Source organism: Dipodomys spectabilis, unplaced genomic scaffold (genome assembly GCF_019054845.1).
Source record: "Dipodomys spectabilis isolate Male_0828 unplaced genomic scaffold, ASM1905484v1 ptg000060l, whole genome shotgun sequence".
Lineage (NCBI taxonomy): Eukaryota > Metazoa > Chordata > Mammalia > Rodentia > Heteromyidae > Dipodomys > Dipodomys spectabilis.
In genome coordinates this window covers 4,622,242-4,910,599 of record NW_024870737.1, presented here as the reverse complement: position 1 = coordinate 4,910,599, position 288,358 = coordinate 4,622,242, and the positions used below count along the sequence as shown (strand labels likewise).

The window sequence follows — 288,358 nt, the reverse complement described above, 5'->3', positions numbered from 1 at the left end:
TGTGTTGTGAAAACAATGTAAATTTAAGCATATATATTTGTATATAAGTATCTATTCAGATCCAAAAATTTGATTCAGCAATCTCACTTTGAGAAATCTACCTAGAGTAAGAGGAGGAATATGAAGGTCTACAAAACAGAATGTTTATTGCAGACAAAAATGGGAAACTACTATTTTGAGTCATCACTAGTAGCACTGTGAAAATTCTAGTCTGCAGTTATCATATAGTATTGTGCAACTATTTAAATGAAGACTTAGATGTACTGCTACTGACCTAGAACAGGGTTTCTCAACCATGGCACTATTGATATTTGGAGCAGGATAATTCTCTAATGGCTAGAAGGATGGCTGTTCTGTGCATTGTATGATATTAAATAGCATCCCAAACCTCTACCCATTAAATGACAATACATTCCCCCTCCAGTGAATTCAGCCAAAAATATCCCCAGATATTGTGAAATGTGGCAGTGAAAATATCTCTCAGTTGTCAACCACTAACTTAGCAGGATATTCTGAAATATTTTGGTATGAGATGAACAACTTTTGGAGCAATATATCTACCACAAAACAGTATATAAAATAAATGATTATGAGTATTTTCTCTATATATGTATTTATATGTATTTGTGAGATGAGGAAGGAAAATAATCACTAGTGAAATGATAAACACCAAGATATTGCTTACTCCACAACTATAGTGGGATGAAATTTGCATAATGAGGATTAACTATTTATATTTGTTTTCTTTAGTCGTCCACTTATAACATGCCAGAATTACATTTGTGAATAAACACAATTTAAGAAAGAAAAATAATTTTATCTTTCAATAACAAAAAAAGAATCTGGGGTATTGTGTTATGCCAGCTGAAAGAAACCACTTAAGGTTGCAAAGTTTAAAATCACTACATGCATAATAAGGAGATAATAAAGACACTCATAATTGTTACTAGACTTTTTTTTGTCCGTCGTGGGGCTTGAACTCTAGCCTTGGGGGCCATCCCTCAGCTCTTCAGCACAAAACGAGCACTCTACCGCTTCAGCCACAGTACCACTTCCGGTTTTCTGGTGGTTTATTGGCGATAAGGGTCTCATGGACTTTCCTGCTTGGGCTGGCTTTGAACCCTGATTCTCAGATCTCAGCCTCCTGAGTAGCTAGGATTACAGGCATGAGACACCAGCACCTGGCTGTTACTAGACTTTTACAGGAATATCGTTTAATTTTTCATGAGAATGCTGGAATCTCCACTAAAAAAGCAGGTAAAAATAATTTTGGTGAAAATTAACAAAGGATGCAAACAAAAATCTAGAGTAACTTATGTAATTAACAAGTCACAGATTTATTGATAAAATGTTCCTTTCTTAGTTAGAATATATTCACTTAATCAACATGTAATAATAATGTAGATATTTTTGAGAAAAGACACTGGCATCATGGTGAGAAAAAATATCATCACTGTATGTGGGATCACAAATATACCTTTTAAATATTAGCATGGCAGAACAGAAGGAATGTAAGTGCATAGCACCATCTTTCACAAGTTGTATTTGAAGAAATAATTTCATAAATAGAATGAAGATGGAAAAATCTCAGTACCGTATAGGATGGGGTTGAACAAAAAGAGCAATGGGGGCCATTATGATTAAAATAAAATATACATATATGTGAAATGCCATAATGAAATCCCTTTATGAAATTAATATATACTAAAATATTTATGACAAATCTAAGACTGAGAATGAAACAGATTCTGTTGGAGTAGCAGTTCCAGCAAAAGGGGGAGTGGGGCTGTGAATGGAGAGGGTGAATATGGTCAAAGTACTTTATATGCACATACGTAAATGATATGAAAATTACTGGAATTATGTTAAGAAGACCAGGGTAAGGGAGAATAATAGAGGGAATGAAGTTGATGGGGTACATTGTATGCATGCTTGCAAAGGCCTCTAACGTATGCTAGTAAATTATCTTAAAATAAAAAAGTGATAAGCCCATAATCCTAGCTATTCTGGAGGCTGACATCTGAGAATTGTAGTACTAATCCAGACTCGGCAGGAAAGTCTGTGAAACTTCTATCTCCAATTCACTACCAAAAAACCCCACAAGTGGAGCTATGGCTCAAATGATAGAGCACTACTAGCCTTCAGCACGAAAGCTCTGGGACAGTACCCAGGTCCTGAGTTCAAACTGCAGAATGTGCATCAAAAAAAGAAAAAAGAATTATCAAACAAGTTGGGCCCCTTGGTATTTAAAACAAAAACCTCAAGTTCTTTATTCTTCACAAAGAAAATGAAACAAATTCTTAGCTTTAACAATAATGTTGAAAATTGTTAATGTTTTAGTCCATAATGAATAATTTAGTCAACTCTCCACCACTACAATAAATACCTGAGCTAAGTGACTTATAAAGTAGTTTAATTTCACCACTCTTGACAGCAATCTGGACCTTCCTGAAAAACTAAACATAGATCTTCCCTACAGCCCAGCTATACCACTCTTGGGCATCTACTTATAACATCACAAGTCAGGATATCATAAAATCACTACACATCCATGTTCATTGCTGCATTATTTACAATAGTCAAGTTGTGGAACCAGCCCAGATGCCCTACAGTCTATGAGTGATTCCAAAAAAACATGATACCTATGCTCAATGGAATTTTGCACAGACATTAATGGACGGACCTAGGCCAAATCATCTTAAGTGAGTTAAGCCAAGCTCAGAGAGACAAACTGCATGTTTTGTCTCATATGCAGAAGCTAAATTTAAAATACATTGAGACGTAGTAAAGTATACAGGCTGCTAGGCATTCATGAACAGTGAGACCAAGGGAGGATACTCTTAGTAGAGGAACAGAAAGGAAAACTGTACATCTGATTATAAAAAATAAATGTTTACCAAAATGAACTCCAGGAAATGGAATCAAGTATTTTTTTCTTTTTTCTGTTTTTCTTTTCTTTCTGTTCTGTTTGTTTATATGTCTTTGGGAATGCAAGGGGAGAAACAGAAATGGGGGTATAAAGGGTGGACAAATACAGCAATGGTACTCATTAGACACTATGTGGAAAGTGAACTATAGATCTTGTTGGTGAGGATGGAAGGGAAAATCTGCGAGAGAGTGAAGGAAGAGATGAAATGAAATATACTCTTTATCTGACTTATGTAACTGTAATCCCTCTGTATATCACCTATATAAAACAATACAATTTTTTAAATGCAAGTTTATTTTGGCTTACACTATTGCATGGTGCAGACCAGGACTTGTTGATATTGTTGCTGTTAAGTCTACAGTACAGTATCTCCTCAGGGTAGGAGTGTGGCACTTGAAAACTACTCATCATATAGCTATAAAGTTAGAAAGAGAAGTTGCCATAATTCCCATGACAAAAGATTGATAGAGCAATAATGGAAAATTAGCTAAGGAAAGCAAGCTAAGGAGAAAAGCCACTTTCTGGAAACAAGCATTATTCAAATAGTCCCTTTTCTGATCCTCAGAAGTTTGTTTACATATTTGAACATGGGAAATCATAGAATTGTATGCTGCTTCAATACCATTGACACAGAATTGTAGGGTCACAGATTTCCACTGTTTTATGAGCAGACATTGTATTCATAAATAATAAGGTATTTTTAAAGCAAACATGGATTTTTGGAATATTTTCGTGATTTTGTTTTTCAAGCCAAAGATATCCTGATTCACCTAAAGGAGACAGAAGTATGTACTTCAAGAATAAGCAAAATTAATAATGAAAACAAAAATACTATTTTACATAGTAATTGTGCCCAGGTAATAAATGCCCAAGCATTAATCTTAGGAAAGAAACTAAGACATGGACTATGGATTGTGACTTCTGCACATCAAATAAACCTAGATAGCTGTGTATATGTGGCTCAGTGCTTTAGTGCTAGTATAGTAGTACAAAACCTTGATGAAATGATAAAATGATAAAATGATAAAATGATCCTTAGTACCACAGAAGCAAAAACAGAAAATGCTATAGAAAGTCAAAAGACTGTTCATACAAAATCATGTCATCTTAGTCATTTCAAAATTGTTTTTAACTGGGAGCCTGTGGTTCACACCTCTAATCCAAGCTAGTCAGGCGGCTGAGATCTCAGAATTTCAGTTCAAATACAGAAATAGCAGGAAAGTCTGTGAGATTCTATCTTCAACATATTAATTAGAAAAAGCTGAAAGTGGTGCTGTAGTTCATGTGGAAAGAGTGCTAGCCTTGAATACAAAGAGGCTGAGGGAGAATGTCCAGGCCCTGAGTTCAAGTCCCAGAACCTGCAGAAAAAAAATGAAGCAATTCAGCATTCACAATTTCCTTAATATTTTGAAAAATTAGATGAAAACACAAATATTGAAATTAAGAGGCCACCCAATAAATCAGCTTCAAAACCAGAGAAAACAAGATCAATAGAAGGAAAATTAAGCAATAAACAAAACAATAATGTAAACATTACAGTTAAAATTTTTAAAAAAGGGAAAAGTGAAATTAAGTTAAAACAAAGGTGGAAGTTTTGACAGACACATACGATACAGATTCCCCTTTAAAGCAATTTATTTGGAACGCTAATAAATGACTTTTTAGTGTTAATTTTTAACAAGTCCAACTTTTCATATAGATGGTAACTTCAGTTTTTTGCTTCATACAAGTTGGAATTATACATTTTTATACTGATAAGCTAAGGATTCTCTTTCTAAGCTTTTTTTCATTTGAGTGAAAACGCAATCAGTATTTACATACAAGCCCTTGTAGCATTGTAGTGTACAGAGTTGGTCATAACATTTTTGTTGGTAATGATATTTTATCCTCTTTATTAGACCTAGTCTTTTATTTCTTTTGTGGAAAATTTATTTGGTTTCTCCATCATGATAATTTTTTACTTGGATTTATAGACTTTGTATGATTTATATTTGAGATTTTTTATTCTACTTTAAAAGGTTCCTCCTTGTGTGATTTTATATCCTGGTCTCAGTGTCACTACTGTCAGTACTTTTCATTACAGAAGAGAGTTCAGTCTCTGGTCTTTCTGGAGCATTAGTAGAAGACTCGATGGAATTCTCAATTAGATTGTTACTTGAAATAGAGTGGTGAGGTGTCACCATGGATAGAGGAATATAGCCAGAATGCTCTGAAGAGTGTGGTAGAAAAATTACAAATCTTTCCAATTCAGTCAAAGGGCCATCTGTATCTGAAAGAATCATCAGTGATGGTGGCAGTAGCAGCGGTTCATAAGGTGGTAGATCATAGTCTGAATTACATACCGCCAAAGAATCTATCTAGTCAGTTATTTCCTTATCTTTGAGCCCTAGTCCTGGTTTGCTGGAAAATACCAAGTCCAACAACTGCTTGTCATTGTCACTAGAGCCAGGCCAGTCCCTTTTGATCTCTTTGAAAATACAGTCCTTTAAATTATAGGAATGGTTGCGAGTATCGGATTTGCTACTTGTTCAACTATTTATTTTATTTATTTATTTTTTGTTGGTCGTGGGGCTTGAATTCTGGGCCTGGGCGCTATCCCTCAGCTCTTCAGCTCAAGACTAGCACTCTACCACTTGAGCCACTGCACCACTTCCAGTTTTCTGAGTGGTTTATTGGAGATAAGAGTCTGATGGACTTTCCTGCCTGTGCTGGCTTTGAACCAAGATCCTCAGATCTCAGCTTCCTCAGTAGCTAGGATTACAGGCATGAGCCACTGGCACCCAACTTGTTCAAGAATTTTACCCAGAGAAAATCCATTACATTTTTTCCATCCATGTTTCTATAATCTTGTAAGGAGATCAATTTTTTATAATCTTTCAATATTAATAAGTGAATCACCCTTTCTATATATTGCTTCATCTGCAAATTCCTAAAGATTCGTGCCTTGAGAACAGTGTGGGCCAGATTAATGGGGTTGTTCTTCTCCTAGCAGGCTGTGGATCTGGACCTGCTGGTGGACCTTTCTGAGTTGGAACCTTGATCTGTATCTGTGGTGATTCAACATTTTCCCATGTACTCTTAGATTCATCTTCTGGGTAGATTTCTAATGGAATTATCTGATAATAGGTATGTCCATGTTTCACTACCTTTTTCAATTGCATTCTTTTTATGACTTTAGAGGGAGTAAAATTTAATATAGCTTGTGTGGGATCACTAATTCCGTATTTTTCATCGTCAGAACTCGTATCTGTTAAATGAAATGTGGAGTCCTTCACACTGCTGGATAAATCTTCTGGTGAATTTTGCAACTGAAATTCAACATTTGAATTCCTATAGCTCTTGCAAATACAACATTCCCTGACGATGACCTGATAAACTGCAATATTTTGCCTCAATGGGCTGCTGAATACTCAAATCTATAAAGATCAAAGTTCAAATAGTAATTTTTTTAACAGAAGGGTTCCACTTCACAGGAATTATCTCTTTTGCTACTATTTATAAATCTGTAATTACAAAATATTTTATCTCAATGATATAAAGGAGTACCTGATTGAGGTAGAATTTGGAGGGATAAGATGACTGTAAAGATCTAATTACTTCCTTTTTACTTTTTTAAACTTTCATTTCAGGAGTAACTTAATCCAAGAAAGTGCTAAATTATTCTTTCAGCTTCTTACATAAAAGTTATCTCCTCTCAACCAATCCAACATCGAGTAAAGGTACTTGGTAATGTGAACAACATGAGCCACAAGGTTTTAGAGTGTTGACATGGTGTCTATGTGATATGAGTCATGAGGACATCAAGTCTCTTTTGCATATGCTGACAGATGTTGGGAAATGGAATAATAGGGACTCTCACTTTGAAACTAAAAACATTATCTATTAGATAAATAAACAAAAATAATGATTTTAGAGAATCTCATTTCTCTCAACTTTCTAACTGCCCAGTTCAAAGTGAAAATAATTCTCATCTCCTTAATTTCTCACATCTCACTGACAGAAAAAACATTGGCTTAGGAGGAAAAGGGAGAGAAAACTCTTTCAAGCAAAGGGATATGAAAAAAGGAATAGCTAGCCCATATGCATATGTGATGTGGTTTCAGAGTGAATTAGAAGAGACATAGGTCATTTCCTATGAGAAAAATGAATAATCAAGAAAAACTAATGTTTGATAAAATATACAAAGGACAGTGATTAACACAATTAGATTAAACAAACACTATTGGACTTTAAAAGCTTAGACTACAACAAAATGTCAATAATTATTTTTAGAACCCCCCATACTGATAATCAAAAATCAACACAATCACTCAAAGGTAAATACCAACATGGACCAAGTGAACTTAACAGATATCTTTAGAGTGTTCAAATCAGCAGCTACAAACTTTATATTTTTCTGACCAAAACTAAACCAGGACATTTCCCCCAGAACGGATCATATATTCCATAATGAAGTAAGTCTTACCAACTATAAGAAAACACAAATAACTTCCTGTTTTCTATCAAACATGATAATAAAATTAGAACTCAACAGCAAAGGAAACCACTGAATAAAGTCTAATTTTATCTCACATCAAAATATATCAAAGTAAAAGAAATGACAAATAATACAAGACTTCTCTGTAGCTGCACAGTACAGTATTTTTATCACATCAATTGTACTCATAAGTAATTTTTCTCATGTCTTGAGAAAAAAACGATTCGATCTAATTGTTGACTATGATCCTATTCCTCCCTCCCCCAAAATTGAAGTTGCTTTGAAGTAACCTAGTTTGTCACACTGATACTAACAGAGTAAAAATATATATATTTCAGAATGTACTTTTATCTTGGATAAAAATAACCAACACAATCATAATACAAAAAAAGTATAGTATCTTTTCTTGTGTTTTCATTTCTTGGATTTTTGAATTCTGGGCCTGGATACTGCCCCTGAGCTTTTGTGCTCAAGGCTAGTGCCCTAACACTTGAGCCACAGCTCTACTTTTGGCTCTTTGTGATTATTTGGAGATAAGACTTTCCCATGGGGGCTAGCTTTTCATTGCTATCCTCAGATCTCAGCCTCTTGAGTAGCTTACAGCCCTGAGCCATTAACAGCTGTGAAAAATTTGTATTTTCAAAGTTCATTGCTGTTAGACTCTAAAATTTTGTTAAAATATCTCTCACCTATTTAGTTTAATGTTTCATAACCTGGCTTCAATACTGGCACCAATGTATCATGTCTATGATTTCAGGTGTTCAGGAGACTCAGATTTGAGAATCAGAGTTCAAAGCTAGACTAGACTGAAAAGACCATATGACTCTTATGTGTAATTAACCAGCAGAAGCCTTGGAGTAAAGATGCAGATCCAGTAGTAATGCATTATCCGTGAACAAAACATCTAAAGGAAAGTACCCAGGCCTTGTGTTCAATACTTACAAAATAAATAGGTAAATAAAAAATAAGACAAGAAAACATCTTATTTGATCATTGTACACCTCCCTCCAGAGCTACAAGTTCTGAGCAGTCCTCTGTGAGAGCACAGATTTCATTTATACCTGGAGGCTTTTTTTCCTCTTGGCACTATGACTTAAACACCGAGTGCCATACTTTCATTTGGCTTACTTGCCCACCCCTGGCATCTTTTTCATACCAAAACCCAACTACACCAGGTAGTTTGATACCTACTATTCTAAACCTATTTTCAGGTTTATTTCTTTGTTGCTTTGTATGTCCCTCCCCCACAGTATAACCCCTGCTTTCACTATATTTGATATCAGTATAACTTGTGGAGGAGATGGGGAAAAACAAGTCGTTTAAGGATACAGGTGGACCAGTTACAACAATGAGAAGTACAAGTTGTCATGTCCAAAACAAGCTTTACAACGTCGGTGCGGGGGTGGGGGGGTGGGGAGGAGAAGGATTGGGATTGGGGCGGGGGAGGGGGGAGGCTGGGAAGGGATGTGAAGGGTAAACAAAGGAGGAGGCTGCAATGCTTGGTAAGAAATGTACGCATTATCCTGCCCATGTAATTGTAACCCCTCTGTACACTATGTTCACAAAAAAAAAGAACAGAAAAAAAATAAAGTGAAACAAAGATAAACCAAAACCAATTCTAATTACTTAATGGAAACTTTTAAAGTTTTTACAGTCTAGTCAAAACTTATGGCTACTAGCTCTTACCTGTTCATGTTTTGTCATTACTCAGGAGACTGTATACTCTCTGGAGCTGTACAGTCTCCTGTCCATCTTTACTCTGCTGTGAATTTCTTGTGCTATATATGCATCTTCATGCTATGATTCTAGAATTGTGACATCATAATAAGCTAAATTTGACATTTACCACCTCCTGTCTTAAAGTGAAACACCACCTCTAGCTATATTTTATTATTCTATGTCATTTATACAATGAGGGATGTCACTGCTACCTTCCTACACGTTTATGTTTGTATCAGTCTCCTTCTTTCATTCTGCCTTCTTACTTTCATTGTTTTCTCTTACTAAAACAATTACAAAAGGATTTTATGTTTAAGTTGCCTAGTTTCAAATCTAATTGAACTGTGTTTATCCTCTTTCAAAATATAATATTAATTGTTCTCTTTCTTTTTCCATCTCCTCCACATCACCCTCAAAGAAATTACTTAGTTATATTTATGTACTATATAAATAGAAGACACAGTACTAAGAACAAAACAGAAAAGAAAAAACTGGCATATCTGATCAAGATAGACTTATCCAACTAATCAAAAAGAATGTAACAATCCAAACACCAGTTATTCTCTCCAGGAGAGAATGAGGCAAATCAATTTGTACTCTCTCTCTCTCTCTGCATGTGTTATGGGGCTTGAACTCAGGACCTGGGTGCTATCCCTCAGCTCTTTTGCTCAAAGCTAGTGCTCTACCACTTGCAGTCACAGCTCCACTTCCCATTTTTGAGTAGTTCCTTAGAGATAAAGAGTTTCACGGGGACTGTTCTGCCTGGGCTTGCTTCAAAACAGTATCCTCAGATCTCAGCCTACTGAGTTGCTAGGATTACAGGCATGATGACCCACCAGGCTCCTGGGGATTACTCTTTAAATGTGTAAGTATAGAGGATTGAGTTCAGACCCTTACCCTCTCTCTTGGTTTTCTATTTTTTTTTTTGGTTGTGAAGCATGAACTCTGGGCCTGGGCACTGTCCCTCAGCTCTTCAGCTCAAGGCAAGCGCCCTACCAATTGAGCCACAGCACCACTTCTGGTTTTCTGGTGGTTTATTGAAGATGAGTCTCACGGAATTTCCTGCTTGGGCTGGTTTTGAACCATGTTCCTCAGATCTCAGCCTCCTGAGTAGCTAGGATTATAGGTTTGAGCCACCAGCTCCCAGCTTCTTTTCTTTTTTCAAATTAATTTACTCTATTGTTAATACAGAAGTGATATACAGAGGAATTGCAAACTCATGTGTCACATAATGGGTATATTTTCTTTTGTACAGTGTCTTCTGGTCCCTCACTCTCTCCTAGTCCCTGTTCCCATCTCCAGCCATGAGTTGCACAGTTCACGTTCTCCAGTGCATATTGAACTACACTATTGCACTTTTTCACCCTTTTTCCTTCAAGTTCTGTGTCTTCCTCCCAATCCTCCTGAACTTATACACTTGAATAAACCATATGTAAGGAAGACAGAATCATCAAAAAATAAAAATATAAAAACTAAAAGAAAAGAGGGCTCTTGTTTCCATGTTGAAATTCTTATGGAATTTCATGTTAATATGAAGAAATAGGCATTGCACCTTTAGTGTTTCTTAAGAGTATCCACTTTTTGTCTCACTGTATGTATGTAGAATCCTGTATAATTTGTCATATCCCAGAGCATCTTAAATCTAACTTCCACATCAGAGAGAATGTGCCATTTGTCTTTTTAATCTTGGTTTGCTTCACTTAACATGATTTGTTCTAGTTCCATCCATTTCCCTGCAAATAACATTTTATTCTTTCTAATGGCTGTGTAAAATTCCATTGAATATAGGTATCATATTTTGGGGATCCACTTCTCTATGGTGGGGCACCTGGGCTGTTTCCATATCTTGGCTAATGTGAATAGTGCCTCAATGAAAATGGATGTGCAGGTTTATCATATCCTGGCTCATGATATTCAGGGTAGATGCAGAGGAGTGGTATGGCTGTGTCCTAGGGAAGGTTTATGTTTAGTTTTTTTCAGGAAACTTCAGACTGCTGTCTTTAGTGTTTTTAATTATTTACATTCCCTCCAACAGTGCAGTAAGGTTCCCTTTTCCCAACAATCCCCACCAAAATTTGTTGTTCAAATTCAAATGTCGGCCATTATAACTAACTGGGGTAAAATGGAATCTGAGAGCTTTTTTTTTTTTTTTTTTTTTTTTTGCATTTCCTTTATGGCCAGAGATGATGTGCATTTCCTCATGTTTTTTTGTGTACATTTCCTCATGTTTTTTCTTAGCTATCTTTCCCATTTAGTGATTATTTTCTCTGATTTGGAATGGGTTAGTTTCTTGAACTCTTTGTATATGTTGAACATTGGTATACTGTCCAATGTATTGCTAGTAAAGATCTTCTCCCAGTCCATTGCCTGTCTTTCTAGTTTAGCAACTATGTCCTTAGCTACACAGAAACTTTATTGTGATGTAGTCCCACGTTTCAAGTCACTCTCTTAGCTGTTATGCCTCTGGGACTCTTGGAGAAATTTTTATCTATACCTATAAGTTCTAATGTTTCTCTTACTCTCTCTTGCAGCAGTTTCAAAGTTTGGTGTCTGATATTGAGGTATATGATTGAAGATGCTATTCATTATACAGTTTGTCTTTGTTTTCTTCATCAAATATCAGATAACTGTAAGGGTATAGTTTTATTTCTGGGCCTTCTAACCTGTTTCATTGATCTTTGGGTTTATTTTTGTGCCAATACAATGCTGCTTTTGTTATTTTAATTCTGTAGTACAGCTTGATGTTCTAGTATTGTGATGCCACTTGACATTACTTTTACTTTTTTTTTTTGCCTAGAATTGCTTTCGCTATTGAAGCTATTTTTTTGTTCCATATGAAGTTTTGAATTTGCTTTTGTCCAACTCAATAATGTCGTCGGGATTTTCATGGGGATTACAATGAATTTGTCTATCACTTTTGGCACATGGCCATTTTCACATTGTTCTACCACTCCATAGACATGGAAGGGCTTTGCATTTCCTGGTGTCTTCTGATTTTTAGTTATTCCTATAAAGATCGTTCACATCTTTGGTTAGGTTAATTCCTAGGTATTTTTTAAAATATAAAGGTGAAGTGCTGAGTGATTAGAACTACATAAGGTAATGTGTACATTTCTAGTAGAATATTGTTATTCCATCCTATTTTATTTTTTGAGGCTATTACAAATGGAGTTCTTTGTATAATTTTCCTTTTTGTTTGTATATTGGCATACTGATTTCTGTGGGTTAATTTTATATCCTGCTATGTTGCCACAGTTCTTGATCTGCTCTAAGAGCTTGAGAATGGAGTTTATTTGGGTCCTTTAGGTATTGGATCATGTCGTCTGCAAATAGCAACAGTTTGATTTCTTCTTTCCCTATGTAAATGGCTTACATGTCATTTTTTTGCCTTATTGCTCTGGCTAGTAAATCCAGAATATATTAAAGATGAGTAGACAGAGTAGGCATCCTTGCTTGTTACTGATTTTAGGAGACATGTTTGTGTTTTTTTTCCCATTCAGTATGATGTTGGCTGTTGGTCTGTCATATACAAACTTTCTTTTTTTCAAGAATGTTCCTTCTATTCCTAGCTTCTTGATAACTTCAAACATGAATCAATATTGTACTTTAGCAAAGGTTTTTGCTGAAAATATTGAGATGATCATGTGGTTCTTTTTGTTTTTTACTCTTGATATGGTGAATTACATTATTCATTTTTGTTTGTTAAACTAAACTTGCATCTGTGGTATGAATCCTACTTGGTCATAATGTATGATTTTTTTGTTTCTGGACTATGTTGATGGTATTTTATTCAAGAGCTTTGCATCTTTGTTCATCAGAGTGATTGGTCTGTAGTTCTCTTTTTTCTGTTGGATCCTTACCTGGTTTGGGGATGAGTGTAATATTGACTTAATAGAATGATTTTGGAAATCTTCCTTCAGTTTCAATTTCTCAGAAAACCTTGAGTTGTATTAGTATTAGTTCATATTTAAATTTTTATAGAACTCAGCAATGAATCCATCTAGGTCTGGACTTTTCCTTGTTGGAAGATTTCTGATTACTTCTTCAGTCTTCTTGTGTGCTGATGCCTGCTTTATATTGTCTTAGTTCAGTTTAAACAATTTGTATGTCTCTAGATATGTGTCCATTTCCACTACATTTCCTTCATTTTTGGTATAGATTTTGAAATTAATCCTTTATAATTGTCTGGATTTGTTTGATGTTTATTGTAATGTTTCCTGTGATATCTCTGATATATATTTTTAATATTTTTTTATTTGTGTGGTATTGAGGAATCAAACTCAGGGTCTCATGCATTCTAGGCAACCACTTTACCATCCAGCTACATTCCTACCCCTACATTTCTGATCTTATTGATTTAAATCTCATCTCTTCTTTGTCAATCTTGTTAGTGGTGTGTCACTTTTATGATTATTTTCAAAGAACCAGTTTTTATTTCATTGATTTTAAGTATGGTTTCATTAGTCTCTATTTCATTAATTTCTGCCCTATCCTTTGCTATCTAACTCCATCTAGTAGTTTGGGGTTGATTTGTTAGTTTTTCTAGTAGTTTAGTTACATTATGAGGTTATTTACTTGAGCTATTTCTGTTTTCTTTATTGTACACTTAGGGCTATAAGCTTTTCTCTCAGAACTGTTTTTACTGTATCCCAGTGATTCCATTGTCATGTATTTTCATTTTTGATAAATTGTAAGAACTTTCTAATTTCTTCATTAGTTTCTTCTTTGACTCAGTAGTATATTATTCAGCCTCCATGTGTTTTAATGTTTTCTGCAATATGTTTTGTTTTTGAGAACTAATTGATTCCACTGTGGACAGACAGGATGCAAAGAGTTATTACAATCCTCTTATATTTGCTTAGGTTTTTTGTGAGTCTTATGATCCATTTTGGAGAATGTTCTATGGGCTGCTGAGCAGAATGTGAATTGTGTCTTTGTTGTCTGGAATACTCTGTAGGTAACTCTTTAATCCACTTAGGTCATAGTGTCATTTATGTAATTTAAATCAGAGGCTTCTTTTCTTATTTTTTGTTTGGTTGACCTGTTCTTTGGTGAGAGTGGGGTATTAAAATCTCTCACTATTATTCTTTTGAGGTCTGTCATGTTTTGTAAGTCGAAGTGTTTATTTAGGTGCTCCATTCTTTGGTTCATAAATGTTGATCTCTGTGATTTCCTCTTAATAGATCAATTCCTTATTAATATGTAATGAGTATCCTTGTCTCTTCATACTGATTTTAATGCAAAATCTGTTTTATCAGATACCAATATGGCTACTCCTGCCTTCTTGCATGTAAGATCTTTTTCCACTCCTTTACTTGAAATTCTATTTTTGACTGTGAGAAGGATCTTTTGGAGATAACAGGTGGATGCATCTTGTTTATGATTCAATTTGCTGCTCAACTTGTTCTGGTATTGAGTCTGTCAGTGATTAAGGCTATTATGGAGAGATGTTTTTTTCCTGCTATTCTGTTGATTTCCTGTATTTCAGTTTTTTTTCCTCTTCCTTTGCTTACTAGACTTCCAGTGATTTTTGTCTAATATGTTCCAGTGACACTGTTTTCTTCAGATTGTGTTCTTCCCTTTACTATTCCTTTAAGGCTGGGTAGAGTTCATGAATTCCTTTTATTTCTGTTTGCCATGGAAAGCTTTAGTTTCACCACCAATTGTGAAAGATAATATCACTGGGTACACAAGTTTGGGTTGGCTGTTGTTGGTCTTCATGACTTGCATTATACCATTCTAGGTTCTTCATGCTTTGTGTGGAGAGATCTGCAGTGATTCTGATCTTCTTTCCATTATAATATAGCTCCTTCTTTGATTTTGCTGTGTTTAAAATTGACTCCTTGTTATTTAGCTCCAGAATTTTTACTATGATGTGTCTAGAAGTATTTCTTTCTGGTTCCTATTAGGAGTGTTGAATGTCTCTGTCAAATGGGTGAGATTTTCTTTAGTTTGGGGGATTTTTCTGTTATTATTTTCTTGAATAGTTTTTTTGGTGCCTTTAGATTCTTAAATTCTTGCCCCTCATCATTCCCAAATCTGCCAAAATTTGATCTTTTGGCAGGATATGCCTATCTTGCATTTTCTTTTTTCTTTTTTTAAATTTTTTAAAATTTAAATTTTTATTTTCTGTGAACATACTGTACAGAGGGGTTACAATTACATGGGCAAGATAATGAGTACATTTCTTATCAAGCATTGCAGCCTCCTCCTTTGTTTACCCTTCACATCCCTTCCCAGCCTCCCCCCACCCCATGCTCCCCCGCCTCCCCCCGCACTAAAGTTGTAAAGTTCGTTTTCGACATGACAACTTGTACTTCTCATTGTTGCAACAGGTCCACCTGTATCCTTAAACGACTTGTTTTCCCCATCTCCTCCACAAATTATACCCACATCAAATATAGTGAAAGCAGGGGTTATACTGTGGGGGAGGGACATACAAAGCAACAAAGAAATAATCTTATAAATGCATTAGAAACAATCGCATGAAAGAAAAAAACATTAAAATACATATCTAAGGGTTCATTTTCCTAACATCAAATTATCTGACCTTTTCTGCTTGACTCATACATACACTAGATATTGCAAATAAGGGAAACCATGGGACCTATGTTTCTTTGGGCTTGGTTTACTTCACTTAATATAATTTTTTCCAAGTCTTTCCATTTCCTAACAATTTGGCAATGTCATTCTTTCTGATGGAAGCATGGAATTCCATTGTGTATATATACCACATTTTCTTGATCCATTCATCTACTGAGGGGCATCTGGGTTGGTTCCATATCTTAGCTATGGTAAATAATGCTGCAATAAACATAGTTGTGCTGGTAGCTTTAGTGTGGTCTTGTTTGTAAACATTTGGGTAAATGCCCTTTTTCTTTCCTATGTTCTGAATGTTTTTTCCACCCCTTTGATTTAAAAAAAAATAGTTTTTATTGTGAAAATACTTGTACAGAGGGATAACAATTACATGGGCAAGGTAATGAGTGCATTTCTTATCAAGCATTGTTGCCTCCTCCTTTCTTTCCCCTTACCATACCTTCCCATCTCCCCTCCTCAACCCCCCACTCCCCCCACACCAAAGTTGTAAAGTTCATTTTCGACATAATATCTTGTACATCTCATTGGTGCAATTGGTTCCAATTCCTCTATTTTATCCTTGACTCCTGAAATACTATTTTTTATTTCATTTATTCTATTGGTTACACTTTCAACTGCAGTTTGCAATAAGGAAATTGAACCATATGCTTCCAAGTTCTTTGTTAAAGTCAGTTCTCAGGAAAATTTTATCTTTTAATATGTTGTGTAGTGTTTCTATCTTTCTTTCCATAAGTTTTTGGGCAACCTGTATATTCTCTGTCATTTCCTCATTACATTCTTCTATTTATGTTTGAATTTCACCTTTTATTTCATTGGCCAATTGGCTCATCTTTACTTTAATGGTTATTTTGTCTGCTATCTCATCTTCACTCTCACTAGGGTCCTTTCCTGGACTGTGGTTGGTTTTTTGATTCCATTTGTTGTCTTGAATGTTCATGAATTTTCTAACTTTCATTGTGACTTACTCATTTGGGTTCAGATTTTCAGTGTCATTCAGGTTATGGTGGACTGTAGTGGTGAAATGTGATTTGCTAATGCATCTCTGCCAAGAGTTTGCATTTGGCAACTTTCAGCTCTGGGTGGTACACTTTGTGTAATGTGTCCTGGTCAGTTGTTAAGGCTCTGTGGTGTTCATGGTGGTCTGTTGTCCTTGCCTAGGCTTAGGCCTAGTTGTGCAGAGCAGTCTAATACCTTGGCACGGATGTGTCTGGGGTTTGTGTATACATTCTACTCATAATTGGATAACTCAAAGTTATCCTGGCCCACATCCTAGATTCGTGTCTATTTCCAGAATGGCTGGTAGCAGCACTGCAGCAACTGGATCTCGTTTGAGCACTGGGGGAAGCAGGTTCCCATTATGCTTTAGTAGGATGTTGTCCATGCCCGAGTATTGAATTTAGACAGATGTGGTTCTTTCTGTGAGGGGATAGGCTCCCACAGGCTGGTGCAGGGCTACTGGCCCCACTCGAGTTCTGGAATCGTGCCCTCTCAGTTCCCAAACTGCTGTCTCCCCATGTGGTGAGGAGCTGCATTCAGTTCTCTGGGACAAGCAAAATTCTTGGGAAAGGCAGGATCCCACAGGGTGAGGTAGAGAAAGTCTTCAGCTTAGTTCTGGACTGGCAAGCCCTGGGGTCCCAGACTAGCTAGCATTCACGGGTCTGGCATTTATTTCCTGTGCAGGGTCGGGGTAGCTGGGTTCAGGTCTCGGTTAGGTGTGAGCTTCAGAGGGGGCATGTTGCCACAGGATGGAGCAATGAGATTGTCCCCAGTGTGTTTTATCAGATCAGGCTTTTCCACCAGCAGCCAGAGTTGTTGATTTGCAGGGTCCTAACATACACCCAATATGGTCCCAGTGGCTGTCGCTCTTTGTGGATTTCTGGCTCAGGGTCAAGGTTGTGTCTTGGTGGTCTTCTGCAGAAGGGGAATGAGTAAAACCTCTGGCTTGTCATCTTCAAGGATGATGTCCCACCTCGTTCAGGTGGGAGGGATTTAGGGCGAGGCACTCTGGATTACCAACAGTGTTGATTTCCCATGGGAGGTGTCCTGGGCTGGGTACTCACTGTTCCTCATCTGGATTTTGAATTGACTGGCAGCATTGTGACAGTTTCCTGCAGGTGGATGTGGCCTTTTCACGTTGCTGATATGTGCTGGTCAGGATGCCAGCATAAATGTGTTGCCCTCGTGGCTCAGCCACACTGAAGGCTAGGAATTAGCGTTTTGGGGAAGGCACTTCCCAGTTTGTTAAGTATAACATGCTAAGTATAAATTTTATTCCCTATTGCTTCAGCACCATCTTATCCTGGATCTCCCCACCTATTGTTTCATTAAAAACAATGAAAATGAAAGCCATTTTCTTTCAGTGGATGCTTAGTTGTAGGTCCACCAATGGCTAGTTGCTTCCATGAAAGATATTTCATTTAGTACTGACAAAACTTGCAATAGAGATTATTTCTACATAACAGACTCTCTTTCGAGAGTCAAACAAATAAAAGGAGAAATACTTTCATGATTGGAAAATGGCCAGAAAACAATCCCTTATATTAAAACAAAATTCTGCTTCATGTTTCACAAATCACAGATTCTTACAACTGTATTGAATTCCCATTTAACATTTTCTTTCATAACGTAGTAGGTTTTAAAGTGCCATGGGTAAGATAATGAAGAGAGAATGTTTATTTTAATAAACTCAGAGTTTTGCTGTTTCAGTTCATGATTTATTGGCCTACTTGATGAGTAATTCACTGAGCAAGATTGCTTATCCTCATGGATAGAAAGCAAAATAAAGGAAGCAGAAGACACTCAGGCTCCATAATTACTTGTGAGAAGACATTTCCAATGACTTAAAGATCTGTAACTCTGGAAACTCCATGCTAGAGACCAAGCATTTAATAGATAGGCCTTTGGGGAATGTCAGAAATTTGAATTAAAGTAGCATCCTTTTCACAACATAGAATCATAAACATCAAGATTTTATTCTTTGAATAAATCTTCCTAAATATTCTTCCATCATTCCCACCTTCCTTCCTAATTTTCCAGTCATAAATCACTGTTTTCATATCCATAGATGTGTACTGATTTGAATTTAGTGAAATTGTTACTGTATCTCTGGTTATCAAATTTTCTAGCTGAGGCATGATTGAAAAGACAGGTTGGTCATATGGGGAAAGAGAAAAAGATTACTATCTGATTTCTTCTATTTGGGAGTGCATGACATTAATCAGCTAGAATGGTGAAGGACAGGGACCCTAGATGCCTGTGGTTGCTACGACTGGGTCCAAGTCATAAGATTGGATGGCATATATGGAGAAAGCTTGATGCCTATGGAAAGCTGCTGGTTAGTGTTTGCCTTATCTTGTGTCTGAATAAAGATACAGGATTCTGAGTGTTTGACCTTGCACAGTGGTCTTATCAAAAGAATGTATGTACTTAACTTACTGGTTCCTAATATCCTGTTTCCTGTCACGTGTGCCCTTTGATCAGTAACCAACACCTCCTTAAGCTAACACGTAATATCTGACCCATATCAAATGCAAACTAAGGAGGAGATTCTGTACTATAATCACGCCTGCCATTTAAACATTCCACATGCATGTGAAATTATGAATATATGTCTTGGCATTATGAATATTATTGCATGAGTAATACTTATTCCATCAAGGTGTCCACCTGAGAGAACTGGGAGTGAAGAATGTTTAACCTGTGTTTAAAGTTACATCAAATACTGTGAATAGGACTATATATAGAAAATTATATATATATATATATATATGTATATATAATAGCTGGACAATTATCTATTCACGACTACTATGAAGATAAGGATAAAATATCTAGAACTATAATTGTTGAGGTGAGTAGGATTAAAGGGGTAAATCTGAGATGCATTCTACTCACAAACTAACATGCATTGAAATCTCTTTGTACAGTTGCTTAATGATAATAAAAGAATTATTCTATTTAGGAAATTTTCCACAAACCTTTTCTTGAGGTCATCAAATGACATTAAGATGGGCATGGTGACGTGTGACTGTAATCCCTGTGAAGGTACAGATTGGGAAGATCTCAGATAAGGCCAGCCAAGGAAGATAGAGGTATCCCATTTAAATAATAAGCAGCACATGGTAATGTATACTCTGGTACCAGGTATAGTTGAAGTGGTAGGTATAAGAATCACTGTTTGAGACTGACCTAAGGCAAAAATGTGAACTCTATTGAAAAATATTTTTTTCCAAAGACTGAGGGCATGATTGAAGTGGCAGACAGAGCATCCATCTAGCAAGCATGAGGCCCCACATTTAAATATTAGTACCAGCAGAAAAATGTTTGAAATCAACAGTGACATTTCTCATTCAGTATGAAAGAGTAGATACTATAAAGATGTTAATTTTTCCTGAAATTCATTTACATTGTGTATTCACTGAAACTTTAAAATGATGTTATTTATTTTAAATATGGAACACATAAGGCAGATCTCCACATTTAAAATTTTTACTATGGACAATTTGAAACATATATAAAAATAGGTTTAATCCTCACTAGCCATACAACGGACAAGGGTCTCATATCTAGAACATACTTGGAACTCAAAAATTTAAATCCCCCAACAACAAATCCTCAAAGAAACAACTACCCAATAAATAAGTGGGCTAAAGACTTAAAGAGAAACTTCTCTGAAGAGGAAAGGATGGCCAATAGACACATGAAGAAATGCTCAACCTCCGTAGCCATAAAAGAAATGCAAATCAAAACAACATTGAGATACCACCTCACTCCAGTTAGAATGGCTAAATCAAGAACTCTAAAAACAACAGATGTTGGAGGGGATGTGGACAGAAGGGAACCTTACTGCATTGTTGGTGGGAGTGTAAACTTGTTCAACCACTTTGGAAAGTAGTATGGAGGTTCCTCAAAAGACTCCACATAGAGCTCCCCTATGACCCAGCAATCCCACTTTTGGGCATTTACCCAAATGTTTACAAACAAGAACACACTAAAGCTACCAGCATGACTATGTTTATTGCAGCACTATTTACTATAGCTAAGATATGGAACCAACCCAGATGCCCCTCAGTAGATGAATGGATCAAGAAAATGTGGTATATATACACAATGGAATTCTATGTCTCCATCAGAAAGAATGACATTGCCCCATTTGTTAGGAAATGGAAAGACCTGGAAAAAATTACATTAAGGCAAGTAAGCCAGGCCCAAAGAAACATAGGTCCCATGGTTTCCCTTATTTGCAATATTTAGTGTATGTCTGAGTCAAGCAGAAAAAGTCAGATAAGGTGATGTTAGGGAAATGAACCCTAAGATATGTATTCAAATGTTTTTTTTCTTTCATGCAATTGTTTCTAATGCATTTATAAGATTATTTCTTTGTTGCTTTGTATGTCCCTCCCCCACAGTATAACCCTTGCTTTCACTGTATTTGATGTCGGTATAATTTGTGGAGGGGAAGGGGAAAAACAAATTGTTTAAATAGGGACACAGGTGGACCCATTGCAACAATGATATGTACAAGTCGTTATGTCGAAAACGAACTTTACAACTTTGGTGGTGGGGGGGAGCAGGGAGGATTGGGTGAAGGGGGCGGGAGAAGGATGGGAAGGGATGGGAAGGGGAAACAAAGGAGGAGGCTACAATGCTTGATAAGAAATGTACTCATTATCTTGCCCATGTAATTGTAACCCCTCTGTACAGTATTTTCACAATAAAAATATGCAAAGTGCAAAAAAAAAGGTTTAATGGCTTACCCTCTAGTCAACAATGACGACTGGGAATTCAAGGATAGGCTTTTCTTTTCTATTGCCCTTTCTTGCCTCTACTACTGGCAAAATCACATCATATCACATCAAATGTGACAGTTGTTTAATGATTTGAGAAATATCATATTTATCATAAAGATAAAATGGTTTAATTATTGAAGAAATATGACACGATACACATAAATAAGGGGCAACTGACATGTGACATTTTAAAAGTACTCTAAAAAGGTAGCATTTTTTTAAAGCTGGCATTAGCTTCAATATTGACAGAAGTTCATAGAAACATCATTATAAACCCAGTAAACTAGATATTTACACACCAAAAAAAATGAACCTTTATTTCACAACATACAACTAGACATCATTCATGGAATTAAAGAATAATATTAATAAGAACATCTTAAAAAGAAATCTATTGACCTATAATATGTCCATAATTGTTTTGTGACAAAAGGAATTTGGAAAATTGTCTTAGTAGATGCTGTTTCTTTTAACACACAGGAAATGGCCCTGGCATAAAATATGTGATCTGGTAAGTGCTTCAGCTGAAAAGCACAATACACAAAAAACACAGATGTTTATATAAATGCTTTTAGCATGCTTTGAGTCTGATAAAGGGGGCAGAAATGAAGCATTATGAACAGGATAAACAGGTGATTGATTATTCAATTATCTTTTACTTATTTTTGCACTTGAGAAATTAAGATAAAGGAACATCACTTTTGTAACAAAAAGCACATTGAAACACATTTTAATACAGAAAATCTCCTTAAGCTACATTTGTTATGTCATGAATGTCATTTAACCTCTATCAAGGACCTTTTTTTAGTGAACTGAAATAACAGAATATATTTATGGGTGCTTGTTTTGGCAACACATACATTAAAAAATAAACTTGAAAGGATACAGACACACAAACTTGTGAAGTGTTCCAATAACAAAGGAATACAAAGAACACAGTAATGGCAGTAATAGATGCAAAAATAACTCTGAGTGACAACTTCTTTATTTCATGCCTTTATGAACATCCTGTCCTCTATACCATTGGCATAGAGGGACACACAGGTTTCAGCATATCTATATCCAAGATTCATTACAGGCAATAAAAAGGAGCCAAACTGTTTCAAAGTATTTTGGCAAACTGCAGTGTCAGAGTAATATACCCATTTATATGATAGAACATTAATCTCATGCTCAACAACCTATATTTACTCATAATATAATAATTTCTCATTCAAAATTTGAAAATTAGTGGACAATATAGCAGGAAATAGAATCTTCCAGAAATTTCATTAATTAAGCATGGATTCTAACTTAAAATTTGATGAAAAACATTTAGGCAATTAGGCAATCCTGGACAATTGATCAAACATTTTTTACAGCATGTTTATTTTAGAGCTCACATCTGAAAAAAAATGATTTCAGAATATTTTTTCTAGCAATATAATAGTAAAGAAAGGAGCTTGCTCCTCAATATGTGGTTTGGGAATTAGCAATAGAAGCATCCTCTGATAATGTGCTTGAAATCTAAAATCTGGGGATCAATTTCAGATCCACTTAATTAGAATTTTGGTTTTAGAAACAAGATCCTCAAGTGATTTGTAACTACCTAAGTGTTTGAATCAGAGATGTAGATATGCTAAAATTCCACCCTTAATTTAGAAACTTAAAATCATGACACAAGCCATGACAAAATTTCTTAATGCAGAGGTAGGTCAAAATTCATGGAGGAGAAATTATCAGAAGAGAAAAAAAGATGCAGCTGTGAAATGTAGAACTAAACTTAATTCTTAAGAACACTCTTAGGAGGCAGAGATTGGGAAGATCTAAACTTCTATAACTACAGCTACTCAGGAAGCAGACAGAGGATAATTAGGGTTTGGACCAGTCTAGGCAAAAGTTAATGGGAACATTTCTCTGAAAACAACTTGGGCTTAATGTTACAATTTTGTATTCCCAGCTACTTGGGAGCTGGAGATAAGAAAATCTAGGTTCGATGCCAGCTCAGGCAAAGTTAGAGATCTATTTAAAAAATAAGCTAAACTCAGGAGGCTGAGATCTGAGGATCTTGGTTCAAAGCCAGTCCAGGTAGGAAAGTCCATGAGACTCTTATCTCCAATAAACCACTAGAAAACTGGAAGTGGTGCTATGGCTCAAGGAGTAGAGCACTCGCCTTGAGCTGAAGAACACAAGGACAGCATCCAGGCCCAGAGTTCAAGCCCCACAGCTAATCAAAAAAAAAAAAGTTATTTCCATAAATTTTGTAAGTTGTACAAATTTATATAATATGCCTGACATAAGCCAAGTGAAATTAAGCAGGATGTGGCTATCAAAGGGTGTGGATTAATCTGGTCTCTAAGTGTCATCCCCTAGAAAAGGGGCTTGAATGTAAAAATAGTATTGAAATAAAAATTTCTAAAAAACAAAAAGAAATAAGCCAAAAAAGAAAAAAATCTTCATTGGTAGAGCACTTATTTAGCATGCATGAACTTCTGAGTTCAAAATTAAACTGAAACAAATGTGTTTTTTTTTTTTATTAGAAGTACTAGGAGCATAGCTTAAGTGGTAAAGCACTTGCCTAACAAACATAAGGATCTTAATTTAATAAGAAATATTATCTTCCAAAGGCATTCAAATAAACTTTTTAATGGTGAAATATGTGTTCTTATGAAAAATACTAAAATATTAAAGTATCATACTACATTATAAATTATCAGAACAAGAAAAATCAATACCACAAGGTAATAGTTTACTTCCAATCCATTCGCAATAACCTAACAGAATAATACTGATGATGCCTCGTGTTGGCCAACTTGTGAACATACATCCTCACAAAGTGTTAGTAGAGGTTGAACTTACTGGTTCTAGCTTATTGATTTCTTCCATCATAAGGCCCCCAGAAAAAAGCTCGAAACTACAACAGGAACAAAGAGGGAAAATATTAGGGCTCCTGGGCACCGGTAGAAACTTTCTGAGTAAAGATGGAGAGGCACAGCAAATCAAAGACTTGATAAATGGGACTGCATCAAACTAAAAAGTTTCTTCACAGCAAAAGATATAGCCAACAAGCTAAAAAGACAGCCTACAGTACAGGAGAAAATTTTTGGCAACTACACATCAGGCTTACTATCCAGAGTGTAAAATGAACTTAAAAAATTAAGCACTCTAAGCCGGGCACTGGTGGCTCACGCCTGTAATCCTAGCTACTCAGATCCGAGGATTGTGGTTCAAAGCCAGCCCAGGCAGGAAGGTCTGTGAGACTCTTATCTGCAATAAACCACTAAAAAACGGGAAGTGGCGCTGTGGCTCAAGCAGTAGAGTGCTGACCTTGAGCTGAAGAGCACAGGGACAGCGCCCAAGCCCAGAGTTCAAGCTCCATGACTGACCAAAAAAAAATTAAACACACTAAAAGCCAACAATCTTCTCCTCAGCAGAAGTAAAAACGGCCAATATACACACAAAGAAATACTAAGCATCTCTGGCCATAAAAAATACAATTAAAAACAACACTGAAATTCTACCTCGCCACAGAATGGCCATTATTAATTAATAAAACAAACAATAAGAAATACTGGCAAGTCTGTGCCCAAATGGGAACATTAATGCACTGTTAGTGGGAACGCAAGCTTGTTCAAGCACTCCAGAAGGCAATATGGAGGGTCTTCAAAAATTCACACAGAGAACTATCTTATGATGCAGCAATTCCACTCCTGGACATTGACCCAAAAGATCACAATAAATTTTTTAGACCAACCCAGATGGTCCTCAGTAGATGATGTGTGTGTGTGTGTGTGTGTGTGTGTGTGTGTGTGTGTGTGTGTAGTAGATGGATAAATATGATATATATATATATATATATATTATATGAATTCTATGCTTCCATCAGAAAGAATGAACTGCCCATTTGTTAAGAAATGGAAAGACTTGGAAAAATCATATTAAGTGAAATAAACCAGACCCAAAGAAATATAGGTCCCATGATTTCCCTCATTTGCAATAATTAGTATACATCTAGGATAATTTTATCAGATGAGCATAAAAACTCAAAAGCTATGTACATATGACCATATAAGACGATGCTAAGGGAAATGAACCCCAAGATATGCACACAGTGGTCTTTGTTGTTGCTTTTAATGTACTATGTGATTTTTTTGTTTCCTCTGTATGTTCTTCTCCCTGTTGTCACTGTATGTGATTGGTAGCCTGCATCTTGTATATACATATGTCTATTTGGGGGAGGGGAAGGGGAATAATAAAACGTTGAAACAACCAGGATGACCCATTGCAACAATGATACCCACAAGACACTATATATTGGAACCGAACTTTACAACTTCTGGGCAGGTTAGGAGTTTGGGAGGTGGGGGAGGGAAGGGATAGTGAGAGAACAACAAAGGAGAGGGTAACAATGCTTGACAAGAAATGCACTCATTACCTTACTCATGGAATTGTAAGCCCTCTGTACAGCATCTTTACAATAAAAGTTAAAAAACAAAGAAAAAAATTTAAAGTGCCTCTCAATTTTGTATATAGTAAGAAAAATGTAACCAAGTGACTGCTAAATGGGAATTGGGGTGATTACTTTTAGTATAAGGATGTCAGGGTATGACTTGGCAGAAGCAGGTGTGTGTGTGTGTGTGTGGCAGGTGTGTGTGTGTGTGTGTGTGTGTGTGTGTGTGTGTGTGTGTGTGTAGGTATGTGCTCATACATATTTTTCTGTTAACACCTTGGCTTTTCTTTTTATTGATGAAGCCTGGCTTCCTTTTGTTTTTAGTTATTAAAAAACAACTAGAAAAAGACAGGCTAAGCATGCTGGGGCCCTGACACAATGGCTTATACCTTTTATCACAGGTACAGGGAGAAAGATCAGGAGGATTACAGCTCAAAGTTCAAAGACAATCTTGGCATCAATTTAGTGAGATTCCCATCTCAATCAATAAGATGTTATGTTAGAATGTACCTGTGATCTCAGCTATGTTGATGAGGTGGGTAGAAGGATTACAATTCAAGGCAAATCTCATCAGAAAACTGAGATCCTACCTGAATAATCGCAATCAGAAAAGGACTAGGGATATAGCTTCAATGGGAGAGCACCTGCCTAGCAAATGCAAGGTTCTGAATTCAAGCTGCAGCAGGCTCAGCATGGACAGAGAGCTTGCCATAAACAAATAATTATAACTCATCTAATTATCTTCAACCCAAGAACAAAGAGTAACATTACTGCTTACTATAATAAAGACTATTCACATTTAGAAAATGCTTATTTAGATGATAATATAAAGTACATTTTTGGGGGTTACTCAATCCAGATAATAAATTTCAATCTATATATCTCATTAGGTGTACACAATGGAGTCGGAATAGTGATTGCAAAAGCATAGTGCTGCATTTCTGAATTCCCAGCTACATTGAAAGCCTGAGGTAGGACTGTCATAAACTTTAGCCTGGACAACGTAGCAAAGACTCTATCAGAATATAAGCTAAACATACACACACACACACACACACACACGAGCTGCATTCATGCCTTGTTCTGTGGGTACCTTGTCTATGCAGTCAGAGAAAAGAAAAGACTGTGAATCTGTCTATATGGTTGAGGAATATGGGGGCCCAACTCGACACAGTTTGGGAGAGGGTGTCTATGGGTGCCATGCCCACTCAGTCAGGGGAAGAATTCTGTGTGATTGGAGGTCTGCATCTATGCAGCTGGTGATCTGTAGGTTTGACATCTATGCAGTTAGGGTCTGTGGGGTCCGTATCTATACAGTGGGGTGCAGATGAATGGGTGCTATATTTATGAAATTGCAGTTTATACAGTCTATGCAATTGGAAGGTGTTCCTGTAGGATCTCCGTTTATGCAGTTGGATGCTGTGTATGCTACACCTATGCAGTGGGGGGAGAGTCTGTGGGTATCTATGCAGTCAGTGAAGTCTACTTCTATACAGTTACAGTTGTCTACAGATGCTGTGTCTATACAGCTGGAGGAGGGTTGTGTATGGAGGCAACATCTATGCAATTGGGATCTATGGGTCTATATCTATGCAGTTGGATGTCTATGGGTGTAGTGTCTATGCAGTGTGCACTTATGCAGTCGAGGAGTGAGGTCTGTAGATATCATTTCTATGTAGTTTGGACGGCCTGTGAATGCCACATCTACATAGTTAGGGTTTGTGTCTACACAGGGGATTGTCTGTGGGTGCCACATCTATGTGGTTGGGATCTGTTGGACCTGATTCTACACATTGTGTCTGTTAGTGCTTTTTATTCATTTGTATTCTGTTGATGGTGCACCTAAGTATTTGGGAACTGTTGGGTCTGCATCTATGCATGGGGGTCTGTGGTTGCTGCATCTACAGTGAGGGTGTAAGGATGCTATATCTATGCCATTGTTTATATGGATAGGTTCAGTAGGGTGGGTGTCTATGTGGTTGGGTTCTGTTTCTGTCTCATAAAAAAAAATCTGTCTTGACAGTATAGTTCTGTAAGGTAACTTCATTGCAGAGTTGGTGACATTTTCATCTGTATGTTATAAATGCACACAGGACCATAGCAAAGTTTTTAAAGAAGATTGATCCTATGATCCAAGCTGGCCTCATAGTTACAGTTCTGTTTTAGGCCCCAAATTGCTGGAGTTACAGGCATGTGTCACCACAATCAAATAAAATAACTCATTTAACCAGGCAATGGAGGCTCAGGCCTGTAATCCTAGCTACTCAGGAGGCTGAGACCTGAGGATCATGGTTCAAAGCCAGCCTGGGCAAGGAAAATCAGTCAGACTCATCTCCAATTAACCACCAGAAAACCAGAAGTGGCCGTGTGGAACAAGTGGTAGAGCACTAGCCTTGCTGTGAAGAGCTCAGGGACAGCTCCCAGGACCAGAGTTCAAGACCCACAACCAACAAAAACAAAACAAACCAGTAACAGTTTCCTGGTATTGATCTTGTATCAGTTACTTAAGAGGTAATTATCAGGGAAATGGGGTAAAGTGAGTCTCTGTACTTCATATTTGTAATACCAAACTCCTTTAAATCTACAACTATTTCAAAACAGAAAAATATTACAAAAATCTGAAAACTTTGTTGGAAAAATGTTTTACATGCTATCTTATTTTGAAACAAGAAATTTGTATCTATTCATTTCAATTGATGAGTATTTCAAGTGTTCCAAATGTGTGATGTGTATGTGAACCTATGCATTTTTGTTTGTGTATGCATCTGGGAATATACAATGTCAAATCCATCTGGCAATGTACAAAGTCATAACCATACTATATATAGAGTAGCTGAACTTTATTTTAAACCTGGGTTGTACTGATTTAATTGTAATACTTTAACTGAGTAAATATGGATTGTTTCTGGTTAAAACAAAAAGGAAAAAAAATCTTCGAAGTTAAACAGGGTGAAAGACAAAAAATGAAATCTGGGTTTCACTGTCAGTGAAAGAGAGCCACTCTGCTTGATCAAATTTAGGCACCTTTGAAATATTCTTTACTAGGCCTAAAATGTGGTAATTTGAGCTTGACTAGTTCTAGCAGGAAATATTTAAATTTAGTCTTCTTTACTGTATTCTCTTGGCAATTTTCTATCCTCTCCACCCTGATCTTTAGCTACAAGGTTCCTGCTTGTCCATATTGCATTTAGAACTGAGACCATGTTGATGCTGAGGTTTTTTTTTTCTCTCATTGCAATAATTTTGATTAAAATCTGACTTTGGTGTCTTACTACCAAGTGTGTTCCATTTTGTTTTAACACATATGACCTTTAAATACTAAATGTCTAAAAGCCTCAAATATTTGATCTCTAAAAACACAATATTAGCATTAGAAATATCCATGATAACATTATTCAAAACTATACTTACTAATTACTGCTGACATAAATTTAGAAATGGTAAGTGCTTTAATGAGTTATCTTCTCATTTTATCTTTTCAAAAAAGAAAAGAATAAGAAACAGGGAATTTCAACTACAAGATTTGTTTTCAAAGACAACAAATAAACACATATGAAAATGCTTTAGTCATCTGAGGAGCAACTTAAAGAGATATAAGCAAACATACTGACATAATTTAAATTCCACATTTAAACACAAGATATAGAATACTTTTCTTTTCTATTTACAATTTCATTCTTAGAAATGGATATATTGCCAGGCACCGGTGGCACACACCTGTAATCCTAGCTACTCAGAAGGCGGAGATCTGAGGATTGCTCTTCAAAGGCAGTCCAAGCGGGAAAGTCCATGAGATTCTTATCTCCAATAAACCACCAGAAAACCACAAGTGGCTCAGTGGCTCAAGTGGTAGAGCACTCTCCTTGAGCTGAAGAGCTGAGGGACAGCATTCAGGCCCAGAGTTCAAGCCCCATGAATGAAAAAAAAGCAATGGATATATTCTCAATTTATTATGAATTACCTACTCACTAGGTGTGTTTTATTTCCTAGACTGACTTCTATTTCTCTCAAAACATTTTTAAGTGTTCAGGTCAGAACAAATCTTAATCAGCTGACTTTCAACATCTTTCAAATAAGCACTCACATCCAAGAAGCAGTCATGATAAAGAGCATTAAAGCTATTTACCTAGAGTCTAGAGTATTGAAAGAAATATGTGGACAATATGGTGCATCACTTTAATAAAATGAATATTTGGAAGTTAAAATATGTATTGCTTGCACATAGTTGCTACACAGGGCACAGGTGAATGGACAGGGTAAAGAAAGGCAAATGTGGTTAGATGTCATCTGTGTATATATGTAACAATGGAACAACAAAGCTTGCTGAGAATGGTCTGGAAAGTGGACTAGTTGAGGTGGGAGAACGACAAAGAGGCAACTCTGATCAAAGTGAGTTGTACTGAAAAAATAGATATGGTCAAAATAAAACCCCATACACGTAATTGCTGCCAATAAAAAAAATCTATTAAAATCAAAGTAAAACCATACAACTTGAAAACATTAAAAGAACAAATAGGAGAAAATAGGGCTCCTTGGCAAAATTTTCATAATAAACACCCCAAACCATAACAAATCAAAGAAATATTGGACAAATGGGATTGCATGAAAATGCAGAGCTTCTGCATGGCAAAGGACATAGCTAGCAAGATTAATAGTAAGTCCAGAGATTGGGAAAAAAATCTTTTCACTAGTCATACAACAGACAAGTGCCTCATATCTAAAATATACTTAGAACTCAAAAAATTAAATCCAACATCCAATACAGTGAAAACAGGGGTTATACCATGGGGGAAGGACATACAAAGCAACAAAGAAATCATCTTATAAATATGTTAGAAACAATAGCATGAAAGAAAAAAAACATTTGAATATTTATCTTGGGATTCATTTCGCCTAACATCAACTTATCTGACCGTTTCTGCTTGTCTCAGACATATACTTGTTATTGCAAATAAGGGAAACCATGAGACTTATGTTTCTTTGGGCCTGGCTTACTTCACTTAATATAATTTTTTCCAAGTCTTTCCAATAAAGGTGTATCCATTGCAACAATGAGATATATAAGACGTTATGTCCAAAAACAAACTTTACAACTTTGGTGTGTGTGGGGAATGGGAGGGTAGGGACGGTAAGGGGAAACAAAGGAAGAGGCAACAATGCTTGATAAGAAATGTACTCATTACCTTGCTCATGTAATTGTAACCCCTCTGTATGGTATTTTCACAATAAAAATACTTATTAATTAAAATAAATTAAATCCTCCCAAAGCAAATCCTCAAAGAAACAACCGCCCCATTAAAAACTGGGCTAAAGCCTTAAAAGAGCGATTTCTCTGAAGAGGAAATAAAAATGGCCAATAGAAACAAGAAGAAATGCTCAACTTCTTTGGCCATAAATGAAATGAAAATCAAAACAACATTGAGAATCCATCTCACCCAAGTTATAATGGCTATAATCAAGAAATCTAGTAACAACAGATGCTGGAGGGGATGTGGGCAAAGGGAAAGCTACTGCACTGTTGATGGGAGTGTAAACTTATTCAACCACTCTGTAAAGCAGTATGGAGGTTCCTCAAAAGACTATACACATAGAGGCTGGGAAGGTGGCTCAGTGGTACAGTGCTTGCCTTGAACTGAAGAGCTGAGGGACAGCACCCAGGCCCCGAGTTCAGGCCCCACTACCGGACCCCCCTCCCCCAGAAAAAAGACTACACATAGCTGGGCGCCCAGTGGCTTACACGTGTAATCCTCAGGAGGCTGAGATCTGAGGATGGCGGTTCAAACACAGCCCAGGCAGGAAAGTCCGTGAGACTTATCTCCAATAAACCACTAGAAAACCGGAAGTGGCACTGTGGCTCAAGTGGTAGAGTGCTCACCTTGAGCTGAAGAGCGCAGGGACAGTGCCCAAGCCCAGAGTAAGCCCAGAGTTCAAGTCCCACGACGAACAAAAAGAAAAAGACTACACATAGAGCTCCCTTATGACCCAGCAATGCCACTATTGGGCATTTACCCCAATCCCAATGATCACAAACAAGGCCATACTAAAACTACCAGCACAAGTATGTTTATTGCAGCATTATTCACAATAGCTAAGATACAGAACCAACCCAGATGCCTCTTAGTAGATGAAATGACACTGCCCCATTTGTAAGGAAATGGAAAGACTTGGAAAAAATCCTATTAAGTAAAGGAAGCCAGACCCAAAGAAACATAGGTTCCATGATTTCCCTTATTTGCAATAAGTAGTATACGTCTAGGGCAGTCTTAGCAGATGGGCAGAATAGCTCAATAGCTACGTACATATTACCATGTAAGATGATGCTAAGTCAAGACATGGACATAAGAGGCTTTCCTTTGCTGTTGCTGTTTTTAATGTACTATGTGGTTTTTTTTTTTTTGTTTCTTTGGTATGTTATTCCCCCTATGGTATATTCCCTGTTGTTACTGTATCTGATTTTGGTACCCAGGTATTATATATATATTTATTTGGATTAGGGAAGGGAAGGGGAACAACAGAATGGTGAGGCAAAGGACAAGGGGGAAAACAATGTAACAACACTATTCACAAGACAATGTGTTTGAAAGAATCTGTACAACTTGGGGGGACTGAGGTGAGAGAGAAAGTGAAAGAAAAAATGAGGGATGACATAACAAGTTTGACAAGAAATGTAGTTATTACCTCTCTTACCTAACTATAACTCTTCTGTACATCACCTTGACAATAAAAATTATTTTAAAAGACTAAAAAGAAAAAAAAGAAAATTGATGTCTAAACTATAGATCCAATATACATTTATATGAAATTCTAGATATATTTAAGGAAAAAATAAGTATTAGGAAAGTTTTCAAAACAATCAAATCTTTGAGCTTCAAGTGAAATGTTGAGTTTACCCTCAACATTAACTAGCTTACAGTATCAAAGTAAAGAAAAAAATTGAGCACCTTGGAGAAGCTGGTAATTGCCTAAAGAGAATTATGTGTTTTCCACCAAAGCTGCACCTGCACCTTTCAGAATAATCAACAAGAAGCAGTTTATAAATATATAAATTATAAGGGGTGCAGGGGTTCCTTTATGGGGTAACAACACATGTTTCCTTGCACCTGGAATACTATTTCTAATCTACATGAGGACCTATTTTATTCAGGACCAAGTTTGAATCCTGCGGTAATATTGATTTACTGATCAAATGAATTTAATGTTAAACAGTAAAAGTTTTATTTCCTAGCATAAATAGCTAGCATGAAAATGTAAGTAACAAATATTATGCCAATGGCAATGTTTGAACTAAGCAACAACTTACAATAAAATATATTTTGGAAAATTGGAAAAAATCTATTAAAAACTATGTAAACTAGTAGCCAATAACATTTTTAGGAATGTAGGTGAAAGACAAAACACAAACTACCAGATAATAAAGATTTTAGCCCTGCAGATTCCTTAGCTCACACTTGGAACAGGAATAGCAGAAGACACAGTAACAAGAGGCAAAAAGGAGATGTGGTAAAGAACCAAACACAAACAAATCCTTAGGTATTGATGATATAATAAATCTCTTATGCTGGGGAATAGGCCGAGAATGAAGCTTACAGGATTAAAATAGGGTTGATTTAGTTGGAGGTCTGCTTAATGAACACCACTTTTCCTTACAACTCTGAGCTCCTACATTTATTTGGGGTATTCACAGTATAATACTACAGATTTATTCTCTAGTGAGAGCCTGAGTTATACAGAAACACTATTGATAAGGAGTTTATTAGTATAAGAAAAGAAGGAGAAATTGGCCAAGTTCAGTGGTTAATAACTGTAAACGAATCGTTTAAATAGGGATACAGGTGGACCCACTGCAAAAATGAGATGTACAAGTCCTTATGTCGAAAACGAACTTTACAACTTTGGTGGGGAGGGAGGGGGGCGGAGAGGATTGGGTGGGGGGGGCGGGGGAGGATGGGAAGGGATGGGAAGGGGAAACAAAGGAGGAGGCTACAATGCTTGATAAGAAATGTACTCATTATCTTGCCCATGTAATTGTAACCCCTCTGTACAGTATTTTCACAATAAAAAAAATAAAAAATTAAAAAAATAACTATTCCCAGCTAGTTGGCAAGTGGGGATTTCCAGGCCCACAGGGACAAACAACTAGCCAGGTGTGAAAGTTCACATCTGTAATCCCATCCACACAGGAGACAAAGAAATTTAGGAGTCTGAATGTAAGGTGCAAGACCTTATCTGACAAAAAAAGGAGAAAAAAGATAGGTATGTGGCCGTAGTGGAAGTATACTTACTTAGTTAAGTTTAAGTACCAGGTCCTAAATTTAAACCTCAAACTCCTCACCCTCTCAATAAAGAGGAATGAAGTAAACTTGTTAGCTTGTCTTTCCCTTTCTGACATACATAGTTTTGACAACCAGGGCTCTGTCTTCCGAACAATCCATGGAAAATTTCTTGTGGGGACACTAAATTATCTAACAGAAAAAGATTTCACAAATGCAGAAATCAGTTCAACTAAATGATAAAGCACTCTAGAGTTGAGTTCATGGTTGACATGAAACACGTCAGAGCTTTTAGTTTAATTCCATTCTTAAATACGTACAACAACCAAAGATGAACACCTGAAGAATTATAGAAAGGTGTGGTGGTATACAACTTTTATGTTAGCACTTACTGGGAGTGTGTTGGAGCTGATACAGAAGGGTTCTGAGTTCAAGGTTAGCCAGGGCTGCATAGTGACAACCTGTATAAAAAAGAAAGACTGCTGGGGCTCAGAAGGTGGCTCAGTGGTAGAGTGCTTGCCTTGCAAGCATGAGGTCCTGGGTTCGATTCCTCAGCACCATAAGCAGAAAAAAAACAGCCGGAAGTGGTGCTGTGGCTCAAGTGGTAGAGCTGAAGAGTAGAGGGACAGTGCCAGGGCCAGAGTTCCGGCCCTATGACCAGCCAAAAAAAAAAAAAAAGACTGCTTAAAAACAAGAAAGTTTAAAATTAAGGAAAACAGAAAAGAGACAGTAAAGAACTCAACAATGGAACAAGACCAGTGAAGTATTTAAAATGTAAAAGTTATAAGCTTTTAAACTTTTTAAAAATGTTATTGTAAAGTTGATGTACAGAGGAGTTACGTACATAGTTAATGAGTACATTACTTTATGAACAGTGGTAACTCCTCCTTTGTTTTCTCCTGCTTTCCCTCCCACTGACTCCCCTACCCTCCAGTTGTAAAGTTCATTTCAACATAGTCTAGTGAGTATGGCTATTGCATTGCTTTACCCTTTGTCCCATTGATGTGATTCCCTTTCCCTTCCCCAAATCAGATAAAACTTTTATACAAGGAAAGGGTACCAAGATAACAGTGACCACAGGGAATAAACCAGAGGGGGAAAAATGAAGGAAAAAAGAAATAACTGCAAACAGTACACTAATACCAAAACAAGAAACACTCATTGCTATATCATGGAGTTAATTACAATTAGCATTTTATATGGTCATATGCACACAGCTATAGGGCTATTATAATCCTCTGCTAGGACTATCCTAGGCATATATTGATTATTACAAATGAAGGAAACCAGAGAGCTTGTTTCTTTGGGTTGTCTTAGTTCACTTAATATTTTCCCCAAGACTTTCCTTTTCCTTATGAATAGTGCAATATCATTCTTTCTGATGGATGAGTAGAATTCCACTCTGTATATATACCACAGTTTCTTCATCCATTTGTTCACTAAGGAGCATCTGGGTTGGTTCCATGCCTTGGCTATGGTAACAATGCTGCAATGAATGTGGTTGTACTGGTAGCTTTAGTGTGGCCTGGTTTGTGCTCTATTGGATAAATGCCCAGGAGTTAGATTGCTGGTTCTTAGGGAAGTTCTATGTTTATTATTTGGAGGGACCTCCACATGACTTTCCAGAGTGGTTGAACAAGTTTACATTTCCAACAACATTGTAGTTGAACTCCCTTTTGGGCACATCCTTTTCAGCATGTTTTTGTTTTCTTGATAATGGTCATTCTAACTGGGGGGAGGGGGAATCTCTATTGTTTTGATGGGCATTTTTGTGAGCAATTCTTCATGTGTCTATTAGCCATACTTATTTCCTCTTCAGAGAAGCCTCTTTGTTTAGCCCACTTATTAATGGGGTGTTTGTTTCTTTGAGGATGTTTTGGGGGTTTTACTTTTTTGAGCTCTAAGTATGTTTTAGATATGAGGCCCTTGTCTGTTGCATAGCTAGTGAAGTTTCTTCCAATGAGGGCTTTCTATTTATCTTGATACATGTTCTTCACCATGCATTAGTTCTGCAGTTTAATGTGATCACATTTATTCAGCCTTTCTTTGATTTGTTATGCTTCTGGATCTTTATTTAGGAAGTTTCAACCTGTGCCAAAGAGCCCTGGTATTTCCCCTATCCCATCCTGTAATATTTTCAGAGTATCTGATCTTACACTGCAGTCTTTGATCCATAAGTTAAGACACTTTTTGAAATTGTTAGAAGTTAATGGGACATGAACAAAATGTACAGCACATAGGGAGATTAATCGTTTTCAAGCACAGAATTTGAACAAGAGAGTGAAAATTAGTTGGGTGCCTGTGGCTCATGCCTATAATCCTAGTTATTCAGGAGGCCAAGAAAGTCCATGAGACTCTTATCTCCAATAAACTATTCAGAAAAAGCTGGAAGTGGTACTCTGGCTCAAGTGGTGCAATACTAGCCTTGAGCCCAAAGAGGCTCAGGAGTAGTACTCAGTCCTTGAGTTCAAGCCCTAGGACTGGCGAAGAAAAAAATGCCAATAAAAATTAACCTAACTGACCTATTAAGAGATGCCTGCATTGAATAATAGAAGTTCCAGGAGAATTGAGTGTACATGAAAGACACTAGTGCTTTTAGATTGAAAGGTTTAACCTGTATACAGAAAATAGTACAATACTTCATCATGAAATTTCAGAACTCAGAGAAAAGGTTCCTAGAGCTTTAGCAAAACAAAAAAACTGCTCAAGCACAAGTAACCAAAAATTAAAGAGCATTACAAGACTTTGAAAGATAATTGAGAAAAAATTTAAAATATAAGCAAAAAAAAACTAGGGGCATGTTTCAAGTAGTAGAATATCAATTTGGCAAATACAAGGCCATTAATTAGAACCCCAGTACCACAAAAATGAAAAAGATAAACACAATAAAATGTAAAGAAAAACAAATTTCAAGCAAGAATTCTACATTGAAGCTAATGGTCATTTCAATGTGAGGATAAAATTCTGATATGATCATTCATATTGTGTCTTAAAAAACAACTTCCTCTGCATTCTTAGTTCAGCAACAACAAAAATAAATGACTGATGATGTTACCAAGGAAAATTTAATGAATACAAAAGAAATAATGAGGAAACCAAAAGTCAAATGATATAGAACACTCACCTACTGAGGGGCATCTGGGTTGATTCTATATCTTAACTATGGTAAATAATGCTGTGATAAACATAGTTGTGCTTGTAGCTTTACTGTGGCCTTGTTTGTGGTATTTGGGTAAATGCTCGGGAGTGGAAGTGCTGGGTCAAAGAGGAGCTCTATGTGGAGTCTTTTGAGGAACTTCCATACTGCTTTCCAGAGTGGTTAAACAAGTTTACACTCCCAGCAACACTGCAGTAGCATTCCCTTTTGCCCACATCCTCTTCAGCACCTGTTTTTATTAGGTTTCTTGATTATAGCCATTCTAACTGGGGTGACGTGGAATCTCAATGTTGTTTTGATTCGCATTTCATTTATGGCCATTAAGTGAAGTAAGCCAGATCCAAAGAAATGTAGGTCTCATCATTTCCCTTATTTGCAATAATTAGTTTACATCTAGGATAATCGTAGCAGATGAGCAGAATATCTATGTATATATGACCATATAAGATGATGCTAAGAAAAATGAACTCCAAGACATGGACACAAGAGGTTTTTGTTGTTGCTGTTTTTAATGTACTATGTAATTTGTTGTTTCTTTTGTATGTTCTTCACCCTTTAATATATCCACTGCTGTCACTGTATTAATTTGTACCCTGGTATTTTATATAAGTTTATTTGAATTAGTGAACGGAAGGTGAACAAGAAGGTGGGAACCAATGCAACAGTGTTATTCACAAGACAATATATTGGAAAGGATTTGTACAACCTGGGGCAGGCTGAGGGCGGGAGGTAGGAAAGTAGGAGAAAAAGGAAGGAAGGGGCAACATATTTAACAAGAAATGTACTTAGTATCTTACTTATGTAACTGAAACCTTTCCATACATCACCTTGACAATAATAAAAGAAAAGAAAAAGGATACAGAACACAGATTTAGCACAGGATAAAGTCTGAGAAAATAGTTGCCATTAAGGTAAAGCTAGTTCCCAAAATGACAACAGTGGAGCAAGTGTAGTAAGTGTCATGGCAGAATGGAGCATCTTTCGTGGATGGAGTATGTTTTCTAGCCTTGTTCTTCAGAGGGTAATCCATAGATCACCAGCATTGGAGACACCTACACCTACTGGAAATGGATTCTCAGAGTCTCATGAAGACAAATCCCACATTTGAATATTTTTATTACTGAGATTTCCTTCACATTGAGAAATACTGCTCTAAAGTTTGTAGAAAGAGCTATTCCATGCTTGTAAAATAGTAATGTTTTATATTTTTAGAATACTCATATATTTCTTATATATTCACAGTAAAGCTTGAAGAACTGATTATATAAAAAGGAAAAAAGGAGGGTCACGGGTGTGATTACTAAGAGAGTGAATAAGAGTCCTAATGGAATGTTTCTAAAAAATATATTTCTATAAGTTATGAAGAAAAATAGTGATACATTTGAAAAGGTTTATGTGCTTACTTGAACATGAAAAGTATTTTTCAATAATATGGATGAGGCGATTTAATGGTGGTTAAAATTGAAATGGAGCATTGGAACAAGATTTAAATTTCTCATAAAATTATGCTTAATTTCATGAGTCTGATAAATTATATTTGGGATACTTTTTAAAAGTCAATGGAAAAATAAAATTCCAAATTATTGTTAACTGTATTAGAAAGCTTACACAATCTATAGAAGTCTTTGTTAAAATGGTAATGACAGGCAATTAATATGACCATCATCAGCAATAATCCCATCTCAAAGAAGCATTGCCAAACTTATAAATTTAAAAATTTGCCAGAAGATCAAAGATGGCAATCTGAGACATAAGTTCAAGGACCTTAATTCAAAAACTCAAAACATAAAAAAAAGATGAAGGCCATTTGAGGTTTAGAAATAAAGATAGTATCTTCTCAGAAAGTAAAAAAAATAATCGTTATTATTTCTCTCCTGCCATTTAAGTAATACTCAGTTACCTTTCAGCCTAGAGTAGAAAAACCAATGTTGGATATTTTATTTAATTTTTCTAATCCTCCAAAGTTTAGAAATATACTTACTCACCTATTATGAGAAAAACTCAAAGATAATTCTCAATGATAAGGTCTTGTTTGAAAAAATTTCTTCCCCTCTACTTGCCTTATTTTAACTGGTACAATAATAAAATCCTAAGGAATGTCACTAATACAGTTAAGATGTAATATATGTAATTTTTGTCTTCATAACTGGCTCTATATTTTGTCATCTTACTTACAAGCTTTGATGAAGAAAGAAAGCTGATCAACTGGAGAAGTCCTTGGGTGAAAGATTTGAGACTGGCATTTAGCCAACAGAAGCTATATAATGAGGCCATCATCTGAGCATTCCAGAATCAATCGAAACTTAGAAATCCTTCCTGAGTCTAGATTAAATTCCAGCCCTGGCCAACAGCTGGACTTCAATCTCAAGGAAAAGTCTGAAGCAGAAAATGTAATTAAGCCGTATCTGCATAATAATGCATGATAACATTGAGAAAATAGGGGGATAATTTAATAAGAGATCAGGAGGTCATAATTATGTTATACTTAGTAGATAATTTATATAGTATCAAAAGATTTTTATAGGCGAATTGAAGCTAAATGACATATAAGGAATATAACAGAAACAAGCACATAAATTCAAATTTGAAAAATTGTTCCCACACTTTTATGTCCCACACTTATACATTCATAGTATAATATTTTAGTCAAAAATTTGTTACCAAAGTCTTTATTTTCAGCATAATATAATTTTGTTGGTAGAATATATACCATTAACTCCTAGAAGTCACTAAGAATTATGGAACAGAGGAATTCAATTCATGTAACTTTACAAACGACTACACATGCTGCTAATAAGGCAAAAGGAGGTTTTGTTATGCTGGTAATCTTGATTAGAATTCCATCCTGTATTGATTTAATGAAACTTAGCAAATAAATTTTAAAAAGAAATCAAATTCGGAATTTCACAAAAGCAAAATATATATCAAAACTTACGATTTAGCTATAATACATACACTGAAACATAATACTGTAATGATCCTAAGAACAATAAGAAATGGACAGGTAAAATGTACTTTGTAAAATTAAATGTTTAGGACAAACCTTAATCTCATGTAAAAACTATATCTCCCCAACTATTCACTTTGTAATGGAAAATCATTACAAATATATGAATGTTAATATCAAGTATTAATGTTTCCTTGTGTACAAATTATAATAAGCATTGAGCATAATAACAAAGAAGACTTGGTGGAGCAAAGAATAAAAGTACATTACTTAAGCAATTCTAAGGAATATAATTTTCCTTCCTTCTACCTAAACAGGACTATCGAAAGCTACATTAATTGCAACTGGGCATGTGGCACAGAGGCAAAGGCCATACTTAAGATGTGTCATTTGAAGTATTCCATTTGAAGTATCTTAAAAGTTATGCAATTGCTAAAATGTAGTTATGGCTTAGGATCTTACATAATGACTTAAAAGTCTGTACATTAAATAAAAATTAATAATTTTTGCCCAAATGTGGTAACACATAAACAACACACTTCGATGGTTTAAAATGTTTAATTTTTTTAAAAACTGTATTTGTATAGTTGATATACAAAGGGGTTAGTTACACAAATCAGGCACAATCAGTACAACTTTTTTCAACCATGTCTCCCATTCTGTCGCTCTCTCCTTCCCTTCCCTCCCATCCCCAACCATAAAAGATCCAGTTCATTTTCCACATAGTGCTTGGTGAGTATCACTGTTGTATTTGTTCTTCCCTGTTCCAACTTTTATGTGTCCTCCCTTACTCTTCCCAATACAAACTAACAAGACAAGAAATCAAAACCAGAAACAATGGAAACTAAAGAATGTCTTATTTTCTTTCTTGGAGTTCATTTCAAAGAATATTATTGTATATCATCTGTCTGTAGCTATTGAGCCTTTGTGCATAACTCCTATGCATACTGTCCTTTGGCCTGTTTATTTTTAGATTTATAGGCACATTATACTTGCCACAAATGAGAGACATCATTAAACTATGAAACCAATACATAATTCCATCTAATGAATATACATGATGTCATGTACATAAGAAATGTTTATATTTCTACAAATCCTAATATCTAAAAGTAACTTTTACTTGTTTTTTTTTTACAAAGGGCAATACAATCTCATTCAACATATAAAATGGGTTAGAATGTTAATATATCAAGAATTTCATTTATTAAGGACACAAAATGTATATTTACACACTTAAATTATAGGTTCAGGGATTACAATGAGATAATAATATGCACTCATTAATTAAAATATTTCTCTTAAATTATGAAGATGATTTTATGTCAGTTATTTTCACTTGGTTCATAGAAACTTAAAGTATCACTTACCAGAAATTCTGGGCTACAGTAAAAGGCAGTTCCAAGTCAAGTCTTAATCTATGAAAACCTAATTAGTATGGTCTTGTTTGTGATCATTTGGGTAAATGCCAAAAAGTGGGATTCCTGGGTCATAGGGGAGTTCTATGTGGAGTCTTTTGAGGAACCTCCATACTACTTTCCATAGTGGTTGAACAAGTTTACACTCCCACCAACAATGCAGTAAGGTTCCCTTCTGACCACATCCCCTCCAGCATCTGTTGTTATTAGAGTTCTTGATTCTAGCCATTCTAACTCTGGTGAGGTGGTATATCTCAATGTTGTTTTGATTTGAATTTCTTTTATGGCTAGGGAGGTTGAACATTTCTTCATGTGTCTATTGGCCATCCTTCATTCCTCTGTAGAGAAGTGTCTCTTTAAGTCTTTAGCCCATTTATTTATTGGGCAGTTGTTTCTTTAAGGATTTGTTGTTGGGGGATTTCATTTTTTGAGTTCCAGGTATATTTTAGATATGAGACTCTTGTCCGTTGTTTGGTTAGCGAAGATTTTCTCCCAATCCATGGGCTTTCTATTGATCTTGTTAACTATGTCCTTTGCCATGCAGAAGCTCTGCAACCTCATGCAATCCCATTTGTCCAACCTTTCTTTGATTTGTTGTGTTTCCGGGTCTCTATTCAGAAAATTTCGGCCTGAGCCAAGGAGACCTAGGGTTTCTCCAATTCCATCCTGTAATGTTTTCAGAGTGTCTTCTTTGACTCCGAGGTCTTTGATCCATTTGGAGTTGATTCTGGTGCAGCGTGATATATAAGGATCTAGCTTTAGTTTTCTACAAGTAGTTAACAATTTTGCCAGCACCATTTACTGAAAAGGCTGTCTTTCTTCCATTCTATTTTTTTAGCTCCCTTATAGAAGATTAGCTGGCTATAGGTCTGTAGGTTCATTTCTGGGATTTCAATTCTATTCCATTGGTCCTGAGGTCTGCTCTCACTGTATTTGATAATGGTATAATTTGTAGAGGGGAAGGGCAAAAACAAATCGTTTAAATAGGGATTCAGGTGGACCCACTGCAACAATGAGATGTACAAGTCTTTATGTAGGAAAAGGAACTTTACAACTGTGGCTGGCAAGTGGTGGGGAGTGGGGGGGAGGGTGCTTTGGAGATGGGAAGGGATGGGAAGGGGAAACAAAGGAGGAGGCAACAATGCTTGATAAGAGATGCACTCATTATCTTGCTCTTGTAATTTTAACCCCACTGTACGGTATTTTCACAATAAAAAAATAATTAAAAATGAAAACCCTATTAAAAATCATCGATCTAAAAATACAACTTAAGGTCTTAAAAATACAAGTCACATGACAAATTACTAGTTGGAAGGAAATAAATAATGGTCAAAGTAGCATTTAATAAAATGGATACTAAAAGAATCAAACCAAGAATCCATGGAACAAAGAGGGTTTTTTTTGAGAATATGGATGATAAACCCTTTAACGAAACAACATATATAAGTCAAGTTAACAAAATTAAGGATATGAAAGAGAGGATTTCCTTAGATAATGCTGAAATGCAGAGAAGGAAACATATCCAATAACTTGGAAGAAGAAATGGATAAATTTCCAGACACATATAATCTGAAATATTGACAAAGAAAATATTTTTTAAAATTAAGGACATTATCATAATGAGGAACAAGACTGAAGCCATAATAATCAAATAATCTCCCAACACATACAATTCCAGTACTAATAAGATTCCCTGCTGGCTTCTTCAGGATTCCCCCATGTGAAATAATATCTATAATCCATAAATATTCTACAATGAGAATGGAACAAAATACTTCGAAAATTATTCTATGAAACTAATATTACATTGATAACAAAGCAGGTACAGCCAAAGTAATTGCAGATAAAGCAGGAAGCAGAAATAAGAGACCACTTTCTGGGACAAATAAAAATATAAAATTATTGAATAAAATACCTGTAAATAGTTTCTGACTCATTAAAAAGATTATATACCATTATAAAATTGATTCTTTTGCATTCCAGGTATGTAGAACACTAAATGTATCTGGGGTACATGGTGACATGATATGAACTTCAAATAGTTTGTTCAGTCTTCCTCTATGGGCTTTTCTTTTGCTACACATGGTCTATCTGGGGAGCTGACTCTGCTTACTGCCTCTAACTTTCATTGCTGAACCTTCATTTTCATTGTACTATTTTCATTCATCTTTCTATTAGTAGTTGCTCATAGATGAATGTGACCATACCAGGCATGGTGTCACAGACTTTCCTTTTGTTCAAGACTTTCACTTAAAACCTAGAGCAGTCTTCGAGATCCTGAAGATATGACAAATTTTGTATGACTACAACCTCATCATAATATGGACAATGCCATGATGTAAAAACAATTGAGCAGTGATTGATATCCCTTGGATCATAGCTTCTACATTTCTTGAGTCACTGAAAGGTGAACCAAGGAAGTATGTCCCTAGGTCTCTCTGTGAAAGAAAGGATCCATTAAAGGTGATTTTTTTCTCTCAAGGAAAAACAAATCCTTCAAATGAGTTTACACTACTGATCCCTTCAGCCTGTTGTAGACAGTTGCCAATTCTAACAATGTGTTTATCATTCTTAACATCCTATTACTGCAAATAATTTGGTTTATGTGTGTTTATGTATGTTCTGTGTGTTTTACTGAGGCCTGAACACAGAGTATGCAAATGTACTAATAGTCCACACTTCCTCTATAAATTCTCTACCCCTTGAGATAGTCTCAGTGACCTTGCTTTTATTTTGGTGATGAGATAGCTTTTGATGCCACCTAGGGGTAAGGATTAGTTTTCTCTACCCATTACAAAAGTAAAGTGCAGGAAAGTGTTTAGTCAGAGCAAATTTATTTCAAAATGAAAGGAAAGCCTCAAAAGAAATTGGTGAGACACTGTGCAGAGAGGGTCCCCAAACTAGAGCTCAATGGAGTCTTCACAGAGGGTAATTTTTCTCTCTTCCCCTGGGCTTTGCTCTGATTGTTTGATGCATTGTGCATTGACAGCACCAGTTCTTTTCATTGGTTGGTTAGGTACCTAAGGCATTATGGGAAGAAGCATTTGAGCAGGAACCCAAGGTGCTTTGTGAACAAGAACTGCCATGATGGGCCTTTCATCCCTTCCTACCTAACTGTTCCCTTTCTCTCCCTCATTTCCTCATCTTGGATAGAAATCCTAACCACTATTAGGGAACAAGGGAGATGATTGCTCCAGGCTGCTTCTTGTTGAGAAAAGGTAGAGTGGGGTACAGCAGTATGGGATCCTCCAGGAAGGGTCTTTTAGTCAGTCATGACACAGTTTGTAAACTGTTTTAGTGGAACATGGTAAAGTTAAATTAATGAGCTTTATACTACCCAGCTTAGTACTGGTCACATAGTTACACTGACTGGTGCATTTGTAAATAGTTCTCTGCCTACAGCATGGGAAAAATAGACAGGAATCCCAGCAGTTTCTATCATTCCTATAGTAAAAGGAATTATGATCTTCCTATTACTTCATAATTACTAAATCCTGAACTTACTTGCAAGCCTTAACATATAGCCATCACATTGTCCTTTACCTTGTATTGTTCTGTTTTATTATTGTAAAGGTCATATTCAAAGGGGTTGCAGTTATATAAGTTAATGAGTACATTTCTTTTCAAACAGTGTTATCTGAATTCTAGTTCTCTTTTCCTAGATACTAGTCAATATGAAAAGGCAAGCTGTTCATCTATTCATATTCATCCATTTAGGAAGCAGCAGATTCTCCTCTCTCTTCATTTCTCTCACCAGTAGGTGATCATATTGGAAAGCCCAAATATGCTGACCTATGAAAGCATGAATCAAATAGCATTTTTGCTTTTATAATCTAGTAGTATTAGTTTTGCAAATAAAGAAATTTTCTTAACTCAGATATATACTTGTCATAAACATTAACTGACCATAAATAAACTAGGTACATTACTTTCACAGCATTTGTTCACTTCAAAGTAGTATACATTATCACTAACACATTTTAACATGCCTCCATATAGCATTACGTACTTGCCTCAAACAAATTTATTCAAGTCTGGGAAAAAGGAACACATTATCCTTCACCACATGTCTTTTGCAGTATGTACTGTATAATTTTTACTCTATTTACCCGAGTGATTGTTATTATCAAGAGGACAAGGTTCTTTCAATTTCTTTTCTACTCTAAGGACAAGTCACCACATCTCTAACAGAAAGGTACTCGGGTTAATGATAAACTACTGATTACATCCACAGAAGATAGATTTAGTAAAAGCTGACAAGGACTCTGGCATTGGCAGTCATGTCAAACATCCCAGCAGTCTTCCACCATTACCACCTGGATTGTCCACAATGCTGTAATTTGTGAGTCTTGTGCTACTCAGTAAGGTGCCAGTTACATATAATTCTCTTAAAACACCTCCTGTGACTAAGGCACTATACACATAATCAGGAATAGAGATTGCTGTACACTCTATTCCATCGATCTCTCAAAACTTCAGGCACATAAATATATACACATATACATTTCTAAATAGTACCATCCTTAGATCCATGGATTTAGTAATACCTAACAAGGATTCTTACCTTGGCCATGTTAAAGGTCCCAGCAGTTTTCCAGCTGGGAAATTAGCAGTTGTACTGCACATAATGCTGTAAATGAGTCTTGTGCTAGTCAGTGAGGTGCCAGTTACATATAATTCTTGCAACTACTATTAAGTAGGGCACTACATACCTCATAGTGAATATAGTGTTGTACATCCAGTTCCATTGTTTGTTGATGACACAGATTTCTCAGTGTTCTGTAGATACATGCACACACACACACACACACACGTGTAAAAAGTAAATCCTTAGCTTAGTGGATTTAGTAACGATGACAATGGCTCCTCCCTTGGTGGTCATGTCAATGTTCCCAGGAGTCTTCCCCCTTTATCAGCTGGATTGCCCACAGTGCTGTACTTTATGTGTCTTGCACAACTCAGTGAGTTGTCCTGTGAATATAATTATTACAATTACATTTCCTGTTAATAGGGCACTACATGCATCATAATGCATACAGAGGTTCAGTATATAGTTTCATGATTCTCTGAAAACATCAAGATTTCTTGCCACATTCTGTATACACGTGTGCACGCACGCATACACACACACAGGTGCAAGAAGTAACATCCTTGGCTCAGTGGATTTAAACAGATGAAAAGGACTCCTAACTTGGTGGCAATTCAAAAATCCCAGCATACTTCCTCCATTAGTAGCTGGATTGCCCACAATGCCATACTTTGTGAGAATTGCATTACATCAGTGAGTGTGAGAATTGCATTACATCAGTGAGATACTAGTTATATATAATTCTCTCAACTACATCTTCTGTAATTATAGAAATGTATACATCATAATGAATATAGATGAGCTGTGTGTCTCGTTCCATTGTTCTCTGAATATTTCAAGTTTTCTCATAGCATTCTATACACACACACACAAATAAAACATTTCTAAGTAACATTCTTAGTTCAAAGGATTTAGTAAAGTTAACAAGGGCTCCTACTTTGGTGGTAATGTCAAAGGTAATGTCTACCAGGTAGATTCCCCAAGAGCTATACTTTGTAAGTCTTGCAAAAGTAAATGAGGTACCAGTTATGTATAATTCTCGCTACTACACCTCCCCTAACGAGGGTGCTACACACATAATAGTTGAGTGAAGATGTGCTATATATCAAGTTCCATTGTTATCTGAATACTTCAAATCTTCTTCGAGCAATCTATAGATACGAACACACATACACCATACTTCTAAGTGATAATAACCTTACCTCAACGGATTTAGTAATAAATGACAAGAACTGATACCTCAGTGGTTATGTCAAAGGACCCAGAAGTTTTCCACCATTATCAGTTGGAATGCCCACAATGCTGTATTTTTGAGTTTTATGCAAGTCAGTAAGTTGTATGCTATATGTATTTCTCACAAATATAGCTCGATAACTATGACACTCCACACCTCTTAGTGAATAGAAATGTGATATGTATCCCTTTCTATAGTTCTGACTTCAAGCCTTCTCTTACAGGTTTCTGTACACATACACACACACATACACACACGTGCATGCACACACACACACATTTCTAAGTAACAACCTCTTTAGCTCAATGGATTTAGTAATAAATGTACAAGACTCTTACCTTGGAGAACATGACAAAGGTTTCAGCAGTCTTTTACTATTACCAATTGGACTGCTCACAAATCTGAATATTGTGAGTCTTGCGATAGTCTATGAAGTATCAAGGAAATATAATTTTTTGCACATAGACCTCCTCTTACTATGGCACTTCACACATGATAGTGAATATAGACATTCTGTGTATCCAGTTTCATCTTTCTCTAAACATTTCAAGTCTTCTCCCAGCGTTCTGTAGAGAGAGAACAAAAGAGACAGACAGACACAGACACACACACACAAAGAGACACATGCATATACATACACATACACTTCTAAATAGTAATATCCTTAGCTCAACTGGTTTAGTATTCTCTGACAAGAAGTCTTATACTGGTCATCATGTAAAAGGTCTCAGTAGTGGGCTGGGAAGGTGGCTCAGTGGTAGAGCGCTTGCCTTGCATGCCTAAGGCCCTGGGTTCGATTCCTCAAGCACCACATAAGCAAAAAAGAAAAAACCCGGAAGTGGCGCTGTGGCTCAAGTGGTAGAGTGCTAGCCTTGAGCTGAAGAGCTGAGGGACAGCGCCCAGGCCCAGAGTTCAGGCCCCATGACCGGACCCCCCCCAAAAAAAAAAAAAAGGTCTCAGTAGTTTTCCACCATTACCACTCTGATTGCCCCCAATCAGGAACTTTTTAGACCTTGTGCTAGTCTGGAAGGTCCCAGTTACATACAGTTCTTGGAATTATATCTAGGGAACTACACACACCATAGTGAATATAGATGTGCTATATATACAGTTCTATCATTCTCTGAATACTTCAAGTCTTCTCACTGCATTCTATATACAGAAACAAAACAAACATGTACAACACACACATATCTGAATAATAATATCCTTAGCTCATTAAATTTAGTAATAGATGTCAAGGATTTATACCTGTTTGGTTACTTCAAGGGTGCCAGCCATCATCCACTATCACTTGTTGGATTGCCCACAATGCTGTACTTGTGAGTCTTGCACTAGTTAGGGAGGAGCCGCTACATATATTTTTTCGCAACGGCACCTCGCGAACTAGGGCACTTCACACATCATAGTGAATATAAATGTGCTGTGTATCCGGTTCCATAGTTCTCTGAAGACTTCAAGCCTTCTTACAGGATTCTGTAGACACATGTACACATAAACACACACAAATTTCTGTGTAGCAACCTTCACAGCTTAGTGGATTTATCTGCATTCTATCAAGGTCCCAGCATATTACACCATTACAATCGCTTGTCCAAAATGCTGTAAGTTTAGAGTCTTAGGAAAGACAGTCCAGTGCCTTTTACATATAATTGTCCAATCTACACCTCTGCTAACTACAGCATTAAAAACATAATGAATATGCATGTGCTGTTTATTCAGTACCATCTTTCTCTGAACACTTCAAGTCTTTTCCTAACATTCTGTAGATAGACATCTGAAAGACACACACACACACACACACACACACACACACACACAAATTTTTAAGTAGTAACATCCTTAACTCGATTTAGTATTCCCTGACAAGTGCTCTCACCTTGGTGAGAGTCTTAAACATTACCACAGAAATTGCCTGCAATCCATTACTTTATGAGCCTCGTGCTAGTCTGGGAGGTACCAGTTACACATAGCCCTTGTAGCCCCACCTCCTCTAAAGGGGTCAATGCACATATCATAGTGAATATAGATGTACTGTTTATCCAGTTCCATCATACTTTGAATATTTCAAATCTTCTCACAGCACACAATCTTCTCACAGACACAAATCTTCTCACAGACACAAATGCATGCTCACACACACACACACACACACACACACACACACACACGATTAAGCAGTAAAATCCTTACCTTAATGAATTTACTAATAGATGAAAAGGGCCCCTACCTTAGTTATTATTTCAAAGGTCCGCACAGTCTTCTAACATTGCCAACTGCAATGTCCCCAATGCTTTATTTCGTGAGTATTGGGTTAGTCAGTGAGTGAAGTTACATACAATTCTGGCATCTACACTTCCCCAAAGGCATTACACACATCATAGTGAAATAGAGGTGCTGTATATCCAGTTCTATCATTCTCTGAAGACTTCAAGCCTTCTCACAGCTTTTTGTAGACAAGACGCACACGAACGCAAATACATTTCTAAACAATAACATACGGAGCTCAACAGATTTAGTAATATCTATCCATGGCTCCTACCCTGCTGGTCATGTAAAAGCTCACAGCAGTCTTCCACAATTATCAGCTGGGTTGCACACAATACTTTACATTGTGGAACTTATAACAGTGAGGTGTCAAGTACAAAAATTCTTGTAACTGCTCATACCCTAATTATTTCACTACACACATGATAGTGAATATAGATATGTTTTGTATCCAGTTCCATGGTTGTCTGAGTACTTCAAGTCTTCTCACAGTGTTTTGTAGACACCCCGCCCTTATATTTCTAAGTTGCAACATCATTAGCTCAATTGATTTAGCATTTTCTGGCAAGTATTCTTACCTTCATAAACATGTAAACAGTTCCATCAATCTTCCACCATTACCAGTTGGATTGCACACAATACTGAACTTTGTAAGATTTGTACGAGTCAGTGAGGTGTCTGCTATATGTGTATATATATATATATGCTTTTCCCAACTTTATATCTCCTAAATAGGGTACTACACACATCATAGTGAACACAATTTTCATGTACATACACTTTTACCATTTTCTGAAGACATCAAGTTTTCATTAGCATTTTTAGACACAGAACATCATAGTCACATATTTCTTACTAGTAAAAATCTTAGCTCAGTGGATTTAGCAACAGAGGAGAAAGACTCCTAGCTTGGTGGTCATGTCAAAGGTCCCAGCACTCTTACACAATTTACAATGTAGATTGCCCAAAATGCTGTACCTTGTGAATCTTGGGCTAATCAGTGAAGTGCAATACACCTTGCAAATACACCTCCCCTAGGAAGGGCACTATACACATCATCATAGTAAATATAGATATTCTGTGTAGCCAGTTCTATCATTACCTGGCAACTTTAAGACTTCTCACAGAATTCTGTACAAAGAAAGACACAAAGACAAACATACACAGTTACTCTCTCTCTCTCTCTCTCTCTCTCTCACACACACACACACACACACAACATCTTTAACTCAATAGATTTAGTAATAGATGACAAAGAATCCTACTTTGGTGATCATGTTCAATGTCCTAACAGTCTTCACCATTACCAGCTGCAATGCCCACAGTACTATACTTTGTGACTCTTGGGCTATTCTTGGGATATTCAGGGAGGTAAAGTTACATATAATTCTCAATCTAAACTTCTCCAAACCAAGGCACTACATACATCATAGTGAATATAACAGTGCTTCATATAAAGTTTCATTGTTCTCTAAAAACATCAACATTTCTCAAAGCATCCTGTAGACACTTTCACTCAGGTACACAAACACACAACACATGCACACATTTGTTTGCAGTAATATCCTTAGCTCAATGAATTTAGTAATAGATGCCAAAAACTCCTACCTGTTTGGTTACTTCAAGGGTCTCAGCTGTCATCCACCACTACTTGTTGGATTTCCTACAATGCTGTACATGTGAGTCTTGCACTAGTCAGAGAGGTGCCGTTAGATATTATTTTTCACAACTGCACCTCACTAACTAGGGCACTTCACACAACATAGTGAATATAAATGTGCTGTGTATCCTGTTCCATAGTTCTCTGGACTTCAAGCCTTTTCACAGGATTCTGTAGATACATCTGCGCATAAACACACACCAATTTGTAAGTAGCATCCTTCATAGCTCAATAGATTTAATAATACCTATACAGGTCATGTCCAAGGTCCCAGCAGTATTACATTATTACTGATTGTCGAAAATGCTGGAAGTTCAGAGCTTTGGGAAAGACAGGCTGGTGCTTATTACATATAATTATCCCAACGACATCTCTACTAAATATGGCAGAACACAACATGATGAATATAGATGTACTGTGTATCTGGTACCATCTTTCTCTGGACACTTCAAATCTTCTACCATTCTGGAAACAAAGACAGAAAGACACATAAACACATATACATAGACAAATTTTTATGTAGTAACATCCTTAATTCAATTGATTTAATATTCTCTGACATGTATTCTCACCTTGGTGGTCATGTCAAAGGTCCCAGGACTTTTCTACCATTATCAACCTGATTGCAAGCTATCATGTACTTTTTGAATCTTGTGCTGGTAACATATAGCTAGTTACATATATAGCTCTTGCAAGCACACCCTCTCCCAACTAGGGACCTACACACATAATAAATAATCTCTGAACTCTTCAAATCTTCTCACAGCATTCTGTAGACACAAACTCCAACACACATACACAGTTTTAAGTAGAAACATCATTAGCTCAATGGATTTAGTAATATATGGCAATGACTCCTACTTCAGTGATTATTTAAAAAGTCCCAGCAGTCTTTCACCATTACTATTTGGATTTACTGGAATGCTGTACTTTGTGAGTCTGGAGGGAGGTAGTGAGGTGTCTGTTACATTTATTTATTAAAACTATACCTCACTAACTAGGCCAGTTCACACATCATAGCAAAGATAGATGTGCTCTATATCCTGTTCAATCATTATCTGATGAGTTCAAGCCTTTTACAGCATTCTGCTCATACATGTACACCCTCACACCCACACATGTGCGCACACATGCACACACACACACTCATACACATACACACAAACCCACTCTATAAGTGGCAACATCCTTAACTTGAGTTAGTAATAAATGACAAGGACTCCTACTTTGGTTATTTCAAAGGTCCATACAGTCTTCCACCATATACACCATAATATGCCATAATACACCATTGTCTAAAGTGGTATATTCTTTAAGCCTTGAGATAATCAGGGAGGTGTCACTTGCATATCATTGTCCCAACTATACCTTGCCTAACTATGGCACTACACACCTAACAGTGAGTATATTTGCATTGTACACACTGTTCCATAGTTCTCTGAAGACTTCCAGGCTTCTCACAGCATTTTGTAGACAGACAAACAGACACCCACACAAATACACTCACATTTCTGAGCAGTAACATTCTGAGTTCAATCCATTTAGTAATAACTGTCTAGGACTCTTAACTTGCTGGTTATGTGATTGTCTCAGCAATCTTCTGTGATTACCAGCTTGTTTACCCATAATACATTATGTCATGAGACTTGTGATAATCAGTGAGGTATCAACTACCTAAAATTCTTACAACTGCACCTACTCTAACTACACATGATAGTGAATATAGATGTGTCTATGCAGTTCAATCGTTCTCTGAACACTTCAATTGTTTTCACAGCATTCTGTAGACCCACTCCCCCACCTCACATTTCTAAGTAGTAACACCATTAGCTCAATTGATTTAGTATTTTCTGATAACAACTACTAACTTGGTGTCATATCAAAGTCTCCAGATGTTTTCCACCATTACCAGTTAAGATTGCATGGAAATGCTGTACTTTGTGAATCTTGGGTAGTTAGTGAGATTCAAGTTATTTCTAACTCTTGCAGTGACTCTTCCTCTAACTAGGCCAATACACAGATCATTGTTAATGCAGATATATGTCCACTTCCATCTTTCTCTAACACTTTAGGCCTTCTCACAGATTTCTGTAGACAAACACACACACACACACAGATACATTTATTAGTAGTATCAATCTTAGCTCAGTGGATTCAGTAATATCTGAGGCCTTGGTAGTCATGTCAAAGGTCCCAGCAGGCTTCCACCATTATCAGCTGGATTGCTCACAGTGTTGTACTTTGGGAGAATTACAGCAGTTAGTGACATCCCAGTTATATATAATTCTTTCAAGTAAACCTCCCTGAACTAGGGCACTAAACACACTGCTGTGAATATAGATGTTCTGTGTATACAGGTCCATCTTTATCTGAAGACTTCAAGACTTCTCAAAGGATTTTGTAGATAAAAACAGACCACACACACACACACACACACACACACACACACACACACACTTCTAAGTCATAACATTTTTTTAATTGTGAAAATACCGTACAGAAGGGTTACAACTACATTGGCAAGATAATGAGTACATTTCTTATCAAGCATTGTTGCCTCCTCCTTTGTTTCCCCTTCCCATCTCCACCCCCGCTCCCCCCACCCCCAGCCAAAGTTGTAAAGTTCCTTTTCCTACATAACGACTTGTACATCTCATTGTTGCAATGGGTCCACCTGAATCCCTATTTAAACGATTTGTTTTTGCCCTTCCCTTCCACAAATTATACCAACATCAAATACAGTGAGAGCAGGGATAACCGTGGGGAAGGGACATACAAAGCAACATTTTTAACTTAATGGAGTTAGTAATAAATGGCAAGGAATCCTACTTTGATGATCATGCTAATGTCCCAGCACTCTTCCACCATTATGATCTGGATTCCCCAGTATTGTACTTTGTGAGTCTTGGGCTAGTCAGGGAGGTAAAGTTACATATAATTCTTACATCTATTCTTCCCTTAACTAAGGTGTTACACACATCATAGTGAATATATAGGTGCTTTATATCCATATCCAACATTTTTTGAAGACATCAAGACTCCTCAAAGCACCCTGTAGACACATTCACACATGCTTTCACACACACATACACTCACATTCACACATATTTGTATATAGCAATAGCAATGAATTTAGTAATGGATGTCAAGGACTCCTAGTTGTTTGGTCATTTCAAAAGTCCCAGCCATCATCCACCACCATCAGTTGGATTTCCCACAATGCTATACTTTGTAAGTCTTGCAGTAGACAATGAGGTGCTGCTATATATACTTCTCGCAACTACATCTTGGTAACTAGGGCATGTTACATGTAATAATGAATATCAATTGCTATGAATCTAGTTCCAGGGTTCTCCTAAGTCCTTAAGCCTTCTCATAGAATTCTGTAGACAGACAGACAGACAGACAGACAGACAGACACACACACACACACACACACACACAGAGTTATAAGTAGTAATATCCTTAATCAATTGATTTATTATTTTCTAACAAGTACTCTACATTAGTGGTCATGTCAAAGGTCTCAGACGTCTTCTTCAACATTACCACCTGAATTGCCTGCAATCCTATACTTTATGAGTGTTGTGTCATATAGTTCTTGCAACTATATCTCATTTAACTAGGCCAATGCACCCATCATAGTGAATATAGATGTGCTGTTTATCCAGTTCCATCAGTTTTGGAACACTTCAAGTCTTCTTACAACATTCAGTATACACAAACACACATGCACATACAAACACACACAAGGGACTCCTACCATGGTGATTATTTGGAAGTCTAAGCCCTCTTCCACCATTACCAGTTGGATTTCCCACAATGATGTATTTTGTAAGTCATGTGCTAGTTGGGAAGATGTCAGTTACATATTATTCTCTAAACTACAACTCCCTAATGGCAGTACACACCTAATGGTGAATATAGTTTTGCTGTACATACTACCCCATTGTTCTCTTAGGACTTCAAGCCTTCTCAAAAGCATTTTGTAGACAGACACATGGATACCCACACACCACACACACACATACACACACACACACATCTAAGCAATAACAGACTTAGCTCAGTGGATGTAGTAATAGCTGACATGAACTCCTACTTTTGTGGTGATGGTGGAAGTCCCAGTTGTCATCCACTATAACCAGGTGCAATGCCCACAATGCTTTAGTTTGTCTTTGTCTAGTTAGTTATTTAAAGTTACATATAATTCTCCCATCTACACTTCCCCTAACTAAGGCACTACACTCATCATAGTGAATACAGAGGAGCTATATAACCAGTCTCATTATTCTCTGAAGACTTCGAGCCTTCTCACAGCTTTCTATAGACACATACACACACACACACACACACACATTTTTAAATAAGAATATCCTGAGCTCAAGTAATACCTGTGTGGGACTGCAACACTGCTGCTCATGTAAACACTCCCAGCAGACTTCCAACATTATCTGCTGGTTTACTCACAATACTGTATGTTGTCAGTGAGTTGTCAACTACATAAAATTCTTACAACTACACCTACATTAATTATTTTACTACAGACGTGATAGTGAATATACATGTGCTATGTATCCAGTTCCATATTTCCCTAACACTTCTAGTCTTCTCGCGGCTTCCTATACATCTCTCCCCCAAACTTATATGTAGTACCATTGTTAGCTAAATTTATTATTTTCTGACAATTCATACATTGGTACTCATGTCAAAGGTCCCAGCAGTTTTTTTTTTACCATTACCAGCTGAATTACCTGCAATCCCATACTTTATGAAAGTCTCATGCTAGTCAGGGAGGTACCAGTTACATATAGTTCTCTCCTAACTAGGTCAAAACTCATAGTGAATATAAATGTGCTGTGTATCCAGTTCCATCACTCTCTGAATACTTCAAGTTTTTTCATAACATTCTGTACACACAAACACATTTCTAAATAGTAAAATCCTTATCTCAACGAATTTAGTAATAGATGGCAAGGACTCTTACCTCAGTGGTTATTTCAAAGGTCCCAACAGTCTTCCAGCATTACCAGTGAAATTGCACACAGTGGTGTATTTTTTGAGTCTTGCACTAGTCAGTGAGGTGTCAGCTACATATATTACCTGCAACTACACCTAACTAGGGCACTTCACACATCATAATGAAAATAAATATGGTGTTTATCCCAATCCATTGTTCTCCAAAGACTTCAAGACTTGTCACAGCATTCTGTAGACACACACACAAACATATATATATATATATGTAGTAACATCCTTAGCTCAATGGATTTAGTAATACCTGTACAGGACTCTTATCTTGCTGGTCATAGCAAAAGTCCCAGCAGTCTTCCACCATTGAAACTGGATTTTCCATAATGCTGTACTTTGAGAGTCTTGTGATATACAGGTGTCTGTTACATATGGTTATGCAACTAAAATTCCACTAAGTAGAGTTTTACACACCATAATGAATATAGATGTGTTGTGTGTATCCAGTGCCATCTTTATCTGAACACTTTGTTTTCTCTCAGCACTCTGTAGACAGACAGACAGACAAATACACACACACATTTCTGAGTAGTAACATCCTTACAACAATTGTTTTAGTATTCTAGGACAAGTTTTCTATCTTGGTGTTCATGTAAAAAAGCCTTCTAACAGCATTCTGTAGACACACAAACGCACACATTTCTATGTAGTAACATCTTTAACTCAGTGTATTTAGTAATAGCTGAGAAGGTCTCCTGCCTTGGGAGTCATGTCAAAGTTCCCAATAGTATTCCACCATTACCAGCTGGACTGCCCACAATGTTGTACTTTGTGAGTCTTGCGCAAGTCAGAGAGGTGCCAGTTACATATAATTCTTGCAACTACACCTTACTGACTAGGGAACTACACACATCATAGTGAATTCTAGATGTGCTGTATATCTACTTCCATTATAAACTGAAGGCTTCAAGACTTCTCAGCATTCTGTAGGCACACACGTAAACACAAACGCACACACAGACATTTTTAAGTAGTAATATTTTTAGCTCCATGAATTTAATATAACTGACTCCTACATTGCATCTCCTACATTGGTGGCCATGCCAAAGGTCCTAGCAGTCATCCACTCTTATCAGGTGGATTGCCCACAATGCTGTATTTTGTGAGAGTTGCTGTAGTCAGTGAAGTGCTAGTTCCATATACTTCTTGCAACTACACCTCCCATAAGTAGGGTAATACATAGATCATAGTAAATACAGATGTGCTGTATATCCAGTTCCATCATTCTCTGAAGACTTCAATGTTTCCCACAGCAATCTTTAGACACACACGTAAGTAGTAATATTCTTAGCCCAATAAATTAATAACTGACAAAGACTCCTACTTTGGTGATCATGTTAAAAGTTCCCAGCAGTCTTTTACCATCATCAGCTGGATTTCCCACAATGAGGACTTTGCTATTCTTCTGCTAGTCAGTGGCGTAAAGTTACAAATAATTCTCCCAAATAGACTTCCTTTTAAGACACTACATATATTGTATTGAATATAGAAGTACTGTATATCCAGTTCTGTTACTTTCTGAAGACTTCAAGACTTCTCACAGCATTCTTTACACACACATACACATACTAAGTATGTGTATTCTAAGTAGTAACATCCTTAGCTCTATGGATTTAATAATACCTAGCAGGCATTCCTACTTTTGGTTATGTCAAAGGTCTGAACAGTTTTCCAGTGTTACTAAGTGCAAAGCCCACAATGCTTGCTATGGCCAATGAGTCACAACTACATCTCCACTAAGTAGGCACTACACAAATCACAATGAGTATAGATGTTTTATATCTCATTCCATTGTTCTCTGAAGACTTCAAGCCTACTCTTAGCATTCTGTGTACACATAAACATACGCACTCACATTTCTAAATACCATACTCAGGTCAACTGATGTAGTAATGATTCCTACCTTTGTGTTCATGTCAAAGGTCCCAGCAGTCTTCATCATCACCAGCTGGATTACCCCCAATGTTGTTCTTTCTAAGTCTTACACTAGTCAGTGAAGTATCAGTTACATATAATTATCCCAACTACACTTCCCTTAATCAGGGCACTATACACATTACACTCAATTTGTATGTGCTCTATAACCCTTTCCATCCTTTCTCTGGAATTCTTCCAGTCTTCTCACAGCACTCTGTTCATACACAAAAACAAACATGTATTTCTAATTAGTAGCAACCTTAATTCAATGAATTTAGTCATAGTTGACAAGAACTCCTAACTTGATGGTCATGACAAAGGTCCCAGCATTCATTCAAAATTACCAACTGTATTGCTCTGTGAGTTCTTCGTTTGTCAGTGAGGTGTCACTTACATATAATTCTGGCAACTACACCTCCCTTAAGTAGGCAGTACATTCACCACAGTGAATATAGATGTAATTTATATTCCTTTCCACTTTTCTCTGAACAGTTCAGCCTCTCACAGCATTCTGTATACAGACAGAGATACATAAAAACACAGACACATTTCTAAATACTAATATCCTTAGCTCAACGATTCCTACCTTGGTGTTCCTGTCAAACATCCCAGCAGTCTTCCACCATTACCAGCTGGATTGCCAACATTGCTGTTCTTTCTGAGTTTTCAACTACTCAGTGAAGCGTTTGTTACCTATAATTACATATAATTCTGCCAACTACACTGCCACCTAGGACACTATACACATTTACAGAATGTAAATGTGCTGAGCATCCTGTGCCATTGTTCTGTGAAGATTAACAGACATCTCACAGCATTCTATAGACACATACATTTCTAACTAGTAACACCCCTTACTTCATTGAATTTTGTAATAGATGAGAACTCCTACCTTGGTGGTCATGTCAAAGTTCCCAGCAGTTTTCTACCATTATGAATAGCTTGCCCACACTGCTGTGCTTTGTGAGTCTTACACTAGCCAGCAAGGTGACAGTTACATATAATTCTAGCAAATGCACCTCTCTGACTAGGGCACAATGCACATCATAGTCAACACAGATGTGTTGTATACCCACTCCCATCATTCTCTGAAGATATCCAGGCTTCTCAAAGCATTCTATGGACACACAGACACACACAGACACCCACACAAATACATATTTTAAGTAGTAATATTCTTAGCTTAATGTATTTCATAATAACTGATAAAGACTTTTACTTAGGTGGTTATGTTAAAATTCCCACAGTCTTCCATCATTATCAGCTGGACTGCCCACAATGGTATACTTTGGGAGCTATCTGCTAGTCGGTGAGATAAAGCTACATATAGTTCTCTCAACTGCACTTCCCCTAAGGTACTATACAAATCATAATGAATAGAGAAGTACTGTGTAGCCCATTTCATTGTTCTCTGAAGACTTTACACAAGCACACACACATTACTAAGTAGTAACATCCTTAGTTCATAGGATTTAGTAATAGTTGATAATAATTCCTACCTCGATGTTTATGTCAGAAGTCCCAGCAGTCCTCTATATTACCAGATGGATTGCCCAAAATGCTGTTCTGAGTCTTGAAATAGTGAAATGTCATTTACACATAATTCTTTGCAACTATACCTTTCCCAACTAGGGCACTACACACATCATTGTGAATATATATGCTGTGTATCCTGTGTCTTCATTCTGTGTAAATTGCAAGTCTTCTCTCTGTCTTCTATAGATATACACAAACAAATACATATTTCTAAGTAATAACACCCATACTTCAACAGATTTAGTAATAGCTAAAAAGGATGCCAATCTTAGTGATTATGTCAATGGTCCAAGCAGTATTCCACCATTACAAGTAGATTGCCCATGGTGCTGTTCTTTTGAGTTGTGCTAGTGAGATGTCAGTTACATATAATTCTTACAACTTCACCTCTAATAACTAAGGGACTACACACATCACAGTAAATATAGATGTGCTGTATATTCATTGCCATCTTTCACTGAAGATTTCAACACTTATCTCTACATTCTGTACACAAGCGCACACACACACACACACACACACACACACACACACACACACACACAAGCTCATATTTCCAAGTAGAATATCCTTACTTCTATGAATTTAGTAATAGCTGACAAGAACTCCTAGTTTGGTGGTCATGGCAAAAGTCTCAGCATTCTTGAAAAATTACCAGCTGGACTGCTCACAATGCTATACTTTGAGAGTCTTGGGCTAGTTGGTCAGTAAGGTGTCAGTTACAAATAATTTTTGCAATGGTACCTCTTGTAACTATGGCATTACATACATAACAACGAAAAGAGATGTACTGTACATGTCCAGTTCCAACACTGAAGACTTCTAGCCTTATCACAGCATTTTTAGACACATAGTTATGCATGAGTGCACACACACATATAAACACCCATTTGTAAAAGCAGTAAAATCCTTAGCTCACTGGATTTAGTAGGATTACAATTTCTTCAAACTTCCTGGATACTTCAAAGTCTCAACAGTCTTCCACCATTAACAGCTGTATTGCCTACACAGCTGTACTTGTGAGTCTTTCACTGGTCAGTGATATGTCCATTACACGTAATTCTCACAACTACACCTTGCCTAGCTAGGGTACTCCACACATCATGGTGAATAGAGATGTGCTTTGTATCCCAGTCCATCATTCTCTGAATATGTCCAGCTTTCTCACTGCATTCTGTACAGACAGACAGACAGACAGACAGACATACACACACACACACACACACACACACACACACACACACACACACACACACACACACACACACTTCTACTTAGCAACATCTTTAGTTCAATGGATTTAGTAATAGCTAAGAAGGACTCCTATCTTGTGGCCACATCAAAGGTGACAGAAGTCTTCCACCATTTCCAGTGAGATTGCCCACAAGGCTATACTTTTTGAGTCTTACACTAGGTTCAAGTTACATAATTCTTGCAATTGCCCTTCCCCTAACTAGAATAGCACAATACTATAGTAAGTATAGATGTACTGTATATCCATCTCCATTGTTTCTGAAGACTACAAGTATTCTCACAGCACTCTGTAGAACAGACATGCACATCTGTACACACACGTACACACACACACACACACACACACACACACACACTTTTCCAAATAGTAACATCATTAGCCCTATGGATTTAGTAATACCTAACAAGCATTTCTACCTTGATGGTTCTGTCAAAGATACCAGCAATTTTCCACAATTCCCAGCTGGATTGACCATAATGCTCTCTTTTGTGAGTTTTTGGCAGTTGTCTTTTACATGTAATTCTTCTCAACAATGCTGTACTTGGTGAGTCGTGGGCTATTCAGTCAGTTGTCTATTACATGTAATTCTTGCAACTATACCTACCCTAACTAGGACACTACACACACCATAGTGTATGTGTGTTGTACATAAAGTTCGATCATTCTCTGAAGACTTCAAGCTTTATCACAGCATTTATACACACACACACACACACACACACACACACACACACACACACACACTTCTAAGTAGTAACATCCTTAGTTCAATGGATTTTGTAATAGCTGACAAGTACTCCTACCTTGGGTGTCATGTGAAATGCCCCAGCAGTCTTCTACCATTAACAGTTGGATTCCTCCAATGCAGTACTTTTTAAGTCTAATGCTAGTCAGTGAGGTGCTAGTTACATATCATTCTCACAACTACACTTCCCCTAACTAGAGCATTACACAAATGGTTAATGTAGAGTTGATATCCAGTTCCAACATCCTCTGAAGATTTCAAGACTTCTCACGGAATTCTGTAGACACAGACAGACATTTCTAAGTGTTAATTTCTTTAGCTCAATGATTTAGTAGGAGCTGACAAGCACTACTCCTCAATAGGCAGGTATGTCAGAAGTCCCAGTCCAATGTTCCATCATCATAATCTAGAATCCACAACACTGTTCTCTAAATGGAGAGGTGCTAAAGATTATCCACACAACTAGCCCCACTCTAACTAGGGCAGGACAGACATCACAGTGAATGTGAAGGTGCTGTTCCATTATCCTCTGAAGATTTCAGGACTTCTCATAGCATTCTGGGATACTCAAGGAGATACATTTCTAAGTAGTGAACTCCACACAGCACACAGTACACCATTCCTTATAACATTCATCAGTACCATATTCCACAATATCTAAACAATAAATTATTTTCATCATTCACAGTCCTTAATATTCAATCTCTTCATCCAAGTGTATTATATGACTTGCTGTTTACCTAGCTGCTTATCAGGAACCACATGATAAATTAGTTCTCTGGATAATCATTTATATTAGAAGAAGGAATAAAAGAAGGAACTTAGCATATTCCATGTTCATTGTTCTCTTAATTATTAAGTGTTCATTGCTGATGAATAAGAATCATCTTAAGGCAATTATAGGTATAAAATAAACATACTGGCACACATATATAGATGCACATATACATATGTACACAATGACTATAATCAGGGAAATTTTGGGAGATGAAGGCGAGTGACAGAATGGTAAATATCAAAGTGCATTGCATCTATCCATGAAGTGGGCATGGGAAGGTCACTGGAATCTTCCAGAATAGCAGAGTTAGGAAACAGAGTAAGAGAGAGTAATAGAATAATCTACAATGTATGTATCTATAATATATGTTTGGGTGAACGTAATATAAAATATTGGTAAGATTAAAATACACTAAAATATACACTACAGAAAAATAAAGGCTTGTGTTGGAAGGCAGAATTGAGGGTGAAATAAAGAGAGTAAGGTGTGGTGTCAGTGTTTATCTACATAAATAAAAATATAAAAGCTTTCAAAATTGTTTTAAAAAGGAGAAGGGTTATTACCAACGAGTAACAGAGGGAATAAATTTGATTGGGATTCATAGAATGCATACATAGAAACATTAAAAAGCCCATTTGTCCAAGTAATAATCATAACCATAATATTTTAATAACTAAGGCACTAAATGTTTGATAAATCTAACTTTAGAAATCTAGTATTTCTGAATTTGGTTATGGTGTATAAGCAGACTATATCGTCCCTGGCAGTTTTTACCACTTCCTCAATTATTTCATCATAACTAAAGTCTGAACTTACTCTTAAAGGCAACATGATGTGAAGTCCAATGTCATTTACTTTATTATCTCAGGTAATGTTGATATTCAGTTTTCTATTTACTTCGATGATTATCAACATATATATATATATATATATATATATATATGTTTTCCATTTACTTCTTGTATCCAATATTCTAGCTGTCTAATCTTATGTAAGTGGTAATATCCAGACTCAGATACAGAAAATATATTTTGACAGGCTATGTGGTATACTAAAGACAAAGGAAAAAGACTATATATACATTTTTGTGCTGGTCCTGGGTCTTAATCTCTGGGCCTGAGTTTTTCTCATTCAAAGCTAGCTTTTTGTCATGGTTAACTGAAGGTAAGATTCTCAAGGACTTTACTGCCAGGTCTGGCTCCAAACCACGATCCTCAGATATCAGTCCTGAGTAGCTAGGATTAAAGGCATGAGTCACCCTTGCCCAGTTTCATAACATCTGTCCTACAAGAAAATTCTCATCATTTGAAAACATTATTAAGGGTTAATCTATTCAGAGAGGAACCAGTTATAGTTAGTTTCAAGACTGGATCCCTTCCAAATAGGCCTAACACATACCATACATAATTAGGAGACAACTGGCCTAGAGTGTTCTACAACGAATCTAGTACTCCAGAATGAAACATTGATTATAGTGGCAGCCACGGTATTCTTGTGGCAAAGTTAAGTCTTGAGGAAGTAGTTGCACTATACCACAATTTACATTTACAGGCAACAACAAGAGTTTGGTAAATGTTACTCAAAGTGAAGATGGTCTTGGAATACATATATTTTGACCATATGAGTTCTATCACAATGCATAGGCTGATGAATTTGAAGGTGTCTCAACAACCATCATTCCTTGCTCACCCAAGCACATTTCATCCAATCATGATCCTTGCACTCCAAATTGATTGTTAAGAATTCTCACACAGTAAGAAACTCAATCTACTCCATGATGCATCTCTTCCAGTACATATCATATGTGGCCTCTATATACAAGAATGATTGTCCTTGCCAACAAAACAGGCATGTTATCCCTTCCATTATTCTATTAGAAAGAGCATTCACATTCTCCCTATCTTTCATTCTACCTAGAATATATTCATCTTAGGAACGCATTGCTGATGACATCCTGAGCCCATTAGGCTCAGAGTGGGTATGTCATGGATACCTGCAAAGTTTCTAACATTATAATTTAGATACTGGAGAATGTTTCACATTGTAAGCCTCAATCTACCCATAATGATGCCAATTATATGTCAACTACAGAATTTAGTAGGATATTGGCCACTGTGTGGTGAATGTTGGACTGTTGCATCATTAGGTTGTACCATCTCCTGCACTTTAAGACTGGTCACAATAATCTGCAATAACTGCTCTATGAACTTATTTATTCATATTCTTAAGAAAGGATATGCCAATTATCATTTACCTTTTCTTCCAGACACATAAAAACCTTGTTCCTTTGTTTACCCAATGAATCTCATGAACAAAGAGATAAATACATTCTCAAGAGACTTTCATATGCCTCATTATCTTCCTCAGGCCATCATCAATGAATAATTTCAGGCACTTTAACCGATTTCATGAGTATGATACTTAGCCCACATAATATATAAGATCTTCACATTTTTAAGGGCCACAGTCTGTGAGACTACAGTTGACCCAACACACTATGGCTTTCCTTATAGCTAATGTCACCACTACCTGAACACTGAAAATTTTATTCACGAGACGTAGGCCAAAACTTGATGGTCCTTCATTCATGTTCAGTAGCTTCCTTCATTTGGATGCTCTGGTATTTATCTAGAGGCTTGTTAGGAACAAAGAATAAACTTGTTCTCAGGTTAATCTTCCCTAGTATAAATGGAAGAGCCAGGGCCTATAATCATAACTACTCAGGAGGCTGTGATCTGAGTATCACAGTTTGAAGCCAAATATGACAGACAAATCTGTACATATCCTTATATTCACTTACCCAGCAAAAAGTTGAAGTGGAGTTGTACTTCTAGTGGTAGAGTACCAGCCACGAATGATAAAACTGAGCACAAGCGTGAGGTGGAAGTTCCAGACCCAATAATGGCACGAAAAATATAAAAGAAAAAGGAAAGGAGGAAACAATTTACTCTATTTTTATACTCCCTAAAATAGAAGTTCGCACTGCTGAGAATGGATAGTACAAATTATCTTAAGCAATTCTAAGTCTTAGAAGCATCAAAATTATTCTTGCTGGTTCGGTCCAGCATATAATGTGATGTTGGATGAAGAAATATATATTATATAAATACAAAATTATATATAATATTTTGTATAACTATAGGATGCCAGAGATGAATTCAATCAAGAATTTTTTGATTAAACTGAAGAAACTCTACTGTTCTCTGTAATAAATCAGACAGTACCTGTTAGTTTGTGGTGATTTTAGTTACAGATCAAAGGGCACATTGCAAATGGCAGGTAACAGGATATCAGCAAGCAGTAAGAAAAGTACACAGAGCTACTCATCTTGTGTTTTAACAGGATTACTGTGGAATACCAAACATTCAAATGCTTCTTTTTCAGTCTGTCATGAGATATAGCAATCTCACAAACCAGCTGTTTTCTGCTGGTATCAGGTTTTCTCCACACTAACCATTTTTTCATACTTCCTTCACCCAGTCATAACCTCTATGAGACTCTAAGGTACCCACACATACTTACCTGAGAAAAAGGAAAATAACTAGAATACATACCTGAAAAATGCTACCACAACCACAAAGAGGCCAGAATGAATAAAGAAATTGTTAAGCCTTATGGTACTCAGAGAATAACTTGTGACAGCACTGTGTGACACATTTCTAAGTAAGCACTGAAGAAACCAATGCTAAATTTGCTATACTGGCAGCTGTCAGCACTTGGCTCATTATTTGAACTTACTGCTCTTAAATCAAACAGAATGCCCAGCCCACTCTCGTTATGTTGATTTTTCTCAGGAGTTTTGGTATTTCATCATCTAGTTCTTTGGATAATTGTCAGCACTAAAGGTGAAGCTCATTTGATTTCCATTTACATCTCTTTAGAATGAATGGAATTTCCTGTGTCTTCTGCCTCTCAATCCTGTAAGTGATCATATCAAAACTCAAATATGGAAAATATCTCATAGTAGCATAGTTACAATGAACATCTAAGACATACCAGTCTCAAAGGAAGACATACCAGCCTCAATATGTAACAACCCTCATCTAATGAAGATATTGGTGAGCATTACTCTACTCAAGACAGAATTAGTCACAGTTCAATGACTGGACATTTCCAGGAAGGATGAAACACACATTATGTAGCATTAAGAAGGGCAAATTTAGAATGTTCCATGCTCCTGAGTAATTCCTATATTCCATAATGCCTTGACAAAGAATGAATTTATTATCAAATCTCTAAAAATGTCAAATGTGTTATCCTTTACACAGAATTTTTCCTCTTTTATACATCTTCTGAAATGTTATGTAGCTGGATAATGGTAAAGCGAAATGCAGAAAAATGTTCTTCTATTTTCTTCTGTATGAAGACACATGTTCATATTCATAATTCAACTTGTTTTCATTCTGGAAAACTAAAATAATAATGAATCTTGAATCCTAGGAAACAATGAAACAGAATCAATACCTGAAATCATGGAGGCTCATCATTAAACCTGAATCACACACCCCTCACTTCCTATATTCCAGAATGTATGGAATATCTTGGTGGTCCTTTCTCCACCCAGAAACGTCCACATCAGATAGACTTTAAATGACTATAAACAGTCTGAGTTAATCATTTAAATAGCATGTTAAACTGGAATATTTGCCATCATGCTTGCAGATTCTAGCATTCCCTGAAACTGTATGACAGCTGTATTCCAACATAATTAACTCTCACATCTTAGACAGTAAGTAATTTATTCCTGCTTAGCATGACTTTTTCTTATGCAAAGTTTTTTACTCATACTCCATTTATCAGACTACTTAACTGATATTAGTTAAGACATATCAAGAGTACCTGCATCTACACTACCATAATTTCCAGGATAGAACATATTAAAAATCTGGTGACAGTTAATCTATTAAGAATATAAGACACATGAAGTTCAAATGAGACACACTAATCCGCATTAGAGTACTGCATAAAAACAGGTGAATACTGGAGCTGGCCCAGAAGCATCTTCCCTAGTAGTAATTAGCACTATTTCAAGTATTCCTTTATTCCTGAACACTAACTACCTCTTATTGTCTATGTGCATTATCTTCTTTTTTTGTACTTTTATTATTTTTAAAGAGTTTGAAAATGAGACTTGAATAAAACTTATAAGTACAATGCGTCTTGATCTATGTCAGTCCTATCTTCTCTTGCATTCCTCCCAAACTCATTCATGTTACCTGGTTTCATTTTCACATATGCAAGTTGAATGTATTAATTGTACTTATCCAACTTTTCTCTGACCATGTGTCTATATCTGCCTCAATCTGACTTAACCCCTGTCAAAAAACATGTTTTAACCACCTGGTTTTCATTTTGTTAAACTGTTATACCTCTCCCATGTGTATACAATACTCAATTTGTTTGTATATACATGCATATAACTCTGTATAAGTTTCAATAATCTTTAAATCAAGAGTTTTAAACACTTTCCATGGCAATGGGATTTTCCCTTCAACTCTCTTGCATTTTGAATCTGATAGTTTCCTATCTGTCTGGATGCTGTTTAGAACTAAGAGGAAAATCTTGTTTACTTTGCCTTTTGTAAGGAGGATAGAACTCAGTTTCATATTAATTGGCTTTTTTTGCTTAGCTGTCACTCTATAACTTGAACCACATCTCCACCCCTACTTTTTGGTAGGTCTTTAAATATATATATATATATATATATATATATATATATATATACATAATATGCATACATATAATGTACTACATTTTTATATATTTATATTCACATATATTATACATACTTATAAATATATAAATATATGTTGCTAATGTAAAGGTGATGTACAGAGGGAATACAGTTACTAAGTCAGGCCTAGTCCATCTCCTTTTGAGCAGTGTCACCCCTTCCCTCACTCTCTCCCAGTTTGTCACTCCCATTTACAACATGATGTGTAATACTATTGCTGCATTTGTTTATTCATTGTTCCACCCTTTCTGTACTCCACCTTACTCACACAAAGACAGATAAACCTACAAACAAAAGGAACAGAAAACAAAATAGTAACAAAGAAAAAAAGTACCTCTTGTTTCCATTTCATTGAGTTCATTTCAATAAATATCATCTTATATGATCATACCCATACAGGTATTGTAGCCTTTGTGACCCTCTTCTAAGAATATCTTCCTTGGGTCTCAATGTGTGAATGTCTAGAGACCTGTGACATTTATCATATCCCGGTGTATTTTTGTTTTTTACCATCCACTGTGTTTACTTGTAGATTTATAGGCAGGTTCTACTTACCCCAACTGAGAGAAACTATGTGTCTCTTGTTCCTTTGGGTCTGGTTTGAAAAACTGTTCCATTTTATTTTTTTATTGTGTAAATACCGTACAGAGGGGTTAAAATTACATGGGCAAGATAATGAGTATATTTCTTATCAAGCATTGTTGCCTCCTCCTTTCTTTCTCCTTCCCCTCCCTTCCTATCCCCCCCCCCCACACACACACCGCCAAAGTTGTAAAGTTCGTAACTTTTACATCTCATTGTTGCAATGGGTCCACCTGTATCCCTATTTAAACGATTTGTTTTTTTCCCTTCCCCTCCACAAATTATACCAACATCAAATACAGTGAAAACAAGAATAGTACAGTATCATTCTTTGTAATGGAAACAGAATTCCACATACCACATTTTCTTGATACACTCGACTGCTGAGGGGCATCTGGGTTGATTTCATATCTTGGCTATGTTCAATAATGCTGAAATAAATGTGGTTGTTCTTGTAACTTTATTGTGGCCTTGCTTGTGATCAATTGGATAAATGGCCAGGAGTAGAACTGCTGTCTCATAGGGAAGCTCTACGTTTAGTCTTTTGAGGAACTTCCACAATGCTTTACAGAGAGGTTGAACAAGTTTCCATTCCCATCATCAGTGTAATAAGAGTTCCTTTTGACCACATCCCCACCAACATCTGTTAGATTTTAATGGCCATTCTAACTGGGATGAGGTAGAATCCCAATATTGTTTTCATTTGCATATATTTTTTGGCCAGAGATGTTGAACATTTCTTTATGTGTCTACCGGTCATTTTTACTTCTTCGGAGAAGTCTCTCTTTAAGGCTTTAGCCCATCTATTAATTGGGTTGTTTTTCTCTGATGGTTTATTTTCGGGGCAGTTAATTGTTTGAGCTCTCACTATATTTTAGATATGAGGCCCTTGTCTGATTCACAGCTGGTAAAATCTCCCATTTTGTGGGCTATTTATTTTGTTAGCTCTTTCCTTTGCCACGCAGAAATGCTTCAGTTTGATGCAATTTCATAAACACACTCTTTTGTTGATTTATTGTGATTCTGGATCTTTACTTAGTAATTTTCAACCCATACGGAGGAATCCAAGTGTCTCCCTTAAACTTTTCTGTACTATATTCATTATACCTGGCCTTACATTGAGGTCTTTCACTTGTTTGGAATTGATTCTGGGGCAGGTGATATACAAGGATCTAGCTTCTGTTTTCTGCATGTGTAGCCAATTTTGCCAGCACAATTTGTTGAAGAGGCTGGCTTTTTCTTCCATTCTGTGCTCTTTCCTCCCTTCTCAAATTTTACGTGGCTAGAGGTCTATGGGTTCATTTCTGGGTTTTCAATTCTATTGGTCCTCAGGCCAATTCTTGTGCCAGTATCAAGCTGTTTTATTACTATGGGTTTGTAATAGATATCACAGTTTGATACTGATATTATTCCAATAATGTTTTTCCTGCTAAAGTTTGTTTTTGCTATATGGGTCTTTTATCATCCATATGAATTTTAGATTGCTTTCTTTATATCACTGAAGAATGTTTTGGCATTTTGATGGGTATTGTACTGAATTTGAAATTGCTTTGGGCAGTATGGCCATTTTCATGATGCTAATCTTGCCAATCCAGAAACATTGATGGATTTCCATTTCCTTAAATCCATTTCAATTGTTTTTTTTTTCAGATTTAAAAATTTTTATAGTCAAAGATGTTCATATCTTTGGTTAATTCCTAATATTTTCTTGAGGCTTTTATAAACAGAGTTGCTTTCCTGATTTCAGTCTCAATCTTCTCATTGTTGGCATAAAGAAAAACTGATCTTTGTGGGTTGATTTTATACCATGCTACTTTGCCAAAGTTTTGAATCAGCTCAAGTAACTTGGAGGAGGAATTTATAGAGTTATTTAAATAAACTAAAAAATTTTCCCTTTCACCAGTATTATCATTAGTCATTGTACTTGAACATTGAAATTTTTATTTGTGAGAACCCATGGAATACTATTTACTCTGTCTTTGACTTTCAAGCACTCCCTTTATGTGGATTATCTGAGTTGTAGTTTACCTTGATGCTTATCATTATTGTAAGTACAAAGTGTTCCTCATGGTAATCTCTTCTATTATGAAAAGAAGAAATTAACATCCTCCATATCTGTGTTCTCTAAACTCTTAAGTACTTATTTCGGAGGAATGGCAAGATCTGTACAATTAAATCTATAAAAATCTTAATATGAAAAACATACCACGAAAGTATGGAGATATAGTAACAAAAATAGAATAGTACTACCAAATACCATACAGAAAGACAAATAGAAAAGAAGACTCTAAAAAATAAATCCATGAAAGTATAAACAATCTTGTACTATTATCAATTCAAAGTAGGCTAAGGATCTTAGTGTAATAGCTGAAATGACTACCCCAAATAGGGAAAACACTAGAACATACTGATACAGTCAGTAAATTCCTGAATAAAACTCAGCAAATACAAGCAAGAACTGAGAAATAGCATTCTATTATCAAGCTAACAAACTAAAATCAGTTCTGAGCCACAAAGAAAACTGAAATTATCTTAAGTATTCCTAGGTTTTAGGGAAAAACAAATCAACTTGAGGCAAGTGAGTCTTCAAAATACCCACAGTACACCTCCATTACTGGAAAGCATACAAAACCAAACAAGACACTGTTAAGTGTTACTCTATCAGGAAGAGAACCAGTCATATGTAATATGAATGACTTGCTGCTTTCCAATAATGCATAGTAAGTACCTGGCAAGTTGAATTTGGAATTAAGGCCCAAGCAAACTCCATGATCCTGTGTATTTTTTAACACTACTTAATATAATACCTGAACTCTAACATACTTACTCTTAAGTGCTACAGAATTCCCACCCCACTGCGGTATTAACCTGGATCTCTCCTGCACTCTGATCTTCTCATTTATTACTTACATGGATACAGGTCACAATGTGAAAGAAGTAGATGACTGCATTTCATTTCTTCTATCGGAAAGAACAGAATCTTCTCCATGATCATACCTACTTAAGTGTAAGTAAATATACTGTAAAAACACAAAAAATGAAAATATATTAAAAATCTTATTATGTAGTGCTAGTGGCTTCAATGGGGACTAGATTGGGGTCATTTGGGTAGGTGCACAGCCATGTTCATTGCAGCATGGATACAGGTCACAATGTGAAAGAAGTAGATGACTGCATTTCATTTCTTCTATTGGAAAGAACAGAATCTTCTCCATGATCATACCTATTTAAGTGTAAGTAAATATACTGTAAAAACACAAAAAATGAAAATATATTAAAAATCTTATTATGTAGTGCTAGTGGCTTCAATGGGGACTGGATTGGGGTCATTTGGGTAGGTGCACAGCCATGTTCATTGCAGCATTGTTTACCATAGCTAAGATGCACAATCAAACCAGATACCCCTCAGTGGATGAATGGGTGAAGATGTGGTATATATACACAATGGAGTTCTATGCTTCCATCAAAAAGAATGACATTGCCCCATTTATAAGGAAATGAAACAACTTGGAAAATGTATATTAAATGAAGTAAGCCAGACCCAAAGAAACATATATCCTGTGGATTCTTACATTTGTAATAATTAGAAGGTGCCTATAAATCTACAAGTAAATCCAATGGATAAGAGAAGACAAATAATTACACTTGGACATGATTAAACATCACTTTAAACATTCACACAGTGAGAACACAGGAGGATATTCTTAGGAGGGGATCACAAGGGTTCATTCACTATGTGCATATGATCATACAAAATGATGCTTATAAAAATGAACTCCAAAAAATAGAAGTAAGGGGATTTTTGTTGCACTGTGGTTCTTTTTTTCTTTCCTTCTTTCCTTTTTTCTTTGATTAAATGTCCTTCTGTCACTGTTTTTGATTTCCGAATGCTTTGTCTTGCATATAAGTTTATCTACTTTGGGAAGGGGAAGGGGAAGCACAGAAACTATAGGACAAAGGGTAAAGCAATTCATCACTGACACTCACAATTTGGGGAGAGAGAGGTCAGGAGGGGAAAACTGTGAGAAAATGGGAGAGACACTATTCAAGAAGAAATGTACTAATTACTTGACCTATAGAACTGTAACCCCTCTTTATATCAATTTTACAATAAAAATTTTAAAAAGAAACATTAACTTCTGTATAAATCTTATCAAGTTGATATCAGCTACAAAGGATGGTGCTTTAGTCACTCCACAATGCATGCATAAACACACAAAAGTTTTATTTTATCAATTAAAACTGAACTAAAACTTTGACAGAAGGGTGGCTCAAACAATAGAAACACATTAAGTACTTTTTGTTCCAGCAAGTAAAACAACCCAGGTTTGAAATCTCAGTATGGTCAAAAAATTAAAATAAAAAGAAACATTATTATTGACATTCCAAATATACATGAAAATGAAAAATATAAACTTTCAGTTTAGATATGTGCTACTAATATCACCATCCAGAGGACACAAGAGAGATAACACTAGTGTTCATCACTGCAAATTGACCTAGTGATATATCATTCAAACGAGAAGCATCATTCAAATTGGGGCATGACACACACCACACTGAGTTTCTAAGAGCTTGCCTAGGAGTTAATATTAACTCAGCTGCAACATGGATCTTTATCATCTTGATCCAAGTCAACTAACTCATTAACGGTTAGAAATGCCATTCATAGTGTCCCTCACATTTCCTCCAGATAGAACCTCTGACTTGCTGTTTAGGTAAATGATGATAGTGATCAAAGGATAATTATGTTTGCATTGAATTATCTTCTCTGAGGATGGCAGGAAGATTGCTCCACATTCATGACATCATATATAAACCTGTAAATGTTTATGTGGACAAAGCATATGAAGGATTCATTGAGCTTTATTTCAACCACTGATTTACCTACCTTAACTACTTTTTATAGGGTCAACAATAGGAGTTCTGCCTCGCTGCACATGTGGCTGATATTTGAAGGTGCTGTCCCTCTATAGTAGTCATCATTCTTTGAACATTACAGTATACTCCATCAAAGCATGATGTCCTCATTCCAAAATGATTTCTTCAAAATACTGAAAAGGAGCTCATTTTATTTATCAGGATGGATAGTCTCTAGTGTGCATCATTATAGTAACACTCTATTTACCTAAAGTCACAACCACGCTTACTTCCTTTTTATTTCTAAGGTAATATCCCCTGTTGGGTTCTCTCTAACAAGGAAGTATTTATGTTGAACACGCACTACTGATATATTAGTGATCCAATGTGACTGGCTGGGTATATGTCAAAGGTGTATTTTGTAATTCCAGGCTCATCTTCTACATGTGACAACAGTATCAGACTTTGTGATCATTATTCTACCCCAAGACGCCATGAATAGAAGTTATCACATACTCATAACATCTTGGAATAAGACAATGCCCACAACATGGTTAATTATGGCACTGTTGCTTACTTCACTCAGTTCCATCACCCTGTTTTTAGGATTTGCAATATTCTGTGAAAAATGAATTCATAATTGACTTATTGATACAGAGTATTCTACCCCCCTGCCCCTTTACCTTGCCTCTTTCCTGCAAGGTAATTTTCTGTCCTGTGGTTTAACCAAGGATTATGATAAACAAAGAGATAGCTTGCAGCTAAACATCAACTGGCTACAAAAAATTGTGAGCTTGTCTGTACCTAGAGAGGTCTAGTCAAATATAGAGTGACTCTGCTTTTATAAAAAATGCAATACATGCAGCCTTTTGGGATGACAGGTGATGATTCCAGCAATCAGCACCATCCTTTGTAGCATTCATCATTTCTATCCTTTTTCATGGCACCTGAATATAAAACGTTTATTCATGAGGCCTTTTAAATGCTATTCTTTATACTGAATCCCTCACTCAAGATGGATGCTCTTACCCGATGTCCATGTGGATGATAGAATGACAGAAAGGATAAACAGGTTTTAGGTTAATCATTTTAAGAGAAAATGAAAAGACTTCATATGTTCCATTCTTATGTATTATATATTATGTATGTATCATGATCTTATGTTCCAATATTATGTATTACTTAGGTCTTAGAAGCATATATGACACAGTTAAGGATCCTAATAGTGCCTGCATGATCACTAACATAAAAAAGAGGAAGGTACGAAGGAAAATATTTGTTAGACTTACTCAAGTGACAGAGAACCCTTGACTATGTAAATTTTTATAGTCTTTGGCACTGGGGAATTTTTCATCTCCTACTTTTCTGCGTGGATTTTTTGGACCAATGGTGAAATATGACTCCTATAACCCAAATGAATGTATTCAGAAGACTGAAGAGTGTAACTGCCCTTTACCATTCAATTTTCCCAGTGCATATAGTATCATCTGTACTCTCTTTACTTGAATATTAGTATCATCACTATCAAAAGAATGACTTTGCTCTCTTTTTTTATTATAAGAACATAAATTCTTCCATATCCTTCTCTACTCAGAAGGTATACTTGCTGAGGATTTAAGACCTATGATCTCCTCAGCCTATCTGAATTAAACATTATTGAAAGCACTCTTGAACTATGGTTTGTATGTCCATAGTTCTTGCTAATCTCCTAGAATCATCTCGAATCTAAGAAATCCACATATTCTATGAGCCTTATACTACTCAGTGAGTTAGTCTTCTGCATGAGAGGAACCTCTCTGAGTAGGGCACTACATACAGCATGGTCAATGTGGAGATGTGAAGACACCAATTACATTATTTCCTGCAGCTTTTAGGGTTGCTTATACTAGACTGTGATCTTGAACCCTGAAATTATTAGTTGTTACACTGACACTAAAATAATTCAACACCCTTTACACTTTGTATCTTGTCTAAGCAGTAGAACCTCAGTTCTGTAGTTTATTGAATTAGCATTAAAAAAAAAACAAAGAGATCATTTACTCTCAAATGGACATGTAGCTACCATACCATCCATCATACACTGGTCCCAATGAATGAAGAATCCATGTGCTTTACACTATGCAGATTGGCACTGGTCACATTTAGTACAAATGACCAGCACGCTTCTGCAAAGAGTACCACACACTATATGGTCAATATATGGTGAACACAGGGAAATTCAAGATGGTGACACTCTCAACAGATAGTCCCACTACGTGTCTCTAACCAATGATCTAGGTTCACAGCACACACTTTACCTCAAGGCACCCACTCCAATCCTATCTCTAAATATGTAAAGACTTTTCCTACTACAAGAGGAATATCTTAACAGGCAAACAAGGAAGGCCATAAGAGAAAAAATGAGCAGGATGCCTGCTGAGCTGCAGCACTGCATGGTGCTGTGCTACATGGAGACTTTCTGCAGATTTTAAGCAGAGAAGCACCCAAAAACTCAAGAAAGCACTCAACACCAGACCCTCGTTAAGTAAGGAGGGAATCCGGTGAAGACCCTGGAGTTGGCAAGTAGACCCCGGCTCCAACCCCCGCCCCCCTTCGCTGAGCAGCTGTAGAGGAGGAGCAGATTCAGCGAACACCACCATTGCAACTGCCAGAAATCGGCACCACTGAGTAAGTGTTCCAGAGCCAATGTAAGGTCCCATGCTGGCAGCACGGGCAGGATCCTCGTAGATCCTCACCACCTCTGTGCACTGCCCCCAGGACATCACAGCCTCCGCCAACACCTTCCCCACTGGCCCACTGCCCTGTCAACTAGGTGCTTTGCCAGGACCCATGCCCTCTTTGCTGCCACTGGGAGCTGACCCCAGGCTCCCACAGTCACGGGGGCACTCTGCGGGGACTGCCGACCCTGTATAAGCCCAGCCTGCACCTTCATCGCCACTGCCAGCACAGTCCACAGCTGCAGGCAAAAACCCCCAAGACCCACTGCAGCCAGCCATCCTAAGCTCCACCTGGTCCTCAGTGCCCGGACTCCCCACCCAGCAGAGTGAGACCCTCCAGCTGTTGCAGATGCCAACCCTCCCACCTGGTCCAGCCAACACTCAACTCCTCCCACTGAAAACCAGCCAACACCACTGTGGCCAGCACAACACTCGCTCTGTGGTCCAGCATACCACCAGCTACAGATCTTGTGAGTAAAGCAATTGGGTCCACTCCCTGGGGGTGGGAATTCTCTGTAAGGTCCCAAAGCCTTCTGACTCAAGCCCCACCCAAAAGGGAGGGATCACATCAGCAGGGGACACAGATCTAAGCTCTGTTCCTAAACCTCCTGTGTTTACCTGGGAAAGCATGGGAACACAGCTCCACACCTGTGATAGCAGACTACAAATCCCAATCCCACCCACTCCCCGCCATCATGCCTGAGAGTGGGATTCTAGGTAGCTGTCACCTTCCCTTTTCAAAAGGCTGTCTGGGTGGATACAACCAAGCCACAAGGAAAGCAGAATATTGCAAGGCATACAAGGTGTTTTTTGTTTTTTAAATCAGGAATCAACCTAGAGGGCTACGTGGAGACTCAAGCTCCCCCAAACAAGCCAATAAACTCACTCTTTAGAATTTTTTTAAGTTTTTCCTTAAGGTTTGTTTGTTGTTTGTTTTTGTTTCTTTGTGTTATTTTTTAGTTGTGTTCATAGGATCTGTTATTTTACTTAAATCTTCCAGTTTTCATTATTATTTAGTTCTTCCAATTTTCAATATTCTAATTTCATTTTTCTTCTTCTTACTTCATCATCTTCAGTTCTCTCCACATTGTACTACTACTCTGTCAGAGCTAACCTGTTTAGTTCTATATACAAAGTAAGGCCTTCTATGTATGTAAACATAATAATCACCGGAATTAGATTAATTGACTTTCTAATGCTTTTTCAATAGAACTTTTCTAATATCATCAATTCTACCAAATATGCATATACATAATTTCTTATTTTCATCTAGATTTCTAAGACAGCCCCTACCTAATCTTTCTTCAAATTCCTTACACTCTGAAACAAGGTCTCTATTCCCTTCCTACTCCACATACCTCTCCTCAGAGATGTTCTTGCCCCTCTATCACTATACCCAATTTTTCTTCTTAATTTAAACTTCTTTATCTCCAATCTTTACCCTTCTCCATTTTCTTCACTCCATTGATCCCTAACGGTTTATATCTGAGCCAACTTGCAGTTGGTTCCATTTTGACTGAGTAAAAGGGGGGGGTGGGGGGGCCCATCTTGTTAACCCTAAGGTGCAGACTATCTAACAGCCAAACCCAGATCGCCTCAAAAGTTACAACTATATATAATCTCCAACCCAGAACCACAACATCCTTCTCCAAGCAAAGAAAAAGACAGCTAAATAGGGAAACAAGTACTCCTAATTTTGAAACCCTAAATTCTATATATCTATACAACAAAACAAAAAAAATGTTAGCAATAATCTTAAAAGATTCCTTAGGAGCCAGGTGCTGGTGGCTCATGCCAGTAATTCTAGTTACTCAGCAGGCTAACATCTGAGGATTGTAGTTCTAACCTGGGCTGGGGCAGAATGTCTATGAGTTTGTATTTTTTGTCAGTCATGGGGCTTGAACTCTGGGCTTGGGTGTTGTCCCTGCGCTTTTCAGCTCAAGATGAGCACTCCACCACTTGACCTACAGCACCACTTCCCGTTTTCTAGTGGTTTATTGGAGATAAGTGTCTCACAGACTTTCCTGCTCAGGCTTGCTTTGAATCGTGATACTCAGATCTCAGTCTCCTGAGTAGCTATGATTAAAGGCATGACCCACTGGCGCCCAGCTTCTATGAGATTTTTTTTTAATTGTGAAAATACCGTACAGAGGAGTTACAATTACATGTGCAATATAATGAGTACATTTCTTAATAAGCATTGTTGCCTCCTCCTTTGTTTCCCCTTCCTATCCCTTCCCATCTCTTCCTCCCAACCCCCCATACACCCCCCCTCCCCAGCCAAAGTCATAAAGTTCATTTTTCCACAACGACTTGTACATCTCATTGTTGCAATGGGTCCATCTGTATCCCTATTTAAACGATTTGCTTTTTTTCCCTTCCCCGATTCTTATTTCCAATTAACAACAAAAGCTAGAAGTGAACCTGTGGCTTAAGAAGTACAGCACTAGCCTTGAGCAAAAAAAAAACATAGGAAAGCCGGGCGCTGGTGGCTCACGCCTGTAATCCTAGCTACTCAGGAGGCTGAGATCTGAGGATCGCGGTTCAAAGCCAGCCTGGGCAGGAGAGACCGTGAGACTCTTATCTCCAATAAACCACCAGAAAACCGGAAGTGGCGCTGTAGCTCAAGTGGTAGAGCGCTCGCCTTGAGCTGAAGAACTGAGGGACAGCGCCCAGGCCCAGAGTTCAAGCCCCACGACCGACAAAAAAAAAAAAAAAAAAAAAAAAACATAGGAAACAATTCCCAGGCCCTGAGTTCAAGCCTCCCATATACACAAAGAAAAGAATCCTTAGGACTTACAAGTATCCAAAGAAAGATCTTCAGGATACCATCATGAAACCACTAACATTACAAGGAAGACAGAAGATATGCACATATTGCTTAGCCTTATTCTCTATGACATGAAGCTATGTTATAGGATTACAGTTAAGTAAGTTAATGAATATATTTCTTTTTAAACACTGTTACCCCCTTCTTCATTTTCTCCCATTTACCCCTCCACACTTCCCTACTTAGTGGCACATTTTCAAGTAGAGTGTATCATGAACGAATGCTGAACTTGGATGTGCTTTACTTATATACCTTATCTTCCCTAGCAGTTTTCGGCATTCTCCAATTATTTTATAATAACTGAATTTACTTACTTTTAAATCCAAAGAGATGCCCAACATTTAAAAGCTTTATTATCTTTATTTTGATTTTTCTCACATCGGGTTTTTTCATCTATATTCAACAGGATGATTGTTAGGATGAATGATGAAGCTGCTTTGCTTTTTATTTATTTCTTATTTGAAAAGAAAAGAATTTCATTTATCTTCTGGCCTTGTATCCCATAAGTGGCCATATCCAAACTAAAACAAAATGGAAAACAGTTAATGACTGGCTACAGACCTGAGACATTTGTAGCAGATCAGAGATAAAGAAAACACATAATACCTTCTTTACAGTAAAATCTCCATCAGAGAGGAATAATTTACGGTTACTTCAATGACTACATCACTTAAAGCAGGGAAGATACATGGGGTCCAGTTTTCCATTATCCTCAGTAATCTCAAAAGCTCCTATTACCTTGATGTTTCTCTGAAAAAAAGAATGGTGTCAGGTGAAACTTTTCTATTACTAAAGGAAAAAACAATATATTCCATGCTCCTACCTTTTGATATATATGTGCTTATTGTTTAAAATGAGTAATACAAAGTTTAATAAGTATAGGTATTATCCTATACTTATCCTCAGTAATCTCAAAAGCTCCTATTACCTTGATGTTTCTCTGAAAAAAAGAATGGTGTCAGGTGAAACTTTTCTATTACTAAAGGAAAAAACAATATATTCCATTCTCCTACCTTTTGATATATATGTGCTTATTGTTTAAAATGAGTAATACAAAGTTTAATAAGTATAGGTATTAGATAATACAAGATATCCACTAAATGTGGGTAGAATTCTTTGACTACTTGTGCTATCCCACAATAACCACATAGAAATTGCAATGAAGCTATTCACTAGTATTCCTTTGTCCTCAGAGTGACCTGAAGGACGTGACATACATAATTCTGAAACTACATGTGCTATTGTAGCATCCCTGGAACCTCATATATCATGGCTCCAAGTTCATTGTGATTGCTGAATCATAAACATACAACTTTACACAGAACTCCTACCTATTAGTTACTCAATGAGCTTTACATTGGATATTTGACAACTTGTGAACCTTCTCTTTTCTTATTTACCTGGATGCTGGTCACAGTATGAAGGAGGAACTTGATTGTTTTCAATTTCTCCTGTTGGAAAGAACAGATTGCATTCCATGTTCACCACGAAAGTGGAAAATATCCTAAGAAATCCTATACATAATAGCCATCCAAAGACTCCCTCACGTTGCAAGATACTAATAATATTATGCAGAGAAGAGTGATGATACTTGTGATCTTTACTACACAGTGAACTGAACTAGTCACATATGACCCAAATGTGTGGAGTGATTCTTAGTGTAAAGCACAAATCGTACTGAATTTGTAGGATATAGCCCAGGAGTTTCTAACATCCCCATTGCAATAGGGATCTTTAGTATCTTGACCCCAAATGAACTCATTCATAAATATCTGAAAATGTCATCTATTCTAACTTCACCTGGGATTGTTCCCTCGAATAGAACCTTTGACTTGCTATGTATGTGGATAATTGTGATGATAATAGGATAATGGTGTTCACACTGAATTATCTTCTCTGAAAATACTCCTCCACATTCATGGTCTCAATGTAACCTATGAATGTTTCCATAAATTACTCAGAAATAAAACGCTTTTGAGAAAGCATTTTAACATTCATGTAGCATTAAACAATCATTCATACCTGAAACAAAGGAAGGCTTCAGGGATTAGTTACACTACAATAGCCATTAGCCACAGAGCCTTACTCTACACAGTTGTCAACCTATCTCATATAATTTCTTTATATAAATCATTTGAGTTTTGTTATTTTGTGTAGCATGCTGGAATTGAAGATTCTGTCCTCATAGTACCCATCACCCCTGGTATTAGCACAGTATTGTTCATTGGAGATGATGTCTGCAACTCAAACAGATTTGTTAAAACATCTGATATAGTGAGAAACTCATTTTACCACAGGATGGATCATCCCCAGTGCACATCATCATACCAGAAAACTATTTATTTGAATAACCTTTACTATAAAGAAACCAAATTTTCTCTTTTCTTTCTTCTATTATAAATAATCTTGTTGTCCTACATATCTGTCTATCTACCCATATAAAATTTATGTTAAGGATGAACGGTTACTCTATTGAGCTATATGGTTTAATGCTGACCTTAAAGCTCCTTTAGTGGTGTATCAACATTTCAATAGCTCATGTTACACTTCCACCATGATTTTCTGTATTCTCCCACATCCCTGGGGTTGTGAGTGTTTCGAACATTTTTACTCACAGCCCCAGAAACGAATAATTCACCTGTTCTTTTCTTTCTCTTTTTCCTTTCTTCTGTAGTTTACTCAATGACTATGAGAAAAAGAGAGAAAACCATAAGCTACAAGTCCATTGTCATCCACAGGCTAAATAAAACAAAATTATGAACTATTCCAACTATATATATGTGTGTGTGTGTATATATATATATATATATATATATATATATATATATATATATGCTGGTAACACAAAGCACAAGTGATCCAGCTATTTTTTAATAGTTTACTGTGTACAGCACATCATTTTCAGCCTTTCTACTGGAGTTTCATGATACTAGAATATTAAAAATTTTATTCACCAGTGCTTTGAAATGTCTACCCTCCACAGTACTTTACTTTCAGTCCCCCTCTCCATATAAATTTTCTGACCTGATATTTATGTGGATGCTTGTCAGAACAGAAAGGATAATCCAATTCTGAGGTTTATGATTCATATTAGGAAATGAGAGAACTTTAATATGTCCCATTTCCTATCCCCTGAACTATTACGTCCTCATTGATAAATACAAGAAATTAACTGAAAGAATCTTTAGTTCAGAGAAGCATCTAATGCATCCACGAGACAAGGAAAAGACCCTCAGAATCACTACTGCCACAAGAACAAATGAAGATCTTGGTTAGCCTTATTCTACCAAGAACTAAACAAACCTCAATGATTCAAGATTTCTTTAGCATTCCAAAATGTCTTGTGTCCTATTTGCTGGATATTTCTTAGGACCAATGGTGAAGCATGACTCCTACAATCTAAACGCATATTCAGATGGTTTAGCCAACTAGTCACTGTCCTTCATCATGCAGTTCTCCCAAATCTTTACTTGAATGATTATTACTATAAAGACAACAATAATTCATTAGAAGAACCTTAAGTTATTCCATAATCTCCTACCAACAAAGGTATACAGGTTGAGGATTTGCTACTCTTGCCATCCAGATCCCACCTAAATTAAAGGTAGCCTTGAATTATTTCCCCAGGGCATTTCAAGATTTTCTGCCCTTATTCCATCATCATCTGGAATTCAGTTCACCTATGTACTTTTTCAGACTTAAAATTCCCAGGGAGTAATTTACATAGTATCAACACGATTGTAAATTCTCTGAGTATGACCCCAAGAAAGCATTGTGAGATCGGAGGTTTCTCAGCTACCACATTTGATTATCTCCTGCAACTTCCAGGTGTGCTCACATTCTTTCATACTAAATTCAGATTTATTTGTTCCTATGCTTGAGGAAAGAAACTCTACTTCATTTTTCTTGTACATGTCATACCTGGTGAATACTCTGTTCTATATTTTACCAGGTAAGTATTATAAATAAATTGATGAGCATAAAGAAATAAACATATACTGATACTGTCCTGGAGCTACAAAAGTATGCATCATTCCATGGCCTCAATGAAGAACTTCATGTGCTTTACTCCACAGAGAAGCATTGGTCACATATAGTAAAAATGACCAAATTCAGTGATACCTAGAGTACTATACACAGCATCCTGAACGGGTGGTTGATTTCCTGATAGCCATCAGAATTCCACTACTATTTCATCACTACCATAATAAATATTTCATTTATTAGTCCCAGATAATACCTCTACATTTTCACTTTGAAGCAATCCCTCCATGTGGATTATCTGCCTAACATTTAACTTGGATGCTTGATAAGGCCAAATAGATCAGTTGCTTCTCAGCATAAATATTCTGTTACAAAAGTAAGAATTCTTAGGTTTGAGGAGAATCCAAATAAGCCTATTAAAGGTCTTCAAAATACCAGTAAGAACTAAAGAATTGGGAATTTCTATTTTCCCCAGAGCAGAACCAGTCATATTAAATTGAATTCATCCTTCACCTCCTTCCTCCATGTGGTTATTGTGATATCATGGCATACTTGATCAAGGGAGGGCTTCTGAGTTCACTTGCCCAACAATACTAACAGCATCCACAGGCTTCACGGCTACACCATATCAAATCTTGAGTGAGCCTTTATCTACTCAGTATTGTATCTATGCCACGTATTTTATTGAGCATATACAATCTGAATTCTGTCACGTTGCACAGTGTGCTGCTCAATTTTAAGGTGCCATTGTAATTAGAATACACATCTTTTAAGCACATTAAGGTAACTCTTGAAAATGATTTGTTCAAAACTATGAAGTAATAAGTAAACCCTTTTACCCAGTTCACATCATCTCATTTGTGTTCTGTTTAACTTATTGTCATTAATATCTTTCTTTCTACCTAGTTGACTACCAATGTACTAAATGTTGGTCCCAAGTTGCCTGAACAAGCATATCAATATTGAATTGCTACAATCCTCAAATCATCTTCTTACAACACATCATCAGTCATTATGAGCATTGATATACCTAAAGAAGTTGGAATTAAACACTATCCACATAATCACAACCTCTTTAAGTAGACCACTGCTCACAGCATGGTCAATGTGATGCTGTTGTATAATGCAGTTGTCATCTTCTGCAGTTTTCAGCTGTGTTCGAATTCTATGATACATGAACTCTGAATTCAATTATTCACAGGAACATAGAAGAACAACTCAACCATACTTTACCTTGCCTTGTTCCCGGCTACAAAGAATTTCTTAAAGTCTGCTCCACCTAGAGAGGGATTAGTCATACATAGTAAAAGTGAACCAAGTATTTCTAAATAGTCTACTGCATATAGCCGCCTAAGACCACAGTTGATGTTTCAGCCATCATCACTATCATTTGCAGAGTGAATCATTGCTTTTGTATTTCATGATATGTGCAAACTAAAATTTTATTCTATCCTAAGTCCTTTAAAAATTTATTCTATCCTAAGTCCTCTGATATTCTTGTGCTCCACAGTCACAGATGCTCAAGCCATTCCTCTGTTGGGATGAAGTGACTTTTTCTGAAAGGATGAATTTATTTTCATATTATCTGAATTGTAAGTGACCATTGATAAATACAGAATATTAGAAATCATCCAAAAGAATCTGCAGGACTTAAAAGCATCCAATGTATATATGACACAGAGAAAAAAGAACCTCAGAATACTTGTACTAAACTGCTTCCCAAACTAACACCATAAAAACCCAGAACAAATGAAGACACTGACTCTTCTTACTTTGCCAAGACAGGAAGCTGTCTTACGTAATTTCACTAAGTAGCCCCCAAATAGGGAAGAGCACAAACCAAAGGTATTTTTGTTTATTTAATGCTGACTTAGGTGTGCTCTACTAACAGATCCTAATATCTCTAGCAGTTTTCAGAATTTTCCTAATTATTTCACAATACATGAAGGCTCAAATTATATCTCTCAATTTGGTGAGAATAACCAACATTTTTTTTCTTGATGATCTTGTTTTTTCTTTATTTCTGGCATAGGGAAGTTTCCCATTTTTTATTTACCTAGAAGTTTGTTAGAATCAATGGCAAAACATGACTATAACAACTCACATGAATTTATTAAAATATTCTAGCCAAAATTATTCTGTCTTTCAGTATGCAATACAAGCCTAATACTACCACTGAGAGCATAACCTACTTTGTTTTCTTTCTCCCATTAGGAACAACCTTAATATCTTGTATATTCTTGACATTCTAAGACCATCTGAATTAAGGGTGAGACCTGAGCACTCTGTTTAACTGGCTTAACCTCCCAAATGTATCCAGCAATATCATACCATCATACAGAATCTGTAGTATTTGAGTATTTTGTAAGCCTTACATTTCTCACTGAAGCACTTTTTACATATCTCCCATGTGGTAGAAACCTCTCTAAGTAGGGCACACAGCATGGTGAATGTGGAGGTACGAAGACACCCAATTCCATCACCGCCTGTAACATTTGAGTATGCTCACACTGTCCTGTGATTCTAAACCTTGAATTTTTTTGTTCATTCTGTGAGGGTAAAATAAATCAGTTGTCCTTTAACTTGCACCTGTTTGTAACAAAAGCATATTCTGCTATATTTTCTTAACTGAGCAAGCATCAAAAACCAAGACACAAGCTTACATTCAAATGAATCTAGAGCTATATAATACTGTCCATCATATACTGGTCTCAACGAATGAATTGCGCCACATAGAGTAGTTATGTACTCAATGATCTCTCACATATCGTAGAAGTTACATTCCAGAGACCACCACAATAGGTAAAAATTCATGAAGTAGCAGCATTATATGCTGGTCCCTTGCTATATTGTGGTTCACTTATTGCTACATTGTGGATAGGTGAGGGATCACTATTTATGTATTTATAAAACAACAACGCCATAGCTGCAATAAGTAAATCATGATATACTGAGGGACCACTGTAATACAAATGACCACCACAGCTCTATAAACACTACACACAAAATAATGAATGAGCAGTTGACACTACAACGGTGTTCAGTATTTCTTTATTCTCCCATTACTACCATCAGTAGTGCTAACCAATGAAAAAATTTAACAAGTCCTGGATAATACCATTTATCCATAGGTTTTTAACTTTGAAGTACTTCTTATATGAGAATTCTTACATATTTTTTGGGGGGGGTCCAATAGTGGGGCCGGAACTCTGAGCCTGGGCGCTGTCCCTCAGCTCTTCAGCTCAAGGCTAGTGTGCTACCACTTGAGCCATAGCACCACTTCTGGCTTTTTAATTTTTTTTTCTGCTTGTATAGTGCTGAGGAATCAAACCCAGGGACTCATGCATGCAAGGCAAGCACTCTACCACTGAGCCACCTTCCCAGCCCCGAGAAGCCCTCATTTTCAATAATTGGAGTTGTGTTTTTAGTTCAAAGAAATATGATTGGCTAAGTGGTGTGCATGAGAGAACTATAATAAACTTCGACTTTATGCAAAAAATGTATAAATACCACAACTGATTTTTACCTTTACAAGTATTACATGGCTTGCAGCAAGCTGAATTTGTAGTGAAAGGCCTTTTTCAAAAGGCTCCATTATCCTAAGCATTTTAAACACCATACTGAGTACTGAATGATACCTGAATTCTAACTTATTTACTCTTTAAGTGATACAGAATGCCCATACCACTATGGTATTACCTTGAACCTCTCCTGCACTGTGGATCTTCTCATCTTTTATTTGCCTGGATGCAGGTTACAACATAAAGCAGGAATTTGATTGCATTTCAAATCTTCTATAAGGTAAAAATGGCACCTCTCCCAGGTTCATACAGTCGATAACCTAAGTATACATGCTGTAAAAACAAAATTAAAAAAAATGTTAGGGAGAAGACAGCAGAGGAAAAGCTAGGGTATAAACAAGCTCTCACATAGAAACTAACTTTAGTGTTCCAGTGAAAAGTCCAATGCTAGAGAGTCACACCAAGTGTGCCATCATAGTACAGAGAGTTTGGCCACAGATGGTGTGCAAGTGGATTCTACTCACCACTAGCAAGAACTGACAAGGAGCAGAAATCTTCATCCTGCTTACTACATACAGTTGCAGACATTGAATGGCCCAGAAACCAGGGGAAAGGTGTGAATACCCCACAAGACATCCTCACTCCTTCTCATGGAGCAGTGGTAGAAAGACAGCCACTCCCTCACCACTAAAGAACTCCATCTTTGATACTGACAAGACAAGGGCAGAGAAGCTAGCATGGAACTCAGGCCTTGGAAGAAGGCAATGGGAGCCATTCAACAGACCAAAGGACCCTGACCTGCGGGGCTCAGCTCCACCCTTGGGAAAGTTGCCCTTCCCAAGCAAGACAAACTCTACCCAGGGCAAGGTGAATTTCTTCACTGGGTAAACAGAGCTAGAAACTGCCCCAACCCTCTGTAGCACAGGCAGCAGCCCCAGCTTCAGGAAGGTAAAAGAAAAACAACTGGAAACTCAGTACACATAATTCCTGAGAATGGCTCCAGGCTGTGCTATGTGAGTATTTCAGGAGCTAGCCCCTGAAGGAAAAGCTATTGATTGCTGACAGATCTCAACCCTACCCACAACCTAGACCCAAGAGAGCAAACTCCAAGCAAGAAGAAAACAATCATCTCCCTGTTTTGTGATACTCAAAGCAGACCACCCTTCCACTGAACTAGCCTGGTAAGGCAAAGCTTCATTCTTCCTGCTCAAAAAACATTTAAGAAACCAATCAAGCCACAGGAAAAGCAAACACCACAAGCAAACCAGAAACTGGTTACAGACAAAGGGGAGACACAAGATCCACCCCCCTCAAAAAAATAAAAAAAAATTTTTTTATAAGTTTTAAATTTTTTTTAATTAGGTAGAAAAAATTTTTTAATTTTTTTAAAAACTTTTTTAGCCTTGCACTGGTGGTTCACGCCTGTAATCATAGTTATTCAGGAGGCTGAGATCTAAGGCTCAATGGTTCAAAGCAGCACGGGCAGGAAAGTCCATGAAACTCTTATCTCCAATAAACCACCAGAAAACCAGAAGTGGCACTGTGGCTCAAGTGGTAGAGCACTCTCCTTGAATTCAAGAGCTGAAGGACGAGCTCAGACTCAGAGTTCAATTCCCACGACTAACAAAAAGAAAAAAAAAAAAGTTTTGTATTTTCCAACACTTTTATCTTAGTTATTTTAAATTATCTTTTTTGTCTTTTCCTTTTTGGTCCTTTTTTTTTTTTTGCTTTACTTACTTGCTGTTCTGTTCATCCCCAGATATAGACCCATTTTCAATTATTACATATTATCCTTCATTCTGTGCATACTTAGTTCAGAAATTGATTACTCAATTCACAAACTCTCAGCCTTAACTCCTTTAATTGTGGTGTTATTTCTTTAAAGTATTTCATTTTGAAATTTTTATTTTTCATTTTTCCCTTTTCTGTATTTTTCTTTCCTTTAATCCTTTTCCTCTCTTTGAATTTAGGTCTTAATTATCTTCTCTTTCTGGTGTTTCTTCCCCACATTCCTCTAATCTTATTTTCTCCTCACAATTCTCCCCTAAATCTATTAATTTATGTTCTGCTGACTCCTTCTTTGATTTTCTTAGTCCACTGATAACTTTGTTGTTTGTTGTTTAACAAGATAGTATCTGTTGAACGAGATTGTATCTGTACTCATTTTGACTGCATCAATCTGTGCAACTACAGGGCTCTGGTTGATGTTTGCCTTAAAATACTATTCTAGCACAGAATTGATTTTCCTTTTATTTCCAAATGGGCAGAACAAGGCAGAGAAACACCAGTAAAATGGCAAATCCAGGTATCTCAAGTCCTGCTCATTATAATCATGCAAACAGAGCAATTAATGAATAATCTAGAGAAGAGTTCCCAAAATGCTCTACAAACATTACTGGTAAGCATGTTGAATGAAAAGACTGAAAGCCTGCAAAGGACTGTGTGGGCATGATAGGGAAATGCATGAGCATGATGAGGTTAACCAAAGATTAATACAAGAATTTAATGAGGGTGAGGAGGCTAACACCAAAGATTAATAGAGGAATTGCATGAGTGGGGTGTAAATAAACAAAGATTAACAGAGGCATTCATGGAATCCACAAACAGAAAGCTAGAGGAATCCATGAAGGCCACAAAGGGAATGCTGAATGAAGCCCAACAGAAGGAAAGGAAGTCCAATGAAACTATAACCAATCAACTAAGGGATTTGAGAATGAACACTGAAAAACAAATTAAGGAGGTAAAGGAGTCCATACAAGATCTAAAAGCTCCAACAAAGAATTTGAAGCCATCAAATCTGAATAAAATTAGAAGGAAAGGAAATACAAACCAAAGTAGAAATTCTTGATATTAGATTCTAATAGCCACAATCAAGAAAATAAACAACACATGCTAATGAAGATGTGGCCAAAACATAGTTTTGCCAAAAAGTACTTAAACTTTATCACACTAATTATCACCATGTAGAAAACAACAGTAATAACAATTGAGATCTATATTGTACAGAGACTTAAATAAGTCATATATAATTTAAATGTCTGCCAAAATTCTAATTAGGGCACAGTCCAAACCATGATGAATTCTGGGAGCTAGCCCATGAGTTTCTATTATCTCACTGTAAAAAGAATCCTTACCCTGACCCAGTTTCAACTAAGTCATTATTAACTTGGAAAGGCATCTATACTACCCTTCACCAGAAATTTTTCCATCTGAATAGGTCCTCTGATTTAAGTAAATGGTGATGATGACAGAAAGATAATAGTATTCCCAATTAATTATCTTCTCTGAGGAAAGCAATAAGACTCATCTACATTTATGGCTTCTAGGTAAACTTGTAAATTTTTATGTGTAAACCTCAGAATGTGAATCTTTCTTGTGAATGCCTAGATCTAAATTGCATCCATGGAATACCTGAGGAAAACAAACACTTCTTAGATCACTTGCGGTACAATTCTATCAAAACTCATAGGTGACAGTATATAACAGCTTTTTATCTACTAATTTTATCTATCTCATCTATTTTCTTGACCATAAACAGTTCTGTAACTTTGAATACCTAGCTGTAATACCCATCATCCCTTACATATCTCAGCACACCCCATTCAAGAATGATATTTCTTCTCAAACTAATTTGTTCTAAATTCTGTTGTAATAAGGGACTCTTTTTACCTCCAAGATGGATCTTCCCCAGTGTACATCATCATATTCACACTTCATTACCTGAATGATGGTCACTATTGAGAAACAAAGTGTATTCACTTTTCCTTTCATCTATTATAAAGAACATTAATAAATGCCCTATCTTCTTCTGCACATAGAAGGTACTTATATTAAGGTGGTATTACAGATGTATTGTTGAGTAAATTTGACTTCACAGATTGGTAAAGACTTTACAGACTGAAGATCTGAACTTACAGACTGGTCTATAACCAAGCTAATAGCCATGTCAAAAGTATGTGTTACACTACCATCATCATTTTCTAGAAACAAACATATTTGACTTTGTGAGCATTGATTTACCCAAAGAAGCAACGATTAAACATTATTCACATAAATTGTAAATCTCTTTTGAGTAGGAAACTGCCCACAACATGATGAATGTGGTGCTCTTGCATTACCTCATTCTATCATCTCCAGCTCTTTTAGGAGTGCTGCTAATATTCTGTCATGCCTAAATGCTCAGACCATTTATTCACAGACTCAACACTCAAGAACTAATCTGTCCTTTACTGAAAGGGCACAATGGTTCTCAAAATATCTTAACCCCAAGTCACACTGATGAACAATATATACAATGAAACACTTCAATGAGTCTGTAAGTTTTAAAACCATCTATTACATACACACATGTAGGGAGGGAATTATTTTAATATTTTACAGCAATGTTTTAATATATTACAGCACCTTTACAATAAAATAAAATTTAAAAAAGAATCTTTAGGTCTGGTAAATAGCTAATGCATACATGAAGACAAAGGAAGGTACTCAGAATACCTGTACTATACCACTATTATCACTCTAGGCAGAAAAAAACTAGAAATATTAAAGATGTTGCTCTAAAAAGACGTGAAACTAACCAATGTAATTCGTTTTTTTTTTTTTTTGGTCGGTCGTGGGGCTTGAACTCTGGGCCTGGGCGCTGTCCCTGTGCTCTTCAGCTCAAGGCGAGCGCTCTACCACTTGAGCTACAATGCCATTTCCAGTTTTCTACTGGTTTATTGGAGAAAAGAGTCTCACAGACTTTCCTGCCCAGGCTGTCTTTGAACTGTGATCCTCAGATCTCAGGCTCCTGAGTAGCTAGTATTACAGGCCATGAGCCACTGGTGCTGAGCACCAATGTAATTCTTTATCTTCTCTGGCATGACAATTTCTTATCTCCTATTTTCTGGGGTGATTGTTAGGTGCAATGGTGAAACATGACTCCTAGAATGAATAATAAATGAATTAATTCAATGTCTTACTGTCTTTCTGCAGGCAGTTCACTCAATGTAAATGGTTTCTTTTTGTATTCTCTATACTGAAAGGAATATCACTACCAAGAGAACAACGTTATTATCTCTTCTGTTTATTCATATCTTTGTCTACCAAGGTGGTATACTAGTTGAAGAATTACTACTGATAACATTCAGAGACTATCTAAATTAAAGCACTCATGTTACTGGGGTCCCTACTAATCTTCCATCATCTAGAATCCAGTTCTTCAATGTACTTGGTAATGTTTACAATACTCAGAGAGGTACTACTTATACGACATCAGCGTGACTGTACTGTCTTGCAATATGACATGGCATAAACACGGTGAATGTTGATGTGCTAAGTCCTACCAATTCCATCATCTCCTGCACCTTTCAGGAGTGTTCATGCTATTATGTGCTCCTGAACTCTGACTTACTTGTTCATACTGTTGAGGGATATGGAGAACTCAATTGGCGTTTTTGGCACTGTTCCCACTTGATCTATCTCCTTTTCTGTTGTTTATCCAATAGGTATCATAAACTAATGTGTGAGCTTAAGAAAGTCAGCTTACTGTACAGTGGTTCTGTATCTGTCATATAATGGTCTCAATGAGAATTTCACGTTTCACTCCATATAGAGATAATTGGTCAAATAGAGTACAAATGACCAGTACATCTCTATTTAGAATACTGCATACAACATCATGATGGTCCTGGAGGCCATCATCATTCCCTCCATCTTTCATCACTACGATCTTTACTAAGTGTACCTGAACACAGAAAATTTAATTTGTGAATCCCATGGAATAATCCTTTCAAGTATCTTTTACTTGAAGCACTCCTTCCATGTCCATTTTCTAACTGGCAGCTGATATGGATCCTTGTCAGAACCAAATGACAAAGTGGTTATCAGGTTAATCTTTCTATTAGGAATGGAAGAACTTAAAAACTTCTTTGTAGTTATTGTTCTCTTAAACTGTGTTCATTAAAGACAAATGAAAATATCTCAATAATTAAACCTTTGTACTCTCAAAGAAAGACACTGAAAGACACTATAAGACAAAGTATCTCCCATGCCTATAGAAATGATTTAGGGTAAACAACCATCATGTGAAAAGCAACTTAAAACTTCGATGCAGAACCCATTTAAATCCTAAATTCATTCTTCATAGAAATGGAAAATCAATACTAAAATTCATGTGGAAGCACAATGAGACCAAATAGCCAAAGTAATTTTGGCTAGGAAAAAAATGACAGAGTTATCAAAATACTGTTTTTCAACTATACTACAGAGGATTTTGACAAAAACAGCATGCTACTGCCACATAAACATAGAAAGAGATCAATACAGTAAGTTAGACTACCCTGGGATGAATGCACATAGGAACAATGATCCAATTTTTGAAAAAGATCTCAAACATATATTAGTAAAAATGATAGCACCTTCAAGTATGATGCTGCTAAAAACAGAGTAATCGCATGCAGTTCTCATCTTTACTAATATAAATTCAAAGTGCAATAAAGATCTTAATGTAATACCCAAAGTTTTGAAACCACAATAAGGAAAAAACTAGAATATGTAAGTATACTTATTAGCACCTGCCAGTTAATTATGTATGTCCAAAGTAAAAAATGTTTTAAGTAAAAAATACTTGAGGATATCTAAATCCACAGCTCTACAGGGAGTCCACAACAATAAGTTAATTCCTGGTTCTTTCAGTGTCTAGCAGTGTCGTATGCACTAACACTTACAAGCTTTTATCACTCAGAGGACACTTGGTAGGACAACCTCCATGAACAAGTGTTTCTATCAGCTTTCCTCATCATATAGTGGAGATTTTAGCACACTCATCATATGCATGGTTGAGAATACTCAAAGAGGTAACATTATATCATTCATATACTGTTTGTTAAATGGTTAACTCCTTTGTACAACTACTTAAATAAAAAAGAAAAAATATACTATAACTTGACCTTAATATATATCAACAAGATCAAGAGAACAACAAACCCCTTTACCTTCACTATAGAATTTTATCAATGGGGCACCTCAAAGGTTATGTCACTCGAAGTCACAAGTTGCAAGAAAGAAAGCTGGCTCTAGTTACTATTTTTGACACATGTTTGTGTCATCACTTTCTACTCACTCATTGTGCATCTCCATGTGAAGAATGGTCTGCCTAAGTCTTCTTGAAGATCCTGATGGGTCAATGGCCACTTCGGCCAATTTGGTTCAGGAAAGACAACTGATAAATAGTATGTTTCTAGCATATCATCAACATCTAAATGCCACCACAATCACTATATAAGATGAGCTTTGTTCCATACAAGTTGGTCCTTCTCACATGGAGTACTTTAGTTCAGCAACTCAGTAATAGAGAACAGTGTGGTGAATTGGAAAGGTTGCCTGAGCAATATCTATTGTCCACAGCTTTGAGAACTACTTCCATTATCATATCTAATTAATACTATTATTATATTAATAATATTATTAAAGACTATATCTTCTGGTATGTTAACATAAAGTCTTTTCAGCTTTAAATCCTCCCCCCTTTTTGGTCCTAACCAAAAACTTAGAGTATGTTCAGGAAATTTTAAAAATGTAGGCAATTAAGGAAGTACTTAAAACCCTTCTTGTTTATGCTCTCAGGCATTGTTATTGCTCATTCTATGAGACTGGAAATCTGGTATCATCTTAAGGAAGCCAAGGCTCTGGAGGAATCTAACACACACTAAAGTCAAGAGGAAGACCCTTGGATAGTCTTTACCACCACCACCACCACCACCGCCACCACCACCACCACCGCCACCACCACCACCACCGCCACCACCACCACCACCCAGAGGCAACAAATAATGAAGATACTGCTGAGCACCAGTAACTTCTAGTTCATCTAAAGAGAAACTTTGCAAAATTTAACTATAAAATTACAGTCCCAAAGACATCATCATATCCTATGCTATCTAAAGCTTACTCTTTTTTCCTTGTAAGTCCTAAAACATACATCTTAACTAATGCTTTACTACCTTCAATCAATCCTTTCCTACCTGCCAGTCATGAACAAAACAGGAGCTGGTACACATTTCATGTTCTTGTGTTAGAAAGGAATGGACCCTACTCTATGTCTTATAAGCTGAGAATTGGTCTGTTTTCAAAAAATACCAATTGAAAATATCTAATGAAAGTCTAGGCACTGGAGACATCAAAGGCATATCTGAGACAAGGTAATGCAATTTTCATTGCTAGTATTAAACACCAATTATCACACAGTGAGCACAATAGTGAAACTGCTGAGACTTACCATTTGCAGGGAGAACCTGGTCATATGTTGTCCAGCTGCCCAGCAGCATTCCAAAAGGGCCACCATGCACTCCATAATTTGTAGGTAGTTGCTAGTATATGATGTTCCATTATCCAATTGCTGCAAACCACCATGAAACTTGGATGCATAATTAATTTTGTTGACAATCCTAGCAAGGGCAAATAAACTCCTGCTTATAATACATTTGTTCTGACTTACCAGATAACTGGTTGATGATGATTAAAAGATAAGGAGGTTTTCACTGTTTCACTTATACTAAAGGCATTTAGACTCTTCCACAATCATGGTCATTAACTTGTAAGTGTTCACTGTAACAAATATTAAAATTATAATTATCTTCAGGAAGCCTAGATCTTAGTGGCAGCTAAAGCATACATAAGGCAAAGTAAGCATTCTGAGAATCCTTGCACTATTCCATGATCTTTGTTCAGAAGACAAAACACATATAGATCTTCACAAGCCTTACTACACCCAGATATATCTGTCATATACACATTATTGACAATCAATATGGTTACTTTACAAAGCATGGATAATTTAATATGTTGCCTCAGAAGCATGTGTAACCACTGCACATCCCACCACACAATACGCAAATCATGATGTTTATATCCTGAACTTATTTCAAAGTCTCATGCAATAAGGAACTCTCTGAACTTCACCATGTATTTTGACCAGCGCACATCATCATCATTTGGACTCAATTTTCTTTTATGATTATCTCTACCAATAAACAAACTTCTATTTCTTCCGCATCTTTTCCTCCATGTGTATTGTACTACTGGTGATACCATGAAACCATTTGAATTATCAATTAATAATGGTTCCTGTGCATTCCTGCTAGCTTGATGAAAATAATTAAGTCTAACAGTCTTATATCATCATTATGTAGACTTCACCAGAACGTTGAATTTTGTGAGCCTTAATTTACAAAGAGATGTTCAGGCAACATGCCATCAGTGTGTCTGAAACTTTCCTTAAATAGAGCACTGCATACAGCACAGTGAATGCATATGCTGCTATACCACAGTTCCATCATGTTCTGTAGCTTTTATATGATCTCATAGTATTTTGTGATACCTGAACCATGAAATTTTTATTCATATTAAGAGATGGGAACTCAATTTCATTTTACCTTGTGTCTTTCCTGAAATATAGAAACCCTATCCTGTGGTTTACCCAATGACTGTCATGAATTGGAAATACACAATTTCAAAAGGGGACCTCAAGTGACATACAACAACATCAACATCCACTGGTTAAATGAAAAATTTCATTATTTGTACTCCATTTGAAAAAGTATTATTTGTACTCCTCTTTGGGAAGTACTGGACACAGGCAGTACAAAGAAACTTGAACATTCCTGAGTCAAGTACTATACACAGCATCCTGAGACTGCAGTTTCTGTACAAACATATGTCTTTCCTTATACCTTTCTTCAATACTATCATATTTCTTGATACCTGAATACTGAAACTTCATTCATGAGTCCTAAGATACACAGAAGCTCAAGTGTACTTCGTATCCTATCACTATCTCCATGAGGATGGCTCTTACCTGCTGTTTACTTAGGCACTTGTTAGGCAGAGAAGATAAGCTGCTTCTTAGGTCAATTTTCCCATTATTTCTGAAAACAGTAAGTAAATACCATGTTTATTATACCTTCTGACTTGTAAACGCCAACATCACTAAAAAAAGTGAAACAATGGTGATCCTCATAATCTACAGTTATGAACCAGTTGTATGTATATCCAATGAATGGCATCATTTTAAGTATAACACAGTACAAATCATGCTGAATTTATGGTAGCTAGCCCAGGAATTTCTATGATTCCCCAGTTCAGAAAGTATCTCTATTGTATTTACCTTGAATCAATTCATTCATGAATATTGTTTCTATCATTCACATAAAATTGCTGCCTATGAGTAGACCCTAGGACATACTATTTAAATGGTGGTAAGGATAAAAGGATAATGGTGTTCAAATTTAATTATCTTCTCTGAAGAAGACACAAAGACACCTACTCATTTATGGCCCCAAATATAAACCTGTATGTTTGTATGTGGACACGTCAGAAATTAGAAACTATCATGAGAAATTTTAGATCCTAGTAACATGCAGGGAATACTTGAGGCAATGGAAGGCTTCTGAGATCACTTGGACTGCAATGCTATCTGTATCCACAGATGAAGCATATGAAGGCTTTGGTGAGCATTATTCTAACCAGTGATGTATTTATTTTACCAATTTTATATTCAATAAACAATGTGAATTTGTTATACCAATTATTCTTGGCACATTCCAGTACACACAATCAAAGTATGACGTCTTCACACTAAAATGATTTGTTCGAAATGCTAAAAATAATAAGAAATTCATTTTACATCAGGATGGATTTTTGCAGTATTAATTTACCTGGATAGGCATATGTAGGATTCGTTTTACGCTTCTGCCGTCTTCTAGGATCCACATTGTTGGAATTTGTGACCAGTAAACTTCTCAAAGGAGCACCGGTTAAATATTATACACATAATCGGAGCATCTCTTGAGAAGGACACTGCCCACAGCATGGTGCTATTGAATCCCCCGGTTCCAACATCCCTTGCTTTTTCAAGAGTAATAGTAGTATTCTGTCCTACCTGAATTCTGAACTTATTTTACCAGCCCGCAGAAGAGCCAATCACTTATCCTTACTCCTTTCATGCTATTTAAATCCCTTCTGCTGTGGTTTATCTAATAGTTAGGTTCAATAAAAATTTCATATGCTTCACTCCCAACTAGAGAGATATTTGTAATACACAGTGCTAGTGAGCCAAATTTTGTAATGTTCAGCATTGATTCTTGATCACACAATTGACATATCAGCAGCCATCATCACTCTTTGTAGTGTTCATCATTAATAAAATATTTCATGATAACAGAACATTCAATTTTTTCACGTATTTTTTCACTTATTATTTGATATGCCCATGCTCCACAGTCCTTCACATTCTATCCCTCCATTCACATGGAAGTTCTGGCATTATCTTCTTTTGTATGCTTTTCAAGACAGAAATGCTGAACAGATTCACTAATCAGTTGTATCAGAAAATGAAATTCCTCCTTAGTCATATTCTCTGAAATGTAAGTATTCGGTGTTGAAATAGGAATATTTGAAATCATTTTAAAGAATCTTGAAGTTTCAGAAGCATATGATGCATGAATCTAAGTATCCTCAAGGTAACTCTCCCTCCCACTTCAACAATGTTATCTCCCTTTGGCCCACCCTTTCCCACTTCTCAATTTTGTGTTATATACCATAAATTCCTGACTGCATTCCCTTCATTGTCTACTCCACTGTCCTTGGCCAGACCCCCACCTTGCAAGTACCCATTTCTTGATGCTTAGTTGATTTAGACTTTCTAAAAAATTGTGCTGTTTAAGATCTCCTTAGCATCTATTATAACTCAGTTCATTTTTTACTGCTTGCATACCACCCAGGGTGATTACTTACAGATTTTTTTTGCCATTCCTGGGGCTTGGACTCAAGGCCTGTGTACTGTCCCTGATCTTCTTTTGCTCAAGGCTAGCACTCTACCACTTGAATCACAGTGCCAGTTCCAGACTTTTTTTCTATTTATGTAGTACTGAGGAATCGATCCCAGGGCTTCATGCATGCTAGGCAAGCACTCTACCATTAAGCCACATTCCCAGCCCTACTTAAAGATGTATAGGCAAATTTTATCTACCACTAATGAGAGAACCCATACAATCTTTATTTATCTGGGTCTGGCTAAACTTAGTGTAATTCTTTCCAAGTTTTTCCATTTCCTTACAAATGGTACAATATCACTCTAAAGGATGAGTAGAATTCCATTGTGCACATATATCATTATTTTCTTAATCCCTTTGTTCATTGAGAGGCATAAAGGCTGATTCCAGATTTTGGCTATGGTGAATAGTGTTGCAAATTAATATGGCTGTACCAGAGATTTTACTGTAGCATTCTTTGTTCTATTGCATAGATGCCAAGCAATGTAATTGCTAGATCATAGGGTAGTTCATGTTTTTGGAAAATCTCCATGCTCCTTTAAGGGACTAGTAACCAAAAAACACTTAGAACTAAAAAAATTAAACCCTTAAAGAAACAACAACCCAATTAATAAATGGGCTAATAAAGACTTAAAAGAGATTTCTCAGAAGTAAAAATTGCCAATAGATACATGAAGAATGTTCAACATCTCTGTCCATAGAGGAAATTCAAATCAAAACAACACATTAACAAATGCTGCCAAGGATGCAGGCAAAAGAGAACTCTATTTCACCATTCTTATAACAGTGATGACAGTTTGACTCTTACTATAAAGCATGTGAATCTGTTACATATTATTCAGCCCCAAGGCTTTATTCAATTTAGAACACAGCAGAAACCATAGTGAATTTCCTAGAGCTGGTTAAGTTTCTGTTAACCCCACCGCAACAATGCTTCTTTTCAACTTGACTGAGAAGTAACTTATTTCTACCTACCAAGGAATGCCACTTTTGCTCTCCTTCACCTGGGATTGTTCCATGATGAAGGTTTTTTTAATTTTTTTTACTTTGAGTGAATGATGCTCATAACAAAGGATTTTTTTTCTGTACTGAAGCCACCTTCACCTTAATAATATTGAATGAATTTCTGTGAGTATTTGTATAGAAAATTCAGGATTGAAATTGTCTTTATGAAAACATCCATGGCTTAAATAGGCAATGAAAGTTTTCTGAGATCACTTGTCTTTCAAAACTATAAACATGCAAAGACCACAAGACAGAAAGGCCCTGATGAGCCTTACTCCAGAGTGGGAACTGACCTTCATGTATTTCCTTGGCAATAAATAACTGGAGTTATGTCCCTCTGCACAACATGCTGAAATAGAACGTACTGTTTTGGTAGTACCAATCTTCCTTTGTTCTTATCAGGACAAGAAACCAAAGTTTATTCTCTTTCTTTCATTAATGTCCTGTAAATTAATCTCTCTGCCTAGAAGGCATTTATTTACATTTGGGCATATAAGGATGTATTATTAAGGCAATGTGATTTCATGGTGGCTCCCAAACTACATGGCAGAGGATGTAAAGAGTGAGTGTTGCTGTTCAACCATTGTCTTCTATGTTCCTGAGTGTTGGAAGTGTGAGCAATAATCTACTCACAGGAGTGCCAATTAAATGTTAACATAGTTGGCACATCTGTGAGTAGAACACAGCCCACAACAGGTTAAATGTAGTCCTGTTGAATTACCCAATTCTGTAATCCCCTGATGTTTTTACATACTAACAGCATAGTTGTTCAGAAGCTTAAGAAATTAAAAATCACTTACTTTGTATGATGCATTCTTTCTGCCATATAAAATTCTGTTTTCACTGTATTTGATGTTGGTATAATTTGGGGAGAGGAAGGGAAAAACAAATCGTTTAGGAATACAGATTGACCCATTGCAACAATGAGATGTACAAGACACTATATCAAAAAAAACCAAATTTATGATCTAGAGAGGGGGTGGTGGCTTTGTTGAGGGGGGTTGTAGCTGAGGAGGTGGGAGGGAAGGGATGGTAGGGAAAAAACAAAAGGAGGCAACAATAACAGATAAGAAATGTACTCATTACCTTTCTCATGTAACTGTAACCCCTCTGTACAGTATTTTAACAATAAAAATCTTAATTGAAAAAGAGACAATTCAATTAATGATATAATGATTTAGAGACTTCTCAGAAGAATGGACAATAGACACATGAAGAAATGTTCACATCTCTGGCAATAAATGAAATGCAAATAAAAACAACACTGGGATTCCACCTCAACCCAGATAGAATGGATGATGTTAAGAAAACTAACAAGACCCCATGATGGTGTGCATGTGACAAAAAGGGAACTCAATCACATTGTTGGTGGGAATGTAAACATGCTCAAACACTCTGGAAAGCACTATAGAGGATCCTCAAGAGATTAAACATTGAACCAGAAATTCCACTCCTGGATATATATATATAATAGACTATAGACTATAAACAAGGTCACACTAAAGCTACAAGCACAACCATGTTCATTGAAGCATTATTTGCCACAGCCAAGATATGGAATTAACCCAGATGCCCCTCAGTGGATGAAGGATCAAGAAAAAGTGGTATATATACTCAATGGAATTCTATGCATACATCAGAAAGAGTGCTATTTTATCACTTGCGAGGAAACAGAAAGTCTTAGAAAAAATTATATTAAGCAAAGTAAGCCAGATCTAGTGAAACATAGTAGAGCCGAGGCTTAAGGGGTTGCGTATCAGCCTTGAGCTCAGTGGTGAAGCTCTGAGTTCAAGCTACAGAACAGGCACACATGCAAAAACCTCACTAACAGACAACCAGTTTCCAGGTCCCACTGCTAATTCTTCCTTATAATTGTGGAAAAACCCAATAAGATAGAATTGTATCATAAAGAAAATTGAAATTAAGTACTCATAGAATTCAGGGAATCAAAATCAATCTGAGTAATGGGAAAGGTTTTCAAAATATCTAAGTGCAACCCCATCAACTGAAGGCATCCACAACTAACAATGAAATTGGAGAGCCTTACTTTACTCATAGAGGAACTAACTTACATAACTGAATTGCAGGTTTCTAACTAGTACACAGCCAAGAGTATATTAAATTCTGACTTCTCAACGGTCCTCATCACCACTTGGAATTTTTGTATTGCTCTACCTACTCCATGATATCCAAACCCTAACATATTTACATTTTAATGTAAGAAAAATGTCCATCCTGCTGTTGTGTTATCTTGAATCTCTTCTACATTGTGGATTTTCACCTCTTTATTTCCTAGTAGCTGGAGGAAACCATAAGAAGAATCTCAGTTGCATTTCATTTTCTATGAGACATGTTCTCAAATTTCAAATGTTTAAATATTAAAATTCCTAAGTACTGTCGACCTTAAAAGCATTTTAAAATAAGAAGGACCCTCAATTTTCATCTTAGCAATTTCAACATCATGCAAAGAAATCAAAATATTTTTACTAATTCTTACATTTCTGAAAGAGGCACTAGTCATTTGTGCATCTAAAGAATGACATCATTTTAAGAATGGCACAGCAAATACCATGCTGAATTCATGGGAGATAGCAAGGAATGTCTATGAGCCCCGCTTTAAAAAGGGTACTTTTTCATGTTAACCAAGAATCAACTTACTCATAAGCACCAAGGAATGCAAAATAATATTCTTTCCCTTAGATTTTTCTAAGTAGATCCTCTGACTTGCTGTTTAGATGCATGACAAAAGCAAATAATGGTATTGTCAATGAATTGCTTTTTCTCATTCATGGCTTCACTAGTAAACTTATAAATGTTTATTTGGAAAACTCAGAAACTCAAGAATTTGTAAAGAAGCCTAGATCTGAGTAGCATACAGGGCATAAAAGGATGGCTGCTGAGATCACTTGTGCAACAATACCATAAATATCCAAAGGACAAGCATATGAAGAATTTGATGAGCATTATTCAGGGCCTTAACGCATCTGTATTATTATCACCTATTTTACAAATAAATAACACTGAGTTCTATCAGTTTGTACAGGTAGCTGACATTGAAAATCCTGGAAGAGAAGTACTTGTCATTTAACTTCATACCTGACACTACATCAAAAATGATGTCTTCGCCACAAACTGATTTCTTCAGAATTCTGCAACAAGAATGAACTCATTTTACTTTAAGATCAATCAATCCAGGGCATCATCAACACAGTCATACTCTATTTACCAGAATATTTGTCACATCCAAGAAATCAACCTATTCTGTTTTCTTTTCTTCTTCTACAAAGAAGCTTAATGTTTTCTCTAACCAAGAGGTACTTATGTTAAAGATGTGTTCCTGATATATCAGGAATCCAATGTAACTTATAGCTGGCATACAAGTAATCTGTCTTAGCATGTCAAGGGTGAAAGGGTGACTGTTATACTTTATACCATCATATTCTATGTTCTACCACAGTGCTGCACTTTGGTTAAGAGCATTACTCTACCCAGAGAAGTGTTGATTAAATGTTATTCACACAATCAGAACCCGAGTATGATACTACCCAGAGCATGACAAATGTGGTGGTGTTTTGTTTCCGTCATTTCCATCATCATCTAGTAGTACTTGTAGTAGTCTGTGATACCTAAACTCTTAACTTATTCATTCACAGAGCAAGGGATGAAATACTTAACTCCTTTCTCTTGTCTTCTTCCTGCCATAACCCACTATTCTGTCATTTATTAAATGACTGAAATCAATAAAGAGATAAGCTGCTAATAAATGTTATTATCATCATCAACTCACTACAATACATAAACAATTTTATGAGCAGTTATATTCTACCTCTATAGGTACTGACCCCATTTAGTACAAGTGACTCAGGTATTTCTAAATAGTGTACTTCTTACACCTCTTGGGACCACAGCTGATGCTCCAATAACTAGCACATTCTCCACATTCATCACTGCTATCAAATTTTATGATACATAAACACTGAAACTTTTATTGATCTATACTTTGATATGCTCATCCTCTATTACTGTTTATACTCAATCCATTGATCCAAGTGGATGCTCTGAGGTGCTGGTGCTGTTGCCAATGGCATGAAAGGAAGTATAAACTGGTTCTTATATTAATCATTTCTACTGAAAAATGAAAAGAACATGATAAGTTCCATTCTCATACTTTGAACTATTTATCTCTATTGTTGAAAAATACTAGAAATCATCTTTAAAAATGCTTAGGTTTTAGATGTATCCAACCCATACATGAGACATTAAAATATGATCACAATACCTGCACTAATTACCACAAACAAGACATAATGAAGATATTGGTTAGAATTACTTTCAAAACACAAAACTAACTTAGGTAATTCTTCATTTTCGATGGCATTTGACAAATTCTTATCTCTTATTTTTATGTTTGTTAGGTCCAATAGTGAAGCAAGCATCTTTTAAGCTAAATAAATTATTTCAGTCTTTCACTATGCAGTTTACCCAGTGCAAATGGTCTCATTTGTACTGTCTATACTTGAAAGATTACTACTACTGAAAAAACTACGTATTTTCTATTTTTTCATTAGAAGAACATTAATTTCTTCCATATATCTCTCTAAACAAGACAGTGTACTTGTTGAAGATTTACTAACAATGATACCCTGCCTGAACCCTTCTGAAGTAAAAGTGAACTCCAAGCACTCCTGTTACCTGGGTGAGCATGTCAAGGGCTCCTGATAATCATGAATCATAATGTAGAATAGAGTTCCTGTGGGTTTGAGTTTGTTGGTCATGGGACTTATACTCAGGGCCTGAGTAATGTCTCTGAGCTTTCTCCCTTAAGGCTAGTGCTGCTCTACTACTTGGAGCCACAGTGCCACTTCCATTTTTCTAGTTAATTGGAGATAAGAGTCTCATGGACTTTCCAGCCTGGGCTGATTTCAAACCATGATCTTCAGATCTCAGTCTCCTGAGTGTCCAGGACTACAGGCATGAGCCACCCAGCACCAAGGTCTCCCAAGTATTTTCTGAGCTCTAAAATAGAGAGGTACACAGTACATGTCATCAACATGACCGGAAATTAAGTGAATATTATACTGTGAAAGCATGACAAATGTGGAGGGGCAAAGTCACTCAGTTCCATTATCTCTTGCTACCTCTGAGAGTGTTCACACTAATCTGTAATTCTAAACTGACATTTTATAGTTTTTATTCTTTTGGAAAGAGAACTCACTTGTCATTTACTTTGCCCCTTTCAAACCTGTTGGATCCTCTTTCTCCGGATTTTCCCAGAGAGTATAAACAAATTGCTAAGCTTAAATAGGTCATCTTAGTCTCAATTGCTCCTTGAGCTACAGCACCATCTATAACACACTAGCCTCAATGATGAATTTCGTGTGTATTACTCAGAGTGGTGCTGGTTAAATTAAAAACCTTCTGCAACCCAAAGAAATTAAAATTATCTTAAATATTCCTAAGTCTTAGAGGAAGCTAAATCAACCTTTCCCAGGAAGTTCTAAAAAGTGCTTAATTCAGCCTCCATCACCAAAAAGCAGTCACAACTCACAAGGAAAGAGTGGAAATTTATTCTCTTCAGAAAGCAAGCAGCCATCTCTACAAAAACTGAATTTGGAGCTGAGTACAAGTGGCTCACACCTGTAATCTTTCTAGATAATCAAGAGTCTGAAATCTGAGTTTCAAAGCCAACAGGTGCAGATAAGTCCATAAGACTCATATTTCCAATTAATCACAATGCCAGAAGTTTAGAGTTGTGACTCAAGTAATAAAGCACAAACCCTGAGATAAACATAAGACAGTGCTCAGGCCCAGAGTTCCAGCTTCAGTACTAGAAAACAAAAAGTATGTAAACAAAACCATGAGTTAACCCTTCTCAGTAGTACATGACACAGTATGCTGTATTTGGAGTAGCTATTCCAGAAAATTTCATACTCCTAACATTTTTTTGCACTCCATCAAATAGTACATGATACCCGACCCCTAAAACAGTTATATTTAAGTATTACAGGATGTCCACTCAACTCTGATTTACCTTGAATCTCTCCTGAATTGTGGATCTTCTCTTGTATACCTGTATGTTGATGACCAAACCAAGACATTGGATTGTGTATCTTTTCTTCTGCTAAGAAGAAATAGAATTACTTCTACGTTCACACCACCTAATGTATAAAGAAACATTCCATCAGACTCAAATCTGAAACTATGTTAAATAATCATAGGTAACGTAGACATTCAAAGAACACTAGTACCAGGAAGGACCTTCAGTTTAAACTACATTGAATATGAACATCATCACCTGGGTTTGGACAGTAATGACACTGGTAATTTTTATTATCCCAAGAAAGTAACCAGTTATATATCCATCACATGAGTGGAGTATTTTAATTATAGCACAGTTAAATATGCTGAATTTGTGGGAGGGAGGCTAGCAGTTTCTATTCTCTCCACTGAAAAACACGTTTATCTTCTTGACCCAGAATGAATTTAATACCAAACAACAGGGATGCAATGAATTCTGTCTTTCACCTGGGAATATTTCCTTTTGGATAGATATTCAAACATTCTGTTTAGAGGTATGATGGTAATGACCAAAGATAATGGTGTTTCCATTGTATTTCCCATTATATTGTTTAGTCAGGAAAGTACTATGAATCCTCTATATTCATGGCCTCAATCATGTAAATTCATTTTCAGAATCTATAAATGAAACGATCTTTGGGAAGTCTAAATCCTAGAGCATCCAAGGAATACTTGAAGCTAAGGAATGCTTCTGATAGAGCTTGCTTTACATGACCATCACAATTCAGAGGCCACACCACATGAAGACTTTAGTGAGCTCTTCACCCAGAGATGATGCACCTATCTTATAAACTTAATTAAGCATAAAAATCCAAGTGTTTTTTTTTTTTTTTGGTTGGTTGTGGGGCTTTAACTCTGGGCTTGGGCACTGTCCCTCAGATCTTCAGCTCAAGGTGAGTGCTCTACCACTTGAGCTACAGCGCCACTTCTGGTTTTCTAGTGGTTTACTGGAGTCTCACAGACTTTCCTGCCCTGGCTGGCTTTGACCCATGATCTTCAGATCTCAGCCTACTGAGTAGGCGTGAGCCACCGGTGCTTGGCAAAAATATCCAAGTTTTGTCACTTTTCACAGCATGAAGAACTTGCAAGACCCTGTTCAGCAGGATATATCTTTACTTGCGTATGCTAATTTAAACAAATATTGATGCCTGCAACCCAAACTAATGTATTTAAAGCATCATACAATGTATACAATACCCAGGGTACCAAACTCAAATACATTGACAGCAGGAGATAAACTGTAGGGGGAAGAAAACAGATAAGAAACAAGAAATCACATAGTACATTGAAAACAAAAGCAAAGAGAAACTTCATTTCCACTTTGAGTTCATTTCACTTATAAACTTATATGGTCATATGTACACAGCTATTGAGTTATTAAAATAGCTCATATGCTAGGACTATGCTAGACATATACTGATTATTACAAATGAGGAAAACCCTGAAATCTACGTTTCCTTGCATCTTACTTAGGGAGGGGGAATGGGGGAAAAATGAGGGAAGGTGTAACAAGTTTGACAAGAAATGTACTCACTACCTTACTTATGTAACTACAGTACTTCTTTACATCACCTTGACAATAAAATAAAATTAAAAAATAAAAAATCATACAGTAAAGAAACTCAATTTCCCATTACAAATGTTAACATTTTTTCAGTCTATTAAGCTGAATGATTTTCCCTCCCACCAAAAGAAATTTGTTCCCAGTTCTATATTAAAAAAAAACTTTAATGTCCTCCAATACCACATTGCATATGCCCACTAGTGTAGTTCACATGATCCAAATATAAAGGAGCAGATCACATCTTATAGTATGGTAAATGGGTATTTTTCCTATATATAGACTCACTACATTCAGGTTCAAACCTGTAAATATGTTCATATTGGAAAACTTCAAAAATTTAAAATACCTCTAAAAAGTATAGTTAACTAAGTCATAGAAGCAATACCTTCAGACAAGGAAGAATTCTCAGAATATCTGCCCTACAGTTCAATCCTGACCAATATTCTAATACACATAAAGAATCTGACAGGCACTTATCTATGCACACAGAAATTCCAAATTGACAAAATCAACTTTGGTGCGCTCCTGGCAGATCTCTCCACTCAAGGGATTTTGCAACATTACTACCAGTGTACTACTACCTACTACCTAATTCCTGAAACAACCTAAATGTACTCTTGAGTCCAGTGGACCACAGTGTTGTGATTCATATTGATTCTCAGCTGCAATGTAGAACTTTTAATCATTATATTCCCTTAGATGATGGTCAGAAACAAGGGAAGTGCATTGAATTTTGCACTCTTAGGAAGGAATGAATCAACTCCATCTTCATTAGCTACAGTCGTTTAATCATGATGTCAACAGTCAAAAATTAAAAGTATCTTGGGTATGTCAAGGTAGGTAGCAACATCTTGTCCAAAGTATACCTGGAAACTGGTAACATAACCAATTGAGGAAATTGCCAGGCCTTTCTGTGTCCAGTAGGTATATCTCACATGCAGTTCTATCGACAGGCTTTCATCATTGACAGGACTCTATGCAAGACTCCTTTTGTGAGCAAGTATTCTAACAGCTTCCAACAACAGCAGGATCAACATATTCACAACAAAACATGTTATCTGCATACCAATCTAATAAATTCACAACTTAAGAATAGCCAACTCACTCTTCTTCACTTTAGAACTCTACTAGAGGAATTCCTTATATGGTATATCACAATAAGCAAAATACTTCCAGTTAAAAGAGATTAAACTGTCCCTGTTTGTTATTCTTTTGGTATGAAGTACCTTTAGTCTCACTATACATGTGATAATGAATCTGTAGATGTTAGTATATGATGTTCCATTAGCAAATTCCTACAAACCATCATGATACGTGGACCTAGACTTAACCAACTTACCAATCTCAACAAATGAAATAAGCTCCTGCTTAACCTTATAATGATACATTGAACATGCTTGGTCTGACTTGCTGGGTATCAGGATGATGGTGATGACAAAAGGTTAAGTGGGATCTCATTGTACTTCTTTTTTTATAGAAAATACTCTTAGTTTCCACACTCATGGTCATGAATCCTTAAGTATTCATTGTGGAAAATCCTAAAGCTTAAATTATTTTTAGGAAGTCTAGATCCGGATGGCATCCAAGACAAACAATGTGTAATGTATGCAATCTGAGAATACATGCATTGTTCCATGATCTCCAGCAAAAGAAAACACATAAAAACTTTTGAGTCTTACTCCGTGCAGAGATATGTCTAGCACATAGAATTTATTTAACATCAATATGGCCACTTTAAAAATGAATTTTAATGTGTTGTCTCACAGCATCTGTCATCACTGCATATCCTGTCACAGCCCAACAAATCATACTACAACTTGAACTGTTTTATTCAAATTCCCAGGCACTAAGGGACTTTCTCTGCTTCATCCTACATTTGTCCCCAGTGTACATCATCATATTTGGATTCAATTTTCCTCTACGATTTTCTCTACCAAGAGATCAAGCTAATGTCCACTGCTTTTTTGTCTACATGAATAGCATGCACATCAAAATTATACAACTGAGAAAAATCTTGAGACCATCTTTATTATTGATGATCCCTGAACAGGACTGCTAGCTCAGCGAGAAGGTCAAAGTCCAGTAGAGTTCTATCATCCTTATGTTGATTTCAACCGAGTCTTGGATTTTGTGAACCTTACTCTACAGAGAGAGGTGTAGGTAACATGGTTTCATGTACCCCACACCTCTCTAAGTAAGGCAATGCACACAGTAAGGTGAATTTGGATGCTGCTATATCACATGATTCCATCATCTTTTACCAGATCTCATAGAAATTTGTGATACCTGAACTCTGAGAATGCACTTATTCACATACTAACAGAAGAGTTTTGGCTGCCCTATGTAAAATAATCCTATTCTGTGGTTTACCCAATGACAGACACGCACAATAGACATATTTTTTCAGCAGAGTTGCCACTTCAACACCATTACCATCCATTGGCTGGAATCAGTGAAGAATTTCATGAGCTTTACTCTACCTAGAGGAGCACAGGTCACCAATAATACAAGAGACCTGCACCTTTCTAGGTAAGGTACAACACACAGCATCTTGAGACCGTTGGTGATGTCCAGGAACACGATGTCACTCCTTAACAGCTTTTCTTCACTACTATATTTCAAAACACCTAAATATTGAGTTTTAAGATATGTCCTCCATATTCAATCCTATCTCCAGAAGGATGTTCTTACCTGCATTCATCTAGCAGAGGGATTAAAGTGTTTCTTAGGTTCTAACTATTTTTAATAAGACAAAATGTAAATATGTTTTCTGTTTATACACCCTGAATTGGAAGTTCTCATTGTTGAAGAATAAATAAGAATTATCTTAAGGAATTGTAGGCTTTAGAAGAATCAAAAGCATACTTAAGAAAATGGAAGCAACCACAGAACCCTTGCACAATACCACAATCAGCACACAGAATTCACAATGTATGTAAACATTAGCTTGTCCAATTCAATCTAGAAAGGTCATATGACAGCATATGAACTTCCACTGAGTAGCACATTCACAGTAGGGCACAGCACAAAATTGCTGAATTTGATGTGTTGTATAGGCACATGTCAACATCACTGGCAGTTTTCATGAGTGCCACTATTACGATACTTCAAATTTGAATTTATTTACCTGAAAATTCCATAGAAGGCTTAATCCATAGCTTACTTTATCTTGGGCCTTGTGGATTTCATGTCTACAATGCCTGGATGATTGTTCTAAGTGGAAGGAACAAAAGGGAAACATTTATGTTATTTCAGTTTTCAAACTGAAATGGAAAACAACTTTAGATTGCCTGCATTCTACAGGCATCTAAAATCACCATAGAGAAGCATTAATAAGTAAAGAATTGGTGAGTCTTACTATAAACAGGAGCCAGTGCTGGGTAGTTCAACTAACCTGAACCTTTCCTAAAAAAGCATGACACACAGCATTATAAATTGGTACTTGTCACAGATTTGCCTTCATTTCACTCTTAACATTATCCTATGTCAAATGGCCACTGAATTCATTGGAAATTCCTCAGGAATGTCAACTAAACATTTTTTCACCTTGTTTCACTCTCCTTGTGCATGCTCTGAACTACTGTTAAGATTAATTATGGTAAAGACAAATGTAAGTATATTCTACTGTTATTTTCTTCTATATTTTATGCCTCAATATTCATATCTTTAAAACTGTATGTTTTCATATTGAAAGCATGTTACTGAAGCCTAGCTTCTAAGTATAGCTAAGGCTAACCTTAGTAGAGGAAAAAAAAATCTTTGAATACCTACAATGCTTCCCTTTTAACTATTAAGAAGCCCCACCATACTTTGAAGGTCCACACAGATGAATCTTTCACCAATGTTTTATTGACCATAAACCACGTATATAATTTTGTACACTATAGGACATTTTAAGATGTTGTCCCAGCAGTTTCCTTGATACCACACATTCAGTATATGTTAAAACAGTCTGCTCTATCATTCGTAGCAGTATTATGAGGTGTTCTAAGTATTCTGTGATACCTGAATTCTGAATATATTTATTCAAGAGAATCCTTTTCCTTTGTCTCTGCTATTCCATATGCATCCTCTAGAAATTGTTTAGCCCATCAATGAAATGAATGAAAGTTTTTATTTCTCAAGAATACTTGGAGCTACAATACTGCCATCATCAAGTAAGCACATTCAGTTAGAATTTCTTGATTATTCTCTCAAACTGTTTATGACATATAGTACAAGGGACTCATACATTCTCATAATGTAGTACAGCTGCATGATTGGGCAGGTGGTCTCCCAGCATCCTTCATCAATTCTTTGAGTTTTGCATCACTACAGAAATACTATAAGATATTGAAATTTTCAAACCCTGAATTTTTTCTTCATTCCTAACATATGCTGTCTGCCCACTACACTCATTCTGAATCACTACTTGTGAATGCTGTGTCCTGCTTTGTATCTGGATTCTTGTGAGTACCTAAAGGATCAGTTGGTTTTCAGGTTAACTTTTTCTACTAAGAAATGAACAAACACCATATGGTCTGTGTTGATACTTTCTGAAAAGTATTCATTTTGGAAAAATATATAAAAGGAATAATCCTATAGAAGCCTAGGTAGAAATACTCAAGATTTGCTTCAGTAAAGGGAATGGTTTTTAGAATGCACTGATCACAAAGAAAGAAGACAATGGTGAGCTTTACCATACCAACAGAGGAACAAAAATGGGCAGTTCACCAGATGGACACCTCTGTAAGACAGTTTCTATATACAGTGTGCTGAATTCCTAACTGTTGACTCAAAACATCCTATTGTCTTCAATGCTGCTGATAACTGTTATCTAATTCACAATTGACTAATTCGCAAGTTGCAAAAAACATGTCACGTGTATGCTCTCTTTTACTCTGTATAAATCTAAACATGGATGCTGGTGGATCTGCTGATAAAGGGTGGCACTGAATGATGGTAATAATAGATAAACAAACCAGACTCTGTTTAGCCACACCTGTAATATTAGCTACTCAGGAGGTTGAGATCTGAGGATCATGGCTCAAATACAGCCCAGGTAGGAAAGTCCATGAGATACTTATCTCCAATTAACCACCAAAAAACTGCAAGTGGTGCTGTTGGTCAAAGTAACAGTGCACTAGCCTTGAGCTGAAGAGATCAGAGACAGTACCCAGGCCCAGAGTTCAAGCCCCAGAACTAACATAAAAGAAAAAATGCTAACAGAGTGCTCACTGTATTGTCATCTATATGAAAATCACATGTATTTATGACTTTCTTCTGTTTTTCTGATATATAAAACTAAAGATTTCCCCATATTTATCATCTAAAATTAGGTTAAGTTTTTATTTTATGGAAACAGAAATGAAAATGTTTTCCAGAAGCAAAGGAACTAGAGGACTAAAAGTCACATGTAAGACTAAGAAAGTTAAATCAAAATATCTACACTGTCTCACAATTATCACACAGAATACAAAACATAAAAGATCTGGGTATGTTTTACTCCAGGCATAGATGCATCTATCACATCAATTTTAACCAAGCATAAAATATCTGAGTCAAGCCAGTTACACAATAGGCTGCATTCTACTTCAGGTTCCAGTACATTCTTAAAAAGCAAAACCTTTTGCACTCCAAAGTAATTAACTCAGTCATGTTAAACAGTAAATAACCTACTCTCTTCATCATAAGTACTTTTTCACAACATGCTCTCTCCTTTTTTACCATATTTATCGTATCTAACTGACAGCAAGAAGGTCGTATCAAGTGAACCTGGATTACAATCAACATGCAAAATACACACAAATAAACACACACACACACACACACACACACACACACACACACAAATGGTGACCCATTGTCTACTTAGGAGTGTTACTTAGGCACAGAAAGTTCAACTGGGCCAAACTAATCTCCATTAGGGCACCAATCACACGATAAATAAATAGTCACTGACCCAAATACCTTACCAGTCACTACTCCAAACATTGCTTGATTCCTGAACCTTGAACTCATTGAGTCAAAAGTCCTAAGGATACAGTGTAAAGAGCTGGGGAGAGGTAACAATGCAATCTTTACGTAAGCAAAAAAAAACCCAAACCAGTGCTAGAGACTACACATTGCAAACAGCTCTGTCTTTATCCCTCCTGCATTTTTTCTTGCTCATCAATTCCTATTTTCCTGGATTCTGATCTGAACAATCAGGAGAACTTGGTTCATTTAAATTTTTTGTGGTCCAGGATCATGAACTCAAGAAGTTTCAACTCTCTAGTTTCCTTTATCAATTTGTAACCAAACACTTGGACCACACTTTCAGCACAAAATTAAATGGTAATTTTTCACAAGGAATCCAATGGTCATTTGTGCTCATAAAATGCAAATCTCTGGATCTCACACTCCTGATAGCCTAGGACTGGAACCATAAACCACTGATGCCTCACTACATATACTTTTATAGGAAGAAGGACCTCCTCCATTTTCATGTCCTCTAGCTTATGAATTATTCAATTTGTCAAAACTCAAAACTTAACCATTCCTATAATCCAAATAAACTTATTCAGAAGTCTTAGGCAATAATTATCTGTCACTATGTTTTCACTTGTGCTCTATTTAATTAAATGGTTTTCACTCCCAAGAGAAAAACCTACTTTCCTTTCCTTTCTTCCATTAGGAACAACTTTAAGTATCCTTCTCTAAACAGAAGGTATACTTGTACAGAATTTACTACTGATGACAGTCTGAGCCCATCTGAATTAAAGGTGGCCCTCAAGCACTCTTGTTACCTAGGTGACATGCCAGGGGTTCCTGTCACTATAGTAACACCATTTAGAATCCAGCATACCTTTGTATTTTGTGAACCTTACCTTACACCCAGTGAGGTTCCTCTGACACGTATCCTGTATATGTATGATTGGATCCTCTCTCAGTAGGACACTACATAGAGTAGTATGAATGTGAAGTTGCTAAATCATGGCATTCCATAATCCTCTTCAGCTCTTAGTAGTGCTCTTATTATTTTGTAACCTAAACTCTTACTCATACTAGCAAAGAAGCTCTTTTCTTGTTCCTTTCACAACATGGGGATCTTCTCTTTTTGTGATTTACACAGAGAATTATAAACACAGAGAAAAGCTTAATTAGAGGTGCTTACTCAAGTGGACTGACACTACAAGATTATCCACCATGCACTAGTCTCATAATTGAAATATTTCATATGCCTTACACCACATAGAAAAACACTGACCAACACATTCCACATAGACAACTGTACACAAATTGTGAAATGGCCCTGATGTCATGGTAGCCTTCAGCATTCCTTTCATCTTTCAATAATACCATCATTACTCAATGTACCTGAGCACTGAAATTTTTATTTGTGAGTTGTATGGAATTCTCTTTTTTATACCATGATTTTGAAGGACTCCCTATATGTGGATTCTCTGCAAGACAGTACTGGAATGTTCTCCAGATCAAAGAATAAAATGCTTCTTAAGATTTGAATTTCCATTAAGAACTATAAATTAACATTTAACATATTTATGCTCTCTGAATTCTAGGGGTTCACTGCTGAAAGAAAGGAATACCTATACAATTAAATCTATAAAATGAAGAAAAAAGACTTCAGAAGATGAAGAATATCTAATATTCATGGATAGGTAGAAATAATATTCTGAAAATGGAGATCACGCCAAAAAATTCTAGCACTTCATTGAAATATTCATTCAAAAAACCAGACTAATCTTCAAACACATGGAAATGTCAATCTTCAAATATTTATGAAAACACAACATACCACAGTAACCAAAACAAGTGAGAAAATATAAACGCAGGATGTATCAAGGTACTGGGTTTCAAACTATACTATACAGGCCTAGGAACAGTAACATCTTGAGGTTGACATAAATAACATACATAAATAGCACTGGTACAGAATCTCTCCTCTATCTTCTCATATTAGTTACCTGCATGGTGGTGATAATCATAGGAAGAATCTTGTTTGCAGTTCAGTTTCTACTAGGAAGAAACAGAATTTCATCCATTGTCACACACTCTTTGGTATAAGAAGACATACTCTCACATCTCAAAAGTTACTGTTATGTCAAGATTTCCTAGGTACTATAGACATTATAACCACACATATAGGTTGTGGGGCTTGAATTAAGGGACTGGGCCTTGTACTCGTGCTTTTTTGCTCAAGGCTAGAACTCTACCACTTTGAGCCACAGCTCAATTTCTTATTTTCTGGCGATTAACTGGAAATTAATTGGAAATAAGTATCATGGCCTTTTCTGCTCTGGCTGACTTCATACTGCAATCTTCAGATCTCAGCCTCCTGAGTAGCTAAGATTACAGAAATGAATCACCAGCACCTGGCTTATAAGCACTTTCAAAACCAGCAAGGATCAATTTTAACTGCATTATACTAACATAACCATACAGAGAAAATAATCATGACATTGGTGATCCTTACAGTTCAGAGAGATCAACTAGTCATATGTATATTCAATGAATGGCAATATTCTAAGGACATAGCACAAACCACGGCACATTTGTGGGAATTAGCTCAGGAGTTTCTATGATCCACACTGCAGTAAAAAACGTTCTCCTATTAACCAGAATCAACTTATTCATAAATACCAGGAAATACAACCTATACATTCCCAAGGAAATGCAACCTTCAATCTTGGGATTGCTCCTTATGTGAGGATATTATTACTTACTGTTTAGGTGGATGACGGTAATAAAAAAAAAGTTATCACCATGTTGCAATTGAATTATCCTCAGGAATGTATAATGCCTCTTTCACAATCATGGCTCTGAATATAAACCTATATGTGGACAACTCAAGAGTTTCAAAGAATTAAATGCATATATGAGACAAATTAAGGAATCTCATAGTGGTTGTGTACTTCACTTTTACGTCAAAGTAGCAGGAAAAAATGACATCACCTTGCCTTATGCCACCAAGACAAGAAGCTAACATATATAATTTTAAATATTACTTGGCATTTACAATTTCTCATTTCCTATTTACTTTTATGTTTATGAGAACCAAAGATGAAACATGGCTCTTACAAGCCAAATGAGAATCTATTCAAGTCTTGTGCAATAACTCACTGTCCATCAGTTTTCGCAGTGCATATGGTCTCATTTGTATTTTCTTTACATAAATGATTATCAATATCATGAGATAAAATATTAATCCCTTTGATGGTTCTATTATAAGAACCTTAACTTTTTCCATATCTTTCACTACCCAGAAGGTATACCCATTGAGGATTTAGCACTGAAGACATTTGAGCCCATCTGAATTACAAGTTACTACAAGCACTCTTCTTAACTGTCCAGGCATGCCACGATTCCTGTCAATCTCACACCATCATGTAGAAAATGGTTCATCCATGTATTTTGTGAGCTTTACACTACGCAGCGAAGCACCTATTACCTTCCTTTCTTGTGATAGGAACCTCTCTGAGTAGGGCACTGGTCACAGCATGGTGAATGCGGATGTGCTAAGCCATAGAATTCCATTATTTCTTCAGTGTTAGAGTGCTCATACTATTCTGTGATCTTGACTCAGAGAATTAAATAAATCAACTGCCAATTACCTTGCACGTTTCCTAACCCCGTGGATCTTCTGTTTTTGTTTTTTTTTTTAATTATCAAAGGTGATGTACAGAGGGGTTACAATTATGTAAGTAAGGTAACAGGTACATTTCTTGCCAGGCTTACTACCTTTCCCTCATTTTTCTCTTACTTCCCCTACCTCTCACCGCCCTCCCCCACAAGTTGTACAGATCATTTCCAACATTTTGTCTTATGTATACTACTGTTGCATTGGTTCCACTCTCAAGTGAACCCAGATCTATAATACCATCCATCATACAATGCTCTCAATGGATGAAGAATTTCATGTGCCTTACCCTTCCTATAGAGGTACTGGTCATGTTTAGTACAAAAATGACCAGCACATCTATAGGGAAGAGTACTGCACACAGGATGGTGAATGCTTCGTTGTCCATTGGAATTACTTTCATCTTTCATCACTGCCATTGTTACTAAATTTATCTGAATGGGATACCCTTTCCTTATGTCCTTCACATTGAAACACTAGCTTCACTAGCTTCTGACTTTGGTGGTTTTCTTTGGTGGTTTCCAAGAATGAAAGGATAAGTTGATTCTCATTCTTAACTCTTCTTTTAATAATGGAAGAGTGCAACACTGTCCTTCTTTAGGCTCCCAAAATTCAAAGTGCTCATTACAGAAGGATGGAAAGATGACAACATGTAAATGTATAAAATCATGTGGAAAGTATTAAAAAATATACCAGAAAAGGAAAGATTTCCCATAGTCATGGATAGGCAAAGACAATATTATGAAATTCTCAATAATACAAAAACATTCTACAGCTTAAAAGCAATGAATATTCACATGGCAGTATTACTCTCCACGAAAAAGGAAGAGTATTTCAAAATGTTTTATGAAATCATGCAACATTTTTTAAAGTGCAATCCTTGCCTGGCAAGCACAAGGTCTTGAGTTGGGTCCTCAGCTCTGCAAAAAGAAATGACAAAAATGCAGTCCTTTAGTAAAGGACAAACAATTATATCTGGGCATGATTAATTAAACAGCAATCTAAACATGTACCCAGTGAGAGCAAAGGAGGAGATTCTTAAGAGATGATCACAAGGACTTAATAGTTATATGCATAGGATCATATAAAATGATTGCTTATTATACTGCTTGTGGTTCTTTTTTTTTCTTTGATTGATTCCCTTCTTCCCTGTTTTTGATTTCCATATCATTTGTCTTGTATTTGGGAAGGGGAAGGGGGGAGAACAGAAATGGTGGGACAGAAGTAAACCAATTCAGCACTGAAACCCAGTAGACATCATGTTGTAAATGAACTATGCAACTTTGGGGGAGGAAGACGGGAGGGGAAACCTGGGAGAAAATCAGAGAGGGGAATGACACTGTTCTAAAGGAAATTAATGTACTGAATACCTGACTCATGTAACTGCAGATCCTCTGTGTATCACACCTTTTCAATAAGATTTGTTTAAAGAAATACAGGAAGATGAACAAGAAAAAAAATGCATCCTTGAGGTATCAAAATATTAGGGTTCAAATCTCACTGCAGAGAACTAGTTTATATAAATAAAACAGTACTGCCTCAAAATAACATTAAAAAACCCAACGACACAGATCTGAAGACCCAAGAACGAATTCACAAAAATCTAGTATCATTTTTAAAATGGAGGAGACAAGAAAGCCTCTTCATTACTCACACTAAAACAGTATAATGATGTGCAGCATTCACTTTGTAATATTATCAATACAAATTGCATCAAAATCATAATGTAGTAACTGACTTTGAAAATATAATACCAGTGAAAATGCTAGAATATATTGGTTTACGCAGTACTTTCCTAAACAGAACCAAAACTAGTAGTTCAGTAAATGGAGGCAATGATTAAGAAATAAGATTTCTTCAATGTAAATGATTCTTTGCCAAAAAGACAAATAAAGTCGGCATAACTATTCCTATCTTTGAGGTTAATCTAAATTAACCTAAAGAAGTGGAAGGATCTTCAAAATATTTGCAGTACACCTCTATAACTGGACACTTCCCACAGCCCATAAGACATTCTGAGTCTTACTATTTCCAACAGTAAACAATCATATATAATACAATTGATTTCACAAAGCATATTGCATTTGAAGTTAATGACACAGCAAACCCTATTACCCCATGATTTTCCCAAGTCCTAATTTTCCATGACACCTGAACTATAATTATTTTCCCTACATATTATAGAGTGCTCACTCACTGTCATATTTTTGTGAATATTTCTAACATTTCAGTTCTTCTCATCTTTCTTTCTTGGATGCTGGACTGCATTTCATTTCTTCTGTTGGAAAGAACAGAATGTTATCCTTGTTGTTTACAGCATTTAGGATATAAATAAACTTGCTCTCAACCCACAAAAACTAGTAACATCTAAAGAAAACCTAGGTATTATATAGACATTAAAAGTATACAGGGGCCAACTGTCTGTGGCTCATGCCTTAATCCTAGCTATTCAGGAGGCTGAGATCTGGGATCGAGGTTCAAAGCCAGCCCAGGAAGGAAAGTCTCTGAAACTCTTATTTCCAATTAACGACAAGAAAATCAGAGTGGTGCTATGGCTCTAAAGTAGTAGAACACTAGCCTTGAATGAAAAAGCTCAGAAAAAGCGCCCAAGGCCCCTAGTTCAAGCCCTACAACCAAAAAAAAAACAATTAAAAATACATATAGATCATACAAGAGAAAGACGTAAAACCTTGAGTTTACTGGTATGATACTAATATCACCAAAGTGAATAGAGAAATGATAACAGGTGATTTTTACTATACAAAGTCTTGAACCATTCATGTGATTCAAACAAGAGACATCATTCTTATTAGTCCACAGCACAAACCATGCTGAATTTCTGAGATAGCTAAGGAGATTCTATTAATTTCACTGCAATAAGAGCTCTTATAATCGTGACTTAGAATCAATTTACTCATAAATCCTTCTAATTAGTCCATAGCACAAAGCATGCTGAATTTCTGAGATAGCCAAGGAATGTCTATTAATTTCACTGCAATAAGAGCTCTTATAATCATGACTTAGAATCAACTTACTCATAAATCCTAGGGAATCCCACGTATACTGTCATTCATTTTAATTATTCCCTTTAGATATTCTCTTACTTCCTGTTTAGATAGAGGATGCTCATGAGAGAGAATAATTATCATCGGTACTGAAGACACTAAGTCTCCTCCATCATCATGGTCTTGAAATAGTATTTGTGAAAAGTTTTAGTGAAAAAAGGCAAAATTAGCCAGTTGCCAGAAGCTCACGTCTGTAATCCTAGCTTCTCAGGAAGCTAAAACCTGAGGATAACAATTCGAAACCAGCCCAGACAGGAAAGTTCATGAGACTCTTATCAACAATAACTACCAAAAGAAGCCAGAAGTGGAGCTGTGGCTTAAGTGGTAGAATGCTAGCCTTGAGCAAAAGAAGCTCAGGGACAGTGCCCAGGATGAGTTCAAGCTCCACAATGGGTACCAAAAATTAGGTCAAAATTGAAATTGACTCCAGGAAGCCTCAATTCCAGTTGCATCCATAGCATACATAATTAAAGGAAGTGATCTGAGATCACTCACCCTACAATACTATCAGCATGCAAAAGCAACAGCATATAAAGGTTTGATGAGCCTTACTCCAGTGTTGACCCATTTCACTTTCTTCCCCAGTGCACTTCATCAGATGAGTTACTTTATAAAACTGAATGATGATCCCTGCCCAAACCCCAAATTACTCCCCTTTCTTGTATTAGAAAGAACTTTACTGCATTCCTTATTTTTCTATCTACCTAGAAAGTATTCATGTAAGGATATATTAATGATGTGTTGTTGTTATTATTATTATTATTGTCAGTCTTGGGGCCTGAACTCTGGGCCTGGGCACTGTCCTCAGGTCTTCAGCTCAAGGCTAGCCTTTACCACTTGAACCACAGCACCACTTCTGGCCTTTTCTACTCATGTGGTGGTGGGGCATCAAACCAAGGGCCTCATGCATGCAAGGTAAGCACTCTACCGCTGAGCCATTTTCCCAGCCCTACTAACAATGTATTATTAAGGGAATGTGACTTAAATTCCTTTCCCAAGCTACCTGGATAGGTATGTGATGGCTGTATGATAAACTTCCACCATCTTCTTCTAGGTTCTACAATGTGACATTTTGAGTGTTAATCTACCCAAAGAAGTGCCAATTAAACTTTAGTCACATAATTGGAACTTCTTTGAGCAGAGCACTACCCACAGTATAGTGTACTGCTTTTGAATCACTTAGATCTCCTGCTATGTTCAGGAGTACTGGTACTACTCTGTCATATGTGAACTCTAAAAATATTTCAAAAGGCCCAAAGAAGAACCTATCATCTACCTCCACGTGGCTTGTTACTTTGTCATTTAAAATCTACTGCATGGTAGTTTACGCTATGATTGTGATAAACAGAGAAAAACTATAGTTACAACTCCAAAATAAAAAGGGTATGTGCTTTACTCCATCTAGATAGGTATTGGTAACATATAAAATAATCCACTTACATTCTGTGTACTGTATACTAACACTTGAGATCTAAGATGATGTTCTAGTAATCACCATCCCCTGCAGTGTTCATCCTAATATAGTTTTCCATGAATAACTGATCACTAAATTTTTCTTTTTTGGGGGGGGGTCTGGTTGTGGGGCCTGAACTATGCTTGGGCGCTGTCCCTCAGCTCTTCAGCTCAAGGCTAGCGCTAGCCACAGCGCCACTTCTGGCTTTTTTCTTTTTGCTGAGGAATCGAACCCAGGGCCTCATGCATGCAAGGCAAGCGCTCTACCACTGAGCCACCTTCCCAGGCCTGATCACTAAATTTTTCATTCATGAGTTCTTCGATATTCCAACCCTCCACAGTCCTTCATATTACATCCTCCCTCTATTTGGATCTTCTTACTTTATCTTCTTTCAGGTGATTTCCAAGACAGAAATGATCAGCTGGTTCTGAAATTAGGCATTTCTATCAGGAAATGAAACAATATGCTCCATTCTCAAAAATTCTCTTTCAAATTTATACTTCTCTTTCAAAATTATACTTTTTCACTGTGTTTGTAAAGTGATAGTAAGAAAACTTGAGGCATCCTCAGGTCTTTGAAGTATCTGATGAAAATATGAGACAAGGGAAGGATCCTCAGGATTACTGACTGCTGTACGCCACTAGCAACCAAATGAGGATATGGAGACATTGCTTAGCCTTACTCTACAGGACAGGGAGGTAGCCTATGTAATATCAATGAGTGGTACATTTTCAGGTAGGGCAGAGCAAAAACCAATGCTGAATTTATTTGTGCTCTCCTAACAAACTCTATATTCCCTAATCCTTTTCCAGTATTCTCCCAACTATTTCATAATACTTGAAGGCTCAATTTACTTTTAATTCCAAGTGAATGCCCAACACATTTATCTGTATTATCTTTATCTTTATTTTCTTTGGCACTGGGCCATTTCTCATCTGCTATTTACCTAGATGATTGTTATGACTAATGCTAAAGAAGGTTTACTATTTTTTGTTAAGAATGGACTCTCTTGTCTTCTAGCCTTTTATAGCTTGTATAACTCTTTTATACAACTATTTAGTTAAGATATTGTCAAAAATAACTCTTTTACACAAAGAAAAGAAATATGGAATCTCTGTTTTCTAGTCTGTGTCCTGCACGTTGTCATGTCCAAACTCAGAAATTGTATATGTTTAAATAATATCCTAGGGAAAGGAGGCATCGGTGACATATTAGAGACAAAGAATGGAAACTCAAAATACCTTTCTACAGCACCATCCTCATCTTTTGAAGACATTGATGAACCTTACACTCACCAGAGATGAAATCAGTCACAATTAAAGGGCTATGTCCTTTCAAAGAGGGTAAGACAGAGAGCATGATGAATTAAGCAGTTCTAATCCAGACTGTTCCATGGTCTCTGTAGGTCATATTACCTGAATGGTTCTCAAAACAAAAGAAAAAATTTGGATGTTAACATTTTCAAGTACTGAAGAAGATAATATACAACATGGCAAAATTTTCTACTCTATTAGTTTTCTAATTTGTGAACTTTATGACCTCAGTGTTTTAAATGAACAATGCAAATCTTCATAAAGGAATCTTGGATGTTAGATATCCAAGACACACATTAAATGAGATTAGGAGTTTGTTTTTTTTTTTAACACATGTGATACTCCACCATTGCAAAACAAAAACCACAATTAATTGAAGGCATTCTTGAGCATTCCTTTATTCACAGAAGGACCAGTTATGGGTAGCTCAACAGACCCACACAATTCCAAACAAGGCATGTCACACAAATTTCTTTTTTTTTTAATTGTGAAAATACTGTACAGAGGGGTTACAATTACAAGATAATGAGTACATTTCTTATCAAGCATTGTAGCCTCCTCTTTTGTTTCCCCTTCCCATCCTGCCCCTGCCTGCCACCCCATCTTCCCCGCTCCCCTTCCTCCCCCCAACAAAGTTGTAAAGTTCGTTTTGACAGAACGACTTGTACATTTCATTATTGCAATGGGTCCACTTGTATCCCTATTTAAACGATTTGTTTTTCCCCTTCCCCTCCACAAATTATACCGACATCAAATACAGTGAAACCAGGGGCTATACTGTGGGTGAGGGACATACAAAGCAACAAAGAAATAATCTTATAAATGTCACACAGATTTCTGATACTGAAGGTGTTATCCTAAAAAAAAAACTTCCTTACTTCATCTCGCTTGTTCAAGTGCATAGTGACTCCTAAACCTTGAAAACATACTTGTCCACCCAAAATATGCTTTATTTTGAATAACTGACAGGTTGGGGATCATCTCTGTTATTATTTACCAGGATGTGGTCAAAACAAAAAGAATTACTTCCTTCCCATTCCATTTTTCTCTATGAAGAACGAAAAGTACATATTTTTGTCCTCTGATCTGCAAGTGTTCATGTCAAAACTCAAAAATTAGAACTTTCTCTAAGATATATCATATTTTAGGACATACAGTAATTCTTGACTAATATAAACAGATTGAATTAACTCCCTGTATTCTATTAAAGCATAGTAGACTTCAACTTGGACTAAACGATAACTTCTTTATTATAAAAATTCTGATGAAGTTAAAATCAAGGAAAGTGAATCAACACAGTAAAATTATTGTATGACACTCATGACTGTATAAGTAATATAATTCAATGAAAAAGTCCTAAAGACTAAACACTGTGTACTGCACTGTGAATCTCATCAATTTGTATTTGCCTAGATGTTGATCAGGATCAGGATCCCAATTTTAGTAAGGATCTTTATCATATTAACTAAATACCTACTTATTCATAAATACCAGGAGATAAAATCTATAGTAGCATTCTTAGTACATCTAATGCATACATGAAACAATTTAAAGATTCTCAGAGGGTCTGCATGATAATACCAATCAAATCACAAAGAGGAAGGAATAAACAAAGATATTCTCTAACTTTACTCCACAAAGACAAGAAAATCTTTGTACTTTAAATTTCTCTTCTATTATTTGCATTTATGATTTTTATAGCAATTATGGAACATGAGTCATATTATTCAAGTCTTAGGCAATAACTCATTTTGGGGTTACACTTTGCCCATTTCAGATGGCATCACTTGTCTTCACTTGATTATAGCTACCAAGAGTAAAATCATGTTCTCTTTTTCTATTCCAATAGCTTCCCCTCCCTACTTCTTCCATATCCTTCCCTATGCAGAAGTTATACTTGAAATCTTATTAATGATGGGGCTGGGAAGGTGGCTCAGTGGTAGAGTGCTTGCGTAGCATGCGTGAGCCCCTGGTTTCAATTCCTCAGCACCACATAAACAGAAAAGTTGGAAGTAGTGCTATGGCTCAGGTGGTAGAGTGCTAGCCTTGAGCTGAAAAGCTGGGGGACAGTGCACAGGCCAAGAGTTCAGGCCTTACAACTGACAAAAAAATCTTACTAATGAGAACATCCTGAAACCATCTCAATTAAAAATTGTATCAAGCACTTTTGCTACCTGACTGGACAGGTAAAAGGGTCCCTGTGAACCTTCCACCATAGTCCATAATTCAGTTTACTCATCTGCTTTGTGATCCTTACACTCCTAACACATGACCTTTCTGAGTAGAACACTGCACACATGGTATGATGAATATGGATTATTTAAACAACCTAGTTCCATCATCCCCTGCAGGTTTTGCTAGTGATCATAACATTATATTACCAAAAACTGAGTTATTTTGCTCATTCTTGGAGGGTAAAATAACTCAACTTTCCCTACTTTTGAACCTTTTATTGCTAGTGGATCTTCTGTTCTATGGTTTACTCAATGTGTATCAAAATTAGAAATAGTCTGGTGCTGGTGATACACACCTGTAATCCTAGCTACTGAGGAGGCTGAGATTTGAAGTTTGCAGTTTGAAGCCAGCTTGGGCAAGAAAGTCTTTAAGACTCCAGTTAGCCACCAAAAACCCTTGATGTTTGAAGCCAGCTTGGGCAAGAAAGTCTTTAAGACTCCAGTTAGCTACCAATAACCCTGTGGAGATGTACCTCAAGTGGTAAAACACTAACCTTGAGCAAAAAAGCCCAGAGAAGGGGTGATATTGTTCAGAAAGAAATGACCTATATAACTGTAACCCTCTATTATCACCTTTACAGTCATAATAAAAAATACATTTTAAAAAACAAAGAAAAAAACTCAAAGATTGGACCCAGGCCCCAAGTTGAACCCTAGCAAAGAAGTAAGCTTATTGTCAAATTCAACTGTATAGCTAGGATACTATTCATCAGCCACTGATACAAGTGAATAAAGAATTTATGTGCTTTACATTATAGAATGATATTGGTCAGGTATAATACAATCAGCCAACGAATCTCTATGCAGAGTACTGCACACAGCACTGTAATTCAGTTCTAAAAAGTGAACCTAAAATATACAGTGATAAAAAGATAGCATTTTCTTCAGTGATGGTACAAAACCAGGATAGTAACATATATTTGCTATCAACACAAAAAGGGATCAGGGATCACAATACCAGATAATTTAAAATTATTATAGCAAATCAGGAAAAACACTAGAATATATTGGAGTGGGCAGTAATTTCATGAATACAACACCAGAAGCTCAACAAATAGATGTAAGGATTGACAAAGAGGACCATATCTACTTAAATGGTTCTGCACCACACAAAAAATTGAAACTGTTGTTAATATTGCTAGCTAAATCAGTCTAAATCAATAGAAAAATCTTTGAAACACAGAAAGTACACCTCCATACTTCACATCACCTATTATTAAGTATAGTCTTACTCTATCTTAAGTGGAACCAAACATATGTAACATAAGTCAATTGCCCACTTACAAGTAATATATGACACACACACAGCATGCTGAATTTGGACTTAATGATCCATCAGCTCAATCATCTTTCATGTTTTTTCATTATTTGTAATACTCCATAATACTTGAACTCTAACTTATATATTCTTAAATGGCATAGAGTGCCTACTCACTGGGGTACTACCTTGAATCTCTACTTCATTTTGGATCTTCTTATCTCTTATTTACTGAATGCTGGTCATAACATAAAGGAAGAACTTGATTGCACTTCATTTCTTCTATTATGAATAGCTTCTCTTCTATGTTCACACTCCCACAAGAGTAAGCAATCATGCTGTCAAAACACAAAAGTAGAAATTATAATAAATTCTAAGCACCACAGGTATTCAAAGCATAGATAAGACTGAGGAGTAATTTCAGTTTAGCTGCATGTTATTAGTATCATCATCCAGAGATGAAACTGGTGATCCCTATTATACAAGGAGTTGAACCTGTCATAGGATTCAAATGTGAAGCATCATTCTAATTAGCGCAAAGCACAAATGATACTGAAATTGTGATTGCTAAAATAGTTTCTATTAACTTTACTGCAATAGGGACCTTATCATCTTGCCTAAAAATTCACAAACACTAGGGAATGCTACCGATATTATCTTCCACCTGGGATTGTTACTTCTGGATTCCTGTTTAGGTGGTGATGATGATGAATAAAAAGGATCATTATTTTCTGTAATGAAGGCCCTAAGACTTTTCCACTTTCATGCCTTTGAAAGAATACTGGTAAATGTGTGTAAAAAAATCGAAATTGAGCCTGGTGCTTATGGCTCACACCTCTAATTCTTGCTACTCAGGAGATTGAGATCTAAGGATCATGGTTCCAAGCCAGCCTGGGCAGGAATGTCCCTCAGACTTTTCATCTCCAATCACCAGCAAAAAGCCCAAAGTGGAGCTGTGCCTCAAAGTGATGGTAGAGCACTAACTTGAGTGAAAAAGTTCAGGCCGTGAGTTCAAGCCATATGACTGACAAAAAATTGAAATTGTCTTGAGGAATCCTAGATCTTGTTGGCATCCACTGCATACCTAAGGCAAAGGAAGGTTTTGCCTTGAAATACTATCAACATAAATACACTCATTATATGAAGGCTTTATTGAGCTTTATTTCACATGCTGGTGACCTGATTTTCTTGACCATAATCAATCTAAATTCCACCATTTTGAGCAGCATGTTAAACTTGAAGATTATGTCCTAGTAGTGCCATTTCTCCCTTGCACTCCATCATATTGCTATCAAAGCATGATATCTGTACCTCAAACTGATTTTCTCAAAATCCTAAAGAAAGAATTCCATTTAACTAAGGATGGATCTTCCCCAATATACACATTGGTACTCCATACACCTGAATGACTGTTACTACAAAAACTAAGATTATTCCCTCTTCCTTTCTTCTATCCTGACAAATGCTTATGTCATACTTTTGTCCCTACTTAGAAATATATTTATATTAAAATTGGGGCAGTGTGCCTTCATGTTGGTTCTCAAACTTCCAAACTGGAGATCTGAAGGGTGCAGCTATAGTTCCAGGATAATCTTCTTTGTTCAACATCATTGAATTTTGTGAGCAGTAATCTACTCACAGAAGTGCCGATTAAACATTATTCACACAATCAGAACATCTGTGAGGAGGACACTGCCCACAAGAATGGTGAATGTGACAGCACTTAGGCCCAGAATTCAAGCTCTATGGCCAACAAAAAAGAACTTTGCACTGCTACTAATGGAAGAACCCAAAGGTGTAACCTCTCTGAACATTTCAAAGACTATTAAAAATGAACTCCGGGAAATGGAAGCATAGGTTTTTGTTGTTGTTGTTGTTGTTGTTGTTGTTATTGGTGGTGGTGGAATTTGTGTTTTGTTTTGTTTTCCTTTGGAGGGCCAAAGGGGAGCACAGAAAGGAAGGAAAGGTAAACAATGCAAGCATGCTATTCAGAATACTTTATGTTGAAAATGACCTCTGTAACTGTGGGCAGGGATGGGAGGGAAAAATTGGCGGGGAAGGAATGATGTTGTCCAAAAAAGAAATGTACTTATTTCCAGGTTTATGAAATGGTAATTCCTCTGTACAACCCCTTCATAATAATAAAATTATATTTTTTAGACAAAAAAAAAAGAATGGTGAATGTGGTGTTTGCTGTTGAATCACTTAGTTCCATCATCACTTGTTTTCAAGAATCCTGGGAGTATTGTGTGATACTTGAACTCTGATCTTTCTTCACAGACCCCAGGAGTACTCACCTACCTAGATGTTCCACTTTAACATCACTTAAAATCTTCTGTGCTGAGACTCTTTTTTTTTTTTTTGAGTAAAGCGGAAAAGGTCAGATAATGTGATGTCAGGAAAATGAACCCTTAGATGTGTATTTTAATGTTTTTTTCTTTCATGCATGTGTTTCTAACACATTTATAAGATTATCTCTTTGTTGCTTTGTATGTCCCTCCCCCACAATATAACCCCTGCTTTCACTATATTTGATGTCAGTATAACTTGTGGAGGAGATGGGGAAAAACCAGTTGTTTAAGGATACAGGTGGACCTGTTGCAACAATGAGAAGTACAAGTTGTCATGTCCAAAACGAGCTTTACAACGTTGGTGCCGGGGAGGGGGGGGGAGGGAAAGGGGGGAAGGAGAAGGATTGGGATTAGTGGAGGAGGGGGAGGCTGGGAAGGGATGTGAAGGGTAAACAAAGGAGGAGGCTGCAATGCTTGGTAAGAAATGTACGCATTATCCTGCCCATGTAACTGTAACTCCTCTGTACAGTATGTTCACAAATAAAATTAAATTAAATTAAAAAAAAATCTTCTGTGCTGTTTTACCCAATTACTGTGATAAACATAGAGATAACCTGTAGTTACAACTGCAATACATTAAAGTATGTCATGTGTTTATTCCATCTAGACAGGTACTGGTCACATATAATATGAATGACCCAAGTAGTGTAAGTAGTGTACTTGCATACTGACTCATGAAACCTATGCAGTATTTAATGATAATGTATTATTTTATGATAACTGAACACTGAATTTATCACTCATGAAGACTTTGATATGCCAACTCTGCAGTCATTTACAATCTTGCATTTGGATACTCTGAGCAGCTGTTTCTTTGGATGCTTTTCAGAACAGAAATGCCTACCTTATTCTCAAGCTACCTATTGCTATCACAAAATGAAACTTACAGGGGACATTTTCATACTCTCAGACATAAAAGTCCTCACTGTGGTAAAATGAATACTAAAAATTATCTTGAAGGATCCTTAAGACTTAGAATCATCCAACACATACATGAGACAAGGGAAAGATCCACTGTATACCAGGAATGCACCACTACAAAAGTGAAGAATCAAAAAAAATTGAGACACTGTTTAGCTGTCCTCTACAAGAAATTAGCCTATTTAGTTAGACTAATTGGCATAATTTCAAGTAGGCTAAAACATAAACCAATGCAGCATTTGTGCTCTGCTAACATAAACCATGTACTCTACATTATTATTTTATTATATTTGAATACTGAGTTTACTTTTTTTTGTTTTTTTTTTTTTTTTGGTCCGGTCATGGGGCCTGAACTCTGGGCCTGGGCGCTGTTCCTCAGCTCTTCAGCTCAAGGCTAGTGCTCTACCGCTTGAGCCACAGCGCCACTTCTGGCTTTTTTCTTTTTGCTTATGTGGTGCTGAGGAATTGAACCCAGGGCCTCATGCATGCAAGGCAAGTGCTCTACCACTGAGCCAACTTCCCAGCCCCTGAGTTTACTTTTAAGAGAAAGCTCAATCTACTTTGATTATCTTGATTTTCTCTGGCACTGCCAAATTTCAAATCTCTTGTTTATCTGGATGATGGTAAAGATCAGTGCTGGATGGAATATTTCCTACTTTCTAGTCTAGTATCACTATATAGTCATGCCCAAACTACAAAGTGGCAAACATTTAATGCTAACCCAAATTAAGAAAGTGTTTATGGTATATCAGAGACAAAGAAAACTCATAATACATTCTCTACTAGACTATCTTCATTATCTGAAGACATTGGTGAGGCTTAATCTAATCAGAGACAAATAAATCATGGTTAATTCAACAACTATATCCTTTCCAGTAGAAGAATAAACATAGCATGCTGAATTGAGAAGTGCTAATCCAGAATGTTCCATGGTCCTCAGAGATCCCAGTAACCTGAATGGCTCTCAGGACAAAAACAGAAAAACTAGATGTCGTTATTCTTTTCAGTTAACTTAATATACTACACTTTCTACTCTTTGAACTGTAGTTGTCCACAGTTTAGCATGAGCCATAATAAGCTTCATATGGAATCTTAGATATTAGGTAAATTCAAGGAGCATATTAAAGAAGGGTAAGATTATTTAAATACTTTTCTACTACTCTATTGCTACCAAACAAAAGCCATGACAAATGAAGACATTTATGCTCATTCCTCTATTCACAGGGACCAGTCGTAAATAGTTCAACGAAGTCACACAATTCCAAGCAGGACACGACCCAAAATACTTTGAAATTACAAGTGCTATCGAAGAAATCAATATTGTCTCTAGAACTTAGTAAGACTCTTCCAAGGATATTTTCATTTCCAAACTGTGAACCTATTTCTACAGACCGTAACTCTTACTAATGGACACCCAAAATGTTCATTATCTTGAATATCTGACAAATTTGGATGTTCTCTGTTCTTACTTACCTGGATGTGATAGAAAAGAAATACCTGGTTCTTATTCAATTTTCTATAGGAGGAAGGAATGAAAAGTACATTTGCCTGCCCTCTAGTTTGTAAGTGTTCATGGAGTCAAAACTCAATAATTAGAACTTTCTCCAAAAGACATCATATTTTAAGACAAATTTTGTCTTGTCTAATATAAGTTATTTAAATAACTTCCTATTATTCTATCATAACATAGTACAATTAAACTTGAATTCAACAATATTAATCTTTTAGCATTGTAACTCTGAGAAAACCAGGAAGAGAAGGAAAATGAATCAACATAGTAAAAGTTCAAGTGGTATGAGTGCTTACTTTGAGAAGAACAGCTCATGGACAGTGCTCAGGCCATCAGTTCAAGACCCCAGTTCAGCAAAATAAAAAACACAAAATTAGACAGCAAAAGAATACTGGGAAACCAATTTCAACAGTTCTCAGAAGTAAAAATGGTTGATAGGTGAAAAAATGTTCAATATATTTAGTAAAAAAATACAGTCAAAACTGAACTATGATTCCATCACACAATTGTCAAAATTTAAATTATTTGTTAGAAAAAAGGAAGCTGTAATTTCTGGCAAGGATGGGAGATAAGGTGTGTACAGACTATTGTTAGGAATGTAAACTAATGAAACCATGGAAATCAACATGAAGATTGCTCAAAATTAAAATCATATTATAAAAATGCTCTGACACTACTGAGCATAAATGCCCAAATTAGTGTAAAACAATATAGAAGATATGTGTTTATATACTTGTATATGAATAACCATTGCAGCTATATTGACATTTGTCAAAAGATGGCATCAACAGTTGTCTCCATATGATAATGGATATAGAAAATCTGACATACATATATTTTTCCGGAAAGGAAAGTGAATAGATCTGAATTCTTACTTTGATCAAACTAAGACAATCACAAAAAGTCATGTACCATCTACTCAATTGTGGAATTTAGACTTTAAAGATAGAATAGGTAGACAGTAGGCAGATGTGTATAAGTGCTTTGTAATTCCCAAGTAAGATAATTATACTTTTCACCTTAGATCATATCCTGCATGCGGATCCTCTGATTTCTTCCCTAGCTATGTGAAGTGAAGACAACTACGTAAGTTGTTCTTACTTTATTTTCAGCACTGTTCTAGGAATATCACAATATATCAACTTTGAATGTACATACACTTAAGTCATATGGAGTGCTCAGGGCAATATACTTTGGCAAGAATCACTCAAGCTATGTAGATTTGATCTATTCACCTGGAAGATGGTTAGGATCAACAGAGAAGCTGGTTCACTTTTAAATGTCTTCTAACAGAACTCAACAGACTTCAGGCCACATTGATGGCATGTAATCAGTAACTGTTCCTGTGGAGAGGACTTTAAAAAAGAAGGAATTAGAGACATAAACACACCTAAAGTCAAAGAAAGGATATGAAGAATACTCAAACTACGCTCTTTACAATACAGACGCCATACCTATGAAGAATTAGGTGAACTATCCTCCAATGAAAATGTAGCCTGAAACATACCCTTTACTAACACCAAGTATTCTGATTTAGGTAACACTGAATGGCATGACAAATTTTAAGGTAATGTCCCAGCAGAGCCCATCGTCTATTGTATATTAGAATATACCCCCAAAACTCTGAAGTATGCAGTCCAAATTTATACATTAAAATGTCTTAAGCAATAAATAACTATTATTCAGCGCACACACACACACACACACACACACACACACACACACACACATACATATTCTCTAGAACTCCAGAATACACTGCCTCCTTTCCATTACACTCACCTGAGTGAGTATCACAATAAGAAAACAGCCTTTTTCCCATTTCTTTTTTCTCCTGTTACAAAGAACTATAGAATCCTGTATTTCTTTCTTTGAACTTGGTAGAGTTAAGGATGTACTACTGATGCCATGTTGTGTGATGATATGTACTCCCAGACAGCATAAAACCTGGAAGTTTTCAGGACTGTTCTAATTATTTCATGTTACCAGAAACTTGGATTTATTTACCTCTATATCCAACAGGAGACCAACTCATTTACTTTCCCTTGATTACCTGAGGCATTTGAGATCTTCTTTATTCTTACTTAGGTGTATGACTTTCAGCATCATGGGTGAAACTGATCTCCTTTCTCCTTGGAAAGAATGGAATATCTTCTATATGATAGTCCTGTAACCTGTAATGTCAAAAATCAAAACTAGAAAACATCCGATGACAGTTACGTACTAGAGGCATATAAGAAATACCAGACCAGGGATGGGAAGGGGAAACAAAGGAGGAGGCAACAATGCTTGATAATGCCCATGTAATTGTACCCCTCTATACGGTATTTTCACAATAAAAAAAAAAAAGAAATACCAGACCAAAAGGATGAAAAGTCCTTGGACCTTCTCTCAGTATCATACCCATCTAAATAAGACATTGGTAAGCTCAGACAACAACCTGTCACTGCTAGTTGAATGAGTAAAATCTTTCCAAGAACAGAACACACTGCATCAATTAATGAATATCCTCAAAATTTTCCTTCCATAAACATCAATGATCTTAGTAGGCCACCTGATCAGGAGTCTTAATGGATTTATTTGCAATGCTGGAGTACTACGCTACCCCTCACAAAGAGTTGTTTTCTCCACATAGCTCCTCAGACCTGTTGTATACAATAAGATATGAGAGTTATCACTGGCTGAGCTCCTATAAGGAAAGACCTTACACTTCTCAAAATTCCTGGCCATGAATCCATGCTTTCTGTAAAACTCAAACATTTAAACTCCCAGAAGCAAGGGATTCTAGTGACATCCAAGGAATACATATAGCAAAGTAAGCATCCTGAGAAATACACAGTCTAAAATTCCCTATCCAGAGGCCAAACACAAAACAATAACCCTGGTGAGCATTACTTCATTGCTTGTATTATTACCTTCATATGGATGAGCATTACTTCATTACTTGTATTACTACCTCAGTACGGGTCACACGATCTTTAGCTATGTAAATGGATAATAGTAACAATATGATAGAAGACATTCTTGTTTGTCTGTTTCAGGGATATAAAAATGAATCAGATCCCCTCCATATTCATTATCTAAAATTCTGTTAGTGTTCATATTGTGGAAACACAAAAATCAAAGTGTTTTCCAGAAGCATAAGAAATAGTGAATTAAAAGCCATTCATGAGTTCAAGGAACACAACTCAGAATATCTGCACTGCATTACCAACATAAAAAGCAAGATTATAAAACATACGAAGGTGTGAACCTTACTCCAACTACAGGTTCATACTTCATATTAAGTTTATTTAACTGACTATAAAATATTTGAATCAAAATTATTTATATGATACACTGCATTTGAGGCTTGTGGTGAATCTTTCATTGTTTAGAGTTACCAGGCATAGGAGGTTCAATTGAGCCAAATCACTTAGGACAGTTCTTGTTACATGGTTAATATGTAAGCCACTGTCCTAGCTGTCTACATCCCACCAGGCAGTGTTCTGCACTACTCCTTACATTCCTTGATTCTTGAACCCACGGACTAAAGATTTCTAGGCATTCCGTGTCAATGTGTGGAGATAGTAAAATGAATTCCCTCTTATTAAACTAATACAAGCCAATTAAAAAGAGTCCTAAAATTACACAGTGCAACGGATTTGCCTGGATTAAGGCTACATTATAGATTCTCTCAAATTCCTATTGGCCTCTTGTTTCCATTTGCTGGATTTCATTTTGATAAATATTATTTTTTTGGGGGGGCGGGTCTGGTCGTGGGGCCTGAACTCTCATCCTGGGCGCTGTCCCTCAGCTCTTCAGCTCAAGGCTAGCGCTCTACCATTTGAGACACAGTGCCACTTCTGGCTTTTTTCTTTTTGCTTATGTGGTGCTGAGGAATCAAGCCCAGGGCCTCAAGCATGCAAGGCAAGCGCTCTACCACTGAGACACCTTCCCAGCCCCAAATACCTGTTTTTTTTTTTAGCATAAGACAAACACAGGTATTGGACCTTAGTGTTCCTCTACTAAGAATATCCTCTGTTGGCCTCACTGTGTGTGAATCCCTAAAGAACGGTATAATTTATCATGTCTCTGTGTGTTTTTTAACCATTCAGTATGTTTACTTGGCCACTGTCCAGAAAACTAACAGTAACAAATGGTAGCATGTTCCTCATTATATGTCCAAAACTCATACTCATCAATGAGTTCTGGGTTGAAAATGAGAATTTACTGTTTGCACCTGTTTTTAAGTCTTTGTTACACATTAAACAAAGACATACCACAAGTGCTATCAATACATAATTTGATTCTTTAAAGTGATAACATTGATGACAAAAGAATAATCGTGCCGGGCACCAGTGGCTCACCCCTGTAACCCTAGCTACTAAGGAGGCTGAGATTTGAGGATCACAGTTCAAAGACAGCCCGGACAGGAATGTCCGTGAGACTCTTATCTCCAATAAAAACCACTAGAAAACTGGAAGTGGTGCTGTGGCTCTAGCAGTAGACTGTTCGTGTTGAGCTGAAGAGCACAGGGACAGTGCCCAAGCCCAGAGTTCAAGCCCCATGACTAACAACAACAACAAAATAATGGTGTTCACATTAAAATTATCTTCTCAGAAAAGGTAATCACTTCTATGTTATGATCTGAAATATTAACTTGTGTATTTTTATCTGTAAATCTCAGAATTTGAAACTGTCTTGAAGAATCATATATACTAGTGGCATCCATTAGGCAAAGTACCATTTCTGAAATCACTTCCACTACTATTTTATAAAAAAACTCACAGGACAAAGTATACCATAGCTTTGATGAGTCTTAATCCATCCAATGACATACCTATCTCATTTATCTTCTTGACCATACACAGTTCTGTCACTTTGCACACACAGAATATACTGAAAGTGTTGATCAGCTAAGAACGCATCACAGCATGTTATCTGCTCCTAAAACTGATTAGTTCTAAATTCAGTTGTAATAAGAAATAACACATTTTTCTTCAACATAGATGTTCCTCAATGTACATCATATTCATAGCCAACTACCTGAATGACTGACACTATCAAGAAACCAAGCATAGTTTTCTTTTCTTCTATTAGAAGAAAAAAACCTTAATGTCCTTCTTATATTCTTCGTTACACAGAAGTATATATGGTGTAGATGTACTACTGAATGTGTTATTGAGCTATTTACTATCAGCCTTCATGAGAGCTGAGTGGGCATGTCAAGTACATGTATGGTGCATATTATCATTTTCAGATTCTATCACACTGTTAGACCTTGTGAGCATTAATATACCCAAAGAAGTCACGATTGTTATTCATATAAACAGAACTTCATCCTCTAGATTCTACCACATCGCTGGACTTTGTGAGCATTAATCTACTCTAAGAAGTCACAATTAAGCTTTAGCCACATAATCAGAACCTCTTAAAGTAGCACACTGCTCACGACATAAAGAATATTGCATCCTCCACTTCCATCATCCCCTGCTCTTTTAAGAAGTATTCACTTTCTGACAAACCTCAACAATGAACCTTTTAATCACAGATACAGGAAAAAACAACTCAATTGTCCTTTACCTTAGCTCTCTTCTGCCACGAGTACCTTTGTATTTTTGGGTTATACCATGATAAAGGGAGCTATTATTTCATTTTCAATCATAGACTGTAAGAATTTCATGAGCATAATGCCATTTTTAAGTACTAGTCACACACAATAAAAGTGACCCAGAAAAAGTGACCCAAACATTTCTAAATAGGATACTGTATACAGACATTTGGGACTACAGGTGGTTCTCTAGCAATCATCATTCTGGCAGAATTCATCGTTGGTTTCATATTTCATGACACCTAAACACTGAAATTTTTATTTATGAAACCTTTGATATACCATCTCTCCAGAGCACATTCAATCCCTCCCTCTATGTTAATGATATGACCTCTGTTAATGTAAATCAGAAATAAAAAAATAAGGATAAGCTGATCCAGAAACTATCTCAACTCAAAGACAAATAGTATACATTATAAATAATGTTAAAGAGTATTTCCTACTTGGGTATGCATTTCAGAGGTTCCTGGTCATCTATCCCCACCATCTCTAATCCAACACATCCATGTATTTTGAACCTTACATTATCCAGTGAGATGCCCCTGACTAAGCACTGCACACAGCCTGGTGAAGGTATAGGTTCTGTGCCACCCAGTTCTATCAACCCCCATAAGATAGGAGTGCTCATATTATTCTGTGACCATGAGCCTTGAATTTATCAATTCAAACTGATAAATAAAAAACTGATAGATAAACTTCTTTCTCCCTTACCCCTTCAAACCTGATGAATTCTGTTTTGGTGTTTACCCCAAAAAATTCATAAACCAAGAGTAAAGCTTAATAAAAAGGATTTACTCTCAAGTATACCTGGAGCTACAATATTATCTGTCATGCACTGGTTCAATTCTTCAATTGATGAAGAATTCCATGTGCTTTATTCCATATAGACAAAGAAGTATTCTATTAAATATAGTAAAAATGACTACAATCATTCTACAGGATGTGCTGCATATAGCGTCATGTGTGAGCAACTGATTTTGTAATGGTTTTCAGCATTCCTTTAATCTTCATGAATATAACTCCAGTAGCTCAGGGAATAGGGGAAAAGGTTGAAAAAATAGGGGAAAGGGTTGAAAAAACTTATCAAACTTAAAAAGTTTTGCATCAGAAAGAAACTGAATTGTCATACGTATACTTATATTTTGGGGAAATTCAAATCAATCTGATTATGGGAAAGGTTTCCAACATATTTACAGACACTTCCAGAATGGTGCTCTTACCTGCTATTTAACTGCTAACTGCCAGTTCACCTGGAATAGAGAATAAATTGGTTCTTAGGTATGCTGTCCCATTAAAGAAGGAAAATGTAAATATACTCTGTGTTTATAACCTCTGAATTGTAAATGTTTACTGTTTTTAATTTTGATTTTTTTATTGTGAAAATACCATACAGAAGGGTTCCAATTACATGGGCAAGGTAATAAGTACATTTCTTATCAAGCATTGTTGCCTCCTCTTTTGTTTCCCCTTCCCATCTCCCAACCCCCAAGCCCCTTGGCCCCCTGCCAAAGTTGTAAAGTTTGTTTTTTCGACATAACGACTTGTACATCTCATTTTTGCAATGGGTCCACCTGTATCCCTATTTAAATAGTTTGTTTTTGCCCTTCCCCTCCACAAATTATACCAACATCAAATACAATGAAAGCAGGGTTATACCGTGGGGGAGGGACATATAAAGCAACAAAGAAATCATCATATAAATATGTTAGAAACAATCGCAAGAAAGAAAAAAAGACACTTGAATATCTATCTTGGGGTTCATTTCACCTAACAGCAACTTATCTGACCTTTTCTGCTTGTCTCAGACATATATACTAGTTATTGCAAATAAGGGAAACCATGTTTCTTTGGGCCTGGCCTTCACTTAATATAATTTTTTTCCAAGTCTTTCCATTTCAAAGCAAACTTGTCCAAATTCAGAAACATTCTCGCTGACCACAAGGGAATAAAATTAGAACTCAACATCAAAAGTCACCAAAGCAAGTTCTGTAACACATGGAGGCTGAACAACATACTGTTGAATCACCAGTGGGTCATAGGAGAGATTAGAAACGAAATTCAAATGTTCATGATATTCAACAAAAATGAGCACACAAATTACCAGCTCCTCTGGGACACAGCAAAGGCAGTACTCAGAGGCAAGTTTATAGCTCTGAGTTCCCACATCAACAAATTGGAGAGATCTGAAACCAACAATTTAATGAGACATGTGAACCTCCTTGAAAAAGAGCAGCAAGATAAACCCCAATCCAGTAGAGGGAAGAAATCATTAAAATTAAATCAGAATTAAATGAATTGGAATCCAAATAAACCATAGAAAGAATCAACAAACAAAGAGTTGGTTCTTCTTAAAAATTAACAAAACTGACAGATCCTTAGCAAATCTTATCAGAAAAGGAAGAGAACACACTCAAATAAATAAACTCAGAGATGTAAATGTTTACTGTTGAAGGATGGATAAAAAGTACCCTAAGGAGTTTTAGAAGTATCTTAAGGATTCCCAAGTCTTAAGAGAAATCAACATCAACCTGAGTCAAGGGTAGATCTTCAACTGATCTGCTGTATACCTCCATCAGCAAACAGCATGCACAACCACAGGTTCCTAAAGGGAACCTGTCATATATAGTAGAGCGAGCTGTACCTTTTCCAGTAGTACACAGTACACAGCAGGCTGAATTTAGTTTGCTGCCCTAGTAAGCCCCAACATTCCTCACATAGTTTAGCACCACTCCAAATACTTTCAATACCTCATTACTTATTTATTCTTAAATGTTATAGAATGCCTCTATCACTGTTTTACCTTAAGTCTCATCCACATTGGGTACCTTTTCATCTGTTATTTGCTTGGATGCTGATCAGGGCCAAAATGAAGAGCTTGCTTGCATTTCATGTCTTGTTAGGAAGAAAAAGAATCTCTTTCATCTTCATGTATTTAATATGGGTAAATACTGATGATTAAGAAAATTCAAATTAAACATGATTATTCCTAACTACTAGAGACAGACAAAACATACCTGTAACACTGAAAGACATCCTATAATCATCCACATCTAGAGGACCGAACTTCTGTGTCTCATACATAACTGTAATATGCGGCTCCACTGTCAGGCATTCATCACCAAGGGTACTGTGCAGGATATCCTTCGTGTGTTAAGTGCTATATCGGCAACCCCCAACATCTGCTGAAGCTTTAATCACTTCTGCAACAAAGAAAATTACCTACATTTCAACGTAACATATTCATGAAATTGAGAGGCCAATCAACCCACTGTCCTTCACAGTGATTGTTTTGCTAAGCAGTTGTGCACATTTAGTCACTTGAAGTGAAACACTGTTATTTCCCAGCAATAACTTTCTGTTTACCCCCCTTTTTATATCAAATATATTAAGTTTTCATCTCACCTCTGTATGTTCCTGTTAAGAATGTTCCTTTCCCTATATCCTTGCTAGCATTTTTGTTGCTCATATTCTTAATGAAGGGCATTCTTACTGTGGAATGATGGAATTTTAGTGTTGTTTTGTATTTCATTTATGTCTAAAAATATTCCATATCTTTTCATGTATTTATTGGTTATTTTTAATTCTGAGAAGCATCTAATTAGCTTCTTTGCCCATTTATTCATTATATTTTTATTTTGGAGGTTTAGGGTTTTTTAGCTCTTTTTATATTCTGGATATGAGGATCTTGCTTTTCAGATGTATCACTGGAAAACATCTCCAACTCTGTAGCCTTTCTTCTGAACAAATCTAAGCTTATGATTATTATACATCCTCACAGCTTCAGATTTCCCATGAAGATTTATAATGACACAATTCAAGATCCTTTAAGGATATGAAAAAGAGCAGAAAAGAACATATTTCCTATTTCAAACTATGGTATTCCAAGTTTATAAATTTTATTTTCATGACACATCCAACTTTATATGTGAAATCATAAATGTCTTAGGTCATTAACCATGCTCAATACTATTTTTAAATTCTCAATCTTTTAAAATTTTCTCTTCCAATTGCAGTCTTCTGGTAAACAGTCTTGGGAACTCTTTTCTTTTCTAGGTATACATTCACCACATGGATGAACACTTCCAGTCTAATACTTTCCATTACTCTCTGCATGCCTATAATGCCCATATTCAACTAGTTCTAGAACTCCCTCTTGAAAGCTACAGAGTAATACTGAACAGTTGAAAATGTGACTTTGTACTGAAACCCATTAACTAGATAAAACCAGGAGCAAGTCTTAGTAAGATAAGCTCCATTTTCTGCATTCACATTTTTATTATCATCTTTGGGTCACTGTACAAAAAAGTTGTCATTTAACAAAGCAGTTTATGAATGCAATATATCTTGATCAGTGTCACCCCTGAAATATTCCTTTTTCTGTATCTATATTGGTGATAGGTCTTTGTAAACATTATCTCTCCATTTTCTGGCTTTGCCTCCAAACTGTCACCATACATGGTGTATGATAGCTAGAAACAACGTAACTAGAAACAACTCACATAAGGAAGTTAGCACTTTTAACCTAGACCCTACTATCTCAGTCTCATAAAGGACATTGAGCTTCAGGCTGTAAGTATAATTAATCATTTGAACTTCTTCACAAATATAAAGCATTGCTTATTTTCCTAACTTTGACAGATTTGCCATAAAAATCATATGAAGATATGATTATCTGAAATACACCAAAGAATATATATACACAAATATATTTATAAAAATATAATTTACCAGCCGGGTGCCAGTAGCTCACGTCTGTAATCCTGGCTACTCAGGAGGCTGAGATCTGAGGATCGGTTCAAGGCCAGCCCAGTCAGGAAAGTCTGTGAGACTCTTATCTCCAATAAACCACTAGAAAACTGGAAGTGGTGCTGTGGCTCATGCAGTAGAGCGCTCACCTTGAGCTGAAGCTTGCAAGGACAGCACCCAGGCCCAGTATCAAAAAATATTGTTCATTTTCCTAATCACAACTGATCAGCTTCTTAGGCCATTGTGTATACCTCCATACTTTCTTCTGTTGGATGAAATCTTCTTTTTGTTTCAGTAGAGGAAATCTTGGGTGCATTCTGAAATTATATGGTTTTCTTGATCTATATTGACTCCAACTATGAACACTTCATTTTCATTGCTTTCGGTATTTTCTGTATTTTTCTGATTATAAGCCTATCTCCTGAAAGACACGTAATAAAATTGGTTAAACAAAAATAACTGGCGTCTTCCTATGTACAAAAAAAGTTTAGTATCTTGCTTTGATCATGCATCTGTCTATACTCAAAACTATTTTCTCTACATGCATTTTTCAATCATCTTGACCTCTAGAAAAGATAGGATGTATCAATAACAGGTATCCTTGCACTAACAATATTTTCCAATACAGTAAAAAGGAAAATCAGAGTCAGCTTAGCAAAACCATTCCTTTTGATAAGACATCTGAAAAATCCTTCAAGTAAAATTCAACAAAAATATACCTGTATACTGGCACTTTTTCATGAAGAACTTCCCTCTCTCCCAACATCAATTCTTTGTCCATTTAAAAGTAGAGTTCATGGTTCTATGTCAGATGATGTTTAAAAGTGTTCTGAACTATTTAAACTTTTACAGAATTATGTCACAGGCACTGAAATATATCTGCTTTCACAAACCTTTATTATCATATCTGGATTTCCACTGGGTAAGCATGAATGCTTTCACAGGAGAAATCACAAAAATTTGGATTTGGAGATAAAAGGGGATTTTAACTTAGCCAAGTATGAGGCAGAAATGGGGGAACTTCTTGTAAATTTTTTCATTGTACCCTATGGCAAATCTGAGTTAATGACAGATCACCTTATAGAATAAGATTTATCATGAAGACACATATGAAGATATATTGAGAACATGAAAGACAACTGAGTATTATCCACTTCAATCTATAATAATAATTTTTATGGCACATTCAATCTCTTATGCCAAGGATGAAAGGTAGGTCCTAGTTCATCCATTTTCCTGACCAGTTCCATTTTCTTTGAAATTTCTATTGGAGGAGGCTACAATGCTTGGTAAGAAATGTACTCATTATCTTGCCCATGTAATTGTAACCCCTCTGATACAGTATTTTCACAATAAAAAAAGAGAAGAAAAAAGAAAAAAAAGAAATTTCTATTTCCTAAATATCTGTAACACTCACAATTTGTGAATATTCTTGTGATCAGTCTTGAGAAGTCTTCTCTTTTCTAGATCTATATTCACTCAGAAAATGAAAGTTTCCATTCCTATAGCTTCAATTACTCTCTGTATGTCTATGACACAAAACATGCTACCTGAGTTCTAAATCTATCTCCTGAAAGCTATTGAAGGTGCCTTAGTTAAAATCTGATGTCCAAAAACTAGCTAAAAAGAGGAGCAAAGCTTGGGAGCACAAAATCCATTTTCCATGTGTTCAGATTTTTATTCTCAGCCATCCAAGATGTACAGGACTGACCAAAAGAAGACCTTATCATTTCATTCATTTTTAAAAGTATATATATATATACATCTATTCCTTTTTTGTCTATTTAAATGTCAAGCTCCTATCTTTGCTTAAAAAATGCTGACAATGGAATGTAACACTCATATATCTTCTCTCAATTGCTTGTATGTCTGGACTTGCCAATTCTTTCCATTCTCTGTCCTTTCAGAGTTTGGTCATTTTGTATGGGGCAACTTGACATAGACAAGACCCGTGAAACTACAAGAAGATTTGAGCCTATGCTCTAAAACTCTAGCTTTACTTACATTTACTTACCTATCCATGAAACAATGCCCTTGATAAATTTACACAGATGTTCACTTTGACCATCAAGACAAATCTAAGTCATTGCCTATTTTCCTAATTCACTGACAGATTATATATGATGCCAAAGATTTGAAATGCAGCAGATAAGACAAGTGGTAATTTTATATATGAAAAAATAATTTCTGAATTTTCGGAATGCCTCTGACAAAAATAACCACTTCCAGAAAGACATAAAATAAAGCTGCTTAGAAAAAAGCATCAGCACCATACTATAGTATATGTATTTACTAGATTCAGGAGACACTAGTATCAATGCCTTTATGTTATGCTGCTGTTCTCAAAGCCATTCTCTCCACAATTACTATCCTGACCTCCTAAAAGCACAGGATGGATCCACATTATGTATCACAGGACTGATAATATTTTCAAAAAGGATAGGATATTTAGTCCAATACAATACCGATTATGACTACTGCACAACTTTAAAATAGCATTCAAATAATCTTCATCCAAAAGTCAACTTGATACTAGCAATTTTTCACTACAGATTCATCTCTATGCCTACCAAGAATTCTAAAAAAAACAAACAAAAAAACTAGATCTCATGGCTCTATGGCAGATGATGCATTACAATGGGGCTGATCTACTTAACTGGCCACATGCATAATCATGTCCTAAGTTCAGTATTATAACTCCTTTTTCTGCCATCAATTATTACCAGGGCTAGATCCAACTCTGCTGGATAAGCCTAAGTGGTCAAACTTGATTCATGTGAACTTGAGAAGTTTGGATGTAAAGACCTAAAGTTCATTTCTACATATCTAGGTTTTAGACAGCTACTGGGGAATTTCTTTTAGATTTATTTTTCAGTGATGATCACATCCTCAAATTTCTCACGAGAAATCACGAGAATACACTTGAAAATCATTTGATGAGAGTGAGATGATAAGAGTATATTTTCTATTGAAATCTGTATTACATACCTATAGATACTTTTAAATTTTTTAATTTGTTTTTGTCGGTCATGGGGACTGAACTCTGGGCCTGGGCACTGTCCCTCAGCTCTTCAGCTCAAAGCTAGTGCTCTACCACTTGAGCCACAGCACCACTTCCCGCTTTTTCTGCTTATGTGGTGCTCAGTAATCAAAACCAGGGCCTTATGCATTAAAGGTAAGAACTCTACCACTGAGCCACCTTCACAGCCTCCCTATAAACACTTTTAAGGTACATTCAATTTCATATGTGCAACCAATAAAGATCCACAGTCATTCACCATCTCATCGGTAAATAGTTTTGCAATGTTTTCTTCCATTGTGTCTTACTGTTAGTATTCATATGATCAGTCTTGGAAACTCTTCTCTTTTCTGGTTGTCTATTTACTTAATTATTGAATGCTACCACTATCATAGCTTCCATTACTCTCTTGTATCTATGGTGTCCAATATTCTCCTTGTATTGTAAAATCCCTCCTGAAAGCTATAGCAAAAGATCAAATAGCTGAAGCCTCAAAATTCGATAAAAATTTCACATATCACAGCCTCCAATTCTGAAATGTTTTCAATGTTTTATCCCAAGACATCTAGGATGTACAGGATAGACTAAAAAAAGATCATCATACTTCATGGAGTTGGTAAACATGCATGCAACTCTAATTTTTCTAACCATTTTTTGTCTTTTAATAATAAAATTTCCCTCAAGAGATACAGATCTTACTCATTAAAAATGAGCTGGTGCGATCCCAGCACAGCAGAGAGCACAGAGCATGTCTTTGCTTCCTGATGCTGTCTCTGACATGATATTCAAAAAGGAACAACCTTGCCTGTCACCACTGTCACACATACTCGCTAAGTGGTGACATGTTAAATCAAACATTAGAAAGGGCTCAGGAGTCATCTGCATGGGAACTCTGAAAAAAGGATGGTGGGCAGAGGCAGGATAGCTGGAATGGGAAGAGGGTTGCCAGAGGTGATGGACAGACAGCCTTTCTTTCTCCACAAGACATCGCAGCCCTCACGAGGCAGCCAAGTTCACCCTGACCTACCTATTTTACATAAGATCTTTGTATGTAATAAAATCCAGGTAAGTGGTGGGTAGAAAACTTCAGGATAGTAGCTGAATTGGGTTAATGAGGGAAGAGGTACACTTTTCCATATTTTGCCTTAAGCTAATAAAATTTAAGCCTGAAAGAAATAAACATAAAAATTAAAAAAATAAAGCCCTTTTTCCATGACAATGGATCACAATGTATTAAAATACTCATTGATCCTCCCTGGCTGACTTAATATATCCATTCTTTGGCCTTCTACAATACTATTGCTCTATATGGCATACTGGGTCTACTTGCCAGAACTTAGAAATAAAACCTCACAATACTTTGACCTGAATGTCAAAATTCCAGCTTCACTTACCTATATAGAAGATAACGCACTTGAGATCTTTCTATAGATTTTTTGTAAATTTCACCTTTATGAAAATTTATGTCACTGTTCATTTTCCTAACTCAGTAAGATATTCACCATGAGAAAATGTGTTAAGATACACAAGAGCATTTAAAATGTGGAGAATAAATCTAAAATGCCTCAAAATGGACTGAACATCTAAATTACTTTCTTTCATTGTCATGTCCCAGGATCAGTATAACTCTATTCTCTGCCATGTAATATTACCATGGCTAGATGCAAGGGTAAGTGTTGAATGATCAGGTGTGACTTGTACAATCACAGAAGAATGGGGGTGAAAATCACAAATACACTCTCATTTTCTTTGAGATAGGAGCAGCACTTCTTGTAAATTTCACATTTTACCCTCAAGAGAAATCCGAGCATGTGATTATTATAACAATTTCATGAGTCTCAGATTCATCAATAGAATTCATGAGGATACACATTAAGATACTTTGAGAACATGAGAGATAACAGACTAGTTTATACTGTATTTCAAACTATATTTCATGACTACCTTTTCTAGAATAAATTCAACTTAGTATGTGTCACCCTTAAAGGTCCTAGGTCATTTGTCATCCTCACAAGTATATTTTTCTTTTCTTTTCTTTTTTTTAGTCCGGTCATGGGGCCTGAACTCTGGGCCTGGGTGCTGTCCCTCAGCTCTTCAGCTCAAGGCTAGTGCTCTACCACCTGAGCCACAGTGCCACTTCTGGCTTTTTTTCTTTTTGCTTATCTGGTGCTAGGGAATTGAACCTAGGGTCTCACGCATGAAGGCAAGCGCTCTACCACTGAGCCACCTTCCCAGCCCCACAAGCATATTTTTCAATGTTTGGCTTCCATTGAATCATAATATTAGCACTCTTGGGATCATTCCTGGGAAGTCTTTTCTGGTTTTGCACCCACTTCATGGATGATCACTTACAGTATCATACTTTTAAATATTCTTTGTATGTCTGTATCAGAATACTTTAGTTGATTTCTAAAATTTCTACCTTAAATTTAAAGAGTAAATTTGCTTATTTGGAAGCTACCTTCTTACTGGAGCATAAAACTAACTAAAAACAAGTAAGCTTAGGAAGCCTAGCCTCCATTTTCTTTGTTCAATTTCTGATCATTTTGTATCCAAGAAATATAGAATGGACTTAAAATAGACCATAACACTTCTCTGAAAAATTTTAAGAGTGCATACAATTCTTCCTTTCCCACAGTGTTTTTGTAATGAAATATAAAGCAACTATGTTTACTTGGAGATGAATAAAACAGGGATGAAATGCTCATTTACCCAGCCTCAATTGGTGGGATACCCACCTAATCTCTCCGTTCTTTTGATCCACCCCATTAACGTCCGTTTTTATATCAAATAGGAGCAAATTGTCAAACTTGTGCTGTGAAATTTTGCAGGAGTTTGAACCTGGACCATATGATGCCAACTACACTTGCCTAAAAATAAGAATGTATTTGAGGAATTTATGCAGTATTTTAATTTTCCTAACTCAATGACAAGTTTCCCATGGGAAAACATGTGAAGACATTTAAAACATCTGAAATGAAGCAGAACATACAAAATGTTACATTTCTAAACATTTTTGATAACAAAATATAAATTTCTTATTGTTCACATTTTCTAGGTAACATTATTCAGCTTAATAGCTCAATGACTCTAGCTCTACAGTCTCTTTATGCTGGATGCTATTTTCCTTTTTTTCTGTGCTAGTTCTACGTTTGAACTCAGGGCCTAGGTGCTGTCCCTAAGCTTTTTTTTTCCTCAATCATTTGACCTCTGTCTCCATTTCTAGCTTTTTGGCAGTTAATTGGAGAGTCTCACAAACTTTCCTGCCTCAGCTGGTTTTGAACCATATTCCGTGGTTCTAAGTTTCCTGAATAGCTAAGATTATATGCATAAGCCCCTGAAACCAGCTCTGTTTTTTGAATTTTTTAATCTCATCCCTAGAAATTCTGGGTTGTCTTAGAAACTCATTTCGTTTTTCAGCTCTACAATCCCTCCAACGATGAACATTTTATTTTCATTACTTTTTGTATTTTCTGCACACCGCTGACAAAACTACCTCCTGAAAGACACATAATAGCATTGCTTAGTTAAAAAAAATAACGACTACCTAATATTAGGGTGCATAAATCAGTTAAATGCAGGAAAATAGCTTGGTATCTCTAATTCAATTTTGTATGTCTTTGATCAAAGCCATTCTCACTTCACCTACGCATCAATTTGGCCACCAGAAAGAAAATGATGTAACAGTACCATGGCTACCAAGACTGATAATTGTCTCAACATTCTTAGATTTCTCATGAGGCTTATGAGGCTTGTGATTCTTCAGAATGTATGAGACAGAGTATAAAATATTTTGTATTGCAAATTATAATGATATTCCTCATCTTTAAAATTTTAAGGCCCATTCAACATCAGTGTGCCACCAATAGGTTCTAGAGTATTCATTATCCTCATCAATTATCTTTTTTTTTTAAGTTTCCCTTCCATTGAATCTTACCATCATTCTTCCGGAGAACTACTCTCTTTTCTACTTCATGTTCAAATATTTCTAGTCTAAATATTAATTGCTCTCTGTATATCCATCATAAGCAATATTCTACTAGTCGGACTGTAAAATTTTTACATGAAAACTACAGAATACAATGGCTTAGCTAAAAAGCTGACTTTGTATTGGGTCCCCAAAAGTAGCTAAAAGCAGGAACAAACTTTGGAAGAACAGTCACAATTTTTTTTGATGACCTAGAGTTCAGGAAGTACATCCATGACTGAAATAGACCATACATTTGTTGAATTTTTTTCATTATGCCAATAGCTGCAAGTTTGCCAAAAATTATGTTTGGGTGTTCAAACATAAAGCAGTTTTTTTTCTACATATGGCTGACAATGTGCTATGATGCTGACTGACCTTCTTTCTTATTGGTGGTATATCTTGGCCTATCTAATTATTCCATTTTTCTGTATTCCTCAATATTTTCATTTTATATGGTATATTGATGTTACTTGCAAGACTTTACATATAAAATTTTAGAGGAGTTGAACCTTGACTCTTAAGTCCCAGCTTTACTTATCAATATAAGAGATAATAGTATTGAGAGCTTTTTGTAGATATTCTCATTTGACCTTCATTTCAAGTTTTAGTCACTATATTTTCCAATCTCACTGATTGATATCAGGAAAACATATGAAAAATATTAAGATAACTTGATATGCAACAGAGAACAAAGTTTATGTTTTTCAACATAATATGTCCTGTCAAAAATAAAATTCTTACATTTTAGATTATCATCATTCAGGTTCTTAGGTTAATGACTGCACTTTTAAAATGACTTATGCTATATCTTTCTTTGTTGATTTCCTCACAACTAGTTCTTTACTTCAGTCGTAGAAACTCTACATCTGTATCTACATTGACTTTAGAGATAAACACTTCATTTTTGTTTTTTTCTATTTTCTGTATGCCTCTGACAATAGTATGAACATCTTGAAATACATAGAATAAGGCTGTTTAGATTAAAACACTAGGATCTTACCAGGTACATTGATCAACAAATGCAGGACAAAAGCTTGGTACCCCTATCACAATTTTGCTCCTGTCTTTACTCAAAAATATTCTTTCAGGAAGTGGTGCTGTGGCTCAAGTGGTAGAGTGCCAGCTTTGAGCTGAAGAGCTCAGGGATGGTACCCAGGCCCAGAGTTCAAGCCCCACGACAAAAATAGTATTCTTTAAATACTTACTTGTCAGTCAACTAATCATCTAGAAAATATGGGATATATCAATAATGTATTATCCAAAGTCATTTAAAAAAGATTTTCCGAATGAAATTAAATCATCAGCACAGCGATGATGACTTCTCTAGAACTTGATAAAAGGTTATTCAAGTAAGGTTCCACAGGAATATACCTGACACAGACTTTTCACTAATGACCCATCTATGCACTAGCACCAATTCTTTTTTTTTTTTGGTCCGGTCGTGGGGCCTGAACTCTGGGTCTGGGCACTGTCCCTCAGCTCTTCAGCTCAAGGCTAGCGCTCTACCACTTGAGCCACAGCGCCACTTCTGGCTTTTTTCTTTTTGCTTATGTGGTGCTGAGGAATCGAACCCAGGGCCTCAGGCATGCAAGGCAAGCGCTCTACCACTGAGCCACCTTCCCAGCCCCAGCACCAATTCTTTATCCTTGAAAAAGTAGAGCACATAACTCTATGTCAGATGATACCTGATAATGGGCCAACTTGTTTCATGGTCCTCTAATATAACACTTTCACTGCTAAGCAATCCCTTTAAATTCTCTGAAATTTATTCTTTCAAGATTGGGATCCATCTCGGCCAGATAAGAGTAAGTGCTCACATCTGAGTTTTGGAAACTCACAAGTTGGACCAGAAAGACCAAATGTCTGTTCACTAACCTGGGTCCAAGGCAGAATCAGTTGAACTTCTTGTAGAATTTCTCAAATTATCTCCTTAACAATCTGAGTTTATGGTAGTCATACAGCCTCAAATTCTCAGATTTATGAGGATATACTTGAAGATCCTATGAGAAGATAACAAACAGCATGAAAAATATTCTCTATTTGTAACTATGATCGTCCACATTTATAAATTTAATTTTTATGTCACATACATTTTCATAGGTACAAACAATAAAGGTCACAGATGATTGATAAATGTCGTTAGTATCTTCTGTTGAATTTTCCCTTCCATTGATTCTTTAATTAGTATTCTTGGGTTCAGTCTTGAGAACTATACATTTTCTGGGATTATAGTCATTTCATGGATGAATCCTTCCAGCCTCAGCTTCCATTCCTATCTGTATGCCTATGACACCAAACATTCTCTTTTGATCCTAAACTTTCCTATTGAAGACTACAGAGTAAAATTATTTAGTTGAAAAGCTGATGCCATACACAAGCCCACAAACTAGCTAAAAACAGGAGAAAAGCTTTGAATCATGGCCTCCATTTTCTATCTTTGTTCACTTTTGATCTCCCACCATCCAAGATGTAAAGGACTGACTGAAAACAAACTAATACTCACTGATTTTTTAAAGTATGCCCACCTCTCTTCCTATTTAACCATAAATCTCTTACTTTTTCCATGAACCCAGTTGACAATGGGATAAAATGGTTATTTCCAGATCTACTTAATCATTCCATTTTACGGTGTTTTCCACTACTGTCAATTTACATGTTTTAATGGGTCTACTGGCTAAATTGACTTGCTAAAATTTAAGGAGTTTGCAATTGGACCCTAAGATGTGAACATCATTTACCTAAACACGAGACAATGCATTACTGATTTTCCTAACTCAGTAAAAGAATTGCCTTGAAAAAGTATATGAAGATACTTAAGAAGATTTGACATCCAACAGAGAATACAAGTTATAAATCTAAAGATGTTTCAATATCAAAAAATGAATTCTTTACTGTTCACATTTCCTATTTACTGTTGTTGCACTTCCTTGTTTATTAACTCTACCTCTACAATTTATTCTGTTGTTTACTGCATTCCTTTTTGTCTCATTGCTAGCAATTTTGGGTTCAGTTTTAGAAATTTTTATTACATTGCCCTGTATTGACGTTTTTTTATCAGTCGTGGGGCTTGAACTCTAGGGTCTGGGCACTGTCCCTGAGCTCTGTCAGCTCAAGGTGAGCACTCTTAACACTTGATCCACCGCCATTTCCAGGTTTCTGGTGGTTAATTGGAAGTAAGAGTGTCATGGCCTTTATTGCCCAGGCTGCCCTTGAATCACTATCCTCAGATCTCAGCATCCTGAGTAGCTACCAGCACCCATCTCCTGTATTGACTTCATTTCATAGCTTTCTACATTTTCTGTATGCCCTTCACTGACATACACAAAATAGAACTGCTAGGAAGAAAATCACTGGCATCTTGGATGTATTAACAACTAAAAAAGAGAAGCTATGCCTGCTTCAAGTTCTAATTTGTCTTTGCTCAAAACCATTATCTGTATACTCATATTTTAAGTCAACTTAACCTAGAGAAAAAATAAGACATACCAATAAATGTATCCTAGGACTGGTAATAGTTTCCTTAAAAAAGGATAGTCATTACAAAACTAGAATGACAGCCAAAAAGAGCTGGAAAACATCTTTACTAGATATACATCCAACAAGGTCATAATATCCAAAATATGCAAGGCAGTCAAGGAACTAACTTCCACCTAAAATGAATAAACCAATCAATAAATGGGTAAAGAAATGGAAAAAACTACTCCCTCCCACAGAGTGAATAAACCAATCCATAAATGATCAAAGGAGCGATCTTCTAAGAAGAAAGAATGACAAAGACATGGGGAAATGGCTCAACATCCCTGGCTTTAAGGACAATATAAATTAAAACAAAAATGAGAATCCATCTCACCCCAGTGAGATTGGTGAGCATCAAGAATTCACACAAGAACAAGTAATGGTGGGGATGTGGCAATAAGGAACCTTATTCCATTGTTGGTGGATTGTAAACTAATACAACCACTTGGAAAGTAAATTTGGAGGTTACCCAAAAACTAAACATACACTTGGAAAGTAAATTTGGAGGTTACCCAAAAACTAAACATACAACTAACCTATGATCCAGCCATCCTACTCTTGAGCATCTATCCAGAACATAATATATCATAATATGGTAAAGATATTTGCACAAACATGTTCACTGCTGCAGCCAAAATAAAGAACCAACTTAGATGCCCTACAATAGGTAACTGGACCAAGAAAGTGTGAAACATATACAGAATGAAGTTTTATATACCCATCAGAAAGAATAATATGTCATTTTTGGGAAAATGGATGGACTTAGAACAAATCATGTGACATAAAGTAAGCCAAGCTCAGGGAGATAAATCGCATGTGTTCTTTCATATGTGGAAACTATACCTAGTGTGCAACAAAACGTGGTAATTTATATGAAGCTTTATACATTTACACAACAACTGACTAATGGAGAGCATATATAGGTGAAGGTACAACTCCCTTGAATGTCTAAAGTATTATTTATCAAAACAAATTCTAAGAAATGGAAATATAGCCAGGTATTCAACACCTGTAATCCTAGCTACTCAGGAGGCTGAGATCTGAGGATCATACTCCAATGGCAGCCCAGGCAGAAAAGTCAATGAGAATCTTGTTGCCAATAAATTACTAAGAAAAAAAAGGTGAAAGTGGTAGTGTGTGAACCTTGAGTAAAAGAAGTTCAGGGACAGAATGCAGGCTGTTCCTGAGTTCAAGCCCCAAAACCAGCAAAAACAAATAGAGAGAGGGGGGAAGATAGAGATAGAGAGAGAGAGAGAGACACAGACAGAGACAGAGAGACAGAGACAGAGAGAGAGAGAGAACACAAGAGAAAGAGAAAAACAAAGAGAGAGAAACGTGGTAGTTTTGTTTTACTGTAGAAGGAAGGGCAAAGGCTGGGCACAGAAATGGAGGGAAAAAAGTGAGAAAATGCAGTTGTATTCAATAAACACTAGATAAAAAAATGAACTATGTAACTTTTGGGTAGGAATGGGAGGGTAGGAAATAAGAGAAATCAACCAAAGGGGTAAAATTGACCAAGAGGCACTGTACTCATAACCTGACCTGTGAAATTGTAACCTCATCATATAATGCCATAAAAAGAAAAATAAAGCTTAATTAGAACCTTATCAGCACAGCAACTATGACATTTGCAGAATTCTGAAAGAGCATTCGAGAAAGGTTCTACGAGAATATACCTGATACTAGTAATTTTTCACTAAGTACTCATCTCTTCCTCAATCCAAATTCATTGTCTACTTAAAACTAGAGAACAGGGCTCCATATTAAGATCAGGCCTGACTGAAGTGCTTAATTGACCACTGGCATGGTCATGTACAAGGCTCAATAACAGACGTTCACTGTAAGCAATTTATTGTTCTGAGGTCTGGATCCATTTCTATTGAGTAAGCCGGAGTGATCAAACATGACTTATTGAAACCTAGAAGTTTGGGCATGACACTAAACATCCACTTCCTCTTACCTTGTTATATGGCATGGACCAAGGAACTCCTTGTAGATTTTCTCATTTCGCCCTCATGACAAACCTGTGCTTGTGATCATCATACAACATCACAGTCACAGACTTATCATGAGGATTAATGAGGATAAACTTGAAGTTACATTGAGAACATAGAAGACATCAGAAAACAGCTTTTTCTATTTCAAAATATAATAATCCACACTTACAAATATTTAAAGGACATATTCAATTTCAAACATGTTCGGTCATTCATCATCCTCATCAGTATCTTTATTCCTTTGACTTTATCTTTCATTTTATCGTACTGTTAGTATTCTTGTAATCAAATCTGGGATCTCTTCTCTTTTCTGAGTATATATTTACTTAATGGCTGAACATTTTCAATCTTGTACCTTCCATTACTCTCTAAATGCCAATGACATCCAAGATTCTAAAAGTCCCTCCTGAATACTACAGATTAAGATTGCTTAGCTGACAAACGAAGAACAGTTGTAAAGCTTGAAAGTACAACCTCTATCAGTGTTGCATTTTTGTTGCTGTTGGTTGTGGGATGTGAACACTGGGCCTGGGCACTGTCCCTGAGCTTTTTCACTCTAGGATAACACCCTACCACTGTGAGCCACATCACCACTTCCAGGTTTCTGGTGGTTAATTGAAGTTAAGAGTCTCACAGACTTTGCAGGCCAGGCTGGCTTTGAACTGTGATCCTCCAATCTCAGCCTCCTGAATAGTTAGGATTAGTGGTGTGAGCCACTAGCACCCAGAAGTGTTCCCTTTTTGATTCCCAGGAATCCAGTTTGTACAGAATTGATTGAAAATTGGCATAATGAATAGTCATGTCCAAAGTTCAAGAGTGTATCTCCTCTCTTTTGTATTTATTTTACTATACCTGGATCACACGCTGCCAGATATGAGTAAATGGTCAAATCCCAGATTTCCCAGATCCCAGGAAACTTCTTATAATTATTCTGATTCTTAAGATTTATGATCATTATACAACTTCATAGCCTTAGATTTCTCTTGAGGATTCATGGAGACCTGCTTGAAGCTCCTTTGAAAACAAGACAGAGAAAAAAGAGTATTTTGTTTCAAATGATATTCCAAATATATAAATTTACTTTTATGACACACAACTTCATATATACAACCATAACATGCGCTAGGCCATTGATTATGTTAATCAGTATATTTAGAAAAATTATCTTCCATTGTGTCTTTCTTTTAGTATTTTTGGAATCACTCTTGGAAACTCATGCTATCGTTTTTTAAAGATGGCTGATAATAGGCCAACATACTCATTTATCTTCTCTATATTGGTGATACATCTCGCCTAACAATGTCTCCATTCTTGGAGTTTGCATAATACTCTAGGTGGGTCTACATTGATTTCATGAATAAATATGTCCAAGTAGATAATTTCAAATATTTTCTGCATGCCTATGACGCCCAATAATCTACTTGAGATCTAAACTCTGTGTCAAAAGCTACAAAAGAAGATGCTCAGCTGAAAAGCTGACTCTGTGTAAGACCACAAACTATGCAGAAACAGGAGCATGTTTTTATTCCCAGGCTTTCAGGATATATATGATTGACCAAAAATAAATTAAAATACTTCAATGTTATTTCTCAAACTTGCATAGAACTCTTCCTTTGCCCAAAATTTTAGTCCAGTAAAATTTAAAGCTATTTTTTTCTTAACAATGGCTGATAATGGGCCAAAATACTCATTTACCTTTGCTATACTGGTGATACATCTTGGCTAATATCATCTCTGCATTCTCTGAGCTTCCTTAATACTCATACTTAATATAATATATTGCATCTACTGGCAAAATTAACTAGAAAACTTAGGAGTTTGAATGTAGACCATAAAACCTCATCTCCAATTACTTGCACAAGAGATAATACTCTCGAGATTTTAAACAGATTTTCTCATTTCACCTTCTTAATGATAAATCACTGCTTCTGAACCTGACTTACTGACAGATTTTTCATGAAAAATCACATGAAGATACTCAATTATCTAAATGCAGTTACGTTTCAAATACAAATTAAATACTGACAAATTTCTTTTTGCTCATATTTCCTATTTATCATCATTCAGCTTCTCTAGTCTTTATTTTTCTCAGCACTCATAATCTTGTGTTCAGTCTTAGAAATATTTTCCTTACTATATATTGACTCTTAAAATGAACACTTCATTTTCATGATTTTATTTTCCTTATGCCTCTTACCAGATAACTACCGCCTGAAAAGACACAGAATAGGAATGTCTAGACAAAAAGCACTGGCATCTTTCTAGAGTACATGGATGAACTAAATGGATTAGAAAAGTTTTACATCCCTCTCTCCATTTTCCATCTGCTTTGCTCAAAGCCATTCACTATACAGGCACTTTTCAAGGTATCTCAGAACTGTTATTTTCCAAAAGGAAAGGAAAATCAGAGCCTCAAAAGCATGATCATTATAACTTCTCCAGCAACCCTAAGGAACATTCAAGTAATGATCAACTAGAGTGTCATTGATACTGGGAATTTTTCACCTATCTCAAATCCCATACTAAAATAAAAAAAATCTACAGCTCCTGGTTCTATACCTTAAAATGAACTGACATACTTAATTGGACATTTGCATAGACATATTCTAGGAGCAGTAGTGTCATCTCCTTTCTCTGCAACTATTAGTATATCTGAACCCACCTCTACTAGGTAAAGATGAACGGTCAGATATTGACTTGTAGAATCCCTGAAGTTTGGGCTTAAAGAACAAAAAAATCTACTCTTACCTAGGTACATCAACATGGAATATCACGTAACTTCATGTAGCTTTTCTCATTTTACCTTATGACAAATCTGTGCTTGTGATCATTATACAAATTCACAGACCCAGCCAGATTTTCTATAAGGATTCATGACATATTCTGGAAGATTGTTTGAGAATATGAGAGACAAATGAGAATATTTTTATTTGAAATTATACCCCACATCTATAGTTTGACACATTCAAATTTGTTTTACTCATTAAAAATCCTTAAATCACTCATCAAATTCATCAATATCCTTTTCAGTTTTTCTTTATGTGTGTTAGCATTCTTGGATCAGTATTAGTATTACTTACCTTTTCTGCTAATACATTTATTTAATAATGATCAATGCTACCTACTACTGATTTCCATTACTTAATATGCTGATTCAAGAACTACCTTCTGAAACCTACAAAGTGAGATTGCTTAGCTGAAAAGCTGACCTAGTACTGAGACCCACAAACTAGATTAAAACAAGAACCATTCTTAGAATCAAAGTTTCCATTTTCTATATGGCTTTATTTTACTTCTCTCTCTCTCTCTCTCTCAGTGTGTGTGTGTGTGTGTGTGTGTGTGTGTGTGTGTGTGTGTGTGTGTGTGTGTGTGTGTGTGTGTGTGTGTGTGTGTGTGTGTGTGTTGTGGAACTTAAAACTTGGGGGCCTGGGCACCATCGACGAGCTCTTTATGCTCAAGACTAGCACTCTACCACTTAAACCCCAGCACCATTTCCAATTTTCTGGTGGTTAATTTGAAATAAAAGTCCCACAGGCTAGCTTTGAACCATGATCCTCAGAACTCAAACTCCTGAGAAGCTAGGATTATAGATATGAGCCACCAGTATCTGGATGGCTTTACTTTTTGATCACTAGATATGCAGTTTTTCTTTCACCACTAATTTTTGTCTATTTAAATATAAACCTTCAATCTTTTCTAACTAATTGGCTGAAAATGGCCTGATATGGTCATTGATTTTTCTCCCTACTAGTAGTAAGTTCTGGCCTAGCTAATCTCTCTGTTCTCTGCCTTTTCCATTATTCTGACCTCATACTGTATTTTCAAGTAAAATATGAAACATGAATTTCATGTAATTGACCTGTAATATATTAGAGAAAATTGAACCTAGAATCTAAGATGCCAACTTCACTTACCTACACAGTAGACAATTCACCAGAGATTTTTATTCAGAAAAAGATCTTCATAACAAAGTCACTGCTCATTTGCCTAATTCAATGACAAATTTTCCATGATAAAACACATAAATACTCAAGAGAATCTGAAATGCAGCAAAGAATATAAGGTAGGTTTCTAAAGACAATTTTCCATATTGAAAATAAATTTCTTATTCTTCACATTTCCTGTTTATCATCATTCAGCTTCCTAGGCACAGTGACTTTCTATCCAGTCTCTTTACTTCGGTCTCATCTTCCTTTGTGTCTCAATGCTTGGATTCAGTCTTAGGAGTTCTTTTCCTTCCTGCCTCTATATTTACTACAAAAAAGAAAACTTCCTTTGATGGTTTTCTGCATTTTCTGTATGCTTCTGATGATAAAACTACATCCTGAAAGACACAGAAAAACAGTACTTAACAAAAGACACCTGCCATCTTCCTTGTGTGTATGGACCAACTATACACAGAAGAAAAGCTTCATAGACCTGTTTTGAATTTTCAATTGGCATTGTACAAAGGCATTTTTTTCTACACTAATTTTTCAATCAACTTGACCTTCACAAATGATGACATAGCCATAACATTCTTCCCAGTGCTAATGGTAGTTTCAGAAAGGAATGATAGATCTTCATCAGCAAAGTGATGAAGACATTTCTACAACTCTAAAAAAAACATTCAGAACAAAGTTGAACCACAATAATATCCAGGACAGAAAATTTCTCCTTGAAGACCCATCTCTCCCCAACACTAATTCTTTGTCTACTTAACTAGAGGTCATGGCCGTTTGTCAGATGAAGCACAGTAGTAGACTGCTGTGTTTAACTGGCCACATGTGTGGTCATATTCCATACTCCATAATACAAATCCTTTTACCATATTTTTTTCCAGGTTTGGATCATTCTCTGCTAGATAAGAAAGAGTAAACAGTTATGACTTGTGGGTTACCTGAAACTTGTGAGTAGAGACCATTTGTACTTTCTTAGTACATGGCAGGAACAGCAGAACTTTTGTAGATTTTCTCATTTTACCTTCGTGACAAATCCAAGTGTGTGAACATTAGATAATCTCACAGCCTCAGATTTCTCACGAGGATTCATGAGGTTATCATTGAAGATTCTTGAGAAGAAGAGAATATTTTCTACTTCAAAATATGATAATCTACTTAGAAATTTTATGATGATGACTCATTCTACTTCATATGTTCTGCCCTTGATGATGCAAGGTAGTGGATCATCCCCATCATCAGTAGTCATTTTTTGAAAGTTCTTCTATTGAGTATTATGATTAACATTTGTGGATTCAGATTTGGAAACTCTTCTCTTTATTGGGTCTATAATCTCTTCATGGATGAACGCTTCCAGTCTCATAGGTTCAATTACTCTCTGTATGCCTGTTATACCTATAAATATATTTAGATTATAAAGCTTTCTGAAAGTTCTAGAAAAAATTGCTTAGCTGAAAAGCTAGATTGATAGTAGGGCTTAAAAACTATCTAAAACAGGAACAAAGTTTGGAAGCATGGCCTCCATTACTATCTGTGTTAACTATTTGATCACAGCAACTTTGTGTATTTTCTTATTTTAAATCCATGACAAATCTGAGCCATTGTTCATTTTTTTTTTTTTTTGGGTCCGGTGGTGGGGCCTGAACTCTGGGCCTGAGTGCTGTCCCTCAGTTCTTCAGCTCAAGGCTAACACTGTACCACTTGAGCCACAGCACCACTTCCAGCTTTTTTCTTTTTGCTTATGTGATGCTGAGGAATCGAACCCAAGGCCTCGGGCATGCAAGGCAAGCGTTCTACCACTGAGCCACCTTCCCAGCCCCCCATTGTTCATTTTATAAACTCACTGACTCAGATTTGTCATAAGGATTCAAAAAGTGACACAAGAACATACTTTCAAATCATGATTACAACTAAGTATGTCAAATGAGGCTCTATTATTGTATACTAAATTTATGACTCCCTGAAATTTCCCAATGTATCCCTCATCAGTTCTAAGTCAATGATCATCTCATAAACATCTTTTTAATACTATTAATCCTTTGTTTATTATGTTAGTATTCTTGCATTCAATCTTGGTAAATTTTCTTTTCTTGGTCTATATTCACTTCATGATCAACCTTGTAGTTTTTCTCATTTATCCTCATGACAAACCTGAGCCACTGTATCATTTTATAAATTCACTGACTCAGATTAATCATGAGAATTCATGAGGTGACAAAAGAACATACTTTCAGATTGTGATTAAAAGTGAGACGTTTATTATATTAGGCTTTCCCTTTATAAACAAAATCTCTTACAACACAATTGAAATCTCCATGTGCATCCATTAATTGTACTAAATCAATGATCAACTCATCAATGTCTTTTTGAATTATCTCTTCCGTTATTCATCATGTTAGTATTCTTGCATTCAATCTTAAAAGTTCCTTTCTGGGTCTATATTCACTCTATAGATGAATGCTTCTACTCATAGCATCAATTAGTATATGTCTATTTTACCCATTAATTTAGATTTTAAAGTCCCTCCTGAAACCTCCAGTGAAACACTGCTTAGTTGAAAAGCTGTATTCATACCAAGGCTCACAACTTACCTAAAACAGGAGCAAAGCTTGGAAAAATAAAATCTATTTTCTATCTGTGTTTTCTATTTGATCCTACGCACCCAGGATGTACAAAAGTGACCAAATTTTTATATTTTTTCTCATTTTTACCCTCATGATGAATCTGAGCCATTGATCATTTTATAAACTTACTGACAGATTTGTCATGAGAAAGCATCTGATACAACAAAATAGTCTTGAGGTCATAATATACTGTTGAGAAGTATTTTGTATTTTAAATGGGCTCTACCTTTGTAAAACAAATTTCTTATGACTTACTAAAATTTCCATAAGTAGACACTTAGGTATACTAAATCATTGATTCTCTTACCAATGACTTTTCTGAGTTATATATTACTTTCTTTTCCATGTTAGTGCTCTCGCATTCAATTTTGGCAACTTTTCCCTTTCTTGGCCAGTATTCACTTCATAGATGAATGCTTCCATTTTCATACCTTTGATTATAGTCTGTACCCCTATGACAGTTATGATACTTTAAGGAAAATCTTTCTCATCCAATTAACACTGTCTACCTTAAAAGATGACTCCTTATCACAGTCTTCAATGTAGCTAAATACACGAAGTTTAGAATTTAATATTCTTTTTCTATCTTCAGGTACTCTGTTGAACACTTAAGACATCTAGCATGGACAAGTTTTACCCAACAAGACAAAAGCTCTTCACTAAGATTTTGTGTGTGTGTGTGTGTGTGTGTGTGTGTGTGTGTGTGTGTGTGTGTGTGTGTGTGTGTGTGTGTGTGTGTGTGTGTGTGTGTAGAGAATCATTACCAACAATTATTTGTCTATTTAAAGTTCCTGTATTTCCCTGAAGTTGGCTGACAATAGGTTGAAATGTTGATTTAGTTTCCCTGTATCAGTAAGATATTTTACCCTGCCGAGTATTTCCACTGGATTCCTCAATATTTTCACATTAGTGTATATGGAGTGATTGCCAGACCCGACATAAAATCTTAAGAAGCTTGAACCATAACTTTTTTTTAAAACTCTAGTTTCACTCACTTACCTACACAGAACAGAATATACTTGATAGTTTTATGTAGTATAGTGTTTCAGTTTTCATTTGATCTCAAGAAATTTAAGTCACTGCTTATTTCTTATCTCAGTCACACATTTAACAGGAGGAAACACTCAGTTCTCCTGGAAAACAGCAATAAATGATATAACAGTAACTGAATTTAATCCTTCCTTTCTCCAATCTTGGACCAATAATACATCTATACCTCTATAGTATATGATACTTCCTTTTGCAAAAACATCCTTAGGTATCATGATGCATTACTCCCCTTGTACCTCTGCATTTCTTTGGCAAATTTACCACCCTAAGCTCCCATCAGCATCTCCAGTGAATGCTAAAATTCAGCACACCCATAGCTTAACTAACTGCAGCATCAGTCTTACGGCAGTATATACGTGAACTGATTATTAACGTCAATACATATAACACAAAATATAATTTTGGTGTGAAATACTCTTTTTCTAATATTTTGAATACTGCCTGAGTGTCTACCTACCCTATCACCTGAGCTCAAACTTGCAATCAGTTTTGATCACATAAATCCTTATCAGTTGAACGTACCTTGACTACTCAGCAACTTCTCATCTGAACCTTTTTTTCCATTCTCACTACACCTCTTTCAGAACAAAAATAAGAATATTCTAGTAAGTCTGTCGTCAACCCCTCTAGTTTAACTCAACTCACACAATGCTCCCAATTTAGACTTTCTAAATAAAATATATTAATTTATTTTTGTATATAATCTCCTTATATGGAGATGAATGATTATGAAATTTTAACAAAAATAGTGGCTCATAAAATTTAAATAATAAACTAAGTTGTAGCAAAAAATATGAGAAATAATCAGTTATCAACAACTTACATAGTATTATATGCTGCATCATCCCCGTAATTATAATTCAATTGGTATCACTCCACAGATGAAGAAAGGGGGCTTCAGAGTTAAGGCTATCCATGTTTAAACATATGTCACCTTGATTGAGTCCTGGAACTTGTTACCTAACATACTACTAAAAGTACAACATTTGAAAAGTACAACATTTGAGAAAGATAAGAATATACAGCTTGACACTTTCACATTCACCATTGGGAGGTCAAGAAGCAGTCATGAGACTGTGAGGCTCATGCTTAATTACTGAAGCTTATAAAATATATTCTAATGCCCTGCTTGATATTCTTTGACTAGATCAAAGCAAATGAGATTACAAAGGAGAAGTGAGAACCAGAAATAAAAAAATTTTCAAGAAACATTGGCCTGAGAAAAGCCTCTCCTCAATTCCCTTCCAAAAGCACCTTTCCCTTTCTTAAGTTCTCTGGGAAGACAAAACCTGGGTTATAAGATTCTCAAGCCCAAGACCAAAAAGAATCCCTTCTAGCAAATAGTTTCTGTCACACCAAATCAGTGATGGATTTAACACTGCATTTCCATACACTACAATTCTCTAGGTTGGAAATGCACACTACATAAGACTCTACTCTTATGGGAAAGTATTCTGTCTTATTCATATAGAATAATGGACAGTCCAGTTTTCCGGAAGCATAAAAATAGAATGTATTAGATGGAATTAAAATGTCAGTGGCAGAAAGAAATCACAAATCTTAATGGAAGTGTCTAAGAAATTACCAGTTTTAAAAGATGGGAGTTCATTCATTTCACTACAAAACATATTGAGCACCAATAATACATTAGGCATTTTTGGGAAAGCTCTTCTAACATGTAATCCTCTCTACAATCCTATACGTGAACATATGTTTTAGATGAAACGTCACAAAAGTAATAGTCTGATGGCCCAATGTGACCCAAAAAGGCATAAAGGAAACAACTTATGTTAATTTCATCATGTTCCAGAGTATGAAATTCTACATTTTGCATACATGCTATTTGTAATGACATGGCTATCTGCTTTGTGTAACTGAACTAATTTTGATTTTATGAATGCCACTTTCCCTTTCTTTCATGTTTTGTCTATAGTGGCCAGTTGTATATCAGTGAACAACTGACTTTTACATATAAGCATTTAGCTTTCAAAGCAATCTAATCCCCAAGGTCTGTAAGCAATCTAGAAACACATTTTCCAAGTTTGATAAAATGTGACAGATGGTAACATACTGTGAGCAGAATAATGATGTAAATAAAAGATTTAAAAAGTACTATTTGTTTCACAAAAAGAAAACAAGTTTTGAAGGTTAATCTTTTTGAATTCACATAAAAGCATTTAAACAGACCAGATCCAAAATTATTTCTATGAGCTGAAAAGATAGATCAATAAATTTAGTAAGGTGAATGTTAACGAGGCTTAATGTGAAGAAAGTATCTAGACTGAATGTAATAAAACAAGCAGAAGTACTGCTTAAGTTCAGGATATATGAGATTTTCCTACATTCAAAAGTAGTGTTGTTTTATGTAAGCTCAGGTTCAGTCAATAGTGTGATTAATTAAGCAGCTGAGTAGTGATTATACTTTTATGATCAGAAGCTTACTATATGTAAGATGTGAGATGACAGTCTATTCTCTGAAAAGCAGGCTTTAAATAATATTATGACTTAAATTCTTAGTGCCACCTTTTGCGATAATTTTGACAAGCTAGATTATAACTAGACATTAATGTTTAGAAGAATATAGAGTCTGGAGGACTTGATAACAGAAGAAATAAGCTTATTTGGCAAAGAAGTAGCAGGAAACATATTAATGTCTTCACATATTTTAAGGATTATTGTGTGGAAAAATTTCATGGTTTAAAAAGAATTTAATAGGGGCTAGGAAGGTGGCTCAGGGGTAGAGTGCTTGCCTCCCATGCATGAGGCCCTGGGTTTGATTCCTCAGCACCACATAATCAGAAAAAGTCAGAAGTAGCACAATGGTACAAATGATAGAGTGCTAGTTTTGAGCTGAAGAGCTGAGGGACAGCACCCAGGCCCAGAGTTCAAGTCCCACAACCGACAAAAAAAATAAAAATAAAATAATACATTTTGAGGGTGAAAACTGAAATGATTGATTTTGGTCAAATATTCAAAATTTTTCTATACAGTCAAAAATGGAATAATGACTTATAGAAGTCAGACAACCACTTACAAAAATGAAATTATATTTTTATCAAGCTGATCAGCCTTGGAGAATTTCAAAGAAAAATGCTAACTGGGGTGAGGTGGAATCTCAAAGTTGTTTTGATTTGCAAATCTTTTATGGACAGAGAAGTTGAACATTTCTTCATTTGTCTATTGGCCATTCTTATTTTCTGTTTAGAGAAGTATCTCTCTTAAGTCTTAAGCCCACCTACTAATTGGGCACTTGTTTCTTTAAGGAATTGTTATTGGGGGATTTAATTTTTTGAGTTCTAAGTATATTTTAGATATGAGGCCCTTGTCTGTTATAGTGAATATCTATTCCGAAACCGTAGGTTTTCTATTAATCTTGCTAGTTATGTACTTTGCCATGTAGAAGCTTTGCAGTTTAATGCAATCCCAGGTTCCTCAAAAGACTACTACATGCAGAGCTCCCCTACCACCCAGTAATCCCACTTTTGGGCATTTACTCCAATGATCACAAACAAGGCCATACTAAAGCTATCAGCACAACTATGTTTATTGCAGCATTATTCACCACAGCTAAGATATGGAACTAACCCAGATGCCCCTCAGTAGATGAATTGATCAAGAAAATGTGAGATACACACACACACACACACACACACACACACACACACACACACACACACACACACACACACAATGGAATTCTATGCTTCTATCAGAAAGAATGATACCACTCCATTTTCAAGGAAATGGAAAAACTTGGAAAAAATCATATTAAGTGAAATAAGCCAGATCCACAGAAACGTAAGTCCCATGATTTCTCTTATTTGCAATAATAATATACATCCACCAGGATAATCTTATCAAATGAGCAGAATAGCTCAATTGCTATGTACATATGACCATATAAGATGATAATATGTGAAATGAACTCCAAGACATGGATACAAGTTTATCTTTGTTGTTGTTTTAATGTACTATGTAATTTTTTGTTTTTGTATGTTCTTTTCCCTATGGTATATCCCTGTTGTCACTGTATTTGATTTTGGTACCCTGGCATTGTGTATGTTTATTTGAATTACAGAAAGGAAGGGAAACAACAGAATGGAGACAAAGGACAAGATGGGAACCAATGCAACATTGATATACCCAAGAAAATATGTTGGAAATGATCTTTACAACTTGTGGGTAGGGGTGGGGTGGAGGGAAAGTAGGAGAAAAAGAGGGAAGAGGTAATAAGTTTGTCAAGAAATGTACTTATTGCCTTACTATGCAACTGTAACCCCGCTGTACATCACCTTGACAATAAAAAAGATTAAAAAAGATGTACAAGATGTTATGTCGAAAATGAACTATACATCTTTGGTGCGGGGGGGGGGGGGTTGTGTGGGGGGGGGGGAGATGGGAAGGGGAAACAAAGGAGTAGGCAACAATGCTTGATAAGAAATGCACTCATTACCTTGCCCATGTAATTGTAACCCCTTTGTATGGTATTTTCACAATAAAAAAGAAAAAAAAGAAAGACGTATTCTCAAGAGATTAAAAAAAGAATTAAAATACTGTACTCCCTTTATTACAGAGCACAGAAAAATGAAGTAAATTTGGATTTCTTTCTAGGCAAAGGAAGAACTTTGAATCCATAAAGATAATAAAAATATGGTCAATTCTGTATGCTTGGGAGAAGTGATGATGGCTCCAAAGTTGAACTAATGACTAAGGAAGGATTCAATCAAGCATTTGGAATGCTAGTAAATGAAGGCAAATATGAGTCTTCAAAAGCTTAATCTCTTCCAATAGAAAACGAAATGAAAAGGTAAAAGTGTAACATCTCTGAAAATACTGTGAGCTACAGTTGATAAATGATCCAGGGGATACAATCCAAATATGGGATGACTTGTTAGAATGAATGTGACATGAAAGGAAGAAGAAATGATTATTTATTTTGCTATGTAAGGAAAATTTAGAGTAATGGATGTTTATCATGTTTACAGAATCCATTGAGAACTGGTTAACACTGTATGACTATGAATACCTAAAGAAAGAAGTAATACAAATTGAATTCTAGGAATGAAATCTATCTTTCTTAGGTAACTTTAGATGCTTTCTCAAGAATTGCAAATAAATCGATTGATATTGAAAAATCCAGGTACAACTATTCAATGTTAATAAAATACAAACCCTGTTGAAACAAAGCTATTGTCTTTCATTAAGAAAAATATTTTGTCTGTGAAACAACCCCTGGTACTTATTTATGACAGAAAAATGTAAAGGAAGAAATTGCAGGAAGAGGATGTACATTTACTGAAATTATTGGGGTACATTAATGCACTATACTAGACATTTTCCCAAGAATCATCTCATTTAACTTACCTTAAATATTTCTGAAGTATCAATTATATATTACATGGGCCCAAAGAGGTAAAGATTATAAAGCTAGTAAAAGAAACCAAGCCAGGTTTCAAATGCAAGACTTGATGAGCAGCTTATCAAGTAGTTACTAATGCAAATAAAATGGTAAAGAAAAAATATTCTTAATGGAAAATACTGCATAATAGTGAGTATTGAGCACAAAAATCGATGGTCATATAAATTCAAAAGAGAACATAATCTACAAATTACAAAATGACAGTAAGATGAACAGAAATTTTGTACTGCCTTTCAGGTTATTTTTTTTTTTTTTTTGGCACCTGAACCATTATCACAGATTGGTCAAAAATGGAGAATTTTAAACACCAGTATTCTGGGGTAATAGTATTAAGCAACTAACTGAATTTTTCCTCCTAGCTTTAAGAGCAATAGCAACAAGAACAACAACCCTAAGATAGGGACACAAGAGATTTTATCTTTCTTGTTGTTTTTAATGTACTTATAATGTACTATGTGATTTGTTTCTTTTCTATGTTCTTCCCCTATGGTAATAATCCCTCTTTTCACTGTATTTGATTCTAGTGTCCTGCATCTTGTATGTACATTTTTCTAATTTGTTGAGGGGAAGGGAAATAACAAAATGCTCAAATAAGGATACAGGATGACCTATTGAAACAGATGTACAAGACTATATTGAAAACAAACTTTACAACTTTGAGGGGGAGGGAAGGAGTTGGGGAGGAAAGGGATGGTAGGGGAAAAACAAAGGAGGGGGTAACAACACTTGATATGAAATGAACTCATTACCTTGCTCATGTAACTGTAACCTTTCTGTACACTATTTTTACATTAAAATATATTAAAAAAACAAAAACAAAAAATAAAAACGAGGCACTGACATCTATAAGCTGGGAAAATTCTCAGAAAAAAAATAGAAAATAGCGACATGGTGGTAGACTCAAAGACAAGATCAGAAAATGTCAAAAGCAGAAAATGAAATGTCTTTATATAATATAAATATATAAAGTGACATAGAAAAAATTTCACTGAAGAGAGTGATTGAAAAACACTGTATTTCCTTGGAGTGGCTCTTGAAAAGAAAAGCTACATACGCTGGTATAACCAAATACCCAAATCTAGACAGTGAAGCTAAAAAAGGGATCTGCTTGTTTTAGGAAGCAACTTGCCATAATACTCTTAAAAATGCAGTGATTAATCAATACAGATCCCCAATCATTTCTGAAAGCCAGCAATTCTGTATGAAGAGAACAAAGCTGCTCTCTAGCTAACAGACAAAAGTTGGTGTCAACCCCTTTTCTTTTCAGATATGGAACTGAAGATCAAAAAGGCTTTCACTGTCCACCCTGAAGTTTTGTAATGGGTGGTAGATATCTAAAATCAGAAGGGGCACTGTTCCTTTACAGTCTATGAGTAAAGGTTAAAATTAGTATTATCACAACCAAATACTCCCAGGGAAAGGCCCTGAAACCATCAGCCTACAAATGACCAGTGTTCTTTCTTCTTTCTTAAAATGGCATGAAAAAATAAAGAACAAAATAAGACTGATTTTCTGCTTTAAATGTTTCTAATTGGTAAGTGAAAAATGGAAAAATAGTACAGAAAACAAAAAATATAAAAGAAAATAAATGCAGTTGGTCTAATCCTACATGTAAAATCCAAGACAGAAAATTAATTTTGACATCATGATGTCAGAATGTTGACATCATCTTGACTATACTGAAGATCATTTTATGATTCAAAGGATTTTTTTTGTAGCTTGCTATACTGTGATTTTCTTATACCTGAAAAAGTAAGTGGGAAGCTTGACAAATTAAAATAGAAAAAAATGTTGAAGCTAACTTATTTTTACCAAGTAACTCCAATTTTCTGTGTACTACGTAAAAATACATAAATAAAAAATTCCAATAAAACTATCATGGCAGCCTGTGTCAAGTGTGATCAGACTAAACTGAACTCTTCATTATTCCAAGCAGAGGAGTAATGTTTGACATGTAGAATCATATGATGATACCTGCTCCTTCTAAAGAAGATTACATGTTACGAGACAGCTGTGAAAGTTCCTATAAATTTCTCTGGAAAACATAATGAAATTAATTTATTTTTATCATTTACATCATCTGCCGTGAATATTACTTTATGGCCTGCCATTCTAGATATTTGTTTTCTAATTTGTAGCTGCAGAGGCTAAAGCAGCCCAGCAGTCCTGAGTTCATAGTAACTATTAGTGGTTTCTAAATTATAAATAAAATTGGTCAAAATCATACTGAGCCTCATTGTAGGAGAATCGGAGTCTAGACGGTTTTTAAATGAAAGAAATGGCCACAGTAATTACATTTGCAATGTATTCTTTCATGTACTCCCTCAAGGAAGCTTACAGTTCACTTAAACAATCACTTTCCCCAAACCCTATGAGTTTAAAAAAAGAATTGGAGGGACTGGGAAGGTGGCTTAGTGGTAGGGCGCTTGCCTTGCATGCATGAGGCCCTGGGTTCGATTCCTCAACACCACATAAGCAAAAAAGAAAAAAGCCGGAAGTGGCGCTGTGGGGCTCAAGTGGTAGAGCGCTAGCCTTGAGCTGAAGAGCTGAGGGACAGTGCCCAGGCCCCGAGTTCAAGCCCCATTACCGGACCCTCCCCCCCAAAAAAATAAAAAAAAAAATTGGACTCTTCACATTAATGATGGAATACAGGGTATTTTATCATGCTAAGCTGGCATTACACTGACTGCACCTTCAGTCTGAGGTAATCTTTTAAGGTGGTTTTAAGTGAGTAGTAAAGGTAATACACAGAGGGGTTACAGTTACATGAGTGAGGTAATGAGTTCATTTCTTTTTGAACAGTGTCACATCTTCCCTTGTATTCTCCCAGTTTTTCCCTCCCAAATCTCCTCCCTCACAAGTTCATTTTCAATATAGTGTCTAAGTGTATCACTACTACATTTGTTCACCCTTTGTCCCATGATCTCTGTGCTCCCACTTACCCTTCCCAGAACAGATAAACTACAAAAGGTATAGAAATCAAAAACAGCGAGAAAGGAAAGAAGAAAAGGAAAACAACAAAATATCATTTCCATTATGAGTAAGATTTTCATTTTAAGAAAAAGAGTTATGTAGTTATTTTCTCTAAGTAAAATAGTACCTTGAAAATATACACAATTAAACATATATTACCTTTGTGATATTTAATTAATGTTTTTTGATTTTAGAATTGGCTAACTGTAGTACCTGAAATTAAACACCCAGCATACAAATCCAAAGACTTTTCTTCACTATAGATACATAATAATTTCCTCATTTTCCTTAATGCCTTTAAAATTAGAGCCTTATTTCTCACAGTTTATATCTCTTGGACATTTTACGGATAATGACAAAAGGTCCTTTTCATTTAAAATATTCCTTTTTCAAAATTCATTTGTCCTGTTAGTGGCTACTCTCAAAATTAACTATCATTTAACAGGTCTACTTCACTTGAGTGTGATTTAATATGTATTTCCTATTAATTAGAAAATCATATACTTCACTGGCTTTGAAATTGGTACTAAAGAGTATTCTGGCACCAAGAAAGGAAGCCTTTTGCTTCAATGGTCCTATATATGTTTTTCTATCCAGAGGAAGTCATGTTGACTGATAAATTCATTACACTCAAAGCAAGTATGATTTTTCAATTGACTGCTTGTATACTTTTTAATTGAAATTACAAATTAAAGAAAATTCATTAAATTCCCACTATTACTCATGTCAGTCATAAACAATCTTGTTTGCTATGACAAAATAAACAAGTTACCAAACAGTGATTATTCAGCTGATTGCTCAACTTACTTATCAGAGATCAAAACTTCACTATTATATACATAGTAATTACTGAAAAGAAACTAACTAGGAAATGTATTTGTCTCTCAATATAATATCCATAGGTAAAGCCTAGAAAAATTCCACCCTAATAAGAGGGTTACCATTTCATTCTCTTCAAAAACTTATAACACATATAGGTAGCAAGATAATGTTTGTTTCAAAAAACATCCATTGCAGACAAAAGGGATATCTGAGAATTGTGCCTAAAAGGAGCTTTCAGTTTGGATCCTCAAACCAACCAATTATTTTGTCTATACATCCTATGTGACATAAAAACAAAGTTTTTTTATTTCCAAGTCAGTATGTAATGGGCAGCTTATCAGTATTGTTTATTGGGGAAGAAATGTCTCTCATGTCAGATTAATAGGTAGGTAAATACTTTACCTTGTTAGTGCCTGAAGAAACATGTACTGCTTTTATTACCACCCCAGCATCTACTCTTCATCTTTGCATCTATTGATTTCAAATATGAAACAATTGGTACTTTATGTAGCCCCTTTCCTGTGATAGCTTAAGAATTTACTCTTGTTCTTCTTTTCAGTATTTTATCATGCCCTCTATTTTCCTGTCTTCTATAAATAGTTCAAAACATGAAATCTTCTAAAAGTAGTCCTTCCTGTTATCCATGTTATTACAGAATTATAATTTAAAATTTAAACCTGTTTCAAAGGAATTTTGGAAAAACTGACTGTATGTATGTATGTATGTATGTATGTGTGCACATGTGTCCCATGTGCTATATTGACCCTATGTTGACCAATTTTCTATATTGATCAATACACTTCAACCAGTATATCTAAACACAAGGTATGAGTATTCTCTACATTATTTTTGTATTATTTTAGGTAGCTATAAAAATGAGTTGCCATATGTCTCAATCATTGTCATCCCTTTTAACATTCTCACCCATCCCTCCTCTATCCACACCCACTTTCTCTTACTCTTAATTTTATAGGCTTTTTTTGCGTCAGTTGTGAGGCCTGAACTCTGGGCTTGGGCGCTGTCCCTCAGCTCTTCAGCTCAAGGCTAGAGCTCTACCACTTGAGCCACAGCCCCACTTCTGGCTTTTTTCTGCATATGTGGGGCTGAGGAATTTCCCCAGGGCCTCATGAATGTGAGGCAAGCGCTCAACCACTGAGCCACCTTCCTAACCCTAATTTTATAAGCTTCACACTGGATTCTTGACTACATTCTCCTATTCACCTCCTTTCTCCTTGATCCCACCTAGACCATTTCAAATATGTACTTCCTGGTGTTTTGTTTTGCTGAACTTTGATTTTTGTCTTTGTAAGGAATTATACTACTTGAGACCTCCCTTGAATTTACTGTATTTCATTTAACACATTTTTATACCTATCATCCAACATATTTACTTATGAATTTCTAAGCTAAATCTAGTTTCCACATATAAAGGAAAAACACGGATCCTTTTGTCTCTGGGCTTGACAACATAATTTTTACCAAGTTTTTCCATTTCTTTATAAATGGTACTACATCATTCTTCATAATACATGAATAAAATTTGTGTGTAGGATGGAGTAGAAACTCAGTTTATAAATTATTTCTCCCATCAACTTCTCTTAAGTGTATTCCTTCAATTTACAAAACATGCTGATAGCAAAAAAGAAAACTAGCTACACAATCAGGGTAAAGACCTCTCTCCCACAGAGGTTTTGCTTTCCTCATAGCCTTGAGCAATCATATGCAGGCCTCTAGAGATTCTATCATAACGAGATATTGATGAAGAAAGACTGGTACATGACTTACTCAACTCCAAAAGTGTGTGCTGTAACAAGCATCCAGTCAAAATGGATAAAAAATACATGAAGAGCTCATGAAGGCTATATGGATTCTTGATTAAGGCCTGTTGTCCAGAGAACTATCCAATGCACTCAAGAATTTCATGACTCTCTCCTACAGACATCTCATTAACCTCAGCACATGCATCCTAGTCAGTGGCCAGGATATACATGTACACATATACATACACATGTGTATATGCATGCACACACATATATGCACATAATATACATGTATGTGTGTACACATACACATTTGTATGTACATATATGTATATGCATATCCTGAGATATATATGTACATCTACATGTACATATGCCTATAGAGTAATGTAACCTACAATATACTGAAAATGAGAAGGGAGGAGAAGAATGATACTACAATGGGAGAGGGGGAACGTTTCAGGGCTTACTGCATATGTGAATAAAAATAGCATAATGAATCCCCCCCATATGATTTATGTATGCTAATTCAAAAATGAAATAAAAATTATTTAAAAACCAAAAATATACAAATCGTAATATTAACTTCTCATAACTTTTTCTGGATTGATATACCTAATATTCAGATAATACTAACAAAATTTCAAAACTACTTTGACTATACTGGGGCTAACCTAACTGATATTTCACAAAAAAACAATTTGAAGGCATTATAGAAAGAATATCATTTTTACCCACAATGATGCCTATTGTCTATTCACCAATTCCTCAAAATATGTGATGTCATGCATTAAGGGTTGAATTTTGTTCCCTCAGAAAAGATTTTGAATCATTACTTCCAGTATCTCTGAATATTATCTTCTTTGAGCACAGGACTTTCCAACAAGAATTAAGAGATAAAATGAGGTAGATTCTCTAATAAAATGTGACTAGTATCCTCCAAGAGACACATTTGGACACAGAAATAAAGAAGGAATAGAAAATGGGACACACAGGGAGAAACACCCAGGTAAACAGAGTGGTTCAGCTATAACATAACAAATGCAAATATCAAAAGATGGAAGAAGCAAGGAAGGATTCTTCCTTGGAACTAAGAGAGAAAATGACCCTGATGATACCCAGATTTCAGATTTCTAACCTCTAGAAATGTGAAAGAACATATTTCTGTTAAGCCACCACTTTTTAGCACATTTTTATATTAGACTTATAGAACATGAATATATGAAAAAGTGCTACTATATAATTAAACTTTGTATAACTGTACATGGAGAAATTATCCAGACACATCCAATTCATCTACTATCTTAATATCATTTTTTGGAATATCTTTTGTTTCATAGTGTATAGGTCCTACCATTTACCTCAGCCCTTACTGTGAAAAATAACTTTGTGTTCCTGGACAGTTCCTGTTGTCTTTTTCGTATCTCTGTTTCAAGGCCTGTTGTGTTTGGGGCATGAAGTGTATTTCCAAAGCCTCATGTATTGAAGGCTTGGTATCTGATATAAACTCAATTTGGGTGATGGAGTTCTGGGGAAATAATTGGATCATGAAGGCTAATTTTTCATTTCTGGTCTAACCAACTGACTGATTCAGAATTTTTAATAGAGTATGAGAGGTAGCACAATTGTGACAGTGGGACCTAGTTGGCAGAAATAGGTCACTAGATATCTATCTTTGAAGGCCCAAGTCTCTTCATGTTAATACTTTGCTTATTGGCTACCATGAGAGCAACACCTATCCTAAACTATGTCCTTCGTCCATCATGTTTCTGTTTTGCTACAAATCTAAGGACAATAGACTAAAACACAGACTATGAAAAGAAACCTTTGAAAAAAGCCAAAATGAAAACTTCTTCCCAGAAGCTGTTTATGTCAGATAGACTATCACAAGCAAAAAAAGACTAATACAGGGTTTGAGAGCTTATAGAAAATGTCAGAGTTAGAAGCATGTTTAGAAATTGGCTTGCCAATTCCATGTACTCAATCACAGCCAAGCTATGCAGTTAAAGCCATATAAAACAAAGCTATAACCAATGGTAGTGTGGGAGGCAATTCACAATGCTCCCTTCATCTGTTCTTCTAGACTTCCCGAAGTCTAGACTTCATGTCACCCATTGTCTCTGGTTCAGAATTCTAGGAAAAACTCAGTCTCAAAGAATTATAGTGTTAATAATTTATCATTGGGTAAAAGTAGGAAATACATAAACATGATAGGAAAAAAACCAAATCTTTAATTTTACACTCAGAAATAATCACTATTAATAATTGACTTTTGAGTTTTATGAGAACACAGTGGCTCTGAAGAGTAATCTCCCCATTTGGATTGACAGACTAAAGTACTATCAGAGTAGATTATGTACATGAAATTACATGATTTACTTCACAAGACAGTCATTTTATGAAGTGAAATTAGTACCTCTGAGCAAAAAGGATCTGGAAGGGATAACTTCACATGTAGAATTCAGGCAGTATTATCAACTATTATCTAAAAGGTATAGATTATTTTGGTTATTAGGAGAGGTTTTCATCTACTTTTATATTTCTCCCATAAATTATTTTTAAGAATATGCTAAAATATGGTAATAAAATTTTCCTAGAATTCTGAGCATGTCTTGAGAGTGTTTTTCATTCCTTTTCATTGATTTTCTTATGCAACTGGAATCCTAAAGGAATATTTGCCAGAAACACTGTAACTCAAAATGCAGATTTAACTCTATGACTGTACTGAGGTGAGGATCATTTGGAAAAGTAAATCCCTATGGATAATGTAAAATTAAATCCCCAGCTTACAGATGGCATGTCGTTCATTGAAGAGTGAACAATGTAGGCATTAAAACAAAAGATGGAAAGCATAGGGTAAGCAAAGCACTTTTGAGGAAATAAAACAAAAATTTATACCCTTTGCTTTTCTAGAAGTCTTCCATGTTATACTATACCAAAAGTATTTTCAGGAGATATTCCCTAGAGGTGCTAACAAAGCAATGCCACTGAATACAAAAGTAGGTAGGCACTGGCTCAGAGGCCAAGGCCTAGCTGCTAAGTGAAGTCCTGCCAAGAAGTCAATATTTCAAACTTCCAAATGCCTATGCTTCATTGAGAGTATGAGCTTTCTCAATTTCTATTTTAAAAAAGAGAGCAAAATTCAGTCTGCTTTGTGAGAAATCAGGGCAAATGCAGCATCCTTCTGAGACAAGAGTCAAGCTGCTACCAAGAGACCATGGCTGCTTTCTTTTCCCATCAATATAACTGGTGAAAAATGTGCCCTTGTTGTTGACGTATGCCTAAGAAAGTGTATGATTAATAATTCAAGAAAATAATATAAAAAACTCTTGAATAAGAAACAATCCATTTCTTAAGATGGTATAAGTAGCAATGCAGTAAAAGGCATAGACAAATGGATAATATTTTATGTATAAGGCACCTCTGTGTGCTTTTGTGTCATTTTAGTAAAACTTTTTTATTTATGCATGTAAATATATTTTGCAAGAAACAAAATGAAAGTTACTTACATTTATTACTTGCTGGAGTTTTCTCATTCTGTGGCCACATAAGACATTTATACTGCAAGTAATAACTCAGCACACTTTAGATATAAAATATCAGTGTAATACCAAAATTCCATGCAGTCATGATCCAGTACAGCCTCCTTTCCACTGGTTTATGTCTCTTTAAGAGAAAAGTGCAAACTTTGCAAATATAGTAGCTGTACAAACCATTGATACTAAAACATATTAGTATGCCTACTTTGAGATTTCAAATAAATAAAGTCTATGGAGAAGAGACCCTTTAGAGAAAAGGGCTTTGTTGAACATGTTTGTATGCATTTGAGGGAAAGGAGTGGTTAGAAAAGAGGAACAAAATATGATAACAAAGAGTGTTGAGAGGAGGGAAAGAATATAGTAAGGGGAGATAGGAAAGAGGAGCATTAGAGAAGGAAGAATTAAGTAAAAGGAGAATGATGGGCAAGAGAACAAGAAATCAGGATGAGACTGTTCTGATCACCTGAGCTTCATATAATCACACATGTGAATAAAGAAGCCATTATGAGAAATGATGAAACTTTTAGAAAGGATGTCTGCAATAGTGTATGATTTTGATGAAAGATTTGCATGCTTTACCTAGAATCCCAAGAGTTAACGAAGGAGTCCACAGAATGTCTGTCCACACTTTCCTGTTCTCATAAAGCACATTTTCAGAAAAATACAGGGCTAGTATAAGCCCAAATATAGGAAAATAGAAAAGAACTGAGACAAAAAATGAAAGCAATTGTCATCTGTCACTATAGAAAAGACACTCCTGTTGTTGTAAATACTAATCCTTGTATGTAGGTATGCTTGTTTTATTAAAGGTATCACAAACTTGTTTTTCCTACTGCTGTTTTTACTGTTTGTTTTCCTACTATTATTTTTTGTTTTTTCCAGTCCTGGGTCTTGAACGCAGGGTCTGGCCACTGTCCCTGAGCCTCTTTGTGCTCAAGGCTAGAGTTCTACATCTTGAGCCACAGCACCACCACTTGTGTTTCTTTTTCTGAGTAGTTTATTGGAGATAATAGTTACACAGACTTTTCTGCCCAGGCTGGCTTCGAACCACGATCCTCAGATCTCAATCTCTTGAGTAGGTAGGATTATAGGTATGAGCCACCAGCCCCAGGCTATAGGGTCAATTTTTAAATCCTAAGACCCACTATTTCTAAAAGTACTGTTTAATCACCAGTAACAATTGTCATACGGTTATATTTTAATCATTGTATTCCTATTTTGTCTGAGATTTAAATTACTGACTATAAAATTATACTAGATCAAGGCAGGCACTGGTGGCTCACACCTGTAATCCTAGCTACTCAGGAGGCTGAGATCTGAGGATCATAGTTCAAAACCAGACCAGGCAGGAAAGTCTGTGAGACTCTTATCTCCAATAAACCACTCAGAAAAACTGAAGTGGTGTTGTGGCTCAGGTGGTAGAGTGGTAGCCTTGAGCTGAAGAGCTCAGGGGCAGTATGCACCCAGGGCCAGAGTACAAGCCCTACAACCGACAAAAAAAAAAAATCATAGATCAGATTCTTATGCCAGACTGTCACTATTTAATACTGAATAATAGTCATTAACTTAAGATTTTATCATTTACACAAAGTTTGAGGGACACTAAATGTATATCAATAATTTAGTTAGAAAATTAATTTTTCTATAAATGTTGTAATTGTGTTCAATGTAGAATTACCTAAGAGTAATTAAGAACTCTGGGATCCACTCATTCTTTAAGTATGTATTGAATTCCTAAATTACACAAACAGTTCAATTCTGAATCTCTTTGTTCCCAAGAACATCCTTCTCAGGATTAAACAGAATAAACACCTTCTAGTACCAAGTATAAGGAAACAAGTTACAGGGAACCCTATCTGTGAGTACCACTTATGAGAATGAAGATGAGTAAGTAGTGTGTGCACTCTGATTACAACACAAAGCTCTCATTTATCTGGACTGTAAACTATACACAGTAAGAAAGTGAAGACGAGAGTGACTAGCAGCCATTCCTACACTCAACCTATCAAGTACATAGGCCTAGGTCTAATTTTCTCTTGTATGTGTTTACTTTATAAAATAGAAAGTGAAACTTTGTTAGAAGAGGTTAATTATTGCATACGATTAGTAGTTCTTTACCTCTCTTTGCAACTAAAAGTCATCTGGGGACTTTGAAAAATGTCAGTGCCCAGGGTCTCACCACAAACCAATTAAACTCAAATCTCTAGATTGGTCTTCAATATCAGTATTTCTTATACATTTCCCCTGTGATGTTAATGTGCAGCCAGGGTTAAAAACCACTGTTTTATACGGTACCCAGAAGTCTTATTAAAGGGAATAGAGCATGCTCCTATAACCTGATTCATAAAAGGCTGTCTGGGGAAAACATTATTTAAAGTTGCTTAGTACAAGGCATACAAAATAGTTAAGTCTCTTTAAAAGGTTATTTTTTAAAGCAAGTTACACTTTTAACTAAAGATAGACTCATTTAAAAAATGTATTGGTGGTAACCTTCTTTTAACCTCTGGGAAAGTGATTGAGTTACTTCTTTATATGTTTCCAAATATATCGATCCAAAATGTGATGGATTTCCCTTCCCCATCATTCACAATGACAGTGATTTTATGAGCAAAAAGGTTTCTAGCTCTCAATTTTCATTATTTATTAGCTTTTCCAAAATGATGGTATGGTTTCCCATATCTAAGTAACTAAAACCCAAAAGTGAATGAGAGATATTTTCTTCCAGTTTTCAATCCTTTACTTACTGCTGAATTATCGTGGCCCTTGGACTCAAAGTTGATTTCCTGGCTCCTGAACAAATCCTGGCAAAAGGGCACTTTGACTTTGCTACATGGACAAAGCAGCATGCACAGCTTTAAAGCCTTCTAGCACTGTGGTTTCCCCTGACAAAGTAACACTAACCCAGTGAACAGAGTTCTTAGAAAGTATAAGAAGAAGGTATGTATTGAAAACGTATCTGTTCAATATCAGAGGGCTCAATAATACAAGAAGTAGCTTTTAATTAGAGGAATCTTTCAGTTGAACCTTAACAAGGTAAGTGATCAGATGAAGCAGAAGGAAGGGTAGTTCAGGCAGACATTGTATATTTTTAGCCAATATAATCAAAGCAGAAATAACAAAATAAGATGGTATGTCCAGAAAAGCATGATGAGAAATCAATGAGCAAAGGAGGTGGGGGAAAACAAAACCTCCTGAGACAAAATGCTGGAGAAATAGACAAAATAGGCAAAGAATAATGTAAATTACAAAAAAATTGAAGTGCACCTGTAGGGGGATGTGGGGGAGGGGGCTGGGCAGGGATGGTAAGGGGAAACAAAGGAGGAGGCAACAATGCTTGATAAGAAATGTACTCATTACCTTGCTCATGTAATTGTAACCCCTCTGTACAGTATTTTCACAATAAAAAACTTATTAATAAAAAAAATTTTTAAATAGATTGAGGTGCACGGAGATCACTCCAAAAACTACTGGAAAGATCCAGATACAAGATGATGATGTGTGAACATAAGGAAGAGGCACTGAGAACAAAAGAAAATTCTTCCATAAAATAAAGTGCAGAGGTTGACACTGTTCAAAAAGAAATCTACTCTTTATCTGACACCTAACAGTAATCCCTTTATACATCATCTTTACAACAAAAACAAAAAATTACAAATAATGAAGTTTGCAATAGTGGAAGAGTCTAGCCTGTAGTGTATCTCCCAGGTATATGGATTTGTGCCTCAGTGGAAGAAGCCGACACATATCTTTTACTTCCTAGCAGTGAGAACCAGATAATGAGCAAAGACGCTGTTTAGGGTAGAGTTGTCAGGTAACAGACTGGCTGCATTCCCAGTAAAATTTGATTTTCATATAAAGAAGTAATAGTTTAATAAGTTTTATGTTTAAAAAAATAAAGTTCAGTGTTGTGTTATCTTAAAGTTAATGAGATAGCAATGGATATGGAAAGGTAAATGTACCATTGAGCTGAGAAAGTTTTCTTCCATACAAACTTGGCACAGCAAACAGGCAACAAAAGATCTTTTCCTTTAGAATTTACAATGGTATTTTTGCTTACTGTACCCACACACATACACATAAAAACACACAATATTAAAACTTTTATATTACAGTATGATTTTGCACTATTTACTTCACATTGTGAAGTAAAACAATCTTACTGATGGTATATTTACGTACCAATTTCTTTTGTAAGATATTCTGGTCATATTTAGACTTAGGAAGTAAATTGTCTATTAAAAACATACTAAACTGAATTGGTATTCTTTACCATGCATTTAATTTCACAATATTAATGTTTACTGTTCATTTGTTCTGCTCATTAAAGTACTATTTTTACTTTTAGGAATTGTTTTTTTTTATTCAATTTTTTTGTACCAATCCTGGTCTTGAACTCAAGGCCTAAACACTGTGGCATCTTTCTGCTCAAGGTTAGCCCTCTACAATTTAAGACACAGCTTCACTTTCATCTTTTTGGTGGTTAATTAGAGATAATAGTATTATAGGCTTTCATATCCAGGCTAGCTTCAAACAATCCTCAGATCTCAACATCCGGAGTAGCTAAGATTATAGGGTACCTGGCATGATGTTTTTAGCAATACTGACTTAAATAGCAACTGAGGAAATGAATTTTAATACAGACAGATTAAGTGCTAAACTGGTATTGAAGATTTTTTTCTTAAAATGTTTTGCTTTTCTAGAATATACTACCTATTTATTTCCACTAATAGATCAACAGAAGAAAACATATTCTTCTACTTGATTAGGATAGTGAGTATATAGAATATACATTTTATCAAGTTAAGACACATAAATATTAAATAGTGGGAGAGCAAAACAAGGAAAACCTATTGATCAACATATATAAATTTACTAAAAGCTGAATGTCAAAGATAGCTCTGAAAATCAAAGACTTTTGTAGGCTTGGTTACCAAAGGAGAAAAATACAAAACTGGGATCTTGAAGTCAAATTTTACAAAACAGGCAACATTTACATTTACAGAGCAAGAGAAACATTCTAAAAGGAGAATCTACTTAAGCAAGTGCATACAAGTAGAGGACCTGATTATAGTCCATGCAGGAGACATTTGGATTGTTTACTTTCAAAATTAGTGACACTGTGTGAAGAATCACAGAGTGTTCATTTAAGCAGGGGTTCTTGAAAGTCAAATGAGGAGTTTTAGTTAAAACAAGAGGTACATTCCTAAATTTCTTCTGGCAATGGTATACACAATGGGTAACAAAAAAGACATAAAATTCACAGGAGACTTGCTACTTGAAGAAATATATGACTCAGTTGTTCTACACAGAAATACACTCACCCATGACTTCTTGGAATTTTACTAGATTATCATTGCTTGCTAATCTTTCTATAGGTTAGGGATCAGTATATTTTATCAATAAAGTACCAGAGAATACTTTATAGACTTTGGAATCTATAAACAGTTGACTATCCAAATTACTCATTCCAGACATAAATAAAGAAATACTAGCAGGTAAGTCTCAAAACAATGAGTTGTTCAATAAAATGTTATTTAGAAAACTTAGGTGAGAGTTGATTTCGCAATGGGCAGTTTGCTTACTTCTGGCTCTAGGGTATTAAGTAACTAACTTTACAAAGTTCTGAGACAAACTGTATGACAATTATAATTCTACATTTCTAATTGCCAGTTTTTCTTATTAAACTCCTCTTCTATAAACAACATATGTTAAAAAGTGAGATATTTTTCCCCTTGGAGTTACCTTCTCCAGAAAGGAATAATTATAAGTCACATTATTTTGGTACTCATATCCAAATGATGAAGGCAATACTGGGGCAAATTATGCTTATACAATATAAGCATAACATATCAGGATGTGTCTTGTGATGAAGATTATTATCCAAGTATTATTTATAAAAGCAAAAGGAATACAACAGTAGCATCACATGTTCCTGCAATATCAAGCAAGTTTCTAAGATATCTGTCAAGTGCATACATACTGAAAAATAGATCATCAGAGAATAAGTAACACAATAAGAGATGGTGGAATTTCCATAGATATTAATATAAAGGAAAGTACTATAAAAACCAATATTTCTAAATATTACAGATGTAAGTATTTATAAAAACATTTTATGCATAAACACAGGAAATAGTTTATATGAATAAAATAATGAAACATAATTGAAAACAAAACACAATAGAGTTTACCTGCTTTCTAAAACTAAGAGCAACATTGAAGGTACTTATATGTCCCAAAACATAATTCAAACTATATTTCAAAAAGCATTTCAAACAAGCAAAAACCAAAGGTACAGAAAAATTTTAGAAATAAATGGAAACATCAAGAAAACTAGTTAAAAATATGGAAACCGAAGGGAATGGGATATCTTTCCTGTTATTCACAAAGCAAAAGCAAGATCCAATGAACACAAAGAAAGATAATTTCAATATTAAAGGTCAAAGTGTAAATCTATGCAATAATACTTAATGATTTTTAATACCAGATAGTAGCTTGTATGAAAGAAACTCTACAGAGAAAACTAGAAAACAGAAACTGAAATCAATGAATTTAGAAAACTAATATTCCATCCTAACTCTGAGACGATTCATATCAAAAAGCATAAGGAGAGTGTATAATCTAATCAGTAAGGTAAAAATTTGTAGAATATATTCAACTCAAATATACCATGGAGAGCATTTGCCAATGGTATACTAAAATATAAAAAAATGAAAGCATTTAAATGCAACACAGGAAGTAAATTTTCAAATAAGAAAATGTTAGAAAAAGTTCTCTAATCATAAAACAATACAACTCTAAATTCTTTATACAAGCAAAATAAATTCTTATTTGTCATGCAAAAATACTGTTATTTTTAAGCATACTACAGGCTAATAGTAATAAAAATAAAGAGGCACGTACCATGAGCAAGAACTACCATTTGAAAGATTAGACGTGGTATCCACTGAAAACAGCAATAAATCTAGTAATAGAAAAATAAAAAAAAAAGTTCAGTACTGTAGCTTGAAACAATGTTAAATTGCAAAAAAAATGTTATGACTTCATTAAGCTCCAAGTATGACACTTATAGTGTCCGTAGGAGAACTGATTAATGAGAAATGCAAATAATCTCAGAAGTATCTCTCAGAAAGGGTGTCCGGTTTTTCCCAGCCCGGGAAATATCTGGACCTTCCAACCTAGGGCCTCTCTATGTCTTGCATGTTTTGATTACATGTATAAAGATTCCCTATCAAGGCATTAACATCTATTAAAACTAATATTTCAGACTACAACCCAAGAGGACAAAACTAAATGCTCGTATGACAAGATCTTGCAGTGCAAGCCAAGCTCACCGTGGCTGGGATGAGACTCTGCCTCTATAACTCTATTGCTCATTCATCTGGTAGAGGTCATCCTAACGTCCGGTACAACCTGCAAATAAAACTGTAACCTGCCCGATCTCTCCCAAGCAGAACCCTGCGCAGTTGCTAAATGTCTTACTTAAGCTAATATTCCAAAACACAGTAAGATGTAAAAACACACAGATATTCATAGGTAGATATAAATGATGTTGATAGATATTTGTGGGGAACCGGGTCTCACTAATGAGATAGCTCAGGTTGGCCTTGAATGACACATCACTCCTAGCTATGGACCCCCCCCCCCCTGCAGCTGGCATTTAATAGCAAGACAGAATAGCTTTGAAATTCAGAAATCACTTTAACTTTTTAGCTCAGTCTCAAAAAGCTTGATTTTCAGGTAAAAAGGAAAAACAAAACAACTATCACCGATTTTTGTAAAAGGGTGACAAAATGGCTTCCAGGGCATGTGGGCGGGGCCTTCAGGCTACTCAGGCCTCCATTTTGGAAGAAAAGCGGGAATTTTTTGCCGAAGCAAAGAGACATTGGGAGCAGAGTTTAACTCTAAAATACAAAGCTGGAGCTTGAAGAGACAGGCTTCTAACGTTTGAAATTTGCTAATCACATTGTTTGACCCCGCTAGCTCAGCCTCAGAAAAGTCTTCACCTTCGGGTCTAAAGAACACGGCCCCACGCGCTCTGGAAATGGGCGTCAAAATGGCTGCCAGGCGGAGCCGGCGCGGCCTTCGCGCTACTCAGGCCTCCATTTTGGAGGAAAAGCGGGATTTTTATAACCAAAGGAGAGAGATGCTGCGAGCAGAATTTAACTCTAAAATGCAAAGCTGCGTTCAGAAGAGACAGGCCTCTGTGCCCCCTTTCGAAAAGGATCGTACACTAAGTCATCCTTACCCACACGAACTCTGTCCCACTGGGGCCATGGCCGCCACGGCCCCAAAGGCGCTGTCCGGACAAAAGGCCACCAGTCCCGGAACACGACCGGCAATGCCCTCAGGACCATTACTGGGCATTACTGAGCATTACTCAGACGCCATTGCTCTCCAAGAGAGGCCCACGCCTCCTCAGGAAGACCAAAAGCTTGCAGAGGAACAATGGCTGCCGCCACACTAGAAGCGCCGTCTTCAGAGTCATCATGGCTTCCTTCGGACTCAGAGGAAACACTACAAAAGCCCGCCCTCCCCGACCACTGGACTGGCAAACTGACAGGAGTCTTTGCCAATGAAATGTGCAGGTGTCAGAGCCACTTCCGGAGAAGGGAATGTCAGTCTTCCCCACCTCATAGGTTTGATACAAATGGGATTTCTTTGAATCAAAATGAAGGAAGAGATCACGCTAAACACTTCAACTCCCATTCGTTACTTGCAAATCATGCAAAGAACCCAGATTCTAAAATAGCAGAAAGCAGGCAGAAACATTATAGAACAGGACTAACACATTGCACTGAATTTAATACCATGCAATCAACAATCCCTCTTCATTCCTGTGCAATGTTTTAAGTGGTTATTTGTTATTGTTTTGTTTTGGGCAATGCTAGGAACGTTGTCATCCCCAGGAGAACTTCATTTTCATGTTGCCTGTGAACTTAACAATCCCCTTCCATGTTCATCTTCCACTTTTCAAATTTGTTTTAGAACATTTTTTAAAAAGCTTGGTTAAGACAGTCAGAGTTATCATCACTATCTTGATGATGTCATGTCATTATCTTAAATTAAAAAAACTCTCCTGAAACATGAATATTTTAATGAGATTTTTTTCAGCTTCAATGAAGTTATACTTAGGACCAGATAACCATTCTATTCTTTAAGCCTACTTTCTCATTTGAAAATAATCATTATAAACAACAGAGAAAAACCTCTTTTGTCCATATCTTGGGGTTCATTTCCAAAATCATTTTAAAAATACTTTGGGAAAATTGCCTGTATTCATAAGCCATCTAGATAGGAGAAAAAAATTGAACACAATCATTAAATTTTCTAATTTCATATTTCTTTTGTTATATTAAGTAGACAATTTTATATATAAAATGCTACAGAATATCAAAATTCTCTAAATACAAACACTGAATTGATAGTGAGGAATTGTAATTATGTGTAAATTACACCATATGAATGACATTATTGTTGAACAAAGACATTTGAGAACATCAAAATTGAACAGGCACAAATGAATCAGTAACCACACAAATTTGAATGCTGAGGAAAAATATACGTAATTCATTTTGACTTAATTTTTATGAAGACTTTAATAACTGTTTCAACATTTTTATCTCTTTCATGGGCAGATTAGTCACCTTTCCACTCTTTTAGCAAAATTCCAAAAAGAAATAATAAAGTAATGATAAATGAGGTGATATACACAGGTATTCCTAGCAACCAGGGGACTATGGAAAGTAGGTGATAAATTTGAGATTTGCATAACTGATTTGTGGTAGCAATCAATTTCCCTAGTTTAAAATACTGAATGAATAGGTTTCACAAACCTAATTACTTTAGAAGGAATTAGTGAACTGACCTTACTAAACATTACTAGTGTTTCTTAATATACAAGCTATTTAGTAGACAATGATTCAGGAGTATCTGCATTTGAGGTCACTATGCATAAAAAGTCATTGCAACCCCATTATAACAAACAATCATGATGTTGTGTGGCAACTCCCTTATCCCAGGTGTAAAATCATGTGCTAAGTTCACCTCAGAGCAAACACACACACACACACACACACACACACACACACACACACACACACAATAATTGAAACTTAAATGATACAATCTTTAGTAAATAAGTTTTGGTGCTTAAAGATTTTGTCATGTTCATCTGTAAGTTTATTGCATATGAACATAGAGATAATTTTAATTCCTATTATTTTGATTTGTCTATACAGCATGTTGACATTTTTATTCTTACATGTCAGGTGTGAATAAACTGATTACTGTTTGATTAAATGATTAATGACAGAATTAGGCTTTCATTTCACCTTTCCAGGGACTGAAAAAAAGAAAAAGTCCTCCTCAGTCACCCTTTCACAATCACATCAACTGAATGTTAAACAACAGCTCTGACCACTTAAACAGTTCTTACTTCAAAACCAAGTTCCTAACAATTCCAAAAACCTACTTGACAAAGAAAATATAGCCAGCGTTTAAAGACTGAATGAAGCCATCCTATGGCAGATCGTATAAATCCAAAAATCTTTGCATTAAGAGTATATCCAACCTTTGAGGCACGTGATAAAAATACAAGTTACTGAAGCTATCTAGCTCTCCATTTCCAAATGTATCCCTTCAAACTAGGAAATTTCAACAAGGAATGAAAATGAACTTCCACAGAAATGCTTCATTCCAATTCCCTCAAAAATGGACAGCTGAGATTGCTGTATCAAATAATGCTGCCTTTCAGAATGGAAAGATGACCTTCCAATCAAAAAAATAAAAACCTTCCAAAAGAAAAATGAATGAAATTCATGACAACTAAGTTAGCACTAGAGGAATCTTTAAAAGAATCTTGCAAACAGAATATAAAGATAATTGCAACCATGAGAGTTAATTACTTATCTTTCTAGATTTAGTATATAAGAAAATGAGCAATAGGAAAGAAAACATGCAGCAAAACAAGACAAAAATTACTGCATACTTATTAGTAACTTTATTACTCCAAGACAAAAATTTGTGGAATGAATCAAAAAAATATTGTTTTCTGCAAGAAATGTATCTTATTGCAAAAGACAAAGACAAGATTAAGTGAAAGAGGTTGCATTTTTTCCATCATTTGTGGTAGTTAGAATATGCCTATAAATCTGCAAGTAAACACACTGAAGAGTTAAAAAAAACACTGGGACATGATAAACTATACATGTCTCTAGGCATTCACACACAATGAGACCAAACTAGGATATTCTTAGGAGAGGAACACAAAGATGTGGTTAACTATGTACATCTGATCATATACCAAAATGAATTGCAGGAAATGGAAAGAGGTGTTTTTCGGTTTTCTTTTGTATTGTTTGTTCATTTATCTATCTTTGAGAGGATAAGAGGGAACACAGAAATGGTGGGACAAAGGGTTAGCAAATGCAGCAGTGAAAATTCATTGGATACTATATTGATACAACTGATAGGTGGGAATGGGAGGGAAAATTTTTAGACAGAGGGAAGGAGTGAATATGTTCTAAAAGAAATGTGCTCTTTATCTGACTTATAACTATAACTCCTCTGTACATCACCTTTACAATATCAAAAAATGCACTAAAAAAGTAATGAAACATGAAGAAAAAGAAAAAGAGAAGACAATTGAGTGTATAATCTAATCAGAATAACCAGACTAATGTCTGATAAAACAGAAATCAAAGCAACATTAGTCAAGAGGGACAAAAAATATATCCTCATAATGATTACACGAGTATTTTGCATCAAGATACTTTAACAATGTTGGATCCCAAAGGCTGACACCAATAATCATATCAAAACAGGAGGCTGACATCTGAAAATCATAGTACAAAGCCAGCCCTGGCAGCAAATCTTAAGATGCTAATACCTAATTAGCCAGCAAAAGCCTAAAACTGAAGGAGTAGTTACTCTTCCATATGGATATGGATATGCATTTATATGGAATTATCATATATCCAAATAATACTACACAGAAAAAATACATCATCCATATTGTATTTAATAGTTCTTGTAACTTTCTGTTAAAAAAGAGTATATTTTAGGACATGAAGTAATTATTTACAAGTAAATAAAATGTAAATATCATCCTGAATTATATCACAACAAGATGGAATAAAATTAGAAATTAACAGTAAGAAACTACAAGAAACATGCAAAAACCATGGAAACCCAAAGATACACATATGAAGTAATAAGCAATGTGAAGGTTATAACTAGAGGAAGATGAATGGAAAAAAGAAACAGGATTAGACACAGTCAAAATACTCAAGTTTGGGGGTGGGAAGGTAGCTAAGTGGTAGAGTGGTTGCCTTGCATGCATGAGGCCCTGAGTTCAATTCGTCAGCACCACATAAGCAGAAAAAAAGCCAGAAGTGGCACTGTGGCTCAAATGGTAGAGCACTAGCCTTGAGCTGAAGAGCTGAGGGACAGCATCCAGGCCCTGAGTTAAGGCCCCATGACCAACCAAAAATAAATACTGAGTGTTCATATATGGTAAAAGAAATGAGAAATGTCAAAGTGAGAAACTTGAGTGCAGAAAGGAGTAAAGGAATGAAGAATGATAGAAAAGACAACTCTGATCAAGAAGTACTGAATGTATAACCTGGAAAGGTTAACCAGTAACCATCATGTACAACCATTTGAAGATTTAAAAATTATTTAACCCAAAAAAAGGTGGGGGCTGGGAAGGTGGCTCAGTGGTAGAGCGCTTGCCTTGCGTGCTTGAGGCCCTGGGTTCGATTCCTCAGCACCGCATAAGCAAAAAGAAAAAAGCCGGAAGTGTCGCTGTGGCTCAAGCGGTAGAGCGCTCGCCTTGAGCTGAAGAGCTGAGGGACAGTGCCCAGGCCCAGAGTTCAGGTCCACGACCGGCCAAAAAAAAAAAAAAGGTGGTAAACATGGAAATTCCTAAATCAAATGAAAATAAAAATAAATTTAAAGACGTAAATATAAAAGTAGACACTGCCAGGTGTTGATGCTTACAGCTATAATCCTAGTAGCTACTCAACAGGCTGAGGTCTGAGGCTCTAGCCAGCCTAAGCAGTAAGCAGGAAATTCCATGAGATTTATATCTCCAATTAACCACCAAAAAGCTAAAAGTGGAGCTGTGGTTCAAGTGGTAGAAAATTAGCTTTAAGCTAAAAAAAGGAAAAAGCTCAGGGACATTGCCCAGGCCCTAAAACACCTGGACTAGCATATGAACAAAGTGGATTCTGATGAAGGACCAGAAACAAGTTGTAAGGAAAGGAGAGAATGAGCAAAGGCTATTATTACTGCTGTGTATTATGTATATGAATGAAGTACATAAAATAGTTCACATACGAAGAGAAAATGAAGAGTAATGAATTAAGCAAATACTACCAAATGCATTATGTATTACAGCATGTACTGGGAATCCTACAAAAGTCATTAGTACAATTTTAAAAATTAACTTTAGCATTAACTTTAGGTTACAAGGAGAAAAAGGAAATAGCTAATCTGTGAGAAGGTATAAATAGATGTATATATAAAATTACTTAAAGATAACTTAGGCAAAGTAGAATAGAGGGATCAGGGAAAAAGTTAAGCTCACATGCAATGTATTGATATATTGATTAATTTGTGATTATATCAAGCCAACAGCCCTATGCATACATAGCAATTGATTCTACCCAAAAATTTTCAGTGTATATGTTATAGAGGACAAAACTTGCTTATAAAGAGAAGAAAGGCTTTGTGCAAATGATCATTCTGGTAGTCCTACCTACTTGAAGATAGAAATTGGAACCAGTGAATTTGTAGGGCAACATAGGCACAAGAGTTACAAGATGTGGAGGGGGGGGAGATTGGGTGGGGGGGCTGGGGGGGAGGCTGGGAAGGGATGTGAAGGGTAAACAAAGGAGGAGGCTGCAATGCTTGATAAGAAATGTAGGCATTATCCTGCCCATATAATTGTAACCCCTCTGTACAGTATGTTCACAAAAAAAATAAAATTAAAAAAAAGAAAATAGAATTAATCACATTAAGATGCCAATAAATAAGTAAAAATAACTAAAAAAAAAGTTACAAGATGTCACATCAATCAAAGCTGTGTGCAACATTGCACATCTATCTCCCCACTTACGAGGCTGAGTTCAGGAGGATCGCCTTTCCTGGCTGCCTAAGAAAATAAATAAATGCAAGATTCTGTCTCAACAGAAAAAAACTGGGTCTGCTGGTTTGTACACCTCAATTCAACTGTGGCAAGAAGAACAGGAAAATCACAGACAAGGCATAATGTAAAGCAAGTACAACTGCAACCTTCCCAACGACTCCCAAACACCTTGGGTTAAAGACGCCATCTAGCACAGTTACTAAATTTCTTATTTAAGCTAATACTGAAAAACACAATAACAAATAAAAACATATAATAAAGCTAATATTGCAAAAGACAATAGGAAATAAAAATACACAGATATTCATAGGTAGACATAGATGATGTGGATAGCATTTGAGGGGAACCAGGTCTCACCATTAGACAGCCCAGGTTGTCCTTGAATCAGACATCGCTCCTAGCTATGGACCCCCACTGCAGCTGGCATTTAATACCTAGACAGAGCAGATTCAAAATTCGGAAATCACGTTCATTTAACTTTTTAGGTCAATCTCAAAAAGCTTGATTTTCAGGTAAAAAGGAAAAACAAAACAACTATCACCGATTTTTGTAAAAGGGTGACAAAATGGCTTCCAGGGCATGTGGGCGGGGCCTTCAGGCTACTCAGGCCTCCATTTTGGAAGAAAAGCGGGAATTTTTTGCCGAAGCAAAGAGACATTGGGAGCAGAGTTTAACTCTAAAATACAAAGCTGGAGCTTGAAGAGACAGGCTTCTAACGTTTGAAATTTGCTAATCACATTGTTTGACCCCGCTAGCTCAGCCTCAGAAAAGTCTTCACCTTCGGGTCTAAAGAACACGGCCCCACGCGCTCTGGAAATGGGCGTCAAAATGGCTGCCAGGCGGAGCCGGCGCGGCCTTCGCGCTACTCAGGCCTCCATTTTGGAGGAAAAGCGGGATTTTTATAACCAAAGGAGAGAGATGCTGCGAGCAGAATTTAACTCTAAAATGCAAAGCTGCGTTCAGAAGAGACAGGCCTCTGTGCCCCCTTTCGAAAAGGATCGTACACTAAGTCATCCTTACCCACACGAACTCTGTCCCACTGGGGCCATGGCCGCCACGGCCCCAAAGGCGCTGTCCGGACAAAAGGCCACCAGTCCCGGAACACGACCGGCAATGCCCTCAGGACCATTACTGGGCATTACTGAGCATTACTCAGACGCCATTGCTCTCCAAGAGAGGCCCACGCCTCCTCAGGAAGACCAAAAGCTTGCAGAGGAACAATGGCTGCCGCCACACTAGAAGCGCCGTCTTCAGAGTCATCATGGCTTCCTTCGGACTCAGAGGAAACACTACAAAAGCCCGCCCTCCCCGACCACTGGACTGGCAAACTGACAGGAGTCTTTGCCAATGAAATGTGCAGGTGTCAGAGCCACTTCCGGAGAAGGGAATGTCAGTCTTCCCCACCTCATAGGTTTGATACAAATGGGATTTCTTTGAATCAAAATGAAGGAAGAGATCACGCTAAACACTTCAACTCCCATTCGTTACTTGCAAATCATGCAAAGAACCCAGATTCTAAAATAGCAGAAAGCAGGCAGAAACATTATAGAACAGGACTAACACATTGCACTGAATTTAATACCATGCAATCAACAATCCCTCTTCATTCCTGTGCAATGTTTTAAGTGGTTATTTGTTATTGTTTTGTTTTGGGCAATGCTAGGAACGTTGTCATCCCCAGGAGAACTTCATTTTCATGTTGCCTGTGAACTTAACAATCCCCTTCCATGTTCATCTTCCACTTTTCAAATTTGTTTTAGAACATTTTTTAAAAAGCTTGGTTAAGACAGTCAGAGTTATCATCACTATCTTGATGATGTCATGTCATTATCTTAAATTAAAAAAACTCTCCTGAAACATGAATATTTTAATGAGATTTTTTTCAGCTTCAATGAAGTTATACTTAGGACCAGATAACCATTCTATTCTTTAAGCCTACTTTCTCATTTGAAAATAATCATTATAAACAACAGAGAAAAACCTCTTTTGTCCATATCTTGGGGTTCATTTCCAAAATCATTTTAAAAATACTTTGGGAAAATTGCCTGTATTCATAAGCCATCTAGATAGGAGAAAAAAATTGAACACAATCATTAAATTTTCTAATTTCATATTTCTTTTGTTATATTAAGTAGACAATTTTATATATAAAATGCTACAGAATATCAAAATTCTCTAAATACAAACACTGAATTGATAGTGAGGAATTGTAATTATGTGTAAATTACACCATATGAATGACATTATTGTTGAACAAAGACATTTGAGAACATCAAAATTGAACAGGCACAAATGAATCAGTAACCACACAAATTTGAATGCTGAGGAAAAATATACGTAATTCATTTTGACTTAATTTTTATGAAGACTTTAATAACTGTTTCAACATTTTTATCTCTTTCATGGGCAGATTAGTCACCTTTCCACTCTTTTAGCAAAATTCCAAAAAGAAATAATAAAGTAATGATAAATGAGGTGATATACACAGGTATTCCTAGCAACCAGGGGACTATGGAAAGTAGGTGATAAATTTGAGATTTGCATAACTGATTTGTGGTAGCAATCAATTTCCCTAGTTTAAAATACTGAATGAATAGGTTTCACAAACCTAATTACTTTAGAAGGAATTAGTGAACTGACCTTACTAAACATTACTAGTGTTTCTTAATATACAAGCTATTTAGTAGACAATGATTCAGGAGTATCTGCATTTGAGGTCACTATGCATAAAAAGTCATTGCAACCCCATTATAACAAACAATCATGATGTTGTGTGGCAACTCCCTTATCCCAGGTGTAAAATCATGTGCTAAGTTCACCTCAGAGCAAACACACACACACACACACACACACACACACACACACACACACACACAATAATTGAAACTTAAATGATACAATCTTTAGTAAATAAGTTTTGGTGCTTAAAGATTTTGTCATGTTCATCTGTAAGTTTATTGCATATGAACATAGAGATAATTTTAATTCCTATTATTTTGATTTGTCTATACAGCATGTTGACATTTTTATTCTTACATGTCAGGTGTGAATAAACTGATTACTGTTTGATTAAATGATTAATGACAGAATTAGGCTTTCATTTCACCTTTCCAGGGACTGAAAAAAAGAAAAAGTCCTCCTCAGTCACCCTTTCACAATCACATCAACTGAATGTTAAACAACAGCTCTGACCACTTAAACAGTTCTTACTTCAAAACCAAGTTCCTAACAATTCCAAAAACCTACTTGACAAAGAAAATATAGCCAGCGTTTAAAGACTGAATGAAGCCATCCTATGGCAGATCGTATAAATCCAAAAATCTTTGCATTAAGAGTATATCCAACCTTTGAGGCACGTGATAAAAATACAAGTTACTGAAGCTATCTAGCTCTCCATTTCCAAATGTATCCCTTCAAACTAGGAAATTTCAACAAGGAATGAAAATGAACTTCCACAGAAATGCTTCATTCCAATTCCCTCAAAAATGGACAGCTGAGATTGCTGTATCAAATAATGCTGCCTTTCAGAATGGAAAGATGACCTTCCAATCAAAAAAATAAAAACCTTCCAAAAGAAAAATGAATGAAATTCATGACAACTAAGTTAGCACTAGAGGAATCTTTAAAAGAATCTTGCAAACAGAATATAAAGATAATTGCAACCATGAGAGTTAATTACTTATCTTTCTAGATTTAGTATATAAGAAAATGAGCAATAGGAAAGAAAACATGCAGCAAAACAAGACAAAAATTACTGCATACTTATTAGTAACTTTATTACTCCAAGACAAAAATTTGTGGAATGAATCAAAAAAATATTGTTTTCTGCAAGAAATGTATCTTATTGCAAAAGACAAAGACAAGATTAAGTGAAAGAGGTTGCATTTTTTCCATCATTTGTGGTAGTTAGAATATGCCTATAAATCTGCAAGTAAACACACTGAAGAGTTAAAAAAAACACTGGGACATGATAAACTATACATGTCTCTAGGCATTCACACACAATGAGACCAAACTAGGATATTCTTAGGAGAGGAACACAAAGATGTGGTTAACTATGTACATCTGATCATATACCAAAATGAATTGCAGGAAATGGAAAGAGGTGTTTTTCGGTTTTCTTTTGTATTGTTTGTTCATTTATCTATCTTTGAGAGGATAAGAGGGAACACAGAAATGGTGGGACAAAGGGTTAGCAAATGCAGCAGTGAAAATTCATTGGATACTATATTGATACAACTGATAGGTGGGAATGGGAGGGAAAATTTTTAGACAGAGGGAAGGAGTGAATATGTTCTAAAAGAAATGTGCTCTTTATCTGACTTATAACTATAACTCCTCTGTACATCACCTTTACAATATCAAAAAATGCACTAAAAAAGTAATGAAACATGAAGAAAAAGAAAAAGAGAAGACAATTGAGTGTATAATCTAATCAGAATAACCAGACTAATGTCTGATAAAACAGAAATCAAAGCAACATTAGTCAAGAGGGACAAAAAATATATCCTCATAATGATTACACGAGTATTTTGCATCAAGATACTTTAACAATGTTGGATCCCAAAGGCTGACACCAATAATCATATCAAAACAGGAGGCTGACATCTGAAAATCATAGTACAAAGCCAGCCCTGGCAGCAAATCTTAAGATGCTAATACCTAATTAGCCAGCAAAAGCCTAAAACTGAAGGAGTAGTTACTCTTCCATATGGATATGGATATGCATTTATATGGAATTATCATATATCCAAATAATACTACACAGAAAAAATACATCATCCATATTGTATTTAATAGTTCTTGTAACTTTCTGTTAAAAAAGAGTATATTTTAGGACATGAAGTAATTATTTACAAGTAAATAAAATGTAAATATCATCCTGAATTATATCACAACAAGATGGAATAAAATTAGAAATTAACAGTAAGAAACTACAAGAAACATGCAAAAACCATGGAAACCCAAAGATACACATATGAAGTAATAAGCAATGTGAAGGTTATAACTAGAGGAAGATGAATGGAAAAAAGAAACAGGATTAGACACAGTCAAAATACTCAAGTTTGGGGGTGGGAAGGTAGCTAAGTGGTAGAGTGGTTGCCTTGCATGCATGAGGCCCTGAGTTCAATTCGTCAGCACCACATAAGCAGAAAAAAAGCCAGAAGTGGCACTGTGGCTCAAATGGTAGAGCACTAGCCTTGAGCTGAAGAGCTGAGGGACAGCATCCAGGCCCTGAGTTAAGGCCCCATGACCAACCAAAAATAAATACTGAGTGTTCATATATGGTAAAAGAAATGAGAAATGTCAAAGTGAGAAACTTGAGTGCAGAAAGGAGTAAAGGAATGAAGAATGATAGAAAAGACAACTCTGATCAAGAAGTACTGAATGTATAACCTGGAAAGGTTAACCAGTAACCATCATGTACAACCATTTGAAGATTTAAAAATTATTTAACCCAAAAAAAGGTGGGGGCTGGGAAGGTGGCTCAGTGGTAGAGCGCTTGCCTTGCGTGCTTGAGGCCCTGGGTTCGATTCCTCAGCACCGCATAAGCAAAAAGAAAAAAGCCGGAAGTGTCGCTGTGGCTCAAGCGGTAGAGCGCTCGCCTTGAGCTGAAGAGCTGAGGGACAGTGCCCAGGCCCAGAGTTCAGGTCCACGACCGGCCAAAAAAAAAAAAAAGGTGGTAAACATGGAAATTCCTAAATCAAATGAAAATAAAAATAAATTTAAAGACGTAAATATAAAAGTAGACACTGCCAGGTGTTGATGCTTACAGCTATAATCCTAGTAGCTACTCAACAGGCTGAGGTCTGAGGCTCTAGCCAGCCTAAGCAGTAAGCAGGAAATTCCATGAGATTTATATCTCCAATTAACCACCAAAAAGCTAAAAGTGGAGCTGTGGTTCAAGTGGTAGAAAATTAGCTTTAAGCTAAAAAAAGGAAAAAGCTCAGGGACATTGCCCAGGCCCTAAAACACCTGGACTAGCATATGAACAAAGTGGATTCTGATGAAGGACCAGAAACAAGTTGTAAGGAAAGGAGAGAATGAGCAAAGGCTATTATTACTGCTGTGTATTATGTATATGAATGAAGTACATAAAATAGTTCACATACGAAGAGAAAATGAAGAGTAATGAATTAAGCAAATACTACCAAATGCATTATGTATTACAGCATGTACTGGGAATCCTACAAAAGTCATTAGTACAATTTTAAAAATTAACTTTAGCATTAACTTTAGGTTACAAGGAGAAAAAGGAAATAGCTAATCTGTGAGAAGGTATAAATAGATGTATATATAAAATTACTTAAAGATAACTTAGGCAAAGTAGAATAGAGGGATCAGGGAAAAAGTTAAGCTCACATGCAATGTATTGATATATTGATTAATTTGTGATTATATCAAGCCAACAGCCCTATGCATACATAGCAATTGATTCTACCCAAAAATTTTCAGTGTATATGTTATAGAGGACAAAACTTGCTTATAAAGAGAAGAAAGGCTTTGTGCAAATGATCATTCTGGTAGTCCTACCTACTTGAAGATAGAAATTGGAACCAGTGAATTTGTAGGGCAACATAGGCACAAGAGTTACAAGATGTGGAGGGGGGGGAGATTGGGTGGGGGGGCTGGGGGGGAGGCTGGGAAGGGATGTGAAGGGTAAACAAAGGAGGAGGCTGCAATGCTTGATAAGAAATGTAGGCATTATCCTGCCCATATAATTGTAACCCCTCTGTACAGTATGTTCACAAAAAAAATAAAATTAAAAAAAAGAAAATAGAATTAATCACATTAAGATGCCAATAAATAAGTAAAAATAACTAAAAAAAAAGTTACAAGATGTCACATCAATCAAAGCTGTGTGCAACATTGCACATCTATCTCCCCACTTACGAGGCTGAGTTCAGGAGGATCGCCTTTCCTGGCTGCCTAAGAAAATAAATAAATGCAAGATTCTGTCTCAACAGAAAAAAACTGGGTCTGCTGGTTTGTACACCTCAATTCAACTGTGGCAAGAAGAACAGGAAAATCACAGACAAGGCATAATGTAAAGCAAGTACAACTGCAACCTTCCCAACGACTCCCAAACACCTTGGGTTAAAGACGCCATCTAGCACAGTTACTAAATTTCTTATTTAAGCTAATACTGAAAAACACAATAACAAATAAAAACATATAATAAAGCTAATATTGCAAAAGACAATAGGAAATAAAAATACACAGATATTCATAGGTAGACATAGATGATGTGGATAGCATTTGAGGGGAACCAGGTCTCACCATTAGACAGCCCAGGTTGTCCTTGAATCAGACATCGCTCCTAGCTATGGACCCCCACTGCAGCTGGCATTTAATACCTAGACAGAGCAGATTCAAAATTCGGAAATCACGTTCATTTAACTTTTTAGGTCAATCTCAAAAAGCTTGATTTTCAGGTAAAAAGGAAAAACAAAACAACTATCACCGATTTTTGTAAAAGGGTGACAAAATGGCTTCCAGGGCATGTGGGCGGGGCCTTCAGGCTACTCAGGCCTCCATTTTGGAAGAAAAGCGGGAATTTTTTGCCGAAGCAAAGAGACATTGGGAGCAGAGTTTAACTCTAAAATACAAAGCTGGAGCTTGAAGAGACAGGCTTCTAACGTTTGAAATTTGCTAATCACATTGTTTGACCCCGCTAGCTCAGCCTCAGAAAAGTCTTCACCTTCGGGTCTAAAGAACACGGCCCCACGCGCTCTGGAAATGGGCGTCAAAATGGCTGCCAGGCGGAGCCGGCGCGGCCTTCGCGCTACTCAGGCCTCCATTTTGGAGGAAAAGCGGGATTTTTATAACCAAAGGAGAGAGACGCTGCGAGCAGAATTTAAGTCTAAAATGCAAAGCTGCGTTCGGAAGAGACAGGCCTCTGTGCCCCCTTTCGAAAAGGATCGTACACTAAGTCATCCTTACCCACACGAACTCTGTCCCACTGGGGGCCATGGCCGCCACGGCCCCAAAGGCGCTGTCCGGACAAAAGGCCACCAGTCCCGGAACACGACCGGCAATGCCCTCAGGACCATTACTGGGCATTACTGAGCATTACTCAGACGCCATTGCTCTCCAAGAGAGGCCCACGCCTCCTCAGGAAGACCAAAAGCTTGCAGAGGAACAATGGCTGCCGCCACACTAGAAGCGCCGTCTTCAGAGTCATCATGGCTTCCTTCGGACTCAGAGGAAACACTACAAAAGCCCGCCCTCCCCGACCACTGGACTAGCAAACTGACAGGAGTCTTTGCCAATGAAATGTGCAGGTGTCAGAGCCACTTCCGGAGAAGGGAATGTCAGTCTTCCCCACCTCATAAGTTTGATACAATGATTTCTTTGTATCAAAGCATAGAAGCACCAAAAAGTTGTAAGACTTAAATAGCATTGTTTTAATATTTTAAGATGTAATAAGTGCCTAAAAACTTAAGAGAAAATGACCCCAGAACATTCTGTTTTGCAGCCTGCAGAAATTTTGCAAAGCAATTCAGATATTAATGCTGGAAATCTTAAATACTTTATTATTTCAACATGAATTAAAAACAGTAAGAATAACTTCAGGCAACATATATAAAACAAATACAGAGTCATATACTTTTAAGGTGAAAATTTTTACCCAAAGGAAAATGAAAACAGAACTTACCATATCAGGACGTGATCATGCAGTGATAAGAGGAAATTCTATACATATGATTCCATACATCAAATCAAGAAGATAATATATAACTATTGATATAATATATTAAGCTCATATTAATAGAATGTCTAACTTAAATCAGTAGATGGAAATAATTTAAAGCGTTTACATTAATGAAGTAGAGAAGAACCTATAAAAGAGTCAAGGAAAGAAAGTTGGCACTTGCAAAATGTAAACAAATACACAAAAACTTAACAAAAGTAGACAAAAGAAAGAGAAAATCCAAATAAACTTAGAAAGGATAAATATCAGCAGAAATACCAGATGATTTAGAATTATTACTAAGTGTTGTTTCAAAAATAATTACCCTAATAAACAAGAAAATCAAGCAGAATTGTTTAGATTTCTACTTGTATATAAAGTACCAAAATTGAATCCAGACAGCCATGATTTAAGTCAAATAATATCCCAACCAATTGAAGCCCTGTACTAGACAGACTTATCATAGAATTTTATGAGAACTTACAAGAAAAAACAAACACCACTATTCCAGTTTGACAAAATAAAATGAAAACTACACAATGAACTCATTCTATAATACCAGTCTCAAACTCCTAGATAAGCACATAAAAATGAATTAGAATTATAAACCAATTTTTATGAACTTAGACATAGATACTTCAATAAAATACATGAGAATTGAATTTAACACTGAATTAAACATCAGATGACAGAATCATGGTGGGTTTTGTACTTGGAATGTAAGGATGGTTCAATATACAATAATCAATACAGATGAACTTCTTATAAACAGAATGAAGGACAAAAATACACACAATTTTCTCCCAGTTCAGAAACGTGATATGATAAAATTCAGCATCTCTTCATGACTAAGTGTCTGAAGAAACATTCCAGGAATATACCAACATTATAGAGATAATGTAAGATAACCTTATATCCAATACATTATTACATAGGGAAATCATGAAAACAGGTTCTCTGAAGTCAGGAAAAAACCAGCATATTCACACTCTCCACCCTTTATAAAGACATCAATTCTTAGCCAGATAATGAAGGCAAGAAAAAAATTAAAGAGAGATAAGATTCAAAGAACTCAAACTATCCCTGTTTGCAGAAAAGATTTGACAATAAAATGTCCTTTATAAACTACATGGACAATTCTATATATTTAAGTACATAACAAATCAGCAAGTTGAAAAGGAAAGCTGGAAAACAACACTATTAACGGTATCTTCAAAATATAAAACTGATTCTTTCTCCCTTACTCTGTCCTGTCCTGCCTGAAGAAAGTGCCAATGAGGGGAGAAATGGTCAGAGGTGAGGGAAAGGCAAGATACAAAAGGGTAAGGTTGCTTCACACAGGTGAGCCTCATCACCAGAGTCCCCATTCCTCTACATGCAGAAACAGCATGTTGCATGGGTCCCATCCATCACAGGGGAGGAAAATGGGTCTCTAGAAGTGTAATGAACCTGTTATGCAAAGGTGGCAAAACAATTTCCCCTTGAGGCAGGGACATGCTTCCTAAGCCAGTTCAGACCCAGCCACGCCAGAGAGCTTATGTGTAAGCAGAAAATGACTTAAAATATATTCTTCCTTCTCTTCCAGTAGCCTTAGATTTCTAGAAAAGGTTGGACACCTGAGTTCTAGGTAGTTTATTTCAATAACTTGAAATAAGTAGAGGCAAATTGTGCATACCCAAGGAGGGTCAGACAGCTTCACCCCTGTTTGTGGACTTCTTAGAATGAGGCTATCCACACACAGTGAGCATATGTGTCCACGCACGTATGTGAGCATATGTATCCTTAGCTTCCTTACCCAGAACATCCACCACATTTTCAGTGAGACAGACACTGGTGACATCAGTGGCAAAAAGCCAGCACATTAGGCCACTTAGCATATGTTATGGCAGCCTCATTGAAGATCTAGCTTTCTTTTGGCATTGCAGAAGACTTTTATGCTGATGCCCATTGGGCAGCATCCATAGAAAAGGACATATGGCAGGCTATCCTACCCTTTCAACCAGCTCACTGTCCAACTGCACTGACAGAACTGCTCAAAAGGAAGTGTGGTAGAAATCTGTTGTATTTTTTAAAATGCTATATAAATTCATGTTGTACATAATTTTGTATTCATTTGATACTATAATCTTTCACAAATAACAATAATAAAAATTTCCCTCTGCCTCCTAAATGTAGAAGCTTCATGTATCACTAAAGCTAAACTTGGACTGGAAAAGATCAATTATGGGTCCAGAACAATTATGGGCCAGAACAAGTCAGGAAGTCATCTGAGGGTGCAAGGAGAAGCATCTTTGTTAAGCCCTGTATCTAATTCACACAGTGTGTGCTACCCATTTCTGCCTTGTAGGTCAAGTGATGGGAAGTAATGGGAAACAGTAAAGGGAACAGGATGAAGACAGGTTTTCTGTTGGGTGGAATCACAACAAGGGGCTTGAGAGTCGCAACTAGGATCCCTGGCAGTGACCCCGGCAAAGAGCCAGCCCTCAGTGCTGGACCCAGATGAGCTTGGATTAGCACAGTGTGAACAAACATGAGAAATAATCTAATCTATTCCATAAGTAAGCCAAAATAATTCTGCCTTCTTAGCAAGAAGAGAATGTCTCCAACTCAATGCTACCTCATCTCTCCTAGAGTGAAATAATGCACAGAGAGACACTGTATTTCAACATCAAATCTTTTGATTTGTTTAAATAAAAAAAACTACTAAAGGAACAGTTTCTGAATACACATACATAGGAACTTAGTACAGGGAGAATGCATTTCAATCAACACTGGGCAGTGTGGTGGCAAATAAAGTTGGGCATCAGTCAAATAAGCCTTAAAGTATAAATTGCCTGGCTCTCTTCCTTCCCTAGGCTGGCATCTGGAAGATCAGTCCTAGGACTCTACATTTACTGCTTGTGAACAGAGAATAGAAGGGTGATAAGAAGGCTCTGTGATGTTGGTATTTCACTTGAAAAAATGAAATCTAAAATTTGAACTTTCCTATTCACAATATACAATTGTGTGTATGTGTGTGTATAAATATAATACCTTCAAAATAACTACAGGAAAAGAAGTTTTATAACACTACCTAGAAAAAGGCATGAAGGCATTAGGAGTTGGAAACCCTTCCCATGTTTAGGTAACAGCATCATTAATATGGTGAAAACATCTATAGTATTCAAATCAACCTGTAGATTTAATGTGATGCTCATCAAAATCCCATTTCATTATCACCACAAACAATGTTAATCTTAAAATTCATAAACTACCCTTAAAGACTCCAAATATCAAAAATAATCCTGGGAAGAAAGAGTAGCTAGAGGTATCACAATACAACAAAAAATAGTGTTGAATGATGGTAATTTAAATACATGTAAAATTGTTCTTACTTTCAAATAAAGTTCTCCATTCTCTATATAGTGAACTCTAATTTGGGGAAGTATAGTATTAAACCCTGAAACTCCTATTTGGTGTATAAATTCAGGACACTGCACTTCCCATCTAGAGTTACATCAAGGGATGGGAAGGTTGCTCAGTCCTAGAGTTCTTGCCTAGCATGCATGTGGCCCTGAGTTCGATTCCTAAGCACCACATAAACAGAAAAAGCCAAAAGTGGTGCTGTGGCTCAAGAAGTAGAGCACTAGCCTTGAGCTAAAGAGGTGAAGGACAACACCAGGCAACTTTTTAAGAACCATGAACGACCAAAAAAAAAAAAAAAAAGGGTCTATCAATTTTGTTAATTTTTTCCAAGAACCAACTCTTTGTTTTGTTGATTCTTTGTTTTTTTTTTTTTGATTCCAACTTATTTAATTCTGATTTAATTTTAATTATTTCTTTCTGTCTACTGGATTGGGGTTTATCTTACTGCTCTTTTTCAAGGAGGATCAGATGTCTCATTAAATTGTTGGTTTCAGATCTCTACAATTGGTTGATGTAGGAACTCAGAGCTATAAACTTGCCGCTGAGTACTGCCTTTGCTGTGTCCCACAGGAGCTGGTAATTTGTGTGTTAATTTTTGTTGAATATCATGAACATTTGAATTTCCTTTCTAATCTCTTCCATGACCCACTCGTGATTCAACAGTGTGTTGTTCAGCCTCCATGTGTTACAGGACTTTCTTTGGTGGCTTTTGGTGTATTTGATGTTGGTATAATTTGTGGAGGGGAAGGGAAAAAACAAATCGTTTCAATGGGGATACAGTTGGACCCATTGCAACAATGAGATATACAAGTCATTATGTTGAAAAATGACCTTTACAACTTTCGTTGGGGGAAGGATGGGGGGGGAGATGGGAAGGGATGAGAAGGGGAAACAAAGGGGGAGGCAATAATGCTTGATAAGATCTGTACTCATTATCTTGCCCATGTAATTGTAACCCCTCCATATGGCATTTTGACAATAAAAAAAAGATGATGCTAAAAAAAAAGAAAAAAAGAGTTCCATCAATAGAACCTTTTGTGCTTTTAACTCATTTCAGGTCAAGTCTCCAGTATCAACCCGTGTAACCTTAGGATCAAGGTCCTCATGCCTGAGGAATATAGAACTCTGACACATGTGTAGTAATCATATGAATAACCGTATCTCACTAGAAAATAAACTATTTTCATTTTACTTAATACTTAATTGTAAAATGCAAAATTAGATACATGATAAATGTATGTGATTTGAGGCTGGGTATAACTACTAAAACCCAGGTTCACCTCAAAATTATGATCTACTCCAGGTACCTGGGAAAAGAATCCTCTGCCATGTCACTGCTTCAGTACATACTAAGTTGGATTTTGTAAACTTCTTACCCATTATTCCCAACAGAACTATAAAGCTCTGAATCTTTCTCTCAGGATAGTCTCCTTCCAAGGACGTAGAGTTAAATTCTGAAATCAAATTCCACACCTGCTTTATCATTTAAGCTAATAGTATATAACACTTGAAATCTGGAAATTACATCTATTTACCCTCTAAACACAAGTCCATCCATAGCTTCATTTGGAGTTAAGAGGAGAATGGAAGAACATATCTATTGAAGAGAGGTTCGAAGGAAGTAGGTATGGCTGTCTAGATAGTCAGACCTCCATTTTGAAGGATAAGCAAGTACGTAGGAAACCAAAAGAAATTAGAACAAAAGAAAAAGTACTTAATGGTAAAAAAATATATACAGAGTAAGTTCATCAACATTCAGACTTCTATACTTTAGAAAACACAATTTAAACAAAGCAAAATGAACATGAGTAAAGCTTACCAAGTTAAGTCCTTCCCACAGCCTTGACTGCTAGAGCCCAGTAGCAGAGTATCTCAGTCTGATCAAAAGACAGTCTGAGAAGACAGAGCAATCCTCTCAGGAGAATCAATGCTCTCCCCACCAGGGCACTCACCTCCTAAAAGGATACTTGCCTCCTTCAGAATACCAAAAATCTCTCAAGAATCCATGGACTCCGCTGGACTGCAACCTTCACCTTCAGAGTCACCATGGCTTCCTCACGAGTTCCCTGGAACAACTTCACCAGCCCCTTCTCCCTTGCCCTTAGAGTAAGCCATGTGATGGCAGGCTTAGCCAATGAAATGCGGAGTTTAAGAATCGCATCAGGGGAGGGACATATTCATCCTTCCCTATGTGAACATCTCCTAAGCTTGACGCAAGTGAGCATTCTTTGTATCAAACTGAGGGACACATTCTCCCCACTCCCCTGCAATTACTGGCCTTGAGGAGAACAGACTGTGGGAACATTTGCAAGCACTGCTGGTTACTAACTTTTCAACTCCCAAGCCTTCCTTGCAAACCATGTACACAATCTATATTTTCAGACCCAAGAAAATGGATTAGCCACCTAAAGGGACAGGCATCATTTATGGTTTACACTAAATTGTATAGCATACAAATAAACAATTCATATATGTCTGTTTTGTTAGTAGACAACAAACAGCAAGGTGTTCTACCACTGAACTACACAATCAAATTTCTGATCCTTATATCCTACCCACCTCCCTGTCCATGCCTACTTTCAACCTAAAGAACTTGGTTAAAAATCAAGCACAGTGCTTGCTATTCATTCCTAGAATCAGTTATCATTCTTATTCTGTTTATTGTGTTTTCTGTCAAAGAGATTTTCTCAAATTCAAATGTTACTTGATGTATAACTGAGCATGTGTTATATTCTTCAGGCTTCACGTTTCATTTGACAGTAACAAGAACCAATTTAACAAATTATTTGCACACATCTCATTGATACCAATGTTACCTATGCAAACAGTAAAAGGTACACTTGAACAAAATCAATAAACTTCTTGCTTTCATACTTCTTAAATTCCACTACAGAGAAAGGTATAAATGCATAACTAAATTAATAAATACAGAAATACAAGAATTCTGGGAAGAAAATAAACACTTTGCATTGTCAGTAAGACCATGAGGTTAGAGAAATTTTATGTCAGGTAGCTTGAATAGTTTTTACTAAAGAAGTGCACGTGAACCAAGACAAAGTGACATAATGAATCTATTGTTGTACAAAGCTCTAAGCACTGAATGTTATCAGTAGCGGGACAACCAGGACACTGCCTCTGAGATAAAACATAAATGTAATAACAATTTCAAAAACAGGGCAATGTAACTGGACTGGAGCCAAGTATGGAATAATGTTCAAACTGTATGTTCACAAGCCTGATTTTTTTTATTCATCTGGGTATTAATATAGGACGGTTATACCATAGAAAATTGTTTTGTAGCCTATAGAGAGGGACTGTGTGGTGGAAGAAGCTCCTTGCCTAATGGCAAGGAGTAAATATAACACAGACAAAAGAATGTAACATCCCAATTTTCTCCTTAAGTTCATACACTTATATGATTGATATGTCTCGTTGTATTTTCTGATGATGCCAATCAGTACAAGTGTGCTAGTGCTCCCCATCATCCACACAATCTCAATGGTAAACAATGGACAGTCTCCAGTATAGCTTTAGATAATGGTAACTTCTGAATTTGAGCAGGCTGGTAAGCAATGCTTTATTGCATTTTCAACTTTTGCTATCTCCAAATCTTAAAGGACAGACCATAATACCTCATGGAAAATCTTTAATGCTAATTCCTCCCTCCTGGATTAGTGGTGTTATTTATTTTACTTTTATATAAGCATTAATAATGAGATATTTATATACCTATATTAAATACCTCCAGTCAAACAGTCATCATAGAAATAATAACAATTGCTGACAATGTTGAATGGAAAAAGGATCCCTAATACGCTAGAACAAGGCTGGTGAAAATATAAATTATTACAACCACTATTAAAATCATATGATTTTTTAAAAAAATTAATCTGAAATTAAAATAGCCTATAACTCAGGTAAAGTTGTAGTGAGCCTTTGTCCAATGATATTAAGACAAGTTACAAAATGTACATGCATACCTACGTTCATTGCATCTCTATTCACAATGTTCAAGTTGCTATTCAAACCACCCAAATGCCTTCTAGTAAATGAATTAGAGAAGAAAATCACGAAAATGTAATATACAAATATAAATATATGAGTGAATACATGTGTGTTCATATCACAACGGATTTTTATTCAGCCATCAGAAAAAATTACCTTATGTCATTTGGAGGCAAATGGACAGACCTGGAATAAGAAAATCAAATCAAGTGACCTGGAACACCAGGAGTTCATGTATTCTCTCATATGTGGACCACAGACCTAAGACGCAATGTAGTCTAACATATACACAGAGGCATATATGTATATACATGACCAAAGCCACTCTATGCAAGAATGAAACTCCATGTTGTGAAATATTTGAACAATTTAGTGACAGTTTAACAAAATAAATGTCTGGAATTTAGAATATATTTTGAAGTAGTTAGTAGGGAGAGTTTGGCTGATTAGAAAATTGAATGAATACAGGGATTAATGTAGTCATAAAACTCAATATACATATATATGAAAAAGGAAATGGGGGGGACCCAAAATGGCATGGTGACAGTACAGTAGAAAAACACCACAGCTCTCTCCAAGCAAATAGCTTCAGTTCCAATGCTCAGTTTTCCCAAGAGACTGACACCAGCAAAAAGGTGAATACCCAGAGGAATATAGGAAGTGAAAAAAGAAAAGGAAAAAAACTTCAGAATCTACACAAGAGGAAAAAGTACTAAGTCCTTTCCCCACCCCTTGCTGGCAGAAGGGCTCCATGTCAAACTGCAAGAGCAGCCCAGCCTGTGGCTACCAGGGCCCTCAGAGCATAGCAGTCTGTAGGACACCAGTTACAGAAAATCTCCACGGTGCCAGACCTGGACAGTGTAGACCGAGATAGAGACCAGAGACATGGTACAACAAAACCCAGGTCTGGAGCTCTCACAGCCATCCAGCCCAGCCCAAAATCATCTCAATGGAATGTGGAATATAGTGACTACCAGTGACTTACAGTGCACAGAAACAGCGATCTGCCACAGCATGGCTACACAGCCCCCAACCTGTTCCAGGATAAGTGAGTATCCCACGGGGAACCCTCTCCCTGCCACTGGAGACCTCCACTGGTGGTAACTCCGAAAGTTTGACAGGGACCCCTACCCCTACTGCCTGGGCTACCGGTTCCACTGAATCTGGGATTTGTGCAAGCATCCCAGTAACTGGTCTAGCACACCCAGACTGCCAGCCTTGACCAACAGTGGCCCTGGGAGGGAGTTCCAATGTGGGACATCCGTGACTAAGGTCGGGAACTGTACCATGGGCCCCAGCACCCAGTGGCTGAAGGAATCGGACCTGTGTGTCCCAGACAGGAGACCCAGCAGCCCGGGTCCAGGAGTCCCAGGGTGAAGTCAAGATCTTCACCCGTGGGCTTCAGTAGCCAGCAGCAGAGCAATGATGCCAACCTGTATGTCCTGGGCTCAGGATTGGGCAGGGAAGGCCACCAGTACCTGGCTAAAGTCGGGAACTATGAATGGGCTCCGGCAACTGGTGGAACACATTCAGCCCACCAGGTTTTGCCAAGAGCGCTCCTGGGCAGAAGTGGGAGCAATCTAGGCTGCAGGTCCTTATTTGAAGTAGAGAACTGCCTGTAGGCTCCAGCAGGCTGCTCAACAAGCCCCAACTGTGTGCCCCAGGTGAGAGCCCAACCTACCTAACCCACCTGTCCCTGATTGAAGTCAGGAATTGAACCTCAGCAGAGGATGGAGTATGTCTGCCCGCCAGAATCTAACAAGAGTGAGCCCTATGTGGGTCAGACTAGCAGCTGTTGGTCAGTCTGTCCCCCAACAAAATCGAGACTGGACAAAGTTTCAGCCAGCCCAGGGCTGAGAGCAGGCTTCAACAACCGAACCAGGAACCAAGCAAGAATCAAGCAAAAACAGCCACCTATTGACCAAAACAGTCAAGAGTTCAGGATTCATCTCCAATAATGCCTAAAACCTCATGTGAAAATTACAGCAAAAAATTAAAGATTCATCTACAGACAAGACAGTAAACAGTAAACCAACCCCAAAGGCCAGAAGCCACCCAGGGAAGAACTCCAGTGAATGTGAAAAAGAAATGGAAGCCTACATCCAAGAGTTGATAGAGTTAATGACTCAGCATTGAAATGAAAAATGGATCAAAAAGTTAAAGAACAAAGGAATGAGTTATCAAAAGAGATCCAGGTTTTCAAACAAGAGAAGCACTCAAAAATAGATGTTGCATACCCTCGTTAAAAGACAAAATTAAGGGCTAGGAAATTAGCTCAATGGTAGAGTGCTTGCCTTGCAAGCATGAGGCCCTGAGTTCGAGTCCTCAGCACCAGATAAGTAGAAGAAAGTGGCACTGTGGCTCAAGTGGTAGGGAGCTAGCCTTGAGCTGAAGAGCTGAGAGACATCTGCACCCAGACCCAGAGTTCAGCCCCCACGACCAACAAAAAAGAAGCAATTAATACTTTGAGAATCCACATAGAAACCATAAATAGTTCAATTCCCTCCATGAAAAGCACAATGGAAACCACAGTTAATAGAGTAAATGAAAAGAAAAACAAAATATCAGATACTGAAGACAAAATGCAGCAACTGGAAAAAAATAGAAATGGGAAAGACACTCAAAATATGCCAAAAGGAAGTCCAAGAGCAAGCAGACAGTGCCAAGAACTTGAACTGCCTTATAATTGGTGAGGAATACCAGAATAGAGGGATGCAAGACTTATTCAATAAGGTCATGGCTGAAAATTTTCCCAATCTTTTTTTTCTTTTTTTTTTGTGAAAATACTGTACAGAGGGGTTACAATTACATGGGCAAGATAATGAGTACATTTCTTATCAAGCATTGTAGCCTCCTCCTTTGTTTCCCCTTCCCATCCTCCCCCCCTCACCAAAGTTGTAAAGTTCGTTTTTGACATAACGACTTGTACATCTCATTGTTGCAATGGGTCCACCTGTATCCCTATTTAAACAATTTGTTTTTTCCCTTCCCCTCCTCAGTTCCCCAATCTTAAAAGAGAAAATCTTACCTACATAATAGTAGCATGCAGAACACCTAGCAAACAGGATCCCAAGAAGAGCACTTCTAGGAACATCATATTAAAATCACTAGATTTGAACAATTAAGAAACTATAATGCATGTGGAAAAAGCAAAGAAGCAGCTATACTACAGAATCATTGCAGATCTCTCCCCACAGACAGTTAATGCAAGGAAAGTCTAGGAAAGAACCAACCGAGCTCTGAGAACCAATGACTGCCATCCTAGATTGGACTGGCAAAGTAACCATTGACATTCAACAGATAAACTAAAATTTTTAATAGCAAAGTAAAACTAAATAACCAATAAGCTAGCACTACAAAGAACATTAAGAGGGGCATTACAACTTTGGTGCAGGGGGGCGGGCAGGATTGGGTGGGGGGCGGGGGGAGGCTGGGAAGGGATGTGAAGGGTAAACAAAGGAGGAGGCTGCAATGCTCGATAAGAAATGTACTCATTGTCTTGCCCATGTAATTGTAACCCCTCTGTACAGTATGTTTACAAAAAAAAATAAAAATTTAAATTAAAAAAAAAAAAGAGGGGCATTACAATCTGAAGAAAACAAGATCAGGGATCCACATCAGAAAGATATCAGTAGAAAACCAACTTAGTTAACACTGGAGTAAAGAAAGAAGAAAAACTTAGGAAAGCAAGAAAATGACAGGAAACACAATGCACCTCTCTATAATAACCATACATATTAACGGACCCAATTCACCCATCAAAGAAAAAGAACTTCAGATTGGATCAGAAAACAAGATGCATCCATTTGTTGTCATCAAGAGAACCATCTCATAACCAAAGATAATAACAAAGGGATGGAGAAAGATCTACCATGCAAATGCTCCCTGCAAGAAGGAAGGAGTTGCCATCCTGCTATCTGACAAAATCAATACAAAAACACAAAGATGGGACACTACATATTAATATAGGGAATAATCCAAGAAGAGCTTATCTCCATTATCAACTTATACTCTCTGAACACTGGTGCACCCAAATACGTTAAGAAAATACTCTCAGACTTACAGGAAAAAATATATCTGAATACAATAATACTTGGATACTTTAATACTCCACGCTCACCAAAGGACAGGTCTACCAACTAGAAGATTGGCAAAAAAGCCTCTGAATTAAGTGATGCCATATCTCAAATGAACTTAATTAAGATCCACAATTCTCCACCCAACAACCCAGTATACATTCTTCTCTACAGCCCATGGAACTTTCTCCAAAATATATCATATCATAATTTATACAAAGAATTGACGCATTTAGAAAAGGATCGACGTAGTCCCTTGTACTCTATCCGACCATAGTGGAATCAACCTGGTTCTTAATAACAAAGAATACCATAGAAATTACTCAAATACATGAAAATTGAACAGCACTGAGCAACAGCTGGGTCACAGAAGAAATTAAAAAGTTTCTACAATTCAATGAAAATGAATAGGCATCACAAAGAAATCTGTGGGACTGGGCAAAAGCAGTCCTGAGGGGCAAATTTATTTCTCTCACTGTATATATCAAGAAAATAGACAAACCAAGTAAATAATTTCACAATGAAACTATAACTGCTAGAAAAGCAAGAAAAAATTGAATCCAAAATTATGAGATGGAGTAAAATAACGAAAATAAGCAGAAATTAATGACATAGAGACTAAGAAAACTATAAATAAAATTAATAAAATAAAAAGCTAGTTTTTTGAAAAATATCAATAAAACTGACCGACATCTGGCAAGATTAACTAAAAAGAGAAGAGACCCAAATCAATAAGATCAAGGATGCCACAAGAAAAATTACTAGGAAGATCCAAGACGTCCAAACAATTATAAAGAACTATTTCCAGAATACATCCTCACTAAGGAAGAAAAGCCTAGCAAAAATGGATGCATTTTTACAGAAATACAAATTGCCCAAACTGAACCAAGAAGAAATACATCAATTAAACAAGCAATAATTTGCAATGAGATAGAGGAAGCAATCTTCCAACGAGATAGAGGAAGCAATCTTCCAACAAGGACAGATGGATTTAGTACGGAATTCAGTAAGACATTTAAAAAGGAACTAATACCCATACTCCTCAAGCTCTTTCTAGAAATAGATGCAAAAGGAGTAATCCCAAACTCATTCTATGAAGCTAATATCACACTCATCCCCAAACCAGGCAAAGACCCAACACAAAAAGAAAACTACAGAACAATCTTAGATGAACAGATGCAAAAGATGCAAATCTCCTCAATAAAATTTTAGCCAACAGAATCCAGAAACAAAAAAAAAACATACATTATGACCAAATAGGCTTCATCCCAGAGATGTAGGGATGGTTTAACATATGTAAATCAATAAATGTAATCCATCATATCAACAGTTCCAAAGTCAAGAACCACATGATTATCTCCACTGACACAGAAAAAGCATTTGGTAAAATACAACATCCATTCATGGTAAAAAGCTCTGGATAAAATAGTAATAGAAGGAACATTCTTTAAAAAAATAAAATCCATATACAACAGACCAATAGCCAATATTATACTAAATGGGGAAAAGCTACAATCAATTCTCCTAAAATCAGGAATAAGACAAGACTGCCCACTCTCTCATGTTCAATATAGTTCTAGAATCCTTACCCAGAGCAATAAGGCAAGAAAAGTACATTAAAGGGGTTCACATAGGGAAGGAAGGAATTAAATTATCTCTATTTGCACATGACATGGTACTATACATTAACGATCCCAAAAACTCCACTCCAAAAGTCCTACAGCTTATAATACACTTTGGCAAAGTAGTAGGGTACAAATTAACCCACAAAAATCAGGTTCCTTTATGTAAACCAACAATGTACAAGCAGCAAGGGAAATCAAGGAAACAACCTCATTCACAATAACCTCAAAATAATCTGGGAATTAGTCTAACCAAAGATGTAAGGGAACTATTTAGTGAAAACTATAAAAGCCTAAAGAAAGAAGTCAAAGAGGACACCAGGAAATGGAAAGGCATTCCATGTTCTTGGATAGGCAGAATTAATACAGTGAAAATGTCCATAATGCCAAAAATGATATACAAATTCAATGCAATTTCTATCAAAATCCCAATGATGTTCCTTACTGAAATAGAGAAAACAATCCAAAAATTCATATGGAACAACAAGAGACCTAAAATAGCCAAAGCAATTCTAGGCAAAAGAAACAACACAGGAGGGATCATGATACCAGATTTCAAGCTCTACTATAGAGCCATAATAACAAAGACGCCTTGGTATTGCCACAAAAAAAAGACCTTGAAGACGAATGGAACTGATTAGAAGATCCAGAAATAAAACCACATAATTATAGTCAGCTGATATTCAACAAAGGAGCCAAAGACAGAGTGGAAGAAACATATACTCTTCACTATTGGTGCTGGGAAAAGTGGGCGGCCACATGCAAAAAAATAAAAGTGGACCCTAGCCTGTTGCCATGTACCAACATTAACTCAAAATGGATTAAAGACCTTAACACCAAACCTGAAACTCTGAATTTACTGCAGGAATGAGTAGTAGAGACACTTGAACTTATAGGCACGTGCAGGAACTTCCTGAATAGAGTCCCAGGGTCACAACAAATTGGAGAGACTAAACAAATGGGACTACCTTAATATAAAATGTTTCTGCACAGCTAAAGACAGCCAACAAATTGGGAAAAAATATTTATCAGCAGTATCTCAGATAAGAGCCTAATATCTATTATATACAGGGAACTCAAGAATTAATCCCTCCCAAATCTAACAAACCAATCATTAATTAAATGGGTAAAGGAGCTAAAGAGAGACTTCTCAGAAGAGATAAAAATAGCAAAGAAACACATGAGGAAATGTTACCATTCCTGGTTGTAAAGGAAATGCAAATAAAAACAACCCTCAGATACCATCTTACCCCAGTCAGAATGGCCCATATTCTAAATTCAGCCAATGACAAATGCTGGAGGGGATGCGGAGAAAGAGGAACCCTACTGCATTGCTGGTGGGAATGTACACTAATACAACCACTTTGGAAAGGAAACTGGAGTTACTTCAGAAAGCTAACTATAGACCTTATGAACCAGCCAAATCACTCCTTGGCATCTACCCTGAGCACCAGGAACCAGGATACAAGGACACATGCACCTCCATGTTCATTGCAGCACTGTTCACACTATCCAAGATATGGAAACAATCCAGACGACTCACTACAGATGAATGGATCCAAAAATTGTGGTACCTATACACAATGGAATATTATGCAGCCATTATAAAGGTGAAACTAATGGCACTCACAGGGAAATGAATACAACTAGAAAAAAATCATTTTGTGCAAGGTAAGCCAAGAGCAGACAGACAAACAGCAGATAGTCTCCATCATATATGGATGTTAAATCCAAAATGCAAGCAGATATAACAAAGTAAACAGGACTCAAGAAACAAAGGATCTGCACCCAATTTGTTGTATCATTTCTAGATGACTACATGTTCTTGACTTCATATATGGTGTATATGTGTGTGTGCATGCGCACACATGCATGAGCACATGCACACATCTGAGGGAAGCTAGGAGAAGGGCACAGAATCAGAGGGAAATGGGAAAATAAACAACAGAGGGGCCCATCAGCTGCACTGGACATTGGTGAAAATGAAATAAGCAATTGAAAGGCAATGATGGGAAGGAGGGAATGAGAGGGAATAGCTTACACTAAGAAAAAGGAAAGGAATGTACATATCATGTCACCCAATGTAGAAGAAATAGTTGTATTGTTAAAGTTCATAGAATCCACAAACATTATAGACATGATAATGACAATTTGCCTTGTGAAGGTTAAAATGTATCTGTGACCTTAAGTATCACTATCTCACAATACTGTGAAATATATGTAATTTATGTAATCACTTAATCTCAAAAAATTATTTATAAAAAATAAAATGGGAAACTCACTATGACAGAAGGAGAATGGGGTAAGTAGGAGGGGTAGAGAACGTATTAGGAGTGATTATGATCATGATGCACTCTGTACCTATATGTGGACATGTTGATCTATAACACCTCGAACAATCATTTGCAGGTAAGAAATAAATTTAAGTAAGGAAAAATAAAGCGCATAAAAATAAAGATACAAGCACAAACATAATTGAACTTGTTATTGTAATTATTATTTTGAATAAACTGCTTTCTGTTAAGCTATTTAAAAACAAAAACATTTTAAAATTTTATCTTTACATATTCCTTCTTTGCTTTCAACCAATCTCAATTTTAACACAATTTCCTTCTCTAAGAATTCTTTTAACATTTCTTGGAATGTGGGGGTATAGTTAGTTTAAAAATCTATCATATATATCAAAGGCAAGAAAAAATGCTTTACAAAAGTAAAACGTTTATTTGTCTCACAGAACTGGAGGCTCGTAGGCATGGGAACTATACTGAGTTTTAGTTAGAACCTTCAAAGCTATATCACCTCATAGCAAACCTGTGGATTGTGATGAACATATTCCATTGCTATGCAAGTAGTCAATCATTGAAGACTTCTCACGAAGCCTCATGCTCAAAGTTTCTACCAAGTCAATAGTGACCCTTTGGGTACCCAGCCTTTAACTACAATGGATACTGGGGAGACACAATCACACTATAACCAACCATCTGACTGTCTACTCTGTCTCAATTTTTGTCAAGGAAATAGTTTCTCCATTATTTATAAAAAAGTTTCAATTCAAGGGTTGACAATGGTAAGTTAATAAAGTTTTTTTTTGTCAATTCAACATGTTAAATATTTTAGTATATTTTCTTCTTGATTGATTTCTGAGACAAATTTGACTCATTCATTATCTTTGCTTCTCTACAATAAAAATCAGTTTTGCCAATGGGTACTTTCAGAAATTTTTTTGTCATTGAATTTCACTAAGTGAAAATTATATGTCCAGGTATATTTACTATTCATTGGGTTTACTGAGATGCACTATTCTATGATTTTCTGTGTAACTTTTTAAGTTTTCAGAAAATCATATTCAATATTCAATAGTTTATTCTATCCTTTCCCGTTTCTTCTCCCTCAGAATTCACATGTTATCTATTACACACTTCGAGTAGCCCCATTTACTTTTCATTCCCTTTACTTTTCAGTTACTTGGGATTTTTCTGATATTATGCTCATGTAAGTTTTTTTTTCAGTCACTTCAAGTCTCTTACATAAAACCATCAAAGATATTATCCACTTATATTTCAGTGCTCTTCAATATTTAGCATGTCTTTATGGTCTTTTATTAAGACTGTACATTGTCTTTATTTATATTGTAGATCACATATAAACTCCTTAGCAGGGCTGATTTGTAATGTCTATAAAGCAGTTCTTGGTATGTGATATATCTAGCTCTGATACCTGCTCAGCCTTTTCAAATTGGGATTTTTGTCATGTGTGCCATTTTAAGTGCATTTATTTATATGGTACAGTATTCTAATTTGATTTATATATACAATGTGTAATGGTCAAATCTGAGCAATTAACATTGCTATTTACTTAACGTTTGATTAACATTTTTTGGAAGGACTAGGTTTTGAACAGAAGGGCTTGTGTTTGCTAGGCGGGCACTGCACCATTGAAGTCACAGCTCCAATTTTTTTTTGTTTTCCTTGTTTATCAAATAGTGTCTCATGTTTCCCATGGATGACTCAGTCCCCAAATGTCCTATTTAGACCTGTCATGGAAAAAGTACATATCAAAGGACTTACCTGTTAATGATTTAAGCTTCTATGTGAATTTTTAAATAAGGAAACATCCAAACCATACCGACATAATTTTTGTTCTAGGTGTTCAGTCGCTGCCTCACATAGGTGATGCTGATATATAGAAATGATGAGCAGTTCCCTAGACAATAAAGAAATGTGAATATTTAATTAATAAATACTAGCATATGCAAAAGGAGAAAGGTATAGATGAAGGGAGACACAGTCTAATCATGATCTAAGTCATCATGGAGAGTTTTCCAAAAATGTAGATTTACCGTATTTATGAGAAAGGGAAAAATTGGTTCACCTTCACAATTTCATTGTAGAAACATATGAAGAAGAAAGCCTACAGTACATTTTATTGACCCCAACAGCTTTCAGATTTTCTACAGGAGAAAGTAAATTAATGTTCAAAAGAAAAGTATAAAACCTCCACTCAGTGCAGGAGTTGAAAATTTCTATCAATTAAATTGAGACTGAACAATTGAACAACCGCATTATTCCTAGGACATCTATCCACTGATAAGAATAGAATTTCCCTTAGAGAGGAAATGTTTTATACTTGCTATTTATGTATGTCCTTTGAGTTAGGAGGGATTTCACCACTTTATTTCATGTTGGAATTTAATTTCACTTTTCTTCAGTTGAAGACATACTTCCTCCTGACTCCCTTCTCAACTGGTAGTGAAGGAAGAACTTATTTTCTTCTCTGATGCCTAAGGCCAGGCAAACACAATCAAGAACTAGACTCTGCAGCTTCTTTGAAAATATCATCTTCTGAGTACACATAAATAGCAGTATAATTCTCATAAAATTAATTCTTTAATGTGTATGATCTGGTTTCTATATATTCACTGTTTAACTTCCACTATTTTAGTTTCTTCCCATTGTGCGTGCATGCACACACACACGCGCATGTGCACACATACACACACACATCTGTACCTATTGGCTATAACATTCTATCTCAATTTTCAATCGCCTCTTTTCCTATTCCTGGTTAATTAGCCAGCATAACATTACATCAAAATATTATAAATGGATTATTTATAAAGAGAAAAAGTATATTGTAGTTTTAAAGGCATGGTGCCTGCACTCACCCAGTTCTGGTAGAGGAAATAGGTAATGGAATATCATGGGGAAGCACCAATAGGATCAACAGACCCTCATCATGAACCAGAAAGAATAGCTAGATTTGCCCAATTTTTCTAGCTATATGTTCCAAGTAATCTGCGTATTTCCCATTATGTTTCAACTTCTGATGGTTTCATCATCTGAAACACCACTATCCTGACTTGATAAATTTTTACACACAGAACTTTGGGGACATTTAAAAGGTCTTTAAGTTTCATCCATGCTGCAACATTATTCCCTTCAATCATTCCCTTGTGTCCTTTTTCCTTCATTTTTTTCTTTTGTTCTTCTTGATCATATTAAAGACTGGACTCAGAGATTTATACTTGTTAGATAGATGACTGTTTTTTTGTGTGTGTGCCAGTTCTGGGTCTTGAACTTAGGGCCTGGGTGAGCCAAACTCCAGTTCCAGCTTTTTGGTGGTTAGTTGGAGATAAGAGTCACAGATTTTCCTGTCATGCTAGCTTTCAACTACAATGCTCAAATCTCAGCCTCCTGAGTAGTTAGAATTACAGGAATAAGGTACTAGTCCCTGGCTAGATTATTCTTTTACAGCTAGATTAAGCTGGTATAATCCAATTTTTTATTCATCTATGCACAGATGGACATTTATGATGCTTTTACTTTCTACTATCATAAATGCTGCTACTATGAATAGCCATCAGCTTGTTTTGGGGGGTGTAATGTGCTATTAATAGTCATAGGTAAAGAACATGAAATTGAACTGCTGGGTTATATCTGCATTTTGAAGAATTATCAAACTGTTTTCCCCAGGGGCCAAAGTACTCCACATGTCAGTTGAAGAGCTGAAGTGCTTCAATATTTCTAGATTCTAGCAAAGACTTATTTTCTACTTCCATTTAGCATCACAATCCTAATTTACATTATGTTCTCTTGTACTTTGGATTCATATATTCTTAACTATTGTTGCTGAGCATTTATTGTTTTCTTCTGATTTTTTTCTTAACACTGTGGTCTTAACTCAGGAGTTTTATCCTGATAGGCAGCACTCTGCCACTTAAGCCATGCTTCCAGGTCATTTGTGACTGGTTTTACTGAGTGAGGGTCTGATTTCCTACCTCTTCCAGCCTAGAATTCAATCATCCTACCTAAACTTACTGCCTGCATTAGTTGGGATGACAGGCTCGTATCACCACACCCAATTTATTCTGTTGTGATGGATTTTCATGAACCGCTTTTCCCTAGCTAAGAAGAGCCAAAATTTTTCCAGATTACAGCCTCCTGTATAGCTGGAATCACAGTTGTGCTGAATTCACTTAGCTCACTAATATTCAAATTTAATTTAGTATCACAATAATAGACTAGAACCTATCTCCTGGAATAAATCATCATCATTTATTAGATGAATCAATGAAGCAGCCTTCAAAATGACCATTATTTGTTATCATTTCTTTATTACTAAAAGTATAGTATATGCCTCAACTCATGTTTTAAGTACACAAAGAAAATAAAATTAATGTACTGTGTTAAATGGCAATAAAAGTATGATAGATGTAATTGTCAGCTATAAGAGCTAGTAATAAAAATACTATATGACAAATATAAAATATTGAAATAATCAAGAATTTTTGAGTGAGGAGTCCAAATAATACTTTATGAAACATGAGGAATTCATATGGACTCTAAAGGATATATAACCTCTTGAAAGAGAAGATAAGGTGACCAACATAGGCCAAGGGACCGAAAGAAGGAAAGAATGGAGATTAGAAGTACAGGATTACTTGAGAATTAATGAACAGTTAAGTTTGACAGAAGCAGAAATACACCTGATACAGAGACTTGAAAATAGATAGCTAGAAAAGGGTAATATTGTAGAAAATGTATGATGAATAGTGAAAAGGAGATAATGATGAAAGTTAGAAAATTCCACTGATGTTATGCAGTTGAATTAAAAATGAAGTTACACTTGAGTCACCATATATCAGGACAGAATTTTCCTGGGTTAACCACAGTAGAAATTAGAGCAGCAAAAAATGAAGTTACTAAAACAAGGTATACCTCACTAGCAAGGATACTTCCAAAATAGTTTCAAAGCTCCAGGCTAGTTTAGGAGGTAAAAATGTTTGAGCCTGGTGATTATCCAAGAAAAAAGGGGAAAAATATTGAATTACCAGAATCACAGGCCTGATTGACTCAGTAGAATACAGGTTTGGATTTCAGAGACATGTCTAACTGATCGTCAAGTAAACGAGTAGAAATAGTTAAGAATAATTGATGTGTATTAGAAATTAAGCTCCTTGAAGAGGAGTAGAGAGAGTGAACATCCTTGCCTTGTTCCTGAATTTAGGGCAAATGGCTTTAACTTTTCGTCATTAAGTATAATGCTGGCTGTAGGTTTGTCATATACAGTCTTTATCATATTGAGGAATGTTCCATGGATTCCTAGTTTTTCCAGAGCTTTCATCATAAAGGGGTGTTGGATCTTGTCAAATGGTTTTTCTGCATCTATTGAGATAATCCTGTGGTTCTTATCCTTGCTCTTGTGATGAATTATATTAATTGTTTTGCGTATATTGAACCAGCTTTGCATCCTTGAAATGAATCCAGTTTGATTGTGGTGTATGATACTATAGCTAAGCTATGGAACCAACCCTGATGCCCCTCAGTAGATAAATGGATCAGGAAAATGTGATATATCTATATCTATATCTATCTATCTATCTATCTATCTATCTATCTATCTATCTATCTATATATACATATATGGAATTCTATGCCTCCATCAGAAAGAATGACATTGCCCCATTTGTTAGGAAATGGAACGACTTGGAAAAAATTATATTAAGTGTAGTAAGCCAGTCCCAAAGAAACATAGGTCCTATGGTTTCCTTGCTTGAAATGACTAGTACATGTCTAAGACAATCAGAGAAGTCAAAGGCTATGTACCTATGACCACACGAGATAATGTTAAGCAAAATGTACCCCAAGACAGGGACACAAGTGGATTTTCCTTCTTGCTAGAGTTTTTAATGTACTTATAATGCACCATGTGATTCTTTTGTTTCTTTTGTAGTTTCTTCCCCTGGATTTGATATCATTGTTCTGCATCTTGTATATGCATTCTTGTAATTTGGGGAGGGGAAGGGATATTGAAGAATGCTTAAATGGGGATGCAGACTGACCCGTTGTGATGACAAGATGTACAGGACACTATGTTGAAAACAAACTTTACAATGTTGGGTTGGCGCGGGGGGGGGGGGGGGGGGAGGAGTTAGGGAGGTGGGGAGAGAAGTTATGGTAGGGGGAAAACAAAGGAGGAGGTAACAATGCTCACTACGAAATGTACTCATTACCCTACTCATTTAACTGTAACCCCTCTGTACAACATTTTTACTATATATACATATATATATATATATATGTATATATATATATATATACATATGTAAGAAATTAAGCTCCTTGGGAGTTGGAGATGCTGTAAAGCTGAAATGATTTCACAAATTTTAAATAATTATGTAGAAGTTTATATAACTTCCCAAAGCAAAAATTCCTTCATAGTATGTGTGCTGAGGAATTCTTAATTTAATTCGCTTTTATTCTAAAAAAATAATTGAATTAGCCAGACACCGGTGGCTGACACCTGTAATACTAGCTACTCAGGAGGCTGAGATCGGAGGATCATGGTTCAAAGCTAGCCCAGGCAGGAGAAATAGTGAAACACTTCTCTCCAATAAAGTACTAGAAAACCAGAAGTAGCTCTGTGGCCCAAGTGGTAGAGTGCTTGCCTTGAGCTGAAGAGCTCAGGAACAGCACCCATGCCTAGAGTTCAAGCCCCATGAACAACAACAACAAAAAAAAAATGTAATTGAATATTGACATCTGAAGCACATGCAATTGTCAGCATTTTCTTATTTTAACAGAAGGTAGCTCAAATATTTCTTTTAAATATAATCACATGCAAATTGTAGTATATCAACTGCACTCATTTCTTGCAATTTCTAAAGTAATGAATTTGAAGACAGGTTAATCTGTGCTCAACAGAGTTGAAGAGTTTAAGATAATTTAATATACATTTTTGCCCAGGCACAGTGACACATGCCTGTATGTTCAACCACTCAAAAATGCAGGAGGGTAGTAATTTGATGCCAGCCCAAGACAAATGTTAATGAGTCACCATCTGGATAAACCAGTTGGACACAGTTGCTCTAATCTACAATCCCAGGTACATGGGAGACATAGGTAGACGGATCAAAGACAGGCTGTCCTAAGAAAATAAATCTAGACCTTACTTTTCTGAAAAGTAACATTGAGAAAGACAGGCAAAGCTTAAGAAAGTATTGTTTCTACTCATATGTGGAAGCAATACCTAAAAGACATACATATTCATAGTCTGGACATGCATATGTGTATACATGTACATTCATACATACATACACACATACATATTTATATAGTTAAGATATAGACTGTAAACCAATCAACAGACTAGAGGATAAATCTAAGGGGAAAAGGTTTCAGTGGTGAATAACTCTGTAATACATTTCAAGTATATATGAAAGCAGTACAGAAAAACTCATTGAAAACTATTATTCAGTAGCAGAATGGAGGAAGAGAATAGACTGGCAATAAGTGGAAACTAGTAGGAAGTGATTGGGCTGGTAGGAGACGGTCTAAAACTGTGAACATGGAGCAATGAAACCTATTGGGGATGATTTTATTGAAGAAGGGTACACGCAGTGTTACTAGAGGGGGAGAAATTAATTGGAGTACAGTTTAAAAATGTGTTGAGGGCTGGGAAGGTGGCTCAGTGGTAGAGTGCTTGCCTTGTATGCATGAGGCCCTGGGTTCCATTCCTCAGCACCACATAAGCAGAAAAAAGCCTGAAGTGGTGCTATGGCTCAAGTGGTAGAGCACTAGCCTTGAGCTGAAGAGCTGTGGGGCAGCTCCCAGGCCCAGAGTTCAGGCCCCACCACCGAAAAAAAAAATGTGTTGAGATGTAAAACTGACATCCAAATCAATATAAGAATGTTTTTAAATAACTAAATCAAAAAGAGGTTGGGTTGTAGCTCAAGTGGATATACAAGGCAATGAGTTCAAATCCCAATACCTCATTCACATACATGTGTACATATTTATATATATGTACATGAATACGTGCACACATATACATACACATGTAAATATGTAGACATATATTTATGTAGATTTCCTATCACCTCTTTAGATCTATATCTACACAGCCCTCCCCATCTCTGAAACCCTGCCCAATGCCAGATGTGACAGCAGTCACATGCTCCAAAGAAAGCCTTCAACATGGCTTGTTCATGGACTTTTTCTTTGTGTAGGGAAAAACAGGTAACTGTTGGTTGGGACTATAAAATTGGAGTACAAATCTAACAATACAGGCAAGAACTCAAATCTCACTGCAGAACCTCTATACTTAAACCAAGCAAAACACTGACATAGGTGATCTACGGCACTGGCTAAACTATGCAAAGAAGGTCCATATCTGTTTTGTTCTGTAACCCATCAACTCACAGTCTAAGGGCCTGCTGTTGCTCACATTACATAAATTGAACAATATTCACGCAGGCTAGGGAGACAATGGCAAATTTCACTACAGAAAAACAGAAGGCAACTATTACACTGAACTACACACATATGTGAAGTAGATCCAGCACACACAATAGTGGGGAACAAAGTTAGCAGAAGATAAACTCAACTACTAGCTTGGCTTTATAGCTATACATGTATACTTTTCAGATCAAAATGCTGTCACATAATCTAAAGCCCCATCAAAACTGCAATAGTGTACTTTGCACCTACATTCTGAGCCCACACTCCACACTAGTATCCCTATCCTTCCTGAAGCCACACATTCCACCCAAAGTATTAACTAACCACTACACTCCATACCCCCACTGCACCAAGGAATATCACAGGCAGTCCCTGACTCAGAGGAACTGGGAATAAATCATGCAATAATATGATAGACCAGAGACTGAAGGAAAACAACCACTGCACTGACATAGCACAACCTGCATATAGTCTTTTTTTTTTTGGGTCCGGTCGTGGGTCCTGAACTCTGGGCCTGGGCACTGTCCCTCAGCTCTTCAGCTCAAGGCTAGCACTCTATCACTTGAGCCACAGCGCCACTTCCGCCTTTTTTCTTATGTGGTGCTGAGGAATCGAACCCAGAGCCTCGAGCATGCAAGGCAAGTGCTCTACCACTGAGCCACCTTCCCAGCCCCTTGCATATAGTCTTATACAAAAAATCTTATCCAGCCAGGCTTCGGTGGCTCACACTTGTAATCCTAGCTACTCAGGACGTTGAGATCTGAGGATTGCAGTTCAAAGCCAGCCCAGTAAGAAAAGTCCGTGAAACTCTTAGCTCCAATAAACCACCAGGAAACCAGAAGTGGTGCTGTGGCTTAGCTGGTAAAGTGCTCACCTTAAGCTGAAGGGCTGAGGTACAGTGCCCAGGCCCAGAGTTCAAGCCCCAAGACCAACCAAAAAAAAGTCTTATCCACTGTTTATTAATGTACTTCACAAAGGTTTTGTCTTTTTTTTTTTTTTAGCTAGTCCTGGGGATTGAACTGAGAGTCTGGTACTCTGGTTCATCTTTATCATTCATGACTGACACATTAACATGAGTTATTCTTCCAGGTCTGGGTTTTCAATGGATAATTCCAGGTATATGTCCCAGGACTTTGTGGGTGAACAAACCATGATATACATATATCAGCCATCAGTGTAGCTGGGATTATAGGCATGAATGAGTGGTGCTGGCAAGTTTTTTAATCCTTAATTTTCATTTCCTTTTTCATTTCCTGGCTATGCTGTCTTTCTCTGCAGTAATTATTCTTTGTATTTGAAGTTGAATGCTGTTATTTTGTACATTTTTATATACACTAGTAAAAATTTTACCATATTCCTTTTCAATATTCTCACTCCTAAATTACTCTTATTAATAATTTAATCATTTGCATATATCAATTACAAAATTTTTTCTAAAATATCTGGAATGTATTCTTAGCCAAGTGCCATTGACTCATGCATATATCTTTAGTTATTTATAAAGCTAGGATCTCAAGATCTTGGTTCAACAACCATCCCAGGGAGGAAATTCTGAGACACATCTGCAATTAATCACAGCTAGAAGTAGAACTGTGGCTTCACGTGGTAGCCACAAGTGTTCAAGTGTTCACTAGCCCTGAACCCAAAAGCTCAGATACAGAACACAGTCCTTCAGTTCAAGACCAACACTGGCAAAACTTCTCCAATTCTCTCATCATTCTCCTTTTCTACTTTCAGCCCTTCTTGGAACAATTTCCTGAGATTTCATTTTTCTATTTTTTTCAATATAAATAAAATACTGTGACAATATTTGTCCTCTTCCACACATTCAACTATCCTGTATCTTGCTGTTACCACATCCCTGCCACTTAATTTGTCACTCATACTTTAATATATGCTAATTTTGCCAAAGGATTTCCACATGGGATTCCAGATATGCATATATTTTATTTAAATGAGAATTAGCTTTTCTGATGCTTTTTGTTCCACAATACCCTTCACTCCCTAATAATCTACAGCTTTCAATGAGATTCTTTACTATTTTTGTTTGTTTGTGTTTTGGTCAGTCATGGGGCTTGAACTCTGGGCTTGGGCGCTTTACCTACGCTCTTCAGATCAAAGCAAACACTCCTCTACCAGTTGAGCCACAGTGCCACTGCTGGTTTTCTAGTGGTTTTTTGGAGGTAAGTGTCTCACGGACTTTCCTGCCCAGGCTGGCTTTGAACTGTGATCCTCAGATATCAGCCTACTGAGTAGTTAGGACTACAGGCATGAGCCACTGGCACCCAGCCTTTACTATTATTTTAATAATTTTTAAACTCATACCATACACTGTCAGAATCCTAGCTGTTTTAATATATTTTAGGGAGAGTAGAATACGTTTCTAGTTCTTTATTCCATACAATACCTGTTTTGTTTTTTTGTGTCTGTTTTTTAGGGAAAAACAGTATATGGCTTTGACCTAGCACCACTGTGCTGGCTAGACAGATGTTCTACAAATCAGGCTATTTAGCCCCTACTCTGATTAGCTTTCAATTGATGAGTTAAATTGCTTAGCTATGCTCGTAGTATAATGGTAAATATAAGTCCTGTCAGAACACAAAGGATAGTTAAAATACAGGAGATAAAAACATTTAACCAATGACTAGATTTCACATGTACAAACTCCAACATAGAATCATGGGACATATATAAACTATATGAAGGATTCAAATGATAATTAGCAGGATGAAATATCATGATGGAATGGATAAAAATAATAAATATAAGTGGAATGAAACAGTACAAGTATAAACATTAAAGTGAATTGAAAAATGATAACAAAAACTGATTATAAATGTAAAGAAAATACAAAGAAACATACAAAGTATAAAAAGAAAATTTTAAATATAAAAATATAGAAATCATGAAAAATTTAAATTGAACCTCTAGAAATGAAAATCACAGTAACTCAAGCAAACTGAATTCAATACCTGGTAATAAAGCTGCATCTAATTGAACACAGAATATTAAAATTTGGCATTATATTTTAATCAATAAAATAAGAGCAGAAAGTTTCCTAAATCTTGAAAATAGTCATCTAGGTACAGGAGTCTTTCAGAACTATAAATACATAAGATCAGAAAAACTTCAGGATATCATACTATAACATTAAGCGTCAAAGTAGGAAACAATATTGAAAGCTTCAAGGGAGAATAGCCAAGTTGCATCTAAAGGAAACAGAATCAAAATATCAAGTTAATGCTCAATAGAAATTTTAACAATTGGAAAGGCATAAAGCAGTTCATTCTAAGCTCTAAAAGAAAGCAACTAACAAATTAAATTACAGTGACAAAATAAAATCAACTTAAATTTTAAAAAATTCCTTTTTGTTAGGCAGAACTAGAGAAAAATGTTTACAGAAAAAAATTATACAAAGAGTAGAAAATTAAAGAATTTAGGAAATGGAAAGACTTGCAAAAAATTTTATTAAGTGAAGCAAGCGAGGCCCAAAGAAACATAGGTCCCATGGTTTCCTTTATTTGCAATAACTAGTATATGTCTGAGACAAGCAGAGAGGTCAGATAAATTGATGTTAGGTGAAATGAACCCCAAGATAAGTATTCAAATGTTTTTCTTTCATGCAATTGTTTCTAACATATTTATAAGATAATTTCTTTGTTGTTTTGTATGTCCCTCCCCAATGGTATAACCCCTGCTCTCACTGTATTTGATGTTGGTATAATTGTGGATGGGAAGGGAAAAAAGAAATCGTTTAAATAGGGATTCAGGTGGACCCATTGCAACAATGAGATGTACAAGTCGTTATATCAAAAACACACTTTACAACTCTGGCTGGAAGGGGGTGGGTGGTGGGGGGAGGGGGTTGGGAGATGGGAAGGGATGGGAAGGGGAAACAAAGGAGGAGGCAACAATGCTTGATAAGAAATGTACTCATGATCTTGTCCATGTAATTGTAACCCCTCAATACAGTATTTTCACAATAAAAAGGAAAGAAAGAGAAAGAGAAAGAGAGAAAGGAAGGGAGGGAGGGAGGGAGAGAGGGAGAAAGAAAGAATTATAAATAGTTCTAGACAAATATATATAAGTAAGAAGGAATTAGGGAAGCATCAAAACCTAAAAAAACTTAGAAATTACTGTAGACCATTTAATAACAATTATGAATCCAAGATGAAGACTAGTATTACTAGATCAAAACACAAGATTAATTCAATTTATACCTCATTAACAGACATATCTGAAATCCACAAACTGGTGGCCCACACCTATTACCCTAGCAACTCAGGAAGACTGAGTTCTGAGGATAGTAGTTCAATTCCAGCACAGGCAGGAAATTCTACGAAATGCCTATTGACGAATACACTACCCCAAATCAGCAAGTTGAAGTATGGCTCAAGTGGCAGAGTGCTAATCTTGAGCAAAGGATAGGGACAGTACCCAGGCCCTGAGGTCAAGCACCAGGACCAGTATAAATATGAAAAATAAAAAAAAGAAATGTACATTAGTGACAAATACAATACACACTCAAAGGCAAAGAATACAAATAGGCAATGCAAGTAAATGGAGGCTGATAGCAAACAGGAGTATCTATATTGAGATACAAACAAATTAGGTCACTTCATATAAATCTGGAAAAATTTTTTATCAAGTTATGGCAATAATAAACATATGTGTTCTCCAAACATTCCAAAGCCCAACTTTATAATAAAATATATCTGTATACATAGACACCAACCCTATAATAGTATCAGATATTGTGAATAACTCCTTCCTACTCCAGTGGCTGACATTGGGAGGGTAATGGTTCAAGGCCAGCACTGGGAAAAATGTTTCTGAGACTCCATCTACTGGGTGTGATAGTAGACACCTGTCATATCATCTATATAAAATGAAAAGCCCAAAATAATAGGAATAGTCCACAAAACACACATAACAAAAATCTGAGAATGTATGTCAAAATAAATACTTTTGGAGCACCTGTCTAAAGCCAAAAAGCACTCAGTCTAAACTGCATTACACCCTTACCCCCAAAAAAGAATCACAAAAACCCCAAAGCCAAAGGAGTACCAGAATGAACAGCAACGTGTGTGTGTGTGTGTGTGTGTGCACGCACACATGTGTGTGCGTGCAGGCATTTTGTATGTGTGAATATTCTGCCTGGCAACCCAGGGAATATTTTGAAAAACAAATTTTGTAAAACAGAGAAATTTCAAACGTAGATTTCTCTACATTAAAACATCAGAGTCAGGTGCCAGTGATTTTTGCCTGTAACCCTAGCAATTCAGAAAACGAACTCTGAGAGTCACTGATTGAAGGCAAGAAGACTAGTGGGATTCTTATCAGTGATTAAAGATCAAATGGCCAAGGTGGAGCTGTGGCTAAAGTGACAGAGGAAAAAAAGCACAAAAGGCCAGCTACCAGGCCTTGAATTCAAACAACTGGACAGGGATATTAAAAAAAAAAAAGAATTGAAGAGATCTCAAAAAATACTGTCAAAAAGCACATTTAGCAATTACAAAAAAAAAGAATTTGAAAAGTTAAGAGTCAGGAAGACACTGATCAAATGGGGAAAAAAAACAATATAAAGAATCTATAATGCATATGATGCTTATGCCTGTAATATTCTTTACTAAAGAGGCAGAGATCAGAGGATCCAAGTCTAAATTCGAGCTGGAGCAAGAAGTCTAAAGCTCTTATCTCCAATAAACAACCAAAAAAAAAGCCAGAAGTACAGCTGTTGCTCTAGTGGTAAAGCACCAACTTTAGGCAAAGAATCTCAGAGAAAGGAAGTGGAATTGTGGGTCACATTTGCAGAGCACCAGCCTTAGCAAAAATGCTCAGAGACTGCACCCAGGCAATGTGTAAAGAGACCAAAATATAAAAATAGAAAGCTCAGGGACACTGCATAGGCATGAGTACAAGGCCAAGGATGATCACATGAAAATAATAGAAAAAGGAATAGAATTTGCCAACTACTTTTCTGGAAGTTAAGTTTCTTCAAGATACAATGGACAAAATTCAGAAGAAAAACTAAAATTTAACTATCTAAATAGGTAGGCAGGAATTTCTATAATTGAATGGATGGATAAAATTTAAAGAAGAAAACACATGTAGACATCAAAAAACTTGTTAGAAAATAGAGTGAAGCTGGGCGCTGGTGGCTCAGGTTTGTAATCTTAGCTACTCAGGAGGTTGAGATCTGAGGATCCCAGTTCAAAGCCAGCCCGGGCAGGAAAGTCCATGAGACTCTTATCTCCAATAAAAGTACTAGAAAACTGGAAGTGGCGCTGTGGCTCAAGCAGTAGAGCACTGGCCTTGAGCTGAAGAGTGCAAGGACAATGCCCAAGCCCAGAATTCAAGCTCCATGACCGACAAAAAAAAAAAAAAGTATAATGAAAATAAATGTAAAATGTTGAATGTATTGACAATGTAAAACCATCCAATTAAAAAATGCAAAAGGAGAAACTCGAATAGGTAACATGCAGTAGTTAAAGGAAATTGAAATTAAAACATGGACAGTTGGTAAAGGAAAGAAAAGAAACTTTTATTACTTAAAATGGCATCAGCACAGGCCAGGTGCTGGTGGCTCATGCCTGTAATCCTAGCTACTCAGGAGGCTGAGATCTGAGGATCACTGTTCAAAGCCACCCCGGGCAGGAAAGACCATGAGACCCTCATTTCCAATGAACCGCTCAGAAAACCGGAAGTGGTATTGTGGTTCAAGTGGTAGAGTGCTAGCCTTGAGCTGAAGCGCTGAGGCACAGCACCCAGGCTCAGAGTTCAAGCCTCACAACCCACAAAAAAATAAAATAAAAATAAAATATAATAAAATGGAATCAGAACAAAGCAACTACTCTTTATATAAAAAGAAATTTTCCCAAATAATATAAATATAGGCTATTAAGCAAATAATACCAATATAACAGGTAGATAAAACAATTCACATGAATAGGAGATTGGAAAATGACTACACACATAATTCACATGAAAAGGGGGCTTAAACCACATATTAAAATGTTTGCAATTTACTCACAGAATAAAATCCAAAAATGTTGTACAAGAAAATCCATACCACAAATATTAATTCAAAAGGCTAAAATCAAATAGAAGATACAAGGAAAAATAAGAAACAAAGTGAAATAGAAAAACTCTAAAGAATAGAATATATCTTAGGTTCTATTAAGTAAAATCAATACCCAACACACAAAATAAAAGTTAATGTAATGCTTATTTTTAATATTAAAGGTCAAAATACCAAATGAATCTATACATAAGAATGTTTAAAACAAAATAATAACTGATGAATGAAAAACCACAGAAGATGTAAGGATAGAGAGAAGAAAGGCACACTGATAAATCAAGTGAGCAAAAATGAGCAACAGCAGCTAATACATAGGCAACCAAATAAACAAAAAAACGTTTAAAATATTTCATAATCCAGACTTTGATATTTGTGACCACGCCTACAACCAATGCTTTAATGAAACTTGCAAAAACAATGATCATAAATTAAATCTTATGAAACATTCACTACATCTTTAATAGGAAAAATATTAGAAAAACTTTGTTCACAATAAAAGTGAACCTACAAATTGTTAATAGAAGACAAAAGCATTCAGGTTTGTCCTGCACAGAACAACAGATTTTACAGGCCTTCTATGACCAGACTATACTCTATTGAAATAAAAATGAATTAGAGGCATCTACCAAGTGTCTGATGTAGTTTTTCAGATAATCATAGTGGATCCTCAATCACAAGAGCAATAAATCTGATAATAGGAAAGGAAATACACAGAAAATTTCAAAATGAGCTTTTAAACATTAGGTATAAATTGCACACTGCAATATGAAGACCTAGTAGTTATCTTCATTATATTACTGTACTATATTCTCTATTATTTTACTCTCTGTAGTAAATAGTTCAGAAGAGTAGTCACGGAATGTACAACTGACACAAATACAAAGAGCCAGGTAATAATGCAAATGCAGTAAATGAAAATTAAAAATGAGAATCTGGGTAAGAGTAGCTTGCCTTTGTCCTATTTTATTTTACATTTAATGAACTTGATTTCAAAGAAAAATATGAAAGTAGAAGAATAATCCCTGAAGACAGTATCTCCCCTTTAAATTATTATCCCAGGTATTCAAGTGAGGAAAGAATCTCAAGATCAGTTTTTCACAGTTTATATCTACATGAATCAATGCACTACAATATTCCCAGGGTACATTTTCCCCACATTACATGCAAAAACCCCGCTGTGAAAACTTGTAAATATTTCCAAATGGTTCTTTAATCCTTTTCATCTTTGCCATTTTTTTTTCTGTGACAACTCTGATGTTAACACTCTGCTTGGGTGTATAGTCCAGAGGCTGGTCCTTTTCCAGTTGAGCCGTAGCGCCACAAATTTTGGCTTTCAGCTACTTCTCAGAGAGGGTGTCTGGTTTATCCCAGCTCAGGAAATATCTGGAGCTTCCTACAAATGGCCTATCTATGTCTTCCAAGTTGTGATTGGAAGGTCCACCCTGGGAAGGCAGAGCTGACTCATCCCTCTTCTTGGTTAAGTCTCCCCCCAGTACCTGTGTCGCCTAGGTAACCGACACACTTGGAGGCAGTCATATCATCCTCCCTCCCCTCTCTCCTATTCCCCATTCTACCCCCCCCCCCCCCGAGGTCACATCCACATCCAGTGTGTCCACACCTTCTTCCACTCCTGGCCTTGATAAGTTTGGCCTGGCTGTGATTGGATCCTTTTGTAATTCCGGCTGCGTGGGCTTCCAACTTGACCAGAGGCTGCTTGCAAATAAACCTTTCCCTTGCCTGAATACCACATGCTGCTCTCTTTAGTCAGCTGCCAATTTAATTTACCTAACAGTGATTGCATGTATAAAAATTCCCTACAAAACATAGGCTAATATTAAAGCTAATATTTCAGACTACAACTCAAGATTACAAAACAAAATACTCTTAGAACAGGATATTGCAATGCAAGCAAGGCTTACCTTGAAATTGTGATCTTCCCTTGTGTCTGGGATGAGAACTCTGTGTACACGTCTATTGCTCATAATTTGGTATAAGCTTTCCTAACATCCGGTCCAACCTGTAATACAAGTGTAATACTCCCCATCTCTCCCAAGCAGCTCGGGTAAAAGACATGAAGCCACCTTGCACAGTTGCTAAAAGTCTTAGTTAAACTAATGTCCCAAAACACAGTAAGAAATAAAAATACATAGATATTCATATGTAGACACACATAATATAAATAGGTATTCGAGGGGAACTGGGTCTGACTATTAAGATGGCTCAGGCTGGCCTTGAATGACCCATCACGCTTAGCTATGGACCCCCACTGCAGCTGACATTATATACAGAGACAAGACAGCAGGATTTAAATTTAGAAATCACATTCGTTTAACTTTTTAGGTCAGTCTCAAAAAACTTGATTTTCAGGTAAAAAGGAAAAACAAAACAACTATCACCGATTTTTGGAAATGGATGACAAAATGGCTTCTAGGGGATGTGGGCGGGGCCTTCAGGCTACTCAGGCCTCCATTTTGGGAAAAAAGCGGGAATTTTTTTGCCGAAGCAAAGAGACATTGGGAGCAGAGTTTAACTCTAAAATACAAAGCTGGAGCTTGAAGAGACAGGCTTCTAACGTTTGAAATTTGCTAATCACATTGTTTGACCCCGCTAGCTCAGCCTCAGAAAAGTCTTCACCTTCGGGTCTAAAGAACACGGCCCCACGCGCTCTGGAAATGGGCGTCAAAATGGCTGCCAGGCGGAGCCGGCGCGGCCTTCGCGCTACTCAGGCCTCCATTTTGGAGGAAAAGCGGGATTTTTATAACCAAAGGAGAGAGATGCTGCGAGCAGAATTTAACTCTAAAATGCAAAGCTGCGTTCAGAAGAGACAGGCCTCTGTGCCCCCTTTCGAAAAGGATCGTACACTAAGTCATCCTTACCCACACGAACTCTGTCCCACTGGGGCCATGGCCGCCACGGCCCCAAAGGCGCTGTCCGGACAAAAGGCCACCAGTCCCGGAACACGACCGGCAATGCCCTCAGGACCATTACTGGGCATTACTGAGCATTACTCAGACGCCATTGCTCTCCAAGAGAGGCCCACGCTTCCTCAGGAAGACTAAAAGCTTGCAGAGGAACAATGGCTGCCGCTACACTAGAAGCGCTGTCTTCAGAGTCATCATGGCTTCCTTCGGACTCAGAGGAAACACTACAAAAGCCCGCCCTCCCCGACCACTGGACTAGCAAACTGACAGAAGTCTTTGCCAATGAAATGTGCAGGTGTAAGAGCCACTTCCGGAGAAGGGAATGTCAGTCTTCCCCACCTCATAAGTTTGATACAATGATTTCTTTGAATCAAAATGAGGAAACACTTTGTATTTCTAGATGTTTCTGGCCTTCTGGAGAAAATCACTGTACTGGATCAATTTCCCGACTTCAGTTGGTTTTTTCCATTACGTGCAATTCATGGGAAGAATCCATCATTTCATTGATATACTATGCAATTAACCCATATGATATGTTAAATTCTGAACCGCATCGTACATGCTTTGAAAGTAGTCAACCATTGACCTACACTTTGATATTCTCTATGCTTATTTATCTACCACTAATTTTGATGTAGGATGGTCAACTTTCAGTACATCCCTAGCCACTGGTTAAGCTATATATTCTGTTCACTTTTTCTACTCTTAGAAAATACATTATACATGTTATACATGTTTATCATAGTCCTACATATTCTGAATATTGAATTCACATTGTTCACGTCTCCTTTTCTACTTCAATGTATTTTCTGATATATTCTAAATGTTACAATAGCCTATCAACGTTATTCTTCATTTATCTTAACAGCTTTCTTCCATATCTGACATTTCTTTCCAGGTTGCTTAAACTCTATTTATATTCCCATTCTAATTGCCCTATGCTGCATACTTGGTCCAGTGGAAAGTTTAATAGGGTTGATAAAACCTTTTTTTTCCCTGACAATTCCTGTATACCTGCTATGCCTAGCCCTAATGCCTCTTCTTTTAAAACTAGAATTTTGCATTACTATCTGCATCATAAAATTATCATTATTTGAATTGTGATTTTCTCTGGTATGTAGTGCTCATTTGATTCATATAGACAACATACAATAAAAAAGTCAAACAGGATAATTAAGATTTTTATCTTATTTAAAATTCTGGCTAATTTTTGGAGTGACCAGACATTGGAACTTATGCTAAGCAGGTATTCTACAACTTGAACTGCACCTATACATTTTGCATTTATTATCAAACAGGGTCTCACGCCAGGGTTGCCTTGGACCCCATTTGTCTGATTTACACTTATTTGGTGTAATTTCTTTTCCAAAGACTTACCTATCAATACTGCCTCTATGGTAGTTTAATTTGTATATTACCTTTGAAATGAAGAATTAAGTCAATTACAGGAACATTCTGCACTACCAACTCCTGTTCCAGATGTTCTGAGTAGCTGCCTCATTTAACAAATTCTAAGACACGGAATAATAAACAGTGTCTTAGGCAATAAAGAAACATGCATCCATTAGCAATAAAGACTAGCATATGCCAACGGCTGAGAGAGATGGAGAGGCTGTCTCATCATGATTTGAGTCAACATGACATGTCTACCAACCTTGCGATTTACCTTATTTACAAGAAAGATGAGGACTTACTTCTTCCACCATTACACATTCCTTGTAAAATATATGAAGGAATCCCAAAGCAAGTTTTACTGAACCTCACTATTTTTCAGGTTTTCTACAGATGACAGCGAAGTGATTTTCAACAGAATTTTGTAAGAAGTCCATTTACGTGGGAAAAAAATGTCACCAACTAAATAGAAGACCAATCAACAATGCTGACCCTTAGTATCGATCTTTTACACATTTATAGACAGAAATAGAATTCCTCCTATCCTTGGAGGAGAATTTTACACTTGTTATTTTTATATTTCCTCCCATTTGTATGACAATTCATCATTATTTGGTATACATTTTTTATTGTTACTGTAAAGGTGATTTACAGAGGGGTTACAGTTATATAAGCCAGATAAAAGAGTACCTTTCTTTTTGAACAATGTCATCTTTTTCTTCTCTCTCCCAGTTTTTCACTCCTGTCCCTACCCACAAGTTGTAAAGTTCACAAAGAAACATAATTTGCATGGTTTCCCTCATTTGTGATAATTAGAATGTGCCTATTAATCTGCCAGGGAACACATGGAATGGTAAACAAGAAACAGAAAACAACACTGAAACATGATCAAATATATAGCTCTCTAGGCATTCACACAGAGTGAGACAAAAGCACAAGATCTGTGAGCATCTGATCATATAAAACAATACCATATTCATCAAAATGATTTTTTTCCATGTCTTGTTTGTTCATTTATCTGTCTTTGGGAAGGTAATGGGGAGAGGTGTACAGAAATGGTGGGACAACAGATAAAAAAAATGGAGCATTTCATCACGTCATATTGGAATGTGATTTTACCTTTCTTCAACTAATGAAATCCACCTTTCTCCCATTTCAATACCTAAAGCCAGTCAAATACAATAAAAACGTGGACTATGTACCTTCTTTAAATTTTTTTGTAACCGGGGTCGCATTCAAATAAATTTTGTTTCACTATTTTAATGAGCACCATTTAATTCTTGAAATGTCTCACTCTTTCCACAAAAAATTATACCTATGGATTAGTAACAGTCAATCCCAAATTTCAACTGCCTCATTTCCCTAATATGTTTAATTAGTGAATTTAACATTATTACAGCAAAATATTATAGATGAATTATATAAATAGAATGTTATTTAGTTTTAGAATATTATTTAGCTTTATTGTGGAGCTTCAAAAGCATGGTGCCTGCACTCACCACATTCTGGTAAGAAAAGTAGATAATGGACCATTATGGTGGAACACACACATAGGAGAAAAATATCCTCATCTTGAGCCAGAGAGGGTGGTTGGGGGCGTCCAATTTTGGTGGGTGTGTTTGCCCCCAGTTTTCATGATGTTCTACTTTCTTATGGTTTCAACATCTCAAATAGCAACATCTAGACATGAGGAGCAAACCCTCTAAATAATGACATTTGAGGGAATTAAAACATGCAAAGAAACAGGCAACCCTTAATCAACTATTTTGGATTCCTTATTATGGTCATTTCAGATATGATGTTATGTAATATATGGACTTTTTTGTGAATGGCTTCTTTCAATTAAAATGATTTTAAGGGCAATCCATGTGATAACATTAATCTTTCCTATCTTATTCTTATTTATAACAATAGAAACTGAATTCAGGTCCTTACACTTATTAGGTAGATTACTGTTTTCACAGATAGACTAGTTACTACTATAAAAATTCCTCAGTTTTTGTGTATTCATCCACTAATAAGACATTTATTATGTGTTTAACTTTTGTTATAATGAATAATGGTGCTATGAGCATTTGTAAACCTACTTTTGTTTTTGGAGGAGCAATGTGTTACCAAGTCTTAGGAACCAACCACAGAATACAATTTCTAAATTACCTGTGAGTTCTAAATTTCCATATTGGGGAATTGTCAAACTTTTTCACATCAGCTAATATATATATATATATATATACATATATACATATATATACATATAAATATATACATGCTACTAGAAGTGCTCAAGTGGTTCATTTTATTCTGTATTCTAGCAATCACTTATTTTCTATTTTCATTTATTTTTTTATCAGCACGTCCTATTGCAAATAGTTTTACCTCATTGCATTTTGAGTATTCTTAATAACTAGTAATATTAATATTAGCTTATTGGTTTTGTCTTTATTTTTGAAGTACTGTTAAACTCAAGCTTCATGCTTGTCAGACAGTGTTCTACCACTAAACTATGACTTCATGCCTATTTTGACAGGTTATTTTTGAAAAAGGATCTTGCTTCTTGACTGGATCTCTAAACTTCCAATGCCTTATTGCTCAATTTTGTTTTGTCCAGGACATCCTGGAAGGACTATCCTCCCTCTCATCCTCCAATGTAGATATGATGATAGGCATGCACTGCTATGCCCAATGATTTGTTGACATATAGTCTCAATAACTTTTTTCTTGTGGCTTGACCTGGAATTGGTAATGTCTTTGATCTCAGAAAACTTAAAAGGATTTCATTTATGAGCCACACAGTTCATCTTCAATCATCACATTTTAGCATAAGATGCCTGTTTTTCAAATCTTCAAAGAAACAACTGCCCAAAAAATAAGTGGGCTAAAGATGTAAAGAGAAACTTCTCTGAAGAGGAAAGAAGGATGGCCAATAGACACATGAAGAAATGCTCAATCTCTCTAGCCATAAAAGAAATTCAAATCAAGACATCATTGAGATACTACCTAACCCCAGTTAGAATGGCTATAATCAAGAACTCTTAATAACAACAGGTGCTGGAGAGAATGTGGACAGAGGGGAACCTTACTGCACTGTTGGTGGGAGTGTAAACTTGTTCAACCACTTTGGAAAGCAGTATGGAGGTTCCTCAAAAGACTCCTCATAGAACTCCCCTATGATCCAGCAATCCCACTTTTGGGCATTTACCCAAATGATCACAAACAAGACCACACTAAAGCTACCAGCACGACTTATGTTTATTGCAGCATTATTTACCATAGCTAAGATATAGAACCAAACCAGATGCCCCTCAGTAGATGAATGGATCAAGAAAATGTGGTATGTATACACAATGGAATTCTATGCCTCCATCAGAAAGAATGACATTGCCCCATTTGTTAGGAAATGGAAAGACTTGGAAAAAATCATATTAAGTGAAGTAAGCCAGGCCCAAAGAAACATAGGTCCTATGGTTTCCCTTATTTGTAATAACTAGTATATGTCTGAGTCAAGCAGAATAGGTCAGATAAGTTGATGTTAGGGGAATGAACCCCAAGATAAGCATTCAAATGTTTTTTTTTTTTGTTTTTTTTCTTTCATGCAATTGTTTCTAACATATTTATAAGATGATTTCTTTGTTACTTTCTATGTCCCTCCCCCACGGTATAACCCATGCTTTCACTGTATTTGATGTTGGTATAATTTGTGGAGGGGAAGGGAAAAAACAAATCGTTTAACTAGGGATACAGGTGGACCCATTGCAACAATGAGATGTACAAGTCGTTATGTTGAAAAATGAACTTTACAACTTTGGTGTGGGATGGGGGGAGGATCGGGTGGGGGGAGGGGGGAGTATGGGAAGGGATGGGAAGGGGAAACAAAGAGGAGGCAACAATGCTTGATAAGAAATGTACTTGTTATCTTTGCCCATGTAATTGCAACTCCTCTGTACGGTATTCTCACAATAAAAAAAAAGAAAATTAGTACCTAGTGAAAAAAATAAGATGCCTTTTTTATAACACTTGTCATTTGACATTTATAGATTTATTAAATATCAATTACATGTATCTTTTTTGGTATGTTTTTCCAACAAGAATGGAAAATGCCACTATAGCTAATACTTTATGTGTCCTATTTTGTAAGTATGTCCCCAATACCTAAAACTGTCAGAGTATATTAGATGGTAAATAGTGTATAATGGTTATATGGCCTTTAATTATATTAGTAAGCTGTGGGATCAGCTTACTTTCCCACCAACTAACAAATGAATTAAGAATATTTTTTAAGAGTTATACAGTGACATTATTCAACTGTAAAAACGGGTCTGGGATATCTTCACCATACATGCAACAAGCCATATTCAAAATGCAAACTATAACCAGCACTGGTGACTCATGACTGCAATCACAACTACTTTAGGAATCTGAGATCAGAGGATCACAGTCCAAAGCCTTCATGGTAGAAAAGTCTTTGAGAGTGTATTTATCCAACTAACTAGCAACAATGCTGAAATGGAGGTCCAGCCCAAGTATAAGGAAAAGAGCAAAGAATTGTGTGTGACGTGACCCTGTTTTAACTCTGAGTAGGACAACAAAAGAGAAAGAAGGAAAGAAAAGATCAGGGGAAGGAATAAAGGAAGGAAAATATAGGTCATGGTTTTCATTCATATGTAGTGTCTACAAATGACAATAATAATGATGAGACATCAGTATAAAAAGGGGATTTCATAGAAATGAATGTGATATCAGGGAAAGGAGAAGCTATTCTATGTTAATAAGATCCCTAATAAACACAAAAGCACAATGCCTATGTGCATATGAACATATAATATTTATCCAGAGGGGTGGGGCAAACTATGCAGAGAATGTCCAAACTCACTTCATTCCAGATATACCATGCTTGAAAATGTACCACATTTTAAATGGTCAACGTAACAGCAAGCTAGGTAGAAAATGGCAAACATTAATGCACAAGAACAGAAATTATAGTATCCACAACTCCCAAGGAGAAGGTCTAGTGCAGAGTAGGAAGCAGCATATTTAGAAGACCACAGCCTGACCCACTAGCTTCCCTTGTTGAAACAAATTCCATATTTCCTTATATTTCTTCTATGCAAATAAAGTACTTCCATCATATTCTTCTTCATTCACTTGTTAACCATTCCCTTCATGCTACTACCACATTCCAAAGCCTGTTAAATTTCCTATCATTCAGGTTTTTGCTCTGTATTAATCATATCAAGTTGTTTGCCTCATGTTATTACAGATACATATATATTATATCTTAATCAGAATCTACTTTTCAACTGGTATCTTACCCTAATTCCCTACTGAACTAACATACTTCACCAAAATTCCTTCTATACCACTAAAACCATTTTAGATTTCTAGCGTAAGTGATCCAAAGTGTAGTTTCTTTCACATGCAAATTTGTGAGTGTATTAGAATAGAGTTCTATCTGTTCTTCACATAAATCTAAGGCTGTGTAATTTGTTGTTCTTTTGTTTGGGGGGACAAATACTAAGAACTGAACTAATAAACGTCTTACAAGGTATATGTTCTACCTGTTGAACCATGACTCAATACTCTGGTTATGGTTTTGATTGGTGGTTTCCTTACGCCAACATTTCTGTGGTGAGACACTGCATGGGAACCCCATTGAGACTACTTCAACCAAATGAATTCATACGCTTATATCCTCAAACTATGACTTAGTTTCCCAAACTCCAACACAGAAACCTAAGAAACTTTAAAAAGGCAGAGTAACAACGGTGAAAGTTGTAATTCCAAAATAAAAGACACTGAAGCAAATGAAATATCAGACAGTGCAGTGAATCAAAATGATAGCAAAAAAGATAAATAATGAAAGCTATTAACATACAAGGGAATGAAAAGAGGATAAAATACAAATTGCCAAATGATATCTTTGCCTATAGAGGGGCTGAACTCAGGGCCCCATGTGCTTCGTTAGTATTTTTGCTCAAGAATGATGCTCTGCCACTTGAGCCATAGTTCTGCTTCCAGCTTTTCTGTGGGTTAATTTTAGGAAAGAGTCTCTCAAATTTGGCTGCCTTAGCTGCCTTAGGATCAGTATCCTCAGATGTCAACCTCCTGGGCCACTGGCACCAGGCACTGAATGACATTGAGTTAATATTAAAAAATCAAAATTAAATTAGGAATGCAATGCAACATAAGAATAGTATGTTTGGTAAACTATAAAAATCTTTAAAAAATGAATTTTGGAAAAGAGAAATTCAGTAAATCAATCCAACTATTGAAAGATTATTAGTAGACTGGATCAAATTAATTATTAAATGTCCAAAGTTCTCCTATAGGTAGATGAAGTATAAAACATTTGGTTAAAGATAAAAATACATTAACGAAATGATACCAATGGAAACATGCAAGACCTCAGAGAAACCACTGGGAAAAATATACAAATCATGAGCATGGGAGAACATGTCAGATATATCATACTCAACAAACTATGATGAGAAAATTTCCTAAATCTTAAGAAAAAGTAGATCTTTCCAGGTACTGAAAGATTTTACAACTCGAAATATATAAAATCAGAAAAACAAAACTACTCACATATTATTAAATGGTTAGTATATAAAATATACAGAATAGGAGATGCACACACACATATGTATATTGCATATACAGTTTCTATATCCAAATAAACACACATTTCTCCTAACCAAACTTAGGAGAACGAAAATACCAACTGTTATCAAATTAACCAGGGAAGCTATTTTTCATACCTAAAGGGCTAATGAACATCTTTCAAAACAAAAACCAAAAAATTAAAAAACATCTTGTTTTCTAAGCTAGCACTAAAAAGGGTACCTTTAATATTCTACAAACAGGTAGATGAATGGATCAATAAAATGTGGCACCTATACACAATGGAATTCTATGCTTCCATCAGAAAGAATGACACTGCCCTATTTGTTGGGAAATGGAAAGACTTGGAAAAAACTCCTATTAACTGAAGTAAGCCAGACCCAAAGAAATATAGATCCCATGGTTTTCCTCATTTGCAATAATTAGTATATGTCTAGGATAATTTTATCAGATGAGCAGAAAAGATCAAAAGTTATATACATATGACCATATAAGATGATGCTAAGTGAAATGAACCCCAAGATATGGACACCTGAGGCCTTTCTTTGTTGTTGTTGTTGTTTGTAATGTATTATGTGATTTTTTTCCTTTGTATGTTCTTCCCCCTATGGTATATCCCCTGTTGTCACTATACTTGACTTTGGTACCCTGGATCTTGTCTATACATATGTCTAATTCAGGGAAGGGAAGTAACAAAATGCTGAAACAAGGACATAGGATGATGCATTGCAACAAGTATACCTACAAAACAGTATATTGGTAATAAAATTTACAACTTGGAGGGGGAAGGGGTAAGGTCAGGATGGAGGGAAGTGCTGGAGGGAAGGGATAATGAGAGAACAAGGAAAGGGGTAACAATGCTTGACAAGAAATGTACTCACTGCCTTATGTCATTGTAACCACTCTGTACAGCATTTTTACAACAAAATAAAAATTAAAAATGTTACAATAACAGGAGAATATAAACACAAAATGGAAAGTACATATTTGACTTTAAAAGTATATAAGCAAATGTGGATAAGGGTAGAATTCTAAAAATCAGAAAATAATGAAAGAGGAAACACTAGATCTTTGAATAGTGAATGTGATTACTCTTCTCATTTCTCTAATCCAAATACAGACTTCTGATTTGATTAAAAGCAAGAGTCATAAAATAGTGCTGTTAAGATATGTACCAGAATGGGAAAGACAAATATATGCTTGAAGTGAAAAGATGCAGAAAGTTAGAGTAAGTATACGGAGGTTGAAAGCAGGTACAAGTAGCTATGCTGAAGTTTATCACATCAAAAATCCAAGCTAAAATTAGGCAGAAGAAACAAAGCAAGTCAAATAATTTTTTTCAACAAGACATGAAAATTTTAATTTAGATAAAACAAAAACATCCAAAAATTCAATTGCATCAAAAACATAGACTTGGGATACAAATGCCAACACAATAACAGAGGATCACCCATTTAAAAAATCCAGCAAAACCAGCTGTTGGCTCACTCCAAATAATCCTTCATTCTCAACGAGATGCATGGAAAATATTTGGATAAGAGGACAGCCTTGGCATAAATTTCTGAGACTCTTTCAAAAAGAGAAGATGGCTGTGATGGCATACTCTTGTTATTCCAGCTACTTTGGCAAGAAAACAAAAATAGAAAGAAATTGCTTCTGGTCAAGTTTTAATTTCAGTGGTGTTTAGTGGTAGATTTAAATTTTTCCCACCCCTAGAAGAAAAAATGTGTCTAAGAAGCAAATGGCCCTCACTTGAAATCCATCACTATCAACAGAATTCATACAAACACCAAGGAAATACTGTGAGAGACTTAAGTATCAGTACATATAATATTTAAAACTTATATAAAAGCTACGAAATACCATTAGACAAAAAATCTTCCAAATATTATGCCTTGGAGCTCTTAGTTCAAACCAGTCATTTCTAGATGATATAATCTACAAAAACTGAAACCAGATAAACATGATTTAAATAAAAGTTTTCAAAAACCAAAAAAAAATCTCTGTACGACAGATTCTACAGAACTTTCAAGAATAAACATCAGTATTTCTCAAAGTGTTTGACAAAATAAAAAGGAAATCCATATGATTTCATTCTCTACCACCAGTGTTACCCTGCTAACAAAACTGGATAGGCACACAAATAGGATTATATACTAGCTTTCCTTATAAATGTAGACACATGAGCACTCAACAAAATACATGAGGACTGAATTCAAAACTAATTACTACATCAGATGCTAGATCAATTCCATTTTGTACATGACATTCAAGGATGGTTCAACTAACAATAAACTATAAGTTTATTCATGATTATTTTACTTTATATAGAAAAGTGTGATAATACTTAACATCTTTTCATGATAAAGGTTCTGAAAAAATTTCCAGGAGTATATCAACATTATGGGAAGAATGAAGATAAGCTTATAAGCAACATCATACTACTTAGATAAAACATGAAAACAGGTTCTCTGAAGTTGGGAATATACCAAGATATTCACACTCTCCACCATTTCTGTATAATCAATTTCTTAGCCAGATAATGAATGTAAGAAAAAAATTAAGAGAAACAAAAAATACTTTTGAAAAGTCAAACTATCCCTATTTGCAGATGAGAAGATCCCATGTATGAAGTCCTAAAAGGTGACAGTAAATTGTCTTTATCAGCTCTATTTTTGAATGTATCAAGATGCAAAGTTAACATACATAATTCCATATATTTAAGTACAGGACAAACCAGCAGGTTGAAAATAAAAGCTAGAAAACAATACTATTAACAATATTTTCAAAATATAAAACATCTAGAATAAACTTAAATGGAAGTAAAAGATCTCTGTAATATATCACACCTTGACACCATGAAGAGACAAAACGATGAAGACATTAGAAGATGGAAACCCTTCACTGTTATCAGCATTATCACTATGATGAAAAACTCTAGTTTCCAAATCAACCTACTGATTTAACCATCAAAATCCTATTCTTTGCAAAAATAGAATGTTAATCTTGAAACTCATAAGAAAGCCTAAATGACTCAAAATACAAAACATAATCATGGGCAAAAAAGTGTAAGATAACACACTGAAATACTTAAAACTACTATTGAATGACAGTAATAAAAGTATGGCATTGGCATAAAAGCAGGCAAATAAATAATGCAATAAAAGAGAATATACATACAAATAGAACAAGAAAGCAAAGCAGATATATTCATCTTTTTTTTTTCGGTTGTGGGGCTTGAACTCTGGGCTTGGGTGTTGTTCCTGAGCACTTCAGGTTAAGGCTAGTGCTCTACCACATGAGCTACAGCGTCACTTCGGTGGTTTATTGGAGATAAGAGTTTCAGAGACACTTTCCTGCCCATGCTGGCTTTTAACCGCAATCTTCAGATCTCAGCCTCCTGAGTAGCTAGGATTACAGGCATGAGCCACCAGCACCCAGTGATATATTCATCTTATGTATGATCTAGAAGCACAATCATAGACTGGAGAAAATCTAGCCACTTCCACAACTGCTGATAAGAATATTGCATAGCCACCCTTAAGACCCTTGAAACTAAACCCTGTCTCTACCCTGTACAAAGTAACTTCAGAGTAAATGAAAGACCTTAATGTAAGACTTGAAATTCAAAACTCATTAGAAGAAACTACTTGGATATAACAGGAATAGGAAACAAACTTCTGAAATATTTAAGAAATTATGATCAAGACTGACAAAATTTTCAAGCTAAATGAACACGCAATTATGAAAACCCACTAAAACACTTAAAAGAGAGAAAGTAACATAAATATTAATAGAGGAGTTAAACATGATGAAAGTACATCAAATCCTAGTAAATAGCTGTGTACAATTTTTTAGAATGTTATAGAAAATTAGATAAAGGGAAAAATAAATTGCTCAGTATAAACACAGTAGAGATATCTAAAATATGTTTAAACAAAAACTTTCTGGATAAATTAGAAGACAGATGGTTGGGAAAAGACTTTAAATCTCATGCAACACAGTAAATCATTGATTTGGTGCTCAGTATGAAATTTAGGCCTTTGTGCATGCTAAATTTATGTTTAACTGAGCTATAACACCATCCTGGTGTAGCTGAATTAAAACTTTTCCAATATAGAAAAGATAAACAGTATTTAAAATGTGGAAACAAGTAGGTTATCATTTGTTCATACCTATCTTCCAACAATAGGGAGGTTAACATGAGGAGTATACTGGTTCTAAGAATTAGTGGTAATAAATTTCAGGAAATTCCATATCAACTTATAATAAAACTGTGTATTGTAATTTTGTGATGTCAAACTAGCTATGGTAGAAAATATAAATAGGAGTGGATCCTTATTCTGTAAACACAAACTTCAAGAGACTATCTCAAAAATAATCAGTGCAAAACATTCTGTAAGCCTGGCTCAAGTATCTGATATCCTGTTTAGCAATGCCAAATCTCTGAATATTTCCCAAAGGCAGAAGTGGGGGAAGCAGGGACAAGAAAGATATTATAATAATTGTTGGGTGAATGTGAAAATCAGCAAAAGGAATAAATTTAGAGTTGTATAAAGCAAGACAAACAATATCAGATGAATCTCAATATTTCTTCCTGAGCAAAACAAAAAAGATCAAGTAAAAAACCTAGATATGGAATGTCTCTGTGAACTAGGAATCCACAAAATATTCAAGTTTCACAGAAATGAGAAACTAAAACAAAAATCAACCTAATATAAAAAATTAGAAGCTCAGTAAATATAATCGTTATTAAATGAAGAGCTCCAGTAAGAAAAGTAACCATCAAGTTGTTATGGCGAAAACGAACTTTACAACTTTGGGGGGGGGGGGTGGGGGAGGATGGGAAGGAATGGAAAGGGGAAACAAAGGAGGAGGCTACAATGCTTGATAAGAAATGTACTCATTATCTTGCCCATGTAATTGTACCCCCTCTGTACAGTATTTTCACAATAAAAAAAAGGAAAAAAAAAAAAAAGAAAAGTAACCATGAAAAAAATTGGCAAACAGGACTGTGAGACTAAAATGAATAAAGTCACACCAAAAAAAAACACTTGATTATATTTTTTAAATCTCCCAAATCACAACCACATATCTAAAGCAGAAAAGAACAAATACAATCTGGAAGAAGGGAAACCCTATGAAGGTATGCAGAAAAGAACAGGAAGAAAGGCAAAAATAATTTTAGAAATGAAGAGCAAATTAGAAACCATTTCTGGGAAATCAGAACTCAGTAAAATTTAGTAAAAGGCAATAAATTACACTCAGGGGCAAGGAAACATCAACTGAATAAAAATTTGATTAGGAAGGCCAAAAGTAAAACAGAAGAGGAAGAAGAAACGGAAGAAATGACATTTATATTACCGGAGTCCTTGCAACATGAACAAGATTCCATTTAACGTTCTTTGTAAATTTATACAAGTATTCACATATTAAACCATAGAGGACAAATATGTTTCAAAAGTAAAAAATGTTAGAAGCCATTCTAGGATTATACATCAGTATAATGACACATTTCTAATAAATCAATTGATAATAAATCAGTCATATTTTTCATTCTCAAAAATTTGTATTTGCTATCCTACATAATTAAGATATTTCTTTGTTGCTTTGTATGTCCCTCCTCCATGGTATAACCCCTGTTTTCACTGTATTTGATGTAGATATACTTTGTGGAGGGGAAGGTGGACCCATTGCAACAATGAGATACACAAGACATTATGTCGAAAAACAAACTTTACAACTTTGGCTCGAGTGGGGCGGGGGAGGGGGGGAGGATGGGAAAGAGAAACAAAGGAGGAGACAAAAATGCTTGATAAGAAATGTATTCATTACCTTGCCCATGTAATTGTAACCCCTCTGTTCGGTATTTTCACAATAAAAAAAATTTTAAAAAAACAGCGCAAAGAAGAAAAAAATAAGAAGAAGACATCTACCATGTATTTGATCCAGAATCCTGAAGATGATGAGAGCCAATCCTCAGGCTCAAGGGCAAAAAATCTGGGATAAAGAAAACACAAAAATTTCAACAATGAAGCATAAAATAACATGTGTTACCTACATTATACATTGTTGTGCTATAACACAAAGACAAAATACTATCCTTATCAAGAACACCTTTCTTTTCTTAGAAATTGAACTGAGTCAAGTACGTAAAGATTTTCAGTTTTTTCACTTTAGGTTTACATGTTATTTGTTTTAACATTTCCATAGGTAATTTTTCATATAGTGCTCTATAGAACATTAAATGCATCCAATAGCATAATATATTTAAATATATTTGATATATAAGATACATTAATAAATATAATTTAAAATGTTATAAATATCTTAAATGTACTATATATGTATGTATATATAAATCTGTACAATAATACTCTCATCCTCAGTTCAACTTCTCTGTTTTCTATGAAACAGAACAATAGTTTGGTGCAGTGTTTTATTTAAACTCCCAAATTCCAATTTGGGTATGCAAACTCAGCCAACTGCATGTTCTAAGGGACTGTTCTACAATCAAGAGTTCCATCACTAGAAATTTTTGTGCTTTTAACTCCTTTTCAGGTCAAGTTTCTGGTTTTGCCCTATGTGGCCTACGATTAAGAAACTCATGCCTGTGTATGTACATATCATTATTACTGATTATATCCATAATGTTAACTCACTAGTAAATTAACTATTTTGTACCTGAAATTCTATTGTAAAACACAAAATTACATACATATGAAATGTATGTGAACTAAGACAGGGCATGACTACTGAAGCCCAAGTTCACCTCAAAATTATCATCCACTCCAGGTACCTGGGAAAAGAATTCTGTGCCATGTCAGTGCTGCAGTGCGTACTGAGTTGGATCTTGTAAACTTTTTGCCCGTGACTCCCAACAGGACTGTACAGCTCTGAATCGTTCTCTCAGGATAGTCACCTTCCAAGGACATAGATTTAAATTCTGAAACCAAATTCCACAGCTCTTTATCATTTAAGCTAATAGTATGTGACACCATACAAAACTGAAATACATATACATCCATACACATATTTGTATAAATTTATACACATTTATATGTATTATATACTTATATACATATGAATGCATAATATATACACATGTGCCTGTGTATACATACTCATAAACACAGGTATATATACCACACGTATTTGTTCAAAAAGTGGTTTACTAAGCAGCCAAGGCTGGCATTAAAATGAGGGTCCTTCCTACTTAGGGCCTCACACAGCAGCCAGAATTACAGGCACAATCTGCCCCACCTAGAAAAATAAAAATACTTGAAATCTGGAAATTACATCTATTTACCCTCTAAACACAAGTCCATCAGTAGCTTCATTTGGAGTTAAGAGAAGAATGAAATAACATAACTATTGAAGAGAGGTTCAAAGGAAGTAGGTATGGCTGTCTAGATAGTCAGACCTCCATTTTGAAGGATAAGCAAGTACGTAGGAAACCAAAAGAAATTAGAACAAAAGAAAAAGTACTTAATAGTAAAAAAAAATATACAGAGTAAGTTCATCAACATTCAGACTTCTATACTTTAGAAAACACAATTTAAACAAAGCAAAATGAACATGGGTAAAGCTTACCAAGTTAAGTCCTTCCCACAGCCTTGACTGCTAGAGCCCAGTAGCAGAGTATCTCAGTCTGATCAAAAGACAGTCTGAGAAGACAGAGCAATCCTCTCAGGAGAATCAATGCTCTCCCCACCAGGGCACTCACCTCCTAAAAGGATACTTGCCTCCTTCAGAATACCAAAAATCTCTCAAGAATCCATGGACTCCGCTGGACTGCAACCTTCACCTTCAGAGTCACCATGGCTTCCTCACGAGTTCCCTGGAACAACTTCACCAGCCCCTTCTCCCTTGCCCTTAGAGTGAGCCATGTGATGGCAGGCTTAGCCAATGAAATGCGGAGTTTAAGAATCGCATCAGGGGAGGGACATGTTCATCCTTCCCTATGTGAACATCTCCTAAGCTTGACGCAAGTGAGCATTCTTTGTATCAAACTGAGGGACACATTCTCCCCACTCCCTTGCAATTACTGGCCTTGAGGAGAACAGACTGTGGGAACATTTGCAAGCACTGCTGGTTACTAACTTTTCAACTCCCAAGCCTTCCTTGCAAACCATGTACACAATCTATATTTTCAGACCCAAGAAAATGGAATAGCCACCTAAAGGGACAGGCATCATTGATGGTTTACACTAAATTGTATAGCATACAAATAAACAATTCATATATGTCTGTTTTGCTAGTAGACAACAAACAGCAAGGTGTTCTACCACTGAACTACACAATCAGATTTCTGATCCTTATTTCATACCCACCTCCTTGTCCAAGCACAGTGCTTGCTATTCATTCCTAGAATCAGTTATCATTCTTATTCTGTTTATTGTGTTTTCTGTCCAAGAGATTTTCTCAAATTCAAATATTACTTGATGTATAACTGAGCATCTGTTATATTCTTCAAGCTTCACGTTTCATTTGACAATAACAAGAATCAATTTAACAAATTATTTGCAAACATCTCATTGATACCAAAGTTGCCTATGCAAACAATAAAATGTACTTGAACAAAATCAATAAAGTTCTTGCTTTCATACTTCTTAAATTCCACTACAGAGAAAGGTTTAAATGCATAACTAAATTAATAAATACAGAAAGACAAGAATTCTGGGAAGAAAATAAACACTTTGCATTGTCAGAAAGACCATGAGGTTAGAGAAATTTTATGTCAGGTAGCTTGAAAAGTTTTTACTAAAGAAGTGCACGTGAACCAAGACAAAATGACATAATGAATCTATTGTTGTGCAAAGCTCCAAGCCTGAATGTTATCAGTAGAGGGACAACCAGGACACTGCCTCTGAGATAAAACATAAATGTAATAACATTTTCAAAGACAGGACAATGTAACTGGGCTGGTTTATGAATGAGAAAGTGTCTCAGATTAGAAGAAACTGGACTTATAGGCAAGTATGGAATAATGTTCAAACTGTATGTTCAAAAGCTTAATTTTTATATTCATTTGGGCATTAATATAGGATGATTATACCATAGAAAATTGTTTTGTAGCCTATGGAGAGGGACTGTGTGGTGGAAGAAGCTGCTCATCTCATGGCAAAGAGGAAAAAATACAGAGACTAATGCATGTATTATCCCAATACCCTCCTTAAATTCATACCCCTATTTGATTGATATGTCTTATTGTATGTTCTGATGGTAAAAATCAGCAGAAGTATCTGGTGTTCCTCTTCAGCCACACAATCTCAATGGTAAATAATGGACAGTCTACAGTACAGATTTCAGCAATGGCATCTTTTGAATTTGAATAGGCTAAGTGCTGCTTTAATGCATTTCAACTTTTTACATCTCCAAATTCTACAGGATAGACCATAATACCTCATGGAATATCTTTACTGCTAATTCCTCCTTCCTGGATGATTGCCATTATTCATTTTATTTCTACATAAGCACTAATATGCAGTTATATATCTATATTAAACCATTCCAGTCAAATTGTCATAAATATCCTATTACTAGCAAAGAAGAGTACAATACTTAATAGATTAATATATGATAATTTCCATCATTACAACCACAATGGAAACCTGATGGAGATTCTGAAAAAAAATAAAGTAGAACTATGTTTAACTCAGCAATAGTAATACTGAGCATTTGCTCAAAAGATTGTAAGACAAGTTACAGTAGAGGTACTTGCACACCTATGTTCACTGCACTACTATTCACAATAGCCAAGTTAAGGAAACAGCCAGAATATTCAAACGAGAGAAAAAAGTTAAACAATACAAATGTAAAATGAACCATTCAATCTACATTTGTTTTCAAATGAGATATTATAAATAAAAAATAGCAGGATGCAATATCAACATTCATAATTTTATGAATTTTTATACCCAATACACCAGTACATTTAAAAAGTAAGCTGCAAAACATACCCATACCCAGTAGCTTCAAACAATAAAACTATTTTTAATCATGTTAACTTAGCAAGGAAAAGATCACTAGAATGCCAACTTAAAAGCATGAAGAAACAAATTGAAGCAGAAACTAAAAGATGTGATGTACTCCCATGTTTATAATTAATACTGTATTATGGGATAGCAAATGAACCTATACATGCAGTGTTCCAAAGAAAGTTGTGTATCTTGGGTTGCACTTTCAGCTTTGGTAGAAAGCTTAGAAAGATATCGAGAGTTTTCAAAATGCTAACTCAAAAACAAGGCACTGGGTACCTTTTGTTTGTGACTATAATTCTAGTTACTCAGAAGGCTGAAACCTAAGGATCCTGTTTCAAACTACCCTGAGAAGGAAAGTCATGGGACTCTTATCTCCAGTTAATAATAAAAACCTGGAAGTGATACTGTGGCTCAAAGTGGTAGACCACTAGCCGGGAATAAAACACATCTTAGGAACAGTGCCCAGGTTCTAAATTAAAGCACCTTGACCCCCCCAACAAACAAACAAAAAATGGTAAAGGTAGAGAAAGAGGCACATATCAACAATTGTTTAATAAGGGTACATATAAGCAAAATGGACAAATTTAGTGCCATCAATTACAAGGGACCAATTAATTCAGAAGAAACCCAATATTTTTCCAGGAACAAAATAAAGTGAATCCAGTAAACAGCCTGTGTATTCTTTACCAAATATTTTTTGTTTATTAGGAATTCCTTAGTAATTTCTTATGCACAAAAATAATCACCTCAAATATATTCAGGCCTAAATAATCAACTCAAATATATTCAAGCCTGTATATAAAATTCAAATCAATATAATAATACTGATTACATATCAACTGAGGAACTCCAACTAAGAAAATAACCATGGAATAAGAGAAAAGTGAAAGTAACATTTTAATTTGTAGAATTACATAGAATGAAACATTTGATTGTACCTTAAAAGTCCTTAAATCACAAACTGAAATCTAAGAACAGAAAAGACCAAATAAGTTCAGGAAAATATGTAAACATTTGGCTATTTAGTAGAGAAGTGAAAGGAAAAGACAACTAAAGAATTGAAACACTGCTAAGTATACATTAAAATTCAGCAAAAGGCATTAAATTGTACTGAACACAAAGTATGAAATAAAATTTAGATTTAGGGAAAAATGAAAACTGTGTAAGTCGAGCATATAGAAAATAAAGAAATGAAATTTATATCACTGTAGTTCCGACAAAACCTATTGAATGGTAGAAATCTATGACTAAAGATCATACTGAAATACAACACTGCAAAAATGTAAATAACTGAAATATACCTAGACATTAGAAATGTGTAATTTATGATAAGAGAAAATACATTTGAACCAATTGATTTTAAAAAGGAAGATCTTCATATTCTCCAGGATAAAAAGGTAGAGAGATATATAAACACAAGTTCTTTAGACTGTCGTCCAATATTGAAAAATCATTACATAAATCAATGCAAAAAGAGAGCAACATATTTATCAGACTCAGAGAAAGAAAACATAAATCAACCAATTTTAGTTCATATAAGCAACCTTCAAATATCAAGGTATTAATATGTGTTTTATGTACAGAAGTTTAATGAATTCTACATGCATGAGCCTGCATGAGGAATTTCCTAGAGCACATATACGTGGGCAAACAAATGTCAAAAAGTCATATTCAAAGTATTCTTGTGTTAAAAAATCTAAGTATTTTGATTTTAATGGCTAAGACAGTATCAAATGATTAACTTATAAAATATCAGGTGATTAATATTTATGGATTGTGGAGATTTTATACAACTCAAAAATATCCCCAGATAAAATTTATATCAATAGAGCCAAAGAAATTTTTCCTAAAATATTTGTAAATCTTTTCTAGCATAAAAAGTGAAATAAGCATTTCTAAAATACTCTGAAATTCACTACATGGCCCATAAAAAATAAAGTCTAACCACAGCTCCAGGGACTCACACCTACAATCCTAACTATTTAGGACATTGATATATGAGAATTACAAGCCTGGTTAGGAAAGTCTGTGATTATTATCTACAACTGACCACCTAAAAAGCCACAGACAGACATATACTTGAAGTGATATATCACTATTGGTGGATCAAATAAAAGCTGAGGGACAGTACAAAGGCTGTGAGTTCAAGACCTAGGACCAACACACACAAAGAATTAAAAAAAGGAACAGAGTTTGCCAAAATATTTTCTGGAAGCTAACCCTCTTCAAGAGATAGCAGAAAAAAAAATCAGAAGAAAAACTTCAATTTAAGCATCTAAATAGGGAGGCAAGAATGTTTATAATTGAATGGACAGATAAAATATAAAGAAGAAAACACCTGTAACCACCAAAAACAAACTTGTGAGAAAATAAGAGTGAAAATCTAATGCACAAATACTGAATGTTTTAAAAATAAAAAACACATGCAACCAAAAACACATGCAACAAAAAAAAAGGAAAAGGGGAAACTAGAACATATAACATGCAGTAGTTACAGTAACTTGAAATTAAAAAGTAGACACTTGGTGAAGGAGAAAAAAGAAACTTCTAGTATTTAAAATGGTATCAATGCAAAGCAACTACTCTTTACATAAAATGAAAATTTCTCCAATAATGTGAATATAAGCTATCATTGAGTAAATTATACCAACTTTACATGTTGATAAAACAATTCACATGAATAGAAGATTAGAAAATAACTACGCACATAATTCATATGAAAAAGGGGTTTAATCTGCATAATAAAATGTTTTCAATTTACATACATAACAAAATCCCAAAATGTTATACAAAAGAAAATCCATACCACAAATATTAATTCAAAAGGCTGAAGTCAAATAGAAGATACAAGGAATAATAAGAGAGGAAATGAAATAGAAAAATTGTAAAGAACCGGGGCTGGGAAGTTGGCTCAGTGGTAGAATGCTTGCCTTGCATGCCTGAGGCCCTGGGTTCAATTCTTCAGCACCACATAAGCAAAAAGAAAAAAGCCGGAAGTGGCGCTGTGGCTCAAGTGGTAGAGTGCTAGCCTTGAGCTGAAGAGCTGAAGGACAGCGCCCAGGCCCAGAGTTCAGGCCCATGACCGGACCCCCCCCCCCAAAAAAAAAATTGTAAAGAATAACAGAATGTATCTTAGGCTCTACTAAGTAAAATCAAGCCCCAACACACAAAATAAAAGTTAACATCATGCTTATTTTTAATATTAAAGGTCAAAATGCCAAATGAATCTATACATAAGAATGTTTAGAACAAAACAATAACTGATGAACAAAAAATACAAAAGATGCAAAGACAGAGTGAAGAAAAACACACTGACAAATCAAATGAGCAACAATGAGCAACAACAGAGGATACATAGGGAACCAAATTAAAAATTAAGTTTTTAACATATTTCAAAATCCAGACTTTGATACTTGTGACCATACCTTCAATCTATGCTCTACTGAAATTTGCAAAAAGAATAATCATGAATTAAATCATATGAAACATTCACTACATCTCTAAAAGGAAAAAAATTTAGAAAATGTACTCTGCTCACAATTAAGTGAATATAGAAATTGTCAATAGAAGATAAAAGCTTGATTTTTCCTGAACACAACAATGGAATTTTCAAGCCTTCTATAATTAGACAATAATCTACTGAAATAAAAAATAAATTAGAGGCACCTACCATGGGCCAGATGTAGGGTTTCAGAGATAATCATAGTGGATCCTCAACCAAAAGAGCATTAAATCTGGCAATAGGAAAGGAAACAAAATTTCAACAATGAAGTTTAAAACAATATATGTAAATTGCACACTGCAATATTATGGCCTAATTACCTTCATTATATCATCGTACTACAGTCTCTGTATTATTTTTCTGTCTGTAGGAAATAGTTTAGAACAGAGCACTCATGGTATGTACAACTGACTCAAATACAAAAGGCAAGGTAATGATGCACATGCAGTAAATGAAAACTAAAAATGAGAATCTGGGTAAGAGTAGCTTGCTTTTGTTTTTCCTATTTTACATGTAATAAACTTGACATTGCTTTCAAAGAAAAACATGAAAATAAAAGAATGATCTGTGAAGACAGTATCTCCCCTTTAAATTATTATCCTAGCTATTCAAGTAAGGAAAGCATCTGAAGATCTTCAGTTTTTCACAGTTTACACAGACATGAATCAATGCACTGTAACAGTCCCAGGGTATATTTTCCCCATAAAAACTTCTGGGAAAACTTGTAAATATTTCCAAATGGTTCTTTAATCCCTTTCATCTGAGACTGAACTCTGATGTCAACACTGTGCATGGGTGTATTGTCCAGAGGCAGGTCCTTTTCCAGTTAAGGTGTAGCCCCAGCAATTTTTGGCTTTCTTTTATTTCTCAGAGAGGGTGTCTGTTTTTTCTCAGCCCGGGCAACATCTGGACCTTCCTACCGATGGCCTCTGTATCTATGTCTTCCAAGTTGTGATTACGTGTATAAAGATTCCCTACCTAAGCATTAACTTCTATGAAAGATAGTATTTCAGACTACAAAACGAAACACTCTTATGACAGGGTCTTGCAATGCAAGCCAGGCTCACCTTGAAATCATATCTTCCCACTGTGACTGGGATGAGACACTGCCTCTATACCTCTTTTGGTCATTCATTTAGTAGAGTCATCCTAACGTCCGGTACAACCTGCAAATACAACTGTAACCTGCCCCATGTCTCCCAAGCAGAACTCTGCGCAGTTGCTGTCTTAAGCTAATATTCCAAAACACAATAAGATGTAAAAACACACAGATGTTCATAGTGGATATAAATGATGTGGATATAAATGATGTGGATAGGTATTTGTGGGGAACCGGGTCTCACTAACGACACAGCCCAGGTTGGCCTTGAATGACCCATCACTCCTAGCTATGGACCCCCCCCCCCCCTGCAGCTGGCATTTAATAGCAAGACAGAATAGCTTTGAAATTCAGAAATCACTTTAACTTTTTAGCTCAGTCTCAAAAAGCTTGATTTTCAGGTAAAAAGGAAAAACAAAACAACTATCACCGATTTTTGTAAAAGGGTGACAAAATGGCTTCCAGGGCATGTGGGCGGGGCCTTCAGGCTACTCAGGCCTCCATTTTGGAAGAAAAGCGGGAATTTTTTGCCGAAGCAAACAGACATTGGGAGCAGAGTTTAACTCTAAAATACAAAGCTGGAGCTTGAAGAGACAGGCTTCTAACGTTTGAAATTTGCTAATCACATTGTTTGACCCCGCTAGCTCAGCCTCAGAAAAGTCTTCACCTTCGGGTCTAAAGAACACGGCCCCACGCGCTCTGGAAATGGGCGTCAAAATGGCTGCCAGGCGGAGCCGGCGCGGCCTTCGCGCTACTCAGGCCTCCATTTTGGAGGAAAAGCGGGATTTTTATAACCAAAGGAGAGAGACGCTGCGAGCAGAATTTAAGTCTAAAATGCAAAGCTGCGTTCGGAAGAGACAGGCCTCTGTGCCCCCTTTCGAAAAGGATCGTACACTAAGTCATCCTTACCCACACGAACTCTGTCCCACTGGGGGCCATGGCCGCCACGGCCCCAAAGGCGCTGTCCGGACAAAAGGCCACCAGTCCCGGAACACGACCGGCAATGCCCTCAGGACCATTACTGGGCATTACTGAGCATTACTCAGACGCCATTGCTCTCCAAGAGAGGCCCACGCCTCCTCAGGAAGACCAAAAGCTTGCAGAGGAACAATGGCTGCCGCCACACTAGAAGCGCCGTCTTCAGAGTCATCATGGCTTCCTTCGGACTCAGAGGAAACACTACAAAAGCCCGCCCTCCCCGACCACTGGACTGGCAAACTGACAGGAGTCTTTGCCAATGAAATGTGCAGGTGTCAGAGCCACTTCCGGAGAAGGGAATGTCAGTCTTCCCCACCTCATAGGTTTGATACAATGATTTCTTTGAATCAAAATTACGCAATATTTGTAGCCATTCCTACATGTTACTGGCATTAAAGAAATCATGGTAGATATTTCCTCTTTTTTTTCAAAATATGATCCTATGATCGTTTCTGTACACCTCATAAATTCTCTAGTACTATTATTTTAATTGTTCCTATTTTTGTAACACCATGTGATAATTTGTTTCATTTATTCAATATGTAATGATTTAATTAGGACTTTTTTACATTCATGTTCTTAAACATTTAAACATTTTGATTGACACATCCTTTGGAAAGAACTCACGTTCTTATTCTTTCTAAACCAGCATCTATCACCTGATCCACACTTGTATTCCTTTTTACTTTTCTTGTTTATTGAGATGTCTTTTGTTGACCCATACTTATAATCCTTATACTTCTTTTCTTATATCGTAACTACCTTTCAAAAACGTACTTCTTATTACTTACTGAATAGCCATTAAGTTTCCACATTAATTATGCGTGTTCATACTGGAGCTTCAAGTCAGAGCCTGCACTTTGTCCCTTATTTTTTTTTTAACTAAAGGCTGGTGATCTACCACTTGAGCCATACCATCACTCCTGAAATTTTGCAGCTAAATTGAAGATAAGATTCTTATGGTCATTCCTGATTAAACTGTGTTCAAACTACAATCTTCATATTTCAGTTCCTAAGTAGCCACATTTATAGGCTTGCACCACTGGATATCAGTTGCTTCTTAAATTGAACTGAACTTCCAACCTCAGCGTTACTGTTAATAATTCCTTTCATTTTTTGAATAGGTTAGAGTAAGGGACAATCAAACAAGCAATAGAGTCTAAGATCCTAGGTTGTCAGGACTATAGTGAGTCCTGGAAGCAGAGTTCACTAAAGGAACAGCATTTCTAACTTTTAGTGTTTACATAATACATGTGATAGTAAGGTTGAAACCCAGGTTTTAATTTTTTATTTTTTAACTAATATTTTTAATATTTTAATTTAAATTTACAGAGCTATCTGAAACTTCATGTATTTTTCTTTCTCTCCCTCCCCCCCCCCCCCCAGTGTGGAGGCTTGAACTGGGGCAGGGCACACTTAGCTTCTATTCTATTGCCTGGTATTCTATCATATAAGCCATACTTCTACCCTGATATTTTGCTGCTTAATTACAGATGGAGTTTTGAAAATTTCCTGCCCCGGCTGCCTCTCAACCATGACCATCCCAGTCTCCCTTGAGCAACTAAGATTACAAGCATGAGCTACTGACATCCTGCTTCATATTTTAGTTCAACAAGTTCATAGGTGATGTCAGTTTTGCCAATCTGTGAATTACACGTTGATAAAAAAAAAAGCCACAATTGAACTTTGTATATATCTAGCAGTTCAATATGAGCACTTAACTCAATGATCTACTATGTCCAATCATTAAGAGTATTTCTTACACAAAAATTAAAGAAAAAATGATTGGACTGTGAGAATAACTGTGGAAAAGAAATAGACTCAGCGATACCAAGGCCACAGGATTAGAATAGGACAGTGTCTGAGAATGCCACTTATGCTTATTCTTTTCCCACACCTACCACTTATATTAATCACTTTCTACTCTGTCCAAAGCACTTGTATTCTCATTATCTTCAGCTAATTACTCCTTCATTTCCAGTTTGTTTTCCTTATATCTCCTCAAAAGGCAACATTCAATTGAATGGTACATTCATACATGATAGGCACCCATGCAAATGCTAGACCAATCTCTGGTAGAGAAACAGGGAAAAGACTGACTATATCTACATAAGCAAAGTATACAATTAGACATTCTAAGTGTGTCTGGCACAGTGCTGAAATGATTCCCAAGATTCCCTACACCTTAGAGACTTTCTATATATAAAAAAAAGAAAGCAAATGCCATATTTCATTCCTATAACTCAGTAATATTTTATGACACAGTTGATTTTGAATGAGGGAGGTTACCTGAGTGATAGAATTATAAGAACCCTTTAAATCTAATGTCATAAGCCAGATGCCATGGCTCAGACCAGGAATTCTAGCTACTCAGTAGCCTGAGATATAAGAATTTTAGTTCAAACCAGCTCAGGTAGGAAATTCCAAAACACTCTATCACCAATTAACCAGCAAACAGCTGGATTGGAAGTGTGGCTCAAATTGATGAGTGCCAGCCATGAACAGGAAAATATGAAGGACAGCATGAGTCTTTAATTTCAAGCCCCAATTCTGACAAAAAATAGAGAAAGAGATAATAAATGCTAAAGTCAGAGATAAGGAAGTTAGATATGAGGAAGGAGACAGATTTGACCTACCATTGCTTGACAAAAATGGAGGGAAAGCACAAGTGTTGGTAAATCAGTAGAACAATTAAACCTGCTCTACCATAAGAAAATGAAGCTGGGCCCTGCTTTTCTCCAGAAACTCTAGGTGAAAACTTAATCCTGATTGTTGGGCTTCTGACCCATACAACCAGTGTTATTTAGGCCCCTAAATTGAAATGAATTATCGTGCCTTCTTAATCACTGATTGGACTATCTCTTTTATCTGCACTGTCAGGGGATTCAGTCAAATTGGAGGCAGAAGTATTCACAGTTATAGAGATCTCTATACACTGTATATATTTTTTAATTTTTTTTCTTAATCACAGCTTTCTGTACTTTGGTATATTTTTTTCTGATTGTTCTATCGTTAATCATTTTTAGCATTCAATTTTGTGTAATCATTTTTTAGTCTTCATGATAAAAGCAACATGTGCACATTGGAGAAAGTAGAACATACAGTTAGACACAAGAAGTACAAACTAAGCTTTACAATTCTATCACTTCATCTGTAGAAAGCATCTGTTAATGTTTTGTTGTATTCTTTCCAGTCTTTATGCCTATGCTCATATGTATATTTTTATATTATGAGATCATACTTTTAATACTATCATGAACATTCTTCTCATAAGCTGTCTCAAAAGCGTTGAGAAAAACAAAGCAAGATAGAAATGAATATTTATCAATTAGTTAAGAGATATTTTTCTTTGAAAAGCTGGTTGTTTCTGTTAGCAGTAAACAAATGCTCTGTTTCCTTCTGTATAATCTATGATACTTTGGTATTTATATATAACGAAGATCTCCCAGTCTACTCATGTTCAGCCAATTGCTAGGGGGATTCAAAGGTCTGAGCAGTCTTACTCATACCTATGATTTATTTCAAGGAAGAGATACAAAGTAAAACCAATAAAGGAAAAGGGTTCCATGGGAGCAACCTCTGTTGGAAACTCACCATAAAATTTGAAGAGTAAGGGAAGGGGTAACAATGATCTACAAGTAATGTGCTCATTGCCTTACTCATGTAGCTGCAACCCCTCAGTAAAGTATCTTTACAATGAAATAAAATAAAATATTTCAAGAGTACTTATACAGTGGAGACAGAACAGAAATCTTTAATTCCCCAGCCTGGAATTATGACAATACATATTAACTCTCATCTGCCATTGAAACTTATTAGTCACTTGGTGTTCAAGGTTTCTATTGGGTCTGGACATGTTGGCACACTCTGCCTAGCAGAATTCTAAACTTCCCGAAGGAAAGCAGGTGTTCAGCATAAATCATACTGTTTATGGAAACAGTTTAGATATAATGAGGCCCTCTTTTCAGTTGGGGAGTGGTGGGAACTCTTCCAAAACCCAGCTTCCTAGCCACTAGCCACTAGCCAACTCTGTAAATAGGCCTTTCTAAGTACAGCATCTCAGGGCTGCTAAGTTTAATATGTCTACAGATAAGTATCACTATTCCATTATTCTTCCATGATTATGTATAATACCAAATACCCTAGTTATATGCTATTCATCACACACAGTTGTAAGAAATGAGAGGCAAGTGAGAGCAACCAATATGAGCTCCAGGCTTTATTAGGGGACAGACCTGCTGGGCTGCTCCAAGCAGGAATAGAAGCAGCAGCCATGGACAGGTGTGGGCAAAATTTAGACACAATTTTAGGGGGCAGACACATGGGTCACATGGGCAGTCACATGGGTCACATTACATAGACTATGGGAATTTGGGGATAGGGTCAGTATGGAAATTTGGGGAGAGACACATTCTGAGAAGGAGTATAGTTGCAACTGGGGCTGGAATTTGTATGTCACACTGGAAAAACAGTATCAGGAAATAGTAACAGACTTTTTTTAACTACATTGTTCTGTCTTTTTTTTTTTGGTCCTGGAGATCGAACCCAGGACATTGCTCTTGCTAAGACAAGTGCTTTGCTGCTGAGCTACATCCCTGCCCAGTAACAGATTTTTGTAAACAGGTTGGGACACAGGGTAGGGACTTAATCATGGTCAAGCTGACTCTAAGACCTTATATTCCTGACTTTGTTATGTATAGGTTTAAAAGTAAAAGGCAAAGAGTAGAGGGTCGGCAAGACTTAGACCTTAGAACAGTGTATTGGTATACAAGTAGGTGAGTATCAGTTCTACTTTTTTATTTTAAAAATGAATTATCAACAATTAAACACAGCATTAAGATATGAGCTGATCATGAAAGTACAGCACAATACCAAGAACTGGTGTTCTTGGTGTCTATTCTAAAGAGTCTAGAGTTGGAATTCTGATTGTGTTTCTCATGGTTTTACTGTATCTGTATTTACCATCACCAAGACTCATATTCAAAGGGAGGTGAGAGTTTAATAATCGGTTCCATGATTCGAATGGAGAAAGAAATTTGCATAGATCTTTGTACAATAAGGGACAAGGTATCATCTCAAAGCATATGTCCCCTTTGACCCATCCCCATAGTGACTAATGGGATAACCAGAAGGAAAGGACTACTTTTTCTCTTAGGCTTCCAGAGATTTGGCAAGCTAAAAATTTAAAGTACTTAATAAATTTGTAAGTTATATCTTTATTTTAGAGATACTTAAATTATTATGGAATACATAGCTAAGATTTTCCTTTGCCAAATATTTGTCTTTTTCTGGAAATAAGATATATATCTCAAAGGAACAAATGTCACTAATTAATAGAATACATTTTATGAATCATTAAGATCTACCTCTATTTTTAGGATTTTGAAACCCAAAGGAACAGGAACTGGTGAGTTCCCTTGGGCAGACTGGCAGAGAAGTTTTATCTCTGAGAGGAAGTTGCTCCATACTATTTTGCCAAGCTAGGAGGGCAATGCCATAACTGGATTTCAGATGTTGCTTACCACCTCTGTTGGGCAACTTTTATGCTAATACAATACAGTACTACTTATGATGGAATGGTTGATGAATATTTGCAAGAGATGCTAGTCTCCCATGTCTTCATCTTTTCTTTTAAAAATTTCCCACATTTTTATTAATACTGATTAGTTGTATAAGGAAGTTTCATTTTGACATGTGCATATATGAATAAATATCAGACTGTCTCTGACATGTTTCCTTATCCACTGTCCCACTCTTCCCAAACCAGTCTCAACAAGCTTCATTGTTTCATTCTCATGAATGTACTTAAATATTTTAATGATATTCACCCTCCTATATCCTCTTCATTTTTCCTGGCCCTCCTATTTATACTTATACCACACCCCATACAAAATCTCTTTTTCATTCATGTCAATAATTAAGAATCAAATCTATGTTAATTGTTCAAAGGGGTTTCACTATGGCATGTGACATAATGTATATACAGTATTCTAATCAACTTGACCCCCAATTCTTACTAACCACATTCAAGATGCCCCCTATTATTCAGCATTTATTAATGAGTTTCATTTTGCCATCCCTATTCACAGGTAAAGGGTATTTCAGTATTGTTCATTGTCTAACCCAACTAACCCCCACAGACAGTTCCACAATTAGAAATACTACATATGTACATATATACACGTATATGTGTATGTTCATTTTAAGATGTTTACATGGATGTATAATCCTGTATGTGATGGTTATATATGTACTTATTTTTTATGTTCATTTTTGGTCTGGCATTCACTTCTTTAAAGGCCAGCAGCCCTTAATGTTACCATCCTATGAGATAAATGAGTTGTCATTCAAATTCCATCATCACTCACAACTGCAGTAATAAGGAAGAGGATGCTTAATAAAGGCAACGCCCATGGATTTGAATTAGTTGATTTCATCATGGAGAATATATAAAACCCATTGTGAATCATTGGACTCAAGCATTTGTGTAACTCGCTTTGAAATGTGGTGATAAATTATTTTGAATATTGACACTCAGAAAACAAAGGTTAAGTTTGGACAAACTGTTTTTTGACTATAATTTTGATATTATTTAAAGCTTCATCTGTAAAATGAGGTTAAAAATCATACTTAGCTGTGAAATCGTTCTTCGGGGTAAACACTTTAGTATGAGATAATTTCTTCCCTTTTTTCTAATTCTTCACTTTACATAGTATAGGAATTACAAATTACTTTCATTTCCAAGGTCGTTTGATCCTCAAAGATGTACTTTAAGGTAGAACAGAAATAGATAAAGGGTTTCAGTGTTTAGCAGACCTAGGTATACATGGCTGCATACAAATTTCAGATCTAATCCCAGAAACTTTCCTCTCACTATTATCCATGTTACAAATAGGATATTATGACAATCTCTTTGAAAAACCAACCACATATGAATCTTCCACTAGTATTAGCAATGTTTTTACCAATGACACCTTGTGCATGTTTTGCTACAGGCAAATAACATGGGAAATTGGATCCTTTGCACGACTTAATCTGTCTTGTTCAGTTGTTAACACACAACTTCATCTTACTTGAGTTTGTTAGACAAGCATTCTACTTCAGTACTGTTTAAGCCACATCAACAGCATTTGTACTTTGGTTATTTTTGGTTATTTTTGGTCCATGCGTTTTCACCAGCTAGCCTAGACCATCACACTCCAATGAATATTTCCTGCATACCCAGGATGACAGGAACATACCACCATGCTCACCTCTTTTGCTGGGATGGAATCTTGCTAACTTTTTTCCCCTGGCTGGCCTTGGGCTACAATCTTCATAATTTCTGCTTCTTGAGTAGCTGAAATTATAGACAGGAAAACTCATTTTTAACAGCTGAATTATCAAAAGAATAATATTTCTTGACAAATCAAAATGGCACGAAATTAAAAATTTAGTTTCATTAGAACTTTGCCATGCACACTTCCATTTTGTTTTATGGCAACTCTCATGTGAATGTGCAAAAGTAATCTCTAGGCTCAAATAGCTTACTATGTGGCTCTTGCCAGAACTACTTTATTGGCCACTGATTATAGGTATAAAGTGTAGACCAAGAAGTACCAATAAGCAGCAAGTCTTGGAGGCACGTGAGATCATGTTAGAAGTGCAGAATCTCAGTTACTTTCCAGATCTAGGACTCAGCAGCTGCATTTTAATAAGAACACCTGGTGATTCATGTGCACATAAAAGCTTTTGAAGCTCCAGCTCAGAAGACAATTGATCACAGCTTTCCTTATTGGACAAGTAGTGTAGGTTACTGGAAAGAAAACAAACCTTGGAGTCCAATAGGTGTAAATTTAAAATTCTTTTTCCACTGTTAAGTAAGGTTATGTGTACTTTACTCATAAATTTGTTTTATTTTAGATGATATATTAATTTCTTCTTGCTGCATTAAAATATACCACAAAATTGATATCATAAAAAGCAAAGATGGGTTCTTTCACGGTTCTACAGTTTAGAAGGCTGACATCAAATGTTATAGGGTCATATTCCCTCTGAAGGAACTAGGCCTCGGTGTTCCTTGGCTGTGGCCTCATTACTCAAACCCTCCACTCATCTTAGGACACAGTAACTGGATTTAAACCGAGTAAACTATTTTATCAAGATCTTTAATTGTGTACCTTCCAAGCCCCAACTAGTAAATAAGGTCATATTCTGAGGTTCTGAGAGGATGTGAATTTTGGGCCAGACTATTGGACTCATCAGATCTCATCAATATAGGTCAAATGCCGAGCACATTGTGGGCACTTAAGATAAGATTTTTCTACTTTGATTCCTCCTTTTATTCAAATGCTTTAAGAGCTAGGAATAGAGGGTAATTGTTGCAGGAACTCAGAATGTTCCTTCCTCATTTAAACCAAGGATTCTCTTTTCTTCTTTTTCAGGAAATATAGAAGATTCCTTCATGACATGCATTCTAGTGCTATTTTGACCCCTCTCTACATATTTAGGTATAATTTCTTTTCAGGTGAAGGAACAGACGCATGAAAATAAATAACCCTTCAACCAGAAGACCCACATAGTAGAGTGGTTGTACTTGAAGCTCACATTTCTTCCTTTCTACTGCTATTGTTTCTGCCTGGGGAAGGCATTAATATTCTCAATGAAATTCCTGTAGTCCATGGCTTTCTATTGTGCCTCTGAAGGAGAGATTTGTCTTTACTGGGAAATATGTATATATCTCAAGAGAAAGTGAGACAGGTACCAAATTTAAACTTTCTCAGGAACAAACCTTGACAGCTGTGAGCTGTGGGGTGAATCCCATTTGGGGGTCTTCTACCAGTTATCATTGCTGGCAATTTTCAGACCAGCCAGGTAATGTGACAAGCTCATTTCCCACTGCTTTTATATTGATAATAGCAATACCTCCATTCTGAAGAAGCTCAGGGTTACACTGTCCTCATATATTGCACTTCTATTATACAAATCTGGTCTATTCTGTATTAATTACCCAATTAGCCATGAGTGGTGCACACGGTCATTTTGAATTTCCTGTAAACAGCCTCCCTGACAGGAGATATGTGGAAATGGCCTCAGAACCCTGTAACCAAGTGCTGTAATTCTCAGCACAGCACCTATCTTGGAGCTGAAACAAATCAATAGCTAAATGTGACTGCAGCTAGATTACTAACTCAATCTTCTATTCTCCAAGGGGGAATGTGGTGCAACCTTTAATACTGAGGAGCCCTGATGAACCACAGTTTGTATTTTATTATTGTTAAAGAGAAATCTACTAGGTTGGTGAAATCATGATCTTGGAGAGAGATTTTATTTTTATATTTTTCAAATTTATTTTCAAAAACTTCAATAGTTTATTAGTTTCTGATCCTGCTTTAGGAATTGATGAAAAATTTCAAATATACTACTTACAACTCTTTGTTCCACATATAAGCAGTTTAAAGAGAAGATGCATTATTTTTTCTGCAGAAGAATATGGAGTTCCAAGGTATCTTGCCACCCAAATGGGAAATAATGTTGTCTTTGTGGAATTCAACTTTATGCTCAACAGATAATGAATTTAAGCAAAGTCACCTTAAAATAGTGAGGTGATTCTCAGTTCTTATTGCACATTATAATCACCTAGAGAGCTTTTAAAAAGTACCTATGCCTCAAACCCACCACTGGGGAATCTTATTAATGGGCCAAAGGAACCAGATATTTTATTAAAAGATCCCCCAAGAGACCCCTGTTTGCAGGGATAGGAAACATTGCCTTAAATAGGTAAAGTACAGTAGCTCATAAGCTTAGGACTTTATTCACATCACAGAATGCCTTTGAAGAAAAACTGTCTTTCAAGAGGAGATAGAAGGATGTGTTGATTGCTTTTGGAAGTAGCACACTTTTGTGCTCTTCTTTGATCATAGGTTCAAAAGTTTACTCCTTATCTTTTACTCTCCAATCTCTGTTAACTGACCTAATTTCTCACTTACGTTATCTTCTATCTATAACATGAGCACCAGAATGAGAGTAGATTTTTGTTTTCTTCACTGCTGAGTCTAATGCTTATCATAGTACTAGAAAGAGTCCAGCACATAAGATTTACATGGTAGATTCATGCATAAAAATAAATGAGTGAATTAATGAATCATTAAATGGGTGAATAAACAAGAGGAATCACAGAAGCAAGCATTCCAATTTCACAGGCGAGATCTATTGCAAAAAAACTAAATATTATTTTTAGCTGAGTTCATAAAACTTCACAAAGTATTCATTAAGTTATGGATTATATTCAAGTAAACATTTGCCTTGACAGAGTTAATAGGCTGTCTTTACAAGGATATGAACCCTGTAACAGCCATATTTCTATGTGTACTTCAACTAATTGGAATTAAGGGTTTGCTTTTTTTTTTTTTGTTTTTGATCAGTCGTGGGGCTTGAAATCTGAGCTTGGATGCTGTCCCTGAGCTCTTCAGCTCAATGCTAGTTCTCTACCACTTGAGCCATAGCAACACTTCTGGTTTTCTGGTGGTTAATTGGAGATAAGTGTCTCATAGACTTTCCTGCCAGGGGCTGGCTTTGAACCTCTATCCTCCGATCTCAGCCTCCTGGGTAACTAGTATTCCAGGCATGAGCCACCAGCACCTGGATCTAATAGTATTCTTTATTATTTTTATTGAGATTAGGTGAAGAGTATACTTTAAATTGTTATGTGAAGCCCTTCAATGTAAAGGGCCAAATAGTAAATGTTTTAGATCATTTTAATGTAGAGGCAAACCCATAAATAGATACTTAAATGTTTAGAGTATTGTTTTATTTCATTACATTAAAGGAGCTATGGCCTAGATTTTGTCCTGTGGACAATAAATTGCTTTAGAGTACTATTTAGCATTCTTAAAAGGAAGATTTTAAAAATAATGTAAAGCCTATTTACTTCAGAAAAAAATAAATGTTGTTACTGAAATTTAAATCCAAGCTACAGAAAACATTAGCATTGCTTTAAATCATAGAACAAACTGATAGTTTTTTAAAGATAGAAGCTTAATGTTCTATGTCATTGTATATAACTTTTGCACATACTTATTATTTTTAGTCTATCTGATAGATGTTTTACACCCACAACTCACATATTTTGCATGATATTTTATTCTTAAAATTTGTATTGCAATACCATTCACAAAACATAAACAGACTCTGTGTGCTGCTATGTTTGGAATATTTTTCAAAAACAATATTTCAATGTAATATTGTTCCAGTGAAATTATCTTCTGATAGTGTATGTGATCTATCACATAAGAAAAAGTGTGTATATCGGGGCTGGGGGTTTAGCCCAGTGGAAGGGCGCCTGACCTGCGCGCGCAAGGCCCTGGGTTCAGTCCTCAGCCCTGAAAAAAGAAAAAGTGTGATAATGAGTTCTTACTGATCAAATTACATTTCTTTTTTTGGGGGGGGGGAATCCAGTTGTAGGGCCTGAACTCTGGGCCTGGGCGCTGTCCCTCAGCTCTTCAGCTCAAGGCTAGTGCTCTACCACTTGAGCCACAGCACCACTTCTAGCTTTTTTCTTTTTGCTTATATGGTGCTGAGGAATCAAACCCAGGGCCTCATGAATGCAAAGCAAGCGCTCTACCACTGAGCCACCTTCCCAGCCCCCAAATTACATTTCTTTCTTGTTGTTTCTCACAAAGCTATCTGGACTATTTTGTGTGTGGGGTTGTTTTTAAAGTGTATTTTGTTGTTATTGTAGGGGTGATATAAAGTGGGGTTACAGTTATATGTGTCCAGTAATGAATACATTTCTTTTTGAACAATGTCTCACCTTCCCTTGATCCCAGTTTTTCCCTTCCATCCCTACCCACAAGATATATAGTTTATTTTCCACATAATATCTAGTGAATACCACTATTGTATTTTTTCGCCATTTGTGTACCCACTTACCTGCCCAGAAACAAATAAACTAACAAACAAAAGGCAAAGACAACAAAATCAAAAGCAACAACAACAAAATTCTTGTTTGTTTTTCTTGGAGTTCATTTCGTAAAATATTAATTTATATTGTCATATGCACAAAGGTATTGAGCTTTTATGATCCTCTCCTATGAATATCCTCTTTTGGTCTCACTGTGTGAATGTCCAGAGACCTGTAAAATTTATCATGTTCTAATATTTTTTTTAACCATCCGGCATGTTTACTTATAGATTTATAGGCACATTCTGGTTACTAGAAATGAGTGAATCCATGTGACCTATGTTTCTTTGGATCTAGCTCACTTCATTAAATACAATTTTTTTTTTCTTTTTGCTTATGTGGTGCTGAGGAATCGAACACAGGGCCTCAGGCATGCAAGGCAAGCACTCTACCACTGAGCCACCTTCACAGCCCTAACAATTTTTTCCATTGGGATGGCAAAATTTTTCTAGTTGTGTATTTACCTTGAAATGATAAATGCATACTTTGTTACTAATTTGTATTATTAGCTATTAGAAGCAACAAGAAATTATAAAATAATACTCATTGTTCTAAGTACAAAATATTTTTCTCTAAAATGATCAATCAACAAACAATCACATTTTAGAGATACAGATGCTTTCACATTTCCTATGGACATAATCTGCATGCAAACATCATTGTCATACCAGTTTAAGCCATCAACAATGAATAGCTTTAACTATGCTTAGGAAAAGATGATAAGCATTAAGGAGAGACTGATTAGAAGTAAAAACACGCGGGCTAGTTGGGAACAATTGAGAAGAATAGCAGAGTCAAAGTAGCTTTGGTCCAGGAATGTGCTAAGGATTCACCCTATGGACTCCTTCATTTGGAGGATTGTCATATGCTGCAAGTATTTATCCATTACCCCCAAGGATCCACATTTTACTTTTTTGTTGTTTTTGAATGACTGGAACTCAATCAGTACCTGACAATTGCTCATTGTCTCGCACTCTATCACTGGAGCCACATGTCCATCCCTATCCACATGGTTGTTTCCAAAGATGATACAGTAGAGTTATGTTTCTTTGGGGCTGCGGCTGATGTCTAATGCATATATATTCTAGATGTGAAGAAGAAACAGGCACAGAGTAAAGGATATGTTTGCAGTCAATTGAGTTATAGTGTCATGGTTTATCTGATAGGGCAAGAGTGTGGAATAGTGAACAATTCAATAATTTCTCATGTGATGATGCAGGAAAAGGGACCAGGGTCTTCTTAAAACACAAACCATAAATAAATACTTGCATATTATGGTTTGAACTTGCCAGTGAATGATCTGTCCATCTATTGGGAAGGAGAGACATGTCATGTGGAATATATGATAAAGACTGCATAAGAGTAACTACATCATGATTTGTTGCTGGGCAATTTAGATCCTAGTCTTAGGGCATAAAGTAGTTTACTGTCTCCAGTTCCTTGTAAGAATAAGACTTCTAATATCTTTAATAATACATTAGAGGCGGTAAGACAGGAGACTGGTGTTTAAAAAACTAAGACTGGGTGCTGATGGCTCATGATCTCATCCTAGCTATTCAGGAAGCTGAGATCTTAGGATCCCGGTTCGAAGTCAGTTCAGGCAGGAAATTCCATAAGACTCATCTCCAATTAATCACAAAAAAAGCCAGTGGCTCTGTGGTGCTGTGGCTCCAGAGGTAGAGTGCTAGCCTTGAGAAAAAGGAGCTCAGAGACAGCAACCAGATTCAAGCTCCAGACCAGGTATACACACACACACACACACACACACACACACACACACACACACACTCAAGCCCCAGACCAGGTATACACACACACACACACACACACACACACACACACACACACACACACACACACACACACCCCATAAAAATATCAAAACAACTGAGGCTAAGAATTTTGGGGGCCCCTTCAAGTGTGGAAGCTCTCGATTCTTCTCTACAGCTAAGAACAAGTATCTCCTGATTGTCAGCACTCTGTATCTCTCTACATTATCTTCTTACTTCCATTATTCCATAGTACTTTGTATGCATGTCTACTACCACATGACTGTACATTTGTGACTTTGCAACTGACTTTATATATTTTCCTCTCCCACATTATCATGAGATTTATGAGGGTGAAAACTCCCTTGTCCATCTCTATATCCACTGTGCCTAGCACTGTGCTTGGCATAAGTTAGATGCTAATAAAAAGAAAAATGTTTATCTAAAGTCAAGTGACAATTATTTGTAAATAATTTTATTATAAAAAGTTAAACATTTAACTGAAGAAAATATAGTCAATATAAATATAGTCAATAAAACATATCTCTTACCAGTTTAAAATTAAGTTCTGCAAGCATTTCAGCTGGCTTTTTCACATATATTGTGAGTATTTTGTTACAACTTTATAGAACTGTTTATTGAGGTGGTACTAAGGTTTGAACTCAAGGCCTTATGCTTTCTTAGCAAGTGTTGTACCATTTGAGCCATGTCTCTAGTCCTATACAGATGAAAGTTGTTTGTTTAAACTAACCATGCATTCCATTTTCCCTTTTGCTATTTCCCATCCTCTTTTTAGTTAAGAAGAGCTACAGGATTCATTTTTGTCTACAGGCATACACAAAAATAAGCCATGTCCTGACCAATGTATGGAATAGTTGGTAGGTACTACCATCAGTTTATTTCTTTTTCTGCTGAGGGGTTATGGACATGCTGTGGTGGATTTTCCGCCCACCTTTATGAATCAAAGGCCATATGGAGCTGAGTCTCCGACAATTTCCCCCTCCTCCCCCTCCTCCTCCCCCTCTCCCTCCACCTCCACCCCCTCTCTCTCCTCCTCCTCCCCCTCCCCTTCCTCCTCCTCCTCCTCCTCCTGTCCTTTTTTTGTGTGCCAGTACTTGGGCTTGAACTTAAGACCCAGAACTCTTCTTAACTTTTTCCCCTCAAAGCTGGAACTCTACCACTTGGACAATACCTTCACTTCCAAATTTTTGCTGATTAATTAGAGATAAGAGTCTCATGGATTTCCTTGCCCAGATTTTCATTATGGACATTTCTGCAATCCTCATATATCAGCCTCCTGAGTAGCTAGGATTACACACATGTGCCACCAACTCTCAACCAATCCTATCATTACTTGTTCAACTGAGAGCACAAATGGAAAATAAATATCTGTTTCGGTAAGTCAATGTGATTCAAGCTTTTGAGGTTATGTTGTTATAACAGAATGGTTTGTGTATCATAATATTATTTAATGTATATAGCATATGTTAATCATAATGTATGACACTTCAATTCTTTCTTTTATTTTGCTAATATAAACAATCCTATAAAGACTATCATTATATGTAAGTCTTTGTGAAAAGTCCTACATTTCTTTCAGCTACATTCCCATAAATGAAATTACTGGGCAAAATAATTTGAAAGTTTTAATGTATTATGAATCTACAATAAATTTTCACCCTCAGCAAAATAATGTCAAGTTTTAATTTTAGAAGCAATAAGTTTTCCATTCCTTACCCAATTGGGTAATTATTCCTCAGCATAATTACAAATCTGATTAAGAAAAACTATTTCAGAATATGACTCATTTTGGTAACAAAATGACCTTAGAATTGGCAGTTATTCATTTTCTCTTTTTTGGTTCAACTGGGATTTGAACTCAATGCTTAAACTTTCTAAAGCACATCCTCAATTACTTGAGCCATGGCCCCCAGCCTCATTTTACTTGGGCTATTTTGACATAGGGTTTTGCTTTTTATTTCTGGTCCAGCTTGAACCTTGATCCTGTTGTTTATACTTCTTATTGTAGCTAGGATGACAGAAATATGTCCAAACACCCAGTTTTGCCTAATGAGGTAACAGTCCTGTGAACTTTTTTGTCCTGGGATAATTTGGAGCCATGATCCTCCTGATCTTTGTCTCCTGAGCGGCTAAGCATGAGCCACCAGTATGAGGCTCACTGGAGTTATTTCTTAATTTCTTTTGGTTTTATGATTCCAGCTAGCTTGACAATGAAAGTAATACCTATTCTACACAACTTTCAAAAATACAACAGACATGAATCTGTCAGTATAAATGGAGTCTAAATTATTTATAACAGGGCAACAATGAGAGAATTGAATCATTATATTTTTCTGGGATTTTTAACCTCTGACATTTATTTTACATTGTGAAAATATAATACAGGATGAATATTTTGCTGAAACACTTTACAGATTTTAAGAGAGCTCATTGCTATAACCTCTGCTCATGAAATACTAAAGTGATTCCTTATCTCCCACCACATCTTTCCCCAGTGATTCAAGGAACAATGCACCTTGAAACAGTGACATAAAAAATGTACATATTTCCATGAAAAGAATTAAATCTCAATAAAATTATGTTCCAAAAGCATAGCATATAGCAAATACTCAATATATTCCTGAGTGAAAAAAGGGAATAAAAATACAGAAGAAAGAAGACAATAAGAAAAGAACAGAAACACTATCCTATATAATCCTGTACTTTAAAGTGAGATGACATTTATGAATTGTGCTCTGCATTACATAACTGGTTATTTTACTGTGAACTAAACAGATGTAGAAGGGGAGCATTCACTCAGCAGTTGTTGATGCCTATGTGTAGGCTAGTTTCTGTGAATCCACACAGGTACAGTTAGCACCAAGAAGTAAAAATACTCTTACTGAAGTATTAAGGGAAGTTTGATTTGTTTTTGTTTTCTTAGGAGTTAGCTTTTGTGTTGTGTTTCCAAGGATAAAATTTCAATAGCAAGATGAGGAGATAAGATAGATAGATAGATAGATAGATAGATAGATAGATAGATAGATAGATAGATAGATTGATAGATAGATAGATATTGATATATTGTTCTTCATAGGGCTTGAACTCTAGGCCTACGTGCTGTCCCTCAGCTATTCAGCTCAAGGCTAGTGCTCCACCACTTGATTTACAGCACCACTTTCGGTTTTCTGGTGGTTTATTGGAGATAAGAGACTCACATGCTACACCTTCCAGATCTGCGAAAAGATTGTGCATCTATCCCTCAGTATGTATGGCCCTATAGAACCAGTACCACTTTCAGATACCAAAATCTTCAGATGTGGCAAATCTCTTACAAAAAATGGTATGGTATTTGCATGTAAAATATGCTTATCATCTCCTATATTTTAAATCATCTTTAGAATGTCTATAATAAGCAATAAAATATAAAATCTATATAAAAAAGAGACTCACAGACATTCCTGCACAAGCAGGGTTTGAACCTCGATCCTCAGATCTCAGCCTCCTGAGTAGCTAGGATTACAGGTGTGAGACACAGGTACCCAGCTGATAAAACATATTTTTGAAGTAAGAAAATTTTAAACACAAACATTTGAAAGTAATATGAATGAAAAGATAAAGCATTCTGCTTCAGGGAAGTGCTTGTGCTTTTGGGCAAAGGGCTGGATTTGTATGCTAGCTATGATACTTAATAGTTTTGGGACCTTGTAACTTGACTAAATTGCTCAGTTCACTCCAAAGGAACAATGGGACTTTCCACCCATTAGTACTATTGTGATTTCACATTGAAAAAGAATCTCATTTATTTAGGTAGATTAAATATTTTAAAATTCAATTTTAATTAAAAATTAAATTAAAGATTAAATATTCTAAATCTCTCCAAAATATATCTATACTAAACTGAAAACAGTAATTTTTGAACAAAATTCTGAAATGTCTCTTCCCCTTCATATCCTGATGCTGGCACTACCTTACTCCTTTCTTCTGGGAGAAGTCCTTAATAAATAATATGTACTCAAATCCTTGGATCAGAGGCAGCTCTGTGATAACCTAGCCTAAGTTGGTGGAAGTGTTTTTTAAGTCATGAACATATGTCCTAATTTGTTCTTGCCATTTTTACTATATGTCTGTTGTTCTCTTATACTTGTTGATATAATATTATCTCCTTTTACTTGAAAGTAGACAATTTCTATGGTCACTTTTAGGAGCAGGGGCTCTAGGGATACTTGGTAAAGTAAAAACTGGAAACAATAATAATGATTAAATTCAATTAAGGAACTAATTCACCTAATTTCTCCTCAATAAAGGAAGTAAGTGTTTTACTAAATTTGCAACAAAATTTCAAAATGAACACTGTGATTTTCTAAAATACCATTTGGAATGTGATGTGCTTTTTATTACCTGTAGGCTGGACACGAGACTATGATGTAAAATTGAATATTAGTGTAATTACTTAATGGTAAGAATAAAGATTTTTAACAATATAGATTTCAATTAGCTGCCATCAAAAGGCTGCCATATAAAAGGCAGCTATGTAAAAGTGAAAATAATCAGTAACAACATAGCAGAGATTGTTATCTTGTTATTCTTCAGTTTTATTGTAAATAGTTCAATTCATGCCTGATGTTGGGGCCCATTCACGTAAGAGAACAGAAATTTTGTTTGTAAAGTAGGACAGTGCATTGGGCATCTAGTCTTTTATTTTGCTAGTCGCAGAGGCAGACCTAACAGCTAAGATATCAGTGTTTTTGTTAGATTGGAAGGCCAAGAAATTAAGTCTTATAGATGTAGAAGACAAATGGTCTCTATCTGTACTGTTAATATCTTTTTATCAGATGGCAAAATAATCAGTGTCAGAATTCTTGTGTTTCAACAAATATCCAACATAGATCAGCCTCACACAATTGAAGAACAAACCTAGAAGTGTGGTTTTGCCTCAACCCAGTCAATTGTGTGAAAACCCATAAATACTCATCTGTAGGAGCTATATATACACATTAGCCCATGTCATTTCCACATTCAATTATTCTGTAAATGATACTTCTGTATACTTAAGTTGATATATATCAACATTTTTTCCACTGATGACTGAATAATTTGTGTTTCAAAATGTATGAAAAGTATAATGTATACCGATTAGCAATATTTCCTGGAATTTAACCATGGTGTTCTAAATCTATAAGTAAACACGTTGCATGTTATGAAAGTGGTTACAAATGAATTAAGTAAAGAGCTCAAATACACAACATAATAAGCACCAGGAAAGGGGTACATGTAAGAGGAGGGATGAGAACAGGGGAGAGGAGCAGATGAATGAAGGGAAGAAGAGGGGGAGAATGTGGTCATGAATTCATTGCATATACATACCATGGAATTGAGAAATATAAAAGGGATGGGTCGAATCAGGGTAAAAAGAATCCACTGAAATTGTTTAGGAAAGAAAATCTTATATTTTCTTTAGCAATTAGCACCCTCAATATACTTAAAATTTTGACCTTCTGATGATTTATATTTTCAGAGAAGTCCTTCAGCATTTATGTAATGACATGCTGGTCACTATATTGATGCTATAGCAGTAAAAAGACAAAAGCAATACACACCCACAGGAATGTCATATTTGTGTCATATTTGCATCAGTTTTTCTGTGACAAAATACTTGAAATTAGCTACTTAAGGAAAATCATTTCTTGTGGCTCCTTGTTTTAGAGGTTTCAATCAGTGTTCAGCTGGTTCCATTCCAGCAAAGCTGAAATGTCATGAGTTCAGACAATGGCAGAGGAAAGCTAAGTACCTCACCTTGAGGCAGCCAGGAAGAAGAGAGAGAGAAGAACATGGAAAAAGAGAGTGGGTAGGAACAAGATATGAAAATCAAAGATAGACGCCAGTGATCGACTTCCTCTATCCAGGCTCAACTTCGTAAATCCCATTTAGCTATGAACTAATACATATGTTAATCTACTGATGAACTTAGAGTCCTCATGATCCAGTAATTTCTCAATAAAAGGCTTGCTTTTATTTGTGCAGAGCAACATTTTTATATGGAAAAGAATTCCTTGAGCAGACACCTAGTGGTTAAATCTACAACATAATTGTGGTAGAAGAAGAGAACTAAATTGTCTACTTCTTGAAAGACATACCTTAATGATCTTTAGTGTCCCAAGTACAAGTCATAAAAATTCAAAAGAATTAGATGACCAAGTAGAGAGAAGATGCTTATGCAATGTTTCTGCTTAAATTATTGTTGCATAACACATTAGTTAGAAAGAAATCAGCCATTCTAGGTCATTTTGATAGAAATTATATTCCAGTCACTTGAGATAAGCAATATGCAAGTTAATATATAAAACAAGGAATATCAGATAATAAAATAAATCTTACAGTAAATAGATTTTCAGGAAAATACCTCTGTAAGAAAATGATTAGGAAGACATCTTATTGATGCAAAGAAAGAGCTATGTAAAACTAATAGAGAAAACAAACTACAGATAAGGAACCAAAGCTTCAAGTAATTTGAGCATGTGTGGTGGTGTGTGCATGTAGTCACAACTATTGGAGGCTGTGTTCAGAAGATCAAACCAAAGATTCAGAGCAGCTGGGGTAACATAGAAAGATGCCATCATATACATTTTGAAAACAAACCATTGCATCAATGAGATGTACAAGTTGTTATGTCAAAAACCAAACTTTACAACTTTGGCTGAGGGGGGTATGGAGGGGTGGGGAGGTGCGAGATGGGAAGGGATGGGAAGTGGAAACAAAGGAGGAGGCTACAATGCTTGATAAGAAATGTACTCATTATCTTGCCCATGTAACTGTAACCCCTCTGTACGGTATTTTCACAATAAAAAAAAAAGAAATTTCAAGTCCTTGAAGACAATCAGTATGTGTCAAGTGCTGTGATTTGAGTATGGTTTGTCCCTTCCACATCTCATTTTGAAATTTGATTCCCAATATGACCATGTGGAGGGGAGGTAGCAGCTTTATGAGGTGATTAGCACTGGTAAAAAGTTGGCTCATACCTACAATCTTGGAGGATGAGATCAGGTAAATTATGATCTGAAGTCAATATGAACAAAATATTTATAAGGCTCCTTCTTAAACAGTACAAGCTAGGTGTACTAGTCTATGCCTACCATCTCAGCTATGCAGGAAATATAAATAGAAGAACTGCAGCCAAGGCTGACCAGGGAATAATTATAAGATCCTATTAAAAATACCTCAAATCAAAAAGTTCTGGAGCATGACTCAAGTAGCAGAGCATGTGTCTAGACAGTATGAGGCTCTATGTTCAAACCCCAGTAGCCTCCCACCCAATCTCCAGAAAAGGGAGATGATTAGGTTTGTCTCTTACCAGGATTGGATTAGATGCCACACAAGTATATATTTTTTAATTTATTTATTGTGAAAATACCGTACAGAGGGGTTACAATTACATGGGCAAGGTAATGAGTACATTTCTTATCAAGCATTGTTGCCTCCTCCTTTGTTTCCCTTCTCATCTTCCACCTCTGCCGCGCCCCCCCCCCCCGCCCCCCCGCCAAAGTGAGGAAACTGCTCACTATTTACCCCTTCCAAATGAACATGCTTATCTTTCTACTTTTGCTGTAAATGGATGTAGCTGGAGCCTCTGTCCAGAATCATGCTTGTGGACTTACCAGTCTCTAGAACTGGAACCTAAATAAATGTTTCTCCTTTATAAGTTGCATATTTTAAGGTACTCTGTTATAACAGAAAACAGATAATAACCAATGATTTGAGGAATAGCAAACATATTGAAAAAGAGGGTAGATATTATCATAGGATGCAAGTTTTTGTACTTCCTGTTGAACAGTCTCACTTTTGTTCACAAGGTCAGGGAGAATAATAGAAAGTTTCTAATAGAAAGGTGGCAAAGTCTAAATTGGTTTCACTGTTAGGAATTAGAATGCCTGTATGCATTGTCTTCATTATAGAGGCTGTCAAATTTTCCTGAGTGCCCAGACACCAGGGCCATAAAAGGTGAGTATTTCCTATTCTTATGTGGGTGGTAGGCAGAAATATTTAACAATAGAGTTAGAATGGAGTGCCATCTATAATGGACAGACTCGATATTGAATATTGGCTCTGCTATTTCCTAGTGGTGAAGCATTGGGAAAAATAGTTAACATTTCTGATTCTTTTCAATATCCTCATCTCTAAAGGGAGACTATAGTAGCAATGTTTTAATACTTGCTGTGATGATGCAATAAGCTAATGTGTGTAAAATCCTTATCAGCATTCTTGACATAGTGTAGCTGCTCAGTAAATGTAAAGGTTATTATTTCTTTTACACATGTGGATTTACAAACAAAAAAGGTGCAGAACATTAGTCCTCATTTGAGGCATTATGTGGGAAAAAGATGCCTTTGCGTGTGTGTGTGTGTGTGTGTGTGTGTGTGTGTGTGTGTGTGTGTGTGTGTGTGCGTGCGTGTGTGTGTGTGTGTGCATATTTGGATTCAGAATTCATGCTTGGTCACTTAATAGTTGTCGATCTTTGGGTAGATTACTGAACCTTTACATATTTCAATATCCACTCCAAATTTTCCATTTAGAAAATAATTGCAGTGTACTTTTTACATTGGTAAGGAGTAAGGTTGATTTCCTAAAAATAAAAGTGATTTTAAAAGATGGAAGTATATCTCATGTGAAAGATTGGCTTCCACAAAATAACAATGATTTAAAAAGATGGAAGTGTATCTCATGTGAAAGAAATCTAAAGGCAGGAAGTACAGGACTAGTATGGCATTTCCAGTGTCCACAGAAAGTCATTTCCCTCTGTATTTATGGTCTAGCAACCCTAGCACTTGGCCTTCCCCTTCCAAGTCACTTTCTGGTCCAAGAAAGCTATTGAAGTTCCAATTATATTGGCTACATTCTACTCAATAAGAAGAATCATAATGCTGGGTGCCAGTGACTCACCCCTGTAATCCTACCTATTCAGGAGGCTGAGATTTGAGGATCATGGTTAAAAGCAGGCGTGGGCAGATATATCAGTAAAACTCTTTTCTCCAAATAACCACAAAAAGCTAGAAGTGGAACTGTGGCTCCAGTGCTAGTCTTGAGGACCAAAGCTCAGAGAGAGCATCCAGGCCCAAAGTTCAAGTCCCAGGACAGGCCAGAAACAAAACAAAACAAAAAACAAGAATCATAGTGAGACAAAGAGAGACCCCTCCTCTTGATGTAGAAGCAGCCTTATTCAGTCTGTCTTGAGGTGTTACATAATTACTGTAATTCCAATTATATTTATTTTACCAGACCACCATATGACCACATGTAAGTGAAGAAGGGACTAAGAAATATGTTTACTTGGTTGCTTTGCTATCCCTAATAAGTTCTCCTCATGGGACAAGAAATAGTAGATATTTGGTGGACAGTTAGCAAGTACATGTACACCTCCAAAGAACATTGGTTTAAAACTTACATGAGGAATACAAAGTCTATAGCTCAGTTTTTCACACCAAGTATTTAGTAAAAGGAAAATAATTAATGTTTTTCTCAAGAAACCCTATTCTAGAAACTTCTAGAATAAAGGACCATGAATACTGTGCTGCTTGCAGAAAGACAAGATTGGGATTGGCTGAATTGAAAATCTATGAATTTGCACTCTGCAGAAAATATCCATGACTTATCTATTATTATCTTTCTTTTTTAAACAGCCAGATCACTTTGAACTCTGGAAAAGACTGGAAAGCATCAAATCCTGACACCTGAATTTGCCTGGGATTTGGAATCCCTTCTACAACACAATGTTAGCTACAGTCATAAACAAAGAAAGAAGTGTGGCACTTTGCCATAGATCACCTTGTGGAGAGTAGGGAAATATAAGAAAGGGAACAAAAACTAAGATTCTAGCATGCATTATGTGCTAATAATAATGTCATTTCTATTTGTTTTAACAGAAGTATCTTAACTGTTTCAGCATCACTCACTGGCTTTGTTCATTCTAAGCAGGCTCATAAATTAAAGGAGTTTTAATATTATAATTAAAAAGTAAGTTTTTGGAACTGCAGCTTTACTAAATGATTCATAATCAAGCCATTATTCTTTAATTTTTTAATGCCAAAGGGGAAATGATTGCCCCAGACATAAATACAATGACAACTAAATGACTTTGCAGTCACATGCAAGTATTGAAATTTTTGTGTCTTAATTTGAATACATGAGTGACAAACAATATGATTTGAATAAAAGTAAAAAGGAAAGAAAGTTTCCTTGTAAATTGAATCGAGCCCTGTCACCAATCCTAACTACATTAATTAGTGGGTGGATCTAACTCAAATTCCTCTTTTAATATGTTGGGTGATTCATCTTTTTTTCTGAGTTATGATTTGCCTCTTGAGACTTCTCTTTCTACAATACACAGTTGTCATATTGAGGAGTGGAGTATCAAAAATAGGAATCTCTGTCAGATTTATTGGAGCACAAAAACAATATAAGGATATTTTACATGATTTCAAGCCATGCAGAACAAACTTGACCATATTTTAAGTATCTCAAGCACTTAATTTACACTTATTGTGAATTATTGTAAGGATTATATGTCATCTGTCTATTGCATGGAAGTGTCTGGAAGTTTGAAAGGGGTGCTTTAAAATTATGCCCTGTCCTCCTGCTTATGTAAAAATGCTTCCAGATGTTTTCTCTTCTGTTTCTTTCTTTGCATTTGACTTGATTTGTTACGATAATTTCTTAGAGATAAATTGATGTCCAAATCTAGATTTGTTTTGACACCTTCTTATTTTTCGTTTTTTCCACTTGTTCCCTATCTCGGTCTCTAAGACATATATAAATTGTTAGAAATTTTTTCAAGTGTATAGTTAAAAATATTAACTAAACACATATCTATTGAAAATTTTCAATGTTATATTATGCTTCCACAGGGTTTCTCAAGTACTCTCAAATACTGTTCAAAAAATTTAAAAATATTTGTTGATGAATTAAATTCCTAACATGAAGGACTTCCCTACATAATCTACATTAAAGCAGCAGAAATAAGTTTTTAGTTCAGAAATGAATTGAACTTACATGGGTCAAAGTCCTGCATCCCTCTGCATATGTTCGTTCTCTAGCTCCATCTTTTTTCTATCTCTTATTCAAAGGAAAGGAAGAAGGGCAAAACTTCTGAGTGACCACACACCATGCATTTTACTTTTTTGTGTCATTGTTCTCACATTTATTCCTCAGTTAAAACTCTGGGAAACAGGACTTGTCTCCAGTTTCTAAAGTTAGAAATGAGACTGAGTGTCTTGCCTAAAATCTCAGCATTGGTAAGTAGAAAAAAGTTTTCAATTCAGACATGTCTGGCTCCAGAATCTGTGTTTAGAACAACTGAGCTTAGCTGCCATTCTGACACTGACCATTAGGTACTTTTTTTCAATTTGCCAACCTGCTTACTCCTCAGGCATTCTTGCCCTCACTTCCTCACTGGTTATCTCTTATTTTGGTTGGCCCTAGTCTTATATGTTCACTGTTTGCCTAATAATGTGTCAGTGCTCCTTATGAATCTGTTTGCTACAGGACCATAATAACTCCATCATCCAGAAATGAACAGATTTCTATGACTTAGATCTAGCAAGTCCATAGGGTAATCTAACAGAATTGTTTTCATTTTCACTTCCCCATGTATTGTGCATAGCTTTGTGTATTCATAAATTAGCCAAACTATTGTATAGCATGGTTCTGTGGGAGGGGTCACTGAGCAGCAATCTTAAAATTGATTGAAGAGAAGTTGCTTTCTTGGTAGGCTAGTAAAAGACCATAGAAAATAAAACTGAGGGAGACTTGTAGCCAGTCACTATTGAGAAGCCTAAGCTGAGTTGATAGGCTAAAAGAAAGGGCTCTATCTGCCGTTTCAGGCACAGAAGTATGGTAAGTGAAAAAATAGCTAAAAGGAATAAGATTTTCCAATTCTATGTACTATACATACATTAATACTGACAAATAGTTATTATCAATTAATATGTATTATATTACTACAATTTGATCTACCATTACATTGTGTTCATTTTATATTTTAGTCTACATTGGCATCAGGGATGGTCACATAATACACAACATGGGAACAAATGCTAGCTGGTTTGGTGTAAAAGACAGTTTCTGGGTATAATACACATTAAAGCAAGCAAGTAGCTCTTAACTTCTGTGCTCAAGGATATATTTCACCTAGTACTTGACAGAAATACTTGAGTCTGTGACACAATTCAGTATCTCATCTTATTTTTCCAGCTCAATTGAATCAAAGAATCCTAAATCCAATGTGCTTTCTGCTTTCTGAATGATTTGCAATTTATATACTTGTCTGCCCCTTAGTATCGACAATGGATTCATTTGAGAAACCCTTGTGAATACCAAAACCTGTGGCTGCTCAAGTGTCTTACCTAAAATGGTACTCCGTATTATGGAGCACCTATCTTCTCCTGTACTTTAAATCATCACTAGATGAACTGCAAAACTGGATACTATGTAAATAGTTGCGATCTTGTAGTGGTTAAGGAATAATGGCAAGAAAATGTCTACAAATGCTCAATACAACACAATATTTTTCTAAATTGTTTGTCCTCAATTATTTGAATTCACAGATGCAGGACTCGCGAATTCAGAGAGCCAAGCGTATTTTAAATAAATGCCATCACACTTTAAAAATTCCTTTTGTCATTAGAAAAAAAAGCAGCAAAGATTCTATAAAAGGAATCTGGAAAGTATAGACTTTTCTAAGACCAGTGCCAAATTGATTAAAATAGGAGCAAGAGAACAGATAGATAACAGTATTTAGGACCCCTGTTTTACACAGGTGCTTTGGGCTCTACCCTTTATTCATGCTGTGATAATTCTTTTCACAAATATTTGCTAGAAGCAGTAGAGCAGTCAGTGTGTGCTAAAAGCCAAAATCAGAAACACTAGCAGGGATTGTGTCCAAGAATTGCCATCTACTATGGCAAGGTTTAGCATCTTTTTAAACTTTCTGTTTTTCTCCCACCCCCCAAAATAGGAACTATAATATTCATCTATTTGTCTTTGGAGGTTAACAGTCTTGGAAATGAAACTGAGGCCTCGTATCTGCTTAAATGTGCCTATGCATTTCTCCCAGGCAAAATACTATGCATTTGTTACTTTTTAATTTTCTGTTAAGCAAGTGCTCTATTGCTTGAGTTACATACCCAGTACATTTGTTCTTATTTGGTTTTTGAAGTACAGTTGCTAATTTGGGCCTGGCTGGCCTTGAACTCAACTCACAATCATCCTAAGGAATATCTAATATTACAGGTGTGCATCACCAATTTCTGCTGTCCCTTCAACCCTTTACAAAAATTTGCAATATCTCACACCACTGGCATGTATTCGTATCAGTGAGTGAAAGGAGAGTGGAATTTTTAGTGTACTCTGAAAGACTTCATTTCATCTTAGCAAACTTGTTCTTCTGTAAAATGGGTACAATAATGAAATGGTTGTTATAAGATTGATGTGAAAATCCAAAGAAATATCATGTGGAAGGTTTTAGGATGGAGCATGGCTTATCGTGAATATTTAATATTAAAAATCCTGATAACTATTTAATACCAACATTCTGCATTAGTACTGATGAACTGTTTATATCATTTATCATTTAGTATCTGTCCAATTAAAATATCTATGATATCAATATTGAGATTATAATACCACTTTTCAGGTCTAGGAAGAAAGTTCTACTAATGAGTAAGTATAAATGAAAGCAATAATCTGGGTTTTTATATTGTTTATGAATATTTTATTATCAGTTCAGGTATTTGGCTACAAGTAGCACAAATACCTCAACTGAGTCTCGACTAGGTCTAAGACTTCAGTATGCACAAACATTTCCCTAGAGCTTGTTGGAATTTAGTATACTGGTCTCCACCTCTTAGAATATCAGATTCAGTGGTTTTAGGATAGATCACAAGAATTTGCACTTTTTAACAAGTTAATGCTGAATGTTTCTCTTTGTAACATGTTGGTTTTAACATGAAGAAGAAGATCATGCAATAATACATCTCAAGGACAATAATTTGCAGGCTCATTTAAGAATACAAACCTGGTTTAAGTTTCCTCATGGCTACAAGATTGCTGCCGCTTTATAAGCATCATATCCAGGTCAAGTCTGTTAGACAAAGATGGATTGCTTCTTCATCCATAGTTTTTATTAGTAGAGGAACCTTTAACAGAATTCTCTTGACAGACTTTTCTTTATTGGAAGAATAGTTTCACACTCTTAGTCTTAATCTAATCCCTAGTATAGAGATGAGTCATGGCAATAGTTTACAGGACAAGCATGTTCCTCTTGAGATAGAGGAAGGATCTTCTGTCTCCTGAATTATCCTCTCGGGGCAGAGTAGCTGGGAAACTCGTCAAAATCAGGACTCAGAGTAAAGAAAACAGTGGGGAATGTTGTTGGCTATGCAGTTTGCAGGGTCTGCTGCCGAAATGCCAGCTGCTTGGGGCCCATAGGAAGTCAGCATGGTCTATGACACCAAGATTAGAAGCTTCTTTTCACAGCAATTGGCAGCATCTCTATAATTGTTTGCTTTATTTGATAGCAGCAGCTATTCCATCAGTGATCTCTGATCTCTATTTTGAACATCATCACAGGAGACATCACTACAGGGACCAAGCTTATTCAATGGAAGTTTCTGCAATAATCCCATGTGCCAGGTGTCTCTACACATTGTTGATTTTCTTCCAGGTTTAGCAACTACTGATTTAGCATGTACCAAACCAAGTTACTCAGAATATTAGAAATTACTCAGGAGAAGTGTGTGTGTGTGGGGGGGGGGTGTATAGAAGGGAAGAAAGGAGAAGATAGAAGAAGGGATGCAAAGAAAGAAAAAGAAAGGAAAGGAGAGGGAGGGGAGAGAAAGAAAAACAGGAAGATGGAGAGAGGAAGAGAAGAGATTCATGCCTTGAGAAAAAGAAATTTGAAATCCAGTAATTTTATGTCTTTTGACCATCGAATAATTGCTGCCTGTTTATGAGCAGTATCTCACATCAATATTCCACCAAGCTGATGAAGCTCAGAAGCACAAAAATAGCTACCAGTATGAGACCTTGGAATAAGTTCTAGGGCCTGTTGAGAGAGTGAACGATCATAACCCCTCTGTTTTGCTTCTTGAAAGGGAAGTATTAATATTTCCAATTTAAAAATATGGACATCATACCTGTGTTTAATTAATTTTGCTGATATTACTTTAATATAAAAGGGGCAGAGTTGACCTATAATTTTAAGTTGTCAGAGTTTCAAGCACCACTGTCCCTTCGTTCCTTCATTCACATACTCAAATAATCATTCAGTACTTACAATATGCTGCCCCCTCTCTTTAGCACAATGTATCCCTTCTCATTGTAGGTGAACTTTGAGACTATATCACATTAGAATCATCTTTGTCTATTGGGAAGGTAGAGCTAAAGACTGCCAGTGTGTCTGTGACAGAAATGCTTATCATGCTACAGATTTGCAACAATTTTGAATATAAAATGCTGACACAGAATTTATTATGCCCTTCAAAAAAGTTTTCACCTCTTAAATATCTTCAGTGGAAGAATAATTCCTACTTTTAAAATACATTCATAATTCTGTTCAATAGCTTTATATTCATATCACTGTTTTGAGCTTTTTCTTATTGATATCATTTCTGAAATCTGTAATGTCTAAAACTTTATGTCATTGATTTGGGTATCCATGTACCTAGGTAGTCTTAGCATTTATTTTTCAGAAGTTGTCAGCAGTTACTGGTGTTACCTTTTTCAGTTCCCAGGGCCCCTTGTGAATTTGTAAGAATCTTCTTCATACTCATTCTCTTCGGAAGCCCAAGACAACTTTTGTATCTTCAAAAAAAGAAGCAAAGAAGACTAAGTTAAATAGTGATCTCTATGCCTTTCTTCCTTTCTTTTACAAACTTCAGGGACTTTCAAGTTCACTTGACAACAGATATTACTTCTATTATTATTATTATTATTATTACTATTATTAAAGTGTAGTTGTTGGAGAGGAAAATTCAGTAATACATAATTTTAGGATATACATATGAAGAATTTAAAGGTGAATTCTCAAACTTGTTCCATTTAGCAAAGCTGTTTATTGGTATTTTGGAAGAAGGCCCCTGTAGATCAGCAATTATTTGCGAGATTTTTAGAAATTCTTATTGAGTTTGAAGGAGAAAACTAGTTTTTGTGTGTGTTCACTGGGGCTTGAACTCAGGGTTTTAGCTCTCCTATGACCTTTTTGATCAAGGTTGGCACTCTACCACTTGAGCCACACCTGTATTTCTAGTTTCTTCCTGGTTAATTGGGCATACAGAATCGCACTGAATTTTCTACCTAGCCTGGTTTTAAACTTTGGTCTTCAAGCCTCAGGCTGATGAGTAGCTAGGATTGCAAGCATGAACCGTCAGCACTAGATGAAATTTTCTGTGCTAAAATCAAATGGTCAGTCTCACCTTACATTTGTTTAGGGACTTACATTTGGCTAGGGACTTGGGGATTTGCATAATTAGAAACCCAGAAAGATAATGATTGCAGAGGTAGAAAAGGATGATGATATTCAAATATTAAGACTTATTCAAATCCATGATACATTTACTTTGGGAGTTTTCAAGTATAATCAAGAGAAGAACTTGGTATAGCAGACATACCCTACAGTGTCCTCTAATCCTGATTCCTGTTGTTCATGCTAGTATAATCACACCCTTTGGGAATGATCTGTGACTTCTAACTGGTAGATTTTACAGAAATAATTAAGGTCCCTAATCAATTCACTTTGAGTTAATAAAAAGGGATATTATTGCAGGTGGGCCTGAATTCATCAGACGCCCTTAAAATAGGACCTACATTTTCCTAAGACAGAGACACTTAATTTCTAATGTTGGCCCTGAAGAAAATATCAGCCATCTTGTTCAAGGGTTTATGGAAGTCCCTTACCTGGGGTAAGAGACTTGGCATTCCTTTAACAGCTGATTATCAAATACCAAAGCTTTCAGCAAACAGCCAGGTAGAAGATAAGGACTTTAGTTCTCAATAACCGAGAGGCGAAAACTTCCAACAATCTCAAGAAACCTAGTGGTGGGTCAACCCCAACTTGATTTTGTAATGAGATTACAATTCTATCCACTACCTAGATAGCAAACCAATGACACCTAAAGGAGATGATCTAGCTAAATTTTGCTAATAGAAAGAACTTTTAAATTAACATGCAGTGAGATAATGACAGTATTCTTTTAAGCCACCAACTTGTGGTTATTTTTTAATCCACAATCAAAAATTAATATATTTGACTACAAAAGAATTAGATCCAGATTCTTCCTGGATATTCTGCCTAGGAAGACAGTTTGCTATTATATGAAAGAATAAGATGGATAATAATGTATCAAAGGTTGGGCATTTGGTATTCACTGCATTGGAAACAAACTAAATGAAACTTGTTCCTGTACTATTTTATCTCTAATTCAGAGAGCCACCCACTCCATTGTCCTACACAATGGCCAACTTGTAGTTGGGATTCAGTTGTTTCCTAGCTCCCAGCTGAAACTGAAGTTGTTTTCTATATTGACTCCCTAGTTGACTCAGATACCTGAGAACTTCTCGGGATTGGAGGGGAATGCAGTAATACAAATCAGAAAATTGAAAAGAGGGGTTAGTTTTGGTGGCACGAAGAGAATGATGAAAGGAGTTGCATTCATCAAGATGCACTGTATTCACAAACTGATTGTGGAATGGTAACTCCTTCTAAAAGCAGTTAAAGATAAAAATAAAATTGTTAGAAACAATCACAAGAAAGAAAAAAACATTTGAATCCTTATCTGGGGGGATCGGGGGAGGGGGGAGGAGGGGCACTGGGTGGAGAGATAGGAAAATAAAAATAAATGAAATAAAATTATATTTTTTTCCCTCTGGTGCTGTCTACTACCATCTCCACATATTCTATCCAGCTTCTCATACCTTCATGACTTACCCATCCATACCTTCCCCATTTCTGTCCTCTCCATTCTACTTTCATCCATACTTCAGATTTACCTGCAATCTGCATCTGAGCCCCATGTACATTTTTCTTTTTCACCATTCAGGTAGAAGAGGCTCCTTCTTCCAGAAATGCTCTAACAACCCATCCATCTCCTCCAGTTGGAAGATGGGTGTTAGTTCTTCTTAACACTACCCAACTATGATCTCTACCTTTTCGTCGCTCCTCCTCTTTGAAATTTCTCCCTTAGAAGCCTCACTGTTATAGGCCAAGATAGT

The 288,358-nt window shown here is 36.1% G+C and overlaps 1 non-coding gene across 1 annotated transcript; it reads right to left on the bottom strand.

Moving 5' to 3' along the window:
* Positions 1-135,301: 135,301 nt before the first annotated feature.
* LOC122108496 lies at positions 135,302-135,428 on the bottom strand. Its single transcript, XR_006147581.1, has one exon. It is a non-coding gene; the product is annotated as a small nucleolar RNA SNORA40 (small nucleolar RNA).
* Between the last annotated feature and the right edge of the window lie 152,930 nt (positions 135,429-288,358).